We start from the raw sequence: 288,358 nt of genomic DNA on the forward strand, positions 1-288,358 counted from the left end.
CCTTAACTAAAAGTAGCATCTTCTAAAGGTCCTGTAGATACATGAGTTCACAACCACAGGAACATGGACTAAGATTGTCTTTCATTGGAGTACATAATTCAGCCTTCCACATACATGAAATAAGTTTCAAAAAATTGAATATGATGTGGGAATATGCAGAACTAGGACACAGACATTTCTCATGTGTTATGGAAACAGAGGAACTGAGTAGTGATAACAATAATTATAGCTGAAATTTAATGGGTGTACTGTATTAAACCTACATTCCATAAAGGACTTTGCTGAGCTATCTCTTTTACTCCTCACAATGACCCAGTGGGGTCAGTGTTCTTAACCACATTTTATCAGAGAGGAATTAGAGGCTCAGAGAGGTTAGGTTACTAACTCAGTACAGTTAGCTAGTAAATAGTAGATGCAGAATTTGAGGCCATGTCTGTCTATAGATGACAACCTTCTTGTTCACTATTACATGGCTAACATGATACCTTTTCATGGAACATACTTGTATTATAACAAGAAAATTCTGGAGCAGATATGTCTTAATAGCCCAAATGCCCCCAAAGACCAGAAGGGTTGGTATTTGGGACTCTGAACCTTTGGGAGGCTCCTCTGATTCAGAGTGCATAGGTAATATTCTGCCCCACCCACAGAGAAATGTAACCCTTTTAAGATGGCTTTAAACCAAAGGATGACCTCCATTCTACCCCTTCCCTCAGCCCATAGGAAGAATTTTGAATTACTAATAATTGCTTTGTTCACAACAGATAAAACCAGGTGAATTGACAGGGGTGTTCTGTGCTAATGGCATTAGTCATAAAATTTCTATTTGTTCTAGGATTTTACAGGGCATCCCAATCATGGTGTAGCTGTCTCCCTCATGCAGAATGCCCCAGGAAAGGCAGAGAGAAGAAAATTCAGACATGAAATGTAATATATACTGGGTCTAAGCTAATGCAAATGTGCAGAAAGTTCATCAGACAAGTTTCCACTGACTATTCTTACAGGACCAATCTAACTATTAAAGTCAGTTTCCATTATTTTTCTCCAGGCAGCAGAACTTGCCAGGGGCCTGGAATACAATTTAGGGTACAGTCAGATGGGATTTGCACTTTGTCCAACCCTGCAAAGTCACGCCTTGGCTATTATTTTTCCACTCTATTGTAAATAGCAAGAGGCAGATGAAAAGGTAAAAAATATGTTGGTTGGGAGATACTTATTCTCTCTTACCTAGGGTAATCAAGGGGAGACATCAGCTCCAGATTTGTTGAGTAATAACTCACATTTGACTTTAATACACTGTGATAAACTTTGAGGAATATATCTTTTAAAACATAAAATTCTTTACCTCTGATTTAAAGTTTGGGGGATTGGTCCTCCACCATAGGCAGGTTAGATTTAGCATCTCTGGAAATTACAAAGCAATTTTAAACTACTCTTTTTGATCACTCACAGCAGCTCTGGCTTTCAAAGAGAATGAGATGTTTGGGGAATGAATTGTGATGGACTTATATGAAAATTTATATGACCAAGAATTGGATTTGTTCCTCTGGAATATTATAGATTATGTTTTATGTTGGAATTACATCAGTGTGCAGAGCAGCAGAAGGCTGGCTTAATGTAGCTAAAAATACACCTTGACTTTCCACTTGGAATAAAACTCCCCCCACCCCTAACCATTTCTTCCCTAATGAAAATAATGGCTTCATGACTCATATATGTGAGAGATAGTAGGGAATATATGAGTCTTAAAATAAGAAGAGTTCGAGAAAGGACTAATGGTCCTTTTCTAATTTCTTTCCCATCCATCTCTTCTTCCACGTTTTTCCTGTCACCATGCTATTTCAGGCCTTTGTCATCCTGAGCCTTATTGCACTTGCTCCTTTGTTAGCCCACAGTCTTTCCTTACTTTAATTTGTCCTGCACACTGCTGTGTGGTCAGTCTTCCTCTTGCCCTGCTTGAATCATGTTGTTCCCTGCCACTCTTCAGTGGCTATTCATCTGCTCCTCATTAAATTGCAAACTGACATTCAAGGCCCTCCAAGGAGATGACCCTCACTTCTCCATCTTCCCCAACAACCACCCACTCCACAGCCACCACCTTAGTCCATGTCTCTACCAGGTCTTACCTGAAGCTGGGCTCTAACCTTTAACTGGTTACTTAATTGGTCTCACTCTTTTTGATTTTAACCTAGTTTTTTCCAAAATATTATGCAAGTACCATTGGTGGCATGCAGGATGATTTTTGGTATTTCACAGACGTCATTCTCAAAATCATTCTAATACGAGGCTTACACATTATTATAATATGTAATTAAAACATGAAACTAGCAGATCAAAACTAAATTAATGCATATTATTGCTCAGAATGAGGGTCATCAAAAAATTGAGCTAAGAGATAACTTCATGGAGTCTGTGGATCTGCTGAGACCCTTCTTCATCATTTACAACCCCATCTCCATCTGACCTCCTAGGGGACAGTTCCACCAACTCACTTCATGGGCCAGGTGGTTTGCTACCTTGCATTTATATGATTATAATAATTGCAGAGTGGTGACACCAGCACCATGCTGGCTTCTTGCCTTCCTTCCTCTAATATTGTAAATCTGTGCAGCAGAGATTTGAAAGGTTAATGCAGCTTTCTGAAGAGCCTCAATTACAAATGTTGAGTAGCTTAGCTACTAAGAGAATCTTGTTCAATATTCTTATTTTATTTTATTTAAAAGAATTTACGGGAATTTGATATTAAATGAGGAATCATAGGCAGAAAGTGCTGAAAGAGGAAACAAAGAGGATGCTGGAGATTGCTGAACTTAATGAAAGCTCTGTATCCACAAAATAAGTTGTGGCTTTGTAAATTCACTCTAAGTACATTTTAGAAACAATAAACCATAAAAGAGGTTAGCATGACCTTGGATTGTGCATAGCTTTTGAGATAAAAGGTCTAAGTATGAGAATGTATTTGGTTGACTCTAGTGTTGTTGACTGATTAAAAACAATTCATGCTCCTAGAGCCTTCTGGTGGAATGCTGATGAGGGGCTGGCCTGAATGCAGTGTGTAACGTGGAATCTCTTGAGGCAAAGTTGCTTTGCTAAGATGGAACACTAAAATGTAAGCCTTCCCAACCGTGGATGTATGAGGCAAAGCTACTGACATGAAGATTAAATTGCAATATATTGACTTTGCATTTATTACTTATTGGGTATATAACTTAAAAGCATTTTGAAAATGTTCCAAACTCTAATCATTGCATAGGCTAACAACTTTTAAAATTTATTATCAGCAAATGCTTTTCCTTGAATATAGTCATTATATTTTTCTAATTGCTTTAAAAGTGAATACTTGAACTTTATCTTGGTTTGAACATTTTTTATTACACAACTTTTAGGCTTAGTCGTTGTAAGTATGGACATTGGAATTATCTGAACTGTATTCAAACCTTGTGGCGATTGTTTGTGTGCTATGTGACATCGGACAAGTTACTTTATCTTTTTAAAAAGTCTCTGTTTCCTTTAGGAAAATAGGAATAATAATAGAACCTATTTCATAGGGCTGCTCAGAGAATTGTGATAGTGTGTATAAAGCACTTAAATATGTTCTGTGCAATATTTGTTTCTCATCTGTAAAATAAGTGGAAATAATAATGTAGGGAAAGGAATGTGTCAGCTTTTCTGGTCCATTGCTAACTATATACTAAGAATGCATAGTGAAGTTTGGGCATTAGTAGATAGTATTGCAATCCAGGACCAAGATATGTCTCAATCTTGCCCTCCCACTCACCCATTTTCCCCACAGGGTTCCTGACAGAAGGAGTTTAGGTAAAGGAAAAAAATATTCCCTTGTAGCTGTGCAAGTACTTCTCAAGACAGGCCTTTCTGGGCAAGGCTGAATTAGAAGGTTTGGTTTAGGCCTTAAGACATTAGTGGGGACTTCTGCTTCCTACCCCTGGAATCAAGATAACCCTTGGCTGAGGTGCCTCCTCTGGTGCCAGTGGAGATGTGAAGCAGAGAGAACAAGACCTGAAATTGCTTAGTCCAAGACAAGGGCCCTGTATAAGCCTGAGGCAGGAAGGAAAAGAATATCATGCTTTGGAACTGAACTTTATGATGGGCTCCCCCACCCTGTCTTAAATCATATCACATTATAAAATGTGGCCCAATGAATGTCCTGGCCTCTGACTGAAGAGATACAGTGCTCATCTCTTGGAGTATGGCAAGGAGCTGAAAGTCATCACTTCTGTAGATTGCTTCTCAAAATGCAGAGGCTTTTCAACTTGGGTTGCCAGATTTAGCAAATAAACATGTAGCACACCCAGTTAAATTTTAATTTCAGAAAAATAAGGGATTTTTTTTTTTTTAGTGTAGTATGTAGCATTCAATATTTGGGATGTATACCAAAAATTTATTTGTTGTTTTTCATTACAGTTTAACAGGGCATCCTGTACTTTATCTGGCAACCTATTTGCAACCTTTTTTTTTTTTTTTTTTAAAGTAAATTTAGTGATGGTTCATTGACAGGGGAAGGCTTCTTTCTGAAACGCTTCAGAGCAGGGTTGGAATTCAGCATTATTGACACCTTGAGTCAAATAATTCTTTGTTGGGAGTCTATACCATGCATTGTAGGGTGTGTAGCAGCATTCCTGGCCTCTACCCACTAGATGCTAGTAACATCTGCCCTCTCCATTATGACAACCAAATGTGTCTCTGGACATTGCCAAATGCCCCTGGGGTGGGAGACAAAATTGCCCCATTTGAGAAACACTACTTTAGAGGTAGTGGCAAAAGTAGGACTGTGAAATGTATCATGATGGTAGACCAGAAGGTGATACTTTTTTCCAAATGCAGGTCCTCCCCCTACCTCCATTCTTCACCCTCTCCCCAAATTCTGGGCTCCTTCTCTACAATGTTTGGAGCTGGCTGGCTAGATCTCAGTTTGAGGAGCCTGGTAATACAATTCTAGTCTCATAGTGATCATAATCAGTAGAAAAACATCCAACTCTAATCACTTTGCCTTTCTACACAGCTCAAATTGGGTGCTGGGTGGCAACTTTTTGGGTTTTTATTCAGCTCTCTCCTTCAAAGAACACCTTGAAAACTATTAAATCAAATATTTATATTTATCAGAGGCCATGACTTTGTGCAGTCTGGGGGAACTTGGTATTTGATGGGCAAATTTCTTACAGTCAAGCTACTATATTTAGGTGTGCATATTCTTTTACTCCGTTTTGTTGAGGGAGAAACTTACAAGTACTGGGCAGTGAATTCTGTCCTTCAAACATTTTCCATTTACACATTTATCCTTGAAAAAATGCTGGTATACCCCCACATGATGAATTCTACAGTTTTCCTATCTTAATATATTTTCTTAGTCCTGTGGAAAAAACTGAAGCAACTTTTGCTCTATTAACTTTGTCCAGCATTGATAATTAATTTTGTAGGCCTATCAGCTAATATAGTGGGAAAATTTCATTAGCAAGTTAAATGTAACTTCGTTTCTTTGCTGCTTTCCATATTTTGTAGGCTTTTAGAGAAGCAGTGGTTTTATAAAAATCCATTGAGCAAAGCAAAGACAATGTAGCTCTCTGGTTATATTGCTGTGGGAAAGTCTCTATTCCCGATTCTCTGTACAGGTTGTGTGTTCCCAACTCTTTTTTATTCTAGTATGCATCCTTAAATAGGAATGTTCTGACCCTTAAGAAGCTCCTGGTTAAAGAACAGCATTATCTTTATTTGTAATTACAGGCCTTCATTATTGTAGGAAATATCTGAGCCTTCCCAGATTCTGATATTTGTATTTAATCAAAAACCACATCCCTTTTTGATCTGCCTTACCTCTGCAATTGTATTTTCTCAACTGCATATATTTTATTGTGCAAGAATTAAATTGAAAAAGCCATTTGTATTTGCAAAAAGGATTTTTTGTACTTTGTATAATAGACCCTTTCTGATAGCAGGGTGAATTCTGAAACTGAGAAACAAGTTAAAAAAACATGGTAAGCAAGGTCACAGAAAAATCTTGTAGTGTTCTGATCGCTTCATGAAATAAGACCTGGTGATTTTTATGTCTCCAATTGGCAAGCATTTGATTCAAATTTGTTTGTGCAATCTTTGCATAATTTGAGAGTATGTGGGCTAGAAAGAATCGGGGGATAATGGTCAAAATGTTTAACACCAATATGGATGTCCTGATCAGTGACATCAGGGACCATGTTACTGAGAGGGAGGTCCCATAGAACCCCTGCAGCTCCAGGTGATTCTCCTTCAGATGCAGGATCATGTGGAGGTGGCTGGGTCCTTGGAGAAGGGACAGGGTGGGGGTATGGAAGAAGTACTAAGACGGTTCAAGATAACAACTATTTATCAGTCTAGTAGTATTTTAATATTTTAACAGGTGTAACAACTGAACCAGGTAACTAAGAAGTGGAGAACTACAGAGTGGTAGAGTGCGATCAGAAAACTAGACCATGAGTTAGAGAGTTCCTGACACTGCCGTTAACTCACCATATGAGCTTGGATGAGTTAGTTTACTTCTTGGGGCTACCATGTCCTCTTATGAAAAATGATAATGTTAAATAAGAACAGCCCTGCATTCCCTTCCTGCTGCTGTAAGAATCTAATTTTTCCCCCTAATGATCTGCAAATTTTTCATAGAATTGTCTCTTTGAGCGTCTGAAAAAAGAGCTTTAGAGAGACTGTTGTTTTAGGGATGTGAGGGACACTCTTATGCTCTATTTTTTGTAACATAATAGCCAAATAAGAACTGAAGCTAGTGTTAACCAAGGATGTCCTGCACTGTCAGGAGCAAGTCAAAAGCAGTTAAATGTTTTGTTAGCAGTAGCTTAAAATATTTTTAAAAGATTAATCGTTTTCAAGGTTTGGGGGAAATTATTACAGACAAATATACTATGTTACAGAAACAAAACAAATGTTGCTTTTGCATGTAATTACCTAAGTGAGGCCAAAAAAAAAGGTATTTCAAAGTTTTTGTTTGCCTAGATAGCAAAAAATTCCCTCAATTCTCCATTTCACTGTTCTCTTCTTTGTTTGGTTATTGATACATTATGCCGTTTATGCTCAATGAGTATATTGAGATATCACCATAGGAATATAGAAGCACAAATTATTGAGCAATGTATTTGCTTATTAACTATAGAGTCATGCCTACAGAAAGAAAAGATTCTGAAGTAACTCTAATATAGATGTGTTTCCCCCCACAAGTTATTTCTTTTAATTTATTTGAGTTGAAAATCAGTTTCCAGTTTATATTGCATATTATTTTTTTCATATGAAGAAGTGCTTAATTTAATTATTAGAAAAAGGAAAAAAAGGTGTGATTTCTGAAGCACATGCTGTATTTGAAAACTCTGGGCTAAGTAAGTATCTGCATGTGTATTTCTTTTGTGTGCTTATAGAAAGGATAGATTGGTAAAATGACCTGATTCTGTTTTAATATCCTGTTGCTTATTGTACCTGACAAACAGAAATGAGGAAAATGAAGAAATGATTATCTGAGGTCATTTTCTTGAAACTTGCACATAATTCCCATTTATGTTCATTAGAATAAAGAAGAGCCTTTCTGTAACAAATTAAGAATATGCATAACCTGTTATGACATAGTCATAGACATTTAATAATATGGTCTAGAATTACAGTACTCTCTTGAAGTACACCATATTCAAAATTCACTGGAGATGTTTTAGAGGCATCTCTTATAATTACAAGAACATGGTTTCTCATTCATTTAATTCCCCCTCCTACCTAAACTATACATATAAGTGAATTTAAAGGGATTGTATAAATAAATTTTTAATTACAAATTGATGTTATACAATACATTATTAATAATAACCACCAATGCATAATGTTTATGCATGAGTTCATTAGAAAGATGAGCTAATGTATTTCAATTATAAAAGAATGTTCTAATTTGTCCTGAATTTGTGAATGAGGTTGGATCCATGATGCAAGCTGATGAGTGCAATACACAGAGTGGTTTAGCATGCCATTTTATAGTCAAAAAACATCTTGTACCTATGGTATTTAAGAGGTATTTAAGATTAGTTCAGCATATGTGATCAAGAATTTTACTTTTCAGTGAGCCATGCGGTTGTGAAATTTGGAATAAGACCATTTAGTCGACAATACTAGTTTTCCCAGGCAGGTGCAGAATAAAATGGCCTGTAGCATCCAAGAAATGTGTACAGTCCTTACATTTCAGCACATGAAAATCAGTCTGGTTGGATGAAGTCTCCCGTGGCCGCCAAAGGGTCTGCTGGAATGTGGTTACTTCCTTAATGCTAGCGGTAACATATTTCTGATATCTCCATGGCCAGCTCCAGACACTCGCTGGTCTCATGGCAGGATTCAAAAAGGCTGCAGTCCATGTCACAGTTGCAGTTGCAATCATTCCGAGAGTGGTTTTCATCTGAGGTGTGGTGATACCTGTAGGAGGGGCAGCACAGGTTGGTGCACACTGTTTCACATGTATCTGGGAGCATCAGGAGACAATCTAAAAACTGGCAAAACAAACAGGCGAGGATAAGGGAGGCACACTCATCTGTTTAAAGAAGGAGAAAGAAAGAAAATTAATAGCAGAAAATATGAAGGAGTCTAAGAAGGACAGGCATGTGCAGTGGCATACTTGATAACTTTATAGGCAACTCTTAATTATTTATCCACATTAGGGAGAATGTACACCATTTATTCTTTCAAGCACCCCCTCCCCATGCCAGTACTCACTGTCCTTAAGTAATTGCTTTATTAACTTCCTGAGCATTTCCTACTGATTGCACATAATCTGGTTATTTAAAGTGCTGTCTCATTTTTAAACTCCTTTATTTACTTTGCCTGCAGAGAGGTGCTGGGAAGCGACACAATTAGCTACCTATCTGGAAATCTTGCAGCTGTCTGAAAAATAGCAGGTCCTCCCCAACTGCTGGGGGTGGGGGATGTCTATCAGGAACAATTAGAGTTAGGGACATTGTGGGTTAGGGACAGAGTTAGGAAAGATTGTGCAAATTTCCTGCTTGTCTTCACAACGCTTTGTTATTTATTTGACATGGATTCCCATAAATCTGCCACACCCATATTCAAATGCAAGTGAAAAGCACATTCCAAAACCTAATATAAATGATTTTAAAAAATGATCACAGCTTTTTTTGTTGTGTTTTATTTTTAATCCCCGTCTCCTTTTTCCTCCAGTTATGTAAAGACTTGATTTTATATTCAAGTGAAATATAAAGTGAAATACGTCATCATATGCCTTAAAAGAGTCTGAATCTTATCAATCCTTTTTAAGAAAATTGGTTTAAAAATTTACTATGCTGGCTTGTAAAAATCTGAAAAGTATCTCTAAGGCATCGGAGGTAATTGGTAATTCTAGCCAAACAGCTGCAATGGTTATAGATTACTACATTTTTGTTTCCATAAAGGGAATTTGTTAGAAGACGTAGCAGTTCTCTTGTTAAAATTATAACCTTTCTTTTTTTTTCTCAAGTTAAAAATGTCTGAAAAACATGAGTGCTTTATAAAGGGTAGGTAAGTGTTCAGATAATATATAATCTAATTTATTAAAATCAATATCCCAAAGATTATTAATGATTAAAAGTAACATTCTATCATGAATTGGAGAAAAAATTCCTTTTCCAGATGGGCTGTCATCTGATTAGCTTAAATTTCATAGGAATTTTTTTTCCCTCAATAAGAATGTTAATAACTTGGTTTGTGAGCTTCAGTCAACAGAAACCGCTTGAGTATACCAGTGAGATTTTGCCGTCTCAGTCTTGTGCTATAGGCTAAGTGGCCTTATAGTCCTATTCGTTTACTTTTAACAATATTTTTCACAAATCTTTTTTCTTTTATTGTTCATATAGTTGTTATTCTTTAAGAGAAGAAAAAAACATGGAAATTTGCCCTAAATAGGAAAAAATATTTTAAAGAAAGTCTTTTTAATTTCTTGTGAAAATACTCTATAAAGTTTCAAAGTACCATATAGGAAAACAGAAATCTTCCTCCCTCCCTCCATCCTCCCCTCCTTCCCTCTTTCATTTCCTTTCATCCAAAGAAGATGGCGAAGAAGGACTCCACCATGACTTTTATGACTTTAATTGTCATATAATGTTGCAGGCACTGTGGCAATTACTCAATATTTATAGTTTAGGAAGTGTGCTACATAATACCTCTATGGTGTACATATTCATCTTTTTGCCAGACTTAGTGTATTTTTGTTCACAGATTTTGCTTTGAGCATATGGCAAACTCTCCCATACCTCATAAGTCACCACAAAACCACCCACAAAAATTTAGGAGTAAGTTAGTACATTACATAGACTATTTTGCCTATGCATTTCTACAGAAGGTATGTTGGTGTCAAAGATGCAGAACGTAAAACCTCATCAAGTTATGCCAATGCCCGGACTGCTGCTATAGCAGCCCCTGGCCAAGAAGAGATTCTCAGTGGAAAATATTTCAAACAACTAATCCATGATCCCTCAGGTGGAAGCTCAAGAGACATAGGCTTATTTATGGCTATGTAAAAATGTTCCCACTGGACCCTGTCCTTTATAAATGCAAGGTGGAAAGTTTGGTTTGGAAGTAAATAAGGTAGGATGCAGGATGAATTGAAAGGATAGGAGCTGGTGTTTCCTCTCAGAGCATGAAGAACCTGTTTGTAAAATGGTCTTATAATTTCTCGTGGGCACGTAACCTTTTTGGTTCAGTTGCTGTTGCCAAAGTCTCTTTATGTTGGCAGACTTTGGAAGTCTTGGCTTCTGATGGGCACTGTAGATTTTATTTACACACACAAAAAAATGGTTGGGCCTAATCCTTTGGCCAAATTGGCATTTTTTTTTCCTTCCACTTCTCTATTTTGCACCTGAGAATAGAGTCCATTTTTTCTGTTTCTAAGTCAGTACTTTTTATTTGGTTATAAAAGGCAAAGCCTCTTGCCCAACAAAACATAGCAACATTAATGAATTGAAAACAGATTTTCCAAACTTTCAGACGTGTTCTGCACTTTTCCTAAAAGGCATATTAAATAATTCTACATGAGCAGGCAAACTGTTTTGCATATGGCCCATTTTTGTTTGCACAAAAGTAACATAAGCGGTTCAGGAGAAAATTTGCAACTGTTTGTAAAAAGAGTTGGACTTTCACTCCTGAATAAGTATTTTTTTCTTTGCCTGCACTATTTCATGGGCTTTAATATTTAATAAAAGTGATATTCAGAGTCACAGCCCATGATTGGCACCCTTGCTCTTGGCCCATTGAAGAGAGTTTGCCATGGATCCAACTGCCTACTTCTCAACTGTTCTGCAGTGTCTCTTAAAACAAGTCACACGTATCAAAGCCAAAATTGCATTATTGCTCTCCCTCTTTCCCCCATTCTCCAAACCTGTCCTCTCTCCAGTTATATCTTGTGAATGACTCCCCTGTCCACCCATATTAATTTAGCCAGAAACCTGAGACTCTTCTCCCTTTTCTTTTCCTCATATATCCTTCCCATTCCAATTCATTGCCAAGTCCTGGCAATTCTGTCTCAGATACATATGTGAAATCCATAAACTTCTACCTACCTCCAGTGCTACCACCTTGGTTCTAATCTCCATCAATAGTCATTAGGTCAAAACAACAGCCTCTTCTCTAGGACACCTGCTTCCACATGAGCCTACCTCTAGTTCATCAGCTCCCATGAATTGGAACACCTCACTCTCCTTAGAATAAAGTCCCAAATCTTTGCCTGGATGATCAGCCTCCTGCTTCTTTCTCTGAATCCCTGACTTACTTTCCTCGTTACTCACTGCCCCAGCCACATCAACTGAATATCAGATCCTGGAACACATCTAGCTGAGGGTCTTTGCACATGCTGTGCCTTCTACATTAGTCGCACTCCCCTGTTCCCATTTTTAATTAACTCCTACTCAGTCTTCTCTACCTAATTCCTTTATGTCTTTAGCTTAAAACACCTTCCCTTTAAATCACACCCTTGCTGAGACTCTCATTGCAAGCACCCTGCTGTTTTTTCTTCATAGCACTAACCACTGGATCCCATTAAGCCAATAGTTTAATCACCTCCTCACGCCACTAGAATCTAAGCTATATAAGGAAAGAGCCATGTCTCTTGTTGGAAGAAAGAATAAATGAACAATTCTATGAAATAAATATCGTGATCCTCATTTTCCAGATGAATGGGTTAAGATTCAAAGATTATTGCTTTCTCTCCCAATTCCTCCCAGTCCCCCCAACTATAAGGTGGTGTCAGGAATTCAATTCTGTCCTTTTGTCACCAAAATCTACACTCTATCCTCTCAGTCCCATTGATATACCTGTCAGCTGTCTCATATAAAGCAAATATGCAGTTCTCTACACTTTATATGCATCTCACATAAACTTCAAAAGAACCTTAAATTGAGAACTATTATGATTCCTGTTTTACAGTTGAGAGACTGTGGCTCAGAGAGTTGAAGAAGGGTGCTCAAGGAAACCCAGCCAGGGAGTGGAGGGATTGTAATTCGAAACTATACTGCTCTCTTCTGGCCTGCCCTTCATACTCTATTGCTTTCTCTTGAGCATGGCCTGATAGCTGCAGGCTCTGAAGGTGAGCTCTCCCCTCCATTCCCTGCCCTTACCCTGTTCTGCAATGTATTCCCAAGGCTAACAAATAATTTCTCTAGGTTCCCTTAAATGGCTTCTGGCTCCATTCAGCAATAGGAGGCAGGGACAGGAAATAGTAGGGTGGGAGGACGGGACCGTTCAAGGTATTTCTCCTCTCCTCTCTGCTTTGGGTGGTTCTCAGGCACTGGTTGAATCTTCTTCTTGGTTCCAGCTCTGAACAGCCCCTCTCTGTGGGTCCATTTAATGCTGGGTTGTCCCTGCTAGATCTAGTGGGCCTTCCTGTGGTTGCTGATTTTTGGATTGTCTCACTGTTCTTCTATTTGGCCTTTCAGCTCTTCCAATACCTTTGTAACTAGTTCCTTGTGCATTAAATTCCCTCTGCTGAACCACCTGGCATCCTATCATAGGCTCTAGTCATTGCTATCAGAGTGCCCATCTGGCTTTTCCACTTCTTACCTTCTCAAAGTTGGATTAAGGAATTTTGATGGATCAGAGACCTACAGGCTGTGTGGCCACCAGGGGTATTTGGCTGTGCACAAAAAGCTATGACCTCTTGGGATTCTCCTCATTTCTTTTTTACACCCCAAGGTTACCGTTAAGACATTGAGACTGTAATGTGCTAATGGTACCCTAATGACATTGAAGGATTAATGCAGCTTCCAGACGTGGGGGTTGGCTAATTAATAGGGAGAATCTATGTCCTTAGAAAGGATCAATTAATTATAGTGGAAAAAGTAGGAGTGCAAGGAGGTTCCACAAATGTACTCACATTCAGCCCCAGGGTCCTGTACTTCCAGAGTTTGCTTTTCTAGCTCTACATCTTGCTGCCATGATGCCCGCAATGAGGAGGAGACAGGGACAGAGGCATTCTAGGCTGCCACTGGTGCTTTTTGTCCCATTCCTCAAATCCAGAAGCGTGCTGTGTGCTACCTTGGGGATCACTATCTGAGGTGGCAAGAATATGGCTTGTCTAGAAGTGAGGCCCAATAAAATATATATGCTTTCCTTCTAGAATAAAGTAAGAAAAGAAAAAAGGCAAAACAAACCTGGTCCATCCCTTGCCTTAGTATTCTAATATCCAGTGTGCTATCACAGAGAATTCAGAATAATAATCAGATTTTTGTCACAATAGCCCCAACTGCTTACTAAAAGTTTTTGGTCAAAAAGTATAAAAATTTGTTCCTGCTCTTCCCACCTCTCCCCGCTCCCCATTAAGTTCTTTTAAAACAATTTCTGTAATGTAGAAAGGGAGTAAATAAAGTATTACTGAATGCTTTTCTCTAGCTGGGGTATCATCCCTGATGTTATCAATTTTAATAGCTACTTAAATATGTCAAAATCTATTTGAGTTCAGACAAGCACAACTAACATCAAGTCAGTTCTTTAGAACTAGAATGACTGGATTTGGGTGATACTTAGTAAATTTGTGCTTAAGTTTTTTTCTGAGCAAATGAACTGAAATAATTATAAAATTGAAGCATTTTATAAGGTGACACCACTGCATTTAATTGTATGAAATTTGCAGTGTAGAAAATGTAATCATTTTATTCAGCAGTCCATGGTGTAATTAAGACTGTTCTTTTCAGGTATCTTGTATTTATGATTTTCCTCTTCCACCTGGATGAGATGTCTCAAAATCAAAATTATACATCAATTAGGTATATTTACAGGATTTTATTTTTAAGAAGCTTGTTTTCTGGTATTATGTGTATCCCTGAATTTATTATCCCCAGGGATGCTTTGCAAATCAGAAGAATGTAGAGATAGAATCAGGGACACAGATAGTTCTTTGGACTTTTTCCATTTCATTCAGGAAAGGGATCACACACGATGAACCACAATTCAATAATAAAGTAGTGTTGCAGTACATAGTTTGTGATGTGCAGTAAAGATCCTTTTAAATTCCCATCAGAGCACACACCATGAACTGTGCTAATGGATATAACACATTTTACAAAATCTGCATGTGTGAGGATTTTCCATCCTGTTTTAAGTGGGGCAATGTGTATAAATAATAGATATTAGCAATTAAGCATCCATTCCTGTGCACTCATTTATACATTTGAAGATAAATTAACCGCAAACTACATAAAAGTAGATGCAATCTTCTCTTTTCCCTTCTGTTTTCCCTGCTGTTCCTGAAAGATATTTCTGTATTTATCTCAGTACGAACAATGACCCCAGCTCTCAATTTCTGCATTCTTAAATTAATTACTATCAAAAATTCTCTAAAATAAAGTGAGTCTGACTTAACTCTTGAGTTCCTTGATGCCTGATGCTTAGGAAAAGGAGAGTTTCTTATCTCTATTTGTGGGTCTTAGTCTGCATTTTTTACTCTCTCTTTCATCCAGTTTCCAAAAGCACTTACTTCAGTGGGGGCATTTTTCACAGCAGGGGAAAGGGAAGATGGAATATTACCTCTGTCATCAGCTTAACACCTGAAATTCCTGAGTTGGGCCAGCTTTAGCCCAGGCATTAAGAAAAACAATCCGCTTCAGTGATCCTAGTGAATATCTTTTGCTGTTTTGAACAAAGAATAATCTGCTATTTTTCTGCATGAGAATTAGTTGCCATTTTAATGGAGTAGCAATTTAGCCCTTAACTGAGAATGCAAGGGTTCAAGTATCATGCTACCTGGTTTGGCCCTTTTCAGTCTCCCAGTACCCTTGACAGGATAGGTCAAGTGGTTCTGGAGGGGCACCATGGTTTGCTGTGTGGAGGTGTACAATGGCAGCTCCTAATTCTGGGATCTTTAGCCTGATACTCAAGGCAAGCCAGACTCATGCATCCCTGGTACAATCTGATACAATTCTCTAGTATCAAAGTGCTTCTGCTGACAACTCTCCCATTGTTATCTGTTTCCTTGATTGGCATCAACCTCTATCAAAATCCAGAAACATGGGCATTATGCTCAATTTGAGGTCATAACCTGGCAATCTCTGGGCAAAATTGGGCCAAATGTGTATGGTTTGGAGTGTCTGGGGCTTCAGAAAAGAAACGGAACTAGTTGTCAACACTTGAAAATCTGGAGATTTCATCTAACACTCTTGGTCTCTGGCTGTTCTCAGAAAACTTGAAGATCTGGCAACTCGGGGCCTATATTTCCTTCTGGCAACAGTCAGCTGGAACTGAAGGAGATGGCGACCTTTAGATGAGCCATGTGCTGTTCAGCTTGCCACAGTTCTCACCAATCCCTATTGTTAACTTCCAGCTTACTTCATTATTCACATTATCTCTTGGCAAGTGCAGGCAACTGTGTCTGTAACTTCTGGTCTAAAGTATCCATGACAACATTTGCACATTACATCCCACAGAGAATGTGTGTTAGAAATCTTCTCTCCTACTTTCTGAAACCATAATCATAAAAAAAGCTAAATTACACACCTACTGTGTGCCGAGTTACATACTAAGTATTTTACCCATGTTATTTCATTGGATCCTCAGGATACCACTTGGTGTGTTACTAGCCCCGTTTTATAACCTAGAGACTAAGATTCAGAGATAGTAAATAAATTGTTAAGGTTTATAGTAAATAGTCAAGGTTTATACACTTAATAAGCACAGAGTCAGGAGTTAAACCTATGTTATTCCAAATTTCCTACTATACAAAGTTTACTTTAAAATTTCTGTTTTCTTATTTTAAAAAAGTAAAAATGAACTTAAATATAGACCAGAAACTCTACACTGTTACATCTTCCTGTAAGAAATTCCAGGCTTTCTTTAAGTGCAAATGTAGATATGGAACACTACAAAATTCTTGAATGGTTTATGTCTCCTGTACAGGTCACTGCAGAGTTAACCTGAATACAATTCCGTATGTCCTGGGGTGGAGTCCATGCCTTCGAAATTTACTATGCCGACAATTTAGCACCAAATCAGTTTGAAATTGGCTTTGCAAATGGAACTCCCCTTGTATGTCATAAAGAGGGATGGTTAGGTCTAGGTTTACACTGATCAGAATGCTTAGGAAATATTTCCTAGGGGCATCAACTCATTTTCTTAGGTTGCTAATGTATTTATCTATAGTCTGTATTTATATATTTTTAGCATTTTTGTACCATTCCACTCTGCCTTCTTCTACTGTCTGCCTAGAGTCACAGGCTGGAGGCTCCCAGATCCAAGAGGGAAAGAAAGTGCCCTTTTTTCTTTTTTCACTTCATAGCCCCTTAGCAAGAATAATCACACCCTGCCCCAGCTATTTAAACACTCTGCCTCCATTCCCAGCTTTGAGAACAAACAATCTGCCAAGCACCCCATAATTTCAAAGTGACCTTGACATGTGTCATTCACTAGGGTTTCAAATCAGTCTTCCTGTTTAATATTCATAAAGACTTTTTTCCCCCTAACAGCATATGTGATGATTTTACATAGGCTGGGGGCTGGGGAGCTTTATTTAGGAGATGGGTTGAATTCTGAGAAACATACCATCAGTGTCTCTCTGATGAACTGAAGTATCATTTTGGAGGTAGGAAAATTTTGTTTGGCATTCTTCAAGGGAGGAAAGTGATGTGCTGGATTCTGACAGTTTTTTCTCATTGGGGGTTTCCTTGGCTGGTCCATCTGTGATACTGAATTCAGATACTGAATTTATAACGATAGCATTAATGGGTTTTTCGTCTGCATGCTTTTCCTTTGTAAGTTGCGTATCTGGACAAAAAAGAAAACACATACACAAACTCACTGTAGTTTACATGACTTAGAGATCTAAGAATGGACATGTGCAGAAAATTTAACATTCAGACTTTTTATTAGAATGAAGTCTTACTAAAAAGAATGAAACATTGAGCAGGATAATGTTGAATGAAAATATAAATAAGATTAAAAGACTGCAACAATTGTAAAATTTTATACATATTATGAATTTCACTTATACTAATCTTATTTTGAGCGTGGTTGGTTGTTTTTGTTTTGTTTTTGGTGATGGGTGGGGAAATCAAGGCATGTGTTTGCTTAGCTCAACAAAATCTCTTGGTATGTTGTCAGACTACTGTCATAGTATATTGTGGATCTGAGAAAGAGTAAAAGGGTCTTACATGCTGGGTGGGCCTGCTGAGTAATTTACATGATCTGAATCAAATTAATTTATTTCTTTGTTTCCATAGACCTCAGTTTCCTCTTCTGTATGAGAAAAGTGGATATAGGAGGCTCTACGTTACTGCCTCTTTCTCTGTCTTGGAACCTGTTCAGGTGATGGCTCCCTGGCCTTGGGATATGCTTCTTGGGAACACACTATTTCCACATGACCAGCTGACATTTGTTAGAGGTACATAGGAAGCTTCTGAGAAAGTCTTTGACTGAGATTCTGGTTTGGAGGGGCATGGAGAGGGCTGCGAAGGCCTGAGCCCCTCATATATTTCAGAGCTCCTGTGTTGATTCAGTCATGCCCACATAATAATTGAGGGTCTGTTATGTGAGAAGCATTGGGCTGGGCACTGGGAATACAGTGGGACTAAGACAGGCATGGTCCCTGGCCTGTAGGAGCATCATTATTAAGGAAATAACTGCTTAAATTACAATTTTGAGGAGTATATTAGAAAGAAGCATCCTATGAAATTATGTTAGAGAACCAGACAAGAGTGTGGGGTATATAATTCATAACTTATCTCACCCATTAATCAGAGTCCTAAGATTGAGAAATGAATTAACAGAAGAAGATATTCTCAAACATGCAGCCAGACTGATTCCCAGGGATATCTTTAGATCTAACAAGCAACAGATCTGGTGATACGGTGGCACAGTTGGGTGAAGATGCATTCTGGAGAATTGCATTCCCACTGCGTGCCTAATGCCTGATTGATTCAGTAATGATCATTGAGAGGCTGAAATAAAGAATAGGTAATCTGGTTTGATTTTACCATGCCTACACTGCTCAGAGAAAAAAATATATTCTTTGCCAAGTCCATTGCCATTGTTTGTTCAAGAGTTGCTTTTTTTTTAAATTGAGATTGTTCACAAACCATACAATTATCCAAAGATCCAAAGTATACAATCAGTTACCCATGGCACCACCATACTGCTGTGCATCACCACAGTCAAAAATTGTTTTTCAATTTTTAGAACATTTTCATTACTCCAGAAAAGAAATAAAGACAAAAAATGGAAATTCAAATCCTCCCATACCCCAAACCACCCTCCCCCCATTATTGATTCATAGTTTTGGTATAGTACATTTGTTACTGTTGATGAATGTTAAAATACTAGTAACTGCAGTATATAGTTTGCAATAGGTATATATTTTTTCCTATTTTCCCCTCTATTATTAACTTCTAGTTATAGTGTCATACATTTGCTCTAGTTCATGAGAGAGATTTCTAATATTTGTACAGTTAATCACAGACATTGTCCACTACAAGATTCAGTGTTTTGTACGTTCCCATCTTTTAACCTTCAGCTTTCCTTCTGGTGACATACATGACTCTGAGCTTGTCCTTTCCACCACCTTCACACACCGTTCAGCACTGTAAGTTATTCTCACAATGTGCTACCATCACCTCTGTCCATTTCCAAACGTTTTAAGTTCACCCTAGTTGAACAATCTGCACATAATAAGCAACCTCTTCCCATTCTTTAGCCTCATTCTATATCCTGGTAACTTATATTTCATGTCTATGAGTTTACATATTATAATTAGTTCATATCAGTGAGACCTTGCAGTATTTGTCCTTATGTGTCTGTCTTATTTCACTCAATATAATGCCCTCAAGGTTTCTTCATCAACCCATTTTTTTAAGACTGTTTTATTCACACACCATACATTCTGTCCCAAGTAAACAATTGTTGGTTCCCTGTATAGTCATGTATTTATGTATTCAGCACCATTGCAACTATCTATATAAGGACATCTCCACTTCTTCCATAAAGAAGGAGGAAGAGTCAAGGAAGGTAGAGGGACAAAAGAAAAAGAAAAGAGAGAGAGAAAAAACACATGGCAGATAGAAAGCTAAAAAAGGAAAGATAGCATTAACCTAAAGTAGAATAAAGAGTCAGACAACATTACCAATGCCAGGAGTCCCATACCCTTCCTCCATGCCCCCCCCGCCACAGGCATTTTGCCTTGGTACACTGCCCCTGCCATATCAAAGGAAGCATAACACAGTGTCCCTGCCAACCACAGTCTCTAGCTTGCATTGACTGCACCCTCCCTCCAACCCTAACCCACCTTCAACACCCTGCAATGTTGACACCCATCTGCTCCACACCATGCAAAAACATATTTGTACTTTTTACCACAATTGTTGAGCACCCTAGGTTTCACTGAGCTACATCGTCCCAGTCTTCATCTTTCACCTTTTGCCCTGGTGTCCCACATGGTCCCAGCCTTCCTCCCTCAACCCTGCCCACAGTCATCTTTGTTCAGTATACTCACATTTGCTGTGCTACTACCTCCCAAAATTGTTTTCCAAACCTCTCACTCCTGTCTTGTCCTTTCTGTCTGCAGTGCTTCCTTTAGTGTTTCCTGTAGAGCAGGTATCTTGTTCACAAACTCTGTCATTGTCTGTTTGTCAGAGAATATTTTAAACTCTCCCTCATATTTCAAGGACAGTTTTGCCAGATATAGGATTCTTGGTTGGTGGTTTTTCTCTTTCAGTATCTTAAATATATCACTCCACTTCCTTCTTGCCTCCATGGTTTCTACTGAGAAATTCTCATGTAGTCTCATCAAGCTTCCTTTGTATGTGATGGATTGCTTTTCTCTTGCTGCTTTCGGGATTCTCTCTTTATCTTTGTTGTTTGATAATCTGATTATTAAGTGTCTTGATGTAGGCCTATTCAGATCTAGTCTGTTTGGGGTACGCTGCAATTCTTGGATAGTAATTTTATGTCTTTCATAAGAGATGGGAAATTTTCTTTGATTATTTCCTTTATCATTGCTTCTGCCCCTTTTCCCTTCTCTTTTCCTTCTGGGACACCAATGATACATACATTCCTGCATTTCATTTTGTCCTTAAGTTCCTGGAGCCATTGCTCATATTTTTCCATTCTTTTCTGTATCTGTTATGTTGTGTGTAGGCTTTCAGATGCCTTGTTCTCCAGTTCCTGAGTGTTTTCTTCTGCCTCTTGAGATCTGCTATTGTATGTTTCCATTGTGTCTTTCATCTCTTGTGTTGTGTCTTTCATTTCCATAGATTCTGCCAGTTGTTTTTTCAAACTTTCGATTTCTACCCTATGTACGCCAAGTGTTTTCATTATATGCTTCGTCTCTTTTGCCATATCTTCTGTAAACTTTTTGAATTGATTTAGCATTAGTTGTTTCAATTCCTGTATCTCAGTTGAAGTGTAAGTTTATTCCTTTCACTGGGTCATAACTTCATTTTTTCTTAGTGTAGGTTGTAGTTTTCTGTTGTCTAGGCATCTGGTTTCCTTGGTTACCCAATCAGGTTTTCCCAGACCAGAGCGGGCTCAGGTCTTGGAAGGAGGGAATAGTATCTGGTTTCCCTGAGGGTGTCTTAGAAGATTGGCATACCCTGTGAGGCCTCAAGTCACTGTGCTTTTCCACCCAGCAGGTGGCGCCTATCAGCCTGTGTCTCCCAACTGGTATAAGGAGGTGGGTCCTGTGGCTGTTTTCCCCCAGTCTCTGGGGTCTGGTTCTGAATGGAAGGTGGGTAGAAGAGCTGGGCCCCACCTATTTCCTCTTAGGAAAGATAACCCCCATAGGGAGATGCCATTAGCATTTGAATAGTCTCTCTGCCTGTGCTGTCTCCACCCTTGTCTGGGTCAGAGTTGGGAACTGAAAATGGCTGAGGCTTTCTCCACTGAGCTGAAACAGGGACAGAAAGCCCCCTTCAGGGCCAGTCTGCGGCTACCCTCCAGCTCTCCAAGGTCAGTCATCACCAAAAGCCTCTGTCTGCTTGTTGGGGATTTGTAGCTTGTATTGAGCAGTCCATGCTTGTTAATTAAAACCCCAGTTGGAGCTCAGCTGAGCTATATTTGCTTGCTTGGAGAGTACTGCTCTCTAGCATCAGGAGGCTTTGCCTTTTGGGCCATGGTGGGAGGTGGCTCCCAGCTTGGATCCACAGTTTTTACTTACAGATTTTATGCACTGATCTCGGGCATTCCTTCCAATTCAGGTTGGTGTATGATGAGTGGACAGTCATGTTTGTCCCCCTGCAGTTATTTCAGATTATTTACTAGTTGTTCCTGGTTGTTTATTAGTTTGTCCGGGGGGACAGACTAGCTTCCACTCCTCTCTATGCCGCCATCTTCTTCTGTCTCCTCAAGAGTTGCTTTTTATTTGGGGAAGATGATAGTCTCTACTTGGTTCTCCCTCCTAGGGCAATGGTTCCCAGACTTGTCTGCACACTGGAATCACCTGGGAAAGCTTCAAAAAAATTGGAATTTTTAAAAGCCCAGACATCTCCCTGGACTGATTAAATCACTATCCTTGGGGGATTTTTGAAGTTTTCCAGGTGATTTCTGACATGCAGACAATTTGGGAACCATTTCCCTCAGGGCTTTCTCTTTTGAAAGTGGAAGAGAGAGAACAGTATATTGGCTTGAGATGGTTGCTCTCTGAAGGCTGCTGACTGGGACCAGAGCTAACTGTATGGAGCACACAATTGTCTTTGGCCATTTTTGTTTGCTTCTGAGCCAGCAAACAGACTTCATTTTCAACAGTGTTTAATTTTCATTCTTTCCCCCTTATGTTACTGGATTTAGTTTCTTGGTTGTGGTTTGATCCACCCAAAATAGAACTGACAGCCAAAGGAGTTCAGGAAAATATCACCTGTTGAAAGCAATTGGAGTGTTACTGAGTACGTACTTGTTAGAAGTGGCTGAAGACAGTAGGCTTCCTCTAACCTCAAAATGGACTCACAAAGTAAAATAACAATAATATGATAATAAGATGCTTGCTCTTCTTATTTGGGTATCAAAGCATCTAGAAACCAGCCAATATCACAAATGGCCATTTAGATTATTCAAAGGCTTCTCAGCCTTGGCAGTATTGGTATTTTGGGCTGAATATTTCTTTGTTTTGGGAAGCTACCTTGTGTACTGTATGAGATTTAACATCATCTCTGGCCTCTACTCACTGGATGCTATTATCATGTCTTAATCTCCCATTTATGACAATCAAAAATTTTTCTAGTCATTCCCAAATCTCTGTGGGGCAAAATCACCAAGGTAGAAAACCACTGCTTTAGACACACACAGAATTGCATATATTTTACATAAAGTTCTATGTTAATATTTATATTTATTATTTAACTGAAGCATCCCAACAACTCTAGGAGATAAATTTTGTTAGCTTCTTTGAATGAATGGGAAATGTCTGAATTTATATGACATTATGAATGAGGGTAACCAAGTCTTAGAGAGTTTATTTAGATAAGTTGCTCAAGGCCTGCTAGTTAGGAAATGACAGAACCGAATTCAAACTCAGGTTTGGTGGCTTCCAAAAGCTTTGCTCTTATCTTTTTCTTGTTGATATTATACAGCATTTTCTGGGATTTATTCCTGGCTTTCATCTCTTCCTCCGAACTGCTGAGACTGCACATCAGCAAAACCCTCTTCACCCTAAATCCCATGATGTGTCTCATACCTCGAATCAAGCCTTGTAAATAACTTTCCAGACATGCCTTTCTCTGAGCAGTCTTTGTACAGCAAGGCTATCTTCTCACACACTCAGGAAATCCTGCCTGTTCAGTTACAGCTGCTTTATGCCGTACATTAAAGAGCAGCTCATAAAAAGCTGATAGATAACGAAACCTTGATGAGTATAGAGATTGCAGCAGCTATTTACTTACAGAATTAATTAACAATCAGTTCAAATTATCACACGTAGTCAGGCTGCATGTAATTTAAATTGCTTTTGCACAAAGTAATTCAGTAACAAAAAAAAAGTTGGATGGAGGTTACTGGAATGTAAGAACATGCGGAGAATACGGTATACAGCCAAGTGGTATATGATTCTCTTTTTAATTTTGAGACAATTTTAAGTATAGCATTTTGAATGTAAGTGGTGTGCTACATTAAGCAACCATTTGGAGCACACTGGGCTTGTACTGAGAGAGTTTTATGGAGAAGTGAAACTGCCATTCATAAAGTTATTTTAATTCTATATCTCTGTTTATATTTTTATTTTTTTTCTCTTCCCCAGTGTGAACTATCTTGTTGCTCATTAGCACATCATCTGACATACACACATTTCAGAACCCAGTCTGTTCAACCCAGAATTCTGACATGTGAAGTGAGTCACAATCTTTGGGTGAATGCTACTGACATGTTCCATCTTTTATAGACGGAATGCTAACAATAATTTCCCCAGATTTTTTCCTTTGCGGGGTTCTTTGACATTGTACTTAAAGTATTATAAAGTAGCATAAACTAAAAGGAGAAACACATAAAAAGAGGTATCACATCTTCTGCAGAAAAAACTATTTTGGAATGAAATAAGGAACTTGTGAAACTATATTTGGGATGTTATAGATAGTTCTTGACATTAGCTTAGAGAAAATAGTTTTTTTTTCAACAGGAAAAATAAACCAAAATTAGGACAAAAATTAGAAGCCTAATTATATTTCTTAGGAAAAAAAAGTGTCTCTTGAAAGTCAGTGAAATAGAAAATTCATGTTTGGACTAAAAATAATTGCAGGAACCACTGGGCATAAACTTAAGTAAGAGAAAAGACAGACAGTTAATTAATTTTTTATTACCACTGAGCAAATGTTATTAATTTAATTCAATTAACATTTATTGAGTACCCACATGCAATAGATGAATCAATGTGATGGGGGCTATTAATTTATTTACTCTAAGTTATTAAGGAAAAATTTTAATGATTTTCACTTGTGCTTACTGAATGGGCTTTATAATTTTTGCATTCTTATATTCTCTATTTGAATTCATATATAGATATGCATTCAAATTATGAATAAGTAGCATCTTTTATTCCCGGGCTTCTCTGATTCTGATCTGGATTTTATTTTCCTTTCCTTTTCCTTTCTCTCTCTTCCTCCCTCTGTTTGTATAATTGTCTGACTGACTTGTCCTGTCCCTATAACTGGCTTTCGTCTTCCCTCCAGCTACTTCAAAATCTTTATTCTTGAAGACTTTGTCCTCTTAGTCCCTTTCTTTGAAGACAGCATTTTCTCACACTCATGACTTAGTTGTTTTCTAGCTACTAGAAAACTGCCCCTAAATCTCTATGCAGCTGGACAGCTAACCAACACACCAGGCAACATTTACTGAACATAAACTATTTGCTTGCATCTGTGCTGAGTGCTGGGGAATTCAAAGAAGAATAATCAAGGCCTCAGTCCTCAAGAGGCCCACAGTTGTCACAAATTGCAGTCTCACTCTTGTAACTGACTGTTTTATTTTGGTTACCAGGTTCCCAGCCAATTTCTACCAGGCTCCTCATTCTTTTCCCCAAATGGGGTAACTCTGGATATCCTTGGGGAATTCACAATTCCATCTTTTCATTGTATTGTCATTTTTCTAGTTCCCTAGGTTCAAAAATAATCTTTGAGTTGCTCCATCCCTCCAACCAGTCATGTGAAATTCCTTTTTATTTTTCCTTCTGAATATCTCTCAGGCTAAGTCCTGCTTTTTTTATTCCTATGGCTGCCCACACCAGTTTAATCTTCTGTGCCCTCAGATCTGGACTATTTCAGTGGTCATTGGTCTCAACTAGGGTGACAACTCTCTTCAAGCCATCTTACACACTGTAATCAAAATGATGTTTAACAATATTCATTTGATCAGATTATCCCCATTTAAAAAAAACAATAACAAAAAAAGCACATAGCAAAATACATATCATGCACATGCAAAAAACATTAATGGCTATTTAATACCCAAATATTTTCCCTTTCTCTTTTTTTCAATTAACCTATCCATTCTGTTGCCAAATTGCCTTTTGAAACAAGTAGCTTGTTGCTAAGTTCTTCTTGTGAGTGGTACACTTCAGAAGCTTACATGAAAATTATTAGATAAGCTGTTAAGGCAGGGTGATTTTCATTTTAATTCTAGAGGAAAACATTTCAAATAAGTGTATATTTCAAATGTATAGACCATTTTTTAAGCTATAATAGTGAAATATATTTTCCCTTGGATTTAAACTATAATGTAGCTTAGAATTTAGTACTGTAATTATCCGTGGTTGAAATCAGATCAAGGTAGACCAGTGACATTTCAAGGTGTAAGTTACCAAACCATTAACAAATTATTATAAGCAAAAGTCGTTCATTAAAGTGACACTGTAGAGAACTAAAAAAGTTTTTCCTCTGTAGGTGAAATTCTTAAAGTTCACAAAAATGCCTAGAAATGATTTTTTGTTGTTATTCTTGTTAGACTATATGGACTCTATTCTCCACAGCTTGATAAGTAACAACACAATATGGTTAAAGCATTTAGCATGATCAAAAATGGTGAAAATTATTTGAAAGGGTCAGAATCACACTTTTTAGACCTGTCAATCACTATTATAATTAGTAAAAATTTAGATCAGATGTTCTGGCTGAAGACTGATCAACATTAGTAAGATAAGGATTCCTCGGTACTAATAAAAGCATGATATAAGGTGATCGATACTTAAAGAAGCTTTGTTTTCAAGAAAACCCCATTTTCTGTTTTGGAAGCTGTTTTAGTCACATCATTGCTTTAGCAAATTCCATGCATTGAGTTGGCTTAAACAACAGGAATTTATTGGCTCATGGTTTTGAAGCTAGGTCCAAATCAAGGCCAAATCATGGTGATGCTTTCTTCCCGAAGACTGGCATTCTGGGGCTGGCTGCCAGCAGTCCTCATCAAAAGGTGCTACTTACAATGTGTTCACACTCCAGGAATGGATTAAGTTTAAGAAATGTTTTTTGGGGTACATTGTTGTAAATCACTCTAGAAGCCGAGTTGGATAACTTTCTTAAGCTGGACACACAAAAAATTTTGTATTTGTTAAATCTATTTTGGGGTGAATAAATGGAAATACATTGGATATTTCTTCTTTAATTTTCAAATGTCAACTCTAGTTGGAAAATGTCCTTTAAAGTCATTCAAGTTAAAGCAAAAGTTTTATTTCATTGTTTTGATTTGTCTTCTGCAGCATTTCAGCGAAAACTCTGACCAAAAAAAAAAATGTTAGATGAAGTGTTTATCAACGTCTGTGACAAGAGGATGTTTTAATCCTTTTCAATCAGCCTTAGTAAATCTCTTTTAAAAAGGGAGAAAAAGTAAAAGAATATTATTTCTCAAGAAATAATAGCAGTTGAAAGGATTAGAGAGTAAGAAAGAACTGAGTGGAGAACGATTAAATGTGGTCCTCTCCCAAACTTCCTTGATACCTGCAAAGCAACTTCAATATTGTGGGGTTGATGTAAGCTTTTCAGCCTGATATTCTGGAAAATTACCTTAGCTTCTGCTTGCCACTGTACTTTGCCCCTATAGACAGACATAGTCTATATGATATACTTTTATAGCTAGCTCATAAGCTGGTAACAAGGGGTAGTTCACTCTTGAAAGGTCGCAGAATCTTCTTCAGACATGAAAACAGTTTGCAATTATGAGTGTCCATAATTGCAGTTACCTTCAATTTAATGTTTGTACAAAGTATCTCAAGAAATAAAGATTATGCTATCCCAGTCAAAAAAATTATAGCAGTTTTTATAGCTTGGTGCCACTTGGATTAGTGATAGGTTTAGGGCGCTGAAAAAATAAATGAAGCTAAAAAGGCTTTAAAACCCATATTATATATACAGTTGATATTTTTACTGTCCGTGTTTAAATATGAATGTTAAAAAATTAAACTATAATTATTCAGAGTATTCTCTATTATGTTAAAACCATTGCAATTTATTCATTCCAACCATTTGAATGTCACTTAAAGTCTCTTACTTGCATTAGCTCATTTGAGGCTCACAACATTTTTGCGAAGTTAAGTATTATTATCACTATTATGTGAATGAGAAAGTGGATGGAGGGTCAGAGATTTTAGTGGTTTGCCCAAGATTACCCAAGCTGGTAAGGGGCAGAGTGAATACTTGAACTTACGTCTTCTAATTCCAATGGCAGTCAAATTTTGCATTCACAAGCTACTTTATGAATCCAGGCACTATGATGATATGAGATTGAGATTCTTTGCTGAAGTATAACTACTTTGTCCCTTCTGACTTTCAACTCTTCAGGTTAATTGACCTGGCTGGTATTTGATTAGGTGACACTATATGTGTATGCTCAAAAACAGAACTTCTATTTGATAAGGAATGATTGCATTTTCCAAACTCACTCCTCAAAGGCCCAGTGCAAGTGCCATCTCATCTATAAAGCTTCTTAAAACTGCCCCACTCCTGATCAAAATTAATCGGGGGTGGGGGGTGGGGTGGCACATCCCCAAGTCAATATGTTAATTATAGTTCTTATTTTAGTTTATTGAACTGTGGTTAATTGTGGATGCATTTCTTTTTCCCCTTCTGTTGTGATCTCCTTAAGGAAACACATGTCCCATCCATGTTGGGTTTCCCAGTACCTAGCACAGTGTCTAGCAGATAGCAAGTGGTAAATAAATTTCAGTTGACTGATCTGTCTGGTTGAATGTGGGTGTCTTGGTTTTCAGTTGAAAATTGACTCATCTTCCCTAGGATAGGTTTTCTGAGCACATCTTCCACTGGTCTTCCTCCTCGACTCTTGGTATACCAATTGATCCTGGAGACAGTCTACAAATTTCTCTCTTTTGTGCTAAAATATGTATTGATTTTTATTTGGATTTGAAAGTAACATTTGGATTTGCATTTGCAAAACTACAGAAATATCAAAAGATACAAAGGATATAAAATCCTCTGTACTTGTACTATTATTTACACATTGTATTTTTTTTTCATAAAAAGACAGTAAAAAGATCTGGAACTTATATAGTGCTTCCCAGATATGTCACTCTCTCCTGTATGAGCTTTGTTTATGTTAACTCATTTAATACTCTCAGCAACCCTAGGTGGTAGGTGCTATTAGTGTCTTTTTTCATATGAAAACATGGGAGTACAGAGATGTTAACTAGCTTGCCCAAGGTCACACAGCTAGTAAGTAACTTTATCTAAGGCAGCTTGGCTCCAGAGTCCAGACTCATTTTGTTAGTCTAGATAGATATTTGAAAACAAACCATATTAGGATTTTATTTAATATACCATATTATGTATATTAGCATTGTGTCATAAGTGTTTCCGTACATACTGAAGATTCTTAGAAAGCATACTCAGGTCTCAGTGCAAATGTCACCTCCTCTGAGAGGCCTTCCTTTACACTAAGTCTAAAGCAATGGTTCTCAACTGGGGGTAATTTTACTCCATAGAGGACATTTGGCAATGGCTGGAGACATTTTTAATGGTCATGATTGAGTAGGTGCTACTGGCATCTAGAAGGTAGAGGGCAGAGATGCTGTTGTTCATCCTACAATTCACAGGACCCCCTCCCTTTCCCAATAAATAATCTGGCCCCAAATGTCAATAGTGCTAAGGCTGAGAAGCCCTTATCTAAGGTAGTTCCATAACTCTCACCACCAACCAGTTGTATCACACCATTCTGTTTTATTGCCCTCACAGTACTTATCAATACTCTTAAAATATATTGTCTCTTTATTTGTTTATTTGCTTATGGTGAATATGTCCCTCCCACCCTTGATTAAAATGTAACTTACATGAAAGCAGGAGGTTTGTCTGTATTAATTAATTGCTACATCCTAGAAGAGTGCTTGGCACATAATAGATACTCCATAAATAGGGAATGTGAATGTGCACAGCATTTCTTGCATGGTGTGTCCTAAATGAACATTTCCTCCATTTATTAAAAATGTAGATTGTTTCCAGTTTTTGCTATAATACATATTCTTGCAATAAACGTTCTTTTCCATGAATCTTTGCATATATTTGTTTGTTTATGTAGATTAAATTCATAGGAAGGGGCTTAATGAATCAAGGGTTAATTTCTAAAGCCTTCCAGAAGGATTTTATCATTTTATACTCATACCAACAGTGATTGGGAGTAGTTTGCCCACTGTTCTCTGACCAATTCTGGGTTTTACCATTAAAATAACTTATTGTTATCAGTCTGAAAAGCACTTTAAATTTCCAAGTTTCTATGGCTATAAAACAGTATACAATTACCAAAAGAAGTAGAAGATTTTTCATATCCACTGCCTTTCTGGGGAATTTTTGTTCCACAACTTGATTAATCAGTAATTCAGTTAAAAGATACTCATTCTTTATTTATTGACCAGTAAATTTTTGTTGAAAAATATTTGTTAGGTGAGAACTGGATTTTTATTTTTTTAGCTGGTTCTTTTCTTAGAGTCAGAAGGGCTTTGTGGTGACATATCAGCTGATGGAGTCTGGAGGCTCCCTACAGGCATCTAGGCCTTGGTAGGACTCTTGGTCTGTAATATGCCTGAATAAATGTAGGGCAGGGATAAGATTTACATAGAGGCCCTAGAGGGGCCAGAAGTGAAGCCACACTGAGGGGCTAGTGGGCAGGAGGGAGTGGAGGAGCAAACCACATGCAGATACATAAATCTGTTTGCCTATTGTGTGTGCCCAGTTTATCATATAATCTATCAAAAGGCCTAACTGGGGGTATAAGTTCTATTTTGCTGGTGGCCCACCTGATGCAAAGTTTATCTCAGGGGTCTCTTAGGTGGTGTATGAATACCTAGGGGATGCACAAGTCTGTCCAATGGGGTTAGAGACTCTCTTCATATTTATTTTTTAAAACCCTGATCTTATAACTTTTTTGCATATTTTATAATGTACATAATGTTAATGTTATCCATTCCTTAAATATATGTTTTATTTATCCATTTAATAAACTAACAATATTTACTTACTATATAAATATAGTAAATAAATATTTACTATAAATATTAGGTATACTTGCTATTTTTCTCTGTTTTTATTAATAAAAGTGTACGATAATAAGTTTGGAGGCAGTTGATTTAAGTAGTAGACTGAGTCAACTCTCTACCTCCCTTTCCACCTGAAGGAAACTCAACTTTCTTATGCTTCCGTTTGGTACCCAGGGTGTGGTTGCTGGAATATTTACAGCCACAGCAGCTGCAGTAGTGGCCTGAGTACACTTTTCCTTTGGTTTCTATAGTGGTAACAAGATTAACAGACTCTATTCTGGAAGTACTTGGGTGGCATAACACCTCCCAGCAGAACTATTCCTGACAAGGATGTGCAGATGGAAATGCATATTTATGTCACTTAAAGCCTACAAGAGGCACAAGGATTTAAGCTATAACAATAAATAGAAAAAAAAAAAATTCTTCAGAGTTGTTGGTAACCCATACTCAAGTGCATTGACTGTGCTTGGCGAAAGACCTACAGCTTACTCTTTGTCCAAGCATAAAATATTCAGCATTCAAGCATGTTGAGGTAAACCATTCTGAATATATTTTAGAGTGTTAAACAAGCTACCACAAAGTTAGGTTAAAATTTCAGGTCTTAAAAATAACAGGATAATTTTATGAAGTGGTTGGGCCATTTCAAGAAAAAAAAGTCATCTTTACAAAAGAATGTTCACTTGTTCCCTTTATTAATAATGACAGGGTCTTAAAAATTATTACTGAAAGCCAAATAGCCATTGTAGATGAGGCTACCAAGTTATTTTCTGTATGGTGGTTCTTGATAAACCCCATCCTAGCTTCCTTCTAAAAAACCTATGAAAATACAGAAAAAGACGAATGCTCATATCCACAAAAATGGATAGGTTTATTAGTCCTGGGAAAAATTTACACTAAATATCAAGCCATTAGAACTGAACTGAAGATTTCAATGAGGATGGCACTAATGCTAGCTCTGCTGAAAGAAAAATGGACAGCCTTTGTTTCCCCCTGCTCCTGGTTCAGAAATCTAGATTTTGTGTCCAATAGAAAAATTGAGCTGCCATGATTTTTGAACAGGTATTGCTTTTTTGATGTGACCAGAGAACTCTAGTTCTTTACCACACTAACCAACCCAGAAATGATTTGTTACAGTAAACAGAAGAAAATTTTCAAAAATCTGTTCAAGGTTCTTATTAGGTTGCAGGAAGACATGAACTCTGTGGAAAAAAAAAGGGAAAATAATCTTAAGGAGCAAACAAATTGAGAGAAAAAGATAACAGGATAGATCAAAAGGCTATGTGTAAAATAATATTCTGATGAAACTGAAATTTTAATTATAGAATTAAAATCTGCATATGTGGACAGTGAAACACAGAATAGACTCTGCAGAAAATACAACTTGTAATGTAGAGAGTAAATATGAACAACTCTCCTACAGTTCAAAAGAAAAAGACAAAAACTATTAATGTTATAATGATAAAAATGATGGTAGATACAGAGGTCACATAGATATTACCTAAGAGATTTAGATCTTCCTAAAGAAGAAGGAACAATTTAAATGCAGACTGTATTCAAGGACCAACCTGAAGAAAAACACCCCAAGTAGAAACAGTTTTTGAGTGTATACTTCACTGCCTAAAGATTATTAAGAGACCCACTGTCCTGGAAAACATTTTGAAGAATAGTAATAAAAAAGAATCTTTCAAGCACCCAGACATGTGAAGCTGGATCATGTAAGAACTGTCCTCAGGTTGGCCACCAGAAGTGGTGCAACATTTAAAATTATTCAAGAGAATAAGATTATGCCCCAGTAATTTTATTCTCAATCAATTTGTCTTTTATTTGTGAAAGCACAATAAGGTATTCTTGTCATATACATTAGGAGAAAATACACTAATCTTAAAAAGACAACTTTATTGAAAAAATCATTTGAAGTCATATTTTAGCTGAGAAAGCAAAAACACAATTAAGAACTCCAAGTTTTGAGAAGCTGTGGCAAGAAAAGACTAGCAGATTGCTCTGAGGAACTACCAATAAGTACAAAATTGTATTTACTGTACACTATTAAGAATTTTATCATACAAGACTAAACTTGATTGGACTCAACACAGTCAGGAACCAGAAAGCATTTAAAGGGCTTTGCTCTCCTTTTAAGATTATGTCTGGGTGTAATTGATAAACTATTGATTAATATGTCATTATTAATTTTTATTCTTACGGCAGTAAGCTGGAAATTATACATAAGAAAAATTGTCTGGAAAAAACCTCCACCAGCAAAAGTGTTTTCTGAATTTTCCAAATTTTCTTTATGAACATGAACTTTCCAAATTTTCTGAATTGTCTGAATTTTTCAGATTTTCTTAATGAGGATTCCAATGCAAAAATTCTTCATAAAAGCCAAGAAAAATGTATTTCTTCATTGAAGACAAATTCATTTTCATAACTACAAATGCAAAGTGAGAATCTATAAAATAACTGCTACAAAGTACTGATGTGATGATATGGATTGGAAAAAAAAGGGATGAAACTATTCAATAGCTGGAGTAGTCAATATGCATACATTGATAATTATCTTGGAAAGTTCAAAGTATGATATAGGCAAGTATTATATGTCTTTAAGTTTTAATTATTCTCTAAAATATGTTTGGAAAGGAAGGAGGAAGAGAAAATTAAGGCACTTTGGAGAAGGCCCTGGAGCTAATGCTCTGATGAGGAACCAATTTCGGAACCCTATGGGACACCAAAGGCGTCAGAACAAGGGAGGTGGCAAGCACAGTGATAAATAATACAGTGGTACAGAGCTTTCAACTCAAAATGTTTTCATATCCACCATTTCATTTGATCTGCAATTCCCTTCCAACAGCACCAAACCATTTTCATCTCCCAATTCTGTGAATGCCCTTTACAAGTGCCATTCTTTCTGCTTAGAATTTCCTTCCTCACGTCTCACCTTTGTGAAACTCCTAATCATTGCTCAAGACTCAGTTGAAAAGAGATTTTGTTCAACAAATATTTATCAGCTACTACTGTGCTTTGAAACTCTGCCATTTACTGGAAATAAGGGTATGAATTAAACCCATTTCTCATCCTTTTTGATATGAAAAAAAAAAAGTTGTTTCCTTTTTGTGCTTCTATGCCATTCTGTTTATATGTGTGTCCTTCTCACCATAAGGGAAGGGAACTGTGCCTTATTAGTTTTGGTATACCTGAGCTTAACACAGGGCTTGGCATAAAGGTTAAATGATTGTAGAAATGCATCAACATACTAACTGGTAGGCAATGGAATGTTTAAATTTTGGTTCTCTGGCTTGTAGTCCAGTGCACTTGCCCCTATATTGTTGCATCCAAAACAGGCTACTGCCAATGAAATATTTTCATATAAGAAATTTTCATATGTGAAGTTCTTTGAAATAAACTATAAATGTCGATTAATTTAGTCTCTCAAACACCCATTGATCCATTCTTTCATTCCTTTTGTGTCTAATATAGTAATAAATATCATGATACCTAACATTTACTTCATAGTATAAGCAACTTTGGCAAAGTGCTTTAAATTAATTTCTCATTTTATCTTTACAATAACCGAATGAAGAAGGTATTTTAAGCTCAATTTTCCCAGTGAGGAAAATGAAGTTTAGAGAGGAATGGGGGTGCGCCTTACTCATGATTGTATTTCTAAAGTAGTAGAGATTGGAGTAAGAATATGAATTAGGCATGCTGAGGCTTTCATCCATTCTCTTAACCACAGTGGTTGGTACGTGCAGGACATACAAAGATGAATGAGGTTTAGTCATGCCTTTGGAGACTTTATGGTCTATTTAGAGGAGGCAAACATGTCAACAGATTGTCCCACAGACATCCCTCCTATGCCATCTCTAACCTGATTTTCATGAACCAATACAATTCCCCTTAATGACTGATGACTGGTCAGAACTCCAGCATGGGGCCAACGTTCAAATGAAGGGGTATAAAAGACAATGAGATAGTATCTTGTAGGATGGGAGATAACCCACTTTGGCTGTTGTCCTGTTCCCTAGGACACTGATGTATATGGTTCTGTCAAGCTATCATTGTCAAGGCTATCTTCTTTATTTATAGGCATCACTAAATTAGATGATGATTGGTGGTCCACATCCCATCAGTTGGGTGGATTAATCAACTGATTCCCCTTTAACAGCCTCTATCAATTAGATTGTCACAAAACAAGAACCACTGATCCTGGCTGAAATCCCATGTGTCTGGTAGGTGAGTGCTCTGGCTCTCTCCCACTTAGTAAATAACAACAACATTAACTCTTATCATACTCTTTATGCTTTAGATGTCTACTTGCTCTCTCCCTGGGCTTACAGAGGCAAAAAGGTTAGAAGTTCTGCTAGTCTCTTTCTCTGAAAAGACTGCTGGTTTGAAGCTGTTCTGCATCCCAGAAGAGGCCATGTTCTTTTAATCCATTCCTGTGGGGGCAGACCTGTTGTGGGTGGGGCCTTTTGATTAGGTTGTTTGAATTGAGATGTGACCCACTCAATTCAAGGTGGGTCTTAATCCTTTACTGGACTCCTTTATGAGGATAAAAGACAGAAAAAGCCCAGAGAGCCCAGAGAGACACACCACAGAGCTCAGAGAGAAAAGTCCCGGAGATGCTAAGAGAAGACCCTTAGAAACTCAGAGAGGAGGCCACCGGAACAAGAAGCTGGAAGCAGCCAGACCCGGAAGCGAAGGACCAGCAGACTCTGGCCGCGTGCCTTGCTGTCTGACAGAGGAGCCTCGGATGCCAGCAGCCTGTCTTCAGAGTCCAGGTATCATTCTGTTAATTCCTTAATTGGAATATCTTACAGCATTAGAACTGTAAATTTGTAAATTAATAAATCCCTATTGTAAAAGCCAACCAATTTCTGGTATAGTGCATTCCCGCAGCTTTAGCAAACCAGAGAGCAATCAAAGCAATGGAGATTACTAGACTTGAGTAAAATCCTGTTTTGTTCTTGGCAACTGGAGGTGAAGACTCTTCAAAATTCCTGTTTCTCTGCTTCTGAAGTTGTTTGAGTTGACATGATGATAAAAGTAGCCATTGTAACGTATTGTTAAGACTTTTGGCATTTGTATTTTTGTCAAAGGATGCATTAAATCAACTTAAATAATTGATATGTATGGACTTGTTTGTGCCCAGGTGCTTACGATTTAGTACTTTGGAGGGGCTTTCAACACAGTGATTCTTTACTACTGCTATGTCTCCTTTGGACTAATCTCAGTTTCACTGAATGCCAAATACATTTGCAGGAACTCAAAAGGTTAAAAAGTAATAAAACTTTCTTACCATTTAGCTAATGGAGTGTTTAAACCTGAAATGTGCCAGCCATACTTTGAAGTTGTCTCTCAGTGATGCAAACAAGTATAAAAATACCAGGTGACTCCAATTCTTAATAGTTGTGGTACACTAAAAAGATAATTTTTTATTTCTTTCCCTGAGAAACCTCCGTAAGTCATCAGATAATATTGCTGATATACTAAAGAAAGTATATCTTCTCTTGTCAAGGTCACTCTGTGAGACATGCTTTTATAGGTGAACTGCCTGTTGGTATGAGCTTGCCTTGGACTTGTTCTGTAATGCTCAGGACAATGGTTCTTAAACTTTAGCATGTATCAGAATCACCTGGAGTGCTTGCTGAACCAGACTGACATGATCTACCCCCACAGTTTCTGATTCTGTAAATCCAAGGTGTGGCCAGACTTAATTTCTAATAAATTATGTTAAACAGGGGGTGCTGGAGAAACCAGCAATTCTTATGACCATCTTCTACCTGCTTCCGATAATTCTCATTACTTGGTACTATCTTTTTAGTCTGACTTATTTGCAGAAGGATGTTACTATGTGAAAGTGACACTTTTGGCTAAAAATTTTCATTTATTGACACTTATTATGAGCCAGGAGGCAACTAAAACTCAGAGAGGTCAGGTAACTTGCCCAGGTGACAGAGCCAAGATTCAACCCCAGATGGTTCTGACTCCAGACTCCTCTCTTGCTGCCACTCATCTGTGCAAAAATTTCTAAAATCAGCTGAGATAAGTGTTGAGCACTGACATACTTGTATCTTATAATTTGGGCCCATGTGTGCTTGAGATGATTGAATTAGAAGTAGGAATGATTCTGTCTTTTCCTTTCTGAGCAAATTACTTTTCTAGATTTCAAGGAAACTGATGCAGTGCCTATATTCAGACAAGTTGAAGCTCTCTTCCCCGTAGAAAATGTGAAATCTATTGACAAATTATTGTAGTTTGGACTGTCCTGATGAGTGTTAGAGGCTGCTTCCTGGAAACTTGTCCTAGATTCATCTCCAAAACTTAACTATGAGAAGTTTCATTTCCTGACATATCACCCAGTCTTAAGAGCTTCTATAACAGAACCAGATTAACTACATGGTTGGATGCAGTGAATTTAATTCATGTACAAATGGACTTTAAGCTGCTTTGGGGTTCTTTTAGAGGTTTTCTTCACAGGTTAATTTGTGTGTGTTCAGTCTTTTAGACCTAATCTCTGATCCTCATTTATTGTGTGCTTTCCCTGACTTTGCTTTATCAGTCTGACCTTTGTACCCTCTTTTTTTTTTTCCTATCCTTGTGGTTTTCTTTATTTCTTGATTATAACCTGATATGCTATCAGGATTTCGATATCTACAAGAGTGCAGCATCTATAGTCTTCATATATCCCCCCTTGTTTTTTAATCTTTATTCTTTATCACAACAGACATTGTAGAAAACACCAGGTTAGCACAAAAACCAAATCCTCCTGTGTATCTTTATCACTAACAGGCAGAGGGCAAATAATTGAATGTGGATGAAAATGGATTAGTAAGATGCAAGAAATAGCCAGAACATATTTCATTCTAAATTTCTAGGTAGACCTTTTACATACTGATTCAAAGTCCAAGCTAAGGTCTCTACATGGACTAGACATGTATACTTCCTCAGTCTTCCAAGCAGATTACAATGGTGGATGAATAGCCCCAACACATTTGGAGAAGTGACTCCATGCAGAGCTGATGTTGAAACCTCAATGCCTAACCTGTTTTGCTTCATTGTGATCTACCACCCCTTCTGGAAGCCCTTTGGATGGGCTCCAGATGTTCCATAAAAGGTGGCATTTTTATGTAAGAAAAGTGCTTAGTTCTCTTGTTGGCAGCACTTAATGAGCATGTTCCCTGAAGATAGGAAAAGTGTCCTGTAGAGGGTACATTTAACACAACACTGTAATTTCCACGATGCTCACTAAGTGTCTGACTTTACAACTGCCCCTTTGCCTTCACAAGTGCCAGAGGCAGTAATGGGGTCAGCTAGAGAGTGTCTTTTAATACTTGGGAGTTTACCCTTTGAGACTTCACTGGAGTTTAAATATCAGGAGGAAATTCACCCCTTTGTTCCCCCCACCCCATTCGTTTAGAAGTTCACTCAGCAAAATGCTATTTCCAAGTCTGTTCTCTATTAAAACACTTAAGTTGATAACATCACTGTAATTTTTGCAGTTTTTTTTCCCTTACCAGCCAACAAAGAAAGGAGATGGATGAAAATGTACGTTAACTGAAAGCGTAATATTATATCTTCTTTTACTTTTGCAAAGGATGTTAAAACAGGTTCATTAGTTTTGACTATGTACAAGGTTTCCATGAGAATTTTCGATAGGTGACATGACAATGTTGATACTTATGCTCAAGACAATGAAGGTTAAAACTGTTTTGAAAATATGTTTCTCTATATCCTGGGTGTTAGAAAAGTTACAGAATAAATATATGGTAGATTTTTTTCAACATAAGAAAGGGATTTTTGAGGCAGGTATGTCTTTTCATAAAACACCTTTTGTGCTATGATGAGCTGGCCCACAAAAGAATTTTTTTTGTTGTTTAATAAGAGAAAGTAATTTATAGTACTGATATGTCAATATGTTTTTCAATAAATTTTTCCCCAGATTTTCTTGAATTCTCGTCAGACTAAGAATTATAATTATATGTCTTCCTCCCACTTTGAAAGTGGCACAAGGTGCTCATTTTAGAGTTCTGCCGTTCAAGTTGTAACTAGAATAGAAATGTCATGACTCAGTTAACAATGCTTTATTATTCACATTGATCTTTTTTTATAGTGTTCTTTATCTCAAAAACATTGTAAATCAGATATCTACCTCCCACTCTTTTGTTCATTTGCAAATTTTTATTATTCTAGTTTAAGAAAAGCAATGATGTGTCAAGAGTCGGTGTATACTGTTTATGTTCTTCCTACTTTAAAATCGTTTTCTCTGTAAAAAGTGAAGATGCCAGAAACATGCCTAATTCCAAGTTCTTTATACAGATTCACAAGAAAATCTTGCTTCTCTTCTGGATCAGAAGAGGTTTAGTATTTCTTGAACTCAGAGATGAAACAATGGAGTGAAAATATATTTTAATGATTAGAACAAAAGCACTTTGTATTGATGTTTTTTAAAATCTCATTTGCTCCTGTCTCAGTTTCTCCCTGTTAGCTATGTATGTGGCTTCTACTGCAGTAATGCTGTTCTTCAGTTCAAGGTATATATATGGTGGTGCTATTGGTGAAATAATTTTATAATGAGCCCCATTTAGACAGATGTTGCTAGTGGTAAAAAGTCTGACCTCTTAGGACTTGAAAATCATTGTATCAGACCTTCATTCGATCACCAACTCCCACATTGCCTTTTGATGTGATGCTTACATGATTAAAAGTAATGAAGAGGGGTATAGACTATATTGCCTTATTCCTGAATTTGTCTCTGTGATGAAGAATAAGGTGGGCATGAATTAACCAATATTCATTAAAAAAAAAAAAGAAAGAAAAGAAAACGTACTGTTGCAGCTAAAAGTGAGTCCTCACCCATTGTGCACAGAGTCAATCAGCAAACACTGGGATTTTGAGAAGTTCAAAAGTTTATGTAGCAAAAGCTAGCCTCCTGAAGACAGGAGAGCAGTTCTCAAATCTATCTTCCCAAACTGGAGAAACTTTCAGGGTTTATAGCATTTAAATAAAGGCAGGCAGGCTTAGGATAATAAGCAAGGCAGTCTGAGATGATGAGGTCAGAAATAGTCTAATTACTGAGTATGCATAGAGTGATTACAAACTTAGACTACTGTGCATGTCAGGTGTGCAAACCTTGATTAGAACTGGCTTGGTTCAGCAAGATAGTTTATAAATTTGGGGTGTTTTGTTCTTGGCTGACTCATATTAATTAATAAGGTGCTATGTGCAAGGGCACCCAACTTCAGGGTTGCAAAACAAGATAAGGAGATACAAGTGGGGCCAGTCACAAGTTGTCTTGTTATTGTCCAGTTACAGGGTGCAGTTTCAAAATATAGCATCAGCAAAAGAAGGCATCTGGGTTACAATTCAGTGAGTGTGATTTTTGCTATTATGATTAGGCAAAGTTTCTTCTAGGTTAACCTTCTTTTTAATTACACGCATCTTGGCGGTTAAAGCCAATTAAGGCTGGTCTAGCTGGAGCTGTTAAAAACAAGAATTTATCTATGAGGTGTGTAGGTGGAAATTTTGGAGATCAGAAAAAGAGAAATGGAAAGCTTTGCAACCTAGTCAGGGAAGGAGCTGCTTTGGAAAGTGCGTCACAGCAAAGGGTGGGGGTATGAAAAATGGGTCAGGGTCCGATATAGTAACAGTTGATCACATCTCTTAAGAACACCATATAATACCCCACCTAATGGATGAATTAGAAGCAAGAGAACAATCAGTGATTTACTCACTTATTCAGGAAATATGTATGGACTTTATAAAGTGCCAGGCAGTATACTAGCTTCTGGCAGACACAGAAAGATGAATAAGACTTGGGCCCCATCTTCAGAGTTCATTTAGTGAGGCAACAGGCACCCAGGCAACTGATTTCAAAAGCATATGATAAGCTGTATAATAGAGGAATATACACAACTCTGTAGGTACAGAAAACAGTAATTTCTAAGTCTGCTTGGTGTCATGCAGAAAGGTGTCTTGAGGAGATGAAATTTTCCACTGGATCTTAAAAAAATGGTATTCAATTTCCAGGTAGCAATTAAGAGCAAGGATATTCCAGGCAGAAGAAAAAGTTTGTATAACATGGAAGTGTGAGAAACAACACATAGCAGAGAATGGTAAGAAATGGAGAAAGGTAGGGAGAGAAGTGGGACTGGTAGGAGTTATGGTGAAACTTGACCTTTAACTGTGGATTTTAAACTCTAGGCTAGCAACAATGGAGGTAGCCGTTGGAGTAGTGATTCTTGATTCTGGGAGGGGAATGGACCCCAATGAAATGTTTGGATCCTCTCCAGATCCACACATATATGAACATACCATGCAAATTCCCCCACCCTTGTCCCCAGAACACACACGTGACATCCAAATTCCACTTTGAAATGCTACTGTGATTCTAGTAGTGCTTTCTCTCCATTATTCTTTCACTACAGTCTTAGCTTCATTGCAACCTAGTGTATAGCTAAATACTCTCGTGTTCCACATTAAATTAATGTGTTTAAGAACCAGTATAGGTTTAATTACAGTAAAAGTAACCATGATGTTGCATGTAGTTTTTTATTAATATTACTTTGCGCATCTGTAGGGCATTAGCAAATCAAAATATATTTATTCTTCTTAGATTTACAGGGTAGTTATCTGAGCAAGAAGCTATCAAGAAGCTCCTTTTTTCGTCTCCCTTATGCAGTTTGTTCTTTTTGTTTTTTTATTTTGAAATAAATTCAAAGTTATAGGAACAGTTGCAAAAACAATACTGACTCTATACACAGAATTCCATCATACCCTGACCCCCCTCCCCCGATAGCCCAATCCACCAACTTTAGCATGCTGTCACATCACTATTTCTTTCCCTCCCTATCTATCATCCATTATCTATTGCTCTGTCTTCTGAACGTATGAGAGCTAGCTGCACACACCCTTGAACAAACACTATAATTCACATATACCCTTCCCATGAATAAGAACATTCTTTTATGCAATCCCATTAAGTGCAGCTAAGAAGTACGAGAGATTCAACAATGATACAAAGCTTACATTCCATATTTCCTTTTCCTTATGTCTCAACTGTGTGCCTTTGAGCCTCCTGTCCTCCCTCCTCCAATCCCATCCAGGCTCATCCTTGGCATTCAATTGTCATCTATTTAGACTGTCTTTTTTTTTCAATTGTGGAAACATATATACAGCCTTAATCTTTCCATTCCACCCCCTCCCTAGCCTTCCATTAGTGAGATTAATCACATTTAAAATGTTGTAATGCTCTTTCCCACCATCCATTACTAGAAATTTCCCTTCACCTCAAACAGCAACCCTACACTCATTTCTTAACTCCCCATTGCCCCCTCCCCCATTTCTCTTAACCCAAACTCTACTTTTCATCTCTATGGTTATATTCTCTGGTAATTTCTTTGTGTTTACTGTGGGGGTTAAAATTAACCTCTTAAATCCATAACAATCTTGTTTTTCTTTGATACCACCTTCACTTCAATAGGACACATAAACTATGTTCCTATAATGCTCCATTCCCCCACCTTTATATAGTTGTCTAAAATTACATATTTTACGTTGTGTTCAAAACCACTGATTTGTCATTAGAGTTTGTGTATTTTATATCATGTAGGAAGTAAATAGTGGAGTTACAGTTCAAAAATTATTCTCTTCTATTTGTATTCCATTGTGATTGGAGAATGTACTTTGAGTATATTCAATTTTTTTTTTTTTTAATTTATTGAGGCTTGTTTTATGTCCCAGCTTATGGTCCCTTCTGGAGAAAGATCCGTGATCACTAGAGAAAAATGAGTGTCCTGGTGCTTTGGGATGTAAGGTACTATATATGTCTGTTAAAATTCTCTGTATCTCTTTCTCCTTTCTTTGTGTCTCTTTTGGTAGGGCTCCCTTTAGAATCTGAAGTAGGGCAGGTCTTTTATTGGCAAAGTCTCTCAGCGTTTGTTTGTCTGTGAAGAATTTAAGCTCTCCCTCAAATTTGAAGGAGGGTGTTGCTGGATAAAGTATTCTTGGTTGGAGATTTTTCTCTCTGAGAATTTTAAATATGTCATGCCACCGCTTTCTTGCCTCCATGGTGGCCGCTGAGTAGTCACAACTTAGTCTTATGTTGTTTCCTTTCTGTGGTGAATTGCTTTTCTCTTGCTGCTTTCAGAACTTGCTCCTTCTCTTCAGTATTTGAGAGTCTGATCAGAATATGTCTCGGAGTGGGTTTATTTGGATTTATTCTATTTGGAGTTTGCTGGGCATTTATGCTTTGTGTTTTTATATTGTGTATAATGTTGGGGAAGTTTTCCCGAAGAATTTCTTTGAATACTCTTTCTTGACCTTTACCCTTCTCTTCTCCTTCTGAGACACCAATGAGTCTTAAGTTTGGACGTTTTATTTTATCTATGGTATCCCTGAGATCCATTTCGATTTTTTCGATTTTTTTCTCCATTCTTTCTTTTGTTCTTTCATTTTCTGTTCTGTGGACTTCTGGGACACTAAGACATTGTTCAAATTCCCAAAATCTTGTATTGTGAGTATCCAGAGTCTTTTTAATTTGGCCAACAGTTTCTTTTATTTCCATAAGATCTTCTATTTTTTTATTTACTCTTGCAATGTCTTCTTTATGCTCTTCTAGGGTCTTCTTTTTGTCGCTTATATCCTGGGCCATGGTCTTCTTGATGTCCTTTAAATCCTTTGACATGTTTTCATTCCTCGATTGTAGTTCTTTGATTAATTCTGCCAAGTACTGAGTCTCTTCTGATATCTTTATTTGTGTGTTTGGAGTTGGATTCTTCATATCATCTGGTTTTATCATATACATTAAGATTTTCTGTTGTTTTTGGCCTCTTGGCATTTGCTTTGCTTTATAAGTTTCTTTCAAGTTGTAAAAAAGAAGATAACAATCTAATTTTTCAGAAACACAGTTTGGTGACATACACTTTCTCTAACCAGAAGATGGCGTCTGTGAGTCACCTATACCCCTCAAGTCAGTTCTCCACCTTGTCCCTGCTGTGTGTGGGGAAATGATTCTTGTGGGGTTCAGTTGGAGAACTCAGTTTGGGTGTGTTGCTGGAGCCGTCCGCCCTGAATGTGGGGCATGTGTATGGGTGGCCAAGGAGGAAGGGCAGCTTTAATATTCAAATCCCCCAGGTTCCTGGAGATTCAAGGCCGCCACAAGAGTCTAAGCCTTCATTTCATTTCAGCCCCAGACCCTCTCTGTCGCTGTCCCACAAACCACCGGACTTGGCGTAGTGTCCCTGGGTTCTCCAAGCAGGTCCCCCCTCCAGCCGCGATCCTCCAGGATCTCTGCCGAGGGAATGCCGTGCTATGTCACAAGTGCGCGCCGTCCCTCAAGGGAAGCCCCGGGCCGTGCAGCGGTGCTCTCAGCCTGATGCAAAGATGGCCGAACGGGGTGTCTCAACCCTCCCCTCCTCACACAGTTTCTCCTTCCCAGCTCCAGGACAACTGGCGGGGCTCTGGGCTGTGGGCATGGCCCCGGGCAGGAGTTTATCCAGCCCTCCAGGGAGCCAGCTGTGAGTCGCGGGGTTTCTTTCGGCTTCCAGCTCTCCCCTCCGTTCCCCCGGCCCCGAGGGTATCTGCAGCGGACTATCCTCCAGGCCAGACACCGAGAGGCCGGCCCAGCCCTCTCTTGCTGTGTTTTACTGCGTGGTTCCCACTCCTGCAACTGCAGCTGCTCCTGGTTTTTTCCCTTTTTTTTTTTTTTTAAAGAGCCAGTAAGTCTCCAAACGCCAAGCCCTGGCTTCCCCTCACTGCCGTGTGGCTGCGGGTCTTCCAGCCAGCTTACTCACTCATTTCAGAATTCAGACTCCCAGTTTCACCAAGTATACGGCCCCTGTGATACTAGCAGACCTCGTCCAGCTGGCGCATCGCTGTAACCAGTATTCTGGGTCACTTTCTGGTTTTTATCTAGTGTTTTTCACAAAGGTTTTTTTTTGCCCTATCTCACCTAGCTGCCATCTTAGTTTCTCCATGCAGTTTGTTCTTGATACTTCTTAGACAAGTTTTTAATTATCTGTTTTGCCACATCTAAAACTATGTAGAATATTAAAAGGATCAAATGCTACAAAGAAGGCAAAGAATAGTTGCCACTGAATTTGGCAATTTGGAGGTGATTGGTGACCTTCACTAGGACAATTTCAGTCGGAGGATAAGGCTAGAAGACGGGTTGAAGTGGGATCAATGAGGAAAATGGTAATAAAAAAATGGACAGGTTGAATATAGATTACTCTTTCAACAGGTAATAATAACTAAATATTTCTAGAGCTTTCTGTATGACAGATTGCAGTCCAAAACTTTCATTGTTACAAGCTTATTTCATCCTTGCAATAACCCTATGGACTAGGTACTATCATAATCCACATTTTACAAATGTAGAGGCTAAGGTATAAAATGGTAACATAAGTTGCCAATTCTAATTGCAAATAGTATGTAGCAGAGCTGGGATTTGAACTCAGGAAATCAGATTTCAGAGAAGAACCTACACTTTTAATTACCATGGTGTAATACCTTCAAGAAAATAAACTTAATAGGTAAAGTAAATAGTAAGTTATGTGTATGCATTATATATATAGTAGGTGTAACATAATGAGTAATATCAATAATATAGTAATATAGTAAGTAAATAATAGGGAAAAGAAAAACTTTTATGATATCAGTTTGGATAGGTTATCACTATCATTAGAATAATGTATGCTAAATATTTCAAAACATGGAAGTGAATAAGTTTCTAACAGCAGTTTTTATTATGCATAATTTTTAGATGTTTTGATATTTAAAAAGACATTCTAGATATGGATATCTGCAATAAGGTCTAAGATACTACAATAATGTCAAAATACAGAAGAAAATATAATACTAAGTGTTTTATTGTGAAAGGAAAATCTTGACAAAATGTCTTTTCATTAATCAAAGTTTAATATACAAAGTAGCCTATGTTCAATATAAGTATTCTTTCCTATGTTTCAGAAGGAACTCTGTCTTGTTATCAATGTTAGCCTGCCAAAAAAAAAAAAATAATGTTTTGCTAATATAGATGCAGAAATGTACTCTGCTATATTAAGATAGTACAAAAGTTTTGGGAGAAGGATCCCTGATGTGCTTGTTCTGAATTGTTTGTCCTTTTTCCACCTTCTGGATTGTTAAGTAAATGAATACATGTAGGAAAGGAAAATGTTTCTCAAGTCAATTTTCTGGAATCTGTTGAAACACTTCAGGATGTTTACTTTTTCATATTTAGCATAGTGCTAAATGCTGAAAATTGAAAACAAAATAAAAAACAAGAGCTTTATGAGTTTCATAAAGGAAAATTTTTCCTATTCATTTTTTTTTATAGGCAAGACTCATTTCATTTGTATTCTGGTTTTCTTTACCTACTAAGATTTATGGCTGGGTTATACTTCTAAATTCCTTAATTCCTTCAGTAACTGATTGTTGAGTGCCTGCTATGTGGCAGACTCTGTGGTAGGTGAGGATAAGCTGAGATAAAAGACAAAATTCAGATTTCTAAAAGCTTCTAGTCTGATGAGCAGAGTCCAATAAAGAAACACTGAACATACCATGTAATAAGTGCTATGACAGAAATTATTGGAATATCAAAGAGGGGCACCCAGCTCAGCTTCCATCATTAAAGAGGTCTTCCAGGAAAAGATGAATCAAGAGCTGAATCTTGAGGAAGAGTGGAATGGATACACTTTTTCTTCTATAAAATACGTAAAACTTTTTGTGGATTGCTTTTTCCAATTATAAGCATCCCAGGTCACATGTAAGAAGAGGAACCAGTGAAGGAAACTGAGAGGAAACAGTGAGGAAATTGAAAAAAAGCCTGGAGACAGCCAAGGAAAGTGAATGATTGTCTTCCCTTGGCCGTCTCCAGGGAAGGTGAATGTGTAAAAGAATTTACTGGTCAACAGAGTCACTGCGTACATTAGGAGCACTGAATATTCAGAAAGCCCCTTACCTGCATATATTGCTGTATCCAGTGCTTCAAATATGGCTAAAGAAAATACTCTCAATGACATTATATTTAGCTTATAAAGATTTATGTTGGTATCTGTTGGTGATTGAATCATGTCCCCAAAAAGCATGTTCAGGTCCCAGTCCCTGGTCCTGTGTGTGTGAACCCATCTGTAAATAGGATCTTTGAAGAAGTTATTAGTTAAGGTGCCCAAACCGAAGGAGGGTGGGCCTTAATCGAACATGGCTAAAGTTCTTTTAAGCAAAGGAAATTGGAAATGGAAGAAGTCATGGGGAACAGCCAGAAGTTAGAAGTCAGTGGAACCCAGAAGAGAAAGGGGAAGGCACCACTATATGCATTGCCATGTGATGGAAAAGCCAAGAAACCCCAAAGATTGCCAGCCAGCCAGATGGTACCAACACTGGGAGGAAGCAAGCCTTTCAGCTTCTAAACTGTAAGCCAATAAATTTGTGTTGTTAAAACACCCCATTGTATGTATGGTATTTGTTTTAGCATCTAGGTTACTGGTAGAGTGTTACTGACTGTGTAGATGCATACCATACCTAGTCTGTCATTCTGGGCACACAGTTAACTACATCTTTCAGCCTTGTATCTAGGTGGGGCCTTACAAATAGTCCTGGCCAAAGGGATTTGAGCAGAAATGATGTGCTTCACTTCCAGGTTTAACCCCTAAAATACACTAATATGATTTTTCACACTTTGTTCTCTGCTTATTGACTACCTGAGAATATAGTAGAGAATATAGTAGAGAACTCTAAAGAGCCTCCCTGGGGATGGGAGAGCCACAAGATGGAAGAAACCTCGACTCCTGAGTTACTGTGTGGTAGAGAATGACCCAGGAATGTATCTGTGCATTGAGCTATGGGTGGCCAAGAATTAACTGTCATTAAGTTAGGCCACTGAGATTTTAGAGCTGTTTATTATAGCAGCCAATGTTAATCACTCTGGCTAATAGCATATTAATTTGGAATATAACTCATATCTGAATTAATCAGGAAATGTGGTTCAGTATTTATTATAGAATAATAATGACAAAGTTATTTAATTTGTATTAAATTCAGGTAGGTACTTTTTCTGTTATCCTCATTAAATTGGTTAGGAAATCAGAGCTCAGATAGTTAGGGAAATTTATTTAAGATCATAGAATTAAAAATGGTGGAGCCAGGACTTAAATCTATGCTGCCTGGCACAAGAGCCAGCCACTTAACTGTAAATTGCCTCCTATAGGTAGATACCATAGTATGTGTTGGGCAACTAATATATTATTTCTTTCAGTCAGATTAACACAGTTTACCACCACCCAGTAGAGTTCCCTTCTTTCTGTAGAATAATGTAGGAGATCCATTTTCACCCTAAGCATAACAATAGAAAATCTTTTCACCAATAAGTTCTTTCATAAAACTCTGTATTTATCTGTGGACTGATATCAAACTGTTATTTTTGACTGCCAGAGCCATTATTTGGTTCTCAAAACCCCTACTGACTCATTGTTACTATTGGGCAAATAACAGATGAATCAGTCACATACACAACCACTTCTTTAACCTTTGCCAAATGGATGTTTCTTGAAATTGCTGATAGAAGTCTATTATTTATTATTTAATATCCACTTTCATTAACCAAAAAAATTTAAGCTGTGAAAACAGCAAGCTCTAATTTAATGGGCAAGGATTCTAGTTTTCTGGTGGATACTGCTTCTAAGTGATGGTCTGCCTAAGGAACAGTTAATCGTCATTCCCTCTTCCTCCTTGAGTTAGGAAGACAATGAATTATGGTGAGACCAAGGGCCAAATATGTATTCCAACATGAGGATGCTGCATGCCCATCCCACTTCTGCTTGTGTTGTCATTCTCCAGATCAGAGAAAAGGATATGCACAAAGCTCTTTATTGAAAAGGAGACCTTCAAACTGAATAAAAAGACTACAAGCTGATCACATTTTGCTACTTTTTCCAGTTCTGGGGGGGTCGAGTTGAACTTTAAGTGAGGCTAGCAGCTGTGAAACATAGCAATGCTGGAGCATAGTGTCTTGCCATGCTCTGCATTTGTAACAAATACTTTTCTACTTTTCCTGACAAAACAGCCTTATTGTTATCAACTGTAAATGTATTGAAAACACACAAGGGCATTTTAGTATGTGTATTGTGCATGAAAAATATTATTGCCTGACAGGCTCCAACTGGCAAGTGAAAAGTGGTTTTATTGAAGGAAACAGCAGTAGCGAACAGCAAGCCGTGCACAAGGATGGTAATTGTTCCTTTAACATTGGCGGCACATGTTCGTTTAAGATGATTCCTGCCCCTGCATCATCCACACCCCGAGGACCTGCTAGACAAGCAGCCAGCCACCTCTCTCTGGGATCAAGCTGTCAACGAAACTTGCATTCTTTCTCTTTTTCTAAGCTGAGCTCTACCCCCAGATCTCCCGACGCCTTCCTGAGTGAAAGCTCTAAAAGAAGCTCCCTTCTAAATTGCATCACATGTGCCCTACTCTTCAGACTGACAGAACAAAAGAGCCAAATTCCAAAAGTGTGGTCTGAGTGACTTGTTAGTTGCACTGGATGATTATCTCTTAATGGGTTCTAAGAAAAGACTGCTGTAGTTTTGATGCTGCTTAACTAAACCTTGCAGGGTCCTTCCCTATTCAGTTGAATTGCTTAATGAGTGAAACCCACACTAAAGAGAGCAGGCATTGTGGTGGGTGCAGGGGGAGAAACGGGGCAAAAGGGAATCCCACCACTTCCTTCACCTCTACCAATCAATGACAGTCATAAAATTACTTGGACCAGGAGTCACAAAGTCACAAGCATAAATTCTCATCTGGAAGGACTAACCAGGTATGATGTGTGTATGTGTGCGTGTGTGTTTCCCTTTCCGGAGTGTTGCTATGCCAAGTAATAGTCATATTTTCTTGGTGGCTGCTTAACATTGTAATCTCCCAAAGCCTTATTGCCTGTTCCTTCTGTCCTGCTCCCTGGGGACCATTAATGAATATGTTTAACTGGGGAGGGTCATTTTATTATTCTGACATAATGAACTGGGGGATATGATTTCCCAGTTCTGAGCTGACACTGGTGGGGTGGTGTTTTCACCTCAACGTGCCCCAACTGTATACTCGACACACTTGGAAGAATAAATATTGATCTTTTCTATAAGGATGTGTGCCATGTGAAATGTCAATGCTTTTAAACAGCTTTGGACATACAAAGTGGCTATTATTGCCACTATTATTACAAGGTATAAAAATCTCAGTAATCTTTACCCTTTATCCTCATGATTAGTGCACATTTGTTGAGTGCCCACTGTATTCACGATACCACTCTTGTGATTAGATAGGGCAATAACATTCTTAGACAAAGACATTGGTTTTGAGACTCCCCAACAAGAAAGGTAGGGATTACTCACAACAATATTTTGAGTGCATATTGTTTGACGGATGTTATGGATTCAATTGTGTCCTCCCAAAAGATATGTTCAAGTCCTAATTCTCGGTATGGTGAATGTGGAAATAGGTCCTCCTATTTCTAAATAGGATTTTTGAAGATGCTATTAGTTAAACTGAGGCCAAACTGGATTAAGGTGGGCCCTAATCCAATATGACTGGTGTCATTATAAGAAGAGAAAATTTGGAGAGAGAGAGAGAGGTGGGGGGGGGTGGTGGGGGAGATACTGATTCTTTGGGATATAGGCAGAGACTGACTTATGCCACCATGGACTGCTCATCACCCACCAGAAGCTAGGAGAAAGGCATAGAACAGATTCTCCCTTTAACAGGAAACATGACTCTGCTGACACCTTGATTTTGGACTTCTAGCCTCCAGAGCTGTGAAACAATAACTTTCTGTTGTTTGAGCCAGCTAGTCTATGGTACTGTGTTACAGCAGCCCTGGCAAACAAGATAGTGGACTACCAATAATGAATGTTTATTCCTTTCACAGGGCCTCTCGTTATGTGTGGGTTGGAGTTTTACCACTTGTCTTCCCAGAGTGATTCATTCTTTTGTACAGAGAGAAGAAAAAAAAAAATGACCCTTAAAACCATGAGTGGCTATAAAAGTTTGAGGCCCTAAAGTATGGGTTTAATATCTAATGTTTGGCATAATAATTTCTGGGGGAGTTCAGATAGTAAAAGCAAGTTTCCTCCAAGCTGTGGTATAGCAGATAGTCATAGTTACAGTACTCTACATAAAAATAAGCTGAAGTTTGTGGTGGGTTATACTGATGGAACTTGAGGGAAATAGGAACCCAGGAAGATGGCAGGAGGCAAGATCTCAACCTGAAATAATGAATGATGAGGGAGATGGCCAAGAGAATCAGTTAAGAATGTAGATATCTAATATCTAATTTAAAATCACTTGCTAGTTAGAGCTTTGATGACAAAGCTTTTGCCCTATTGTTTTCGCACATTTCTAGAACTTCAGTGAAAATCTCATATACACACAACCTAGTGTTGGTGGCACTGAAGAATAAGGAGGTTGGAGTCATACAATAAAGCCAGCTGAGGCCCAAAGTAGATCTGACTGTGGGATATTGACAAGTATTTGTGATGAGTGACTTGAGACTGGATATGAGACAATTCCACTTTTCTCAAATATTCTAGACATCTGAAAATGGAGCTGGGCTGACACCTGACTTATTCATTTATTGATTTGTGTATTCGTTAATTTAGTCACTCAACTAATGTTTTTTGAACATCTACTACGTGCCAGGGACTATGATGGAGATTGGTGATACAAAAGTGAATGATACTGGGAAGATCTTAGTACTTAGTAGAGCTATGCTCACAAGTAATGTTATGTACAAATATCTATTTTGTGGCAATTTGGAAACTTTTAAGGATCCTTCGTGACCTTGACATGGACCAGCTTTTCTGCTTTCTTCCCCATTTCCTCTTGCTTCTTTTGATTTAAGCAAAGTTTATTTATTGGCTCCTAGTTTTTCAGGTTTTGATCAAGCTGTTTTTGCTTAGAATACCTCCTCTTCCTTCCACCTCATTAGAGCTTTCCATCTCCTCTGGAAAGTTTGCCTTGGGACATTCCCCAGCCTGGACAAGCCTCAAGGTTTTCTGATGTAATTGATGTGTTCCTGGTAAGCAGGATTTTAACAACTGCAAAGACAATTCTAATGTGTAGATGGGGTGAGATACCTGTCCAAGAGAAATTTTATTCATACTACAAAATTTCTATGTTCCTTTGCATTTCCTTCCATTCCCTCCTCCTTTCAAAGATCCACCTCTGCTTCATGGGTTGGATCCATTCCTCTTTCAACATTGACAAGGTGTGTCTTCAACAACCATCGTCCCCTTTCCTTGTGTTTTGATCTCACTCTACTGACTCCTCCTTCCCTCTTCATGTGTGTTTAAGTGTATCACTTGATGACTCGTTCATTCCGTTTCATGCATGTTTAGGTGTATCAGGTCCTAAACACGCATTTTTCACTAACTTTTGCCTCACCAAATTCCTCGGAGGAGTCTTTAACACTTACTATTTCATTATCTACTCTTTACTTAATCCCTTACAATTGGCTTCATTCCAACTCATCTGAAATTGATATGTCAAAGCTCATATGATGATACACAGCAGGTGCTGGCTGAAGAAGAAATGAAAGTTCTCCCTTCTCCCTTAAAAGTCTTCAACTGATTGGATTCTCTCATTGCAGAAGACACTCCCTTAATTGATTTTAGACGTAATCAGCCATAGATGCAATCAATTGACTGATGATTTAATAAACCAGCCTTCTGGTTTATGAACCAGCCATAAAATGTCCTTGCAATAACAGGCCAGTGCTTGCCTGACCAGAGAAATGGGCACTATTACCTGGCCAAGTTGACACATGAACTTAACCATCATAGTGCCAAATAAATATTTGTTGAGTGAATTAATAAATGAATGAATCCATAACTGTTCAATCATGAAACAAATTATCCTTACTCAGATCTAGTGCTTCTTGACATGTGGTTAGTCCCACCACTCTGTCCTTGTCTTCTGATTTTCTCCTAGTCTGGATGCTTCTTCTGGACCCCTTAGCTGATCACTTTTCAGGAGGCAGTGAATGCTACGTAAGTTTAAGGGTTCTGGTGGCAGACAAATTTGGGGTTCCACTTCATAGCTCTATGACTTAGGATGAATTGCCCTACCTCACTACACCTCAAAAGGAGATAATACATGTATGCATCTGAAGGTTGTTGTAATGATTAAATGACATTGCAAAGATGATAAATGCTCACTAAATGTTACTGATTATTAACATTCCAGTGGATGTAAGCTCTCTGTAGGCAATGACTGTGTCACTTTTTTCATGATTCTTTCCTCATAAACGAGTGTTTGGCACAGGGTGCTTGAAAAATATTTAATCATGAATGAACGAGTGAATGCATTGTTCCCCTTCTCTTAATAGATGATCTTTCTCAAGGCCTTGACTTCAGCTCTCTTCACTCTTTCTCTTACGGACCTCATTTATTTCCTGATGATCTTTTGACCTCATTTATTTCTCCATCTATCTCTTTCACCGAGATGACTGCCACATCTAAATGGTAAGCAGACTCAGCTTGTGATCTCCTGATCCAAATTTTCAGTTGTCTTTAAGGCAATTCTCAAAACCTCCCCACAGATATCACTTTGGTATCTTAAACTCTCTAAATTTAAAAAAAAGAATGATTCTTTTCTCTATTCAACCCTTATTATTCATTCATATATATTAATTTATTATGTATGTTTATTATTATGTATATATTTGTAAGAACCTCCTATATATAAATATATATATGTCTGTTTTATCTACCTATATTTGTTTTATCTATCTATTGATCTGTCATCCATCTAATTTGTAATGACCTCCAAACAATTCTACCTTGCTTATTTATTTACTAGCTTTAAGCTAATCGCACCTGCAAAATGTCATTCTTCCTAAAATGGTTAGCTTCCTGCCTTACTGACAACCAAACATAATATTAATTTTTCAAAAGTCCACATTCTTTATCCTGCCAGTACTTTGACACTTATTTTAATAGAACACTTCCTTTGCATTTATGTAAAAATATTTCTTTATTAAGCAAGCAATACACAGATACATTTTTATTGTGGAAAAAAATAATTCAAGCAATGCAGAGGCATAAAAGTAAAAGCAACATTCCTCCTTTACCATTGCTGCTTTCCCCTTTCTCACTATGTTTACAGAGGTGATCCCTGTGTTCTGTTTGGGGTAAATCTCTTCCAGGCCTTGTAGATAAACTGTTGAACAGATGCATATTTTTTTTTTATTTAATGTAAATGGGCCATATTTATTGATGTGAAACTGGATTTTTCCCTTATTAATATGCCTTGGAGGTATGCTTATGTAGGTCTGCCTCATCCTGTAGAACTGTTGCATAGTATTCTCTAGTATGGATGTACTGCAATATATTTAGCAGACCTTTACTGATGAATGCTTAAAAGCTACCTTGCTATGTTTATTTCCCACCTCTCTCATGTGTAATCTTTTAACTAAATGAGAAAAGCACATCTCAAAATTTTCTGTATTGGCCTTTTTTTGTGCTTGCCATTCTTTTACTTTTCCTTACAGGGAATCTTCTACTTATCGTCCAAAGCCCAGCTCATAAGTTAACTTATTTACCTGGAATCCTCTGTGCCAATTTCAGCTCAAAATGATGTTTTGCACCCCTTACTTCTCCTCCCCAATCCTTTGAGAATAAAGAGTCAGGGTTTTTGTATTTCCTCAGAGCTAAATATGGTGCCCAGCATATAGTACACACTGGATCCATGTATTGTATAAGTAAATAAAGAATTTGAAGCCTTCTCTTATCTGGCCTGTATGCACAGTAGATTATAAGGACCTTTAAGGTAAAAACATATCTCAATGTGCCTTAAATAGTGTACATGTTTGAGTATTTGTATGCCAGGGTTATTGCAGTTTTACTGTGTACATTGATAGAGATGGAGTTCTTCCCTTTCACAGTACATAAAAATTACCCATCACTCAGTGTAGGAAGCTATCACAAATATGAGATGAACTTACCAGGATCTCCCAGAGGATTTTGAGTTGAGCTGGATAATTCTAAAAGAAAGGAAGAAAAAAGAATTATTTGAGTGAATATCCATTGTTTTTTGCCTGTCCACAATCCCGGTTTTTTTTTTTTTTTTTCATGAAAGAGAACCCTATTTTCCAGTGCAAAACCTATTCCTTGTAGGTTGAGTGGGAATGGCCTTGCTCACCCCTGCTCTAAACACAGACACACAGGTAGTCAGAGTCTTCCATCTCCTAGCCACAGTGGTTTGTTCTGAGATTCAAGTAGCGTCAGTCATGGTGTTTTCTGACACTTGATATCAGAATGCTGTGAGTGAGGGTTTCCTTCTTCCTCTGTCTGATGTAAAGAGGATGTGGGCTTGGGATGACAGAGGCCATCTTTCCTGCCGTACATAAAAAGCCTATCTGAGAATAAAGCTACAACATGGGGCCAAACACAGCCAAGAAAACAAGGAAAAGGCAGGATCTTGGATTCATTGTCTGCTTTCCTGGATTCAGTCACTCCTGAAGCTTCTCTACTCCTGGACATACTAGATTTGTGAGGCTGCAGATTCTCTTTTTACCTAAGATGTTGGGTTTCTATGATCTGTAATGGAAAGAATTATATAGGGGATTTAGTTAATTTTAAATATTTCTTCTGAATCTGTTTTCATCCCATCTCATTTTAGATGATGTGTGCTGATGAAATCCTTTAAATCTAATTGTTTGTCTCTTGCCTTCTACCTCCCCAAATATTCACAGAGTGGAACTGTTTAATTTTGTGAAAGTACAGCAAATAAGAGCTTTACAAAGGTGGCTTAAAAGTGGAGGCTGGGTTTTATGCTAAAATGACTAGCAAGGAATCTTTATGGAGTTGTGGTTTCTACTGACCTGGTCTTTCACCAGTTCTGTTCAATTTTTGACAGTGAGAGAGAGAGATACCTATTCAATTAAAGTATCTCATGAAATTTACCTCCATTGTGCATATATTATTATCCTGATTTGAACGATTTAAAAAACTCCAAATAAATTTCAGAGTTTCATTCTTGCCTGAGGTCATCTACATGAGTGGTATAGTAGAGGCAGGATTAGAACCCAGTTGGGTGTGACTTCCAATCCCATCTTTTTCACCTGAGATGCCAAGCAATCAGAAAGGATATTCTCTATTTTCCATTTTCAGAGCACATTTCTAACTGTAGTCAACTGTCTTGAAGTTTGTGGCTCAGAGTAGCCCATCACTATTGTTTTGAGGAAAAACAAAGCAATCATTTTCTAGGGAGAAGCATATTGCTATTTAAAGAGCATGAGATTTAAATTTGGAGAATTCTAGTCCTGTTCTTTTCCACAAAAAATGTTTAGTGATTATGGAGCTCAAATTTTCTAGATCTTAGTTTCCTTCTCAGTCAAATAAAAGACAACAAGGGTCTGTCATCTCTCAAATTTATTCCAGCACTGTCTACTAAGAGCTTTCCCAGAACCCTGTACTTCCCTATCAGAAATCATAACATCCTGTGTTACAATTATTTGCTAGATACAGTGATGTCTTGTTCACCTCTGTGTCCTGACAACAAGTCCAGCATCAAACAAATAGTAGATGATTGATAAATATTGAGTAAATGAGTGAGGAATGAAGTCAACTCACTCTTGTATACAGAGTATTAACTTTTGTTGTGTTTGTTTGTTGTTGTTTTTCTTCTCACTGACCAAAGAAGTGATCTCTGAAATTGTAGAAAATATCTCCAATTCTGTTGGTCAGAAGTAAAAATGGGCAAATGGTAGATTTGAGTACTAAAATGTTCTAATATAGCAGCATGGATGTTAAAGAGGACTTTGTTTCATTCAAAGCTCAACATAGGCAGAGTTAACTCAAATTTTAAAATAGGATGTGTATTTAAAAGTGTAAATGGTCATTTTAGATGGCCATTCCAATTCAACTTTTATGGTTTGATAACTGAGCCATCCTGGTGTGAACCTTCTGTGCGAATGAAACAATCCTTAATTGGCTTTTTCTGTATTATTTCTTCCTGGGAAAGAAAAGTAGTAGCTGAGCCAGAAGCAAGCAGGATAACAAAAACAGGAGTCTGTGGCCAAAGCAGCAGAATTACTTTAAATTTTTTTAAAATCCTTTCACTTGTGTTTGTGAAGGAGAAAGTAATCGACATTTTTTTTTGGTCTTTGTTTAGACATTGGACAATAATAATCTCAAGAACGTGTATTTTTGACGTGCTATTTTTTGGTGTTCTTTGGAATCTGGACCCTAATTAAAAGATATGTGTTTCCTAGCCCTTCTTACTGTGAAAATCCTTGGCAATATAAACAGATGCACTGGTTGGCTTTTAATTCTGACACCAGACTGTCTGAAATAATAGCTCTAAGAAAGTGTGAATTCTTTCATTCCTCAAGCTTCAATTATAAGTACTTAATTTGTTTCTCTTTGTCTTACTGACTGTAGTTACCATTGAGGTTTAGTTTTCCTCTGGCTAAACATGGTGTACTTTAGAAGCCACTCGTTTTGAAAAGTTTATTCTGCATGAGAAGTCAGAAGACAGAAACAAGCCACAGGTTTGGGTTATTTTCATGCTTCAGTGTACATCACTGTAATTAAGATATTAAGTACTAGTAAAAAAATTGGTAAAATACGCCTGTATGATGACAGAATTAGGACCTAGATAAGCAGTTTGAAGACACTGAATATTTCCTATGAAATTTGATTCATCATTTGAAAAATGAGCCAAGTTAATAGCTTACTAACTCATCTTTACTTTTCACAAAGATACTCTACATTTTTTGTGTCCACCATTTTTTACACTGTATAACCAAATTGCTGCCACAACGTTTTTAACTACAGGATTGACTATGGTGATACTGATTTCTCTACTTGGAGGTGGTATCACGTTTGGCACATTAGCCAAAAAACACTATCAGAATAGGGAGGTCTAGGAAGAATTGCTTCCCATAGGATTGAGCTTAACGAATTTTGTCATATCTCTACTAAAAAACTCCACTACATAGAGGTTGGTATGCTTTTATTTTCTAGGACCAAAAATAAAATCGAAGAAAGGCAAATAATTGCTGGAATTTATGATAAACGTGAAGAAAAGTCTTGCGCTTTTTCTCCAGTTGGTTTCTTTTCAAGTCTCTCTCATTTATATGTTGAGATGTTCTCACCAATTATTTTGGAACCAAATACTAAAGAAGCCCTCATGTCATTTTTGTGACTAGGACAGAAAGAATGATGGCTAAAATGTAATGAACTATATGGTAGGAATTGTTAAATTCTTTATTTTTATTATCTCATTTTAATCTTAATCTTAGAAGGCCTCCTGCTTTTTCTCCTTCTTCCTCCTCTCCTCCTCCTCTCCCACTTTTTTCCTTTTCCCTCTTTCCTTCTCCTCCTCTTATTCCTCCTCTTCCTCTTCCTTCCTCCTTCTCCTCCTCCTCCTCCTCCTCTTCCTCCCCATTTTAGAGTTGACAAAACTGAGATGTAGCAGGGTTAAGAAACTCAAGTTCACAAAACCAGGAAGTGATAGAAGGAAGGATTTGAACCCAGGAAGAGCCAGAGTGTTCAATTATGTCCCTGCAACAGCTATTAACGGATCTATGCTTTATACCCATGGTCCCATTTAAGCTGTCCCTAAAACCTTTAACATTGAGATTATTATACCCATTTTACAGATGAAGAAACTGAAATTCCAATAGTTAAGTCCCAAAACATGAATTCTTTATAGGTAGTGGAGATGGGCTTAAAGTGAGTTCTGCCTAATTTTCCAGTAACTGTGCTTACAACCTGCATTCTAGACTGCATAATAACATTTGTTTAGGGCTTTAGAGTTTGTTACCTAAACCTAGTAGATAGGACCAACACAACTCTTCAGGATGCAGTGACCGAATAAACTATCTCAGATACTGGAAAGACTTGAAAACATTTCCTTTCCTGGTGAGGGTAAGGACCAATGACCTATCTGCTGTTCTTAACATATTTGTAATAGCAATGAAAAAGAGTCTTGGGATATACATATTTCCAGTAGTAAAGCAGAGGCTTGGGATCTGGGGTTCCTGGGTTATCTTCCTAACACTATTTTACATAATACAGCATATAATTCATTTGCCTGCGATTAATCTTTCCTAAATTCAAGTTTACCGTGCCAACATTTCCTCAGCAATGATGGGAAAACTACATGGTGACATCCTCTTGATCTTTTTTTGCAAAAATGAAACTACCACTTTGTGAATTTTTTTTTTCTTTTTACTTTTTTTCCCCACATGTAGAAAATTTGTTTTTGTGGAACTTAAAATTTAAGAATATGAAAATCTCAGGGGTTTGGGACCTGTGACCATGTTTTAGAGCAGTAGCTTGGACAACCATGTCAGATTTCTAAGTTGCTTCCTGTTTTTTGGTCTCATTGCTATCCTTGCCAAAACTTCACTCCTTCTCTGCTGCATTAGTAATGTGAAATGAAATTCATTGTGCCCATTATATCTGTTAAATTGTTTCCATTTTAACTTGAGAAAAATGTATTGACGTTCATGTGTTTGGCATGGAAAATGTGTATATCTATCGAAGATAGCAACTTGTCTGTTGGAATTACAGTGCATTATGTATAATGCTGCTTTTAGCCATGCATGTACATTTCCTGGAATCTTATTGTGTCGGAGCCTGGAAAGTTTACCCAAGCATTGGTAATCTAATTTTTGTCTGGTGGGTGGCTGTGGAAGTATGGAGTATTTGAAAAAGCAAATGTCTTGGCCATATGTGCCAGCTAGTAGTTTGATGGCAGGGGTGTCTAGTCAGGTGGGGAAAAAGCGTTCATCCAAAGTGGTTTTAAAAATATTACACCAGGCCTAACCCAAATATTAGTTTTCTGAGAGCAGAAAGATATAACAGTTGTTGTGAAATGGTTTTTAGCATGTTTCTGCTTATTCTTTTAAGGGGTTCTAATTGTGAGGTTGAGAAATTTTATCTTTCGCCTGCGTCTTAACGATTAGCATTCTCTAGGCTGTATTGTTTCCTGTGTCTTTTGTCTTCTGCGGACAAGTCTTTGGCACATGAACATCTTGTTAAGGTCTGTTGAGGATTAGGAGCTGTGACACAATTTTCTTACTGAGTCTTTTTAGTGGGGATTTTTCAGCTGGTTTGTCTTGGCGGTCTTTGAAATGTTCTTCTATCAAGCAATGATTTTCATTTCTCTTTGTTCTTTTGAAAATTGGGGTTGTATTTTGCTCAAATGTTCCTGGGGTCTATGTAATGAATTGTCTTATTTAATAGGTGAGTGTGAAATTTTGTGTGCAGCAGCTGTGCTGCTCTCTGTCTCTCAGAGTTGCTTAAGAACTGTGATGTAGTTTTTATTTTTTGCTTTAAATATATTTCAGCCATCCATCTGAAGCACGGTTTCTTCACCACATCACTATTGTCGTTTTAGACTGGATAATTCTTTGTTACGGGGCCTGTCCTGTGCACCATAGGATGTTTAGCAGCATCCATGGCCTCTACCCACTAGATGTCAGTAGCACCTATCCCCCTTCCCCCAACCGTGTTGTGATAATCAAAGATATCTCCAGGTGTTCCCACTGTCCCCTGGGGGTTGAAATCACCCCCAGTTGAGAATCAGTGATCTAAAGCAAGGTTGAAAGATAAGACTGGTGTGATGTAAAAGAATTTACATAAAAAGCACTGAACTCAAGCAATGCAGTGACAATGCTGAGAGAGCTTTGTGTCCTGGAGGATACTTGGAGAAACTATATCACACATCCCTGGAGAAAATACTGTAATAATTGTCTATAGTTTCTTAGCCCAAGTAACAGAGGAGGTAAGGGTCACCTTTTAACTGCTTTGCTTCTGATCTGCTAATTATCTCCTCACCCTGTGATGTCTTTTATCTTCCCTCTAAGCAACTTGACTTATATATGGAAGATTCTAATTCTTTTCAGACTTTCCACCTTAGCTACTTTTCTACCCTAACCTTCTGTTCTTCTGTTTCTCCCACTGGTTTCCTTTGGCTCAAATGGGAACATGGTACCCATTTATTTCTTTAATCCACTTACCATCTGATTGTGCATTCTCTTCTGAGGACAAATTCTAACAATATGCTTTCTACTCTGCAATGCTCTCCAGTAAAGAACCAATGTTTACTGTGATGAGTGTTCTCTATTCTTACGGAACAGTGGAGATGCAAACGACCACTCTTTCATGTTTAACTCTTCTCAATCAATGCCTCTTTGAGTAAGTTACATTTCTGATGTTAAATGGCAATCTTAGGGGCCTGTCAAAGGGGTGTTTATTTGCTCCTGAAATATCAATTAAGATAATATGCAAATGAATAAAGTGATCAAATGCATCTGATGGGTAATATCAAAATTATTTTTTATTTTTTTTTACTGCTCTGAAGGCTGTGGAGGTATGCTAACAATCTATTTGATCAATATATGGGATGTTAAAAGTAGAGGAGACAAGATTGACTGATGAATAAAATGAAACTGACACAAACAGGCTGACAGCCAGCTGTAAGTCTCTTTAGGGCAAATGCAATTAACTTAGAATAATAGACTCAAATTTGATGGTTAGAAATGCATTTTTGTTAACAATCACAGGCTGAATCATTAGGCACGCCTATGAATAAAATGGTACTTATACTTTGTAGTGTGTGTGCATGCATATATAAATACATATACAAATGTCTCTGTACATATATGTCTATGCTTCTCACATTCCTATGTGCTCTGCTTTGCATTTCAAATGGAAAACTTGATTTCTTGAATAATGTACTTTTAAAAGGAAATTCATTCATAAATTGTCTCCAGGACTATAAATTCTAAATATTCTTCAAAATTACATGTATAAAAATCATGCTACTTATCTGGTGCTATTAGACATAAAGCTAGTGAGCCCTGGTCCCAGAACTGTTGGTCCTTTGGGGATTTGGAATTGCAATCAGGGATTTACAGATTTCATTTTGAAGAGGAGAAGTCATTACTAGAAACCTAAGCTCATTTCCTCTCCTTTAATAGCTATTTTAAATCATTCATTTAGAAAATACATTAACTATTTAGGGTACTTGCAATGTGTTTCTCTTCACATTAACTCTGCATTTTTAGAAGAGTTTTTCCTAAAATGATTTCAAAAGGAGATGAGAATTAGAAAAAAAAGGCCAAGTGAATTTTTGGTGATTTGAAACTAGTTTTGGATAACATTTTCCCCTCTCATTGCACAAGGGGAAAAGCTTAAAACTTTACCAAATTATTAGAATTTAGCAATATCTTTTAATGTCGTATAGATGAAAAAAGTGTGTGACTTGGAAAATTACAAACTGGACTTTGAATAAATTTAAGAAATGGCATTTGGACTCTTGCTGATTTAAGCAAATGTGTTCATAATCTAAATAGAAAACAGTTTTAATTCTGTACGACATACTTAATATTGATGTCAACTTTGACTAGTAGCTGGGTAATACAAGGAAAAAAATATTACAGTCAAAAATAAGTAACTTTATAATTTCTACAGAGAATTAGGAATATGGAGTCTTGCATAACACTTTTCAAACTGCTTTATATATATGTATTTTTTTCAAATGCAAAATAAAGCTCCCTGAGTTATGTAATTGCTGTTCTTCAAAAGGACATCATGAAGGTTGACAATTCATAATGTACTCTTACTGTCACCCTCCAATTTTTTTTTTTTTTAAATGTCTTCTGATGGTGTTAAAAACAATCTCCTCAGAAGAGGGCTGCCATTGCCAATTTAGGACACTGGCTTTGTTATTAGCGTAGGCACATTAGATCATCCTCTTGCTCTTCCTGCCTGCTTTGTTCTTTTGATATGGCAGGGAAGTGAAATTGACAACAGCCTACATTTATATAACAATAACTTGCATTGTTAAATATATATGTGTAGATAGACAGATAGATAGTTCTTTTATTCCTCAAAGATATCAAAGTTCACTACACACCAGGAAAAAAAAAAAAGGTAATATGCAGATGCTTCTGGGGTGAACCATTGCAACTATTTGAAAGCATATAGTATTGACAGCCTCAAGAGTCTTGGAATAGTTCATAGTCATTTTTAATTTTTTATATTTTTACCTCTTCAGAAAATTTCTGTTTTCTCCGTGATGAAGAGGAATAAAAGGTCACACTTTGTTACTTGTGCAATAAACTACAAGCAGTTTAAGAAAGTAAGATGAGAATGTACCAAGTCCACATGCTTGAACACCATTGCTCTTCTTAAACCCAAAGCTGTGTAGGGCTTTCTTGAATGCGCTGCTTTTGTGGCTCAGTCATTGTGGGATGTATTGCATTTGTTAAAAAAACACACAGTGAACTCAAGGGTGGAGTCTGATGATTGGGTGGGGGCTGCTATAACTAGAGTTGCCAGAATTAGCAAATAAAAATACAGGATTCTCAGTTAAATTTGATTTTCTGATTAACAATAAATAAATTTTTAGTATAAGTATGTTCCATACAATATGTGGATATACTTAATACTGAAATTGGCAACAGCATTTATTTATATAACAATGAATCACAATGCTAAAAATACATGCATCATTTTTCTGAAATTCAAATTTAACTGGGCATCCTGTATTTAATCTGGCAATCCTAAATATCCAAACAAGGCTTTGTGGGCTCTTTAGAAAAAGGAGATTTTAATTAGGGTGAAGAAATTTTTAGAAAACGATTAGTAGAACATTATTTTTTTCATTATCCTTAAAACAACCTTCTTGTCTTAAATATTTGTTAATCTGTTTTCTTTCTCACAGAATAGTAAATCACTATATTATATTTAAGCATGACTCTTTGCTCAAGAACTCATAATTATAGGTCCTGAATTGAGTATTTCTTTTTTGATCATATTTTTTTATTGTAGAGTATAACATATATACATAAAACTGATAGCTTTCCAAGTGCAATTTAACAAATAGAGAGCAAATTTCAAAGAATATTATAGGTTACAATTCCACAGTTTTAGTTATTTCCTTATTATGAAATGTAACATATATACAAAACGGTAATATCTTTCAAAGTATGATTTAACAGATATTATATTAAATTTCCAAAGTTATTGTGGGTTTTAGTACCATAGTTTCAGTTATTTCCTTATTGTGAAATATAACATATATACAAAAAGGCATAGCTTTCAAATTACAATTTAACAAGTTTCTGTAGAACAGATTTCAAAGGATGCTATGGGTTACAGTTCCACCCGTAGCAACTAAGGAAAAGAAAATTATATGAAGATTCAGTATTCATATTCCTTTGTTAAATTCCATCTTGTCTGTTGCTACCCCTTCCTCTAGTTTAATCAGTTTCCTAATCTTCAGGGATGTCTAAGCAGTGACCACCCTAACTTGTTCATGTTGAAAAGCGGTGTCAACTTTATGAGCAAAGGGGACATAGCTAGTTGATGTTCTTGAAGAGGCTATTGCCTCTGGGTTTTGGGGCTCAGCAGGCATGGGGCACTCTGAAGGATTTAAGTTTCTGATGAATGCTGGTGTCATATCTTAGAAGTATATCATGCAAGTACCTGTCTGTATTTGTGGTGCTGATCTGTGGGAAACATGCCTTTAATTCCTATTCAGCTTCAATACAGCTCTGATACTTATAATTGCATTAACAAACAGTCGTCACCCTTATCCATTACCATACCATTGAATTTACTATCATTAATACATCTGAACATATTAGATTATCATTCCCCCTCACTAGCTACTGTCTATCACTAGGTCCCCAATATTCTTATAAGACATTGATTTTGCATTGTTCCAATAGTTAGAAGTGGTAACATACAATATCTCTCCTTTTGTGTCTGGCTTATTTCACTCACCATTATGTCTTCAGGGTTCATCTATGTTGCCATATGTTTCAAGACCTTATTGCTTCTTACTGCTGCATAGTATTCCTTCCTATGTATATACCACATTGTATCGACTCATCTGTTGAAGGACACTCGGATTGTTTCAGTCTCTTAGCAATTGTGAAAAATGCTGCTATGAACATCGGTGTACAAATGTCTGTTCGTGTCACTGCTTTCAAATTTTCTGGGTATATACCGAGAAGGGGAATTGCCAGATCACAGGGTCACTCAATATCTAGTTTTCTGAGAAACCGCCAAACTGTCTTCCAGAGTGGCTGTACAATTTTACATTCCCACCAGCAATGAATAAGAGTTCCAATTTCTCCACATCCTCTCCAGCATTTGTAGTTTCCTATTTGTTTGATGGCAGCCATTCTTATTGGTGTGAGATGATACCTCATTGTGGTCTTGATTCGCATCTCCCTAATAGCTAGTGAAGATAAACATATTTTTGTGTGTTTTTTAGCTATTTGTATTTCCTCTTTGGAGAATTGTCTTTTCATATCTTTTGCCTACTTTAATTGGGCTTTTTGTACTATTATTCAGTTGTAGGATTTCTTTATATATGCAAGATATCAGTCTCTTATCCGATACATGGTTTCCAAGTATTTTCTCCCATTGAGTTTGCTGCCTCTTCAACTTTTTGACAAATTCCTTTAAGGTAGAGAAACTTTTGCTTTTGAGGAATTCCCATTTATCTGTTTTTTCTTTTGTTGCTTCTGCTTTGGGTGCAAGGTCTAAGAAGTGACCTCCTAATACTAGGTCTTGAAGATGTTTGCCTACATTATCTTCTAGGAGTTTTATGGTACTATCTCTTATATTGAGGTTTTTGATCTACTTGGAGTTAATTTTTGTGTAGGGTGTGAGGTAGGTGTCCTCTTTCATTCTTTTTGTTATGGCTATCCAGTTCTCCCAGCCCCATTTGTTGAAGAGACCGTTCTGTCCCTGTTCAGTGGATTTGGGGGCCTTATCAAAAATTAGTTGACTGTATATCCACGGGTCTATTTCTGAACCCTTACTTCGATTCCATTGAACAATATGTCTATCTTTATGCCAATATAATGCTGGGTTTTTTGTTTTGTTTTGTTTTTTAATAATTCAATTTTATTGAGATATATTCGCATACCATACAGTCATACAAAGCGTACAATCAGTTGTTCACAGTACTACCATATAGTTGTGTGTTCATTACCAAAATTCATTTTTGAACATTTTCATTACCACACACATAAAAATAATAAAAATAAAAATTAAAGTGAAAAAGAACAATTAAAGTAAAAAATATCACTGGGTGCTTTCTTTTCCCCCCTTTTTTCTGCTCATCCATCCATACACTGGACAAAGGGGAGTGTGATTCACATGGCTTTCCCAATCATGTTGTCACCCCTCATAAGCTACATTTTTATACAATCATCTTCAAGATTCAAGAGTTCTGGGTTGTAGTTTGATAGTTTCAGGTATTTACTGCTAGCTATTCCAGTTCATTAGAATCTAAAAAGGGCTATCTATATTATGCATAAGAGTGCCCACCAGAGTGACCTCCTAGCTCCTTTTGGAATCTCTCAGGCACTGAAACTTATTCCATTTCATTTCACATCTCCCTTTTGGTCAAGAAGATGTTCTCCATCCCATGATACTGGGTCCAGATTCCTCCCTGGGAGTCATATTCCACGTTCCCAGGGAGATTTACTCCCCTGGGTGTCCTATCCCACGTAGAGGGGAGGGCAGTGATTTCACCTGCCAAGTTGGCTTAGTGAGAGAGAAAGAGGGCCAAATCTGAGCAACAAAGAGGCTTTCAGGAGGAGACACTTAGGCACAATTATAAGCAGGCCTAGTTCTCCTTTGCAGTAACAGTCTTCCCAAGGGCAAGTTCCGTGATTAAGGGCTCAGCCCATCAAACCACCAGTCCACAATGTCTGTGAGCACATCAGCAACCATCGAGGTGGGGAAGCCCAACACCCCATGCATTCTCCCCCAGCAATGTTTCACATTAGTGGTAGCATATAATATTTCTCTTTTTGTGCCTAGCTTATTTCACTCAGCATTATGTCTTCAAGATTCATCCAAGTTGTCATATGTTTCATGACATCTTTCCTTCTTACTGCTGCATAGTATTTCATTGCATGTATATACCACATTTTATTTATCCACTCATCTGTTGAAGGACATTTTCTCATCAATTGTGAATAATGCTGCTATGAACATTGGTGTGCAGATATCTGTTCGTGTCACTGCTTTCACATTTTCTGGGTATATACCGAGAAGTGCAATTGCTAGATTGAAGGGTAATTCTATATCTAGTTTTCTAAGGAACTGACAGACTGTCTTCCAGAGTGGCTGAACCATTATACAGTCCCATCAACAATGATTAAGAGTTCCAATTTCTTCACATCCTCTCCAGCATTTGTAGTTTCCTGTTTGTTTAATGGCAGCCATTCTAATTGATGTGATATGGTATCATATTGTGGCCTTAATTTGCATCTCTCTAATAGCTAGTGAAGCTGAACATTTTTTTTATGTGTTTTTTGGACATTTGTATTTACCCTTCAGAGAACTGTCTCTTCATATCTTACCCATTTTATAATTGGGCTACCTGTACTATTGTCATTGAGTTGTAGAATTTCTTTATATATGCAAGATGTCAGTCTTTTGTCAGATAAATGGTTTCCAAAAATTTTTTCCCACTGAGTTGGCTGCCTCTTCACCTTTTTGACAAATTCCTTTGAGGCACAGAAACCTCTAAGCTTGAGGAGTCCCCATTTATCTATTTTTTCCTTTGTTGCTTGTGCTTTGGGTGTAAGGTCTAGGAAGTGACCTCCTAATACAGGGTCTTAGAGATGTCTCCCTACGTTATCTTCTAGGAGTTTTATGGTACTGTGTTTTATATTGAGGTCTTTGATCCACTTTGAGTTAAGTTTTGTGTAGGGTGTGAGGTAGGGGTCCTCTTTTATTCTTCTAGATATGGATATCTAACTCTCCCAGCCCCATTTGTTGAAAAGACTATTATGTCCCAGTTCATTGGCTTTGGGGGCCTTATGAAAGATCAGTTGGCCGTAGATCTGGGGGACTATCTCCAAATTCTCAATTCGATTCCATTGATTGATATATCTATCTTTGCCAGTACCATGCTGTTTTGACTACTGTGGCTTTATAGTAAGGTTCAAAGTCAGGAAGTGTAAGTCCTCCTACTTTGTTTTTCTTTTTTAGAGTGTCTTTAGCAATTTGAGGCATCTTCCCTTTCCATCTGAATTTGATAACTAGCTTTTCCAAGTCTGCAAAGTAGGTTGTTGGAATTTTGATTGGGATTGCATTGAATCTGTAGATGAGTTTGGGTAGAATTGACATCTTAATGACATTTAGCCTTCCTATCCATGAACATGGAATATTTTTCCATCTTTTAAGGTCCCCTTCTATTTCTTTTAGTAGAGTTATGTAGTTTTCTTTGTATAGGTCTTTTACATCTTTGGTTAAGTTTATTCCTAGGTCCTTGATTTTTTTAGTTGCTATTGAAAATGGTATCTTTTTCTTGAGTGTGTCTTCAATTTGTTCATTTCTAGCATATAGAAACATTACCGACTTATGTGCATTAATCTTATATCCCACTACTTTGCTAAATTTGTTTATTAGCTCTAGTAGTTGTATCATTGATTTCTCAGGGTTTTCTAGATATAAGATCATATCATCTGCAAACAATGACAGTTTTACTTCTTCCTTTCCAATTTGGATGCCTTTTATTTCTTTGTTTTGCCAAATTGCTAGCACAATGTTGAATAACAGTGGTGACAGTGGGCATCCTTGTCTCATTCCTGATCTTAGAGGGAAGGCTTTCAGTCTCTCACCATTTAGTACTATGCTGGCTGTGGGTTTTTTATATATGGTCTTTATCATATTGAGGAAGTTTCCTTCAATTCCTACCTTTTGAAGTGTTTTTATCAAAAAGGGAAGTTGGATTTTGTCAAATGCTTTTTCAGCATCTATTGAGATGATCGTTTGATTTTTCTCTTTTGATTTGTTAATGTGTTGTATTACATTGATTGATTTTCTTATGTTGAACCATCCTTGCATGCCTGGAATGAACCCCACTTGGTCATGGTGTATGATTCTTTTGATGTGTCTTTGGGTTTGATTTGCAAGTATTTTGTTGAGAATTTTTGCATCTATATTCATTAGGGAGATTGACCTGTAGTTTTCCTTTTTTGTGGCATTTTTGCCTGGTTTTGGTATCAGATTGATGTTAGCTTCATAAAATGAGTTAGGTAGTGTTCCATTTTCTTTGATGTTTTGAAAGAGTTTAAGATTGGTATCAGTTCTTTTTGGAAAGTTTGGTAGAATTCCCCTGTGAAGCCATCTGGCCCTGGGCATTTATTTGTGGGAAGCTTTTTGATGACTGATTGGATCTCTTTGCTTGTGATTGGTTGGTTGAGGTCTTCTGTTTCTTCTCTGGTCAGTCTAGGTTGTTCATGTGTTTCCAGGAAATTGTCCATTTCCTCTACATTATCTAGTTTGTTGGCATACAGTTGTTTATAGTATCCTCTTATAATTTTTTTAATTTATTTGGGATCCGCATTAATGTCACCTTTCTCATTCATTATTTTGTTTATATGGGTCTTCTCTCTTTTTGATTTTGTCAGTTTAGGGGCTTGTCAATCTTGTTGATCTTCTTAAAGAACCAACTCTTGGTGTTATTTATTCTATTATTTTCTTGTTCTCTATGTCATTTATTTCTGCTTTACTCCTTTTTATTTCTTTTCTTCTACTTGGTTTAGGATTATTTTGCTGTTCATTTTCTAGCTTCTTCAGTTGCTCCATTACTTCTGTGATTTTAACTCTTTCTTTCTTTTTGATGTGTGCATTTAGTGCTATAAACTTCCCCCTCAGTACTGCTTTTGTTGCATCCCATAGGTTTCGATATGTTGTGTTCTCATTTTCATTTGCTTGTATGTATTTAGCAATTTCTCTTGCTATTTCTTCTTTAACCCACTGATTGTTTAGGAGTGTATTGTTTAACCTCCAGGTATTTGTGAATTTTGTAAGTCTCTGATGGTTATTATCTTCTAATTTTATTCCATTGTGGTTGGAATATGTGCTTTGAATAATTTCAAATTTTTAAAATTTATTGAGGCTTGCTTTATGTCCCAGCATATGGTCTCTTCTGGAGAAAGTTCTGTGAGCACTAGAGAAGAATGTGTATCTGGTGATTTGGGATGTAATGTTCTATATATGTCTGTTAAATCCGATTCATTTATCAGATAGTTTAGGTTTTCAGTTTCCTTATTGGTCTTCTGTCTGGTTGATCTATCTATAGTAGAGAGTGATGTGTTGAAGTCTCCCCAATTATTGTGGAAACATCAATTGCTTCCTTTAGTTTTGTAGGTGTTTGTCTCATGTATTTGGTGGCACCTTGATTGGGTGCGTAAACATTTATGATTGTTATTTCTTCTTGTTGAATTGACCCTTTTAATAGTATATAGTGGCCTTCTTTGTCTCTCATAACATCCTTGCATTTAAAGTCTATTTTATCTGAGATCAATATTGCTACTCCTGCTCTCTTTTGGCTGTAGCTTGCATGAAATATTTTTTTCCATCCATTCACTTTCAATTTCTTTGTGTCCCTGTGTCTAAGATGAGTCTCTTGTATTTAACATATTGATGGTTCACATGTTTTCATCCATTCTGCCAATCTATGTATTTTAATAGGGGAATTTAATCCATTTACATTCAACGTTATTACTGTGAGGGCATTTCTTGAATCAGCCATCCTATCCTTTGGTTTATCTTTGTCAGATATATTTTTTCCCTCTCTCTCTTATTTCCTTTAATGAACCAATATTGAATCTCTTTAGTACTGAACCTTTCTCCATCTCTTTCTCTCCTTTCTTTGTTTCTCTGTTGGTAGGGCTTCCTTTAGTATCTGAAGTAGGGCAGGTCTTCTATTAGCAAAATCTCTCAGCATTTGTTTGTCTGTGAAAACTTTAAGCTCTCCCTCAAATTTGAAGGAGAGCTTTGCTGGATAAAGAATTCTTGGTTGGAAATTTTTGTCTCTCAGAATTTTGAATATGTCGTGCCACTGCCTTCTCGCCTCCATGGGCTGCTGAGTAGTCACTACTTAGTCTTATGTTGTTTCCTTTGTATGTGGTGAATTGCTTTTCTCTTGCTGCTTTCAGAACTTGCTCCTTCTCTTCAGTAGTTGACAGTCTGATCAGAATATGTCTTGGAGTGTGTTTATAAGGATTTATTCTACTTGGAGTTTGCTGGGCATATGCTTTGTGTATTTATGCTGTGTAGAAGGTTTGGGAAGTTTTCCTCAACAATTTCTTTGAATACTCTTTCCAGACCTTTACCCTTCTCTTCCCCTTCTGGGACACCAATGCGTCTTATATTTGGACATTTTATTTTATCTATCATATCCTTGAAGTCCATTTTGATTTTTTCAATTTTTTTTCTCCATTCTTTCTTTTGTTCTTTCATTTTCTGTTTTGTCATCCTTCAGGTCACTGATTCATTGTTAAGCTTCCTCTAGTCTTGTCCTATGAGTATCCAGAACCTTTTTAATTTGGTTGACATTTCCATAAGCTCATCTATTTTTTTATTTACTCTTGCAGCTTCTTCTTTGTGGTCTTCTAGGGTCTTCTTCATGTCCTTTATATCCTGTGCCATGCTCTCATTGTTTGTCTTTGGTTCTTTGATTAATTGCTCCAAGTACTGTGTCTCCCCTGATCTTTTGATTTGGGTGTTTGGGTTATCGATATCGTCTGTTTTTTTCTTATGCTTTAATATTTTCTGTTGTTTATGGCCTCTTGGCATTTGCCTTACTTGATAGGCTTCTTTTAGGATATGTAGGCTAATTCAAATTCTGATCTCTAATTTGTCAGATCTACAGCTTGGTGGCATACACTTTCTCTAACTCACCAGCAGGTGGCGTCTGTCAGCCACCTATTCCCCTCAAGTCAGTTCTCCCCAATTTTGTCTTTGTGGTGTGTGGGGGTCTGATTGTTGTGGCAGTCCAATTGGTGCACCAAGTTTGGGTATGTTGTTGGTGCTATCCGCCTTGAATGTGGGGGTTGTGTCTGAGCAGTTAGGGAGGGAGGGTGGCTTTAATAATCAAATCTCCCAGGTGTTTCTGGAGATTTAAGGCTGTTGCAAGAGTCTAAACCTTTAGTTCAGTTTCGCCACAGATTGTCTCTGGTGCTGACCCACAAGTCCTTAGTATTGGTGTATGGTCCCTGGGATTTCCGAGTGGGTCCCCCTTCCAAGCTGTGCCCTCCCAGGGCCTCTGCTGAGGGAAGGCTGTGCTATGTCACAAGTGCTCGCTGCCCCTAAAGGGAAGTTCTGGGCTGCAGGGCCATGTAGGGGTGTTCCCAGCCTGCTGAAGGAATGGGTCTATGGGGCATATTAATTTCCGCCTTTTCCTAGCTCTGGGACAATTAGCTGTAGGTGCGCAAAAGTCTATTGTCCATACCTTGTATTGTGACATGTGTGCGTGATGCTGGAAACACTTCCCATCACACTGGGTTTTTTGGTGCAGCTCTGGGCTGTGGCAGTGGCGCCAGGCAAGATCATTCGCAGCCTGCTGGGAAGATGGCTGTAAGGGGCATAGTTATTTTCCCCTTTTGGGTCAGCTCTGCCTGCCTCACTCCGAGACAGTTAGCGGCAGGTGTGCAAAAGGCTATCTTCCATGCCAGATATTGAGGTGTACCCACAGCCTGTTCCTGCCGTGCTTCACTGTGCGGTTCTCACTGCCGTATCTGCAGCCGTTTTTGGGTTTTTTAAAAGAGAACTACTCCGATTCCAAACGCCAACCCACAGTTTCCCCACACCGCAGCGTGGCTGCCGGATAGTCAGCAGGCTTACTCATTTGTTTCTGAATGCAGACTCCTGGTTTCACCAAGTGCACAGTCCCTGTGGGTTTAGCAGACCTTGTCCAGATGGTGCATTGCTGGAACTGGTGTTCTGTGTCACTTTCTGGCTTTTATCTAGCATTTTTCATGGAGGTGTTTTTTTGCCCTGTCTCTCCTAACTGCCATCTTCTGGAAGTTCTGGCCTTCAAATGAGTTCAATCAAGTCCCCAAATTCCCTTTTTGTTGTAAAATTTTCTTAGTCATCAATTCTCCTAGCAGTCCACTCCCACGTCTGGGTACAATCCTACCATGCTGTTTTGAGCACTGCAGCTTTATAGTAGGCTTCAAAGTCTGGAAAGATAAGTCCTCTCACTTTGTTCTTTTTTAGGATGTTTTTGGCAATTTGAGTCCCCTTTCTCTTCCAAATAAATTTGATAACCAGCTTTTCCAAGTCTGCAAAGTAGGTTGTTGGAATTTGGATTGGGATTGCAATCAATCTATAGATCAGTTTATGTAGAATTGACATCTTAACAATATTTAATCTTCCTATCAATGAGCATGGAATATTTCTCCACCTATTTAGGTCCTTTTGCATTTCTTTTAGTAAAATTTTGTAATTTTCTGTGTTGAGATCTTTTATGTCCTTGGTTAAGTTTATTCCTGGGTACTTGATTTTTTTAGTTGTTATTGTGAATGAAAATTTTTTTTAATTGCTTCTTCAGTTAGGTCATTACTAGTATATAGGAACATTACTGACTTATGGGCATTAATCTTATAGCCTGCCACTCTGCTGAATTTATTAACTCAAGTAGCTTTGTGGTCAAATTCTCAGGATTTTTCAAATATAAAATCATATCATCTGCAAATACTGACAGTTTTACTTCTTCCTTTCCAATATGGACCTTTTATATCTTTATCATGGCAAATTGTTCTGGCTAGAACTTCTAGCACAATGTTGAATAATAGAAGTGACAGTGGGCCTCCTTGTCTCTTCCTGATGATTGGGGAAGGCTTTCAGCCTCTTACCGTTGAGTACTGTGCTGGCTGTGGGTTTTTCATATATGCCCTTTATCATATTGGGAAGTTTCTTTCAATTCCTACCTTTTGAAATGTTTTGATCAAGAAGGGATGTTGAATTTTGTTGAATGCTTTTTCAGTGTCTATTGAGATGATCATTTGATTTTTTCCTTTTGATTTGTTAACGTGAGGATTACATTAATTGTTTTACTTATGTTCAACCACCATTGCATGCCAGGAATAAACTCCACTTGGTCATTGTGTATAATTTTTTAATGTGCCTTTGGATTCGATTTGCAAGGATTTTGTTTAGGATTTTTGCATCTATGTATTCATTAGGGAGATTGGCTTATAGTTTTCCTTTTTTTGTAGTGTCTTTATCTGGTTTTGGTATCAGAGTGATATTAGCTTTTTCTTCATTTTTTGAAAGAGTTTGAACAGGATTGGTGTCAATTCTTCTTGGAAAGTTTGGTAAAATTTCCCTGTGAAGCTGTCTGGCCCTGGGCTTTTATTTGTAGGTAGATTTTTGATGACTGACTCGATCTCTTTGCTTTTTGATTGGTTTGTTGAGGTCTTCTGTTTCTTCTTGGGTCAGTCTAGGTTGTTCTTTTTTTCCCTGGAAATTGTCCATTTCCTCTAAATTGTCTAGCTTATTGGCATACAGTTGTTCATAGTATCCTCATGATTTTTTTATTTCTTTGGGATCTGTAGTAATTAATCCCCTTCTCATTTCTGATTCTCTTTATTTGGGTCTTCTCTCTTTTTCACTTTGTAAGTCTAGCTAAGGGTCTGTCAATCTTGTTGATCTTCTTAAAGAACCAACTTTTGGTTTTATTTCTGCTCTCTCTCTCTCTCTCTCTCTCTCTTTTTTTTTTTTTTTTTTTGCTCTCCAGCACATTTATTTCTGCTTTTAACTTTGTTATTTCTTTTTGTCTACTTGATTTAGGGTAGTTTACTGATCATTCTCTAGCCTCTTCAGTTGTTCAGTTAGGTCTTTAGTTTTAGCTGTTTCTTGCTTTTTGATATACGCATTTAGAACTATAAATTTCCCTCTCATCACTGTCTTCGCTGCATCCCACAGGTTTTGAGAAGTTGTGTTCTCATTTTCATTTGTCTCTAGATATTTACCAATTTCTCTTGCAATTTCTTCTTTGATCCACTGGTTGTTCAGGAGTATGTTGTTTAACCTCCATGTATTTGTGAAAGATCTGGTTCTTTGGTGCTTGTTGATTTCCAGATGCATTACATTGTGGTCAGAGAATGTGCTTTGAATGATTTCAATGTTTTTAAATTATTAAGACTTGTTTTGTGCTCTGGCATATGATTTAGCCTGTAAACATTCCATTGGCACTAGAGGAGAATGTATATCCTGGTACTATGGGATGTAATGATCTCTATGTGTCTATGAAGTGTAATTCATTTATCATATTATTTAAGTTCTCAGTTTCCTCATTGGTCCTTTGTCTAGTTGTTTTATCTATAGAAGAGAGAGGTGTATTGAAGTCTCCCACTATTATTGTAGATGTGTCTGTTGTTCCCTTCAATTTATCCAATGTTTGTCTCATGTATTTTGGAGTTCCTTGTTTGGGTGCATAAACATTTGTAATTGTTATTTCCTTTTGGAGGATTATCCCTTTTATTAATTTATAGTGTCCTTTATCTCTTATGACATCTTTGCATTTCAAGTTTATTTTGTCCAATATTAGTATAGCTACCCCAGCTTTTTTTTTTTTAGTTTATATTTGTTTTATTTTTGTAACATCTTGCTTTGAACATCAAACATTTCACAAAAATATGAGTCATTTATCTCAAGACAATTGTCTTTACCATGACTAAGAGTACTGTTGATGTTTGCACTTAATTTCTGACAACTTAATATTAGTGGCATTACTGTGCAATAATCAAATACTTCATTATAGACTGAATTTAATTATTAAATTGAATCAGCAAAGTTTCCCCTCTTTTTCTTACCTGCAAAACAAACAAAAAAAGTAGTTTTCTCCTGGAAAAAGCACTTACTTTAAATATGAACTCATTTTTTAATCAGTTTCATTAAACCCAGGTAACTCTAAGCCATGGGAAAACAAGGCTTCTCAGAGAAATGTGAGACTTGAAAAACATACCCCAGCTTTCTTTTGATTGCAGGTTGTGTGGAATATTTTTTTCAATCCTTTCACTTTCAGTCTTTTGTGTCACAGGGTCTAAGATGAGTATCTTATAAACAGCATATTGCTGAGTCATATATTTTAATCCATTCTACCAGTCTGTATCTTTTAATTGGATAATTTAATCCATTCACATTCAAAGTGATTACTGTAAAGGGCATTCTTGAACCAGCCATCTTATCCTTTGGTTTTTAGTTGTTAGATCTATTTTGTCCCCCTCTCTTCTTTTTCCTTTAAATAACGCTTACTAATAACTCGTCAGTTCTGTGCTCTTCTCCAGACCTCTATCTCCATTCCTTTTTTCTTAGCTGGAGCTCCCTTTAGGTCTTGTAGGGCAGGTCTCTTGTTAACAAATTCTTTCAGTGTTTGTTTGTCTGTGAAAATTTTAAACTCTCCCTTAGTTTTGAAGGAGAACTTTTCTGGATAAAGAATTCTTGGCTGGCAATTTTTCTCTTTGAGAATCTGAAATATGTCATACCACTGCCTTCTTGCCTCCATGGTGCCTGCTGAGTAGTCAGTACTTAATCTTATGTTGTTTCTCTTATATGTGGTGAATCACTTCTTTTTGCTGCTTTCAGAAGTTTCTCCTTCTCTTCAGCATTTGACAATCTAATCAGTATATGTCCCAGAGTAGGTTTATTTGGATTTATTCTTTTTGGAGTTCATTGGGCATCTTCAGTTTGCATGTTTATGTCATTTAGAAGGGGTGGGAAGTTTTCCCCAACAATTTCTTCATATACTCTTCCTAGCCCTTTACTCTTCCCTTCCACCTTTTGGAACACCAGTGATTCTTATATTTTTGTGCTTCATGTTGTCCATCATTTCCCTGAGATCCATTTCAAATTTTTCAATGTTTTTTTTCACCATTCATTCTTTTGTGTTTTCACTTTCCATCACCCTATCTTTGAAGTTGCTAATTCGTTCCTCTCCTTCTTCAAATCTGTTATTATGTGTCTCAAGAAAATTTTTAATTTGATCAATAGCATTTTTTATTTAAATAAGATCCAGTATTTTTTTTTTTTTATTTGCTCTTTCAAGTTCTTCTTTATGGTATTCTAGGGTCTTCTTCATGTCTTTTATATCCTGAGCCATAATATTGATATTTGTGTGTACTTCTTTGATTAATTGCTCCAAATTTTGTGTGTCTTCTGGCTTTTTAATTTGTTCATTTGGCTTGTCCATATCTTCTGTATCCTTCAAGTGCTTTGCAATTTTCTTCTGGTTTCAGGGCATTTGCTTATCTTGAGAGGGTTATTTTGGGAAGAGCAGAATTATTTGAGCCTTTATATATAATTTGGTTTTCTAGAGTGCAGTTTCTCAATCCTAACAGCAGGTGGCACTCTCGAAGTAAAGTTTGCTGGAGTGCAGTTTCTCTAACCTACCAGAAGGTGGCACTCTCAAAGTAGGTCTTCCCTGAACTTCTCCTGTGCGGTGGGCGGGATCCAAACTGGGTGAGGAACAAATCAGTGCACCGGATCTCCTTGTGGTCTGGGGAATCCTAGTCCTGGGGCCTATAATGTTGGTCCTGAGCAGGTAGTCAGGGAGCATGATCAAGGGCACTCTGCAGGTGGGATGTGGGCCCTGCCTGCTGGTTCTCTGCCTGCCTTGCACCTGCGAGTCTTGGGGGTGTAGGAGGGGCTCCTGTTTGCTGGTATGGCATCTGTCCCTACCATGCTTCTCGCCATTGCACCCCACCCTGGACTTCCATGAGGGGAGAGCAATCACCGCCTGCTGGGTTCCCTCATGGGAGCTCTCCGCTGTCTGGCTGTGGAGCATCACCACCCCAGCAAACTGTCAAGGCAGATGGATGGGAGTGGAGAGTTGCTCACTCCTTTGCCCAGCAGCGGCTGCCAGCCTGGGGGTGAGGGTGGTCTGGATGGGGAACACACTCACTGTGTCCCTCCACCTGCTGTCTCTCCTCCATTTTTGTCAGGTGCCCTCTCCACGTTCTGTGGGGAACCATCTCTGGCCAGTCACACCCTGGAACCATGGTCCCTGGGGTCCTGCGGCCCCTTTCTAGTTACTGTGATGGAGGAGAAGCCCCTTCTGCCTCACGTACTCCACCATTTTCCTGAATTGAGGATTTCTGAACAGTACAAGGCTCAGGTCACATGATAATAATCAGTGAGTGTCCCAGTGTCCCTCTCACTCACTGTCCTTGAAAGGAGTTGGTTTTTTTAATTTGTTTTTTGTTTGTTTTTAAACTTTTCTGAGTGCCAGATGTGGTGGCAAGCAGATGGTAGAAGGTCAGTCCACATTGCTTATTCCCTAGGCATTGAATTTCTCTCTTATAACTTTTTATCATTTCCCCTTTTTTAGACATAATGCTAATATTTCTTCTATGATTTCATTTCCATTTTGAGATATTCTTTAGCATACCCATGTCTCATGGTTTAGGGCAATTCTCCTGGAGATGGAGATAATTAGCACAGTATTTTTAAGTCCACCAAGAAAGTTGTATTATAGAAACATTTAATGTAAGCAAGATTACCCTATTCTTAAGCACTTTGTGTGTATTGTGTATTATATCTGTCTACAGGTACACTTCGGAGATATTGTGGGTTTGGTTCCAGACCACTGCAATAAAGCGAGTATCATGACAAAGTGAATCAAACTATTTTCTTTTTTGGTTTCCCGGTGCATATAAAAGTTATGTTTACACTAGACTATCATCTATTAATCATTATATCTGAAAAAACCAATATGCTTACCTTAATTAAAAAATATTTTATTGGTAAAAAATGCTAACTATCATCTGAGCTTTCAGTAAGTGATAATTGTTTTGCTGGTAGAGGGATTTTCCTCGACGTTGATGGCTGCTGACTGGTCACTTTGTAAAAAAAAAAAAAACACAGTATCTGTGAAGCACCATAAAGCAATGTGCAATAAATGAGGTATGCCTGTATCTATGTATGTATGGATCTATCTATCATATTTCTATATATAAATGAGTTAAGAATTTTCTAGAGGACTTTATGGAATTTTGATCTTAGGCATTGTACCAATTTTTTCTTTGTTTTTTTTTTTTTTTAATTCAGTTTTATTGAGATATATTCACATGCCATACAGTCATCCATGGTCATTGTACCAATTTTTGAACAACAAACCCGACCTTTAAGTCCATTGTGCTAGAATTTTTATATATGACATAATATTTCCTTTAAAATTCAGAATTTGATGACTATTTAATAGCCAGAGTTGAGCACTTTTGTTCCCATCACCATCATTAGTTTTTATTCTTACTGTGTACATGCTGTTGGTATTTTCCAAAGAAATATAAAGCATGGGTGTGGGCGTGTTTAGTGGGATAATGAGAACAAGAGGGAGAGTGAGACAGAATCTCAAGGAAGATTCAAGTTTACAAACACACAAAATAAAATTATGACCATCAGGAAAACACAGAAACCAAAAGTAATCATCAAGCACAAAAAATAAGTCATAAGTTATTTTTCTCCTAAAGTATAAGTTTGGGTCTAACTGTTTTTAGTGGTGAAGACCTCTTACTTTAGCTTAGATTAGATGTTAGATTAACAAATGAAGTATAATTTCCAGTAAGCATAATTCATATGAATGCCTAAATAAGTCAATTTGATCTATCTTTTCATTATTTTGGAGGGAAGTTGCAGGGAAATAAAGGAGATGGGCTAACAGTTTGAGCACCTACTATATGCAGGCATTGTGCTAGGCAGTAGGAATGCCAAACCCTAGTCTCTGACCTAAAGAAATTCACAGTATAATGAGAGAGACATGCAAAGAAGTAAACAATGGTGTATTAGTTTTCTGGCTGCTAAAACAAATACCATACTATGGATTGGCTTAAGAATAGGAATTTATTGGCTCATGGTTTCAGAGGCTAAAAGGCTTGCTTCCTCCTAGGATCAGTATATTCTGGCTAGCTTGCAATCTTTGGGGTTCCCTGGCTTTTCTGTAACATAGCAAGTGCACATGGTGGCATCTTCTCCTTTCTTCTCCAAGTCCCGTTGACTTCCAACATCTGGCTGCTCCTCATGGCTTCTTTCTGTGATCAGTTTCCTTGGTGTATAAAGATTCAATCATATTGAATTAAGATCAACCCTCATTCAGATTGGCACACGTAAACTAATAAAATCTTCAAAGGTCCTATTTACAAATGGGTTCACACCCATAGGACTGTGGTTTGAGACCTAGACATATCTTTTGTGGGAGACATGAATCATTTGCCAGCAGATGGCAAAGCATTGTAATTAAGTGTTATAAAGACATAGTATATTGTAGAGAAATTTTCTTACGTGGAATGTTATCAACCTCCTAAATGGATTGCAGAAATGACTTCACTGGGGAGATAATGCTCGAGTTGGGTTCTGAAGGAGTTTATCAACTGAGGAAAAGAGTAAAATGGCATTTTAGGGAGAGAGCACAACAACTGCCAAAGTGTTGAGTCATGAAGCAGCATTAGAAATAGACTGGTTTGACTTGGGTATAGGGTTCAGGGCTAAAAGAGATCCATGAAAGAGGCTTGAGAAGTAAGTACAGCTTACAACTTGGAGGCCCTATATATCATGGAAAAGAGAATTTAAAGCAGGAAAAATCATGTCAAATTTAGAAAGAGCATGCTGACAGCAGAGTGGAAGAGGCAAAATTAGATTAGAAGAGCAGTGTTTGGACTCTTACAATAGTTCAGGCAAGAAGTAATGAAAGTTTAAACAAGACATTGATTTGAGATTAGAGATTAACAGGTTCAAGAGTTAATGAACTGAAGAACCCAAAAGCTCAACACTGTGTGGAGTAGTGATACACCTGGTTAGTATAAACAAGATGGTGTTGAAAGGCTGCCTTATGTAATATGTTCAGTGATGGTGCCTGGAAGACTCAGGTAAATCTACTTACCAGGAAATGAGCCAGGTTGCCCTAACATGCATTATTCCAATGAACAACTTCACAGTCATCACAGTCATCTTTCCCAGAGAGCATTATCCCACTTTGTGGAAGAAGACACTGAAGCTCAGAGGCGTTAAATGGAATATTACATGTTCATGGAGCTTGGAAATCATCGATTGGAGGTTCTTACTCAAGTCCTTGATCTTTCCTCTAAGTTTCATAGTCTGAGGTTGGCATCAGACCTATGTGGCATTTGGACCAAAGTTGGGCAAAAGTTTGATTCTCCACCAGGGGCACTTAAAGGGATCTCTCAGGAGCTTGAGGTAGTTCTAAGAGCTTTGCATCTCCAGTATTACGTAGCCAGTTCAAGAGGACAGAACTAGATTCATTCAGTTAGTCAAGATTTATTTAGTACCTTCTATAGCTTACTAGCTTCCATAGTTTATTCATAATTCAGGCTACCACAGTCTATGGGGCCTAAGTGAAGGAACTTATCACATGTTGTAATTATGAACATTGATTTGAATGCAGTTTAGAGGACAATGACCAAATGCCACCATTTTTGTGACTTCCATGTCACAGGAGAAAAAGGAATAGAAAAAATTTAATAGTTCAATTTTCCCACTCACATCCTCCTTGTTTGTTTAATCATCCCTTCCCCTCCCTCCTTCATGCCTGCCCTGTTAGGTCTAAGTGAACTTTTCCCTAAAATATATCATTGCATGTGCCCCTGTTGTGAAAATGGAAATAAATGAAATACATTTGGTTACAGGAGAGCTGCCATGTCCATGGTACCAGCACGACCAGACCCATCATCTGCTTTTCCCCCCTTTCCCTTTTTTGGATATTAGTGATACACTAGAATGGCTTGAAGCCTATTTGCTCCTATTTATTCACATTGTAAGTGCTGATGCCAATGGTCATAAAATAAAGAACTAAAATTCCTTTATTTGCTAATGGTAATAAAAAAGAATTCTTCAGGGGGCGAGGGAGTTCTCTGGCATAAAACTGCAAAGTACGCCAAGTGGCCTATGTTACAGCATATAATTAGATCCAGTAGTCTAGATGGCGTTGAGCTGTTGGGATTTAAAATCGGTAGAGAATTTTTGACTTTGAGTTATTTATTAAATTATTGTCTTTTAAACAAAAGGTGGGGTTGGGTAGTGTAAATTTTATGCCCCCTCCTTTATTTAGTGGTTCAACCCAGGAGATTTCTTTCCCAATATGTTGTTTATTATTCTTCCCTGTATCATACATATTTTGAGGTATTTGGAGTTTTAACACTTTCTTGTAACTTCTTGAGTTGAGCCTCTTAATTCTTCTCATCTTGTGCAGCACCTAAAGCACTAAATCTCTCTAATTATATTTATAAATTCTGCTCTCTGAGTACCTAGCTTGTAAATTACTTATAACTTTATTGTTGTCAGTGACGTGTTTTAGGTAATTGAGAAGAAGCTACACCCTATGTTTCAGCTTCTATTGTTATTGACAAGACAACATACTGTATTTTTCTTATAATGAGTCATTTTTTTTTAAAGATCTCATTGTTTTCCAACCAAATTTCAATCTACTCTGACACATTTCTTTGAGCTGGTAGGTAAATATTTTCAACTGATATTTAAAAGGAAAACCATTAAGCTATTTGGGTGGAAAAATGGTCTCTGCATAGCTAATTTGGCAAAATTTGTTTGGTGAATGTGTGTAATTTCAAATTACTATATGTTTTTATTTCACAAAAATTTCCAGCTTCCCCAGAACACTTCAAATACTAATATCCAGAATTTCCACTGGCAATTCCTTTGTTTTTCCTGGAAGTATCTTGCATTTTAGTACTGAGAAAATATTGTGTTCCCTTTGGATTTATAGACATAAACATATGTGTTTCTTCTTCAGCACACAGTTCTTTTAATGGAAGCCAGGTTTAATGGGCAGATTGTCAAATAGTAAGTAGGCTTCATCAAAAGTACATAGTAATTCAACTGAAAAAAATTTATCCTCAATACAATTTAATCTGTTTAGAGAAAGATATACTATTAAATAATAAACTGTTCCAATGAGATTTGATTTAAAAATAATATTTTTTAAAATTACTACTGAAATAACTTTCCAGAGAACTTAGAGAATATGCTGTACACTATTGAGTAGTATTAATTAAGCCAAACTTGTAATACCCAGTGAAGCCTTATTCCGCAACAAGCCTGTGGTTAGTTGTAATTCTTTAGAGAAATTGCAAAAATGTGCTTTCTGCCCACATTGTTGGACACAAAGTTACTCCTCAAGTACTGTGGTTATTGCTGTCTCAGGATTTTGAGATGCCAGTGCTTTGTCGTGTTTCAGTTCTAACATCTGAGTTCTTAGAACTTAATGTCCAGGAGGTAAAGAGATTTACATCAGCCATCAGTCTCCATATTCTATGTTGATGGTTCGTCTCCATAATAAAATCAACATCTGAAATTTAGTTTATCTGACTATGCATCTCTAGGTCTAAGATTATAGATACACCTGTTCTCTGTCTACTTGCATGATAGCGTATATGTATTACATTGAATTATTGCTCTAAAATTTTCACTCCTCTAAATAGTATATTATATGCATATGCTTGCTATGGCCTCATAATGGGTGGAGTATACATACATCCATGGCTTTTTGTGGAGACTTAGGTAGGTGACTTGACTTGGCCTAGTTAGTGAATATGACAAAAGCAATGTACTTGCAAATTTGAGCCTGCCTTCTTGTGTTCCTGCCTTTTGTGTTGAGCAGACCATGACTAGGTAGTGGCTGAGGTTGAAGGACATGTGTAGCAGACCTGGACCCAACCTGCAGCTTTGAGCCAAGCCCTACTGCACCCAGCCTAAATCACCCAAACTGCAGCTGACTCATAGACATGTGAGCAGGAAATAAATGATTATTACTGCTTGCCATTAAAGTTTGGAATGGTTTGTTACACAGTATTATTGTGGCAATAGCTGACTAATACAGTGTGCCCAATTCTGTTTCTTTAACCAGTACTTCAAAACAATATTTTGCATAGCTGAGGAGGTATTAATCTAAAAGGAAACATTCCTCTGTTCTTAATTAAGTCTTTTGGTTCTCTGCAGCCTCTAAAGCTGCAGTTTTGAATTTAGCTCATATAGATCTGAAAAACTTCAAGGAAGTTATGAGTCCTGTATAATTGGTAGGTGCCCAGAAACTATCACTTAGTGAAATAGAACAAAATAGAGGGGTTTTGAAAGCTTGAAATTATTTTGAAATGGATATACACATAGTCTGGGTGGAATTCTAGCCCAGTATATCACTGTGGTTAAAGTATGTGCTGTGATTTTACACTAGGGTATGGTGTGACACACCAGTGTCCCATAAACCTTTCACAGGTTTCACTATAGTATATGACCTGTTTTTGATAGGGAGGTAGGTTTCTCAACTGTCAATATAAGCTAGTATGGAATACCTGCCAAATAGATTATTGAGGTAAGTAGTTCACTTAAGACAGATTAGAGATATAGGAGCTTAGGAAAGTGATTCAAGGATCACAATTTAAAAAGCTAAGCGAAGCCAGGCAAGTGGCCTAAGTCAATAAAGTGGGCCAGGTAATACGAACAGTGGCACCCAGGTGGACCAGAGAACACGTACCCCATTTGTAGGAGGTAGCCGCTTTGGTTCTGCTGGTTTTGCCCTTTTTTCACTAAAAAAAAAATTTTTTTTAAACACCGTAGTTTGCCAGCAACTTTTCCAGGTTCTGAGGATACAACACTGAACAAAATAAACTCCTACTCTCCTGGAGTTAATAATCTATCTAGTTCTTGAAGTATACCTTAAAGAAACAATGGGTAAAATGAGAAGTATCTGAGATTGTGATAAGTGCAAAAAAGAAAAAAATACAGCAGAAAACCAAGATGTGACATTTTAGAAAGGGTAGCAGGGTAGGTCTCCCTGAGAAGGTGCCTTTTTAGTAAAGACTTGAGTGAAGTGGAAAAGTGAGCTGTGTACCTAGGGAAAGAGCATTTCATTTCTGAGAATGGCAGGTGCAAAAATTCAAATAGTAGTGTGCGTGGTGACCATTGAAGAAATCAGTGTGGGAGCTGCAGGAATAAAGGGGAAAATGGAATAGATATTGTTAGAATATCCAGAGCCTTGACTACTTTAGGTGGAAATGCTTTATCCAGATCTTGAACACTGAACATCAAAGAAACACCCAAGATTATGCCATAACCCATTGAAACTTTTGTATTAAAATAAACCTGGGTGAAAAAATTCTATTCTAGGAGATAAAAAGTTTTAAATCTATTAAAATGTGCAATCACTTCTTCAAAAATAAAATTAAAAGGAAACAAACGCTTTTCTATTATGATTGTTGGCATAATATATTTAGTTCAGCAGAATCAAAAAGGGGTTAACAAATGCAGAGACAAGATTAATTATGAATCTGTATAATTTGATTCAAATAACTTATTTAGTAGGCATATTTATATTTTTTATATTCTTTTCAGAACATTAAAATCTTTTTGGTAATTGTACATAACAAAAACCAGTTCCAATTACAAAAAAATTGTATGTTAAATAGTAATAATAAAACATTAGTGTCAATTGCATGATTTTAACAGCTGTGAAGTCTATATTTGAATTCTGTTGAATTTAATGGATACATTAAAGTCATATTTTAAGACTACTTAAAAGAACCTTTTTTTTTTAAAAAAAAAGCTAAACTCCAAACATTCTAAATTCCTTATTTTTTTTCAGTTGATGTAATTATTCTCAATTATTATTTTGTTTTGCACAAGTTTTACATTATTATAAACAGATGTGAGTATGACCTGAAATAACAGGATCCATCTTAAATACAAAGGATATAAATGCAAAAATAGACATTCTTTTGAGCTTTGCTTCCACTAAACTTTGAGGAAAATTAATTTTTACTTACAAAGCTTTTGGAACAATAAATACAAGTCTAATTTCTGTAAGGGTGAGGTGGCAGAGGTAGTGACACTTAAAACTAAAAAGTGGAAAGCAATTTTCCTTTAGGAAATTAGGGATTACAGAGAAGTTTGTTACTTGGGTTTATTAGAGTGTTAGAAAAAGGTTGTGTTTTTCTAGGATTATAAAATGAAAAGTAGAAGTCCTATCTTCCTGCAGCTATTCTACCTCAATAGAGATATGTAATCACCTCCCATAATAGTTAAACTGTTGGCAGTTTCTTGTGTTTTCTTCTGGACAGTATTTCTGCATATATAGCTTTTCTCTCAACCCTCATTTTTTTATGTAAAAACTGAGAACATGTTACATGCAATGATTTTTATCTCTATTTTTCTTCCTACTTTAACATTTCGTTTTAGTGGTTTATAATATTCATATTGTGGATGTGCAGTGATGTATTTGACCAGTAATGGATGGACATTTAGATTGTTTTATATAATTTTATAATAATAATATTTTTTTGGAATGAGCTTGAGGAAAAGAGAAGTGCAGATGAAAGTTATGAACCAGTTAAAGGTGTATGGTTCAGCTAATGAAAAACAGTGAACAAGTAAAATTCTTAAAAACATGCTGATCCTTGGGTATCAAGGAAGTTAATTTGAGATATGTCATTAAAAGAAAAATGGAAGGAATTTAAAATATTAGTAAACTAAAGAATAAAAAATAGATTGGGCAAACAACAGATGAATTTTTTTTCCAAAACAGTACTTCTATATAAAGGGATATTTTGTAACTTTAAAGGCCTTACAAGCACACAAATAAAACGGCCAAAGATGAGACTGGGACAGTTGCTGCATATTCAGCAGGTATGAATGAGCATGTTGGTTATGTGATTCAGGGGTATATAAGCATGCCTATCCCTCAGTATATATGGCTTATATGGCCTCTGAACATTGGGAATTGGGAAGCAACACGTAGCAATTGATGGAAGCCTCTGCCACTTCAGAGAATGCTTTCACTCCTTGGTAATATGTATATTGCAGATGCTGGGCATTTTATGAAAAAAATCTTAACATGGAGAATTAGTACAATTTCAGAAACATGTAGTTTAAAATCAGGACCTACCCCCTCTGCTTTTCCCATTAGAATTGAACCAATTTATAGGTGTCAGTTCTTTTTCACTGAGAATTCAAGGTTCTAGGTAATGGAGAAGAACCATCAAGGCAAATAATTTTATCTATTAACTTCCCCATGGTAAGGAATGACCCTTAAAGAGTTATTTTAATTCAGAAGGAAATGCTAAAACCTTAATTATTGTACTATGTGAAAAAAATGAAGCTACTTTTTGGAAATTCAAATAACATGTTACAGGATATTTATGTTAAAGGTTTTCTGGGTCATGGAGAGATATACTAGTTATTTGAGAAATGTAATTTGACCTTCTTATAAACCCTCACAATGATCATGCATTGTAGAAACTCATCTCTGATAGGTTTATTTAAAATGGAATGCTGACTATAAAATGTAACTAATAAAAACTTAAGATCCCAATTCTAATTTAGGGAGCTACATTAATTCTTTGAGGATTTCAGGACCCAATTGTTCTATTAGTTCTTTTAAGTGTTGTATATTGCAATGCTACTGGCTTGAAGAAATTAATACAATATTGGAAAATCTATGTCACTTTCTATTCCATCAGTAAAATAAATAATGCATTATACAGGAAAACCTCAAGTTGTAAGCTATGTCCCTTCTTTTCTCGTACTATGGAGAGGCAACCAAAAGGTTAGCTTATATTATTGGTCCTTTTCTGGAATCTCCCTTTTAATTATTTGCTTCCAAATTAAGTTTCTCTAAACCTGTTTAAGATACTACTGCAGTTCCAAGTAGATGTACTATTTTCGCTATCTCAGCAAGCAAAAGCCTTCTTGTGATGGCTACTTGGAGAGTGAGTTTCAGCAGGTGCATTTCATTCTCTGTGAAATAGATTCAGATTTCTCCCCACTGTAAAGCTCAAAGAAAAGTCAGACTTTGTGGACCGAGTATATGAGAGCAGGGCAAGATCACTTGAAGAGAGTGTGCCCAGATGGTGAAAATCAGTATTAGAGCCAGATATGTAAAAGGAAAGACAGTATTCACACACTGTCAGTGTAAGGGAAAACCAGCACAACTTTTCCATAAAGTAATAGGACATATGTCATGGTTGTTGTAAGGGACTTGGTTAACTTTACTTTTTGTCTTTCCAATACCCTCCTCCTGTACTGGGAAGGGGTTTCTTCAGCAAACTCTTCAAAATTCCATAAAATCTGGTAGATCTCGTCATAAAGGCAGTTCAAGGATAAACCTTTTTAAAAATTTCTTGATGGAGCTAACGGGAAAGAATCTTTTCCCTTTTTATGATGAGCTTTAAGGAATTAAGTCTAGGAATGGCCATCTTTCCTCTTAGAGAGAACCTGTTTGTTGCAGAATAGTGGCCAAGAGGCAAAATGATTCCTAGATAATGCTGTGAGATAGAGAGACAGCGAAACAGGAAGGGAGGGAGGGAGGCAAGGAGAAGAGAAAAGGGAAGGAGAGAGAGAAGAAGGGAGAGATAATTGGGAAATGAAATTGTAAAATAATGCTATTTACAATAAGATTGAAAACCATGAAATACCAAGGGATAAATTTAAGGAAATATGTGTGAGACCTGTACACTAAAAATACAAAACACTGCTGAAAGAAATTACAGACTACCCGTATAAATGGAGACATATACCATTGCATTTATTGGAAGACTCAGTATTGTTAAGATATCAGTTATCTGCAAATTGATCTATAGATTCAATACAATACCAATTAAAATGTCAGTAGCAAGCATTTGTGGAATGCAGTGTACCTAGAAGAGCCAAACCTTTGGAAACACAAGACAAAAATAAGGAGACTTTTACTATCTGATTTCAAGATTTACTATAAAGCTACAGTAATCATGACAGTGTGGTATTGGTATAATGAAAGACATATAGATCAATGGAAAAAATACAGAGTCCAGAAATAAAGCTACACGTATATAGTTAATTGATTTTTGACAAAGTGCCAAGTAATTCAGTGAAGAAATGGATAGTCTTTTCAACAAACTATGCTGTAACAGCAGGATATTCATATAGAAAAAAATAAATGCATCTCACATCATACATAAAAAAATTAACTTGAAATGGTCAAAGATCTAAATGTAAAATCAAAAACTATAATCTCCTAGAACAAAATCTAGGAGAAATTCTTGCACCTTGAACCTTGGGGTAGGTAAAGATTTCTTAGATCGGACTCCAACAAGCATGGACCAAAATATAATGGATAGACTGGACTTTATCAAAATTTAAAATCTCTGCCCTTCGAAAGACACAATTAAGAAAATAAAAAGGCAATTCATATAAAATATTTACAGTAATATTTATTTGACAAAGAACTTCAATTGAGAATATATACATATGTACATATATATACATACACATGCACCTATATATACATGTATATGTGTTTGTGTTGATGCATACACATAACACACACATATGGGGGGTGGGGTGGGACTGACTTATTGACATTGTTAAAAGCCCTGGATTCAGCCTTAACTGAAGGTAGCCCAATCACTAGACTATTCAGTTACAAGAGACAGTATAGCCTAATTTTTAAGTTAGTTTGAGCTGAATTCTGTCAATTTCAAGTTGAGAGTATGAGTGGCACTGTCTTTTAAAATATTTATATGTTCTTACTGAGTTCTCACACTACTGGAAATTTATAGAAGGTAAAAACAAATCTTATATATACGAAGCTACATATATAAGAATGTGCATTGAAGCATGTTTTAAATAGTGAAAACTTTAAAATTATATACATAGCCATCAATAGGGAAATGGAGCCATATAATAGCATGTTATTAACCAATAAAAATGATTTAAAATACTATTCAATGACATGGAAACTATATATGTTATGATGATGTTTACAAAGTAGGATACAGAATTATACAAGAAGGTTAAATGTTGTTAAGACGTCAATCTACCCAAATTGATCTACAGATTCCATGCAATACCAATAAAAATTCCAGCAGACTACTTTTCAGAAATGAAAAAGCTAATTATCAAAATTTTTTGGAAGGGTAAGGGACCTCGAATAGCAAAAAACATCTTGAAGAAGAAGAATGAAGTGGAAATATCATGCTTCCTGACTTTAAAGCGTATTATAAAGCCACAGTGGTCAAAACAGCATGATACTGACAGAAAGATAGACATCAATCAATGGAATTGAATTGAGAGTTCAAAAATAGACCCTCAGATCTATGGTCAATCTATGTCTCCCAAATCCACTCAACTGAGACAGAACAGTCTCTTCAATAAATGATGTTGGGAGAACTGGATATCCATAACCAAAAAATGAAAGAGGAACAATTCTCACGCCCTATTCAAAAATTAACTCAAAATGAATCAAAAGACCTAAATATAAGAACCAGTACCATAAAACTCCTAGAAGAAAATGTAAGGAAACATCTTCAAGATCTAGTGATAGGCAATATTTTCTTAGACTTTACACCCAAAGCACGAACTTTACACCTAAAGCAAAGAAAAAATAGATAAATGGTAACTCCTCAAAATCGAATACTTAAGTGCATCAAAGGACTTTCTCAAAAGGGTGAGAAGGCAACTGACACAATGGGAGAAAATATTTGGAAACTGTGCCAGTTTGAATATATTGTGTCCCCCAAATGCCATTATCTTTGATGTAAGCTTGTGTGGGCAGACGTTATCAGTGTTGATTAGACTGTAATTCTTTGAGTGTTTCTTTGGAATGCACTCCACCCAGCTGTGATTGATAACTCTGATTGGATAATTTCCATGGAGGTGTTGCTCCACCCATTTGGGGTGGGTCTAAGTTGATCAATGGAGCCACATAAATGAGCTGACATAACAGAAGGAACTCAGTGCAGCTGAGAGTGGACTTTTGAAGAGGAGCTACAGCCAAGAGGGACACTTTGGAGAAAGAACAGGAGCTGCAGATGAGAGACATTTTGAAGACGGCCATTGGAAGCAGACTCTTGCTCCGGAGAAGCTAAGAGAGGACAAATACCCCAACTGCAACTAAGAGTGACATTTTTGAGGAACTGCAGCCTAGAGAGGAACATCCTGGGAGAAAGCCATTTTGAAAGTAGAACTTTGGAGCAGACGCCAGCCAGCTGCCTTCCCAGCTAAAAGAGGTTTTCCAGACACCTCTGGCCATCCTCTAGTGAAGATACCCAATTGCTATTGCTGATGTGTTACCTTGGACACTTTATGGCCTTAAGACTGTAACTGTGTAACCAAATAAACCCCCTTTATAAAAGCCAATCCATTGCTGGTGTTTTGCATTCTGGCAGCATTAACAAACCAGAACAGAAACAATATATCTGATAAGGGCTTGATATCTCGTATGTATAAAGAAATCCTACAACTCAAGAATAAAAAGACAAACAACCCAATTAAAAAATGGGCAAAGGACAGAGTAAACATTTCTCCACAGAGAAAATACATTTGGCTAAGAGGCACATGAAAAGATGCTCAGCTTCACTAGCTATTAGGGAAATGCAAATAAAAACCACAGTGAGGTATCATCTCACATCTGCTAGCTTAAAAAAAAAACAGGAAATTACAAGTGTTGAAAAGGATGTGGAGAAATTGGAACACTGATTCATGCTGGTTGGAATATAAAATGGTGCAGCCGCTGTGAAGGACTGTTTGGCAGTTTCTTACGACCCGACAATCCTGCTACTTGGGATATACCTGGAAAATCTGAAAGCAGGGACGTGAACAGACATTTGCATACCAATGTGAATGTGTTGGAAAGGGGATGTGTAGAGTCATGTATATTACCAGAAGGAAAGTTGGAGGATAAAACATGGCAATGTATAATACAGTGACTCTTGTGGTGGACAATGTCTGTGATTAACTGTACAAATATTAAAAAGTTCTTTCACAAACTAGAACAAATGTATGACACTATTACAAGGAGTTAATAATAGAGGGATATATAGGAAAAATGTGCCTATTGCAAACTATGGACTATAGTTAACGGTAATATTCTAATATTCTTTCATCAACAGTAAGAAATGTACCACACCAATACTATGGGTCAATAATAGGGAGGAATAAGGGGTATGGGAGGATTTATTTTTATTTTTAAATTTATTTTTATTTCTTTTCTGGAGTAATGAAAATGTTCTAAAATTGATCATGGGGATATATTTACAACTATGTGATGAAACTGTTGAGTCAGTGGTTTGTATGGTATGTGAATATATCTCAATAAAATTGCATTTAAAAATTATATGACATACTTTAAAATAGTATCTATGTATTTGCTTGTTTATAAACTAGAAGCAAGCACACAAAAAATGCTGACAGTAGATGATGGGTCTATGGTTGATTATTATACTGAACCTGTTATTGTATAATTAAAAATTGTATATGGAATTTGGAAATAATTCAAAATGTAAAGAAAGATGCAAGAGATCTAATAGAGAAAAATACTGAAGTTAATGTTAAACTAACTAGATCAACATAATGTACTTATAAGGTCAGTCTCCTACTTAAAATTGTTCAGAAGCTCTCAATGGATCTCAGATTATATTCCAAATGACTTTAGGATGGCAGACAGTGCTCTTTATCATGTGGCCTTTTGCCATGTCTACAGACTCCCTCTAGCCATTTCCCAGAATACACCCTATACTTAGTCAATACTGAGAGCATAAAAGAAAGAGTAAGAGAGTTTTGCGCTATCCCCCATGGAAACTGACCTTTGTCCATCTAAAGAAAGTGCTCAATCAAGTCTTGCAGTCAGGTCTGTGTTGGGTTAAAAGTAGTATGTAACACTTAAAGGGCAGGGACCTCTCTGCTTTAATTAGAACTGAGCAAGGTTTTCATGGTTGCTCCTCGGCTGGATATTTTTTATTTGCTTCTCCAGATTTACTTTCTACTCTTTTCCAAACTTCTCTGCACCCTGGAAGTTTGACCTTTACGGACTACTCACTGGGCTCCTTTGCCCCTCACCTTTTCTGATTGTGTAAGTCAATGGCAGGGGGGACTATCATGAGATTAGAGGATGGAAGAAGGGAAAGGTCTTGATAATCTTATTTATTTCCTCCATCTTCTTTCTTTTCAGGTTCACTGGTTTCCTCTATGAAAAGTTACAGCCTCTGTCAGACAGCCCTCTGTATACAACTACTCTTTCCAGATATGGCACTGAGATGCCTGTCCCTTCTCCCTCCCCTTTCACTTTCAGATTTAGGGGCAATAATGACTTAATTCCATCCTCTTGGTAGCCTCAAGGTACTATGCTCTCTCTTGTTGGTTTCCCTAACATCTGCCCACACTTTTGTAAATAGTCCCTTTATTATATTCTCCTCTATTACCCAGTTAGAGAAGGTGCCATCTTTTTCTTGCTGAGACCCTGTCTGATATACCCCCATTTGTTAGATAAACTGAGTCCAAGGAAGAGAAGTGATTTTTCCCTTGGTTCTGAAATTTTCAGGACTTACAGACCCTAGGTCTCCTGAAAATTTCCTTTTGAGACCAAACAGACCTGTATAAGTTGCTCAAAGAATAAGAATATAAGTCCTTCAAAGGTTTTATTTAAGGTTCATGTCCATTAATTTTGGATAAAAGCACAAAAATAAGATGGTGATGAGCAGAAAATATTGCATCTCAGTTTAGTTCTCTTCTGCACTGCTTAAGCTCTTATCAAAGACCTTGAGTGGTCAAAGTTTGACTCATTCAAACGAGTTGATCTTATGTTCTTAAAATCAAAAGCCTGGCTACCACTTTTAAGTTAAATAAGTTAGTACAGCCTAGCCTTCTCCCTACTTCTCCCTTGGTTTTTTCCTCTTTCATTATACTCTCACAACCGTTCTTCAAAAAAAAAAAAAAAAAAAAAAAGTGTATGTGAAACACACATTCTAGAGGTAAAGCTCAGTAGGTTCACTCTGGCCATCAGGTATGGTCTTTGAGCAATACAGTTGCACCTGCCCTTAATAGTTATGCCTGTATTTTCATTCCTTCTTTCTCTGCATCCTGGTTCATAATCTAGAATCAAATCCTTTCCACCTGTAATAATCCCGCCATCATCCTGAATGCTTTGTAATTTTTAGACTGTGGCACCTGCGGATGTACAAAGATTGGGTAAGAAAGTAGTTAAAAGCATGGGCTTTAGAGTTCCACTAACATAGTCAAGTATCTTACCTCTCAGTGCCTTAGTTTTCCTCATCTGCAAAACAGAGAAATGATATCACTTAGGAGTGTTGCTGTGAGGATTAATGAAATACTACTGCATGTCAAGTCTTGAGTACAGTCTCTCGTTCAAAAAGGAGTTAAATGAATGAAAGCTGTTTACTTAATGTGATTAGGAATGGGCTTTCTTCACTTTCAACCATTTCTGCTTTCAATGAAACCATCTAATAAGGATGAAAGAAATAAGATCCAAATGAAGAAAGGATGGTAGCAGAGAAGTACTTGTACCAGTAACTTTAGACTGAAAATAGCCACTGGGACTTAGAACAAAATTCGACTCTGAGGTTCCTGGCAGCCAAAGCAAAATGGAAAATAATACATTGGTAAGACTAACCTTCTGATAAAATGAGTTGTGGTGAGGCAAAAAAATCTAAGTGGAATTTAGTTGCTATTTTTATTTAGGTTGTTGAAAATCATAATGGGCATATTGATTAAAGTTCTTTAAAAGATGCAGAAACATTCTTAAAATTTTTATAGAAATTTTAAAAGACCACATATAGCAAATGCAGAGGAGTTTAGCATTTATCATTGAGTAGCTTGGGGGGACAGGGAAGGCCGTTTCACCTGGGCTAAATGTCAAAATGAAAAAATGTTTCAAGTTATTTCCAAAGAAGGTGATATGTAAAGTTTTTCAGAGATGTACTGCTAGGTTCAAAACAAGTAGTCATTCACTCTGCAGTTTTACACTTATCACATTGCTGAGCTTTATGATTTGTATATGCACTATGTTAATCTTGCTCTCCTGCGTGGGTGTCATTGAGCTTCTTAGATCTTAGCATTCATATTTTTAAAATCTTTAGTCATTATTTCATTGAAAAAAATATATATTTATCTATAGTTGCTCATTTCTCTCCTTTACAATTACACTTATGTCAGACTTACTGATATTGTCTCACAGATCGATAAAGGTCTGTTTGCCTCCTTCCCCCAACCCTGCAAATCTTTTTTCTCTGTGCTTTGCTTTTTATATTTCTCTTGCTATTTGTACAAGTTCATTGGTCTTTTTTTTCTGCAGTGTCTAATTGCTGTTAATCACATCCAGTGAAAATTTTATTTTAGATACTGTATTTTTCACCTCTACAAGTTTCATTTGGTTCTTTTCTGTGTAATACATTTCTTTTCTTATTAGGTTTATGCTTTCCTTTACATCTTTGGCATTATGAAGCAATAAATAATAGCTATTTTGATATCCTTCCCTGCTAATTACATCATCTTTATAATTATGGTTCTGTTTTTAATCAATTTTTCCTTCTGGCTATGGATCACATTTTCCTGCTTCATCATATTTCTAATAATTTTTTATGCTAGACATTGTAAATATTATATTATTGAGTGCTGAAGTTTTATTATTTTCCTTTATACTATATTAGCCTTTATTCTAACAGGCAAATTAAGTTACTCGTGATCATCTGGATTCTTATAAGTTGCCTTTTTAAGATCTTTTAGGGTTGGTCTATAGTAATATTTACCCTTAGGCTAATTTAGCTCCTCTTCTAATGTGTAACCTTTCTGTAGTCTCTCCTGAATGCCAGTGTATTCAAAGAGGTTTCTCCACTCTGGCTGGTAGGAATTCAAATGTTTTTCAGTACTGAGTGAGCTCTAGAAAAATGCTTGGCTTACAGATCCTCAATTATTGTTGTTTCCCAGAAAATTCACACTGCCCAGCCTCATAAGGTTTTACCCTCCTCATGTAGGTGATATTTAGCCAAAAACTCAAGGAATCTCTCTGCATATTTCTAGAAATATTTCTCTTATCTTGGATTCTCTTCTCTGCTGGTTCTAGACTCTTTAACCTTCCCAAACTTCAATCTCTATCTCCTTAATTCAGTGAAAATTGCCTGGCTCTGTTTGGATTTCCCTTTCTATACCACAGTCCAGAAATTAACTCCAGAGAAGGCCTGGGTGATAGCAACACTCACCTTATTTGTTTTCTTTCTCTCACAGTCCTGCACTTCTTGTATAAAATACCTGTGCTAGTTTGGATGTATTATGTCCCCCAAAATGTCATGATCTTTGATGCAGTCTTGTGGGGGCAGGAAACATATTGGTGTTGATTGGAGCCTTTGATTGGATGTTTCCATGGAGATGTGAGCACTCAACATGGGTGAGATCTTTCATTGGATAATTTCCGTGGAGATGTGACCCACCCAACTGTAGGTGATAACTCTGATTGGATAATTTGCATGGAGGTATGGCCCCACCCATTCAGAGTGGGCCTTGATTAGTTTACTGGAGCACTATATAAGCTCAGACAGAAGGAGTGAGCTTGCTGTAGCCAAGAGGGACACTTTGAAGAATGCACGGAAGCTGAGAGAGTAGCTGCAGATGAGAGAGAGTTTGAAGACGGCCCTTGAAAGCTGACTCTTTCTCCGGAGAAGCGAAAAGAGGACAAACTCCCCAAGAGCAACTGAGAGTGACATTTTGAAGAGGAGCTGTGGCCTAGAGAGGAACGTCCTGGGAGGAAGCTATTTTGAAGCCAGAACTTGGAGCAGATGCCAGCCATGTGCCTTCCCAGCTGACAGAGGTTTTCCGGACACCATTGGCCATCCTCCAGTAAAGGTACCTGATTGTTGATGTGTTACCTTGGACACTTTATGGCCTTAAGACTGTAAGTGTGTAACCTAATAAACCCCCTTTTATAAAAGCCAATCCATCTCTGGTGTTTTTGCATCTCGGCAGCATTAGCAAACTAGAACAATACCTAAAATAGTTGTTACTTATATTTTATCCAGTTTTCCAGTTATTAATGGTGGAAGGATGATTCAGACCCTCCTACTTCCTCAAAGCTGGAAGTTCACTATGAATTTTTTGTTTTAGTTCTGAAATTATTTTGTGGCTGGCAGAATCATTTTGCATTGCATCTTTTTGCATAAAGCATTACTTCACTAAATGATTAAAAGTAAAAATATTTAAAATATAGCATAGTTTTTGCAACAGGGTTTTGGGGTTTCTTCATTTTTTTAAAAAATGTAATTTTATTGAAATCTGTTCACATACCATACAATAATCTGAAGTGTACAGCAATTGTTTGCAGTTTTTCATTTGTTTTAACTGTACAAATTAAGCCTCTTTTGACTTCTTTTGACCTCTAAAAGGCCCTGGTGTTGTCAGGGAGAGACCAGCTGTCTCCTTCATTGAGTTTATTTTGGTAATTTTCCACTGTGAGGACTTCATCTTTTTCATGCTTAGAAATCTGCTTTTGATTACCCTCTTAGAGCAGATTTACTTTTCAGGGGCCAACTCAAAACAACCAGGCTCATCAGATGGATTTCCAAGAACTGAAATCTTAGTTTACTAATTTATAGAGCAACCATAAGAACCAAAGTACCTGAGTACACATGAACAGTGTATTCTCTCCCTGTAGGATACATAACTAGAAGACTAGTTGGTGAGGATGAAATTTAAACAAAGTGAATTAGATTTAGTGAGCACCTAAAATATGCCTTTCACTTCACTAAAGATTCACTTTGCTAAAAACAGTGAACAAGTCAGTTGCAGTTTATACTAACTGAGTCCTTGGGCAAACATTAAACAAGGAACAATAGCAGTATGATGAATCTTATGGTAGGGAGAATACAGGGAGCTATACCTTGAAGAGGGGGCTGGGAACCTAAAATAGTCAAGGATAAAGGTATGGCTTTCAAGGACAGTCATATTTAAGCTGAGCCATAGAGAACTAATAAGAATTGTCTAGTAAAGAAGGCAGGAAAACAAACCTAATAAAGTATGCTCCAAAGTTCGGTAATCTCTGCACTGACACTATGCAAGACCAGGGTTGGTGGTAGGTTTTGGAGATATATGAAGGAAGAACTTCCTTCATGATTTTGGAACTTTCATGATCACCACACCCTCCCATCCCTGGCCCCCTGCAGGCATATGCTAACATGCATAGTTCCATGAATGGGCCTTCCTAGCCACCCTCCAACTTTAGGGATCAGCTGGACTATCAAGAGTGATGATAATTGGACATGGCAGTTCCTAGGTCTTGTTGCCTGAGAGATCCCCTAACTGTCCAATCTTTGGTTCACAAGCCTGGGACTGAGAACTCTGGGAAGGCTGAGGAGGAATCATAGACTTGAAATGTAATTCAGTTGAGGTCCACAGTTAAGAACGCAGCTCTGGAGTTGAAATAATCTCATGTGTGGATGACCTTAGGAAAATCTTCGCCTCAGTTTACTGAGTTTTATATTGTAGATAATAATGACAGCTATCTTGTACAATTATTGTGAGATTTAAATGGGGTGATATAAACGAGATTGAAATGAAGTGTGTTTAAATGCCATGCCTTGTATTTAGTGGGCAAATGAGAGCATTATTATTTTACGCTACATCACAGACTCACCACAAGGGACTTGAGAGAGATCCTATTGAACTCATCCGCTCATTAACCAATCCACAAATACCAAAGGCCTTTTTCCTTCTCTGAACAACTTCATTTTAAATCCATCTAAAGAACTCCATGGAGATATTTGGCACATTATGTAGAGACACTGGAAAGATATGGTAAAGGAAATGGTAACAATAAGGAACATTTTCCACAATATTCTTTGTATCTCACCAAATAAGTTGGCATTTTCAGAAGAAAAAGGGAATATGAGATCTCCTTGAATGTCTTTTTGAACCAAAAGTTTATTGAAGAAAAGTCTTAAATTAGCCTCTCACATTTTTTTGGTTATTATATCTTGGTCTTCAATTAAGTATCCTTAAACAGATTGTCCCTTTATTACAAAATAATTATAAACATTTTCACTTTTTCATTGAGGAACTTATTTTTAGCTGTGCATTTTTGTAGATTGATTCAAACTACTATTACTTCCATTTAATTATTTATTTCCAATGTCAAAGTTTTAGTTTATAAAGATGAAAGACATTTTGTTTACACTGAAAATAGTTTTTAAGGTTAATTGCTTTTTATGGCATCTGTAATTGATTTGCTTTTCTACTTATCCTAGAGAGATAGTTGTTTTTGTAAATATATTTATTTAATTTTAAAAATATGAATCAGTTTTAAAGCAAATTAGTAAATGTCAGTCCAAATGGCACATGGAATGGCAAAAATCATTAAGGTAGAAGTTTGGGAAACATTGTTCTGATGCATCTATCTCCACAAGAGGCATGGCCTCCGAATGGTATATGATTATTGGGGCTTTACTGGCTGAGGAGACCTTACGTATGGACATGCTTGGGTGGACACTGCCCATGTTTTCCTCTCATAGCTTTCCTTATCTAAACCCTCATGACTGACCAATCCTCGTCTCCTTCTCATCAATGCATTTTTCTTTTGTTGTGTCAACGAATTAAATTGGTTCACTCTCCAGAACAGCTGGAGAGTGGTTAGGAGGCTTGGTGTCAAGCTTCTGTTTTTAATTTTCGCTCATTAGTTTTGTGATGATTTTATGCTTAGTTCTTCCTTATTTCTCAGATAGTGAGGGAAGCTTCATTTTTACCACGGGCTGAAGGAAAACCAAGAATCGATGAATAAATTTTGTATTGTCATGGTATTTCTGTCATGTCCTAAAATAATGTAGTTCAGGTATAAAGGTTTCCACCAGGCCTAACTACAGGACTGTAGATTCTCCTCTCTACTATAGATATTTTTTAAAATAGTATTTTAATGGCAGCTGCATAGCAGAGAATTGATGATAAAGGGCCCTCACCAGATGAGAGCTACATTGTTTGGTACAAAATAAGTTTTATTAAGTAAAAATGGGAATCTGTTAGGAGGACTAACTTGTTCAGAGCACTAGATTCACTTTCTGGAAAATGGACTTGAGAATTTGAGTCTTGGCTCAAATCCTCACTTCTCCTAGCTCTCTTTTTCAAGCCATTAAATTTTCAGAACTGTATTTTGCTTTTTGCAGGTGATTAAATACACTGTTCTTAAAAATCTATTGATTCAGGCAACTCTTTTAGAGAAGTACCACAATGAAGTACCCATTACCTGCATGATTATTTGGTTTAGAAATATTTTTCTTTCGTTTGCAAAATATTTTAAACTTATTACCAAATATTTAGTATCAATAGATTTAGAAAATATCAATTTATGAGAATTATTTTTTCTGGAGCTCATATTATTTGTACTCAATATTAATAATTAGCCATGATAGCAACTATATCATATCATAGTGTTCTCTTTTGAACCAGAAGGAGGTTTCAGCTTCTTGTGTATTACAGAGTTTAAATATAAAGAGAAATTGAGAAAAATACTATTGTGGTGAAAGATTTTAATATCCTATCATAAATATGTCAGAGTTAAAAATACATATATTATATATAAAGAAAGAAATGAAAATTGGAATAATAAGACTTATAAGTTGAATTATATAAAAATGCATATTCTTTTTAAACATTTGTGGAATATTTATTTGAAATATCTACATTCAATATTTACAAAAATTAATAATTAATCATCTGCCACATGCTAGGTCTAAAGAAAATACCACTAAATTCCCCAAAGCATAAATTGTATAGATCATATTTAACAAGAGTGAAATAAAACTAGAAATTAATGACAACAGTTTAAAAGAGAAATGTCTAGTCAATTGAAAATTTAAACATTATACTCCAAATTGCTATTAGGACCAAGTGGTAATCAAAACAAAATTACATAGAATTTAGAAAACAAAGGCAGTGATAATACGAAATGTCCAAACTTAAGGCATGGCCCAAATATAAACTTAGAAAAATTACTATTCTGAAGTTACAATAACTGAACTAAGTATTCAACTCAAGAAAAATGCTGAAAGAAACCATTCTAATGAAAATAGAAGGAAAGGAAAAGAAATTGAAGCAGAAATTTAAGAATTGAACAAGAGAACAATGATAAATAAATACAAGAGTTTGTTTTGTATTTGAAGAAGAAAGGATACCAGTAATACAGTGTTCTGGAAAGTATAATAATGTAGAACACAGAATTATGCAAATAAATTCAAATTTTTTTATTATTTTTTAATTTAGAAGGACGTAGACAAGCAGAGTAGACTAATAACCATGGGAAAAATAGTTTACATCTCAACGGTCAGTCAATTTTACAGATGAGCTGTTTCAGACTTCTGAAGTGCTACGTAGTTCCAGTACTTTATAAACTATTTAAGCATGGAAAATACATGACAGTTTCTAAAATAATTTTATGAAGAATATATTACCCTGATCCCTAAACTGACAAATAAAGCAAACAAACAAACAAAAAACACAGACTGATCTCACATATAAATATAAGATCTGTTTCAGGGCTGAGTTTTGTAACTATTTGCTTGTCAATCATTGACTTACTAACAGCATAAATCCTGGACTACTTTAATTACTGAAACTTTCTCTAATATGTGCATAGCTGCTTCCTGAGTCCTAGACTAATGTTTGCAGAAAATTGGCTGAAATTTCACATTTTGGCAAGTGCTTTCTCTCTGTATTCACACAAGTGAGTGACATCCTGGGACTGATTTTTTTTTTTAATTCAGTATTATTGAAATGTATTCACATACCATACAATCATCCATGGTATACAATCAACTGTTCACAGTATGATCATATAGTTATGCATTCATCACCACAACAATCTATTTCTGAACATTTTCCTTACATCAGAAAGAATCAGAATAAGAATAAAAAATAAAAGTGAAAAAAAGAACACCCAAACCACCCCCCCATCCCACCCTATTTGTCATTTAGTTTTTGTCCCCACTTTTCTACCCATCCATCCACACACTAGACAAAGGGAGTGTGATCCACAAGGCCTTCACAATCACAGTCACCCCTTGTAATCTACATTATTGTACAATCGTCTTCAGGAGTCCAGACTACTGGGTTGGAGTTTGGTAGTTTCAGGTATTTACTTCTAGCTATTCCAATACATTAAAACCTAAGAGGTGTTATCTTATGCATTCTTAGTGCATAAGAATGTCCACCAGAGTGATCTCTCGACTCCACTTGAAATCTCTCAGCCACTGAAAGTATTTAGTCTCATTTTGCATCCCCTTTTTGGTCAAGAAGATATTCTCAATCCCACGATGCTGGGTCCAGATTCATCCCAGGGGGAGTTATATCCTGCGTTGCCAGGGAGATTTACACCCCTGGGAGTCGGGTCCCACGTAGCGGGGAGGGCACCTGCCGAGGTGGCTCAGTTAGAGGGAGAGAGGGCCACATCTGATCAACAAAGAGGTACTCAGGAGGAGAGTCTTAGGCACAATTATATGCAAGTTTAGCCTCTCCTTTGCAGTAATGAGCTTCATAAGGGCAAGTCCCACCATAGAGGGCTCGGCACATCAAACTGCCAGTCCCAATGTTTGTGACAACATCAACACCAGTCCAGGTGAGGAAGTCCAACACTTCTGCACCTTCCCCCAGCTCCTTGGGGGTGGGGGTGGGGAGCTGTAAATATATTTTTTATTCTCTGCCCAAATTACTTTGGGATGTGTCACTATTTCACTCGTAACCTATACCAACCCAGCGTGTCTCACTTCCTATTTAAAGCTCCATGCAATCATGGTGTTTGAACAAACCGACTGTAGAGTTATACTGTTTAGAAAATATAGATCCTGCACCAAATAGACATCTCTTCCCTTGGTCTCACATGGAAGTTGAAGTTTTAAAACACAGTCAGTTTCGACCTTTACCCTTTGGCCCAGTTTGCCCTAGTCTTAACCAGATCTGCTTTGTTCATATCACTAATTGAAGTCTGGGTTCTTTTTCAGCTTTTTTTTTTTTTAACAGTTGCTGTATGCACTAATACTGACATTCATATCTGCCGAGCTCTACCTCCAAGTTTCAGGTGTCTGAGAGATACACATTGTTCCAGAGACCAATCAGGTTATATACTAAGGGATCAGCATCTCAAAATTTAGAGATAGGCATTACAATTCAGGAATAGAGTTGACTGCTGTAAGAGCTTACAATCTAGGGACCATTACAATAATCGAGTCCACGTTAGGCTATGTTCTAAGACTCAATTATGAGTTTACACATTGTAGTTAGTCCATATTGGCGAGGCATTATAGTGCCTGCTTTTATTTCTGGCGTACTTCACTCAAATACTCTGTACAGGAGCCACTCACCTCATTGTGTGTCTCACAGCTTCACTCCTTTTCGTAGTTGCTCAATATTCCATTGTATGCATATGCCACAGTTCACCATTCAGTTCCTTGTCTGTGTACCCTTAGGTCACCTCCACCCATTGCAAATCATGATTGCTGCCTCCATGAACAGCAGTTTGCAAATGTCCATTCATGTCTCTGCTCTCAGATTTTCAAATGACATACGCCATAATGAGGTTGCAGAACCTTATGGTCCCCACATACTTAACTTTTGGTGGAACCACCATACTGACCTTCAGAAAATCTACACCGTTCTACCTGCTCATCAACAGTAGATAGGTACATCCCTCTCACCATGTTTTCTCCAACACTTTTACTCCTATATATATTTTCCTACAATTTTATAGAGTTATATTCATATGCCATACATTCATCCACAGTGCATAGTCAGTTGTTCAAGGTATCATCATAGAGTTGTACATTTATCACCACAATCAGCACTTGAACATATTGATTACTACAAAAAATTGGTTTTTTTTTTTTTAACAATGATAAAAAAGATGATAAAAAGAAAAAAACATGTCATACAATACAATATAATAGTAAGGACAGAAAATAACACCACTACCAAGAATCCCATATTCCTCCCCTATATCCCCCTATCATATACACTTAGCATTGGCATATTGCCTTTGTTACATTTAATGGAGGTATATTACAATGTTACTGTTGACCATAGGCTCCAGTTTGCTTTGATTATGTTTTTTCCCAAATACCATCCCTTTTTCAACACTCTACATGGTTGACATTCATTTGTTCTCCCACACACAAAAACATTTTTATATTTGTATATTTAGTAACAGTCATTGGCCACTCCAGTTTTTGCCAAGTTATACAGTCTGGGACTGATTTTTAATATGTTAAAATTTTATTTCTAAAAACTAGATCATAGGCCATTTATCACGGCTGGGAAGTTGTTTATATTATGAGGGTCTTGTGTTGTTCATCATTGATCTGGCATACTCAAAATGACTCTAGGGCTAGGCAGGTATGTAAATGATGAAGAGGGCCTAGAAGGAACCAAGGCAAACTGGAGAGTATTATATATGGTTTAAAGGGAGTTGTGGGATGGAGCTTCACTATTGTCAGCTATTCGTTCTTCAAGAAAAAGCCAGACATCTGAATTTTTTATATTTGACCAACATGGGCTACCAGTTTGCAAACTCTGACCTGGCTCATTACCTTCATCTTACAGCCTAGAAACCTGAGATCCAGGTAAGTAACTGATCCATCTAAGTTGGTCTGATTGATAAGTTAGGGGCAGAAGTAAGCCTTGAATGTCAGCTTCTTGACTCACAGTCAGCAAGGCTGTGTGACACTGAAACTCATCCGAAGGTACAAAAGAGTGATGCAGTAGCCAAGAAAAACAATGGCCAAAATAGTGATGCTTCAGATGTCTTTTTTGTTTATTTTTTTAAAATCCCTCCCACCCCAACCATGTTGGATTTTTTGGTGTGTTGTATAAAAATACAAATTTAAAACATAAACAGCTAGATGCCTTTTTTAATTGCCACCACAACAGGAGTATTTTGATGGTGTTTTTGCTCCCAGTGGCTCAAAGGCCTGAAAACAGAAAGGAAAAAGGGAGTCTCTACATCTGATCTTATTAAAAGAGGTAAAATTCCTTGTTTTGCTAATGCTGTGAACATACCATTGATAGTTTCAACAAACATTAACAAGGAAAACATGTAAGCTATTTTACTATTGTCTTAGTAACAGACTGAGCTCACCCTACCAACCCTTCAAAACAGCTTTCTTTAAGCAATAGTGAAAGCTGCTCCTTTTCTCTTCCCATCCTGCTAACCTAGGTTCTCCCTCATGTTTCCCAGAAGTAAATGTGCTCCCAAGTTTAGCATTTCTGGTATATTTCAATGTTACTGAATTTATTTTCTATTCACTTATTTTCAAAACAAGAAAACCCAGCTGAAGGAGTGTATTAAATTTTTCTTCTGTCTCCACTCATGCCCTTTCACTTATACTTTCAATTTTCAGACTTTGTCCATTGGGACTTCATTTCAATTCAGTTTCCATCCCTCCACTTTCCTCTTTCCACAGTCACAACCCTTCTGCAACATTCCTTTTCTGACAAGTCAGACCAAACCACACGTATCAGTCAGTTATCTGTCCTTCATGCGCTGAAGTGTACAAAAGCTCAGTGATTGCTGAGCCTCATTTCTCTTCAGGATACCCATTTTGGGTGAGGATGTACAAACTGGGGTTCCAAAGTCACCCATCATGACAGGAAGACTCTGATTCCTCCTCAGCCCAGGTAGTAAACTGCTACCTGATTTTAAATAAACAGTAGAGTCTTTGTGTGTGTGTGTGTGTGTGTGTGTGTGTGTGTGTGTGTTTAAGACCAATTTCTGCCTCTTGGCTTCTTCCATTCTCCTGGGCATCAGGAGTCTTGACCACTCTGGCTATCTCCAGTCTCTTCAGCCTTTCCACTAAATTCGTCTTCAACTGGCCAAACAGTTTTCAGAGATATGTGATTGAGGCTCAAAGGACAAAGGAGAAGGGCAAGATGAGTGAAACGGTGAATTTGGTGGAGTGGGAGGAATAGCCAGGGCTTTGGGGAGAGGCTGGAGGAGGGAATAGGGCTGTGGTACACTTCAGCGGAGATGCCTCGCTCTTGTAGAAGTTTGGCCAAGCTCCTGGTGCTACTTACTGAAGGTTATAATAGAATCTCATCGGTTGGTGATGAATTCACTGATGCAGAGTCTATAGGACATGGCAGAATTCACAGCTGTGCCTGATGCATGTTACCACCACTACTTCCACAGGATAATGAAGGGAACCCAGAGCTGGGGGTGACCAGAGTGATGTCAGAGGGATGCAATATCCTATAGGTGGTGAATGTGAATGTCAAGTTTGTGCATAACAGACACTTTCCTGGGTGTGAGCCTGCAAACACTGAAGTAATGGGTGGGAGGAAGATCTTTGTTGCTGGCTTGGATATTGCAGGCTTCTGTTCCACTTGAAGAGGCTGCTGAACCTGAAAAGTGATACACTCCTCTTCATCCTTTTCTAAATCTGAGAGGTGATAGATGGTTCCCTGGGCAACTGGGTAAAGCCTTCAGTGATGACCCCTGGTTGTGGATCAAGGATCAAGGATGGTTCCCAAATTTCATTGAGCAAGCTGCTGCCAATGTGCAGAGTTTGTGGTCCTTCAAGGGACTTGACAATTTGCAATTTTTCTGGAATAAAGCCTCGAAGGCAACTGGCACTGCTGAGGTCTGTGATCTCTGACTGGTTGGTGCAGAGAGAGGCAAGGCTCTCTGTGGGGGTGCCACAGCCACTAACCCCTTCTTTCTAGTTAGCCAGAACTTGGATCTTTGGCCCCCATTCTTCAGCAAAGAACTGCTTCTCACTTAAATAGTTCTGTTGAGGCAGACTAAGGGAGTGCAGCACTGTAGCCAAGTCGCTATCTCCAGAGAGTCCTGGTTGACCCATCTTCTGAGAGTTCCCTGGAACCTCTTCCAAGTTGCTCCCCTGGTTCAGTAGTGTTTCTTCCTCTGCTTACTGTAAACCAGACTCATAAGGTTTTGCTGTCATGATAACAGTTGAGCAATTAGAGCCCGGGATGGGTAGCATAGCTGGGAATGGGACACGGTGGACCTTTGTGTCATTGGCAACCTTGACTGTATCAAATATCCCTTTCCATTGGGCTTTTTGTTTAAAGAGAGAAGATTCTTCATCCAAAGTTAACTTTTTGTGCATAGTCCCCTCAATCACAGCTGCTAAAAATTTTTAGCATTTTTATAATAGCCGTTTTAAACCTTCTTTTTCCCCTTCTAATTCTATCTTTGTAATTTTTTTGATGTGTTTATATTGACTGACTAATTTTCTTCTACCTAAGGGTCACTTTTTGGGCTTCTTTGCTTACCTAGTAATTTTCCATTGCATTGAGTATGTGTATTTGAATGCCTTGTTTTTATTATCTTCCTTTAGAAGGTATTGATATTTGTTATGGCAGACATTTAAGTTGCTATGGACCACTTTGTTGTTTTTGAAACTTGTTTTTAAGTATTTTTTAGGATAAGAACATAAAAGATTGTGCTCTAGGGCTTGTTTAACCCTACTCCTAAGGAATAAGCTTTTTGGGCTCTCTTTTGAATACCCTCGATATTCAGTGAAGTTTCCAGTCTGGATGGTAGAAGCTCAAATATCTCCTAGCCACCTGTGAGCTCTTGGAATTGTTCAGCTTATAGATTTTCAACAGTTGTTGTTATTATTGCTTGATATGATAGAATTTCCATCTTTTTGTGTGTAGCTTAGTATTTAGCCAGTATCTCAAGGGACCCATATTCAGATTTCTGGACTTTCATTCTGCATACCATCCTCCTTTTCAATATTCTGTCCTATCAATTTAAGCCAACTCCACCTTCCTAACCACTGGCCTTTGTATAATCAACTCAGTGAAATTTCCATTTCCTGGGGTTCCCTTCTCTGCATCAGGGTCTAGAAAGTGCATGAAAGCAGAAAATCAGGGTAATCATAGATGTCCTATTATTTGCTTCGCTTCTCTCAAAAATCAGTCTTAAGCTGACTGTTGTCCAGTGTTAAAGGAAAAGATGTCAAGAAGAATTCAGGAAAAATGTTTCATGTAGAAAGATCAGCCTATGTGAAAGCCTTCTCTGAGGAAAGACTGCTGGCATCCAGAGTTCCTCTGTTACATGGGAAGGCATATCGTGATGTCTGCTGGTCCTTCTCTCTTGGGTTCTGGTTTCAATGGCTCTCTCCACATCCAGATGTCTTTTTAAAGTATAATGACAATCCCTTTTACAAGCCAAGGGTTTTTTGACATATTTCTGTGGCCAACTTTAATGAAGTATAAATCATTTACAATATAATGTACCCATTTTAAATGTATAAGTAAGTCTTGACAAATGTATATACCTGTAAACACTACTATAATCAGGATGCAGAACACTTCCGTCTCCTACAAAAGTTTCCTTGTGCCCCTTTGCAGTCACCTTGTCCTCCACCAGCCAGCCCCAGGCAACCATTGATCTGCTTTTCTAGGATTTCATATAAATATAATCATACTATATGGACCCTTTTGTGTCTGGCTTTTTACTGAGCATAATATTTTTAGATTTTGGTCTACATTGTTGCAAATCATTAGTTCATTCATTTGTAATGATGAGGTATAATCTATTGTATGAATAATCTACAGGTTTATTTATTTATTGTCCTCTGGTAGACATTTGGGTTGTTTCCATTTTGGGGTCAATATGAATAAAGCTACTATGAACATTTTTCATAGTAGGTGACACATTATTTCATTTCTCTTGGGTAAAGACCTTAGAATGGAAATGTTGGATTATATGGTATATGTATATTTAGCCTTATAAGAACTTCACTACACATTTTGAATTATAAGTTTAGATAGAATATATATAATTGCCAGAATGTACAAACCCTGTTATCCCTACTCTAATTTCCCCATGCTTTCCTCCAAGTTCCCAATGAAAAGCCAAAATTAATATTTCCTATGTCACTGCATTAGAATTTTCTTTCAGCATGATTTTGGGAAGGAAAGAAGATACTAAGAAATCACTGAAATAAACAACTGACGAGACAGCAACTAAACATTCTGCATATCCCTCCGCGTTTGCCTTCTAATTGGCACCATTAAGCCCTCTGTCCAGGTCAAATATTTCCCTGCTTCCTCCGTCCTCCATCCTCCCTCACATATGCTCACACTCCTGCCCACCTGTTGTCAAAGGAAGCTCATTCAGAGACCTGAATTTTGTCTGAGAAAGGCTCACTGTACAAGGGAGATGCATAAGATCCTAAAAGGCTGCCAGATCTAAGATTAACTCGAGTGATGGATAGGACATGAAAGGTATGCATGAAATTTCATGCAGATGGTAATGCTTGTCTCTGAAGCTGGAATAACAAGTGTGCTAAGCCCAGCTAGGTCATTAAAATGTATTTGCCTCAACAATCTTGCTGAAGATTATTCTTAAAAAATATGTTTATATAGTACTTATCACCTCTTTTTTCTCTTTAAAAATGAGATGCTAAGACCTTTAATCCAAAGGGAAGTCTTAAAAGCTTCAGGATCACAAGTTAGCCAGAAACAAAAGGACAGATTGTGTATGGTCTCACTAATATGAACAGACATTAATGAACAAACTTTGGGAGTTAAAAGCTGACAACACAGGCGACCAGGGGGTAGAAAGAGGGCAGAGACCAGCCATTTGATGCTGAAGGACTACAGAATGTTTAGGATTGATTGCATAGATCCAGAAATAGATACCATAATACTGTGTGCTGGTAGCACAGTATTGTAAGTACACTGAACAAAGATGTCTGTGAGTAAAGCGGAAAGAGGTGGGATAGGAGAATGTATGACACCAGAGGTAAAGATACATGATAAAGACTGGGACTGTATAACTTGGCAAAAACTGGAGTGGCCAATGACTGTTACTAAATATACAAATATAAAAATGTTTTTGCATGTGGGAAAGCAAATGAATGTCAGCCATGTAGAAAGTTGAAAAGGGGATGGTATTCAGGAAAAAACATAAAGCAAACTGGAGCCTATGGTCAACAGTAACATTGTAATATACCTCCATTAAATGTAACAAAGGCAATATGCCAATGCTAAATGTATATGAGAGGGGGATATAGGGGAGGAATATGGGATTCTTGGTAGTGGTGTTATTTGCTGTCCTTACTAGTATATTGTATTGTATGACATGTTATTTTTCTTTTTATCATTTTTTTCTTTTTGCTAAAAAAAAAAAAAACAATTTTTCTTGCAGTAATCAATATGTTCAAGTGCTGATTGTGGTGATAAATGTACAACTTTATGATGATACCATGGAAAACTGATTGTACACTGTGGATAAATGTATGGTATGTGAATATAACTCTATAAAATTGTAGGAAAATATATATATAGGAGTAAAAGTGTTGGAGAAAACATGGTGAGAGGGATGATGCCTCACCAATATGGACTAACTACAATGTGTAAACTCAGAATTGAATCTTAGAACATAGCCTAACGTGGACATAATAATTGTAATAGTCCCTAGATTGTAAACTCTTACAGCAGTTAACTCTATCCCTGAATTGTAAGGCCTATCTCTAAACTTTGAGATGCTAATCCCCTAGCGTATAACCTGATTGGTCTCTGGAACAATGCATATCTCTGAGACACCTGAAACTCAGAGCTAGAGCTCGGCAGATATGAATGTCAGTATTAGTGCATACAGCCACTGTCAAAAAAAAAAAAAAAAAAAAAAAACAAGCTGAAAAAGAACCCAGACTTCAATTAGTGATACGAATGAAGCAGGTCTGGTTAAGACCAGGGCAAGCCAGGCCAAAGGGTAAAGGTTGAAACTGATTGTGTTTTAAAACTTCAACTTCCATATGAGACCAAGGGAAGAAATATTTATTTGGTACAGAATCTAAATTTTCTAAATGGTACAACTCTACAGCTGATTTGTTCAAACACCACAATTGCATGGAACTTTGAATAGGAAGTGAGATACGGTAGGTTAGTAGTATAGGCTGGAGTGAAATAGTGACACATCCCAGAGTAATTTGGGCAGATAATAAAAAATATATTTACAGCCTCCCCCTCCCCAGCCCTGAGGATCTGGGGGAAGGTGCGGATGTGTTGGATATCCTCACCTGGACTGGTATTGATGTTGTCACAAACATTGGGACTGGCGGTTTGATGTGCTGAGCCCTCGATCATGGGACTTGCCCTTATGAAGCTCATTACCGCAAAGGAGAGTCTAAACTTGCATGTAATTGTGCCTAAGAGTCTCCCCCTGAGTACCTCTTTGTTGCTCAGATGTGGCCCTCTCTCTCTCTAACTGAGCCATCTCGACAGGTGAACTCGCTGCCCTCCCCTCTACGTGGGACCTGACTCCCAGGGGTGTAAATCTCCCTGGCAATGCAGAGTATGACTCCCGGGGATGAATGTGGACCCGGCATCGTGGGACTGAGGGTATCTTCTTGACCAAAAGGGGGATGCAAAATGAGACGAAATAGTTTCAGTGGCTGAGAGATTTCAAATGGAGTCGAGAGGTCACTCTGGTGGACATTCTTATGCACTATATAGATAACACCTCTTAGGTTTTAATGTATTGGAATACCTGGTAGTAAATACCTGAAACTACCAAACTCCAACCCAGCAGTCTGGACTCCTGAAGACAATTATATAATAATGTAGATTACAAGGTGTGACAGTGTAATTGTGAAGACCTTGTGGATCACACCCCCTTTATCTAGTGTATGGATGAGTAGAAAAATGGGGATAAAAACTAAAGGACAAATGGGGTGGGATGGGGGATGATTTGGGTGTTCTTTTTTTGCTTTTATTTTTTATTCTTGTTCTGGTTCTTTCTGATGTAAGGAAAATGTTCAGAGATAGATTGTGGTAATGAATGCATAACTATGTTATCATATTGTGGACGGTGGATTGTATACCATGGATGATTGTATGGTGTGTGAATGTATTTCAATAAAACTGAATTTAATTAAAAAAAAAAAAGAAAGCTTCAGGATCACAGAATTGTTTCCCTCTAGTATTTGGGATGTTTGCTATCACTTGGGAGATGCTCCAGAAAACTCTCTCCTAAAACAGTAAACTCCAAATAATACAATAATTTCATCAAATTGGGAAAAGTCCAATCCTAGTGAAAATTTTGAGTTATGGGGACTTCAGAAAAATGCAGGATCTTGTTTTTGATTTGTGGGAGCATTTTAATAGGGTCAGAGGAGAAAAAGGCAAGGTAGAGCTGGATTTAGCAAATATATGTTGCTTTTTCCCATTACTGTGCCAATGACAGACATTACTAATATCAGTACAGTAAATTCCATAATTTGCCAGAGTTTGTGTTTCAAAAGCAAGGTGTTGCTACAGATCTTTTAAATAAAATTAAGTAAATGCTACCTTTGTTGTGCTAAAGAAATTTCCTTTAGGAGACATTGTGGAATTCTACATATATATGGTGTTTTTAATAATCCCAGGGAGTTCAAGTAGGTTAATTCAGATTACAATAAATTGGTGCTTTTGACTGTAGGCAAATTATCGCTGATGAAAATGAAACAGTTTAGAGTCATCATATTCGATAAAATAAACTGAATTCTTTTAAAATCTGGAGCAAATGTCTGACAGAGATGAGCATGGATATATAATTTTTAAACAATATTGTTCATCATCTCAATGTTATGAGATATATTTGGGAAGTATTTCTTTTCAAGTAATTAATGATAAACTGACTGAAAAACTTAGGGGTCTCCAAATTGAAGAGGAATTATGGAATGTTATAAAAATTAGTAGCTATTGCTAGTGACTCAACTTTAAAACCCAAATTTCCTGCTACTCCCCATAAGCTCTTTAACATTTTGCAAAATTAGTTATTTAAAAAGAGAATGAGAAAAATCTGCTACCATTTGAAAGTACTTATCTGCAAGAATATAATTTGTTTTCCAAAGCTGACATTCATGACCTCTAAGCAAGAATTCCTGTGGTCATCAAAAATGACTTATCATTATTCTCACTGACTTTATAATTATATAAATGTTAGAAATTTCAACTTACAAAAAAGTTTGCATTAATAAAGTTAATAAACTTTTATCTATTTTGTATATTGTGTTTCCAAATAGCATTCAGGATGATTCAGAGTATAGGCCCTGGAACCACACTGCCTGGTTTCAAATTCTGGCCTTGATACTCATTAGCTTTGTGATCAAAGGAGGTCACTTCCATAACCTTCCCATGCCTCAGTTTCTTCATCTCTAACACAGGGATAATGTAAAACTTACCTCATAGGTTGTTGTGAGGATTAAATAAGTTTCTACTTGAGAAGTACCTAGAGCACTGTCTGGCATATAAGAAGTGCTACATGAGGGTTTGGTAGATAAACTTCATTTGAAATAATGACTTATCAGCTAAAAATTTGAAATCCATGTCTTACCCTGTGATTGTTTAATTAGCTAATCAGGTTCTATATTAAAGGACAAATATTGTATGATTCCACTGATACAAAATACCTAGAATATGCAAATTCTTAGATGGAGAAAGCACGTTAGAGATTACAGGTTATCAGGGGTTAGGGATGTGTGCAGAGGAAAGGAGAATTATTGCTTAATGATTACAGAGTTTCCATTTGGGGTGATGAAAATGATGAAGAACTTTTGGTCATGGATGGTGGTAACGGTAGAACAATATTGTGAATGTAATTATACTACTGAATTGTACACCTGAAAGTGGTAAAAATGGGAAATTTTGAGCTGTGTATATGTAACCACAATTAAAAATTGTTATGTAAACATATGTAATCATTTTCAAATGCTTTTCTTTTAACACCTTCCTTATTGTAAATATATATATACACACACACATACATGTGTTTGTATGTATACATATATTTTTTTTAATAATCTTAAGCCAAATGAAGTAAATAAAATTACCCATAATTATTCCCACATAATTGTTTTAATATATTGATAAAGAACAGTTCAAACTTTTTATAGACAAAATACAATCATAACTAAGGATAGTACGCTAATATAAGGTCTATATGGCAGGATTTTTGCCTGTTTTATTCTCTGTTGTATCACAGTGCCTAGAATAGTGATTAGTTATAGTAGATGTTTAATAGATATTGTTCAATCAATAACTTTTGCTTCTATTAAAATCTTCACTTAATATATTTGAAAATATTTGGAAGACATTAAATATTATGCTTCCAATATTTCACAGTTTTTAATGGCTACATAACATGCCATCCTGTGAATATATATATTTCTTCATCCAATCTCCTATTGCTGGACATTTGTTACTTCTGTTGTCTTGCTATTATAAACAAATACTGTGGCAAATATATTTGTAACCCATAGCAGAATCTTCACATACACCTCTGATTAATTTTGTAGGATAAGTGCCTAGAAGTGACCAATGAATTATATGACTGTTTAAGGCTTATGATTCATTCAATTTTTATTTAGTAAATATTTACTGATCAGTTATCCTGTGGTCCGTGCTAGACACCTACCTGGGATGTTACGGTGAATAAAGCAGGCAATCCTGTTAGCATGGATCTCACAGTCTGTTGCAGGGGGTGGCCAAATCCAGCCTACTGTCTTTGTTTGTAAATCCAGTTTTATTGGACACAGCCATGCTCGTTAATTTACATTGCGCTCACATGACAATGATGGAGTGGAATAGACAGAGACCATAAAGCCTGGCACAGCCGAAAATATATAGTATCTGGCCCTTTACAGAAAAATTTGCTGACCTTTGGTCTGATTGTAATTTTGCCAAGTTACCCTCCAGAAAGTTATTTTCTCAACTGTAATCTGTTAGAGGTCCTCACATTATCAAGGTAACCATGTCTTGGTTTTCACTGGATTTGTTCTTTGTTCCCTAAGGGACTCCTTAAAAACAAGTCCTTTTTAGAATGGCACACGTGAATACTTGCCAAACCTGAAATTAGTAGATTCAAAGTTATTGAGATTTTACTTTTAAATAAGAAATGAAAAAATATTGGCTTGAACCTGTGTGATTGGAGGAGCCTTCAGCGATTTCAACGAACTTTCCTTATGTGCTAACAAGGTCCTAGCAGGCTTGGACGTCTGAAGTAGCCCTTATGTTCAACTGCCTAGAGATAAAATAGAAAAACTCCTGGAATTGTTGAAAGCAATAGTCTATCATTTTACAATATGATATCCATTTTGTTTATTCTGAAACTAACCAACATTACCTTAATGACTTAATTAAACGGAAATATCTGTTATTTGACTTTTCCCCCCAGCACTGGCCTCACACAGCACACTAATGATTATTCGTCAAAGTCACACTGTTTGCTTACAAGGTATGAAGGCTTTTTAGACAGTATAATGACGGCTCTTGATTCACTTGATAACATTTAGAATAAGCCATAAAAGCCGATTTCTGAACAAGCAGACCGCTTTTATTGGCTTTTAGTGCTATTACTGCTGTCATAAGTGGAAAATTGGCCTAATGCAAACAATACTGCTGTGTCATACTGCAAGAGTGCTGCTTTGTTTTATAGTTTATTTCTTCTAATGAAAGTATGGCCAGGTATGGAGAAGCTTTCACCACCTCCTGGGACACTTAGGGAACGGGGAGGGATGAGATTGAAGATAGGTGGAATCTTGCTTATAGAAGGCATATGTCCGGCTATTCTGTAAAAGATAAATGTCTTACTATGTGCCAGGCATGGGGCCAAAAGTGTGGGGCAGATCTATTAAAGATGGAGCCCAATTTTAATCAAAGTTTGATAATTAAGAGCCTGCTGGCAAGATTTCATTGGCCTTCTCAAAGTTTTAGATTAAATTTTTATTTATTTTTAATTATTTTATTTTTATTTAGATTAATTTTAATAACTTATATAGAATAAAGCGCACACATCTTAAGTATACAGTTTGATAAACTTTTACATATGTATACACCGGTGGAACCATCACCCACCAAGATGGAACCCTAGAAGTACACCTTATCAGCTTCAGGCATTCTGGAAAGCTTCCTGTGCCCCTTCCTAGTCAGTACTTCTACCCCAAGGGTAACCACTGTTCTGACTTTTATCACTATTAATTACTTTGTCCTTCATATAAATGGGATTCTACAGTGTGTTTTCTTTTGTATCTAACTTTATTTGTTCAACATCATGTCAGTAAGATTCATCCATGCCTTTGTGTGTAGTAAGAGTTCATTTACTTTTATTACTATGTAATATTTCATTGCAGGATTATATTACAATTTATTTATCCTTCTTTTGTTGGTAGACATTTAGGTCGCTTTCCAGTTGTTGGCTATTACGAATAAAGCTGCTTGAACATTCTTGTATGTGTCTCTGGTGGACATAAACACCCATTTCTGTTGGGCATAAATCTAGGAGAATTGCTTGGGTTGTAGAGAAAGCATATTTTTAGCTTTAGGTAGATACTGCCAAACGATTTTCCAAAATGGTTCCAATTTATACATCCAGCACAGCATATGATAGTTCGTTGCTCTGTGTTGTTGCCAGCACTTGTATTGTCAGTGCCAGTATTGGTTAAATAGACTCCTTTATATGTAGAATATATAGATTCTTTTTATATAGAATTCATTTATATTCTATATAAATATGTTATGTTCCCTATGCCTCAGTTTCCTCCCAAATCAAAGGGTTGTTGTGAAGATACATGATATATGTAGGGTAGAGAGCTAGTATCTGGCACATAGCTGGGGCTCAATAAATAGTTCCTTGCTCCTCATTTTAGTGGTTCGAGTGCTCAAGCAAAGTGAAGCTGCCCTGAGAAGGTCCATCTACATATAGCTGCCTATGAGCATCTCATTTTCTACCTTGTCAAGTTTTCTCCTTTCCCTAATATCCTCTCAGTTGTCCAAACCAAACTCCCAAATGTCATACTGGATTCTTTCTTCTGCCTCAACTCCCTACATGTGATAATGGCAACAATAAGTACCATTCTCATTTTTTGTTTAGCAAGTGCTGTGTGCCAGATACTGTGATAAGTGCTTCACGCATATCATTTCATTGGAACCCTATATTATTATTTCTGCTTTGCAGAAGGGATGAAACTGAGACTCCAAGAGATCGAACAAATTATCCTCAATCACGTGGAGAGTAAGTGGTAGAACTGAGGTTAGAAACCATATCTGTTTGATGCTAATGCTTATTTGATTAATGACAGTGTTATACAGAAAACTGGTCAGAAAATCCTCTTGACTTTATTGCCTGCACACCCTGAATATGTCATTTCATTTTCATCCACTGTATCCCAAAAAAACTGTACATGCCTTTCCAGATTCCCTTGATGATGCCCTTCTTGTCAATGGTGTCATTTACATACCAGACCACCCATCATCAGCTTTGCTGGCACCCTTGGTGAGCTCCCCAATACAGATGGAATCTTCATTGAAGCCTCAGACTTCAATGGATTCCTTGCACCACATACTGAGTTCTGTTTGCATGGAGTAGCTTCTCTGTTTCTGCATTTTCATGAAATGCACACCATAGGATGTGGAATGGAAACGGGCTTCCTGGGGGCTGGATAATGCAACCAAGCAGATAAATCCCTCATCCTTTTTCTTTCATGAATTTCTCTGAGGTATGGTTTCTCTTTGCATACTTTCTGGACAAGTTTCTTGGTCTACTCAACCCCACTTGCTAAGCCACCTGCTTTGTCTTGTTGTGATTCATTGCAAAGTAGTGGCCATCATGGCAGGGCATCATAGCACCTTACATCATGTTGCTTTGCATCTTTCCTTCCTCACTTGCTGTGCTAATTTTCTTGAGATTCCATAACAACGTCGGTGGTATAAAACAACAAAAATTTATTCTCTCATTTCTGGAGGCCAGATGTCTGTAATCAGTTTCAGTGAGCTGAAATCAAGTGTCCACAGGGCTGTTCCCCCTCTGGAGGCTCTAGGGGAGAATTCATTCCTTGCCTCTTTCAGGTGCTTGTGCCTACCCACATTCCTTGACTTGTAGTTGCATCACTCTAATCTCTACTGCCATGGTCACATTGCTTTCTCCTCTTCTGTGTGTGTCAAATCTCCCTCTCCCTCTCTCTTATTAGAACAGTTATGATTGGATTTAGGTCCCAGATAGCCTAGGATAATCTTCCATGACAAGATCCTTAACTTAATCACATCTGCAAGGACCTTTTTCTTTATGAGGTAACATTTACAGATTCTAGTGATGAAGATCTGAAATCTTTGGTTGGTCATTATTTGGCCTACTACACTTAGCTTATTTCTTCACTTTCTCTACTCTAGACATGCAACTCCAAAATAACACATCAACACTGACACTTGCTTCAAGTTCTGCTTTCTAAAGGAGCAGAGCTGAGGCATTATTTTTGCCATTAATTTAGTTCTGGTCATCATTACTTCTTGCCTGTATTCCTGCTGCCAGAGGGATGATACCAAAACTCAACTTGATCATGTTACTCTCCATATAAATTTCCTCAAGACAAAACCCTAAGAAATTTGGGGCAACATTCAAACTCTTTATCAGAAGGCATTCGAGGATGTTCTGATCTGATCCATTATCTCTCAAACTTCATTATTTGATTCTCCTCAGGATAATGGTTAAGACTTTTTTAAGCTTTAGAGTTAAACCACATTTTCTTGAATTCTGCCTCTATGACTATTTACTACCTGAGTAATCTTGGACAGGACACATAGTTCTCTGATTGTCACTTGCCTTAAAGTTGCCTACATGGTAATTGAGGAGATAAAATGAAATCACATATGTGCATGTCACAGGGTAAAATCTAAAAAAAAAAAAAAAAAAAAAAAAAAAATTCATGCTTTACTTATGTTAAATCACATGCAGGACTCCAAATATCTGATTATAATTTATGTCTCTGGGTGTTTATCCGTGATGGTTCCTCTTGCTGAGAGCCCCTCACCACTCTGCTCCTCACACCACAGTTAACTCTTATCTTTGAAACTCAGTTCAAGAATCCCCTTCTCAGTAAGCTTTCCCTGACTCTGGTAGTTATTCAAAATTCTTGTACACATAAATCCCAAAGGGAGCTTTTTCAGAATGCGAATTTGTTAGCTACAGTCACAGAAACTCTGGTTCTTCATATCTTGGGTGAGGTCCGTGAATCATCAGTTTTACAAAGCTTTCTGGTTGTTCTGATGTGGATTGTTCCTTGTCCATACTGGAACACCTTGCACTCTCTACATGGCAAGTACTGGTTTGTCCCTCCTGGATGGACATACCACTTGTGAAGATGTGTCCACCAACATGGAATCTGATGTGTTCACCACCAAAATCCCAAATGCCAATCTGAATTTTGTAAACCCAATCATGTTACTCACACATGCTAATGATTCACATTCTTCTCAGACTAAAATGTAAAGTCTTATGACCTGGAAGACTTTCCATGATCTGGTGCCTGATCCTCTCTGACCTTAACTCTTAGTACTCAGCGTGGCTCATCCTACTAACTGAGGGACTTTGTGGTTACTATTTCCTATATCAGAAATGCTTTCCCTCCAGACAGAAACATGGCTCCCAACCTCACATTCCCTGATCAGAGTGACCTTCCCTGAAAACCCTAGAAGTACACCTTATCAGCTTCCACTCCTTAACGTGTGTCATTGCCTGAATTATTACATGCTTATTTGTTTTCTTCTGGCCCCCATTACAATTCAGATTCCATGACTATTTTGTTTATTACTTCCACAGTGCCTAGAATTGTGCTTGGAAAGGGTAGGGGTTAAAAAAATATTTGTAGAATAAATGAATATGCCAACCTTCTCTTACCAATAGGAAATAGGGAAAGGGGGAATAAAAGATGAGCCCTATAATCCTTGGGTATCCAGCTATACCTGTTCCCAGGTTACTCAGGTAACAAGACAAACGGAGCAGGAGACTGAAGCAGTGGGATACATCCCAAGCATCAAGGCTTCGACGTGAGGGGCTGAGAACCTCAGTATGATTCTCTCCTCCAGTAGCCTCTGAGGTCGTTCATTTATCTAGGCACTGGTAGCAGCACTAGGCAGTAGGGAGCGTAAGCTGTCCTGTAGCAGATGTCTGTGAATCCCAGATTTATGAGGAAGAAAGAAATTGGAATATGTTTGTGGAAACCTTGTAAAATCATGCAGTCCTCTGATTGCCTTTTGGTTGGTCAGTATTTTCAGTGCACTGTGCTGTCAGGTAGTAAATGCTCAACTGTACCTGGATGAATGAGGCTTGGACTTGGTGGAACTGAAGACTGGATGGTTTCTGTTCAGACTGATGGATATCATTATCCTTCCTGGAGACTTTAGAATGGTGGAAAAAACAAGGGCATTGAAGAAGGGCAGACCTGGATTCAAGTCCCATGTGTGTCATTTACTAGCTTGAGTTAGTCTGTTACCCTGTCCTAGCCTCCTTTATTTCATCTGTACAATGGGCTTAATTGTGTCCCTACCTCCCTGATGCTTGGGAACATTCAAGGGATTGATGCCTGGGCCAGGGTCTTTGTAGCTATTATCATAAGACTTGGGTTTAGATGTCTGTATTTCAGGGAGGTTTCAAGTTAGAATCCTGATTTCATACAGAATAAAAGTGAATAAAGAATATGTGGTGCTTATTTCTTGGAAGGAAGGCATGAAGAAAGGAAGGAATGGAGGGAAGGAGGGAGAAAGGGAAAAAGATCTGAGGCAAATATGGCCAAATGTTAGTATCTGTTAAATCTGAGTGGTGAGTATATAATGTATTTTTAAAATAATGTGTAAAATGTCAAAAATCTAGTAGTTAATATATGTGCTGTTAATAATCTTAAAAGTTTATAAACTTATGCTTCTGAGCCCCAATCTCTTTCTACCTAGTATTCCTGTCATCCCACCTGCATACGAAAGGGTTTTTCCATGTCTCTGGGTGACAGCGATACTGGCTGTGACTTTCTGAAAATATGGACCAAACTTCGTTTTAAAGCCCCAGGCTGGTTTTCATGAGTATATCTCTTAAAACTGTTACCTCATTCTAATTAAAGTTCCATGAAAGCAAGGTCATGTTATGTTTGTTTTATATATTTATCTCATTAGGGAGACTTAACATAACTAGCAGGAAAAATGTTAGTTGTAATTTTTGCAAGGTCAGGATATTTGTATTTGTTATTCCTAATTGCAAAATAGGGTTTTTTCTGTAATCCTGCCCTATAGTTTTGTAGAGGGAGGTTAGTTTGATCCAAACTCATAAACTAGCACAACTTTTATTTGACTCTTCATGTTTGCAGAAAAACTCTGTAAGTCTTTCTGAAAAGAAGCAAACAGCAAAAAAGATCAACTCCAGCTTTGAAGAATGGCAAACATTAAGAGTAGATGGAATCTGTAGAGCTGATCCATATGTTTGTGAAGTTTCATTGACAATGTTATGTGGGTCAAAATTACTGCAATTCCAAATTATTTGTTTCTTCCTAAGGAAAAGAATAATCTTGAAGTAATTTTACTCACCTCTTTAGGAAAAACAGTGCATAGAAAGTATTTTTCATATATTTAAATGATCAACATCTCGGGCTCTGGGGCCAGACTGTCTAGGGTTTGAATTCTGGTCTAGATAGTGGTCTTGGGAAAGTTACTTACATTATCTAGAATTCTGTTTTCTCATCTGTAAAATGGGGATAATAATTGCAACTATCTCAGGATTTTTTTAGAGGATTCAGTGAATTTATACATGTAAATGCTTAGGACAGTGCTGGGCAAATTGTAAGCATGCAACACATGTGCAATATAATTTTTATTTAATTAATCGAGCTGTTAATTTTTCCAAACAGAACTCAATTCCCTTCTCCAGACTGACCCAGCACGCTATATATAGCTCTGTTCCTGTACTTTTCACAGTGTATTATACTTTTCTGTTTATATGACCTTATCTCTCACTACACTCTGAGAGTCTCCTCTCACTTAGAAGTGTCAGCGCAGTGCCTGGCACATCAGTGGCTTGGAATGGCAAATCTTTGGCAAACGTGCTATTGCTCTCTCTTCTGGTACTTATGACAGATTTACTATCCTTATCCCCCTCAGAATTATCTTTAAAACAGCACTCCTGAGAGTCACTTTCAAAGGATTATAGGCAAATAGTTCAAGATGAAATGTATTCATCACCCATGTAGTAGATGCTCACAAAATATCGAATAATATATAATATATCCCTTATCTTTTTAAAGTCTTTCTTCCAAGGTACATAGTCTGCAGATCTCATCTTTTGCTTGCTGGCAGCTCATAGGAGTCTAACATTTTCTGTTCTTCCCTGCTTCCCTTCTCACTTAGATTTTGTCAGAAGATTTGCAGTGGCCCTGCTTTATTTATTTATTTTTTTCTCTCTTTTTTTTTTAATTAAATTCAGTTTTATTGAAATACATTCACACACACCATACAATCATCCATGGTATACAATCCACCGTCCACAGTATGATAACATAGTTATGCGTTCATCACCACAGTCTATCTCTGAACATTTTCCTTACATCAGAAAGAACCAGAACAAGAATAAAAAATAAAAGTGAAAAAAAGAACACCCAAATCATCCCCCCATCCCACCCCATTTGTCCTTTAGTTTTTATCCCCATTTTTCTACTCATCCATACACTAGATAAAGGGGGTGTGATCCATAAGGTCTTCACAATCCCACTGTCACACCTTGTAATCTACATTATTATATAATTGTCTTCAGGAGTCCAGACTGCTGGGTTGGAGTTTGGTAGTTTCAGGTATTTACTTCTAGCTATTCCAATACATTAAAACCTAAGAGGTGTTATCTATATAGTGCATAAGAATGTCCACCAGAGTGACCTCTCGACTCCATTTGAAATCTCTGAGCCACTGAAACTATTTCGTCTCATTTTGCATCCCCCTTTTGGTCAAGAAGATACTCTCAGTCCCACGATGCCGGGTCCACATTCATCCCCGGGAGTCATATTCTGCATTGCCAGGGAGATTTACAACCCTGGGAGTCAGGTCCCACGTAGGGGGGAGGGCAGCAAGTTCACCTGTCGAGATGGCTCAGTTAGAAAGAGAGAGAGGGCCACATCTGAGCAACAAAGAGATACTCAGGGAGAGACTCTTAGGCACAATTACATGCAAGTTTAGACTCTCCTTTGTGGTAATGAGCTTCATAAGGGCAAGTCCCATGATCGAGGGCTCAGCACATCAAACCGCCAGTCCCGATGTTTGTGACAACATCAACACCAGTCCAGGTGAGGATATCCAACACATCCGCACCTTCCCCCAGATCCTCGGGCTGGGGAGGGGGAGGCTGTAAATATATTTTTTATTATCTGCCCAAATTACTCTAGGATGTGTCACTATTTCACTCCAGCCTGTACTAACCTACCGTATCTCACTTCCTATTCAAAGTTCCATGCAATTGTGGTGTTTGAACAAATCAACTGTAGAGTTGTACCGTTTAGAAAATCTAGATCCTGTACCAAATAGATATCTCTTCCCTTGGTCTCATATGGAAGTTGAAGTTTTAAAACACAATCAGTTTCAACCTTTACCCTTTGGCCTGGCTTGCCCTGGTCTTAGGCCCTGCTTTATTTTGAAAGTTGTGCATTCATTACAGTTTACCTACCATGTAAAATACATTGTGCCAGATCCCATGATGTTTTCAAATATGAATAAATAAGTTGTCTCTTCTCTCAAGAAGGTAGACATCATTATAAAACTATTGTTTTGTGATTAGTTTGTTATATTTCGACCTCTCCTGTTATATTGGTGGCTCTGTGGCCCCCTTATATTAGTGTGTCCAGTTATTCCATTCATCTGAATTGAAGCTTCTTTTTATGAAATGAAGATAATAAAGCATATCTCATAAAGTTGTAAGGATTGAATGAGATAAAACGCCATGTGTTTTTTTCATAATATTGATAACAATGGTGTTTAAGTGATTATTTCTAATATGTAATGTCTGTCATACTAGAGTTGAGTCCCTGTGAGCCAGTTTCTGTGCCTGCTGTGTTCTCCTGGATAGCCACAGCTTCAGCCAGTGTCCCTGACACATAGTAAACTCAATTACTAGTACTTATTATTATTGTTGTTGTAGATTGAATTATGTACCCCAGAAAAAAATATGTTCTTTGTCTTAGTCCCATTCCTGTTGAGTGTGAACCCATTATAAATAGGACCTTTGGAAGATGTTATTTTTACTTAAGGTATGACCAACTGCATCAGGATGGCTCTTAACCCCATTACCGGAGGCCTTATAAAGAAGAAAACAAAAGAGAGGAACTAGAAGCAGGAAGCTAGAAGTCAACAGAATTTGGAAGAGAAAGGAGAGGATAATGCCATGTGATGGGAAAGCCAAGGAACCCAAGGATTGCCAGCCAGCCAAAATACTACTACCCTCAGGAAAAGAAGCCTTCCAACCTCTGAAACCATGACCCGGTAAATTCCTGTTGTTAAGCCAACCTATTGTGTGTTTTGCTTTAGTGACCTGGAAACTAAGACAATTATTGCAGTAGTTTGAAATTGTATGTATTCCAGAAAAACATGTTCTTAAATATAATCCATTCCTGTGGGTGTAAACCCATTGTAATAGGACCTTTTGTTAAGGCTACTTCAGTTAAGATGTGGTCCACCTCACCCAGGATGGGTCTTAAACCTTTTACTGGAGTCCTTTATAAGAGAATGAAATTCAGATAGAGAAAGAGAAAGATATGGGAGTAAGAAACTGAAATCAGTGAAACCCAGAAGAGAAGGGAGAGACCTGGATGTGCTGCCATGTGCCTGGCCATGTGGCAGAGGAGCCAAGGATTGCTGGCAGCCAGTCTTTGGAAGAAAGCAGTACCTTGTTGATGCCTTGATTTGGACATTTTCTCGGCCTCAAAACCATGAACAAATAAATTCCCAATGTTTAAGCCTAACCATTTAATGATACTGCCTAAGCAGCCTAGGACACTAAAACAATTATTAAGCATAATATCACTATGAACAATAGTAAGGGTGAATCTCGTGACAGAATCACAGGTATTATTGATACCACTATTGTGATGTTGCCTATCTTCATGATGGAAAAAAAATTCTAAATTTTACTTAGAGATTGATGAAAACAAACAAAACGAAACATCGGCTTTAGTTGGATGCTACCAAGATAGAAGGTTGTGCTAGCACAGTATCTGCCAACAAATTTTACTGTTTTTGTAGGCCTGTTCCTTTCCTTCCAATTTTTTTTTTCATTCTACACATTTTATTTCACTGACAGTAACAGAATTTTTAAATGGTATTAATATTCATTCAAGCAGTCTTAAGAAAAAAAAATAAGCTGAATAGGTATCTGAACCTTACTAAAAGAAAAAAAAAGATACGGTCCTGGTTATATTTACTAATTGGGAAAATTAACTCAACCACTTTCTATTCCATTACTTTATTTATTTTTGTTCTATTCCATTACTTTATTTATTTTTGATAAAAATAAGGTTACAAATGAGGCCTAAAATAGAGTCTTATAGCCAGAGAAGGAATGCAGTTGTCTGATGAGAGAGGAAAACATACAAATATAAAAATCTCAAGCTATCACTGAGGAATAAGATCAAGAAAGGTACTTTGGGCAATAGTTGAATGAATTTTTAATTTTTATCAATTTCTCTTAAGTTCATAGCTTGGTTTTAAAAAGGCATTGCTATGTTTTAAGTTGTCTTATCTTGTTTTCCTTTTCTTAGATGTCAGTTGTTCAAAATAATGCTGCTCTAAGCATTTAAAATGGATTTATTTAGAAATTTATATTTTTCTTTAGAATGAAAAATATTCTTTAGAATAAAAGTTACATTGATTACATTGATTTCTCTAATACTGTTTTTTATAAAACATTTTCTCTTCTTGGTACTGAAACACATCTACCTTATCTTATTGACAGACTTTGTAGTATGACGTGAGGATTCTTAGATTCAATTCAATTTCAATTTGATAATGTTTATAAGCACTTACTGTTGACAGAAACCGCTGTAGTGTATAGGGGAATATAGGAAAGAATAAGAGATTACACATTCCTTGATGGCTTCATGAGGGTCAGAAAATGATAGAAAGAGATCCCCCCAAAAACAAAAAATAAATAATAATAAATGCTTTTCCTACATTTTTGCTCATTTTGCAAAGTAGTTACATCATTAGGATGCTTTCAGCTGTAAATAACAAAATTCCAACTCAGACTGGCTTTAAAAATAAGGTAAGTTATCGGTCATATATCAGTTTTACAGAAAAGGCAGCTCAAGGGTTGATTAAATCAGTAGTTCAGCAACATCTCTAAAAGCCCAGGCACAATGTTTTCTGTTTTGTTTTTCTTTCTCGTTTTTTGTTGTGTCTGTCTAGGTTATGGGTATGGCTTTATTCTCAGTTTGGCTTCTCTTTAGATTATAAAATGCCTTCCCCAGTTCCAGGTATCCCATAAAGATTCCACATATCCCAAAGAGGAGACTATCTTTTCTTGTGAATTTTCTTAGGAGCCAAATACAAAACCACAATAAAATAAAAACAGTAAGTTAATCTCCTTCTCCCCAAAAAGCAAAATAAAGCGAAAACCTTTGCCGGAAGCTCCCAGCAGAATGCCCCTTATGGCTTATTGTCCAGAATTGTTTCACAAACTATTGCCTAGAACAGTCACTTGCAAGAGCAGTGGGACCACCATAATTGAACCAAACCAGTCAGAATTCATCTCTCTCCCAGGAGTGGAGAAGAGGGAAGTGGATGTTGGGGAGACTACCAACTGTGCTTCCTACAGTAGGCATTGCTATTTCTTAGTTTCTGGCTTTGGAAACTGAAACTCAGTGATGTTAAGTGATTTGACCAATGTTGACATCTAATTACTGGCAGATTCAGATATCAAATACAGGTCTGTGTGGTTTCAAAGTCTCTGCTCTTTCACTGCATCATTCCCAATTGGTATAAATACTGCAGAGGAATATTAAAGTGCTGTGTCTTTTGATCCATGATATCTTTTGATCCATGTTGACTATCTTAAGCAAAGATGTTGTATTTTGGTGTCAGTACAGGGCCTTGTTTTGTTTTTGTTTGTTTGTTTTGTTTTGTTTTGTTTTGGTGCCCCTTGATACAGTGTTGTAGAAATATGTGCCCCCTATTTATTTTCTCCTCATTTCCCATACTTGCTCCTTCTATTCTCTAATCTTCCTGGAAATACCAAAACTAAACTATGAATAAAATAGAACCATTCCTGACTTGCAAACTTCCCAGCCTTCTGGTACACCGTTGAAGTCTGTCTAATACATGTTATCAACTTTTTGAAGACATCAACAGAATTCTAATATGGTTTTACATGTTATAATTCATTCAAAAGCAGAAACATTTTAGCTTAAGGAGAAAGGTGAAAGACTTGTTTATCAGGACATTTTCTTTACTTTGTAATAAGGTGAATGAGTTTTTTACATCATTTACTAAGCATGGATTTCCTTTTCCCACAAGCCCCCAAGTAAGTTGTAGTTTGAAACATGAGATGCTGTGAAATTTAATTTAAAATCTGTGCTGCTTTTCCCTCTCCAAACCTTCAGTATATTGTCTCCCTGAGTAAGGGAGTGAAACAAACTCTAAGCATGATATTTTCTTACTATTAGCTCCTGCTAGAGCCTATCAGATAATTTGATGGACTTAAGTTTAGTTAACCCAAGTCCAAGAAACACTGGGCCCTATTGGTTAACATACTTGTCCAAATAAGGTAGCTTTAAAAATCCATTTAGTTATTTAACTGTTATTTAACTCACATAACGTAGAGTCTGTTCTGCATTTCTTACTGTGTTTCTAATTGAGTAAAGAGCATGGTCATTTACTTGTATCTGGGGTGCTGTTTTTGCGATCACCTCACTTATGCCTAAAACCAGTTCACCAGGAAGTCCTGCCCATTGTAATTTTCATGGAGTTCTCAAATTTCTCCCCTCTTTGCTTTCACCCTGTCCCCTCTTAACTCCTACCTGGGCTTCTGAAAGCCTTCTTTCCTGCTTTCCACCAATCGACGACTCTGCCTTTCCAATCTTCATTACAGCCAAAATGGTATTTCAACAGGCAAATCTAGTAATGGCCTTTCTGTGCTTTGTGCCTTTTAATGTTTTCCCATTGCTCTTAGAGTAAAGTTCTTTCGCGTGACTAGTAAGCCCTGTGTGATCTGGCTCCTTTTCTCTGGTCTATTTATTGCCAGGATCCTGTCCAAATCCTCCCAGTGCGTAGCGGCTTAACCAGTAATTGTTGATTGATGAATTGGGAAATATATAATCCTTATCCGAAGATTCTTAAGAAGTGATACAAATTTATTTCTCTTTCTGAACCCTGCTTTCTTTTTTAAATAAAATAAACTCAAATTTATATTTAGGTGTAATACTCTGCTTGTCAAACTTTTAATGGAATAATTTTAATAATTGTTCAAATTACATTGCCTGATTCTGTGAAGCTAGTTAATATAAAGTGAGTCCTTACAAAAACAAAGTGAAAGAATTGAAGAGCCTACCTGTTTTCTTAAATATGCTAGGGAAAGATGAAATAGAGGTTGTAAGTTGCTTGTTCCTGACCACAGAGAGACTGGATGTCTTGGTGGAAATGAAGAATTTAGATATTTGAGCCACTAGATAATTGTCCTTAAACTATACTCTGTTTAACCCCCAAGTTGTTCATTTAGTTTCTCTTGTTACAAATGCCAAGTTTATATAATCTCTCTAGTTTCACATGGTTAGACAGTCATACACATGCTTATAGTTGCATATGGTTTGATGCTGTGTTGATCAGTTGGTATATTTGTGTAACTAGAATTCTTTAAGTTGCATTAAATTTCTTCTTGGAGGATGGAAGATCATTTGACTTAGTTTCTTCTCTTATGTAAAACGAGGAATTAAAATGCTCCCTTTCTTAAGTGTTTTGTGTATGACATTTGTTATTTGTTTGTTTTCCTTTTGTGGGGTAGGCGTTAAGAAATCAGGGAATTTTTAAAGTATCATTTAGATTACTTTAAAAAAAAAGCTTTCTAATTTTAACTAAAAAGTACTATTATCATAAACTTGCAGGTTTCTGACCATCCAGATAGAAATTAATTTAATTCATGATTGTAAAATACAATGGATCTGATCTCCATAATGGCTATCTGGAATATGTTGTTGTATTTGTTTCTGGCTTAATGCTTTAATAGAATGGTATCTTTTATTCTGTGCTAAATCCTACTATTTAAAGACATAAGGGGGCAAATTCTTTAAAATTTTAAATATAACAAGAAAGATCAGGGTCACATCTAAGGTTGACAGTGGGGTGCTTGTTGCTGCATATGAGAAAGCAGGGGCTGTGTGACATATACTTTTCTTGCTGGAGAGGTGGTATGACCAGATAGGGAAATTTGCAAATTAAGGTTAGATTTGGCATCCAAATATCCTTAGGTTTGCAGGTTTTGATCTGTTTATTAACCATGCAAAAATATATTGCTGTTTCTTAATCTGATCATAGTTGCTTCTGCCACTGGAGTTATTTTTACCCCACACTTTGATGTGATATGTTTTATTTTTAAGTGCCTGTTTCACAGAGATGAGCAGACAAAATAAAATTTCCACTTCCTTTCTCTATCTGCCATGTTTTTGTTTAGTTGGCCAACTTCAATGGGAAGATATTAAAGTGATTCATCCTTATAACTGCCTTCCTTGTGTCTTATATGACTGGATATTATGAGAGCTGAAGTTCAACTTTTATCTCTTAAATATGAATGCAGCAATATTAAAATGTTGTAATCCATTGTGAACTATTTAATCACTATAATCTATAGATAAGTCACCTTCTGAATCTTTGTCTATTGTCATAACTAAGTCCTCTGTCCCATGCAAATCTGTGCTGAAGATATGTGTTCAGAGAATGCTTTTAAGTGAAAAATAGGTTTAAATTGCTACCTCAGCGTGGACTACCCCAAATTTTTCCATTCTTCTTTAATTTTAATTGCTGAAATTAATGCAAATCAGGGTTATTGTTTATCTACTTTCAAGTGTATTTCAAAGCAGAGTCTATGATGGAAAAAAGCAACTGATTTGGGATTAGGAAACCTGGGCTTGAGACCTGGTCTTGCTACCTATTTTCCCATATGACTTTGTCATTTAACTTCTCCTTACCTCGTCAGCAGAACAAACATGATTAGGAGCTTCTGCCGTGACTTTTATGAAGCTAAACTGAAGGTCTGATGTGCAAGATATTGTAAATAATCACATGAACACCAAAGTAAGAAGTTAAGAGGTTACAAGGAGATGCCAGTATATGTTGTAGAGCTTTAAGAGCAAAAAAATGGAAACAACCTGAATATCCAAAAATAGGAGATGGTTATTTTTTACTTTGATAGTGGAATACTACATGTATTATCATTGAAATGATACTGTAAACCTATAGTGATTGACCTGAAAAGTTTTCACATTCATTTATGTTACATTACTGGATATTGTATGATCATATTTTATCGAAATTATTAGTTCATGTCTGTGTGTGTATATATATATATATGTGATATATAATATATATCTTTACACATACTTATATATCATTTTGAATATAAAACACATGAGAAAAGATAGGCAGTGGCTATCTCTGGATATTAGGATTTGAAGTAATTTTTTCCATTTGCATTTCTAATATTTCTACAAAATATTTTTTCAAAGAACATAGATTACTTACATAAAGCAATATATATTTATAGGCACATGTATTCTTTATCTGTATCTATATCTATACATTTTGGAAATTCCAGTGTAAATCATGAGACTCTGTATAATCTCTGCCAACTACCTCTTTCTCCCATCCCCTAGTAACCAGTCCATGGCTAAGGCGTCGGGGCCAGCTTTCTCTTGGGTGCCAGCCTCTTTGTTTCTGTTGCCCCAGTAACCACTTTCCCAATTCAGAAGTCATTCCTTTTCATCCATGGATGCAACAAGTTTCTAATTAGTCATTCTGTTTCCAGTCCCTACCCTTCCAATTACTCTTCATAAAGATCTTCAAGTCGCAGTTATTGTCTAAATCACAGATTTGATCCTGCCATCTTTAAGTCCTGTCTGCCTACCCAAGCCCAATCCCAAATACATTAGATGGTTTCCCTTTGCCCTGTATTATTCAGTTTACAAGCTCCTCAGCCTGATATTAAAAGCCTTTCATAATACAGTCAAGGTTTATTTCCTCTTCTCCTGCACATACAATTTATCCAGGCAAACATAGCTACTGTTCTCTGAGTAGAACACTCCCCAGGCTTTTCTGCTTCCACACTTTAGGCCATCATATTCCATCAGTTCTTAAAGCTACTATGTGTGATTCATGGGCCAGTTAAATTCCAACTTTTCTGAATTCCCAATGTGCTCTCCCCTACTTCTGAATCCCATATCTTCTTTGAAATTTCTTCATTTATCTATTCATTTATTCATGTAATTTTTGAGCATGTGCTATACTCCAGGAACTATTTGAGTGCTCAAAGATAGAAGTGAGCAAGCCAGATCCACCCTTGCCCTTGAGTAATTAACAATTAATGCTTAATATTTCTCCTTATTTTTAAATATACTGACTTAGAGGTGAACTTATTTAACCACCACTGCCCCCTGCAACATCACTCATACACTGATTGTAGGTACCTTGAGTGTTACTTATTTTTGATTCTGTCACAATAACTCCCATGTTGACTTGTAAATAGAAGACAGTCAATGAATGTGTTGTTGGAAGGCCAGAGAGAAGGATGGAAAAAGAACATTTTGTTCCAGAAACATAGTTATACATATTAGTCTTGACCACGTAACTTTTTCCTGTTCAATGTTTCTGAAAACTAAATTGGATTCCTAATTAGCATTACTAATGTAGCCTCTAAAATGATAAGAACTAGCTATTTCTCTTAGTTACAGTTAGGAGTGTCCAAGAAAGACTGATTTTTTAAAAGTAAAACTGAAGCAAAAAAGTATATTTTTCTATCAGAGAATAAGTTATAATACAGAAATCATACTTGACTGTTTGACCTAGAATCTGAAGCCAGTGAGAATTGTTTCTTAAGTGATGGGTGTTGGCCTTAAGGATTTAGAAGTTTTAATAGTGTATTAAATTCATACACCTCCCCCATGTATTATTACTCTGTAAATATTATAGGCCTCCAAATCGTGTTGTTATTAGAAAAAAAAAATCGTTAGTACAAATTGCAAATTTCCTTCCTCCTATTCACTGAATAACAGAGATTTACCTTGAAAAAAATGAACTTTCTTACTATCTATTAAGCATCTTCATCTTTTTATGTTGCAATTTTTTCCAACTTTAATAAGGATATTATTTGCTTTCCTTTCATATTAGTCCTGCTGTTTTCAAGTGACTCCTTAGTATAGTTGTTTTAGTACAAACTTCCTAAATCTGTTGAAAACAAAACAGAAAACATCAAACAAAATGTCTAAATTTTAAGAGAATGTTGCTTCCATCAAAGGAATCTGGGCATACTCACTCATATCTGTGCATGATATTTGATATTGAAAAATTCCGTCCAATATTTTAAATACAGCCAAAGAGCTTGCTCTTGTGTAAATACTGTAATAAACAAGATATGTTGCTGATATTTTGCTTCCCCAGCTGAATCAAAAGTTCCTCAAGGGTGAAAATCATGGTGTATTCTTTATGTAACTCTCTGCCATGCAGGAAATAAAAACATTTGTATATTTGGTTTACTTAATTTTATAATATTTTGTAAAAAGTATTTCTTTTATGACATGAATGGTTAATCTTATCTGGATTTTCACATATTGCTGAATAAACTAGTTTTAAGACAAAGGTGAAGAGTGAAATCTTTTCTTTTTTATTAATTTGTACTTTCAGTATAGACTTTTGATATATTGCTTGTTGTTCCCAAAGAGTTTATGTAAATTTAAGATAATATAGTACTAACCTATGTCCTTGGTTAGTGCTAGAAGAAATTTGGTTTCCTATCTATAAAACTGAATTTTCTAACTATATGTTTCAAAAAAAGAAAATAGAATTGGAAAGTGAAAGAAGAGCTAAAATGCGGATTTTCCTCTCCTGTTGTCTGTTGTTTGAGATTAGAAATCTTGAAGCATCTTCTTTACCTTCTGTAATGTAGCTGTTTTGTTTCAGATCCATGTTGGTATGAGAATTCAGCTTTAGAGGGAGAATTGCCTAATGTCTTATTTAATATTATGCCTCTATGAATTGTTCTCTCTACTTTTCTTGAAGTAGACTACTTCAAGAAACTACTGCCATTGCCCTTGCTTTTCGTCTTTGCTGCACATTTACTTCTTGACAGGCTTAAATAATGGCTAAAATGGTTGAAATAATTTATGACTGTAGAGCGATGTCTTCATTTGCTCTTCTCACATTCCTTTTTTAACTAATGGTCTGGTGAACACCTAGTGTAGGTGCGTTTTATTAGAGAGTATATTCCCTCTAAATGCTGTTCCTAAACTGAAAGAAATGAGCCATAATCATATAAAAATAAAGTATCTCTTCGTAGGATTTACAGATAATGGAATGTCCTTATTCCTGAGGCATAGAACATAAGGGACTTTTTTCTTTCACTGTAAGATTACTCTTCATATTAATGTTGATTAAGTTTATACCACATCAACAGCTGTTGTTACATATAGGGAAATGAATGATTCCACTGAAAACCTCTAACTGAAAGAGGTAAATCTTTTGAAGTTTCTTGTTATCTACAGTTCTCTTCTTCCTTTAAGACAGGAGGGGTTACTTCCACTCCTAGTTCATAAAATTGCAATTAATAATGGTGAGCTAAGATCATTCTGGATTTGATGTACTGCTGTATCATCATTGAAAGAGAGTCTTTAAATCTGCTGTTTAGTAACTTATAGGGACATTGCACTGATTAATTCATCTGGTCATAGTCTCAAGGCTGACATGGCATCTTCTAGGCCTTCCGTTCCATTGGGATCAACATCATCATTTTATAAGAAATGAACTTACTACTTTATAGCCTTAGCTGGAAGAAATTTCAACTATCAGCTATAGTATGTGCCACTGGAATTTAATTTGTTGACCTATGAGAACACAGAAGATCTCATCTTTTACTGAACTTTCTAAACATAAAATAAGTTTATCAGAGAATCAAAATGATACTTACATTTGAACTTCAGTAGAAGGCCAGTACATTTAAAATAAGTACTCTCCTTCCTGAAATGCTCAGCCCTTTATCAACAGTACCTGTCAGATTCTTAAGGCGATATCATTCCTAGTGGGGAAGGTCATTGGGAATTGGCTCTTGGAGTAGACATTATTTGGGGGCTACGCAGCATCTGTTTTCCCTTTATTCTGCTATCAGAACCCTAAATTTCCTCTGAAAGAGTGAAGAATATCTCCCCATTGTGTGTAGCCTTGTGGTGTTGTCAGCCAAGGTTCCCTGCCTTGCCTAGCCAGGGGTGACTCATGGCCAAAGCTATTGCATTTTCTTCCTTGGGACTTGAAATCTTGAGTTGGGTGATGACTTGAGTAGATTGGTTAGTCTTTTACCTGTATCACCAGACTTGATTAGTTCTTGCCCATCCTGGATCTGGAGTTTCTTTCTAGCCTCAAGCCACGCTGAGCCTTTCAAAAAATTTCCCTCTTCATTAATTAAGCCAGAATTAGTGTCTGTTCACTTTGCTCCCAAGAATTGATAAAGCTCTATTTTGTAATTGCTAAATGTGAAAGCATTGTTCACTCCTTTGATAGTTTCTTGCATTTGTTTGAAAATAAAATGTAGTGGGGTATATTTTATAACAATATAAAGTATCTCTTTAGCTACCCCTAGAGTGAAGAATTTTTTTCCATCCAAAATGCTGACCAGGGCCCATGGAAGACTCTAAGGTCTGTTCTCAGCCAAACTCTCCACACTTATAAAATGCCATCCTTTGGGTCATGGTGCTCCAGCCACTCTTCTTTTTCTCACATCTTGGAGCATGCCCCAGGGCCCTTAAACTTGACATGTCTTGTACCTGAAATTTTATTTCCCTCACTTTCCCCATCAACAAGGTGCCATCTCATCTGTCAAGTCTCAGCAAAAATCCTCTTTCTCAAGAAGATGTTCCCTGTCAATGTTACTCAAAGGCTCAAAGTAGATCAAGTAGATCTTATAGGATAGGATATCCTATTACCCAATTGACAATTTCCACATGGTTGACATAGGCATTTCACACTTAACCTGCCCCATACAGATCTCCTGATTCTCCTCTCTCCAGCCATTTCCTCTGTCATTCTTCTCTGTCTAGAATTACCATCATCCTAACATCTCAAACCAGAAGTCACCTTTGACTCCACTCTTTCCATTGTGCCACACCAGTGTACAAGTGTGTTCTTTTAGCTTTGTCTCCAAAATAGAACTCAAATACATTCTCTTTTCCACCTTCACAGTTTTAACCTATCCTAGTCATCATCTTTTCTTTGGTCAACTGCAGTTGCCTCCTATTTTCTTTTCTGCTTGTTCTCTTTACTTCCTACAATGTAAGTGATTGCTTATACTCCCCCGCTTAGAACCTCCAGTGTCTTCTAATTCTGCTTCAGAAAAAATATCCAAATTCCTGACTGTGGTTGGTAAAGCTCTGCATTATTTCTGGCTTACGCACCTTCCTTTCCCTCCCTCCTCTGTTTTCTTCTCTCCATTCATTTCTTTTCTTTCATCCCTTCACCCTCTTTCACTCTCCCTCCCTCCCTCCCTTCCTTCCTTTTTTCTTTTCTTCTGGTCCAGCCATTCTTTGCACAGGCTGTTTCCCTGTTAGAATACTACTCAGATTTTGGAATGGCTGGCTCCTTTTTGTCATTTAAGTGTCTGCTCGAGTATCTCTCCCTCAGAGATAACTTTCTTGACCACCAATTCTAAGGGATAGTCCCCATTTCAGTCTTTCTCACATCCTCTTGTTTCAAAGCTTCAAAACATTACCTTTTTAAAATTATCTTATTCATGTATTTGTTTTACTTATTTATGTAACTTGTTAGGGCATATTTTCACATCTAATTTCTCCTATCTGCTATACTTAAAAATAAAAGAACATTCTATTTGACTGTTACCTTTTCCTTGCCCCTATTTTGGGTGTTGTGTAACTTTCCACAAGCTAATGAAGAATCCAGGTATAAGAGCTAACGATTCCATTTCCTGTGTATACATAGTAAAAGGAATCGCAAAATATGCTATTTGTGGAAATTAACAAGTTAAAATAGGCATTAATGTGGCTTAATTTTTAAGCTAGACACAAAAAATCACCTTTTAAAAATGAGAATTACCTGAGTGAGAGAATTAGCATGGATTAATAGTTATTATATTAAAGCACTTAAGTACATGAGTACCTTGAGGGCAGAAACTGTGGCACTTTCATTTTTGGTATCTTTGCTTCTTTTCCTAGCATGTCTTCTGTGAGTTCAAGAGGAGCAGGTTTCAAAACTCTTTTCTTGTTTATGTTCTGAAATTATTTTTTGAGCAAGTGAACTAAGTTGTATTTGCTTAGAATTAAAGGGAAGTCTAGTGAATTTATGAATGTCAATAAATGTGAATCAAATTCTCACTTTCTCCATCTCATTTGCAAACAAATTGGTGGCTGGGAATGAGATGGGATTCTGGTATTATGGATTTGAGGTTTTGCATTATATCCAGAAGGGAATTTTTTGGAACATGACTCCAGGCCCATTAGGCTGTTTTAAATGAATACCAAAGTATTTGAGGTGCCAAGTCATTGGTGACCCAATTGCTAAATCAATACTAAGTACATTGAGAAGGGTTTCCTCTAAAATATACCTAAATAATGAATTTGAAATCACCAAAGATTATAATCACCATGTTACTGCTTACAAAAAAGGAGTTATAGCTACAGAATTGTGATCTTCTGTGTTCCTCCTAACAGTTACGGAAGATGAGCAAGACTTGTTGGTGGCCTTTTTAAAAAATCAAATATTTTCTCACAGCACAGATTTTTCCATTGAGGTGGGACGCTGCTGGGGCATCACCCAATTCAGCAGTCATTAGACAGAGACAACATCTGGTTAGAAGATTAGAAAACTACTGCTTTGGTGCACTGAGGGTACACATGTATCTTGGAATGAATTTTGTTCTTCCTTCTTTTTATTAGAGCCCTGAATAGAATGCCTCACTAAAACAGTTATAGGAAACTAGTCTTTTGAAGACAGTTTTATTTTGATATTCTCTTATTTAACAATTTTTTTAGTTCAAACAATTGGTATCCTGACTTTGTTCATAACATGTAAATATGACAGTGCAGCAATATTTAGAGAAAAGCAGTTTTCAGGAAATTGCAATAGATGTTGTTTAGGTATTAAAGCTTTTAAACAGAATTTACAACTAGTAGCCTGTGGGCTACAATAGATGCACAGAACCTGGTTTCATTTTTTCCTGTATGGTACTTTATTGTCGTCATCATCATTATCATCATTATTAATTAATTGTTTTTTATTTTTTCTTAAACTTTAGAAATCAGGAGATTGCCAGCTCTTCTTGAAAAATCATGACACTATAAGAAATTGTGTGCAGTTCAAACACTGGTGAAGCTTTGATTTTAAACTGCAAATGGCAACAATTTAAGTACTTCTATCCCTTCATTTTAATGTTTCTCTTCCGTATCAAATGGTATAAGGTGCAAGCACTGAAATACTTATCCAAAATGCTCCCTGGCTTAATGGTGTATTACAATCTATCTTCTACCTGTAATTTTTTTTAACCAATTTCTATGTTATGTCAAATTTTCCTTCAGAAAGTTTTTCATGTTTGGGCCTATTTTCTTCCTTTTCTTGTTACGACCTTCATCCAAGTCATGTTCTCTTCACTCCAGGGTGGTTGGGTGTATTGCTCTCATAGCGATCACTAACCTTGCTTCCCTTCATCTCTGCCTGCCTCACCACATTGTGCACAGCAGTTACAGATTTATTTTCCCAAACCACACCTCAATGTGGACAGCAGATAAGAGCCTCTTCACCTTTCAGCCAAAAACAGTGATAAGATCTTGGAGTGCAGGGGTGTGATTCTTCTTTTTTATTGTTCTCTGCCATCCAATAATATCTTGTCTCTAGTAATACTGTGATTGATAAATGTTGACTTAATTGAATACTCAAATGAATGTTTGAAGATGAGAAAATAGAAACAATATCAGTATTGAGGATGGTGATAATTCTTACTGGATGCATGCTCACTGTGAGAAAAGGAGTGCCAGTGCTTTACATAGATAGCCTTGCACAACCCTAATAAGTTACTACTATGATTATTTGCATTTTAACAAAAGGGAATATTCAGTGGGAGTTCCAGAGAAAGACAACTGGCACTGTGATGTGAGAAGCAACTGCTTTTGTCATTCATGATGAAAACTTTTTTGAACAACTCTAAAGCATCTATTTCATGTTTTTTGAAAAGGTGGTTTGATATTATTGGGGAAGTTACTGTGATAAAGTGGTTTATTGGAAAGAACCGAGTTTGGAACTGGAAGTCTTGGACTGCTTAACAGTTCTTCAAGAATGAGCATGATCCAAAATCCCTCTGAGCTTCAGTCACCTAATTTGTAAAATGGGAACAATACTACTTCTCACTCGGTTATTGTGGTACTAAATGAGGTAATTTATATCAAACACTACAACTGTCTATGGCACTGTTGCTATTATACATTATTCAAAATGTGGGCCAGTGTGGCAACCAGGCTCTCAGAAAACGTGACCATATTATTTTGAATTATGCCTTAAAGAGGAAAAGAAACACAGAAATAACATTATCTCATTTAATGCCCACAACCTTAAGAGGCAGGTGTTGCAGTCCCCAGATAAGGAATCTGAGGCTTAGACAGGTTAAGTAGCATGTCCACGGTCACACAGTTAATTAATAGCTGACCTGAGATTTAAAAACCTTGTTCTGCCTCACTTCAAATGTCATGTTCTTCTCACCACACCAGTTGACCATTTTTTAGCTGCCCACAAAAATACTTGCACTTTTTCTTAACATTTAAAAAAAATACATCTATGTTCTCAAACTACTTCATTCTGATAATTCCCAGTTAAGATGTTGTCATTTAGCATCTGGCCCATTTTCCTTTTATGGAACATAGTAAACATAATTTGAATGTCGCTTAAATGCAGTATCCAAATGGAACAAAACAGGTAACCTGGGAAATTAGATTTTATAGATTACAAGAATTTGATGCCTAAATTGTACTTAATGACATTTTTTTGTTTGTTTGTTTAAGAAAATTCTTCAAGAAACATTTGATTGGTCTATCAATTTCATCATGCTTTCTGGGTGAGACGTCTATTACATGGAGCAATGAAAGTAAAAAATACATATATAAACTTCACTGTAACTTGTAGTAAAGAACATCTCTGTTTTCTTTGATTTGGAGTTCACAAAAAAACGCAAGGACTCTTCGAGGGAAGTTTGATGTTCTACTTTCACATGATTCTAAAAATACACCATGTCTGTAACAACTCTTTATGCTGAGAGTCTCTGTAAGAAATGACGCCCCACCCCCATCCTTAACTCCAGCCAAGTGTTAAATCTGGTTACTGGGCAATTGGGAAAAAGGAATGATCTGAAACTTTTAAAAAGTAAACATATTTTAGGGTGGAGTGGGATAAGGATAAGAGTGAATGTGAAGGTTTGCATGAAGTTGGCCATGTTGGTTTAAGCAGTGTAGGAAAACATTTTTGAGAACAGATCATGACCTGACAGATAACTTAAAGCTTTCACGCTTTGCGACACAGTGTATCATGGTGGCTAAATTCAAGTGCTCTGGAGTCACATAACCTGGGATTAAATCCCAACTCTGGCATTTTCTGATTTTGTAATTTTAGGCAAGTTACTTAAACTCTTCAAGGCTTTGTTTTCTTATCTGTAAATTAGAGGTAATAAATGCTTCATAGAATTTTTATGATGATTCAGCAAAATCATCAATAAACATAAATAAATGTTGATATTATTATTGATGTTTTGGCCATGTATAACTCACTTGACATATTTATTAGAGTTTCCCATGATCTTATAAAGAAATTTTCAAGAATGGCAACTACTTAGGAGCTGTTCTTTTATAATTTAACAATTTCATGAAATGATGAAAAAGGGTATCTCTATTTAGAGAAAATATCTGATCAGTTTCTTTTCAGTGATATTAAAATGCTAATAAAATCAAAAGATTATGTAACCAAACCTTCTAGTAAATAATCTCAAATTTATGCATATTTTCCAAAGTGCACAAATTTGTACTCCTTGCAGGAGAATATATCGATTTGTGTGTGTATTTCAAGCAACCATATTACGCATGTTGCCCCGTGGCCGACAGCATTCTCCCCAGGGAAGGTGGCTTCTCTAATTACAGTGAATGGAGATGCTATTTGTAGACATTATGTCCTACATTACTCTTTTTTTGTGATTATATAAAAAAATACTTGTCCTCAAATTATCAAGTATCCTTGTCTATAAAAGAGAAAAATCAACAGCAACACCAGAACCTCACAGATAATATACATATTTAGCTATCTGAGTTTAAAATGTGGATCAAGTCTTATCAACAACAAAAAATCTTGTTTTCCTGCAACACAGGAACTATGACAAGCATTTCAATACCAAAGATCTGCCAACTACAACTTAAGCCACATGTTTGTTAAAAAAAAAAAAAAAACAAAAAAACGTAAGCACTAAATACCACTTGAACTGTTGGGGCATTTTTTTCCTCCCTCTCCCACACTATATCATGTTTATAAACAAAATTACAATTTTCACACAGTAGAAAATTGACAGCAAGAGGACTTACCTTCATTCAACCAAGATACGTTATTTTTATCATTTTCAGAATTCTCAGCTGTTCTTACTTTTATCTTCTTCAGCTCAGTTTCTGACATCTAAGTGGAAACAGAATTTGTGATATAAAAAATTCATTAAGAACCCAAATTTATAACATTGAGTTTTATATTTAGAGACTACTGCCATGTTATGGGAAAATTCTGTCTACATAGGCTTTCAGTTCACTATCCAATGTTGTCTTACATTTTATACATTTGTATTATTTTTAAACAGTAACATTGTAAGATAACCTTTACAAGATATTTCGTTTGTTAACAATACAGATTGCTATAAGAGCTTATAATTTCTGAGTATGAAAGAGTAGCAGATTGACAGTTAGCCACAGATTTGTAAACACTCAGTTGCTGTTTTAATGTTTTTTTATAGCCTGTAGAAAAACATGCTGCACAGTGATGTTAAAAGATGTAAAAAATAGTAAAACACAAATTAGCTTTTCAGCAATTTGTTTGGTTGCATGAGGACCCTCTGACCTAAGGTATGCCAAGTTGCTCTCTCTGAAGTTGTTGAGGATACCTATTATGTACCTTGATGGTGCACCTTGACTTTCATGGCTTGTTGCAGTGAGCTAGGACTCAATTACTCTAATTGCACTGAATCAGGTGTGAGCACCATTAGCAAAAGCACGGCAGTGTACTCACCTGTGTATTCCAAAAGGAGGAGGCCCAAGGTTTGGGACTAGGCAGCAGTGTGATGATGCTCTGGCCAGCCTCCCTTGTTGTCGCTCGATGTCCAGCATTCCTCTACCCTGACAGGAGTGAGCAGAGAAGCAAATACACTCTCTCCCTGGGTGGTGCTAGATTTGTACTGCTGCCAGAAGCATCCAACTTGCGGCTGAGAGGTTTTTTTTTTTGTATTTCTTTTTAAGGTAATATAAAGCCTGTGGTTCAAAACAGTAAAGACTTTCTCCAGGCTAGCACTTATTTAAAATGACACTCTGTAAAATACAACAAAAATAATGAACTCTCTTCAAATTGATGGAGTTTCTTCGATCCCCTTCCTTCCACACCCCCATTCGTTACTTAGGGTTAATATTAAAAGTTAAAGAAAAAATATATTAAAAAGTATACACAGACTATTTGGGTTAAAACAAATGGAAGGGAACCCTCTGAAGCTGTGTTCTCTGAAAGCTCATTCTGCAGCTGATATTTTGAGAAACAATTTTTCTATCATCTTACAGGCAGTAAGATAATAGGGAAAATATTTCACATTCTTTTGATAGTCTGTAGATGTTCCAAACAGGATTGGAATAACATTACAAAGAGTATTTTTCATTAGATTTTAGTCAAAGATAATATTGTTCTAATAGGGTTTTTTTTTTTTTTTTTAAAAAAAAAAACATATTCCTTGGGTGGGCGTAATGTTTAGTAGTCCAATATTCCTAATTGTTGTCATTTTTTTCCTCATGGAAAGTAGAAATTTATTTATTGGCTCAAAATGGTTTGTCTCCTATGTTGTCTTTACCTAGGCAATTGTCTTAGCCCGCTATTGAATTTCCTTGTATCCATTCCACCTGCTTTCCCAACTTGAATTCTTCTTGCACTTTGTTTCCAGTTATCATCAAATTTAAAAACTATCTTGATAAATTTTCATTCTAAGATAACTTTCAGTTCCTGTCATTACTAATAAGATTGATTTCAGATGCTGTAGGTAGTCGAATTCTTAATGTGGTTTTCAAACTTTGACCCACAAAGCCTAACCCTTTTTCTCCAACCTAATTGTATTGCTGCAATCCCTTGAACATACCTGCTTCTGTCAATAACTGTCACTAGAATGTTTTCTCAAAATCCTGTCTTCACCCCCACCTTGAAGCCTTCTTGGGCTCTGTCCTCTGTAAATGATCTTTCCCTACCGTGGCTGCAGTTGGGGCTCCTGCTATGACTGGCCTCCATTTTGGTTTCTGTATTAACCTACTTACCCTCCTGACAAGACTCTAAGTCCCCTAAGGGTGCATCTTTTATCTCAGTATTTTATTAATCTTGCTCAGTGTTCTATCTTATCACACACAACTTAGTAGTTGTTCGATAAATGAATCCAGAATATCAAAACCTTTATGGTGTTCTCTTTTGTCCCATAGTATGTACCTGATTACTAATTTCCTTTAATTTCTTTTTTATTTATAGCTGTAACTGTTTATATGTCTTCCTTATATATTGGAGACCTAATCCATTAATAACTTAATCATTGTCTTTGAAAAAAACAGGTGATCCAAATTTTACATATTAGTGTGGCCAGTAAGACATTTGAGAAATATCAGTCATACTGGTGTTACAACAATGAACAGAGGCAACACAGAAGCTAAATGACATCCAAGGTGCAAATATCTGTGAAGTCATCTATGAAAAGAGAATGAATGGGCCAGGGACACAGATGAACATATTATTCCTCCTACTTTAGTCTCAATTCTATTTTAACTTTGGACCATATGATTGTTATTTTTCCTCAAAAGAAATACTATGTTTTGAAATTTCAAGATGGATTTTATACTTTCATAGGGTTACAAGTCACAAAGCCTCATGCACATTGTGAATCAAAGAGTTCCATTTGCAGTGAGCATGTGATATTTCCATTGAGCATGTGATATTTCTATTCACAGTGATGCTTCCTTGAGATTCTGTGATTTTTATACATCTCATTTGAGCCCAACTAAAATATTTTCCAGGTATCTGTCTCAAGAACAATCATCACTCAAATCCTTGTCTACATTTTTGACTTTGGAGAATATAGATTGCTCTTTGGCTATGTTTTATCCTTTGATTATTCTTGACCTATAAATGTTTTCCACTTGTTTTACTTCTGCAATTACTATTATATAAATATCTGAAGCCCAGTATTGTAAATAAATTATAATTTTGAAATCTTTGTGCAAGATTTGTTCTCAGGACAGAATTTTTGTGAGGATAATGGGGTATCTAACCTGGAAATATTATCCAATTTTTGCCTTGTATATTTTTAACACTGTAGTCAGTTAAGACACTTGGTATCTTTCTGTTGTTTTGCTGTGTTTTATCATTTTTCTCTGCCTGACCTCTTTCTGCCCTTGGATTTTGCTATTGACTTTTTGTCTATAAGGGTATGTAGCATAACTTAAATTTTCCATATGGATTTTTTTTCCATGGGGTATTTTCTTTCATTTTGAAAAGCACCATTCTTTGAAGTTAGAAAACTCATTTTTAATGTTATTCCTGTCTTTGTTAGTATTCACAATCATACTTTATGAGAGCTGTGAATGTTAATGAACATAGCATTCAAGTTTTTTCATCCAGATCATCAGTAAAGATAATAAGAAGAATAGGCACCAAGTACTTTTGCCTGAATTAATTGTGTACCACTAGTGTCGTCGTAAGACATTATGGATATTCCATATTGATGCTAACCTTCAAACCATTTATTCCTCTACCTTATGATATTCTTGGGCCACAGAATTCTCCATCGGAGTGATGGACTCTGGTTTAGACTGGGGTTTTGTCTGTAGAGCTGGGCTTCACCTTGGAATGAATAGGGTGAACCTGCTGTTGATAGGAAGGAGTAAAGAGAAACAAAATTTCTGATGACGCGCAGGCAGAGAAGACTTGGGAAACAATAGATAGAAATGTAATGAGCTCCTAACTGACAAAACAGCCTGTAAGTCAGGCATATTTTATTGGAATTTAATTTTTAAAAAGAATCTCCTGTCCAAATAATGCTCATTCTGCCCATTTAAATTAATGAGCTAAATAATAAAGATCCAGAGATATGGTCTCAAGAACAAAGTTTTCCTGTTAAATTCTGTTTTTCTTTTTCTTTTTTAAATTGAAATAGTTTTACATACTCTTTATAATTCAAATCCTTTCATTTTGACTGATGAATCAGTATTTCTAGTTCCTCATCAAAATCTGATCCAGAAATAGAATCTTTAATGGCAAAGTATCCAGCAGAAGACAATCTTTGCCAAGAGAAAACTTGCAAGGTCATCATATGTTTCATGCTCTTGTTTCTGTTAAAAGATAAATTGAATGCATGAAGCCGGGTCCTTCTTTAATGAAGAAATGAATACATGCTATTGTATTAGTCTTTTTGATTGTCTTCAGAAGCATCACATTGTCACCTTGCCATTGTTTCTAAAACAATGAAATTATACTTATAAAGTGCCATTATTATATTTATCAATATGCAGGTGAGCCACCAACTGAGATTGTCAGATTTCAGTGCTATAATTTGTAGAATAGAGCTCTCTTAAGGATTCATGAGCCCAAATGTAAATGGTATAGCAAGGTGTACTACTCATTTCAATTTTTGTTTTCAGCTAGAGAATGGAATATCTACTATTTAATATAATTAATTAAAATTTTTTCAGTAGCCATTCTAATGACATATATGCCATAAAATATTTTACATTTTTAAAATTCTCTTTTGGATTTTGTGGCCTTGATACAAAAGTACAAATTGAGTCAATGCAGCAGTGAGCCAAAGTATCAAAGGCAAAGGTAAATAAAGCAAGAAGAAAATTCCTTATTTGTAACACAGGCTTTCCAGGAGAAAGGTCACAACAAACACCACAAGGCATACCTACCTATTTGAGGATTTATTAGATGTTACATCTCATCAGTAGTTTATGTATGAGAAATAACACACAGAGATATAAAATGAATTGTTTTATCTGTGTTTCATGCCAGATAATTTTTAAAAGTTGCTTACTTTGGCCAAATTATTTTGTACTTGGCCAAATTATTTTGTACTTTACTGACAAACCTTGGTTGGCATGAGAAGTGATTTAATGACACTTGCCAGTGGGTTTCTTATGAAGATTCTTCTTTTTCTGGAGATTACCATATGCATTCCTAGTTTGAAACAGTCCATTTAGTATAAATATTGTTCTGCTTCATGTTATTTGTAAGAACCTTATAACTATATAACCATTACACATCCTCTCCTTTGTACTATTGTTTTCGTATTTTTACATCTACAAATAATATAACTCACAATGCAATATTGTATATTCTTTTTATAGATAACATTTTTTATTCTTTTTTATATATAATATTAAAGAAGCTTTTTAAGAAGTTCCAAGAAGAAAGAAATTTTTTTTATTTTTGTTTTAATTTTTAAATTTTTTTTAATTTTAATTTTAATTTTTTTGAAAGATAATTTTTTTTTATTTGCCATTTCTGGGTCTTCTCATTCCTTTTAGTTGACCTGAATTTTCATCTGGTATCATTCCTTTTCAACTTAAAGAACTTTCTTTAGCATTTCTTGAAGTGTAGGTCTACAGGTGACAAGTTAGCTCAGCTTTCATTTATCTGGAAATATCTTTAGTTCACTCTAATTTGTGAAGGATACTTAGAAGATACACAGAATTCTTGGCTGCCTGTTTCATTTTTTTCCCTTTTTGACATCATTCATTTCATATGCTCCTTATATCTAACATCTTTGTGTTTTTTCTCTCTCTCTCTCTGGACATTTAAAAAATGTTCCCTTTCTTTTTGGTTTTCCTCAGTTTGACTATGATGGGCTTAGGATACTTTTCTCTATGTTTTTATTCTGCTTGTGTTTTACTGAGATTCTAGGATGTTTAAGTTTGTGCTTTTACCAAACTCAGGATATTTTGAGGCCATTATTTCTTCAAATATTCTTTCCTGCCCCATTTTCTCTGTTTCTCCTCTCTGGGATTCCAATTACATGTGTTAGACTGTTTATATTGTCACACAGGTCACAGAGGCACTGTTGATTTTTTTCTTGCCTTTTCTCTCTGTTCTTCAGAATGGGTAATTTTCATAGATTTGTCTTCAAGGTCACTAACTGTTTCTTCTCTAGTTACCAATCTACTCTTAAGAAAAAATGGTGAGTTTTTCACTTCAGATATACTTTCCTTCTAGAGTTTACATTTGGTTCTTTTTTATACTTTCCACTTCTCTGCTGATGGTTCCCATCTCTCATTTATTATCCCTATCTTTTCCTTTAAGTTATTGCTCATATTTATTATAGTTTTTTTAAAGTCATTATCTGACAGCTCCAACATCCGGGTCTTCTACTGACTGCCTGTTTTCTTGGTTATAGGTTACATTTTCTTGTTTCCACACCTGTTTGATAATTTTTGCTGGGCATTTTGGATGATGCATTATAGAGAGGGTGGACTATGCCATATTCTTTTAAAGGGTGTTGACTTTTGTTCTTGTAGGTAATTAAATTACTTTTGTTCTTGACTTTTGGTCCTGTCAGTCTTGGTTTTATTTTTTTGTTAGTTTGGGTCAATTTCAGTTTTTTTCTTAGTCTTTGGATATGGTTCATGCTCCTAGACCTGGTTAATATTCCCAAGGCTTATTTTTAGCTTTCTTGGGTTTCACCTAAATGCCCAAGATTTTCAGAGAGATATCTCCACTCTGGTTGGGCCAGAGTGTCTTCTAACACTGTATTACCCCTGTTTCCTCCATTCAGTTCTCAGGCCCACAGCAGCTACTTTTTTCAAGGCTTTGTCTAATCTCCTTCTATGCATTCACAGCCTAGTCCTTAGCTAAGAACATTGTCGTGAACTCTGTCCCTTCCCTACCCTGTTCTCCAGAAACCTTCACTGCAAATTCCAACTACTTCAACAGCCCAAAACACCAGTTTCTGCCTCCTCAGTCAGTAAATCCACCATTTCATTTGGGCTACACTTTTCTTTGTCATAGTAGGAAAAATGTCCCCAAGTCAAGAGGTTGGAGCAAACATGTGGCTCATCATTTGTGTTTTCCTACTCTCCTACAGTCCCATTCCTGCTTGTTTTCCAATGCCAGTGTCTTCATATATTTTGTCTGGTTTTATTAACTATGAAGAAATACAAGTCAGCACCACTTATTCCAGCATAACTGAAAGCAGAAGACTTCTGTGGTTTTAAAATTCCTTTACCTCTACCCTTCCCATCAATCAGACAGTATAGCCTTTTCCATACACACCATTCTTTTGTGAAAGGAAGATACAGCTTAGAGTAAAAGATGACTCAGCTTTGAGGTTCAAATTTCACTTCATTTTAAGTTCATAGCAGAATCAGTAAGGATTCTTGAAAGCAAGGTCTTTTTATAATAAGTACAAAAGAGTTGTGGTCCCATTTACATCATAAATCACAAATTAGGTAAGGACACAAAATTACTTAAAAGTGTTGTCTGGGCTAACCATTCCACAAAATTAAATTTTGACACATGGATAGGAAGGGGTATTGAAGGATGTATATGACTGTGGTTTAGATGTTGAGTAATCATTTAAAAGAGACTTGGTGCTTTATCATCTTAAACAATCCCGTAAAGATTGGATCAATAGCATACCTAGACAATCTGGGACATATGAGAGCAGAATAGATCTTTGCTGAGTTTCCTAGGCTTACCTTAGTAGATGTAGTAGTTTGGAACTGTATGTACCCCAGAAAATCATGTTCTTAAAGCTAGTCCATTCCTATGGGTGTAAACCTATTGTAATTAGGACCTTTTGAATAGGTTACTTCAGTTAATGTATGACCTAGGGTGGGTCCCAATCCTCTTACTGGAGTCCTTTTAAATGGATGAATAGAGAGGAGGAGAGAGAGAGAAAGCCACAGAAGCAAGAAGCTGAAAGCAAGGAAACCTGGAAGAGGGGGGAGAGACCAGCAGATACCACCATGTACCTGGCTGTGTGATAGAAGAGTCCAGGATCCCTGGCAGGTGGTCTTCAGGAAGAAAGCATCACCTGATGATGCCTTGATTTGGACATTTTTCTCAGCCTAAAAACTGTAAGCTTGTTAGCTGATAAATTACCATTGTTAGAGCCAACACATTACACAGTGTCTGCTTTGAGCAGTTTTAGCAAACTAAAACAGTAGATTTCAAGATTTATAGGAAATCTCTGCATCCGACATAACGTCTGAATATCAGTGGTGGATGGAGGCATCTAGGTGGAAGGACTTGAGGAAAATCTGTTATGGAAGACATCTAGGAGGGAATTTCAAACTTTCTCCAGGTTTCAGAGAGGGGCTGAAGGCCAGCAAACAGGTACTGGGCTCTTGGTCACAATAAGAGATGCCATTAGTAAATGTCGTGTAGGCTCTACAAGCTGGAGACAATGTAGGGGTTATATGCATTGGGAGAAGAAACAGTGGGGAAAAGATTACCATCAAAGGCCAGGAGAAAGAGCTCCACCTAAGTAAAGAACAGCCATAACAGAGGATTAACCTTGAACCCTATGTGTCACCCAGGGGGTGTTTCTCATTTTGGCTATTATGAACATTTGTACACAGATGTGTGATTTTACTTTCTTGTTTGTGGTTTCAGTGTTGATTAAATTAAAATTTTTAGGAAGGAAATGAGCAAAACCTAAAATAAGTAAAACTCTTGTTACAAAATGTAGTTTTAAATATAGTCTCCATTAGCCTGTAAAGTTAATCTTATCCTACAGTATTCAACTTTACCTTTAAAGGACTAGTTGAAATTTAAATGGATTTTACAAAGATCTTGTCCTTATGTTTACTATAAGGTCTTCACTTAACTAAAATCCACTGGAGAACCCTCTAGAGAGAAAGATGGCCTATAAAATTAAAGACAGTATGATGAGATAATATTATCTCATCATACTGCCTTTAATTGTATCAAATTTATCAAACTGTATCATAGAGATGAAGAGGTATGCTGCTTTCCGGTAAAGGTGGACTTTTCTGTTAAAAAAAGATATGGATCTCTTAGTGCATTTGCAGTCTTACTTTATTTTATTTTCCAAGCAGATTACAAAACTAATAGTATTGTTTTCTCATTTAAGACCTCTTTGTTTTGAAATTTTTCAATGATCATGATTGTAGCAATATAGTGTATTGTTTATCCTTAAATAAGGTGCTTCACTGTGTTTGTATTCAAAATTATTTTAAAATTATTTATTAATAAGAATATATTGATTTATTGCATTCTTACAGCATGGTACCTTTTGTTGAGTTCTTAACAACTTAAAATAAGTATGTAAACTAATAGATATATTGACTGAGTTAGGATGATGCTTAAAATAAACTCATCTTTAGTCACTACAACACGTCAGTAAAATTTAACCTAAATGCTAAATAACATCTGGAAATGTCTCTGTTTTGGGGGGAGGGGGATCTTTTGTCTACGTGTATTTATTTTCCTCCTGTTTTATTCTCCTGATTGTCAAATTCTTTGTCATCTTCTTGACTGTGTCTTTGCTTTTTCATTTGCCAGATCTCCTCTGCCAAGTAGTGACAGACAACCATAATTTCTTTCATACCGAACTTTTGCCTATAGCAGTGAAAAGTGCTTTAGAGGGAATAAACTCAGGAGAGAAAGAAAAAATTTTATCTTAATCTGTCTTTTCTCTAGTCTACCTCTCATGAGTCAGCCTTAAAGCAGGATGTTTAAATAAATTGAACTTCAAATACAATTTCAGTTTAACAGGACTTCTGGTTCTAAAAAGAAACTCTGACATTTGATCAGCTATTCACAAATGATGTCTTTGTATCCTTTAAAGAACTATAAACCAAATAAAAAACTGTAAGCTCTTTTATATGATGTTATCTGAGATAAAATAATTATTTGAAGAACCATAGAGACTAACTGGAAAACAATTATCAATATGTTTCTAAATTATGAAATTAATAAAATGAAAACCACACAGGACTTACATAGGTACTATACTTCCACAGTGATCTAAGAATACACACTTGTTAATGTTATATAAATTCGAAGGAGAAAAAAAGAGATCTCTGGAGAAGAGATAAGAAAATTTTAGTGGACAGTGGAGGAGGGAAGCAAACAACAGTGGTTGAATATGGGAAAGGAATAGGATCTAGATAATAAAAGTGAAAATTTTCCCTTCTGCAAATTAAATTGAAAATGGTGTTTTCTTTGCTTCTCTGATAAATGAAAATTAAAAAGTTCTTGAGTTGTTAATCTCCTCTGAGATGCATAGGAGATAATCAGAAGTAAAGAAAATCTGTCCTTTCATAACTCTTGTTTGAAGTTAAAGGAAAGGGTAAGATTAAGCTAAGATTGTTTTGTCATTGTGAAAGGTGAAAAGGAGCAAAACCTTTATGAGTGTGCTCATTTCATACTAAGTGGCAGTTGCCTACAGACCTTATGGCTCCTGAGATAATGCAGTTCGAAGGGAAATTTTCAACATTGCCAGCTCACTTCTCCCAACTACCAACTTCTTTGGATAAGCAGGACATCACTAGTATAGTCTCCTCTTTGAATGGAACAGTGGTTGCTTGATTAATATGTTCCAGCTGGCACATGCAGATGTGAAGGAGGCAGTATACTGTAGAACTCCAAGGTGTATGTGGTGGCATCCTAACGTGTCAGCTTCAATAGGTTCAACTGTGTTTCCCAGAATTCCCTTTCCTGTTATGTTTCTAGTTACGGTGGAACACTAAAGATCCTTTTTTGTGGGAAATTTGAAGGAAAGTAAGTGAAGCAGTGGCTCTATTGTTTTTTACACTAAGGAGGTTGGGATAGGCACTTTAGTAGCTAATGCCCATTGTTGCTTATCTTCTGGCTTTCCTCATTTGTGCAGGATAGCAGCCAGCCTGCAACTGTCTGTCTTCTCTTGGATCCTCCATCAGCTTCTCTGACTCCTGAACTTTATGTGTGTTTAGCTCCATTACAAAGGGCACCACCTTCTTGTATAGGATACCTACTTCATCAGGGTTGGAGGCAGTGAGAGCTGACAGCTTCTAACCAAATTCGTGGGCTCCAGCTCATGAGTTCCATCTTGTCTTTGTTCTCCCCCACTTACATTCATCTTTTTTCCTGACTGTCTGCGCCTCCAACTTGAAGCTCCAGCATCAGAAGCAAAGACAACAGTTTAACAGACCATTTAACCAACTCCACAAGGTCAAATCTCTGTAACAAATCCCTTCATATATATATATATATATATATATATATATATGTATGTATGTATGTATATCTTAGTGTTCTTGCTTCTTGGATTGAACCCTGACTGATAGAGTGCACCACTCACGTTACAGTTTATGTAAACAGCACCACCTGTAGTTGAGCAGTGCACTGCATGGGAGCCAAATGCAAGAGCTCTGAATGATATTCCCATAGATTAAATGGCATGAAGCTGGGAATATTTTTCATCTTGTTTATTGCTTTAGCTAGCAGCTGACAGAGCTGGTGGCATAGACTGAATATATACCTGAGAGTTTATAAATTATAATTAGTGGGGAAGCGGACCCCAATGGTAAAATATATTTTGGAAACACTGAAATTATCCCCCACCTCTGCATTGAAATCCTAGTACATATTCACAGAATAAGGGTTCTGTAAAGCTATGCTCAGAAGTAACATATTCAGTCTAGCATTCCCAAAACTTATTTGACCATGGAATCTTTTCCTAGGCAGCACCTGTTAACATAGCCCTAGAACTAGGGCCTACAACATGCAGTTTGAGAAACCCTGGAATTCGTTCCTGTAAACTCATTCATTTAATAGTTAACTCTCTTCTGTTCTAAGTGCTGTCAAGTACAGAGTTAATGTAACTTAAAATCCCATTAGGCAGTCAAAATTAAATGCAACCAGTGGATGTGATTATAAGAATATAATGAAGAACAGTGCTTGCTGATGTGCAGTGTAATTCCTTCTAGTACTTTTTCAGAAGATTTTAAACCACAAGAGAAAGACTGGTGGCAGAAAATGCATTGTGGCTTGGAAAGTGTATTGTACCATGATAATGAAAGAAGGGATAGAGGAAATGGCTGCTGATCTTTCCTCTCCTCTCCTTTCTGTTACCTTCTTAGGAAAGAATTAGAAGATGAATCTGTGAATGGCAAAAAGACCCCAGATGTTGAAGGCCTTGAGTGGATTAGCCTTGAGTAGAAATAGAGGAAAGCCAGGCTTAGAGAAATCCACACATTTTATTTGTACCTTGTTCTAGTTTGCTAATGCTGCTGGAATGCAAAACACCAGAGATGGATTGGCTTTTATAAAAAGGGGGTTTATTTGGCTACACAGTTACAGTCTTAAGGCCACAAAGTGTCCAAGGTAACACATCAGTAATCGGGTACCTTCACTGGAGGATGGCCAATGGCGTCTGGAAAACCTCTGTTAGCTGGGAAGGCACGTGGCTGGTGTCTGCTCCAAAGTTCTGGTTTCAAAATGGCTTTCTCCCAGGACGTTCCTCTCCAGCAGGCTTGCTCCTCTTCAAAATGTCACTCACAGCTGCACTGAGTTCCTTCTCTTTGAGTCAGCTCATTTATATGGCTCCACCAATCAACTTAGACACACCCCAAATGGGCAGAGCAACACCTCCATGGAAATTATCCAATCAGAGTCATCACCCACAGCTGGGTGGGGCGCATTGCAAAGAAACACTCAAAGAATTACAATCTAATCAGCACTGATAACGTCTGCCCACACAAGATTACATCAAAGATAATGGCATTTGGGGGGACATAATACATTCAAACTGGCACATACCTTAACTCAAGCATTTGTTGACAGAGGAGATATTTTGGTGGCATACTGGTTGCTACAAGGCCAACCCATACAAAACTGCAAAGGAGACAAGGTTAATTTTTTTTAAATTCATTTTGTTGTGATATAGTCACATATCATGCAGTCATACAAAACAAAGCGTGCATTCAATTGTTTATAGTACCATTATATAGTTGTCATTCATCACCAAAATTAATTTTTGACATTTTCATTACCACACACACAAAAATAATAATAATAAAAATTAAAGTGAACAAGAACAATTAACATAAAAAAGAACACTGGGTGCTTTTTTTTTTTTCTTTCCCCATTTTTCTGCTCATCCATCCATAAACTAGACAAAGGGGAGTGTGGTCCTTATGGCTTTCCCAATCACATTGTCACCACTCATAAGCTACATTTTTATATAATCGTCTTCAAGATTCATGGGTTCTGGGTTGTAGTTTGATAGTTTCAAGTAGTTACTGTTAGCTATTCCAATTCATTAGAACATAAAAAGGGTTGTCTAAAGTGTGCATAAGAGTGCCCACCAGAGTGACCTCTCGGCTCCTTTTGGAATCTCTCTGCCACTGAAGCTTATTTCATTTCCTTTCACATCCCCCTTTTGGTCAAGAAGATGTTCTCCATCCCATGATACCAGGTCTAGATTCCTCCCCAGGAGTCATATTCCACGTTGCCAGGGAGATTCACTCCCCTGGGTATCAGATCCCACGTAGAGGGAAGGCCAGTGATTTCACCTGCCAAGTTGGCTTAGCTAGAGAGAGAGGGCCACATCTGAGCAACAAAGAGGCATTCAGGAGGAGGCTCTTAGGCCCAATTATAGGGAGTCCTAGCCAATCCTTTGCAGCAGCAGTCTTCCCGAGGGCAAGTCCCATGGTAGAGGGCTCAGCCCATCAAACCACCAGTCTGTGAGTACATCAGCAACCATCGAGGTGGGGGAGCCCAATACACCTGCATTCTCCACCAGCTCCTCAAGGGGGCTCTGCATATTTTTTTCATTGTTTTTTTTTAATTAACTCTTTTTTTTTAAATCAACTATATAAAAAAAATTTTTTTTTAAAAACATACAATAAAAAAAATAAAAACATTTCAAGAGTAAGAAAGAGACAACTAATCTGAGATACCTACTTTACTTCCAACATGTTCCTACTCTACCCCAAGAAAATAACCTAATATAGCAACATTTCTATGAATTTGTTCATACCATACCCATCAGTAATTAACCGACCATAGTCATTCCTGGGCATTCCCAGAGCATTAAATTTACCCATGATAGCTTATCTGTTCTTATTGGGTTATCATTCTCCCTTCCTTAATTGCTCTGTATCACTAGTTCCCCTACATTCTACATTTTAAACCATTTGTTTTACATTTTTCAATGTTCACATTAGTGGTAGCATATAATATTTCTCTTTTTGTGCCTGGATTATTTCGCTCAGCATTATGTCTTCAAGGTTCATCCATGTTGTCATATGTTTCACAACATTGTTCCTTCTTATGCCACGTAGTATTCCATCGTGTGTATATACCACATTTATTTATCGACTCATCTGTTGAAGGACATTTGGATTGTTTCCATCTCTTGGCAATTGTGAATAATGCTGCTATGAACATTGGCATACGGATTTCTGTTCGTGTCACTGCTTTCATATCTTCCAGGTATATACCGAGAAGTGCAATCATTGGATCGAAGGGTAACTCTATATCCTAGTTTTCTAAGGAAGTGCCAGACTGACTTCCAGAGTGGCTGAACCATTATACAGTCCCACCAGCAATGAATAAGAGTTCCAATTTGTCCACATCCTCTCCAGCATTTGTAGTTTCCTGTTTGTTTAATGGCAGCCATTCTAACCGGTGTTAGATGGTATCTCATTGTGGTCTTAATTTGCATCTCTCTAATAGCTAGTGAAGCTGAACATTTTTTCATGTGTTTCTTGGCCATTTGTATTTCCTCTTCAGAGAACTGTCTTTTCATATCTTTTGCCCATTTTATAATTGGGCTGTCTGTGCTATTGTCATTGAGTTGTAGGATGTCTTTATATATATGCAAGATATCAGCCTTTTGTCAGATACATGGTTTCCAAAATTTTTTCCCATTGAGTTGGCTGCCTCTTCACCTTTTTGACAAATTCCTTTGAGGAACAGAAACCTCTAAGCTTGAGGAGTTCCCATTTATCTATTTTTTCTTTTGTTACTTGTGCTTTGGGTGTAAAGTCTAGGAAGTGGCTGCCTAATACAAGGTCTTGAAGACTTGTCCCTACATTGTCTTCTAGGAGTTTTATGGTACTTTCTTTTATATTGAGATCTTTGATCCACTTTGAGTTAATTTTTGTGTAGGGTGTGAGGCAGGGGTCCTCTTTCATTCTTTTGCATATGGATATCCAACTCTCCCAGGCCCATTTGTTGAAAAGACTGTTATGTCCCAGTTCAGTGGCTTTGGGGGCCTTATCAGAGATTAGTCAGCCATAGATCTGGGGGTCCATCTCTGAATTCTCAATTCAATTCCATTGATTGATATGTCTATCTTTGTGCCAGTACCATGCTGTTTTGACAACTGTGGCTTTATAATAAGCTTCAAAGTCAGGGAGTGTAAGTCCTTCCACTTTGTTTTTCTTTTTTTGCGGTGGTTTTAGCAATTCGAGGTATCTTCCCTTTCCAAATAAATTTGATAACTAGCTTTTCCAAGTCTGTAAAGGAGGTTGTTGGAATTTTGATTGGGATTGCATTGAATCTGTAGATGAGTTTGGGTAGAATTGACATCTTAATGACATTTAGCCTTCCTATCCATGAACATGGTATATTTTTCCATCTTTTAAGGTCACTTTTTATTTCTTTTAGTAGAGTTATGTAGTTTTCTTCGTATGGGTCTTTTACATCTTTGGTTAAGTTTATTCCTAGGTACTTGATTTTTTGTTGCTATTGAAAATGTCTTTTTTCTTGAGTGTCTCTTCAATTTGTTCATTTCTAGCATATAGAAACATTACTCACTTATGTGCATTAATCTTTTATCCCACTACTTTGCTAAATTTGTTTATTAGCTCCAGTAGCTGTATCATCAATTTCTCAGGGTTTTCCAGATATAAGATCATATCATCTGCAAACAATGACAATTTTACTTCTTCCTTTCCAATTTGGATGCCTTCTATTTCTTTGTCTTGCCAGATTGCCCTGGCTAGCACTTCCAGCACAATGTTGAATAACAGTGGTGACAGCGGGTATCCTTGTCCTGTTCCTGATCTTAGAGGGAAGGCTTTCAGTCTCTCACCATTGAGTACTATGCTGGCTGTGGTTTTTCATATATGCTCTTTATCATATTGAGGAAGTTTCCTTCAATTCCTACCTTTTGAAGTGTTTTTATCAAAAAGGGATGTTGGATTTTGTTGAATGCTTTTTCAGCATCTATTGAGATGATCATTTGATTTTCCTCTTTTGATTTGTTAATGTGTTGTAATGCATTGATTGTTTTTCTTATGTTGAACCATCCTTGCATGCCTGGAATAAACCCCATTTGGTCATGGTGTATGATTTTTTTAAAGTGTCTTTGGATTTGATTTGCAAGTATTTTGTTGAGAATTTTTGCATCTATATTCATTAGGGAGATTGACCTGTAGTTTTCTTTTTTTTGTGGCATTTTTGCCTGTTTTTGGTATTAGATTGATGTTAGCTTCACAAAATGAGTAGGTAGTATTCCATTTTCTTTGATGTTTTGAAAGAGTTTAAGTAAGATTGATGTCAGTTCTTTTTGGACAGTTTGGTAGAATTCCCCTGTGAAGCCATCTGGCCATGGGCATTTATTTGTTGGAACCTTTTTGATGAATGATTGGATCTCTTTGCTTGTGATTGGTTGGTTGAGGTCTTCTGCTTCTTCTCTGGTCAGTCTAGGTTGTTCATATGTTTCCAGGAAATTGTCCATTTCCTCTATATTATCCAGTTTGTTGGCATACAGTTGTTTATAGTATCCTCTTATAATTTTTTAAATTTCTTCGGGCTCCGCAATAATGTCATCTTTCTCATTCATTTTTTTGTGTATATGGGTCTTCTCTCTTTTGGATTTTGTCAGTCTAGCTAGGGGCTTGTCAGTCTTGTTGATCTTCTCAAAGAACCAACTTTTGGTGTTATTTATCCTCTCTATTTTTTTTTTTTTTTTTTTTGTTCTCTATGTGATTTATTTCTGCTTTAGTCCTTGTTATTTCTTTTCTTCTACTTGGTTTGGGATTGGTTTGCTGTTCATTTTCTAGCTTCTTCAGCTGATCCATTAGTTCTTTGATTTTGGCTCTTTCTTCCTTTTTAATGTATATGTTTAGTGCTATAAATTTCCCCTTCAGTACTGCTTTTGCTGCATCCCGTAGGTTTTGGTATGTTGTGTTCTCATTTTCTTTCATCTCTACATATTTATCAATTTCTCTTGCTATTTCTTCTTTTACGCACTGATTCTTGAGGAGCATGTTGTTTAACCTCCAGGTATTTGTGAATTTTTCTAAGTCTCTGATGGTTACTGACTTCTAATTGTATTCCACTGTGGTCAGAGAATGTGCTTTGAATGATTTCAATTTTTTTAAATTTATCAAGGCTTGTTTTATGTCCCAGCATATGATCTATTATGGAGAAAATTCTGTGAACACTAGAGAAGAATATGTATCCTGGTCATTTGGGATGTAATGTTCTATATATGTCTGTTAAATATAATTCATTTATCAGATTGTTTAGGTTTTCAATTTCATTATTGATCTTCTGTCTGTTTGATCTGTGTATTGGAGAGAGTGATGTGTTGAAGTCTCCCACAAATATTATGGAAACATCAATTGCTTCCTTTAGTTTTGCCATTGTTTGTCTCATGTATTTTGTGACACCTTGATTGGGTGCATAAACATTTATTAATGTTATTTCTTCTTGTTGAATTGCCCCTTTTATTAGTATGCAGTGGCCATCTTTGTCTCTCATAATATCCTTTTATTTAAAGTCTATTTTATCTGAGATTAATATTGCTACTCCTGCTTTCTTTTGGCTGTAGCTTGCATGAAATATTTCTTTTCCATCCTTTCACTTTCAATTTCTCTCTGTCCCTGTGTCTAAGATGAGTCTCTTGTATGCAGCATATTCACGGTTCATTTTTTTTTTGATCCATTCTGCCAATCTATAGCTTTTGATTGGGGGGGTTAATCCATTTACATTGAATGTTATTACTGTGAAAGCATTTCTTGAAGCAGCCATCTTATTCTTTGGTTTATGTTTGTCAGATATATATTTTTTTCCCTCTCTCTCATAATGTCCTTTGATGTACCCATACTGAATCTCTTTAGTACTGAACCTTTCTCCATCTCTTTCTCTCCTTTCTTTGTTTCTCTGTTGGTAGGGCTCCCTTTAGTATCTGAAGTAGGGCAGGTCTCTTGTTAGCAAATTCTCTCAGCATTTGTTTGTCTGTGAAAACTTTAAGCTCTCCCTCAAATCTGAAGCAGAGCTTTGCTGGATAAAGAATTCTTGTTTGGCAATTTTTCTCTCTCATAATTTTAAATATGTCATGCCACTGCCTTTTCGCCTCCATGGTGGCTGCTGAATAGTCACTACTTAGTCTTATGCTGTTGCCTTTGTATGTGGTGAATTGCTTTTGTCTTGCTGCTTTCGGAACTTGCTCCTTCTCTTCAGTAGTTGACAGTCTGATCAGACTATGTCTCAGAGTGGGTTTATTTGGATTTATTCTATTTGGAGTTTGCTGGGCATTTATGATTTGTGTATTTATGGTGTTGAGAAGATTTGGGACGTTTTCCCCAACAATTTCTTTGAATACTCTTCTTAGACCTTTATCCTTCTCTTCCCTTTCTGGGACACCAGTGAGTCTTATGTTTGGATGTTTTATTTTATCTGTCATATCCCTGAGGTCCATTTCAATTTTTTTGATTTTTTTCCCCATTCTTTCTTTTTTTCTTTCATATTCCATTCTGTCATCCTCCAGGTCACTAATTCACTGTTCAGCTTCCTCTAGTCTTGTACTGTGAGTATCCAGAATCTTCTTAATTTGGTCAGCAGTTTCTTTTATTTCCATAAGATCATCTTTTTTTTTTATTTAGTCTTGCAATTTCTTTTTTATGCTCTTCTAGGGTCTTCTTTATGTCTTTGATACCCTGTGCCATGCTCTTCTTCATATCCTTTATATCCTGTGGCATGCTCTCATTGTTCATCTTTAGTTCTTTGATTAATTGCTCCAAGTACTGTGTCTCCTCTGAGCTTTTGATTTGGGTGTTTGGGCTTGGGTTATCCATATCATCTGGTTTTTTCTTATGCTTTAAAATTTTCTGTTGTTTTTGGCCTCTTGGCATTTGCTTAACTTGACAGGGTTCTTTTAGGATATATAGACCTATTCAAAAACTTATCTCTAATTTGTGAGATCTAGAGCTTGGTGGTGTACACTTTCTCTAACTAACCAGCAGGTGGCATCCATGAGCCACCTGTTCCCCTCAGGCCAGTTCTCCCGCACTTTGTCTTTGTGGGAGTCGGGGTGTGAGTCTTGTGGGGTCCAACTGGTGCACGAAGCTTTCATGTGTAGTCGGTGTTGCCAGCCCTGCATATGGGGCGTGTGTCTGAGAGATTAGGGAGGGGGGCGGCTTTAGTAATGAAATCTCTGAGGTGTTCCTGGAGATTTAAAGCTGTTGCAATAGTCCAATCCTTCAGTTCAGTCTTGCCACAGTTTGTCTCTGTTGCTGACCGGCAAGTCCTTGGTATTGGCGTATGGTCCCTTGGACTTGCGAGTGGGTCTCTCTTCCAAGCCATGCACTCCTAGGCCCTCTGCTGAGGGATGACTGTGCTATGTCACAGGTGAGCGCCATCCCCCAAGGGAAGTCCTGGGCTGCAGGGCTGTGTAGGGGCATTCCCAGTCTGCTGAAAGGATGGCTAAATGGGGGGTGTTAATTTCCTCCTTTTCACACAGCTCCACCTTCCCAGCTCCGGGACAATTAACTGAGGGTGGGGGAAAGGCTGTTGTCCATGCCCAATATTGTAGTGTGTGTGTGTGTTGTTGGGAACACTTCCTGTCACACTGGGTTGTTTGGGGCAGCTCTGGGCTGTGGTGCTGGCACTGGGCAGGAGTGTTCCCAGCCCACCGGGAAGATGGCTGTAAGGGGATACCCCCCTTTTCTTGGGAAGTTGTGGTGGTTAGTGAATTTTCTCAGCCACTGGACTTACTGCCTTGTGTCTCAGAGTTCTCTTGGCTCTGCTCTTGTCTGGGCCCAAATTGCAACTCTTTGAGGCTTTCTGTAATGGACTTCTTAGAGTAATTGTTTTAGGAAAAGAGAAAAAGATAAAAAATAAAAAAAATTATAACAGAGAAAAAGAAGGGCCCTCCTTGCAGATCTAATGGGCTATTGAATTGCTAAGAGACAAGGAGATTAGGGCCATTAAGGAACAATCAAGGAAGCAGAGAAACCAGCTCTTCAGACAAGGAAACTCGCCTGATGGATTTGCATGTGAGCCTGTCTCTGTTTGAGCCCTGCCCTTCTCTATTCTATGTTCACCAGAACTCCAAAACGTCTCTTTTTATTTTTGGGTTTTTTTTGCTAGCCTTATTTCCTCTCTGCCAGGCTGACTGCTCCCTCATTCTCTGGTGTCTCGTCTCAGTCTATCTATGTTTGAAGTTTGGATCCGCAGAGGTTTCAGTAAGAGCCACAACTACAGTTCTCACTCTCCGTTCCCAGCACCGACGGCCCCTCCTCCCACGAGACTGAGCATGGCAGGGAGGGGCATGGGTCCCTTGGCCACGAGAACTTACAGATTTCGCTGATCTCAGGTGTTCCACGTGTTCATGAGTGTTGTATGAAGTATGCCCACAGTCAAATTGCTCTCCGGTGTTCAGTCCACACAGTTCCTGGCTTTCTACCTACTGCCCTAGAAGAGTAACTAAAACCTACACCTAACCACTCTGCCATCTTGCCCCGCCCCCCACAAGGTTAATTTTTGATGCATTTGATATCCTTTGATGAAGCAAGCAGTGGTTCTCAAAGGGAGTAGTTTGGGTGTCATGTGACTGAGAAACATTAACTGCCATTTGGAGTACAGATGTGTGAGATATTAAACATCCTGTTAGGCAAGGAAGATCCTACAACAGTAAAGAACTTTTGCCCAAACTTGGAGTCACCTCTCTGTTGAAATTACTCCATCTGGTTCCATACATTTCCTTTTCCATTCCAGTCACCTCACCAATGTGGATTGTGGGTATCTCAACTAGGTGTGGCTCTGATTAGGTGATAAAAGTTATTGCAGAAAGATTGAATAAGGCTCAACTCTCAAGTGTTCATTTACATTTCAAAAGAGGAAATAATCAACTCAAAAGAATCTCTAACTAATTTATGCTGTGAGAGAGAAAAAGATATTAAAATTTTTTATTAGAATAGTAATGTAGTCCCCTTATGTGAAGAAGGATTTTGATACTTTTTTTTTCTTTGCAACTTGCTTATTTCTACTTACAACACCCCATTTCTGAGGAATATGTACAGCTAATATTGCACCTGTATGACATCAATCTTTAACCTTTGTAAATATGTGTTTATAAAATCACAGAGCCATCATTTGAAGAGAACTGGTGGACAGATTGTAAATCACATCTCTGTCAATGTAAAGGAAATCTTGTCTGCACTATTAACTTAGACTCCCTATGAAAAATAGGTGCACAGACAAAATGGCAACCTCATACATTTCCTTCTTGCCTACACATGGCCAAAAATATTTAATGTTCTTACCTAGTTTATGACTTAATGATCTCATTCTGAATTATTATTTCATATCTTGTGTTGTGAACTCTAAAGGGAGAAATACAGAATTAACTGATCAGCTATAGCTCTGGCTGCTTAACATATGTGCATATGGAAGCTCCCCACTCTGTAGGTTTCCACTGGGCCATTTTAAAGTTCAGGAACCTGAGGCTCAAAAGAGCTAAGTAACTGATGCTAACTGCTAAGAAATAGTGGATGTCAGAATTGACTTATGTCTCTTGGCATCTAAGTTCATACTTTGTTTGCTACACCTATACTATCTAGGTCTTCTTAGTTTGCTTTATGTGGTATCCTGCAAGAGTATGCATGTTATAGATAGATACCTTTTGAAAATAACCATTTTTTAAGGGTCTACTCTACAGGAAGCATAAATAATCTTTACCATCAGGGAGGTTTTACTCTAGTTGGAGAGGTGTCACACATACAACTACATAGAAAGCTAACCAACAAAGCATGGCAGAATATGATTAATGCCAGCTGAGAAGCATATTCAAAAACTGTGGAATTTTAGCAGGGGGAGCGCTCACTTTTGTGCTGAGGTGGTCAGTGAATGCCTTGTTAAGAAGCCATGGCTAGAGCTGAGACTAATGGAAATGTGAATAATAGCCACAGTTTATTCGTTTTTTTAGTAAAGGTATGAGGAGCATCTATTATGTATCAGACCCTGGGCTAAACTCTCGGGATACAAGGGTAAACGAAGCTGTGATGGAGGGGATGGACAGAGATCTTATCTGCCTTGTGACCCCTTCTTCCCTAGGCCCAGAATTTAATGCACATAAAGAAACATCTGGGCACTTTGTTAAATAGCAATTTCTGTTTGAGGAGGTCTGGAATAGGGTCTGAGATTCTGCATTTCTAACAAACTCCCAGGTAATGCCCATGCTGCTGCTGGTCCATGAACACATTTTAACTGGCAAGGCTTAGAGGAGGGAGTAGATATGGGAATGAGTAAATGAATGGTGAGCATCTAACTTGAATGATGAGAATTGAAGGTCCATTAAGACAATGTAGCCAGCTGAACTAGCTTGCATCTCCTATCTCCACAAACAGATCAGGCCATCATGGCACTGCGGTATAGCCTGGATGGACCTAGAATGTCTGATAAAACCCCTTTTTAGCTTCCCTTCTAGATCTATATAGACATCTGTCTTTCTGCTGAACCATTTTTCTTCACATCTTTTCATGCTTATGTTCCACATATTCTCCAAACCCCAGCAAAACTGATTGGATTTCAGCCACACCCTGAAATCTTCTGGGTCACAACTGCAGAACAATTATGAATTTTATGAATTTCTAATCTCATTTCTAATCTGTGTTCCTCCCTCCCTCCCTCCCTCCCTTCCTTCCTTCCTTCCTTCCTTTCATCTCTTCCTTCCTTCCTCCCTCCCTCTCTTTCTTTCTTTCACTCTCTTTCTTTCTCCCTCTCCCTCTCTTAGTTTCTCTCTTATTTTTCTCCCTTCCTTTCCCTTCCCTTCCCTTCCCGTCCCATCCTGTCCTGTCCTGTGTAGCATTTGCAAATTGGTAAAAGTCCATAATATAGCTCTCAAATGATAAGTTTGACATACCAGCTGTGCCACTTATTAGTTATGTGATTGTTCTAGTTTGCTAATGCTGCCAGAATGCAGAACACCAGAAATGGATTGGCTTTTATAAAGGGGGTTTATTTGGTTACACAGTTACAGTCTTAAGGCCATAAAGTGTCCAAGGTAACACATCAGCAATCAGGTACCTTCACTGGAAGATGGCCAATGGTGTCTGGAAAACCTCTGTTAGCTGGGCAGGCACGTGGCTGGCGTCTGTTCCAAAGTTCTGGTTTCAAAATGGCTTTCTCCCAGGACGTTCCTCTCTAGGCTGCAGTTCCTCAAAAATGTCACTCTTAGTTGCACTTGGGGTATTTGTCCTCTGTTAGCTTTTCCGGAGCAAGAGTCTGCTTTCAATGGCCATCTTCAAACTGTCTCTCATCTGCAGCTCCTGTGCTTTCTTCAAAGTGTCCCTCTTAGCTGTAGCTCCTCTTCAAAATGTCACTCACAGCTGCACTGAGTTCCTTCTGTTTGTAAGCTCATTTATATGGCGCCACTGATCAAGGCTCACCCTGAATGGGCGGGGCCATGCCTCCATGGAAATACCTCATCAGAGTTATCACCTACAGTTGGGTGAGGCACATTTCCAAGCAAACAACCTAATCCAAACATTCCAACTTAATCCCCACTAATATGTCTGTCCCACAAGATTGCATCAAAGAATATGGCTTTTTCTGGGGGACATAATACATTCAAACCAGCACAGTGACTTTGGGCAAGATACTCAACCACTCTGTTCTACAGTTTCCACATTTATTAAATGGGGATTAATAATAATATCCATCGCATGGTATCCTTGTAGAATTAAATGATTAGTAAATGTTAAGTGCTTAGAACAATTGTTAGAACATAGGAAATACCTTATAAATGTTGGTGGCTATTGTGATGCCATCTTGTTGTCTCTGTAGAGACAGCAAACTTTCTTTGTCACTTGATACTACCGAAATCCATGGTACTTGGGTGTAAAGTTCAATGTATTGACTCCTTATAATCTGAGCAGTTACTTGGGAGGGCTAAAGTATTATACCACAGTTTTTTATCCTTCCATGCCTTCTTCCTCCCCTTCCTACTATATGTTTGGACATTGTTTCTTCTTGTGGCATAATGATTACATTTCTTTTATTTTTATTATTCAATAACCTTGCAAATGTATATTCCAGAGACTGGTTGGTTAAGTCATGATGGCAAGACAGTCATGTATGAAATTTGTTTTACTATTTTCAGGCATTATTATACCTATCTGAATATTGTTATCACTAATACTAATGTTAACATCTATCAGGTATGTTACAAAGGACTTCTGCTTCTAGCCATAATGAAGTAATAAGGACTGGACTTGCTCTCCCACCTTAAATGAAACAGAACCCAGACAAATCTAAAAAAAAAAAAAGTTATCAGACACTGGACAACATGTAATACAGGACAATGATTCCTGACAGAAGGAAAAGAAATGAGTTGAGTCCTATGGTTGCCTCTGCTTACTGCCTAAAGAGAATTTGTAGGTTGAGCACCAGGCAGGGGATCTAAACAGAACCTGGTAGTCTCCCTGAGTTCAGGGAAGCCAAGGCAGATAGAATTCACTTGACAGAATACTGGAGAGGAGTGAGTTGAACAGAAAGCAAAGGATTTCCCTCAAGTGTTCAGTTGAATATGGGTTAGCACATACATGTTAGGAAATTATCAAAGGGCAGGAAAGACCACCACAAAGAAACAGGTGAAATAATACTCAGAACTCACACAGGACCAGGAATAGTTTGTATTTTCACCAGCTGGAGTGAAAGGCTTAACACACTGGACAGCATTTTTATCTTAAAAGGATATTGTCCTGGTGAGGAGAATTGTGGGAAGATGGCAGAGTAGGAAGCTCCAGAATTCAGTCCTTCCACCAGAACAACTACTAAATAGATAGGAATGGTTTGAAACAGCAGTTTCAAAACTTGGAGAACAGAACACTGTATAGCAATCAGAAAAGAGCAGGAGGAAGAAGCTGATAGATTACGGTAAAGACTAGTAAAATGCTCTTGCCACTCAGGAGTTACTAGCGTCCACCCCCATTCTTACAGCAGGCTGCCATGTGGTCCATTCCCTGGCTATCTCGCTGATGACAGAAAGCTACCTAAAAATCTTCTTCCCAAGATCAGGAGTGGGCATGGCCGATCGCTGCTCATGGCTTTTGATTAGTAATTTCGGATTGCTGGGTGCCCCACTCTGAGTGCCACTATTGTTCCAACCCAACCTGGCCAAATGCAACTGAGGAGACTTAGAGACACTACCGTTTCTCAGGACTGTGGGAGGAAAGTTGAAGGGCTGCATTTGCCAAGAAGCTTTAGAGGGTACAGCATTGGGGAGTCATGGAAGAAGCTTTAGGTGCAGTTCCCCTCCCCAGGGTAATTTGGAGCTGTTCTGCGTCCCCTTGGTGGGTCCATGACCAACTGGGAAAGAACAACTGGGGAAACTCTTCTCTGGCTTGCCCCTACTCCCACATTTTGCTCTCTGGGTTAAGATCACTTGAGACAGTGAAAGTAATATAAGAAACTATTGAGTCAGACAACCTGGGGCAAGGGTGTGTCTGCTTTAAACACCCAGGAGAGGGAGCAGCTCTTTCTCTTGGGAAATAGAGACAGAATTCAAGCTCCTGTAGACTGGGGAGCTCCAAGGCAATGAAGAAGTACAAGTCCAGGACACGGCACAGACCCAGAAAAGATAGGAAGAACCCTGCACTTTGCATTTGCCTTAGGCAGACTTCCCTGACAGGATGGCTGACAATCAAGAAAATATCTGTCATATCACCAGCTGGTTACAAAATCAAGCAACAGACATCTCAGAATAAATCACAGAGTTAATATTTTAAAAAATATCTTAAAATGTATAGTGTGCAATTAAAGAGTGCAAACAAAGAAACAGAAAATGACCCATCAAAAGGAAGAGGACAAAAATCTAGAAAACACCAATGAAGAAGACCTGACTGTGGACATACCAACAAAGCCTTTAAAAAATGATCCTAAAAATACACAAAGGGATGAAGAAAAATATGGATAAAGAACTAAAGGATATCAGGAAAATAATGAATGAGCAATATGAGAATCTTAGTAAAGAGGTAATTTTTAAAAGGAGCCAAACAGAACTATTGGAGTTGAAGACCACAGTAACTGAAATAAAAAACTCTCAGGAGAGTTTCATCATCACATTGGAACTGGTAGTAGAAAGAATCAGCAAACTTGAAGACAAGACAATTGAAATGGGGAGTAGAAAGAAAAAGAATGTTTAAAAAGGAAAAATAGTCCAAGCGACCTCTAGGACACCATAAAGCATACCAATACTTGCTATATGGTAGTCTCAGAAAGAGAAGAAAGAGAGAAAGGGTCAGAAGGAATATTCAAAGAAATGATTACAGAGAATTCCCAAACTTAGCAAAAGACATGAATATGCACATCCAAAAAGTACAGGGAAAAAATAAACAGGATAAACATGAAGAAGAATACTCATCATCATGTATTGATCACACTGTTGAATGCAAAGGGCAAGGAGAGAATGATGAAAGCTGCAAGAGAAAAGCATTGTATTATGTACAGAGGAGTCCCAATTAGATTAAGTTCCAATTTCTCATCAGAAACCATGGAGGCTAAAAGGGAGTGGGCTGAAATAGTTACAGGGCTGAAAGTAAACAACTCCCTACCAAAAATTTTATATCCAAATAGACTTTCTTTCAAAAATGAAGGAGAAAAAAAGACATTTCCAGATAAACAAAAACTGAGGGACGTCACCACTAAATCTGCCCCACAAGTAATGCTAAAGAGAGTTCTTTTGACTGAAAAGAAAGGACAATAGACGGTGGTTCAAATGGCGTAAAGAAATAAAAATCTCCAGTAAAGGTAGCCATTTGGGTAATTATAAATGCCGGTACTATTGTGCTGTAGTATTTGGTGTGTAACTCCACTTTATACTTCCTACAGTTACTAAAATGAAAATGTATATAAAGTAATGATAAATCTGTGGTTTTGGATTTACAGTTGTACAAAGATATAATTGGTAACAAATACCAAAAAAAGGTGGGTGAATGGAGAGACGTAGGAAAAGTTTATGTGTATGCTATTAAAGTCAAGTTGATATCAAATTCAATATGAATGTCATATTTAGAGTGTTAAATTTTAACTCATGGTAACCATAAGGAAAATATATGAAAAATATATCCAGATAGAAATGAGAAAACACTCAATATGATGCAACACAAAAATTGAAGAAATATAAAAATAGATATTAATGGAAAAATTGAGGGACCAAAAAGATAACAAGACTTATGAAGGCCAAGTAGCAAAATAGCAGAAGAAAGTTCTGCATTATTAGACTGACCTTAAATGTAAATGGATTAAACGCTCAGTCTATAGGCAGAGATAGGCAGAATGGATAAAAAACCATGATCCAACTATATGCTATCTGCAAGAGACCTTCAATTCAAAGACATAAGCCAGTTGAAAGTGAAAGGAAGGATGGAAAAAAATATACCATGCAAGTAATAACCAAAACAGAGCTGGGGTAGCTATAGTAATATGAGATAAAATAGACTTTAAGTCAAAAATAGTTATAAGGAACAAAGACAGTCATTATAAACTGATAGATCAATTCGACAAGAAGACATAACAATTATAAATATATGTGTACCTATCAGCAGAGTCCCAAAATATATAAAGAAAATACTGACAGATTTGAAGGTAGAATTTGGTGGTTCTGCATTAATAGTAGTAGACTTTAATACACCACTCTTGATAACAGATGGGACATCTAGACAGAAGGTAAATGAAGATATACAAGACTTGAGTGATTCTCTAAACTAATTAGACCCAACAGACACATGTAGAATGCTTCTCCCAGCAACAGCAACAGAATACACATCCTTCTCAAGTGCACATGAATCATTCTCCAGGATAGCCCATATCATAGGTCACAAAGCTAGTCTCAATAAATTAAAAAAATATTGAAAATATAAAATGTATCTTCTCTGAACACAACAGAATGAAGCTAGAACTCAGTAACAGAGCAGTTAATGGAAAATTCACTAATATGTGGAAATAAAATATCATACTCTTAAACAACCAATGGGTTAAAAAGGAAATCACAAGGGAAATTAGGGAAATACCTTGAGGCAAATGAAAATGAAAAAACAACATATGAAAACATATGGGATGCAGCAAAGGCAGTGCTGAGAGGGAAATTTATACCTCTAAATGCTTACATTAAAAAGAAGAAAGACTTCAAATCAGAGACCTAACCCCAAAGCTGGAAGAAGTAGAAAAAGAAGAGCAAACTAAACTCAAATCTAGCAGAAGGAAGGAAATAACAAAGATTAAAGCAGAGATAAATGAAATGGAAAACAAGAAAACAATAGAATCAACAAAACCGAAAGTAGGTTCTTTGAAAAGATCCATAAAATTGATGAACCTTTAGCTAGACTGATGCAGAAAAAAAGAGGTAAGGCACAAATAGTGAAGATCAGAAATGGGAAGGGAGATATTACTACCAACCCCACTGAAATAAAAAAAGCGGTTAAGAGGATACTATGATCAACTGTATACCGATAAATTAGATAACCTAGATAAAATGACTTTTTTTTTGGTATGCTTTGCTTTATCTATTCCTCTCCCAAACCTTATAGGCAGGTGCTATCAGCATCCTTACTTTATGAAGTAGGAAGCTAAGGTCGTGAGACCTCAAAGAAACACAACCATGCAGCGGCAGAGCTAAACTCCAGAGCTTTTATTCATAGACTGTGATAGTCTGCTGCTGTAATACTGGTTCACTATTCTAATACCTAAATTTATACCCAAGGAGTAGTGGCAGGGGATAGAGCAAAGGCCAATAAATGTTTCTGACAGGTAAGATACTACACTATCAGTTTAAAGGGTGGTCATATTTACTAATGATCATTGTCACCAGAATGATATGTAAACATATTCCTTTACTTTCTTAGTTATATTTGTACTGTCTTTACTGTCTATTTTAGGCAGTCCATCACTTTACATATTAAATCATAGTCATTCATCATATTAAAATAATAATAGCCGTAAACTTTGTGAAGTATTTTAATTAAAGGAAAAAAAAAGAGCCATGGGACTAGGCTTTTCAGTTGAAATTTTCTGAATGAAAGTGAAAAATTAACCTTAGTATCTACAGTGAGTTACTAGATTTTTAATGTTCTAGTAACACTTTTGTTATTTTTTGACTCAAAAAAACATTCTAAGAACATTATCTGTGAGCCATTTCATTGTTAAGCTGTTTCACTGTTATTTCACTTAATTTTTCTAAATGCTATTGAGTCAAAGAATATTATTGAAAGGTTTATAACTCAATTTATATCTGATTCCATTAATCAATTAGTAGTAACTTGATCCTACATATTGAATCTCAGGAAGAATTTGTGCAAAATTATTGTGAAACTATTGTATCATAGAAAAAAATCAGGGACTTTTAGAATTGAAAATGTTACTTAAACACATACAAATTCTGTTCTAACAGAAAATTTTCCAGTTATTCCAATATGCTAGAGATGAAAGCAAGAAACTATTGTCTAAGAGAGAAAAACGGTGGTATGAGGTATGAGAAAGCAATTACATACTTTAATTTTTTTAATTTTGAAAAAATGACTAGGATAACTTTTGCCTTACGGTTTCCTTACTTGAAGTTTCTCAAAACTTTAATGAAATGAAAGTTTTCTAATTGAATAATGAGAAATAATTAGGTTAGAGACTTTCATCATTGTGTTTTGTGCATTATTAAAAATCAATTATATATGCACTTGTTAAATTCATCAGGTATTGACAGATCCCAAAGTAATTTTATGTGAAATAGAAAGTTACTTGATATTTAAAGGTTAAAAATTCAAGAAAAAACATAATCTAAGTCTGTGTAAAACGATAGCTATGAAACTTGATTCCAACATAAAAGCCTAATAACTCTGTCTTGAAAAAAAGAATGAATGATTTATAAATAAATATATAAGTTCCTTAATTAATATTAACCAATGGTAAGACTATTTCAGAAAGCATATACAAATTTTAAGAGAAACTTCAAAAGTGTAGAAAAGTTACCTATAATATTAAGATGTATAAATATGCTTTTACATTTTAAAAAATTCATATATTTTTAAAATCTTAATAAACTGATAGTTGATCTAAATCTTTCCACACCCATATCCTTTTTTCTATACTTAATTATAGATATCATGTTAGTAATCTGATGTACATGAAAAGTAAAATGAGCAATTAACATCAAACAGCATATTCAGAAGAACTATCTTTATTTTTGTGGCATATCTATATTAATCTTTATATAATACCATTGAATATAGCTTGTAGGTTTCCTGAGGTGTTTTATAGATAAGGGAGATCAGAAAATAATAGAAGGGGAAAAAACATTTGTTGTTTTTCTGTATTGCAGCATTTGCTTATTTATTCATTCAGTCATTCTTTCATTTATATTTATATTTATATTTATAGTGTTAAATATTGTTGTTTATATATTGCACTCAAAAATTATGTACTATTACATGCTATTTGAGTCAGTGCTGTTTGTTTAAAAGTAACTAGGTCATTTTAAGGTTTATAATTAAGTATCAAAATAATGGTAAATTATAATGAGTGGTTAATTCGGTTCTCTAATTTCCTCATATCTCAATAAAACATTCAATGAAGATTCTAAACAAACATTGACATTTTTATAGAAAGTACTATCAAAAACCATTTGTTGTGTAGAATCTGAATGACTAAAATAATTAAAAGTGGATTACAGGCAATTCATTATATACATGATTTTATAAGCTCATAAGTGAAAACAGAACAGAATTATTTTTAATTTAGGACAATAGTCCTATGGCGATATAAAACAAATATTAAGATCCAAATGTTGAAGCTTTTCTGCTCTTAGACAAAATACAAATACTTTAAAGCATGAGCTCTGAGGATTGTTTAAGTGTGTCCTGCGAATCTCCTCCTATTTGTTAGGAACATCATCTATAAACATTGTTTATTTCCATTACTCTTCTATATTTTTGTCTTCCAATGCTTGATTTCCTGCTGTTGCCAACCTTCCTACTTGCTCAAATCAAAAGTTAGTCCTGTGAAGTAATTGGCACTGGTGGATGATCTAACGCTAGTAGACAGCAAGAGCTTATGTGCAGCTTATCACATTGTGGGACTCCAAGGGGAGCAATGTGTGTTTTCTGTTTCCTTCTTATCATAACAAGACTTTGGGCCACCTGATATCAGACCTTAGATTTCACCTCTCCCACAAATCCAATTTACTCAATCTATTTTACACTTAAGCATTCGACGAGCACTCGACAACTCACTGTACTTTATGATAGATAAGGTAGGAAATTCAAGGCACTGTTGATGAAAATAAAACAACAAAGTCTGCACACCCAAATCTTAGCAGAGCAATGCATTTAACCATTTAACCATTTTAGAATGTAGAATTCACCCACTTAAATCTTTGTTAGCAGCTTGTTTATATAAATGGTAGAATAAATTGTACTTGTTTTTGTCTTTAAATAGTTGTCAGGTAATTTGTATCCGTGTCCTTTCTCTATACTATTATTGAAGTATGAGAAATAAATTTCCATTTGCTTCTGTTCAAAGAAAACTGTCATATTTGATTAATGGCGCAATTCAGAATTTATTAAGTACCAGGAAGATTATAAAAGTTAATGGAACAAAATTGACATTAGTGTGAGATTTTTGGAAAATCTCATGAGATTTGGTACAGTAACTTCACAATTAAATTATTGTGTCACCACTGTATATGCAGAAAAAGGGAAGTGTGGTATATGTGAATTCACTATTGATAGATCTTATGAATGATATAGAAATGAAAAGCTCCATTGTTTCAGCCGATGTGAATCTTTTCAGAATGTTGCTTTCCCTTAATTATACATATATTCAAAGTGAAGCACACAGCAGGATAAGTAAACCAGGCAGACATTTTAGAATGACTTTTTTAATTCAAAACATACAGTGTTCACAAAAGGTGTGTTTGGGGATCCAACTACTATTACCAGAAGTTCACTTCTGATTTGTGTTTTGTTTTCTATTCACTAAGACTTTTACAAAAATAGGCTGACTCTTGTAGAATTTATTCAAGATGTTGAAATGACTCCATTTATTTCCCTTCTTGGTGTTACAGGCTAGTAGGCCACTCCCAGTTTAAACCCCTTCTGAATGACTCCCAGTTACTCCCTGCAATCCTTATCCTGGCTGCAAACTGCACTTCCTACTTTCACTTTCCTCTTGGATGTTCACGTGTTATCTCAGTCCCAGTGCACCCCATACTGAACTCATCACCTTCCCTGGTAATCCTGTTAAGTGAGTTAAGGGGCTCTTAGCACAGTGTCTTGCACTGTGTAAGTGCTCAATAAATGTCACTAGATGTTATTATGACTGTGCCAGTTTGGATATATTATGTCCCCTCCAAAACCATATTCTTTAATGCGATCTTGTGGGGGTGGACATTAATTTTTTTGTTAGGATGTGACCTCTTGAGTGAACGTTTCCATGGAGATTTGACCCCGCCCATTCAGGGTAGGTATTGATTAGCTTACTGGAGTCCTTTAAAGGGAGCTCACATGAAGAGCAGCTGAGAGAGACTTTTGAAGAGATGCTTGGGAGCTGACATTTGGAGATGCTTGGAGACATTTGGAGATGCTAGCCCAGAGTTTGCTCTGGAGAAACTAAGAGAGGACCCCCAGATGCTTAGTTGCACAGGAGCTGAAGAGGCTCCCACTTTGGGGGCATATACTCACTCTCCCATCCTTCTTTGCACCTAGAGCAGAGAGAGGTGACCCAATCCTGCCAAAAAGACATGAAGGGGACTTCAGGGAAAGGTACTCTTTTTTAAAAAAATTAAATTTAGAAATGAAAAATGAAACATAAATAATGAAAAATGTAATAATAATTTAAATAGCTAGATCATATAAAATCAACATATAATTGTTACAGACTTATGAGGGGAAACTTCCATTGTTTTCTTCACTGGATGATGTCATGTCTACATGGGTTACCTGAAACTGATAAAGCCATCCTGATATTATGAGAGAAAATGCCACCTTTATGCAGTCAGTCAGGGTAGAAAGATGATAGCCACCTGGGTCTTAATTTAATTTTATTTTTTTCATATATCTTATGTAGTACCTAGAGTAGAAGCATCCTAATTGATCTCCTCACTAGTCAGCTTGTTTCTTCTTTTTCATCTCTCCTAACTACCTTACAGGTTACTGCTACATAATATTCTTCATACACCTCTTTTATCATCTCTCAACTGAGATTAAGCAACTTTGGCAGTTTCCTATTTCCCTAGTAGTGGTCTCCAAGTGGAAGGGGGTATGCAGGATGTCCCATTGTACCATGTGAAGAAAATATTAGAATTTATATGTAAATTAGAGAAGTGGAACTTTACTACTATTTTGTATATTGATTGATAATGGCTTTCCCACATGGTTCATTTATCTGATGGTCACATATCATATAAATGTGCAAGGTGAAAATTCTACATTGTGGATGGATTGACAATGCTTTCTTATTTTTTCAGTCACTTTCAGAATGTTTTGACATATTATAGCCTACATGGATTTATAGATTATATCATTTGGTTTTATTTAAACTGTCACAGGTAGTCTGAAGACATTCCTGTGAAGGAACCATAGTTGAAGATGATACTACAAGCATGCTTCTCCAATTGAGGGCACTACAAGGTAAAAACCGTTACAATCTCATTATATTCAACATGACTCTGCCCCAAAGAAACTAGAATTATCAAGAAGACTCTTTGAAATATGGATTTAGATTCACTGTCATTAATGATGTCACTACCCTTTGAGCATGGAATGCCTTGAGCTATTAGCTCACAATAAAAATGTATATATAATATATAAAACATATATATGTATATTGGGTGGATAAGCTTAAAATTCTGTTTCACTAGTAGAGGCCTCAGTTTTTAAAATTGGAAACTAATAAACTATAGGACTATGTCTTCCTTCCTTCTTCCAAACTAATCCTGCCCCTCTTCAATATTAGAAAAAAATATTGAAAATAGGTGCTCTCAGTAATTGAATGCTTCTTTATAGCCTGGTACTGTACTAAGGCCTGTATGTGACAATAGTTACGACAACCTTGCAAGCTGAGTATTATCACATTTTTATAGATGAGGAAACTGAGAGTTGAAAAACTTGCCTTGAGTTACCTTGCTACTTAGTTAAAGAGCTGGGATTTAGGTTACATGTAAGCCTTAAATACTATTCTAAGCTATCTCCTTAGTTTATCTTTTATGTTCTCCTGCGGAGTGGCAACAAATAAACAAAAGTAAATAAATCAAACAGAGCATCTGCTGTGTATTAGAGAGCATGCTAGGTATGTAAACATTTTCTAATTTAACATTTTCCCTAACCCTGCCAGCCAACCACTGATTTCGCCCATTTGTTCCAAGTGAAGAAATGGCAAAGCCTTACATTACCTTAGTCCCAACCCACTTTGATCCTTCTTCCTTTTGAAATTTTTGTCACAAACAACATCTACCACTTTTTGGCACTTAATTCTATCCTTCCTTATAAACCTTTTTTTTTTTTTTTCCTTTTCTGGTACCTGATTTTTTCATCAGAGCCATTATTGTCTAATGGAAAGAGAATGGTTTTGGTTACAGGCAGACCTAGAATCTAATCTCGGTGTCCCAGGCAGAAATGAGTCACTTTGATTAAGAAACCTCATTTCCTTCACATGTAGAATGGTCATCAGAGACCTTCTTCAGATAAGTAAGCACCTATCTGAGTGTTCAATAAAAGTTTCTTTCTCATCTGGTGAGTATATCTCATCTCCAAACTAGACTGCAAGGCCCCTGAAGGCAAAGTGTGGGTGTTTGACTATTTTGTTTCCCTCCCATTATTATGTGCATAATATACTCAGGACATGTTGCTGCAACATTGTGGCTAGCTCTTCCAGTCTTCATATCTCCAAACATTGTTCTGTGTTGTTTGGGGTTGGTTGTGCTAAGGAGAATAAAATAAATGTATAGCTCAGGTTTTGTTCCTTTATAATCGATCAGCACAAAATCTTATACATGTTTTAAGAAGGTTTTCATCAGAATTTTATATGACTAGGTTTTTTTCCCCCTTAGTACTACACACAACATTTCTAAGAGAGAAAAAGCTCAGTTGGAATTGACCATTCTGAGGTCACATAACCAAAACAGCTGCTTTGAAGTAAAGACAGCCCATTTAGTTAGCCACTGTGGAACTGTCCTGTGCTATAATCGTGAATGGCATTGATAAGCTATAGGTATCTTGAACTTGTGCCCACTCCTGTCTGTGTAGTTTTTAGTCAAGATACTGGGCTTTTTCCACACTTGTGAAGTACAGAAGTTAAATTCACTTTGCCAATAAGAAAACAGTTTACTGAGGCATCAGCAAAGGATAAAGGGACTTATTTTGATTTCTTGAAAATAGGGATCCCAGTTTCCAAGAGACTTGAATTATGCTGTTAGGCTCAAATTGATACTTCCCACAATGCTGGCACAGCTGTATCAAAATAGGGGGCTCGGTCTTGGAAAACAGAAGAATAAGATTTAATGACTAGAAGGCATCGTACTCGAGGTCCTCTTCCAGTGAAGTAACAATTTTCAGGCTGAAATTAGGACTTGGCATCACTAGCAAGACTGAGATTTCTTCCTTGAAGAAAGTCTCCACTTTTGAGGGAATATACGCCACCCCAACACTCAAGGTCAAGTTTAAATTTCAAAGAATTCTTATACAAAACAACACTCAGCACATGGAACATTTTATGAGCTTGGTTATCTCCTAGTCTTGGAACTTGATTCAATAAATATCTTGTGGCTTTTACTTGAAAATTATAAGCAGCTATGTTGAGTGCCTAATAACTGCATGTTCAATTAATTGAGAGAAAAAAATGGAGCCAAGTTTTTGAAGGCAAGGAGCAACTTGATGACATTCTACATTTTTAATATAATTTCTTTGGAAATCGAGTGCTTCACAAGTAAGATTTTATGCTGATGATTATAAGAACAAGGGTGATCAGTGTAGCTATGGGTATCTCTAAAGTTATACAAGAATTTACTTCCTTTCCTGAGCTTTTATGTTACACAAAGTTCCCCTTTCCCACTCAAAGACATATCTGTCAATCTGGAGGCTTGTGGGAGAAACTTGTGGGAGTCAGAAAACGTCAAGCTCCGGGAAACTAGCATTCTCTGGTTCTTTTGATTGGTACGGACAACTGCTGCTGATGAACAGCTTTTGCTCTTCTTCAGTCTTGTAAAATATAGACCACAGAAGATGATGCCTGAGATAGGCCTTTGGAATAATTCAGTAGTTGAGTTTTTCAGTTACATTCATTCATTCATTCATTCATTCATTTTTGTTGTTCACACCTAATGTTTCCTTCTTTTAGAGAGAAATCAAGATCCTTCCTTTGGAATATTTATTAGAGATAAATGTAATGGAGAGATTTTGTTGCTGTTTTTGATATTCTGTGTGTGTGTGTGTGTGTGAGAGAGAGAGAAAGAGAGAGACAGAGAGACAGAGAGAGAGAGGAGAGCCGTTACTAGGAGGTAATAGTCCATCTATTCCTGAACCACCACCAGTAAATCAAATGCTCTTCCTCATATTACAGAAATTTAAAATTTAAAATGATTTAACAATAAAATCTAAATTTAATAGGGAATTTTGTAACCTATGTGCTTAGACATTTAATTTAAAAATAGTTGCCTTGGTGTTCCAAGATTTAGAACAATAAACACAGTCCCATCTCCTCTCCTAGTCAAACCTTTCTGCTCTCAGTGTGGGCCAGCAGAAGTGGAATGTAGCTACCGTAAGTGCTTGTTTTCCCTATTGTGTTCTACACTATTCAGCAAGAACAGAATATGAATAAATAAATGTTCAACATCTTCTGTGTCCAAAATTTATTATAATTTCTTGCAATGGTGATAGAAATTTTGCAAGCTTTATTTAGGGAGATTTTGTCATCACTTAGCATAACCATGTGCCATAACTAATATTTGAAAGTGCCTCTGTTCCTACTAGGATATGGGCTTACACACTAACTTAAGTAATGATGGTGCATTTCATATATTGATCTTTAAAATATGATTCTCTAAATAGAATTCTCCTACTCATGTGCTCAATAAAAATTTACCTAAATAAAATAAAAACAGTTACATTTTTCACATTATCTTTTATATGATTATTTTTGTTTTATATTCTATTTCTTCACTAATCACATTGCCTACTGTAGCTTCAAATTAAACTCTAATACTTTATTTTCACTTAAAATTCAATTTCATTTCCTTTTTCTAGTTCTTTCAAAATGTATTAATTTATAGATACCAAAAATTGTGGTTATACCCTTAAACACTTTTGATTATAAAATTCCTAATATATAAAGATTGTAGTCTTATATTTTTATTACTTACCAATCAAAATTTATAATATGTTTAAAATGTATTTATTATATGATCAATTTTATGAAAGTGTTTGTTTCAGTGGCAGAGAATTCAGTGTTGTCATTTGTACAATCTGCATTAGAACCCCAGTTCTATCACTTTTTCACAAGGTAGCTTTGTGATCCTGGGCAAGGTAACTCTCATAATTATGATTAGATACAGATATCCCTATATCTACTTTTTTATTTTCTCCTTTATGTTACAAACTCCCTGTATTGTATTCAAAAAACAAAAAGGGATGATGGAATATGGAATCAAAAGACCCAGGTTCAAGTCCAAGTCTTAGTATATTCTAGATATGATTGTGCAGAAGATTTAACAGCTGGCCTGAGTCTGCTATCCTTAGAAAACCTGCTTGCAAGGTTGATCTTTGACTGATGTCTGAGAACTTGTATTTCAAAAGTGTTGCCCCACCCTAACTGATAAGATTGGTTCACGTTGCCTAAATTTTTTGCACAATGTGGTTTATGCTTAGCAGCTGATTTCCTTCTGAGAAACTGGAATTTTGGTACTTACTAGTCAGAGGGTGCCTAGGTGTTCAGTCCATAGTAAAAACCCTGGGCACTGAGTCTCTAATGAACTTCCCAAGTAGACAACGTTTCACATGTGTTGTCACAACTCATTTTGGGGGGAATTAAATACATTCTGTATGTTTCCAGTGAGGGAGGACTGACTCTTGGAAGCTTGTGTTTTGTGTCTTCAGGTCTCTGCTGATTTTGGTTTGTACCCTTTAGTCCAATAAGTCACAACTTTGAATACAACTATTTGCTGAGTGTGTTGAGACCTCCTAGTGAATCACCAAACCTGCGAGTGGTATTGGGGACTCCTGACACAATGATCCTGAACAAGTTCAAAAACTCCTCTGAGTCTGTTACCTGATCTGTAAAATGTGTATGATGCTAACAATACCTGTCTCACAGGATGGTTGTAAATTAAAAATGTGATTGAGCTTATCTTCCAACATGCCACACATATGTGACGTATTGCTGCTGCTGTTGTTGTTATTATTATTATTTGAAACCTTATCATCACGTCCTTTATGTCAGCCCCTCTTTCTGGTGCTTTGGGTTATATTTTCTTGAATGCAGTATGAAGGGAAGCTAGAGGCATCTGAGTCAGTCCGCTTGCTCAGCTTGGCTGTACTATGGTTATATAATTAACCTGTAAGAGACTATGGTCCATGTGAAGAGAGATAGAGTTAGAAGAACTTGGACACACACAGCAGCCAATTCTCCCCATCTAGCATCAAAAACTGTGTGACAGACCCTGTTTTGCCTACTTAACTGGCAGCCAAAACCACCCCCATTTCCAGATATCAGAAGTCTGACTTTTTTCATGGAGAATGATGTCTTAATCTCAGAAAAGGTAGGCTCTTTCCCCAGCCCAGTGAATGATTTCTATTTGGTCAAAACAAATCATGATAAATTAATCTTATTCCCCTTGACTTAATGATTTTTCTAAGTGTGAGCAAGTGACAATGTTCTGATTTATGAGACGGAAGAGTAAGATGGCTGGAAAGGGTTCCTTTCCTAAATAAAGGAACAGATTCACCAGGAGAAAGCCCTTCTCCACCTGATGGTTTCCTCCTTCTTACCAAGAGTATGAATGGATGATTAGAGTCACAGTAGCCATTTTGTGTCCATGAAGTCACAGCCAACAAGATAAGGATGGCTGAGCAGAAAGACAGAAAGAGCGTTGCCCTCAATGGTATGTGGAGCAGTACAGTGTTTCCTTTTGAGACGCTGCATCCGACACAGATAGGCACTCCTGCAAGACAGACTTTAAAAAGTATTGCTTTGTTGGACATTAGATATTAGATGTTTACAAAAATATTTATAATGTATTGGTAATATATAAAGCCTGTTGTTAGATATCCATGGAAATCAAAGAAAATATGAAATCCAAAGTAAACATTTGCCTATGAGGTTGTTGGAGCCTTGCTGAAAAACTTCCTTGTACTCTGAACTCTGAAATAGACTTCTTCTTAGATTATGACAAGGAAAATGGGCACCTTTAGAGCAAGAATAACAAACTGTATTCTGAAATATAGCCTACTATTCTGTTTATACCATTTCTGGTTGTAAAGCACTGTTACCATTGACTGTTTGGGGCCAGTTTGTTCAGGACAGAAATAAAATAGTGATGACAGAAAGTACTTATTTTTCTTTGCAAAAACTGGGGAGAAGATCACATGGTGTCTGTAATAAGAAACTTAAGGTGAGTCACTTCAAAATCATATCTTCAGTAGCAGCAGTAAACACCTGTCATATTTGACGCTGCTTGTTAATAAGTGGAAAAAATTTCTTAGGATAACTGCTTAGCTGGCCTAGAATTCATGAATAATTGATGACAATTTTGAGTTGTGATACTTTGATGGCAAACATGGCATTGTTGGCTTTACACTCTCCTCTTTTTAAAGTATTCCTCTCAGTGTCTAACTTCCGAGGAACCAATTTCCACTTCTCTTTCACTAAATTGATTGATTAATGGCTAACTGTAAACTACATTTTCCAAAGAAATCCCAAGTGTCCTGTGGTCTTTTATGGACTCTGTTGAAGAATATAACAGGGAGTTTATGAGATGTACCCTTTATTTCCAGAAACATCATCTTTAGGGAGATGTATGTAATCAATGGCTGAGGGCCAGTTTAACACTGCACAAGATCACTTTTGGGAACCCTAGGGCTCTCAACATGAAGATGTGTATGTTTTTTCTTTACTACGGTTCTTTCATCTTCAGATTTTTCTCCCTTTCCCTTTTTTCTTTGGCCCATGCTTGTGTATTGTGATACTTATGAGCTAAGGGGTGCCTGATTCCTGTTACATTATAGTTTAAGCCATTCAACATTGGGCAGTCATAATTAGCATGCACTAAAGGTTAGTAGCATGTGAAAAATGCTCTGAAGAGTTATATGTGCCAAGAAAGGTAGAAGGAGATGTTGTTCTTTTAAGGAGGACAGATTTGTATGTGAAGACAACTTCCTAATAAATCTTTAGTAGACTTTTTATTTTAGAATAGTTTTAAATTTACAGAAGATTTGCAAAGCTATTACAGATCTCCAGAACCCAACACCAGTTTCTCCTACTATTAAATCTTACATTAATATGTTATATTTGTCACAATTACTGAACTAATACTGACATTAACTCAAGTCCATACTTCTTTTAGATTTCCATAGTTTTTGAACTAATGTCCTTTTTCAGTTCCAGGATCCTATCCAGGATACCACGTTGCATTTAGTCCTTGCGTCTTCTTAGGTGCCTCTTGGCTGTGACAGTTTCTCAAACTTTCCTTGTTTTTTTTACTTCTTTGATAGTTTTAAGGAGTACAGGTCATGCATGTTATAGACTATCTTTAAACTGGTGTCTGTCTGATGTTTTTCTCATGATTAGACTAGAGATATGGGTATTGGGGAGGAAGACCACAGAAATAAAGTGTGATTCTCAACAAATCATACAAAGGGTCTATACAATCAACATGGCTTATCACTGTGGATGTTAACTTTGATCACCTGGCTGAGGTAGTGTTTCTCCACTGTAAAGTCACTGTTTTTTGTTTTGTTTTGTTTTTGTTTTTTATCACCTTTCCATATTGTTCTCTTTGGTAGGAAGTCCTTAGGAGTAACCTACACTTAAGAGTGGGAAGTTATGTTCAACCTACTTGAGGGTGGAGTATCTACATAATTTATTTGGAATTCTTCTGCATGGGAGATTTATCTTTTCTCCCTCATTTATTCATTTGTTTCATTATTTATTTATATCAGTATGGATCCATGGATATTTCTTTATACTTCAGATTATAATCCAATACTACTTTTTAATTTTTTTGGTTAATTTTTCCAGCTTTGGCCACTGAGAGCTCTTTTAATTCACTCATGTTTCCCTTTGATATAAGACTATCACTGTGAAGTATTTTAGCATTTCTTTATTTTCAGACACTGCAAGATGCTCTAGACTGATCTTAGATTGTTTCTGCCTTAGTCTTAGAATCAGTCATTTCTCCAAGAAGTTCCATTTCCTTTTATTGAGGAATGGTATTTAGAAACAAGATTTGGGTAATAGGTGTGCTTGTTGCTACTGGAGTGTTGTTTCTAGGCCCTCTCAGCTGACAGAAAAAAGAAATATATGTGTATATAATAACTCCTGTATATACGTATATTAAAATATTTCTGTATGTGAAAATCAATGTTTGTATTAAGCTAAATATGAATTCATACTGATGTTTCTGACTGTAATCCATTACTACATAGATCGTTCTAATTTTCTCTCTTTGCTTATTGTAACTTCCCATGTCAACAGTGAGGAACCTGGTTCCCAATATTCATTGTCTATTTATGTAATTGTTCAATTCCAGTGTCATGTATAATGGTTTCAGATTTGTAAACCTATTCTCCCATGGAAAACAATGTTATCAGCTAGATTACTGTTCTTATGCCCAGTTTCCTTTCCTTTAGTTATATCGATTTCAGTTATTTCCAATATTACATAGGTCAACACCTTCAGTGAAGTTGTCTCATACATTTGTAATAGAATTAAGTTCTCTGGTTTTTAACAGATTCATAGTGTCATATAGCTACTATTACAGAATCATACAGAGGAGGTTCAATGTGCTAAAAAATTCCCTGTGCTGCACCTATTCAACTCTCCTCCCATGATTCTCGGAATCCTGGGCAACCACTGATCAGTTCATCATCTCTATGATTTTGCCTATTACAGAAAGTCATATATGGACTCATACAGACTGGCTTCTTTCACTTAACAATAACATTTAATATTCAGACTTTTCTTTGTGTGGCTTAATAGCTTATCCCTTCAATTGTTGAGTATTTCATTGTATGGATGTACCACAATTTGATTATACATTCACCTATTGAAGGACAACTTTGTTTTTGTTGATTATGAATGAAGTTTTGGCAATTGTGAATAAAGCTGCCATAAACATTTGTGTGCAAGTTTTTGTGTGGACATAAGTTTTCAAATCAGTTGGGTAAATACCAAGGAGTGTGATTGCTAGATCATATGGTAAGAATATATTTATCTTTGTATGAAACTGACAAATTGTCTTTTAATTGTAAGCAATGAATGAGAGGCCCTGGTGGTCCTCATACTTGTATGATAGCAATTGGTACATCGTTTTTTTTTTTTTTTTTTTTTTTTGGATTTTAGCCATTCTAATAGGTATGTACTGTTTCTTATTGTATTTCCCTAATGATAAAATGATGCTGTGCATCTTTTCATATTATTTACCATCAGTATGGCTTCTTTGGGAAGTGTCTATTCAGATCATTTACCCATTTTAAAATTAGATTGTTTTCTTATTGTTGAGTTTTAAAAGTTCTTGGTGTATTTTGGAAGAAGTCCTTCATCAGATAATTTTTATGTAAATATATTTTTCTAGTTTGTAGCTTATCTTTCCATTTTCTTATCAGTGTTTTCATCAGAGCAGAAGTTTTTAATTTTAATAATAAAAAGTCCATCTTACCAATTTTTCTCATGGATCATGCTTTTGATATTGTGTCTAAAATCTCATTACCAAACCCAACCCGACATAAGTTTTCTCCTATATTATCTTCTGGAAGTTTTATATTTTTGTATTTTGTGTTTTTCATTTGGGGGAATGCTCCATTTGGAGTTAATTTTTGCAGAAGGTGTACAGTATGTATCTGTGTATTTTTGCATATGGACATCTAATTGTTCCAGTACCATTTGTTGAATAGAATATCCTTTCTCCATTGAATTGTGCTTATGACTTTGTCAAGTACTGTACTGGTTTGAATGTATTATGTCCCCAGAAAAAGTCATATTCTTTGATGCAATCTTGTGGGGCAGACATATTATTGGGGATTAAGTTGGAATGTTTGGATTAGGTTGTTTGCATGGAAATGTGCCCCACCCAACTGTAGGTGATAACTCTGATGAGATATTTCCATGGAGGCGTGGCCCCACCCATTCAGGGTGGGCCTTGATCAGTGGAGCCATATAAATGAGCTTACAAACAGAAGGAACTCAATGCAGCTGTGAGTGATATTTTGAAGAGGAGCTGCAGCCAAGAGGGACACTTTGAAGAAAGCACAGGAGCTGCAGATGAGAGACAGTTTGAAGATGGCCGTTGAAAGCAGACTCTTGCTCCGGAGAAGCTAACAGAGGACAAATACCCCAAGTGCAACTAAAAGTGACATTTTTGAGGAACTGCAGCCTAGAGAGGAATGTCCTGGAGAAAGCCATTTTGAAACCAGAACTTTGGAACAGACACCAGCCACATGCCTTCCCAGCTAACAAAGGTTTTCTGGACGCCACTGGCCATCTTCCAGTGAAGGTACCTGATTGCTGATGTGTTACCTTGGACACTTTATGGCCTTAAGACTGTAACTGTGTAACCAGATAAACCCCATTTATAAAAGCCAATCCATTTCTGGTGTTTTGCATTCTGGCAGCATTAGCAAACTAGAACAAGTACCAATTTAGAATATTTAATAGGTCTATTTCTGAGCTCTCTATTCCATTGATCTATGTGTCTGCTCTTCTACCAAAACCATACTCTTGACTAACTTTATATGAAGTTTTGAAATCAGGTGGTATAAGTTCTCCATTTTGTTCTTTTTCTTTAGTATTGTATTGGATATTTTAGGTCTTTTACATTTCCATATAAACTTTAGAAACAATTTGTCAAAATAAAAAAAAAAAGCTTGCTAGAATTTTGATTGAAATTGTGTTAAACATGTAGGTCAAATTGGGAAGAATTGACATTGTGTCTTGAATCAGTGAATACTGAATATAGCTCCATTTATTCTGATCTTTGATTTCTTTCATTTAAGTTTTATAGTTTTCTGTATAAAGAGGACCTGCACATTTTGCTAGATTTATTTATAAGTGTTTCACTTTTTGTTGCTATTATAAATGGTATTGTATATAACAATTTCCAATAGTCCATTGCTTTTATATAGGAAAGCAATTGAGTTTCATATATTGACCTTGTATCCTGCAACCTTGTTATACTCACTTATTAGTTCCAGGAGTTTTTTGCTAGAATCTTTGGAATTTTCTAAATAGACAATCATGTCATCTGTGAATAAAGACAGTTTTACTCCTTTCCCTCATGACTTTTTTTTTATACCAGAAAATCAAGATGTTCTAGAAAGTGACAGGCAAAAAAAGATCTTTTTCTAATTTTGTCTTATTATTTGCTTTTAAGTCATTTTTGTTAGAAAAATATCAACACACCTACATTTAAACTTTCTGCATGCTAGGTACATTGGAAAAAAAGGGTAAAAAGTTGTCTTCTATATTTAAGGGAAAATTTTTCTCAAACAAAAATTTCAAGGGAGAGAAGGGTACGGTTAGGAAAGATGTCATAACTCTTCTAGAATTGGTTCAAGTTCCTCCAGGTCCTCACATTTGATGGAGTAAGAAACAAGTACCTTTTTGTAATATAATATTTAATTCTAAAAATTCTTACAAAAGATGTATTTCAGTTTTTTATAAGAAAAAAATAGTTATAGTGGATGTACTGTTAGTATTTTGCACACTTGTAGTCTAGTCTTAGAATATACTTTTTACATGGATGAGGTAGCAAACTGATTTGTTATGCTTCAGTTTTGAGTTGTAGACTCCTTTCAGTAATGCACAAGCAGAGCTTGCAGTGAAATTAATGCGTAACCATTACGTAAAGACGTGCTGATTACATACTGATGATATATTGATTACAGATCTTAGCAGAAGACAAATGGAGATCACCAACTAATACATGAATTGGGCCATTAGATGGATTGCAACAAGCTAAAATAAGATCCACAAACACTGACCTGCATTCATGTAAATTAATTTAATGGCAGACGAGACTAAGATAACACAGGGATGTAAATACATCATCAGCCTGAATTTCTGACTGAAAGCAGTGGCAATACAAGAGTTCCTTACTATAGGGGCAAATACCTTAGTGAGTTAGATTTCATTTAAGCAAAGTTGCCTTTATTCATTTAGCATAAACTTCCATATTATGTGCAAGGCATTGTGACAGATCAAGGAAACAGGGTTAAAAGATAGAAAAAATTTGCCTGACTTTTGCCTTTTTACATATATTAATTAGACTCTTAGTTCCAAGTCATTTTCCCCCTTATCACCCCCCCCATTATTTATTTATTTTTTGTCTTTGTTTTCTTACTCATCATTCCGTACACTGGATAAAGGAAGTGTCAGTCACAAGGTTTTTGCAATTCAACAGTCACACCATAAAACCTATATAGTTATACAATCATCTTCAAGAATCAAGGCTACTGGATTACAGTTCAACAGTTTCAGGTTTTCCTTCTAACTATTCTAATACACTAAAAACTAAAAAGGTTTATCTATATAATGCATAAGAATAACCTCCAGAATGACCTCTCAACTCCATTTGAAATCTCTCAGCCGCTGAAACTTTATTTTATTTCATTTCTCTCCCAACTTTTGGTCAAAGAAGGCTTTCTCAGTCCCACAGTGCCAAGACCGGGCTCATCCCCAGGAATCATGTTCCACATTGCCAGGGATATTTATACCCGGGGAGTCATGTCTCACATTGAGGGCTGGGCAATGAGTTTACTTGCAGAGTTGGCTTAGAGAAGCCACATCTGAACAACAAAAGAGTTTCTCTGGGGATGACTCTTAGGCATAATTATAAGCAGGCTTAGCTTCTCCTTTGCAGAAATAAGTTTCATAAGGGCAAGCCCCAAGATCGAGAGCTTGGCATATTAAATTGGTAGTTCCAATGCTTACAAGACTATCAGGAATTCCCCAAGTGGGGAAGTCTAATTTTTCCCCATTTTCCCCAGTCCCTCAAGAGGGCTTTGCAAATACTTTTTTATCCTCTGCCCAAATTCCTCTGGGATGTATCCGGGCATCACACTAATCTGTACAAACCAACAAGAACTCACTCCCTATTCAAGGTTCCATGTAATTATGGTGTTTGTATAAACTGCCCATACAAGTTAAATTGGATAGTGTGCTACGAAAATATAAATTTTGCACCAAACATCTCTTCCTTTGGTCTCACACAGAAGTTAAAGTTTTAAAACACAGTCAATATCATCCTTTACCCATAAGTCTGATTTGCCTTAGTCCTAACCAGATCAGCTTAGAGCATATCTCTAATTAAAGTCTGATCTCTTTTCCATCTTTTTTAACCATTGCTATATCGGGTAATGCTGACTTTCATAGCTTCAGAATTCTAGCTCTGAGTCTCAGGTGTCACACAGATTCCCAAAGTTTCAGGGAACGAGGTTGTTCACAAAGAGCTCACTATCTCAGAATTTGGAAATAACCATAACAACTCAGGAATAGATGTGACTGCTGTAAGAGCTTACAATCTAGGAACGTTTACAATAAACCTTCCTCTGATAACCTATGCTCTTGAATTCACCTCTCAAAGTTTACATATTATGGTAGTACAAATTAGTGAGACTTTATAATATTTGTCTTTTCATTTCTGGCTTTTTTCACTCAACACACTGTCCTCAGTGTTCATTCACCTTGTTGCATGCCTCACAATTTCATTTGTTCTTGCAGCTGCTCTATATTCCATTGTATGTATATACCCCAGTTTGCCCTTCCGTTCATCAGTCAATGTACCATTAGGCCACTTCCATCCATTGCAAATCATGAATACTGCTGCCATAAACACCAGTGTGCAAATGTCCATTAGTGTTCCTGCTCTCAGTCTTCCAAGTAGATACCTAATAACAGGGTTGCAGGATCATATGGCAACCGTATACTTAGCCTCCTGTGGGACCACCACATTGCCCTCCAGATGGGCTGCATCATTCTACTTCCCCACCAACAGTGGTTAGGTACATCCCTTTCTCCACATTTTCTCCAGCACTTGTATCTTTCTGTTGTTTATTTTATAAATAGTTTTATTCACACACCACAATCCTTCCTAAGTAAACAATCATTGGTTCCTGGTATGATCACATAATTATGCATTCACCACCACAATCTATATGAGGACATTTCCATTTCCCCTGCAAAGAAAGAAGAAAGATGAAAAAAATGAAGAATAAAAAATAGAATAAAGTAAAAAGGAAAAACAACAATGACACCAAGAATCCCATACCCCTCTCTTACATCTCCCTCTTATTGACATTTAGCTTTTGTATATTGCCTTTGTTACATTTCATGGAACTATATTACAATGTTGCTGTTAACTATAGACTTTAATTTGCATTGATTTCATTTTTCCATATACCGTCCCATTTTTTTTATTAAATTCAGTTTTATTGAAATGCATTCACACACCATACAATCATCCATTATATACAATCCACTGTCCACAGTATGATAACATAGTTATGTGTTCATCACCACAATCTATCTCTGAACGTTTTCCTTACATCAGAAAGAACCAGAACAAGAATAAAAAATAAAAGTGAAAAAAGAACACCCAAATCATCCCCCCATCCCACCCCATTTGTCCTTTAGTTTTTATCCCCATTCCTCCACTCATTCATACACTAGCTAAAGGGGGTGTGATCCACAAGGTCTTCACAATCACACTGTCACCCCTTGTAATCTACATTATTATATAATTGTCTTCAGGAGTCCAGACTGCTGGGTTGAAGTTTGGTAGTTTCAGGTATTTACTTCTAGCTATTCGAATACATTAAAGCCTAAGAGGTGTTATCTATATAGTGCATAAGAATGTCCACCAGAGTGACCTCTCGACTCCATGTGGAATCTCTCAGCCACTGAAACTATTTCGTCTCATTTTGCATCCCCCTTTTGGTCAAGAAGATACTCTCAGTCCCACGATGCCGGGTCCACATTCATCCCCGGGAGTCATACTCTGCGTTGCCAGGGAGATTTACACCCCTGGGAGTCGGGTCCCACGTAGGGGGGAGGGCAGCGAGTTCACCTGTCGAGATGGCTCAGTTAGAGAGAGAGAGGGCCACATCTGAGCAACAAAGAGGTACTCAGGGGGAGACTCTTAGGCACCATTACATGCAACTTTAGACTCTCCTTTGTGGTAATGAGCTTCATAAGGGCAAGTCCCATGCTTGAGGGCTCAGCACATCAAGCCGCCAGTCCCAATGTTTGTGACAACATCAACACCAGTCCAGGTGAGGATGTCCAAGACATCCACACCTTCTCCCAGATCCTCGGGGCTGGGGAGGGGGAGGCTGTAAATATATTTTTTATTATCTTCCCAAATTACTCTAGGATGTGTCACTATTTCACTCCAGCCTATACTAACCTACTGTATCTCACTTCCTATTCAAAGTTCCATGCAATTGTGGTGTTTGAACAAATCGACTGTAGAGTTGTACCGTTTAGAAAATTTAGATCCTGTACCAAATAGATATCTATTCCCTTGGTCTACCATCCCATTTTTAACACCTTGCAATGTTGACATTCATTTGTTGTCCTTCCTGTAAAAACATTCTTATATTTGTACATTTAATCATTGTCCACTCTAGGTATTGCTAAGTTATACAGTCTCAGTCTTTATCTTCTAGTGTCATATATGCTTCTATCCTTCCTCTTTCAACCATACTAACACTCAGTTTGGTTCATTGTACTTACAATATTGCACTACTTCTTATCTCATTTTTTTCTCTCTCTCTTTTTACCCTTACTGATAGTCTTCATTTCTACATTCTTCTCCAAACCTCCCTCTCCTGTCTTTTCCTATTTGCCTGTAGTGTTCCCTTTAGTATTTCTTGTAGAGCAGGTCTCTTGTTCACAAACTCTCTCAGTGTCTGTTTGTCTGAAAATATTTTAAACTCTCCCTCATTTTTGAAGGACAGATTTGCTGGATATAGAATTATTGGTTGGCAGTTTTTCTCTTTCAGTGTCTTAATTATATCATACCACTGCCTTCTCACTTGTTTGGTTTCTGCTGAGAAATCCACACATAGTGCTATTGAGTTCCCTTGCATGTAATGGATCATTTTTCTCTTGTTGCTTTCAGAATTCTCTCATTGTCTTTGACATTTGACAGTCTGATTAGTAAGTATCTTGGAGTAGGTCTATTCAGATCTATTCTGTTTTGGGTATGCCATGCTTCTTGGATCTGTAATTTTATGTCTTTCATAAGAGATGGAAATTTTTCTGTGATTATTTCCTTCATTATTCTTTCTGCCCCTTTTCCCTGCTCTTCTCCTTCTGGGACACCCATGACATATATATTTGTGTTTTTCTTGTTGTCATTTAATTCCCTGGGACCCTGCTTATGATTTTTCATTCTTTGCCCTATCTGTTCTTTTGTTTGTAGGATTTCATGCATCGTTCTAATTGAAACCTCTCTTTTCTGCTTCCCTGTCCATGTAGTAGGAAATGACTGAACATTTACTCATTCACCAAGCATTTGAGTATTTAATCTGGTATTGAGTATTTATTCTAGTATTTATTCAAGTATTTATTCTAGGTTCTTGAATATAGACAGCAGTGAACAAGAGTCAAAATGCCTGTCTTTACCAAGCTTATAGTAGTGTGGGGAGATAGACAATAAACAACAAACATTACAAATGAGATACAAGAAAAAAATGTTAGATGGCAATAAATGCTAAAGGTGAAAAGAAATAGAAAAGAATAAGGGGAACCAAGAGTGCTGAGATTAGGAGAGGGAAGCTGTAATTTTAAAAAGAGTGGACAGTGTATGCCTCATTGATAGGATAGCATTTTCAGGGAGACCAGAAGGAGTGCAAGAGTTGGTCCTGCAGATATCTAGGGACAGAGCATCATGGGCAGAGGGAGCAACCACTAGATAGATCCCAAGATACAGTGTGCCAGGGCCATTGCAGCCAGCTTGGAAGCCAGCATGCCTGGAGTGGAGACCACAAAGTGGAAAGATTAGGAGGTGACATAAGAGAGATAACAAGACACAGCTCATGTAGAGCTAACTGTATATGAGGACTGACTTTTTCTGAGGAAAACGGGGTTCATGAGAGGGTTTTGAACCAGTGAGTAGTATGATTCACTCCCAATTTTGATCTTACTACCTGAGCTATGTGGAGAGAGATCAATCTCCTTCCTTTTCTCCTTTAATTCACTCCCTGTTACCCAGGGGAGAAGTCATGTACCCCCCCCGGACCAGTAATTTTGTGCAGAGGAGTGTGCTGGTTAGGAGAGCCTGGTTGCTTGAGCAGGTTTGTTCCTTCAGGAGCCACATGCATGAGAGATTGGGGTGTGGAGTGGAGAGTGCAGTTCTCAGAAAGTGAGGAGCAGCTGGAAGAAAGGGTGTAAGGATGCCAGCAACCCTTTAATTGTTCACCTCATGTCAGTTGAAATCTAAGAATTAAATGTGTTCATAAATATTTTCTTACTCATATTATGGCTAACTAAGATAAGAATGGTATTGATAAAGTAAAAGGAAATGTTGAGAGTAGAAAAAAATTACCTTCTATGTGGGTAATTAAGGCACTTGAGCTTGAAAGACAGTTTGTATTTGGCCATATGGAGATGGAGGTGGTGGTGGGAGAAGAAGTCTTTTAGTGTAGAAAAAACAGTGTGATCAAGAAGCCCCAAATATTTCCTCCCCCAGGCAGAGATCTGTACAGTACTGCAGACAATATATTATGCACAAATTATACATGAGTTTACTCAGGGGACTGCTAAGCTACTCAACAGTAATGGGTATTTGCCTTAGCAAACCTATCCTTCTACTGTTTATGCACCCCAACAAACACTAAAAGGAGAAAGTATTAAAGACAAATGTCAATGCAAAACACTTTATTTTTCATGAGCGTGATTAATCCATTGAGCTATTGTACAGAACTCTTCTATTAGAAAGTCTATGGATACATGGATTTAAAAAAGGAAGACAATTTCCACTGAAACTTCTTCTCTTTGACTTCTTAAGCTTGACCACTATTGTTGGTGACACATTATGGTCCAAATTCTAAAAAGAGTACCATAGTTACTTAAACCATATTTCGGTTTGAAGCCAGAGAGGAATCTTATGGGCCATTAAAATCCCCATAATGTGAAAATGTTACCCAAACTTGTTATTTCTAAATAAAGTACTGTTTTACTTGTTCAGACTCTTCAGGCTTTTCATGATCTCCCAAATATTCTGTGCTAAAGCTACATTTTCTTTTAGCTAAAAAAAATAAAGTTTTATTCCTTGTAGGCACGTTGAAATTCCGAAGAACAATTATCCTTTGGTTGTTCCACATGCCAAAAGTTTTATCTCAGCATTTGCTTTTGTTACTTAAGGTGCATTTAAATAGATTACTATGCTGAAATTATCATGAACTAAGACCTATTAATGAAAGACAATCCCATTTATAGCATTTTTCCCACTATTTCCTCACTCAAATTCAAAATTGCAGAAGAAACCATAAATATAAAGCTCTTTGATGATGTGTTATATTCTTCCTTTATTTTTTTCTTTCTTTAAGTTCAAATTTTCTTCATCATTAAACTTATGTCCTAGAGAGAGAATATAGAAAATAAATGAAAACTATACAAATAAATTTAAAAGATATTTTCAAATATTGAGATATGCTATGAAGAAAATAGTATAGGCTAATGGAATCAGGATTACTTTGGAGTGGATGGGCTAAGTTAAACAGGATGGTCAGGAATAGCCTCTCTAAGGATGTGACATTTGAGTTGAGACCTGAATGATGAGGAAGAGCTTGTTGTTCAAAGATCTGGATGAAAAGTATTTCAGATAAAGGGAACAGTCAAGGCATAGCTCAAAAAGCTAGAATGAGCTTGGTATGTTGAAGGGTCAGAAAAAAAGGCTGGAGTGGTAGTGCCATAGTACTCATACTGTGTAGTTAAAATATATCCTATTTCAGGTAATGTGAATAATTTGTGATATCCCTTTCAATTAAGCAACATTGTAAAACAATATCCTGGTGACATCTGAATTTCAAGGATAAGGAAAACTTCCCTATATAAAAGTGAAAAGCATGGGAAAGTTGGCTAGGTGTGGTTCACTTCAACCATTCCCCCAATTCAAAAGTGAAGAGAGAGATTCTAAGAATAAGCAGGCTGATGCTTGGGGAATGAAGGAGAAAACAAAACTTTATAAACAAATACCTAGATAGAGCTTGCCTTCTTTAATAATGGGTAATCAAGAAAGAAAAGAGGAAAATCATGGAGCTTTTGTTAGGGTCTGTAGCAAAAAAGATGGAGAATATGGCATTTGAGGCAGAGAATGAAAATATTTTCAAACCTGCATATTAAAATTAACAGACATACTTCCCTTTCTGGGAAGATGGAGTAGATGCACTTTCTCCTATTCCATTGGCTAAGTACAACAAAAACCTTGGGTGTTATGTATAAAAATGCATAAGAGGAATATGAAAGGTGGAGAGAAGACGATAGACCCGCTAGAGACTGATAAACTGAGGGAAGTTCTCTGGGTTTTCCTTTTACTTTATATATCCCAGATGTGGAGCTGAAGAAGTGTTCAATCCAGAAATGTCAATGGGCAGAGACCAAAAAAAAAAAAAAAAAAAAAAAAACACCCCAACAAAAGCTTTTTTTACTCTAAGACCAAATGACCACAAAAGGAGCAACCTAGCAAGACAGAAATTTTGAGACAATAACTGCTCTACTCCAGCCAAACTCATCACAGAAAACTGTGGTTCTACCCCACCCATGCCAGCAGTGGCCGAGTGGATAGTCTCAACTTCCATGTGCACCACTGGGGTTGTATTAGACAAGGCCAAGTAGAAAGCCAGGACTTTCATTCTCACTGGGCAGTTATGACAGTGTCAGTGGAGACCATGCAGGGACCTAAACCTCCTACCTGAACACCCCCTCAAGTGTTCCCATCTGTCACCTACCCGAATGTGTCAGAGAAAGCCAGTTAAACAGAAGGATTAAATAAGACTCAGTGTCTGATAACAGAATACCAAAATATTCAGGTTCCAATTGAAAATAACTTGTCACACAAAGAACCAGGAAGATTTCAAACTGAATGTAAACAAGAAAAAAACAAAACAAAACAAAACAGGTGCTGTGTTAATTTCCTGTAGCCACTGAAAAAATTTATCGCAAATTTGATGGCCTAAAACAATGTCAATTCTGAAGGCCAGAAGTCTGAAATCAAGGTGTTAGCAGAACCACACTCCCTCCAGAGGCTCTAGGGAAGAATCTGTTTCTTGCCTCTCCCAGATTTTGGTAGCTGCTGGCATTCCTGACCTTGTGGCTGCATCACTCAGTCTCTGCTTCTGTCTTCACATAACCTTCACCCTCCCTCCTCCCCACCCCCCCAAAAAAATAAACTCCCACTGACTCTTTCTTATAAGGATACATATGATTGCATTTAGGGCCCACCTGGATAATCCAAGGTAATCTCTTCTCCAGAGCCTTAACTTAACCATGTCTTTAGTAATATATTATTCTGGAGATTAGGAAGTAAATATATCTTTGAGGGAGGGTGTATTTTCTCAGCCTACCACAGATGCCAACACCAGGATGACAGAGATGTTAGACTTATCTGACAAAGTTTTTAAAGCAGCTGTTACAAAAATGCTTCAAAGAAGAATGAGCCCATTTAAAAAAATGAAAAAAAAATAGAAACTCTCATAAAAAATAGAAAGTCTCAGAAAAGAAATATAAGGTACAGAGAAGAATCAAATGGAATTTTTGAACTGAAAAATACAATAAGTGAATATTTAAAACCCAATGGATAGGTTCAACACCAGAATGAAGGGGTCAGCAAAAAGGTTCAGTGAACATAAGCAATTGAAATTACCCCATCAGAACAACAGAGATAAAATAGACTAAAAAAATAAGTTAACAGAGCCTAACGACCTGTGGGAATATAGCAAAAGATCTAACATTCAAGTCCTCAAAATCCTAAAAGGAGAAGAGAAAGAGGGCAGTGATGAAGAAGAACTCAAAAAAATTAATGTCTCAGTTTCCCAATCTGATAAAACCTTTACATTCAAGAAGCTGAGGAAACCCTGAACTTCTGAAAACTAAAGAGAAAGAAAAAAAATAAATCTTGAAAGCCCTGTGAAAGAAATGACACTTCAACTATAGGGAAAAAGCAATTTGAATGACAATGGATTTCTTGTCAGAAACCATGGAGGCCAGAAGGTAGTGGCACGTTTTTGAAATGCTAAAAGAAAAGAACTGTCAACCCAGAATCCCATATCCAACAAAAATATTCTATATGAGTGAAGAGGAAATCAAAGCATACTTAGAAGAAGGAAAGCTAAAAGAATGTGTTGTCAGCACCAACGCTAAAAGGACTAAAGAATTTCTATAAACATAAAGGAAACAATAAAAGAAGTAACCTTGGAATATCAGGGAGGAAGAAGAGAACACAGTAAGCAAAAATATGGGTAAATAGAGTAGGCTTTCTTCTCGATTTTCTAAATTGTAATTGACAGTCAAATAAAAAATTATAAAAATACCATCTAATGTGTTCCTAAATGTACTTGGAGGAAGTATTTTAGACAATTATATTGTAAATATGGGAGAGTGAAAGGATATAAAACAGGATAGGGTTTCTCTCCCACACTCAAACAAGTAAAATTATGACACCAGTAGAATATGATAATTCATGTATTTATAATATGATATCTAGAGCAGCCACTAAAAGAGCTATTCAAAGAGTCTCAACAAAGAAAAGTCCAGGACCAGATGGCTTCACTACTGAATTCTCTCAAAGATTCAAAGAAGAATTAATACCAATTCATCTCAAACTGTTTCAAAATATTTAAGAGGAAAGAATTCTTCAAAATTCATTCTATGAGGCTAGCATTACTCTGATACCAAAGCAGAGAAAAACATCAGAAGAAAAGAAAATTACATATCTCTTTCTCCTGTGAGTATAAAAACAGAAATCCTCAGCAAAATACTAGCAAATCAAATCCAACAATGTATTAAAAACATTATACACAATGACAAAATGGGATTTGTCCTAGGAATGGAAACATGGTTCAACATAAGAAAATCAGTGTGGTACCTCACATTAATAGAATGGAGGGGAAAAATCACCTAATAAACTCAATTGACTCAGAAAAGGCATTTGACAAAAGCCAACACCTTTTCATGAAAAAAAAAACTCAGAAAAAAGGAATAGAAGGTAATTTCCTCAACATGATGAAGGACATATATGAAAAACCCATAGCTAACATTATATTCAATGATCAAAGATTGGAAGCTTTCATCCTGAGGTCTAGAACAAGACAAGGATGCCTGTTTTCACCAATGCTAGTCACCATTGTACTGTAAGTTCTAGCCAGAGAAATAAGGCAAGAGAAAGAAATAAAAGGTATTCAAATTAGAAGGGAAGAAGTCAAACTATCCCTGTTCTCAGATGACATGATCCTTTATAGAAAGTCCCAAAAAATCCACAAAATAACCGCTAGAGCTAATAAATTCAGCAAGGTTGCAGGCTAAAAGATTAACATGCAAAAATCAGTTGTGTTTCTATACAGCAGCAAAGAACAAAGAGAAATGGAAATTTAAAACACAATTTCATTCACAATAACATCAAAAAGAATGAAATAACTAGGAGTAGATTTGACCAATGAAGTGAAAGGCTTGTAGAGTGAAAACCACAAAACATTGCTGAAACAAATTAAAGAAAACCCAAATAAATGGCAAGACATCCTGTGTCCATGGATAGGAAGACAATACTGAGATGTCAATACTACTCAAAGTCGTCTTCAGATTCAGTGCAATGCATATTAAAATCCAGCAGTCGTTCTTACAGAAATGAAAAACTAATCCTGAAATTCATATGGAATTGCCAAGGGCCCCAAATAAATAATGAAAAATAAGAACAAAGTTGGCAGTCTCACACTTCCTAAATTCAAAAGTTAATACACAGCCACAACAATAAAAACAGTGTAGTACTGGCATAAGGACAACAAATAGACCAGAAGAATACAATTTGGAGTTCAGAAATAAGCTCATACATCTATGGCCAACTGATTTCCGACAAGGAAAATGTGCCAAGTACAGTGGGGAAAGAACAGTTCTTCAACAAATGGTCCTGGAAAAACTGGATGTCCACATGCAAAAGAATGAAGTTGAACCCCTACTTTCATGATATGTAAAAATTAACTCTAAGTGAAAGTGCAAAGGCAACCTACAGAATGGGAGAAAATAATTGCTAACCAAATATCTGAAAAGGATTTAAAATTCAAAGTGTATAAAGAACTGATCCAAATCAACAACAACAACAAAATAACCCTATTTATAAATGGGCAAAGGACTTGAATAGACGTTTCTCTAAAGAAGATGTATAAATGGCCAAAAAGCACATGAAAAGATTCTTAATATCATTGATCATCAGGGAAATACAAATAAAATCCACAGTTAGATACCACTTAGCACCCACTATTTAAAAAAAAAAAACAGCAGACACAGAACATAACAAGTATTGGTGAAGATGTGGAGAAATTAGAATCTTCGCACATTGTATACACACTGCCTGAAAGAAAACAGATAATAAAAGATACATGATACAAACATTAGTCAAAGGAAAGCACGAGTGTCTGGTGAAGTATATTTTAGAGAAAATAAAATTAACAGAGACCAAAAGGGAGCTTATATAAAGATAAGAAGAACCAATCCACCACGAAAACATAGAAATCTAAAATGTGTGAGAATTAAACAACATAGCTGCAAAACATATGAAACCAAACCTGATAGAACTGAAAGGAGAAAAAGACAAATTAAAAATTATAGTTGGAGATGTCAACAACTGTCTCTCTACAACTGATGGAAGAACTAGACAGAAAAAATCAGCAAAGATATTGAAGATATGAACACCACCAACAACCAGCAGGTTCTAATTGACATGTGTAGAACCCTCCACAAACAAGAGCAGAATACATATTTTTTTTTCAAGCACACATGGAACACACAGCAAGATAGACCATACACTGGGCCATGAAACAAATCTCAAAATTTTTAAACAATTGCAGCAATATACTGTGTGTTTTCTGACCACAGTGGAATCAAACTATAAATAAATAAAAGAAAAATAAGAAGAAAATCTCCAAATAGTTAGAAACTAAACAGTAAAATGTATAAATAATCCTGGGTCAAACAGGACCTATCAAGGAAAATTTTAAAAATATATTGAACTGAATGAAAATGAAAATACAACTTACCAAATTTATGGGACACAGCTAAAGGGAAAGCTTTAACAGCTAAAATTTTGGGGGGACACTGCTTAGAGGGAAACTAATAACACCAAATTAATGGAAAAGAAGAAAGTCCCAAATCAATAGTCTATGCTCACCCCAAGATCCAAGAAAAAGAAAGGCAAAATAAATACAAAACAAACAGAAGGAAGGAAATAATAAAAATAAGAACACAAATCAATAAAATTGAAAACAGAAAAACAGTAGAGTAAATCAATGAAACAAAGAACTGACTCTTTGAAAAGTTCAATAAAAGTGACAAACCTAGCAACATGGGGCAAAAGAAAAGGAGAAGGCACAAAGCACAAATTACTAATATCAGGAATTAAAGAGGGGATATCACCATAGACTTTGCAGACATCAAAAGGATGATAAGAGAATGCTACAGACAATTCTAAACCTGTAAATTTGGTAACTTAGATGAAATGAACCAATGCATTGAAAATCAAAACTATCACAACACACTATATGAAATAGATAATTCCATAGTCCTATAACTATTAAATAATTGTATTTTTAATTTAAAACTTCCAAGGAAAGAAACCTCCAGGCCCAGAATGATTCCTCTGGAGAATTCTACCAAGCATTTAAAGATTTAAAACCAATTCTAAACAGTCTCTTCCAGAAAATAGAAGAGGAGGGAACATTTTACAATTCACTTTATGAAGCAGGTATTATCCTGATACCAAAAGCAGACAAAGACAGTACAAAAAATAAAAATAAAACTACAGACCAATATCCACCTCATGAATAGAGACACAGTGCTATGAAAGATATCAAAGAAGATATAAATACACAGATATTCTTCGTAGACTGAAAGACTTAGCATAGGAAAGATGTCAGTGTCCCCAAATTGATATACAGGTTTAAGCAAGTCTATCAAAAGCCCAGTGAATTATTTTGTAGATATAGACAAGAGTATTTTAAAACTTGTTTTAAAAGAAAAGAAAAAAGACACACACACAAAACTGGGATAGCTAAAAATAATTTTGAAAAAGATTAATCCTACCCAATTTCAAGGTAGGAATAGCTAGAGTTATCAAGACTGTGTGTTATTGGTGGAGGAATAAATACATAGATAAATGGAACAGAAGAGAAAACCAAAAGCTAGACCCACAAAATATACACAATTGATTTTTTATGTTTTTTTTTTTTAACATTTTATTGAGCTGTTATTCACATACAAGTCACCCATTGGAAGTGTACAACTGAATGGCTTTTAGTATATTCAGAGCTGTGCATCCATCACCACAATCCATTTTAGAACATTTTCATTAACCCAAAAAGAAAACACATACACCTTAGCCATCGCTCTCCAATCCTCTCTCCCGCCTTGTTCTAGGCAACCACTAATCTTCTTTCTGTCTCTATAGATTTGTCTATTCTAGACATCATTTTGTATAAATTGAATTACACAATATGTGGTCCTTAGTGATTGGCTTTTTTTAATTTGGAATAATGTTTTCAAGGTTCATCCATATTGTAGCATGTATCAATACTTCATTCTTTTTTGTTTGTTTTGTTTGTTTATTTTCAATTCAGTTTTATTGAGATATATTCACATACCTTACAATCATCCACAGTGTACAATCATTGTTCACAGTATCATCATATAGTTGTGTATTCATCACCACAATCAGTACTTGAACATATTAATTACTCCAAAAAGTAAAAATAAGAATAAAAATACAAGTAAAGAAGAGCACTCAAAACATGCTAACCCTCCTATTATTCATTTAATTTTTCTTCCCATTTTCCTACCCATCTGTCCATACACTGGATAAAGGGAGTAGGAGCCACAAGGTTTTCAAAATCACACAGTCACACCATGTAAGCTATATAGTTACACAGTTGTCTTCAAAAATCAAGGCTACTGGGTTGTAGTTCAACAGTTGCAGGTATTTCCTGAAATACTAGCTATTCTAATACACTAAAAACTAAAAAGGGATACCTATAAAATGCATAAGAATAACCTCCAGAATGACCTCTCTACTCCATATGAAATCTGTCAGCCACTGAAACTTTATTTTGTTTCATTTCTTTCCCCCTTTTTGGTCAAGAAGGCCTTCTCAATCCCACAATGCCAGGCTCATCCCTAGGAGTCATGTCCCATGTAGTGGGGAGGGCAGTGAGTTTACCTGCCAAGTGGGCTTAGAGAAAGAGGCCACATCTGAGCAACAAAGAGGTTCTCTGAGCACAATTATAAGTAGGCTTAGCCTCTTGTTCTTTGCAGTAACAAGCTTTATAAGGGCAAGCCCCAAGATCAAGGGCTTGGCCTGCTAAATTAATAGTTGCCAGTACTTGCAAGAATATCAGTAATTCCCCAGGTGGGGAAGTTTAATATTTCCACATTTTTTCCCCAGTCTTTCAGGGGGAGCTTTGCAAATACATTTTTATTGTCTGTCCAAGTTACTTTAAGATGTACCAGGGCTTTGCACTAACCTGTACACACCAACGAGATCTTACTCCATATTCAAAGTTCCGTGTAATTATGGTATACAGCTGATTTTTGACAAAGGTACAAAAGCCATTCAATGGGCACAACCTTCCCTCAGCAAAGGCCCTAGAAGGGCATGGCTTGGAAAAGGGACCCAGTCGGAAATCCCAGGGACCATACACCAATACCAAGGACTTGTGAGTCAGCGGCAGAGACAATCTGTGGTGAGACTGAAATGAGGGTTTAGACTCTTGCAACAGCCTTAAATCTCCAGGAACACCAGGGAGGTTTGATTATTAAAGCTGCCCTCCCTCCCTAACCGCTCAGACACATGCCCCACATTCAGGGCAGACAGCACCAACAACACACCCAAACTTGGTGCACCAATTGGACCCCACAAGAATCAGACCACCACACACCACAAAGACAAAATTAGGGAGAACTGACTTGAGGGGACTAGGTAACTCATGGACGCCATCTGCTGGTTAGTTAGAGAAAGTGTACGCCACCAAGCTGTAGATCTGACAAATTAGAGAGTAGTCTTTGAAAAATTCTATATATAAAAGGAACCCAATTAAGTAAAGCAAATGCCAAGAGCCAAAAAACAACAGAAAATTTTAAAGCATATGAAAAAAACAGACGATATGGATAACACAAACCCAAACACCCAAATCAAAAGATCAGAGGAGAAACAGTACTTGGAGCAATTCATCAGAGAACTAAAGACAAACAACAAGAGCATGGCACAGGATATAAAGGACATGAAGAAGACCCTAGAAGAGCATAAAGAAGAAATTCCAAGAGTAAATAAAAAAATAGATGATCTTATAGAAATAAAAGAAACTGTTGACCAAATTAAAAAGATTCTGGATACTCATAGTACAAGACTAGAGGAAGCTAAGCAATGAATCAGTGACCTCGAGGACCACAGAACAAAAAATGAAAGAACAAAAGAAAGAATGGGAAAAAAATTGAAAAAATCGAAATGGACTTCAGGGATATGATAGATAAAATAAAATGTCCAAATATAAGACTCATTGGTGTCCCAGAAGGGGAACAGAAGGGTAAAGGTCTAGAAAGAGTATTCAAAGAAATTGTTGGGGAAAACTTCCCAAACCTTCTACACAATATAAATACACAAAGCATAAATGTCCAGTGAACTCCAAATAGAATAAATCCAAATAAACCCACTCCAAGACATATTCTGATCAGAGTGTCAAATACTGAAGAGAAGAAGCAAGTTCTGAAAGCAGCAAGAGAAAAGCAACTTACCACATACAAAAGAAACAACATAAGACTAAGTAAGTAGTGACTACTCAGCAGCCACCATGCAGGCGAGAAGGCAGTGGCATGGCATATTTAAAATTCTGAGAGAGAAAAATTTCCAACCAAGAATACTTTATCCAGCAAAGCTCTCCTTCAATTTTGAGGGAGAGCTTAAAGTTTTCACAGACAAACAAATGCTAAGAGATTTTGCTAATAAAAGACCTGCCCTACTTTAGATACTAAAGGGAGCCCTACTGACAGAGAAATAAAGAAAGGAGAGAGAGATATAGAGAAAGGTTCAGTACAAAAGAGATTCAATATTGGTTCATTAAAGGACAATAAGAGAGAGAGGGAAAAAATATATCTTCAAAACTAAAGGAAGCAATGGATGGTTCCATGGTGATTGTGGGAGGCTTCAACATATCACTCTCTCCTATGGATGGATCAACCAGACAGAAGACCAATGAGGAAACTGATGACCTAAACAATCTGATAAATGAATTGGATTTGACAGACATATATAGGACATTACATCCCAAATCACCAGGATACATATTCTTCTCTAGTGATCATGGAACTTTCTCCAGAATAGACCATATGCTGGGGCATAAAACAAGCCTCAATGAATTTAAAAACATTGAAATTATTCAAAGCACATTCTCTGACCACAATGGAATACAATTAGAAGTCAATAACCATCAGAGATTTAGAAAATTCACAAACACCTGGAGGATAAAAATGAGGGGGAGATGAAAACATTCCTGGATAATCAAAAGCTGAGGGACTTTATCACCAGTAGATCAGTCCTATAAGAAATGCTAAAGGAAATTGTGCAGGCTGAAAGGAAGGGACACTAAACAATTGACTGAAACCACATGAAGAAATAAAGATTTCCAGTAAAGATCACATGGTAAACATACATACCAATACTACTGTATTTTTGATTTGTAACTCCACTATTTACTTCCTACAGGATCTAAAATACATAAAGTGTAATGATTTTTTTAAAAAAAGCCATTCAATGGAAGAAAAATTGCCTTTTCAACAATAATACTGGAGCAATTGGACATCCCATAGCCCCACCTCCCCACCCCCCAAAAATAAAAAAAAAAAAACTCTCAATCTAAGTCTCACACCTTATACAAAAATTAATTCAAAATTGACCATGATCTTCCATGTAAAATATACATCCAAGGCTAGACAAAGAGTTCTTAGACTTGAACTAAGAGCCAAATGCATGATCCATTAAAGTAAAAGTTGATATATTGAACCTCATCAAAATAAAAAACTTTTCTCCATGAGAAAGTCTGTTAAAATGTTGGAAAGATAAGCAACAGACTTGGAGAAAATATTTGCAAATCACATGTCTGACAAAGGACTAACATCTAGAGTATATAAAGAACTCTCAAAACTCAGCATAAAAAACAATTTAATTAGAAAATGAACAAAAGGCATGAGCAAACATTTCACTGAAGAGGATACACAAATGGCAAATTCACGTGAAAAGATATTCACTAGGCATTAGGGAAATGCAAATTAAAACAACAAGGAGATATTACTGCACACCTGTCAGAATGGGTAAAATAAAAACATTATTGACAACACCACTTGCTGGCAAAGATGCAGAGAAACTGGATCAATCATATATTGCTGATAGGAATAAAAAATTGTACAGTCACTATGGAAAACAGTTTGGCAGTTTCTTAAAAAACTAAACATACAGCTTCCACAAAACTCAAGAAATGAACTTTTGGACATTTATCCTAGAGAAACAGAAACATGTTTACTCAAAAATTGTAATGTATGTTTAAAGCAGCTTTATTTGTAATAGCCAAAAACTGAAAACAAACTAGATGGCTTTCAATGGAGGAACAGTTAAAAGATCTGTGGTCCATCTTTACCATGGAATGCTACTTAGTAATACAAAGGAACAAACTGAATGAATCTCCAGAGTTTTATAAGTGAAAAGAAGCAATTTATAAAGGTTACATGTTGTATGATTCCGTTTATAAAATGGTTCAGAAATGACAAAATTATAGAAATGGAGAACAGATTAGTAGTTGGGTGTCTGGGGTTAAGGAGGAGGTGAGCGCAGGAGAGAGGTGGGTATGGCTGTACAAGGGCAACGTGAGTGAACCTTATGATGATGGAACTGTTCTGTGTCTTGACTGTATCAATATAAGTATCCTGATTTTGATATTGTACTATAGTGTTGCAATATGTTACCATTAAGAGAAGCTGGGTAAAGGGTACATGTGATCTCTATATATTAGGTCTGAAAACATGCAGGTGAATGTACAATTATCTCAAAATAAAGAGCTGAATTTTAAAAATTAGCAGAAGTAAATATTCATACTCAAAATTATACTCAAAATTCAGGAAAATATACTTTTTGATAAAATGATCAGAGATCAAAAGGGCATGAAATTGAGAATTGGATGAAGAAAGTCAGAAATAGATTGAAAATAGTTTAAAACAATGAAATGTCATCATAGAATTAAAATCATAAGCAGAAGCAATGAACAGCAGAATCAGCACTTCATTAACTAACATCAGGAATGTGGAGAATCCTGATGAAAATTGTGTTGGCCATGAGCACGCACCTTTCAGACCACCAACTGCAGGGTGTTTAACCAAGAGCCCCAGATGCTGGGCTCAGAAATCCATCACTGTGCATGTGAGGCTATGCCTGCTATAGGCTGCTTCTAGGTGATAACCAAGCATGGCACAAAGATATAGGAGTCCTTTGGGGCCGAATTTGGCTTGAGGACTCCCCGACAGCCTTATCAAAACTTGTTTGTACTGTATACATTCTATTCACTGTTCCTTCCCTCTCTCCTTTAGGTGGGGTCAGGCTTACATCATGGTCTGATGGCCTCCCCTACTGTTGGGAATTGAATCATTTCCCCCACAAAAGGCATGTTCAGGTCCCAACCCCTGGCCATGTGAGTGTTAACTCATTTGTAAATAGGACTGTTTCAGTTTGTTTAAGCTGCTGAAATGCAGTATACCAGAAATTTAACTTTGTGGCTTTTAACAATGGGGATTTATTAGCTTACAAGTTACAATTCTAAGGCCATGAAAATGTCCTAATTGAAGCACCAACAGGAAGATACCTTCTCTGTAGAAATGTTACTGGCATCTGGGACACCTCTGTCACATGGGAAGGCACATGGCCAGTGTCTGCTGGTCCTTTTCTCCAGGGTTTTGTTGCTTTCAGCTTCTGGCTTCAGAGGTTTCCTCTCTGAGCTTCTGTAGGTCCTCTCTTAGCTTTTCCATGGCTTTTTTTTGTCTTTTATCCTCAGAAAGAACTCCAGTAAAAGGATTAAGTCCCATCTTGAATGGGCTGGCTCACATCTCAATTGAAATAACCTAAGCAAAAAGTCCCACCCACAATATGTCTGCACCCACAGGAATGGATTAAAAGAACTTGTCCTTTTCTGGGGTATGTAACATCTCCAAACTACCACAAGGATCTTTGAAGATGTTATTAGTTAAGGTGTGCCCAATATGAATGAGGGTAGCCTTTAATCTAATATGGCTAAATTCCTTATAAGCAAAGGAAATTGGGCACAAAAGAAGAGAAGCTACAGAAACATCCAGAAGCTGGAAGTCATTGGAACTGGAAAAGAAAGAAGATGCCACTATATGCACTGCCATATGTCAGAAAAGACACAGAACCACAAAGATTGCTGGCCAGCCAGAAGGTACTGAACCCAGAGGAAACAAGCCTTCTAGCCTCTGAAACTGTGAGCCAATAAATTCTTTTCTTGAACCAAACCATTATGTGGATTGTTTTAGCATCCAGGAAACTTAAATACCAACTGTGTCTGGCCCCTTCTCATTTTCTCTCACACAGATATTTACTTAATAAAAATCCTTGGATTTTTTATCAAGTTTTGGCTTCTGCTTCTTGGAGGATCCAGACCAGCACAGAGATCTACCAGGATTCTGAAGTCCTAAGTGTAGTAAAGGGCTGAGGTAAGATGGAGGCTATAACAAGGGATAAACTGAAATTTTAGAGTTGAAATTAAGTCACCCACTGGAATGCAGAGAACACTAGCAGCTACTTGCCAGTCTGTCAGGTAGGAGACGTGAGGTTTCTTTTATAGTTCAGAACACCTTTTTTGTTGTTGTTGTTTTGTAATAAAGACACCGTTTTTATTTAGTTTGAAATGTTTCTCTACAGAATGGAGAAAACCCATCTTAAAATCATATAGGAGGAAATAAAAACATGTCAGTGATTGTTGAACACTTGAATGTGAGATTGTCTCTCCATTTCAGAGTCCAGAATGTAAAGATTTTTACATACTGACATTGGAGATCTGATTAGAAGTATGGCATTCCTTACCAACCAGTAAAACACTCCATTGTGCCTCAAACAGTTTTTTGATAACTCATTCTTAAATACAAATGAACCAAGGATCTCCAGCTATTGAGGAAGACTCCAAGAAAAAAAGAAAGAAATTAAAGTGAGTAAATGGAAAGAATCAACACAGGTAAAGGAGGAAACAGAAAAAAAACTTTAAAAACTAATTTAAATCCTCAGAGACATACATGACATTATTTCCATTTTAAAATGGTGCTACTTTTAAAATAAATGACCGGAGATCAAAAGAAAAATGAAAAGAAAAATGTTTGCAAAAAAATCAATTAAAAAACTTGGAAGGTGAAGTCAAGAGAATCTCCTGGGAAGTTGAACAAAAAAGCAAGGAAACAGAAAAGTGAGACAAAAAAAATTTAAGATTGAGTTTTAAAAAGCTGTTCAAGGAGAAAAGAGAGAAAAGTAGAGGACAAGAAATTATTAAATAAATAACACAAACCAAAATTTCCAAAAGTGATAGGCATACTCTACAAATTAAAAGCACCCTTGGGGTGCTCAGCATAATAAATGGCACATTGTTGTCAATCCCAGCAAATCAGTGATAAAAAGAGTGTCTTAAAATCTTTTGTATGAAACAGTAGCATCAATATCATTTTGTTAATGCTTAACTTATTGTAACCTGAGATAATCTGTTAAAAATGGGAAACTATAGTATACAGAGCAGGGTTCCTTCAGATGCATAGATAGTGAATACTCCTCAAATGATACATCTAAGATTTATATATATTTTTCTGCTTTTTAATTCAGTGATATGATTTGGGCTATCTTGAGCATTAATGAAGCTAAAGCTATCATCATTCAGACCTCACTTATCTAAAGAGCTTTATCAGACAGTATCTCCTATTCGGAACAAGTTACAAACCCAAAAATTAACATAAGAGGGTTGTAGGTTAATCCAAAATATAATAATAACTGGCATGGTTTCATGATATTATTTATAAATCACATTCTTAACCACAATTTCATTTTTTGCCTCAACAATTCTTTGAATTATGTTCTCACGTTTTCTTGTTACAGTTGATTTATAATTATTACATAGTCTAAGAAAACCCAATGGAAAAGTACTCAACAAACTATCAATGAGCATAGTTCCGAACTGATTTTTTCCTTATGTTTTTATGAATCTGAATTAATGACATGTAGTTTAAGACCCAATAGAAATGATTTAGTCAGTAACAATAAGGGAAGCAGATATTATTTTTAACCAAAGTTTCTGAAGAAGAGAAGTTTTTCCTTTTAATCACAAAGACTTTTTACAATATATGTTGTTTTTATGGATTACAAAATAGTAACCATTCTTTTCATATTAGAAAATTTGGAAATTATTGCATAAAAGAATATGAAATGACCATGACCCCAAATCCAGCAATAACAACCATTAAGATTCTGGTATATATTTTTTCAATATTTTTTTCTTTGCTACATAACCGAATCATTACATCATGTATATTTAACCAACTTTAATAAATTCAAACATGCTAATAAAAAGATTTCTAAAATGTGTTATACACTAAACTGCCCAAATAAAGAGATAATTTAATATATTTTAAACACCCCTTGATAAGTTTGTGTCTTGATTATAAGCCCCAATTGTTTAATAACATTCTCAAGATCTGTGAGATAATGGCTCCCTGCTTCAGTGCTCCGTTTTTCCTCATTACTCTAAAAATTTCTGTCCACAATTCTGTATTTTATATGTTGCTATTTCATATATGAGCAGGGGTTTAGCAATTTCTTTTTGCCAAAAGAATACTAATCCCGGGTAATCTCTGAATGTTTCTAATTTGCCATAAATCTACATAGCTGGATTTATTAATAATCATAACAACAACCAGAGCAGTAATTCTAGCTAGCATTTTTTGAGCACTTCTTTCATCCCAGGCAATTGCTGCTGTAAATGCTTTTATGCTCATTGTAACTGAGTTGGGAAACTCAAGATTAGCGGAGGTTAAGTAATTCACCCAAATTCATGCCAGAAGAAACCTACTTTTGAAGTAGAATGATAGAGCCTGAAATCTGGAGAAGGAAAATGGTATTCTGGGATTTTAAACCTAGATGACTGGTAGGATGGCTGTGCCATTAAGAAGTAGGAATTTGCACCTTCGGTGGGCAGTATCTTAGCTTTCCGGCTTAACAACAGGAATTTGTTGGCTCATGGTTTCAGAGGCTCCAAGGCTTGCTTGCTTCCTGGGTCCACAATGTTTAGCTGGCCGGCAATTGTTGCTTTCCTTGGCTTTCCTGCACATGGTGATGCCCTCTCCTTTCCCTTCCAGGTTCTTTTCATTTTCATTTTCATTTTCATGCTCCTTCCCATGGTTACTGTTTTCCTCTATGTCTGAATTTCTTCTCGTTATAAAGAATTCCAGTTATCTGTTTTATAGTAGGACCATATTCAGTTGGGCCACACCTTAACAAATATAACATCTTCAAGAGATCCTGTTTACAATGGGTTCACACCCACAGGAATGAGGATCAAGATTAAGATACAATTCTACCTACCTCAGGAGTCAAGATGATTTTAGTACTCTAGAGAAATTTATGTGCAAGGACACTGGCATGGCAATAAACAACAGTGAATCAGAAGTCCCTTTTCAATTCTGCTTAACTCTTCTGATTTTATCAAGGAAAAGTCTTAACTGGTGCTAACATGTTTTCAGTGCCTTGCTAAAAGAAACCTGGCCTCAAGTACAAAACCTCAGCAGTCAGTAGTATCTAGCTAGAAATTCCTAACATTTTGCTTTAATCATTTATTCATTTATTTTTCAGGTTAATGCCTGTATATGCAAAGTGATCATCATTTTCCCCAGATGGATGTGATATTTTTCCTGTAAATAAGATTATTCAAATTTTAGAAGTTGAGTTAATTTTTAAAAAATTAAATAACATGGATGGTTCACAAACATGGCAGAAAAAAACCACAAGGGTGGCCCATGAATGATTAAATATAAAAATATGGATCTAGTTGGAAAAAATTAATTTTAAAAGTTAGAGGATAATCCATTGAGGGGATATAATTTTCCATGCCTGGAAAACTTGAGTGCAGTGGATGATGAAATGCTGTAAATGAAAAGTACAGTGATTTTCACTCTTGACTGCCATATGTTTGCTGTCCTACTTCTTTTAGGTCTAAGTGCCAGAAGGTATGATGTGTTCACAGTGTGCTGGAATCAGTTCATACCAGCTCATGAGAGATGATTGTCAAATTTTCAGGAATTTTGTGAGGTGGTTGTTAAACACAGCCATTATTAAAAATTAAATTGTACAAACTTACAATTAAATAAATTACATGAAAAGCACTTCCTAATTATTTTGCTACATTTTACTTGTTATCTTTGCTCTTGAAGTTTTTACATGCCGTATCTGTAAGGTAGAAATGCTACATAATGGAGTGCTAACTGTGAGTCTCTTCCCAGCCCTGTGCTTAGTGACTTCATATTGGTAGTTTGAAATTCACCATGGTGGGAGTATTTGCACATGGAAATTGGCAAAAACTATGAATTAGGGATTTTTCCCTTCAGAGAACTGGTTGTCAAATATTTACTAGCATACCGTTGGATATAGAGTAAGGTAGAAGGAAGTGAACTTCCATGTCTCTGGCAGGGTGATACTTCTTGTTGTTGGTAAGGAAGGCCTCTTTGGAAGTGAATAGATGGTAAGTAATTGAGAACTCATTCCCAGAGGTAAGGCAAGTAGGAGCTGTTAATTGTTATTATAACTAGGCACTCTGGGAATGAGAAAATCTACCTACTGTCTCCTAAATAAGGATAGAGAATATAGCTTCTAAATATTTTTTCTCTTGAAAAAATGAAGCCAGCTTACTTTTGTTTCTATTATTACTTTTTTAATTGCAATTTTATTGAGATAGAGTCACATACCATACAATCAGACAAACTGTACAATCACTTGTTCTCAGTATCATTATAGAGTTGTGCATTCATCAACACATTCAATATTTGAGCATTTTCATTACTTACAAAAATAAGAATAAAAATAAAAGTAAAAAGAACCCCTGGAAAAACCCATCTCCCCCACTTCTCCTAGGCCGTAGCTTTATTTATGTATTTAGTTAGTTAGTTATTTAGTTTTTATTGAGATTGTTCACATACCATACAACTATCCAAAGATCCAAAGTGTATAATCAGTTGCCCATGGTACCATCGTACAGCTATGCATCTATCACCACAATAATTTTTTCAATTTTTAGAACATTTTCATAACTCCAGAAAAGAAATAAAGACAAAAAAAGGAAACTCCAATCCTTGCATACCCCTAACCACCCCCCCTCCATTATTGATTCGTAAATTTGGTATAGTACATTTGTTACTGTTGATGAAAGAATGTTAAAATACTACTAACTGTAGTATATAGTTTGCAATAGGTATATATTTTTTTCCTGTATGCCCCTCTTCTATAATGACTTTTTAATTAATATGTGTGTATCTCAATAATTTCTTGGCAAAGAGTAGTATTCAAAAGTTTGGTTACTTTCTTCAATTGTAAGAACTTATTCTTAAAATCCATAAAATGTGAAAGAAGCCAAAGAAGAGAGTGATGAAAATGTCAGTTGTCGTAACAGAATTTATGGCTTTGGTTTTAATACTAGGAGTGTTTTGAAAATATCTTGTCTCTTAACTAGTGCACACAGTGGCTCTTATTCAGCTGAGAGAGGTTAAGTGAGAAATGAGTTGGCTTGCCAAGGATACATTTGTTCCACCCATCCCCAACCCCCAACACACATATATACTCACACTCACACTCTCTGATGTTAAGTTGATTTGAAAAAATATCAGGAGACATCATCATCAATTTCTCTTCTTGCAAAAGTGATTATTCTTGCTTGACTGCCCTCTGCTGGAATTCCTGAAATATACACTTTGCCTTTACTTACAGGGTTGTAGGCGGTATGTAACTTAATATGAGCAATCTTTTCAAGGGGTATTATGTGCAGAAGCCCAGGTATGCAAGATTAGAAATAAAACTGAGTTAAGCATTTAATGCAGTGGTCAAGTGTTGATTTAATTAGCCGTGAAAAATAGCCAGGTTTTGAATGGATCAAAGAAAACAATTATACATAATGGGTGAACTGAGAACAATTGACTATTACTGAAAGAGAAGAATGCTTTAATTAAACTAAGAGATATACCTAATGTTAAATGAGGTGGTTACAAAAGCGCCACAAAAAAGCTGCTTAACTGCTGAGTATAATATGAGAGATAAGAAGGAGTGTTTAAATGTACCTAATAAAAAAATGCAACCTGATTAAAATTGTATTACTATTATTTAAAACTATGGTGAGCCTTTCCTCTGTTCTGCAAGCTAAGCCACCACATTTAAGAATATTCATTTACTTGTTTAAAACTATTTAGGTTTCTCATTTATTGTTAATTCCGATAAAGAAATATTGCTTTCATCTACTTAAGATTACATTTCTTGAGTTATTTAGAGAAAATTGTTTTAGAGAGAATAATAATTGTGGCATATCTGATCTTATAATGTACTAATTTAGCATATACTTATCACTATAATAGTAAGTCTTTCTGGAGCTAGAAGAATAGAGACCAACTGTCAAACAAGTTGCGTAGGTGGTAAATGGGGGGAGGGGGTGCTGTGGGACTCCATTTGACCAGTATCCTTCATCTGAGGAATTTGAGCTAGTAAACCTGGCAGACTCTTCTATCACTGCATTTACTGTTCAAAGTCTGAACTTTATTTCCTTCACCATTGTCAGTATGAGAAATGAACAAGGGAACTGAGATGAAGGAAAGGAGGGAGGAAGATGAAGAAAAGTGAAAGAATTAATAGAAATGAAAAGAGCAAAAGGTCACCTTTTCTCTTCACACACCAATTTGTTTCATTCTTGTCACTCAAATGGACTAGACTCTGTAATGTTAAACTTGACAAAGTCAAGTTTTCCAAGTTCAAGGCATGGAATTTGCATTGTTGAATCTTACTATGGAAGCATACAATAAGGACAGGACCTTTTTAGAAACAATGCTTATTAGGTGACTATGAATGTTAATTCGTTTGCAGTAAAAGCTGATAACTATACAATGAAGTCGTTTTTCCTATAGTAAAAATGACAGTTATGTACTTTAAACTGAGGCACCAAGGGAAGTGAGATTACAGAAACTTCTTGACTTCACCAGACTAAATGCACTCTATTCCCCACCAACAATCACACATATAGCATGTTTCTGATTCTAATTTGAAAGGAAAATCTGAAGGCAGAGTAGAATGGTAGACATGTTTAATTTTTTGAGTGTCATAAAATGAACACTTAATCATTGAAGCTTTTCCATGGTATATAACAGTTCAACACTTCTCAGAGTAAGGTATGATAAAAGCCCATAATATAAATGGAAAAGAAAATCCAGATTTCAGGTGGGAAAGTTAGTGCATGTTAAGCTTTTTTGGAATTATACATTCATCTTTCAAAGTGAGAATATGAAAATGTTATTTAGACTTGTTCTAAATGAAGTAAAACCTATAGTATTCAAAGGAGAAATATTAGTAGTGCATAAACATAATGAATACTTGCAATGTATTGCGTTTTAAAATGTCCCCATCACTATGCTAATCTTTTTACCAGAATTAAAGCATTTAATTAAAAAAAAAAAAATACCCCAGGCGGCGGCTACTTAATTATCCCTATATTACAGATAAGAAAACTCAGATTCAGAGGTTAAACTTCAACAGATACAAGGTACTCAAACCTTGGCCCCAACCCTGCTTTCTGACTCAAAGGGCAGAGCTCTTAAATGCATAATGAAACCCCCCATAGTCCCCTTCTTGTCAGTATCCTGGTTAAAGCTGAGAAATAAGCTGAACTCCCATGTATGTAGGTATTTGGGTGATGGGAGGGCTTGGGTTCTTTTAACACATTGGCTAGCTAAAAGCAAACACATATGACATTTCTAGATTACCAATTTTCAAAGAATTATAAGAAACAAAACACAATACTGAAACACTATGAAATGAAATTTTCATCTTTATTGGATAAATTTCCGTTGTCTACGGGCCATCATCTTTGTTCGTGTTTCCAGAAAACTATTCTGGGGGAAGGATCTGACAGACAGCCCGCTCCTAGAGCTGCACGCCCCTTTCCCCACTCCCGTCTCACTGCAGCATCTGCATTGGGCGTGAGCCCGGATCCATATTTACGAGACATATGTAGATACTTTCCCTTTCTTGGCAAATGCATAAATAGAATCCTAATGTCTACATGTAGGTACTATATAAATACAAAGTTGTGCATACTCTGTGGATGTCATGCATCATTTATCCATGTATTTTTAGCGTCACCAACAGATTTACATATGCTGTCACGTTTCAAACTACACCTCAATATAGTGCCTTTTCAACATGAACTCGGCAGCAACATCATTCTTCTAACATTTTCACCACAAATGGAGATCAAAAAGCAAGAAAATAAATCTAAAAATAAAAGACATTTAAAGTGGATTAACACTTTACTAATATGCTCTGAAGATACCATAGAATTACCTAGAGCAGAGGACTGAATCTTTTACTCTGTAATGAGATTCATGCAATCATTCAATATGCCTAATATGCTAGGATTTGCAAGATAAAAGTTTATACCTAGGCCGGTTGTCTAGAGGGTATGTATATATATATATATATACACACACACACACACACACACACACACACACACACCATCATTACAATTCTGGGTTAAATGCATGTAAAGTATGATAGGAAAAAGCAGAAGGAATCTTTACTTGGGGAGATGACATTTGGGTTGACTTTTGGAGAATGAATAGAAGTTCAGATTTTCTTTTGTATCAAGCATTAGAAAAGTGAGAAACCAGTTAACCTAACAGATCAAGTCCAAGATTAAACATTAGAAATAAGTTGGTTTAACAGATAAAAGTCCAAGATGTTTGGATTTTTCAACAGGGATCAATCTTAAATTTCAGAAAACTAGAAGTAGACAGATGTTTTCCTTTCCTTCCCTTCTTGAGCCTTTCTGTGTCTTCCTTGGAGCTTATATTGCTGTGTAGTGAGTATAGCAAATTAGTGTAAGAAGTTCACACTTTATTAAATAGAATATTACACGGAATACTAAGTGTGAAACAGATAAAGGCAAAGATATACTCTGGATGAAGAGAGGGAGAGGGGAAATACCACTTATATAGCATTGTTTTAAAATCCATGGATTTGTTAAAAAATGTTGTGTTTTTTTTTCTCCCATCATTTCTCTGGGTCTGTGAATTGCTTTTTACTTGCATATTGTATCTAAAGAATTCTGACTCTATCCCAATATGATTTCTGTGCTTTATGGAATTTTACAGACCCAGGAAATATCTGTTCTGTCTGTCCTTAATCTCTTTCCTCCAATGATGTGTTGATTTCAACAGTGGTTCTCAAAGTATAATGCCAGCAACAATCACCTGGGAAACATGTTAAATGAAGATTTCTGGGCCCCATCTCCAGCACTATTGATTCTGATAGGCCTGGGGGTTAAAGCCCAGGTGTCTCTGTGATTGACATGCACTCCAGGTAATTCTGGATTTCACGGCCTATAAGAATCATGGTTTCAAGTATAAAAACACAGTGGGAATAGAAGGGATTGAAGAATAAAATAATATGTTGAAAGGAAAAGGAGTAGAAAAGAGAGAAAAGGAGAACATAAGCTAACTGCAGAATGCCAACAAAAATTGTCTACAGGGACAAGTGGTAAAATTGATGCCAGTTTGCCTATCTCTGCTTTGGGAAAATAATTAAAAGAAATATATAAAGGTCTTCAGCTATGCTTTTCCAAGTTACAGGCATTCAGTCAACCTGCATGCATTCCTCCCTGTCTCTCTTTCTCCCTACCTATTTGTCTATTTTTTATAAAGAAAACTCTGCAAAGCTTTTAGTGGACACGTTCCAGAGTTTTTGTTCTGCATGGTCTTTTGTTAGATTTATTTTATGTAGCAGCAGTCATAGAATATAAATATATATATGCCAATTTGAATCCTGGTTTGTCTCATATTGTTTCATAAACCTTTTCTGTATTATGTATCTTTTCATTGTACCTCCATCACAGAGTTATGATGATTAAGAGCTATAGTGCCTGTAAAACACTTACAGAATGGCATATAGCTAGTATTCATTAGGATAGCATTGTTATATGCCCTTTTCCAAGTTTGGAATTATCTTCTTACAGATACCAAGAAGAAGAGTTACTGGTTTATGGGTATGACCATTTTAAGATCTTGTTTTGTTTTGATATTTAGCCTATTGCTTTTAAAAAGAGGATTTTTAAAATTTACAGTGCTATTAACAATGTTTGAGAGTATCCATTTCAATGAACCTTATTAGCATGTGTAATTTATCATTTTTTTAAAGGTGGTATTTTTTAATTGCATTACTGCATTATGTGCTTTTGTATATGGGTGGGGAGAGAGAGGAAACAGAATGAGAGAAAGATAGACAAAGAATTGTCTAAATTATGACCTATTCCCACATATTTATTGAAATTTTAATATTTGCTTATTGCTTTACATACACCATTTAATAAAGATATTAATCCTTTATCATAAGAGTTACATGTATCTTTCTAGCTTGTTTCTTTTCTATTTAGTTTGGCTATGGGCTTTTAAAAATGTGTAAATGTTTTTAATTTTCTTGAGGCCCTGTCTTGATAATCTCATTTCTTTTACTCCTTTCCTTCCTAATATTTGCTATTTCTATCATTCGTACATTATAGAGCATACATTCATGCTTTGTTCTTTGCACATAATCCCTGCATTTGTTTCAGTTTTATTTCTACAGTTAAACCTATTCAGTGCCCACTAGTTGTCTTTCTGCCATAGTTTCCCTAGTTATCTCTTTGTAAGAGGAAGTTTGTCTTCTGGTAGTCTCATTAATAAGGGCTCATAGGAAAAATATTCTCTGAGTTCTTATATTTTCAGTACTGTGTGTGTATGTGTGTGTGTGTGTAATAACCTTAGCCTTGAAAGACGGCTTGACAAGGTGTAAAATCTTTGGATCATGCTTATTTCCTTTAATTTTATAGGTGTTGCTTGACCTTCTTCTGATGTTAAAAATGTCAGTGTGAAGAAATTTGAAGCCATCTTAACATTTTCCTCCTTTAATAAGTGGCCTGACCTTGTTGTCTGACTATACAAAGACTCTTTTTTAAAATTCTATCTTAAAATCCAAAAAATTTACTTAAATTTGTCAGGTGCTGACCATTTCTGGCTAGTTTTCTATGGCATGTGCTATGCCCTTTCTTTAAGGATATTCAATTCATTTCTTCCAGGACATTTTTCTTACATTAATTATTTAAATATTTTCATTTCCCATTGTTCTGGTCTTTTTTGGGGGAAAATCTAATAATGCAGTTGTTGCATTTCCTTTGTGTATATTCTGAAACTGTTCTTTTTAAAATTATCTATTTTTAATTGTGGTAAAGTATACATTAATATAAAAGCATTTAACCATTTTAAATGGATGATTATTTGATGTTAAGTACATTAACAATGCTGTATGACTTTCATACTATCTATTTCTAGACTATTTTCATCATCCTAAAAACTCATATGTATTTAGCAATAACTTCCTCCATACCACCTTATTTTTTAAAGTTAATTTTATTTTCAATTATTTTTGTTTATTTTCTCATCTCTAGCCTCCATACCTTTTACCATATTTTTCACAGTGGTTGTTCTTCCTTGTGTTCCTTCCAATTTTACATTCATTTGTCATGTAAACTTTTTTTTTTTAATTAAATAAACTTTTTATTTTGAGGCAGTTGGGGATTCATATAACTTGTTAGAAGTAATATAGAGATCTCATGTAGGCTCACCCAATGGTGGCATCTTACAAAACTGTAGTACAATATCACAACCAGGATATTGACATTGATAGAATCCAAATACTTGAAGTTTCCATCACAAGAATGCCTCATGTTGCCCTTTTATAGCCTCTATAATTATGATTTTCTAAAGAAGCCATGTAGTATGTAACCTTTTGAATTTGGCTTTTTCTGATCTAGCATAATTCTCTGGAGAGTCATCCAAGATGTTCTGTGTATCAATGATTTGTTCTTCATTGCTGAGTTATATCCCATAGTGTAGATGTACCACAGTTTGCATAACCATTTACCTGTTGAAGGACATTGGGGTTATTTCTAGTTTTTGGCAATTAGAAATGAAGCTGCTATAAACATACATGTATAGGCTTTTGCATGAATATAAAATTTCATTTCTCTGGGATAAATGCCCAGAAATGCAACTGCTTATGGTAGTTCCATGTTTAGGTTTTTTAAGAAATTGCCAAAAATAAAAGTTAAAAAAAAGAAACTGCCAAACTGTTTTCAGGGTGGCTGTGCCACTTTATATTTCCGTTAGCAGTGGATGAGTGACCTGGTTTCTCTGTATCCTCACCAGCATTTGGTGTAGTCAATATTTTTAATTTTAGTCATTCTGATCAGTGTGTAGTGATCTCTCATTAGGTTTTAATTTGCATTTCCCTAATAGCTAATGATGTTGAACATTGTTTCATGTGCCTATTTGCCTTTTTTATGGCCTTCTCAGTGTGTCTGTTCATGCCTTTTGTCTATATTTTAATTGATTTTTTTATTTTTCTTATAATTTTTAAATAGACTTTTTAATTTTATAAGTTTTAAATTTGCAAAAAAATTGCAAAGAGAGTTCTCCTAAACCCACATCCAGTTTTTCCCATTATTAGTAGCTTACATTAGTATAGAACACTTGGTATAATTAATGAACAAATATTGATACGTTATTGTTAAATAAAGTTCATGCTTTATTCACATTTCCGTAGTTTTTACAAAGTTTCCTTTTTCCATTCCAGGATCCCATACATTATGTTAAGTCCTCATTATGTGTAGTCCTCAAATCTCCTTAAGCTTCTTGACTATGACATTTTCTCACACTTTCCTTGTTTTGATGACCTTGACAGTTTTAAGAAGTTCTGGTCAGGTGTTTTCTAGAGTGTCCCTCAGTTGGGATTTGTCTGATGATTTTCTTGTGGTTACAGTAGGGTTATAGGTTTGGGGAAGGAAGACCACAAAGGTAAAGTGTGATTCTAATCACATCTTATCAAGGGTATATACTATCATAACAAGGTGAACATGTTGATATTCTACTTGGGCACCTGACTGAGGTAGTGATTGCCAGACTTCTCCACTGTAAAGTTACTCTTTTCCCTCCTTGCCATACTGTACTCTTGTAAAGGAAGAAAGTCATAATGCTCAGGCCACACTTAAGTAGTGGGGAGTAATCTCCACCTCCTCAAGGGTCGATATCACTATGAATTATACAAATTCTTCTGCACAGGAGATTCGTCTCTTGTCCCTTTATTTATTTATTTATTTATTTATGTACTTATTTACTTACTTATTCACTCATTCATTCATTCAATCATTACAACAGTATGTACTCCTGCTCCTAGATATTTATTTTATACTTTGGTTTTAATGCAGTTCTTTTTTATTTATGGTGTTGCTCAAGTTCTTCCAGCTTTGGCCATTGGGAGGTCTTTCAGGAGATTACTGAACCCTTTTGGCCCATCCCCATCATTGTGAGATTTTTGGTTTTAAGCACTTCCTTACTTTTTGGCATTACATGATGCTCCGTGCTCATCTTGTATAAATTCTGACTCAGTCCTGGAATCAACCATTTTTCCAATGATTTCTGGTTCCTTTAATTGAAGAATGGTGTTAGAACAAGATATTGGGTAGCAGGTGTGCTCATCACTGCTGAGGTGTCTTTGCATCTAGGTTCTGACAGCTAGCTGACAGACTATGGAAATATATGTGTGGATACTAACATCTATATATACACATATCTGTAAGTATTTCTATATATAATCATATGCAACTATGCTAAACTAAACATAAGTTTATATTGATATCTTCAGCTCAAATCCATGACTACACAGATCAATAGAGCCTCCCCCCTTGCTTATCTGTAAACTTATGCTCCACGAGTGCGAAACCTGTCTCCCACCAATTGTATCCATTTTTTAATTAATTCCAGTCTATGTTTTTTAGTGATATCAGAACTATTAACATTTACCCCCATGGAAACGACTTTATCAACTAGAGCACAGTGCCTATATACAGTTACTTTTGCCTTTAATCTTACAGACTCCACTCATTTCCAAAATTACGTAGTTCAGCACCTTTTTCCCCAGCCTCTTCATTGAAGTTGCTTCATATATTTGTAATACACTCAGATTGTTTTGTAACATTCTGCATTACATTCTAGAATCTCTTGACCTACTAAATGTTTTTTTTTTTAAATTGCATACATTGAAGTTCATTCTTTGTGCTATAAAGTACTATGGGTTTGACAAATGTGCAGTGTCATGTATCTACCATTACATTATTATACAGAATAGTTTTACTACCATACAAAGTACCCTGGGCTTCACCAATTCAATACTACTGGCCTCCCCCTAATTTTGGCAATCCCCAAATTCTGTTTCACATTTTCTCTTTTTCTGAAATATCATAAAATTGGTATGTAACCTTTTCAGACTGGTTTCATTCACTTATCAACATATATTTATAATTTATCCATGTCTTTTCATGGCCTGATAGCTCATTTCTTTCCATCACTTACTAACATTCCATGCCATGGATGTACCAAGTTTGTTTATCTGTTTGCCTATTAAGGGACGTCTTGGTTGCTTCCAATTTTTATCAAATCTATTTAGATTTGATAAAAACTGTGTATAAGTTTTTGTATGACCATAAGTTTATGAATCAGACAGATATCTGGGAACAGAATTGCTGGATCATATGGTAAACCTATGTTTATCTTTGTAAGAAATCACCAAAATGTCTTTCAAAATGGCTGAACTATTTTGCATCCCCACCAGCAATGAGAATTCATGTTGCTTTGTATCCTTGCCAACAAATGGTGTCTTTTTTAAAAAATGTGATTCCAGTAGGTGTGTAGTGTTCCTTATTGTTGTTTTAAGGTGCATCTCCCCAATGACAAATAATGTCATGCATCTTTTTTTCCATATGTTTGCCATCTGTAGACCTTTCATGACACAGCAAAGAGAAAAAGATGACCACCCCAATGAAAAAATGTGCAAAGAATATAAACATCAGTTCAAAGAAAAATAAGTACAAATAGTATGCCTACTAAAAGATATTCAATCTCATTCATGATTGAAAAACTACAAATTAAAATAAGATACTGTTTAAACACATAAGATTAACAAAGATTTAAAAGTTTAATAATATTCAGTCTTGATTGTGTGGGGAAAGAGGAACTTTTGGTAATTTGACCAAATCTAACAAATTAAAAGTTATTTGTTTTACTTAGTTACTTTTGTTTTTCTTGTGGGTTTTTTTTTTGAGAACTTATTTTTTTTTTAAATTATATTTTATTGAGATATATTCACATACCAATCATCCACAGTGTACAAACAGTTGTTGAAAGTACCATCATATAGCTGTGCTTCATCACCACAATAAATTTTTGAACATTTTCATTACTCCAAAAAAAATTAAATTAAATTAAAAATAACAATAAAAGTTAAAAAGAACTAAAACATCCTATCTCCTCATCCCACTCTATTTTTCATTTAATTTTTGTCCCCATTTTTCTACTCATCTGTCCATACACTATATAAAGGGTGTGTGAGCCACATGGTTTGCACAATCACACATACTGTGTAAGATGTGCAGTTATACAATCATCTTCAAGAATCAAGGCTACTGGGTTGCAATTCGACAGTTTCAGGTATTTCCTTCTAGCTATTCCAATACACTAAAAACTACAAAGGGGTATCTATATAACTCATAAGAATACCCTCCAGAATGACCTCTCAATACCATTTAAAATCTTTCAGCCACTGAAACTTTATTTTGTTTCATTTCACTTCCCCCTTTTGGTCAAGAAGACGTTCTCAGTCCCATGATGCTGGGTCCAGACTCATCCCTGGGAGTCATGTCCCACATTGCCAGGGAGATTTACACCCCTGGGAGTCATGTCCCATGTATGGGGGAGGGCAGTGAGTTTACCTGCCAAGTGGGCTTAGAGAGAGAGAGGCCACATCTGAGCAACAAAAGAAGTTCTCTAGGGGAGTCTCTTAGGCACAATTATAAGTTGGCGTAGCCTCTTCTTTGCAATAACAAGCTTCATAAGGGCAAGCCCCAACATCAGGGAAGGTTTAATATTTCTGCGGTTTTCCCCAATTCCTCAGGGGGACCCTACAAATATATTATTATTCCCTCCCAAATTACTTTCAGATGTATTGGGGTTTCATGCTAACATGTACAAACCAACCAGCTCTCACTTCCTATTCAAAATTCCATGTAATTATGGTGTTTGAATAAACTTACCACACAAGTTAAATTATTTAGTGTGCTACAGAAAATATAGATCCTGCACCAAATAAACATCTTTTGCTTTGGTCTCACATAGAAGTTGAGGTTTTAAAACACAGTCAGTATCATCCTTTACCCTTTGGCCTGATTTGCCTTAGTCCTACCAGATCCGCTTCATTCATATCTCTAATTGAAGACTGAACTCTTTTTCAGCTTTTTTAACAGTTGCTGTATGAGGTAACTGACATTCACAGCTGCGAAACTCTAGCTCTGAGTTTCAGGTGTCACACATATACCCAAAGTTCCAGAGACTAACCAGGTTATACACAAAGAGCTCAACATCTCAGAATTTAGAGAAAACCATTACAACTCAGGAATAGATGTGACTGCTGTAAGAGCTTACAATCTAAGGACTTTTACAATAAGTGTTCTGCTGATAACCTGTGCTCTCAGTTTCAATTCTCAGAATTTACACATTATGGTTAGTCCATATTAGTGAGGCATTATAATGTTTGTCTTTTCATTTCTGGCACATTTCACTTAAAATGCTGTCCTCACAATCCATTTACCTAGTTGCATGTCTCACAACTTCATTCCTTCTTGCAGCTGCACAATATTCTCTTGTATACATACATCACAGTTCACCATTCTTTTCATCAGTTGATGTACCCTTAGGCCACGTGCATCCATTGCAGATCGTGAATACTGCTGCCATAGACAGCAGTGTGCAAATGTCCATTCATGTCCCTGCTCTCACTTCTTCCAAGTGTATACCCAATAATGAGGTTTCAGGACCTTATGTTGCCCTTGTACTTAATTTCTTGTGGAACCACCATACCATCATCCAGATAAGCTACACCATTCTACTTCCCTACCAACAGTGAATAGGTACATTCCTCTCTCCGCATTTTCTCCAGCACTTGTATCCCTCTGTTTATTTTTTTCCCCTGCAATCTTACAGAGATGTATTCACATACCATACAATCATCCACAGTGTACAGTTTTTCACAGTATTGTCATATAGTTGTGCATTCATCACCACAATCAGCACTTGAATGTATTCATAACTCCAAAAAATTGTTTAAAGATAATAAACATAAAAGAAAAAATAAAAATGAAATAAAATACAATACAATAATAAGGTCAGACAACAACACTACCACCAAGAATCCTATACCCCTCCAATATATCCCCCTCTTATAGACATTTAGCTTTGGTTTATTGCCTTTGTTACATTTAATGGAAACATATTACAATGTTACTGACTGTTAACTATAGTCTATTGTTTGCATTGATTATATTTTTTCCCCAATAACATCCCTTTTTCAACACCTTGCAAGGTTGACATTCTTTTGTTCTCCCAAATGTAAAAATGTTTTTACATTTGTACATTTAGTCACCATCATTGACAACTCTAGGTTTCAGTAAGTTATACAGTCTCAGTCTTTATTGTCTATCTTTCTTTCTGGTGTCATACATGCCCCTAGCCTTCCTCATTCAACTTCGCTAACAGACATCTTTGTTCAGTGTACTTATAATGTGCCACCATCACACAGTATTGTGGTATCCATTTCTGAATCTACGCAGTCAATCCTGTTGAACATTCTGTACTCCTTCAGCATCACATGCCTGATCTCACCCCCTTTCTATCTCCTGATAACCTGTGTTCTAAGCTTTAACTCTCAAAGTTTGCTCATTAATGTTATTTCATATTCGTGAGACCATACAGTATTTGTCTTTTTGTTTCTGGCTAACTTCGCTCAACATAATTCCCTTGAGGTTCATCCACATTGTTATATATTCCCTGACTTTGTTCTGTCTTACAGCTGCATGATATTCCATTGTGTGTATATACCACTGTTTGTTTATCCACTCATCCATTGATGGACATTTGGGCTGTTTCCATCTCTTGGCAATCATAAATAATGCCACTATAAACATCAGTTTACAAGTGTCTGTTCGTGTCTTAGCTTTCTGTTCCTCTGAGTATATACCTAATAATGGAATTGCTGGATCGTATGGCAATCCAATACTTAGCTTCCTGAGGAACTGCCACCCTTCCTTCCACAGCGGCTACATCATTCTACATTCCCACCAACAGTGAATCAGTGTGCCTCTTTCTCCACATCCTCTCCAGGACTTGTAATTTTCTGTTTGTTTGTTTGTTTGTTTTTGATCATGGTCATTCTAGTAGGTGTGAGATTGTATGTCATTGTGATTTTGATTTGCATTTCCCTAATAGCCGGTTAAGTTGAGCATCTTTTCATATGTTTTTGAGCAATTTGTATTTCCTCTTCAGAAAAGTGTTTGTCCATGTCTTTTGCCCATTTTTTAATTGGGTTGTTTGTCTTTCTGTTATTGAGTTGTAGGATCTCTTTATGTATTCTGGATATTAAACCCTTATCTGACATGTGGTTTCCAAATATTGTCTCCCATTGCGTAGGCTGCCATTTTACTTTTCTGACAAAAGCCTTTGATATACAAAAGTGTTTAATTTTGAGGAGATCTCATTTATCTATTTTTTCTTTCATTGCTCACACATTGGGTGTAAGGTCTAGGAAAACACCTCCTATTACAAGATCTTTAAGATATTTCCATATATTTTCTTCTAAAAGTCTTATTGTCTTGGCACTAAGGTTTACGTCTTTGATCCATTTTGATTTAATTTTTGTATCATGTGTGAGATAGGAGTCCTGTTTCATTCTTTTGTATCTGGATATCCATTTCTCCAAACACCATTTATTGAAGAGGCTGCTCTGTCCCAGTTGCATTGGCTTGACTGGCATGTTAAAGATCAATTGTCCGTAGATGAGAGAGTCTATTTCTGAACACTGCATGGAATTCCATGGTTTGGCCTGTCTATCTTTATGCCAGTACCATGCTGTTTTGTAGCTTTGTAGTGTGCTTTAAAGTCAGGTAATGTGAGACTTCACATTTCATTCCTCTTTCTCAAGATATTTTTGGCTATTTGGGGTACCCTGTTTTTCCAAATAAATTTGGTTATTGGTTTTACTATTTCTGCAAAGTAAGTTGTTTGGATTTTAATTGGTCTTGCATTGAATGTATAAATCAGTTTAGGTAGAATTGACATCTTAACTATATTTAGTTTTCCAACCCATGAACACAGAATGTTCTTCCACGTTTTTAGGTCCTGTTTGATTTCGTTTAGCAGTTTCTTATACTTTTCTGTGTATAGGTCTTTTGTGGTCATGGTTAAGTTTTTTCCTAAATACTTGATTCTTTTGGTTGCTATTGAAAATGGAATTTTTTTCTTGATTTCCTCCTCCTGTTGCTCATTACTTTTGTTGAGAAACACTAGTGATTTTTGTATGTTGATCAGGTAGCCTGCCACTTTGCTGTATACATTGATTAGCTCTAGTAGATTTGCTGTAGATTTTTCTACATATAGGATCATGTCTCTGCAAACAGTGAAAATTTTACTTCTTCCTTTCTAATTTGGATGCCTTTTATTTCTTTTTCTTGCCTAATTGCTCTAGCTAGAACTTCCAGCACAGTGTTATTCAACACTGTATTGTTCTTGATCTTAGATGGAAAGCTTTCAGTCTTTCCCCATTGAGTATGGTATTTCATATATTTCACTTATGAGAAAGTTCCCTTCTATTCCTATCCTTTGAAGTGTTTTCATCAGAAAGGATGTTGAATTTTGTCAAACGCCTTTTCTGCATCAATTGAGATGATAATGTGGTTCTTCCACTTTGATTTATTGATGTGGTGTATTATATTAATTGATTTTTTGTGTGTTGAACTAGCCTTGCATACCTGGAATAAACCCCACCTGGTCATGATGGATAATTCTTTTAATATGCTGCTGGATTTGATTTGAGAGTATTTTGCTGAGGACTTTGCATCTATATTCATTAAAGAGATTGGTCTATAATTTTCTCTTTTTTTTTGTAGTATCTTTGTCTGACTTTGGTATTAGGGTGATGTTGGCTTGATAGAATGGGTTAGGTGGCTTTCCCTCCTCTTCAATTGTTTTGAAGAATTTGAGCAGGATTGGCACTAATTCTTTCTTGAATGCTTGGTAGAATTCACATGTAAGCCATCTGGTCCTGGGCTTTTGTTTTTTTGAAGCTTTTTGATTACTGACTCAATCTCTTTACTTGTGATTGGTTTGTTGAGGTCATCTATTTTTTCTCGAGTCAATGTTGGTTATTGATACATTTCTAGGAAGTTGTCCATTTCATCTAAGTTGTCTAGTTTATTAGCATATAGTTGCTCGTAGTATCCTCTCATTATTGCCTTTATTTCTATGATGTCAGTAATTATGTCCCCTTTCCCATTTCTGATTATATTTATTTGCAGTCTCTCTCTCCCTCCCTCTCTCTCTCTCTCTCTCTCTCTCTCTCTTTTGTTAGCCTAAGGGTCCGTTGATTTTACTGATTTTCTCAGAGAAACAACTTCTGGTTTTGTTGATTCTCTCTATTGTTTTCCTGTTCTCAATTTCATTTATTTCTGCTGTAATCTTTGTTATTTCTTTCCTTCTGTTTGCTTTGGGGTTAGTTTGCTGTTCTTTCTCTAGTTCCACCAGGTGAACAGTTAACTCCACCCTTTTACATTCCACTTGCTTTTATCATTATATTTGAAGTGAATTTCATTTTAGTTCGTTCTGCCAGTCTCAGTCTTTTGTGTATTTGCATTCAATATGATTATTGATAGATTAGGGTTTAAGTCTGCCATTTTATTTTAGGTATCTGTTTTCCTGTTTGTTTGTTTGTTTTTTTCCTCTGTTTTCTTTTTCCTGCTGGATTTTGGGCTATGTGAACATTTTTTTTTTTAGAATTCCATTTTTGTTTCTCTATACTGTTTTTGAGTTGTCTCCTTTTATAGCTTTTTATGATTCCTGTAGATATTATATTGCGTATTCATAAATTATCATAGTCTACTGGTGTTGACATTTTCCAAGTTCAAATGAAGAGTAGAAATCTTCCCTCACTTTAAGTTCCATTACTCTCCCCACTTATAATATGGTTGTCTTAAACATTTCCTGCTTTTACATTTAGAACCACATTAGACAGTGTTATAATTTTTGCTTCCGCCATCAAACATAACTTAGAAACTCAAGAGAAGAAAATTATCCCTCTGTCTTTCCTAAATTCTTGCATTTATGCTTTGCATAGTGTTCCCACATTTACAAGAGTCCTTGCATTTTTCTTTGCGGTCTTAGAAATGATTACTTCATGACATTTTTAAAACCCACAATTATATTTTTGGTTTTAGTATTTTTCTGCTTTGTGACAACATTTTATGGTCAGTGTTCATTATCACTTGAACTGTTGCTGTTCTTTGCCACAATTTTTCATGTCATATCTTTGCATCAATGCTAATACACATTCTTTTTTCTTACTCATCATTGTGTGAGTTGGCTGTTTGCAGGGGATTTGTGATAGTATGGAAGTTCAGAGAGGGAAGGGCCAGGGCATTCCTCCAGGTGCACAATTGGAAAGTTCTCTCCTTCTTTGTTGCCCAAGGAAAAATATGCAAATATGTCATTCCTGCAAATATGGCCCATCTGTGTGATTATTTGTGGAGCCCCACATTGTCTGCTTCTCTGAACCAAATCAGGTTAAAGAATGTTTCTGCTGCCAATGCTGTCTACTTCAGTTCCTGCCCTCTTATTGCTGATACAGGATAGAATTTTTTCACCACAGAGTGATGATTTCACCATGAAGAAGGGTAATTTTTGCTGGTTCTTTCTGAGAACCACTATTGCTGGGCCATCTCAACAGTCTCATTTTTTTTATTCTCTTCATTTCTTCCTCATCTAAGTTGTTTCGGGCAGATCATATACATGTCTCTGAGTTATATCTGTATTTTAGCTTTACTGTAAATAGGAGTTTGCAGATTTGAAAAAAAAAAGCCCTGGCTTCTTACTGCTGTTATGTGGTTTCCAGGAGGAGAAGGTGGAAAAATGCTGACATAGGGAGATATTTTCATAGTGGAAGTTTTCAACCTGCATTTATTGAGTACCTAATGTTTTAATCTTTCTTTTTCATGCTTCAAAAGAATCAAAAGAAGCATATATTGGAAGATGAAACAAGAAAGAATATGTTGATAGGGTTTATTCAAGGGTAACAGTTTTCAATTGGCAATTTAGCCTTCATCAAAATACTTTCCAGAAAAATTACAGAACTTTCCTGTGAGTTAACTAAGTGTTGTCTCCAGTTCATTATTTGACTAGTTGGTGATTTCAGGTAAAGTGCTTTCAAAGTTTCTGTGTGAAGCATTTATTATATGTCGGAATGAAGTTATAAATGCCCTATCTACTAATTGCTGTTACTTCCCATGAACTCCAACATAATGCTTATGTTGGAAGACTGAACTGGTATGCTTATTTTAGAGTTTCTGTTGTGTAAAGAAAGAAATGTTCTACACATATAATGGTGCTATGTAATTTGACTGAATCCATCAGGCACCTTGTCATGGAAGTTTTTTATAGGTCCTTCTGTGACAAAATGGGACTTTGGCACATAGCAAGAGGTGCTGCTTATTTTTCACTATTGATTCTACAATGCCTGCTTTACTACCTCTTCCAGTGGGCAAAATAGGAGAATTTATATATATTTTTTCATCCACAGCCATGCTCTGGGTCCAGCCTACTATTAAAAAAAATGGAAAACTATAGGAAAGTATACATGGTAAATAAAAATCATCTACATATTTTCCACTGAGGCAGGCCAAATCATTAATATTCTGGGATACCTCCCACCAATATTTTTCTGTGCATTTTAACTTAATTGGCATCATGCTGCCCATTAATTTTATTTATTTGCAACACTAAATGTTTTCAATGTGATTAAAAATCTTCACAAATGTAATTCTAATAACTTATAATACTCTTATTCAGTCCTTTTGAATGACATAAAACTAGGCCACAAGAAAGCAAAGTCATATCATTCTTTGATGGCAGATATATCATAAATATATCAATCATCAAAAAATTCATGCATTAGGTAAAATTCAATCTCAATTAGAAGTCCAAAAGTTCTTTAAAAAAATTTTTTTGGATGAGTGGGAGGAAGTCCATGGGGAAGAATAAATGTTCAAATATTTAAATATTATGTGAAAAAAGGAAAAAATGTGTGAGATAATTTCTAGAAATTAAAATCTCTAATTTAACATGATACTCAAACTAGCAAATTACTGGCATAGGAACAGACCAATATATCTGTGGAAAGAAATGTATTTACATACACTTAGGAAATTAAAATATAATGAAGATGATACTTTAAGCAGAGAAAATGTGGTTTATTTATGAAATGTTCTTTCACAACTGGGTGTTCATTTGGATAAACAGCAGTCATGGACCCCTAACCTCACATACAAAACAAATAAATTCCAGATGGATTTAAAGTTTAAATGTTAAAAAAAAATTTCAAAAACCTGATCAGAGAATTTAGGAGGATGCTTTTATAACTTTAGAATAAAGGAGAGCAATTTGAGCAAGACAGAAAACTCAGAGCCATTAAAGAAAGGAGAGACAATTAAAGTCATAAAAATAGAGACTTTTGCATGCTACATTATACCAAAAACCAACTTAAAAGACAAATAATTGACTGGAGGAAAATTTTGCAACACTTATGACATAAAAAGGGTAATATTCATAACAATATAAAATAAAGGGTAGGTAAACAAAAGATGAGTGACCCAACAGAAAACTGTTCAAAGAATATGAATAAGTAATTGACACAAGAGGAATTCAAAAGTCCAATAAACATATGAAAGAATGCTTTATCTCATGAGTAACAATGAGATACGACTTTTTTACAAAAAAAAGATTGGCAAAAATTTGGTGATGTGAAAGTTAAATATAGAATTACCACAAGACTGGAATTCTACTTCTAGGTATATACCACAAAGAATTGAAAGCAGGGATTTGAACAAATATTTGCACACCAATATTCATAGTGACATTATTCACAATTGCCAAAGGTTGGGAGCAACCCAAATGTCCATCAACCAATGAATGGATAAACAAAATGCGGCATATACATTCAATGGAATATTATTCAACTGTAAAAGGGAATGAAGTTCTTATACATGGATGAATCTTGAAAACATCATGTTGCATGAAATAAGCCAATACAAAAGTACAAATATTGAATGATCTCACTGATATGAAATAATTAAAATAAGGAGATTCGTAAAGCCAGAAACCATAATACAGTTACCAAGACCTGGAATGGGGGTAGGGAATGTGGAGTTAATGCTTAATTGGGGCAGAGTTTCTGTTCGGATTGGTAGAAGAGTTGTGATAATGATAGTGATGATAGTGTAGCATTGTGAATGTAATTAGCAGCACTGAATTGTATGTTTAAATATGGTCAAAGGGGAAATTTTAGGTTTTATATGTTACTAAAACATATTTTTTTTTAATCCACAGGACTATACAATACAAACAATGAACCTTGATGTAAACTATGGACTATAGTTTATACTATAATTATGATGTTGTTTTATCAACTATTAAAAGGGTACCACACTAATGCAAAGTGTTAATAATAAGGAAAAGCTGTGTGGGGGGAGTAGGGGTTATATGGGAACTGTGTTCATTCTGCATGATTTTTCTCTAAAGCTACAACTTTTTAATTAAAAAAAAAAGGACCTGGGCTTATTTAGTGTTCAGCTGTATGGGCATAAACTATTTATTTATTGGGATAGATCTTAGGAAAGTTATGAGAAAACATATATTTCAGACTTAAAAATAGCCTCCTTTGTTCTAGCAATTCCACTTCTGGGAACATTTTCTATCAAAATAAAAGCACAGGTATGTAGTGATATGTACAGGGATGTTTATTTCACATAGAGTTACAAAAGAAAACTGCAGTCACTCTGCATACCCATAAATATTGAGTATGGATAAATGGATAAATAAAGTATGGTTCACCCATTTTAGGAAATATTATACAGCTAATTAAAAAAGAATGGTTTAGAGCTATATCAAGTGACCCACAGCAATGTCCCTGATGGATGATGTTGAGAGAGAAAAACCAATAGAGAAATGTTCATAAAATGGTCGCTAATATATAAAAACAAGGAATGACAAAAAATTCCCTGTATCTGTAAATTTGCACACACAATATATGAGTGTGGAGAAAGGTGAGGAAGGATACAAAGCTGTGTATAAAAATGGTTAATACTGTGGGTTGAGCATGAGATCAAAGTTAATACTAAATTTGAATCATAATTTAAACACAAACAGGAGGAGACAGTTTGGGATATAAATTGTCTTGTTTAAGTGTTTCTCTGAGTTTCAGGTAAATGTTATCTGTGAGATATATATATATATCCCTTATGATAATTAAAATTTTAAAGTTTTCTTTTTATATTATATAAATTTATATATTTATGTAATATATTCATATTTCTATGTATTGCTGTATCCCATATATATAGAAGTTTATTCCAAGAAATACATAGTGCATGTGTATTTAATGATAAAAGAGGGAAAATTATCAGCACAATAGATAGCAAATCAATAAATGTAATAAATGTAAGTATACCCTAAAATCATTGCTTGAGGAATTGAACTTAATTTAATAATCCTGACCCAATATGTTTGTTCAGATTCAAATGGTTCCAAACTTTTCACACTGAAGGTGTGAAAATCAGTTTATGCCCATACAGTTGAACACTAAATAAACACAGGTCTAAGTTTAGCATACCCTGTTACCTCAGCTAGCCTGTGCTTCTTCCCTGGTAAATGTCAGTCCATCTTTCAAGATCTAACTGGAAGGCTATCCCCTCTGTGAAACTTCCTTCAGTCCCAAATATAGAATGAGTGGTTCATATCTCTGTTTCTAGCACTTTTCAAATTAATGTTATTGAAAGTCAAAGAGCAGGCAAACATAGTCATTCCACCAAATGGGTATGGCACAGGTAGCACCTGAGATGTAGTTACCCTCCCTGCAAGGCTGGAGGAGAAGAACCTGGGATGTGTTCACTGTTCCATCACCAGCTGGGTGGACCTCATTGGAAGGGGTGAGTCAGTAGGTAAGAGACTGAGCTCAATTTTCCCTCCATGCTTTCAGCCACCCATAACCACTGCTTAGATCATCTCTATCTGCCTGATAACTTACCCACCTGTCATCTGTAATTCACTTAATCCATTCCCAGATCCAAGGAGTTATTCTAATTTTGATTCTGTGATTATGATTTTGTTTTGATGATGTTTGGTCTGTCCATTTCTTCCTTGCTATTTATGTTCATAGCAGTATTCATTTCATAGTGCATACCATATGAATGCATTATTTCATAGTGTTCATTTCAGGTGGTATTGAAATGCCTATTCATAGCCCTGGAGATAGTAGGTTCCTCACAGGTAAGTTCCATGCTTTCATTCCTTTCTTTTCACAATATCTTTAACTTGGCAAGCAATTAATAGATTAGAAGATTGGTGGTGGGGAATCTCAAAGCATAAACCTCTAATATGATTTTTTAATGCAATTTTATTGAGATATGTTCACATACCATACAATCATCCAAACTATACAATGAATAGTTCACAGTATCATCATATAGTTGTGCATTCATCACCAAAATTTTTTGAACATTTTCATTACTCCAAAAAATAAAAAAGAATAAAAATAAAATTAAAAAAGAATACACAAAACATCTCATATCCCTTCTCCCCCACTATTACTCATTTACTTTTTGTTCCAGTTTTTCTACTCATGTGTCCATACACTGGATAAAGGGAGTGTGAGCCACAAGGTTTTCATAATCACAGTCACACTGTATAAGCTATATAGTTATATGATATAGCTTATACTTGATTCTTGATTCTTCAAGAATCAAGGCTGCTGAATTGCAGTTCAACAGTCTCAGGTATTTCCTTCTAACTATTCTAATACACTAATAAAAAAGGGATATCTATATAAGGCATAACAATAAGCTCCAGAATGACTTCCTGACTCTGTTTGAAATCTCCCAGTCAGTGAAACCTTACTTGGTTTCATTTCTCTTCCCCCTTTGGGTCAAGAAGACCCTCTCAATCACACAATGCTGAGTCCAGGCTCATCCCTGGGAGTCATGTCCCACGTTGCCAGGAAGATTTACACCCCTGGGAGTCATGTCCCATGTTGGGGAGGGCAGTGAGTTCACCTGCTGAGTTGGCTTAGAGAGAGAGGTCTGAGCAACAAAGAGTTTCTCTGGGGGTGACTCCCAGGCACAATCATAAATAGGTTTATCCTCTCCTTTGCAGCAACAAGCTTCATATGGGCAAGCCCCAAGATTGAGGGCTTGACATGCTACAATGGTAGTCTCAATGCTTGCAAGACTATCAAGAGTTCCCCAGGTGGGGAGTTTAATATTTCCACATTTTCCCCCAGATCCTTAAGGGGCTTTGTAAATACTTTTTATTCTCTGCCCAAATTACTCTGGGAGGTATCGGGGTTTCATGCTAACCTCTACAAACCAACCTGAACTCACCCCCATTCAAGGTTCCATGTAATTATGGTGTGTGAATAAACTGAACTTACAAGTTAAATTATATAGTGTGCTAGAGAAAATATAGATTTTGCACCAAATAAACATCTCTTCCTTTGGTCTCACACAGAAGTTGAAGTTTTAAAACACAGTCAGTATAATCCTTTTCCCTTTATTCTGGTTTACCTTAGTCCTAATGAAGTATATTTTGTTCATATCTCTAATTGAAGTCTGATTTCTTTTTCAACTTCTTTAAAATTTGCTGTATGGGGTAATGCTGACATTCATAGCTGCCGAACTCTAGCTCTGAGTCTCAGGTGTCACCCAGATACTCGAAGTTCCAGGGACCAACCAGGTTATATACAAACAGCTCAGGATCTCAGAATTTAGAGATAACTGTTACAACTCATGAATATATGTGACTGCTGTAAGAGCTGTAAAATCTTACAATCTAGGAACCTTTAACATAAGCCTTCCCTATACCTATGATCTCAGATTCAGTTCTCAGAGTTTGCACATTATAGTTAGTCCATATTAGTGAGGTGTTATAATGTTTGTCTTTTTGATTCTGGCTTATTTCACTCTGGTGAAATAAGGTTCATACACCTAGTTGCATACCTCACAACTTCATTTCGTCTTGCTGCCACTCAGTAGTGCGTTGTATGTATACACCACAGTTCGCCATTCCGTTTATTGGTCAGTGTACTCTCAGACCACCTCTATCCATTGCAAATCATGAATACTGCTGCCGTAAACACCAGTGTGCAATGTCATTCGTGTCCCTGCTCTCAATTCTTCCAAGTATATACCCAATAACAGGGTTGCAGGACCATATAGCAACCCCATAGTTAGCTTCCTGTGGAACCACCACACTGCCCTCCAAATGGGCTGCCCCATTCTACTTCCCCACCTACAGGGACTATGTACATCCTTTTCTCCACATTTTCTTCAGCACTTGTATCCCTCTGTTTATTTTTTAAACAGTTTTATTCACATACCATGCAATCCATCCTAAGTAAACAGTCAATAATTTCCTGTATAATCACATAATTATGCATTCACTGCCACAATCTATGTGAGGACATTTCCATTTTTTCCTCAAAGAAAGAGGAAAAGGAGAAAAAAATGAAGAATAAAAATATAAAAGATACAAGAAAAATAAAGTAAGATACAGTGAAAAGGTCAGAAAACACCACCACCACCAAGAATCCCATATCACTCCCTTATATCCCTCTCTTACAGACATTTAGCTTTGGTATATTGCCTTTGTTACACTTTATAGGAGCATTTTACAATGTTACCGTTAACTATAGACTCTAGTTTGCATTGATTGTAGTTTTCCCCTATACCATCCAATTTTTAACACCTTGCAATGTTGACATTCATTTGTTCTCCCTCATGTAAAAACATTCTTATAGTTCTACATTTAATCACCATCATTGACCACTCTAGTTTTCGCTAAGTTATACAATCCCAGTCTTCATATTCTTTCTTTCTGGTGTCATACATGCCCCTAGCCTTCCTCTTTCAACCATAATCACACTCATCTTTGTTCCGAGTACTTACAATATTGTGCTACCATCACACAGTGTTATGCTATACGTTCTATTTCTGGATCTATATGATCAATCCTTTGAACTTTCTGTACTCTTTCAGCATCAAATGCCCAATCTCTAACATCTTCCCATCTTCTGATAACCTGTGTTCTAAACTCTCAAATTTCACTCATCAAGTCCATGTTAGTGAGACCATACAGTATCCATCCTTTTGTTTCTGGCTAATTTCACTCAATGTAATGTCTACTATCTACCATTTTGTCTTTTGGATTTTATATGTCGTATCTTATTTTATCTTTAACCCTCTCTCTTTCTCTCTCCCTCTCTCTCTCTCTCCCCTTACTGATAGTTTTCATTTCTAAACTTTTCTCCAAACCTCTCTGTACTGTCTCCTCCCATCTGCCTGTAGTGCTCTGTGCCAGTTTGAATGTATTATGTCCCCCCAAATGCCATTATCTTTGATGCAATCTTGTGTAGGCAGACATATTCGTGTTGATGAAATTGTAATTCTTTGAGTGTTTCCATGGAGATTAAACCCACCCAACTGTGGGTGATAATTCTGATTAGATAATTTTCATGGAGGTGTGGCCCTGCCCATTCAGGGCCTTGATTAGCTCACTGGAGCACTATATAGGCTCAGACAGAAGGAGCGAGCTTGATACAGCCAAGAGGGATACTTTGAAGAATGCACAGGAACTGAGAGAGGAGCTGCAGCTTACAGACCAACATTTTGGAGACAGCCTTTGAAAGCAGACTTTTGCTCTAGAAAAGCTAAGGGAGAACAAACACCCCAAGAGAAACTAAGAGTGACATTTTTGAGGAGCTGCAACCAAGAGAGGAATGTCCCAGGAGAAAGCCATTTTGAAACCAGAACTCTGGAGCAGTCACCAGCCACGTGCCTTCCCAGCTAACAGAGGTTTTCTGGATGCCATTAGCCATTCTCCAGTGGAGGTACCCGACTGTTGATGACTTATCTTGGACACTTTATGGCCTTAATACTGTAACTCTGTAACCAAATAAATCCCTTTTATAAAAGCTGATCCATTTCTGGTATTTTGTGAAAAGGCGGCATTAGCAAACTGGAACATGCTCTCTTTATTGTTTGTTGTAGAACAGGCCTCTTGTTCACAAACTCAGTGTCTGTTTGTCTGAAAATATTTTAAACTTTCCCTCATTTTTGAAGGACAGATTTGCCAGATATAGAATTCTTAGTTAGCAGTTTTTCTCTTTCACTATCTTAAATATATCATGCCACTGTCTTCTTGCCTCCATGGTTTCTACTGAGAAATCCGCACATAGTCATATCGAACTTCCTTTGTTTGTGATGGCTCACTTTTCTCTTGCTGGTTTCAGAATTCTCTCATTGTCATTGACATTTGATAATCAGATTTTTCAGTGTCTTTTTAAAATTAACTTTATCAAAAATTTTTAAAAAATCCAAATAAAACATAGCAAAGGAATAAGAAAAATAGTGTCTTGGAGTCATTCTACTTGGATCTATTCTGTTTGGGGTGTGCAGTGCTTCTTGGATCTGTAATTTTATGTCTCTCATAAAAGATGGGAAATTTTCAGTGATTATTTTCTCCATTATTCTTGCTGCCCTGTTTCCCTTCTCTTCTCCTTCGGGGTACCCATGGCACATATTTTCATGTGCTTCATTTTGTCATTCAATTCCCTGAGAACCTGCTCATCTGTTTCCATTCTTTTCCCTATCCTTTCTTTTGAGTGTAGGATTTCAGATGTCCTGTCCTCTAGATCAGGAATCCTTTCCTCTGCCTCTTCAAATCTGCTGTTGTACGTCTCCATTGTGTTTTTCATCTCTTCTATTTACCTTTCATTCCCATAAGTTCTGCCAACTGATTTTTCAAACTTTCAGTTTCTTCCTTATGTTCACCCAATGTCTTCTTTAAATCCTTCATCTTTTTTGCCACATGTCTCCTCAACTCGTTGGTTTGATTTTTTAATTGATTTAGCATATTTTTCTGAAGATCTTTAATCAGTTGTTTCAACTCCTGTATCTCATTTGAAGTGTAACTTTGTTCCTTTGATTGGGCCATATCTTCATTTTTCCTAGTGTGATTCATAATTTTTTTGTCAAGGCATCTGGTTTCCTTGATTACCCCAATCAGATTTTCCTACACCAGATGGGCCCAGGTCTCAGGAGGAGAGTGTAATCAGTATCAGGTTTCTCTGAGGGTGAGGCCCAACAGATTTTCAGACTTTCCTGTGAGGCCTCTAAATGTTGTGCTTTTCCTATCCTGCCCAGCAGGTGGTGATTGTCAGCCCACGGCTCCCCATATCATGAAGAGTTGCAATACGTTTAATTCTTAGTAGGCCTGTCTCTGCTAGGGACTGAGAGTGTCAGAAGCCAAGCTTAAGCTATTTCTTTTTTTTTTTTTTTTTCCTCCAGATCCTGGGATCTGAGTTCTCTGAGGGAGGGCGACCGCTTGAGCTGGGCCCCACCCCACCCCTTTTCTTAGGGAAGATAAGCCCTTTAGGGAATTATCTCCTAGACTTGAATTTTTCCTTTGACTCTCTGACTGGCTTAACTCCACCCTTGTCTGGGTTGGTGCTGACAATGGAAAATGCCTAAGGCTTTCTCTAATGAGCTACTTAGAATAATTAAAAAAGGGAAAAAGAAAGAAGTCCCCTTTTCAGGGCCAGTCCCCAGCCCTCCAGTTCACCAGTCAAGAACCAGAGTCAGTACCTGGTTCTCTGTGCCTCTTTTCTTGGGACACAGCCATTTTCCAGTATTCTGAGTTCAGCCAATTCCAAAAGCCTCCGTTTTTATTTATTTATGTATTTTTTCCCATTGACCACACCTCCTTTTTGCCAGGATAAACCTTCAGGTTACTTTCCTGCTTGCTCTGGGTTTATCTGTGCTCATAGTTTATTTTCAGTAGTCCAAATTAGTTAATTAAAACCACAGTTAGAGCATGGTTGAGCTACATTCCTTTGCTCCCAGCAGGGACTGCTTCTTTTAACCTCTGGGAAATGCTCAACTTAGCCTGTCATACCAGTGGGGGAGGGGCACCAGCTCTGCAGTTTGAGAAGATTTACTTACAGTTCTATGCTGCGATCACAACCATTTCACCCATTTCAGACTGATGTAAGATGTTGTCCTGTCATAGAAGTCCCCCCAACATTTGTTCCAGTTTATTTACTAGTTGTTCCTGGCTATTTGCTAGGTGTTCCAGGGGACTAACTAAACTCTTTACCTCCCTCTGCCATCATATTGCCCTGCCTCTCTAATATGATTTTTGTATAAACTTTATTTTATCACAGTTTTAAGTTTACAGCAAAATTGCACAGAAACTACAGAGTTCACACATACCACCACCCCCTCCACAATCACACACACACGCACATAAATACACACACACACACACAGTTTGCCCTATTATTAACATCTTGCATTACTGTGTGTCCTAATTTGCCAGGGCTATTATGACAAATGCCATATACTGGTTCACTTCAACAACAGGAATATATTGATTAAAAGTTTTGGAGACTAGAAGTCCAAAATCAAAGTGTGGGCAAGGCCATGCTTTCTCCGAAGTCTGGTGATAGCAATCTTCCATCACATGGTGACCTCTTTCTCTTTCTGGCTTCTCCTACTTCTGGCTTCTACTCACATGTCCATTTTCCTTTGCCTATAAGGATTGGATTAACATCCACCCTGATTCAATTTGTCTCATCTTAATAGGATGTTCAATGTTGCAATTCACAAATGAGTCCACATCTTAATTAATAATTGCATCTTCATGGTAGCACAATATTGTGAATGTAATTAACAGTTACATTTGAATGTGGTTATCTTCAAAGGTTATCGTCAAAGGTCCTATTAACAAATGGGTTCATACCCTCAGGACCAGGGGTTAGGACTTGAACATGTCTTTTGTTGGGGATGTGACTCAATTCCTGATGGTATAGCATGTTTATTACAATTGATGAACCAATACTGATGCATTATTTGTAACTAAAGTCCTTGGTTTACATTAACATTCACTTTTTTTCTGTGGTAACATGTATACAATTTTAAACTTCCTATTTTAACCACTTTCAAGCATACAATTCAATGGTGTTAATTAGATTTGCAGTTTTGTGCTACCATCACCACCATCCATTCCCAGACTTTTCTACTACCCCTTACAGAAAGTCTGTGCCCATGAAGCATTAACTCCTCCCACTCCTGGCAACCTATAATCTACATTTTGTTTATATGCATTTGTATGTTCTAGTTATTTCATATAAGTAATATCGTACAATATCTGTCCTTTTGTGTCTTATTTCACTCAATAAGATCTCTTCAAGTTTCATTCATGTGAGAGCATGTATCAGAACTTTATTCCCTTCTAAGACTGAGTAATAGTCCATTGTGTGTGTGTGTGTGTGTGTGTGTGTGTGTGTATTTTGTTTATGCATTCATCTGCAGATGGACATTTCAGTTGCTTCCACCTTTTTGGCTATTGTCAATAATGCTGCTGTGAGTATCGGGATACCTTTGTCCATTTATAAAACATTTGCTTATTGTGTTATAGGAGTTCTTTATATATTCTGGATATTAAACTCTTATCAGATAAATGATTTCCAAATATTTTCTCCCATTCTGTTGGTTATCTTTTCACTTTCTTGATAATGCCTTTTGATGCACAAAAGTTTTTAATTTAAATGAAATCCAATTTATTTATCTTTTCTTTTGGTGTTCTTACTTTTGGTATAAAATCGAAGAATCCATTGCCTAATCAAATGTTCTGAAAAATATCCTGTATTTTTATAGCTTTAGCTCTTATATATAAGTCATTGATCCATTTTGAGTTAATTTTTGTATGTGGTGTTAGGTAAGGGTCCGCTTTCATACTTTTGCATATGGATGTCCAGTTTTCTCAGCAACATTTGTTGAAAAGACTTTTCATTCTCCATTGAGTGGACTTGGAACCCTTGTCAGAAATCAATTGACCATAGATTTGAGGTTTATTTCTGAACTCTCAATTCTACTCCATTGGTCTGTATGTCCTTGTACAAGTACCACACTGTTTTGATTATTGCAGATTTGCAATAAGTTTTGAAATCAGGGAGTGTGAAATTTCCAACTTTGTTTTTCCTTTTTTGATGATTTTGGCTATTCAGAGCTCCTTGCCCTTCCATATGAATTTTGTATTTGGATTTTCTGTTTCTTTGAGCACAGATGTTAGAATTTTGATTGGGATTGCATTGAATCTCTAAATTACTTTGGGTATTAGAAACATCTTAGCAATGTTAAGTCTTACAATCCATGAACACAAAATGTCTTTCCATTTATTTATGTCTTCTTTAATTTCTTCCAGTAATATTTTGTAGTTCTCCATATACAAATCCTGTACATACTTGGTTTAATTTATTCACAGATATTTTTATCTGATTTCCTTTCAGATTATTTATTGATAGTTGTATTAGGGTTCTCTAGGGAAAGAAACAGACTCAACAAGAGATATCTATAAATATAAGATTTTATAAAAGTGTCTCATGTAACTGTGGGTATGCACGAGTCCAAATTCTGTAGGGCAGGCAGCAAACTGGCAACTGCAGTGAAGATGTTTTATGAACTCCTCAGGCAGCAAACTGGCAACTTCAATGAACGTGTTTGATGAGCTCCTCAGGAAACGAACTGGCAACTTCAAAGAACTCCTCAGGAAATGCTTTGCTGGTTAGCCGAAGAAGTGAAGATCCTCTATCTGTCTTGCTTAAAAGTCTTCAACTGATTGGACTAAATCCAGCTGATTGCATTCTCTCGTTGTGGAAGATATACCCTTCATTGATGTAATCAGTCACAGCTGCAGCCAATTGACTGATGATTTAATAAACCAGCCTTCTGGTTTATTAAGCAGCCACAGATGTCCTTGCAGTAACAGTTAGGCCAGTGCTTACTTGAGCAGACACCTGGGTACTACCACTTGGCCAAGTTGACACATGAACCTAACCATCACACTAGTGTATCAAAATACCAATGATTTTTGTTTATTGATCTTGTACCTTGCCACTTTGCTGAATTCATTTATTAGCTCTAATAGTTTTCATGTGTATTATTCTAGGTTTTCTGTATATTGGATCATGTCATTTGCAAATAGGGAAAGTTTTACTTCTTCCTTTCCAATTTGTTTGAATTATATTTCTTTTCCTTGGCTAATTCCTCTAGCTAGAATTTCATGTACAATGTTGAATAACAGTGGCAACAGTGGGTATTCTTGTCTTATAGTTGATCTTAAAGGGAAAGATTTCAATCCTTTACCACTGAATATTATATTAGCTGTGGGTTTTTCATATATGTCTTTTATTGAGTTGAGGGATTTTCCTTCCATTCCTGGTTTTCTGAGTGTTTTTATCAGCAAAGGGTGCTGAATTTTGTAAAATTCTTTTTCTGTATCAATTGAGATGATCATGTGGGTTTTATTCTTCATTCGATTAATGTATTGTATTACATTAATGAATATTCTTATGTCAAACCACATTTGCATTCCTGGGATAAATCCCACCTGGACATGATATATAATCCTTTTATTGTGCTGTTGAGTTTGATTTGCTAACATTTTGTTGAGGATTTTTTATCATATTTTTTATTGTAGAATATAACACATACACACAGAAGTAATAACTTTCCAAGTGCAGTCCAACAATCCACAACTTCAGCTATTTTCCCATTATGAAATAGGACATATATACAAAAAGGTGACATCTTTCAAAGCATGATTTAACAAGTAGATATATAGGAAATTTCCAAAGTTATTACGAGTTATAGTATCATAGATTCAGTCATTTCCTCATTGTGAAATATAGCATATATATAAAAAGGTATAGCTTTCAAATTACAACTTAACAAGTAGCTATAGAACAAATTTCAAAGGGTGCTGTGTGTTACAGTTCCACCAGTTCAGTTCTTTCCTTCTAGCTATTCTAATACCCTAGCAACAAAGAAAAAGATTATTATATAAAGATTCAGTATTCGTAATCCTTTGGTAAATTCTGTCTCATCTGTTGCTACCCTTCCTTGAGTTTAATCACTTTCCCAAGCTTCAGGGATGTCTAGGCAGTGATTACCCTAAACTGTTCATGTTGAAAAGGGGCGTCGGAGAGAACCTAAGATGGTGGCTAGGTGAGATAGGGAAAAAAAAAACTCCTCCGTGAAAAATAGTAGATAAAAGCCAGAAAGTGACCCAGGACACCAGTTCCAGCGATGCACCAGCCGGACAAGGTCTGCTGAATCCACAGGGACCATGCGTTTGGTGAAACCAGGAGTCTGCATTCTGAAACGAGTGAGTAAGCTGGCGGAAAGTCCGGCAGCCATACTGCGGTGTGGGGAAACCGCAGGTTGGTGTTTGGAGATGGACTAGTTCTTTTTTGAAAAAAAAAAAAAAAAACAAAACCTGGGAGCAGCTGCAGATATGGCAGTGAGAACCGCGCATTGAAGCACTGCAGGAGCGGGCTGTAGCCAACGCCTCAGTGTCTGGCGTGGAGGATAGCCCTCCCCACACACGCTCCTGATTCTCTCAGGGCCAGGGGGATAAAGGGGAGCCAAAAGGAGAAAGAAACCACGCTCCTTGCAGATATCTCCCCAGCAGGCTGGAGACACTCCTGCCCTGGGATGGAGCCATAGCCCAGAGCCGCACCAAGAGTGTTTCCCACAGTGCCATGCACATGCCACAATATCGGCCGTGGACAGTGGCCTTTAGTGCACACACAGCTAATTGTCCCAGAGCTGGGAAGGCAGAACTGTGCAAAAAGGGGGAAATTAACATGCCCCATTCAACCATCTTTACAGCAGGCTGGGAATGCCCCTGCAAGGCCTGGTGGCCCAGGGCTTCCCTGGAGGCTGGCGCACACTTGTGACATGGCACAGCCTTTCCTCAGCAGAGGTCCTGGAAGAGCACAGCTGGGAAGGGGGAAACACTAAGGAATCCCAGGGTCCCTACACCAATACCAAGAACTTGTGGGTCAGCAGTAGAGACAATCTGTGGCAAGACTGAAATGAAGACTTAGACTCTTGTAACAGCCTTAAATCTCTGGAAACACCTGGGAGGTTTGATTATTAAAGCTGCCCTGTCTCCCTAACCACCCAGACACATGCCCCACATTCAGGGTGGACAGCACCAACAACATACCCAAACTTAGTGCACCAATTGAACCCTACAAGAATCATATTCCCACACACCACAAAGACAAAGTCAGGGAGAACTGACTTGAGGGAAATAGGTGGCTTGTGGATGCCATCTGCTGGCTAGTTAGAGAAAGTATACGCCACCAAGCTGTAGACCTGAAAAATTAGATATCGGTATTGTATCCAGAAAGAACCCTATCAAGTAAAGCAAATGCCTAGAGCCCAAAAACAACAGAAAGTCTTAAAGCATATTATAAAACCAGACAATATGGAGAATTCAAACCCAAACACCCAAATCAAAAGATCAGAAGAGACACAGTACTTGGCACAATTTATCAAAGGGCTAAAATCAAACAATGAGAGCATGGCACAGGGCATAAAGGACATGGAGAAGAGCATGGCACAGGATATAAAGGACCCACAGAAGACCCTAGGAGAGCATAAAGAAGAATTGCAAGAGTAAATAAAAAAATAGAAGATCTTATGGAAATAAAAGAAACTGTTGGCCAAATTAAAAAGACTCTGGATACTCATAATACAAAATTAGAGGAAGTTGAACAGTGACTCAGCATCCTTGACGACCACAGACAGAAAATGAAAGAACAAAAGAAAGAATGGGGAAAAAAATTGAAAAAATCAAAATGGGTCTCAGGGATATGATAGATAAAAGAAAATGTCCAAATTTAAGACTCATTGGTGTCCCAGCAGGGGAAGAGAAGGGTAAAGGTCTTGAAAGAGTATTCAAAGAAATTGTTGGGGAAAACTTCCCAAACCTTCTACACAATATAAATACACAAAGCGTAAATGCCCAGCGAACTCCAAATAGAATAAATCCAAATAAACCCACTCCAAGACATATTCTGATCAGACTGTTAAATACTGAAAAGAAGGAGCAAGTTCTGAAAGCAGCAAGAGAAAAGAAACTCACCACATACAAAGGAAACAACATAAGACTAAGTAGTGACTGTTCAGCGGCCACCATGGAGGTGAGAAGGCAGTGGCATGACATATTTAAAATTCTGAGAGAGAAAAATTTCCAACCAAGAATACTTTATCCAGCAAAACTCTCCTTCAAATTTGAGGGAGAGCTTAAATTTTTCACAGACAGATAAATGCTGAGAGATTTTGCTAATAAAAGACATGCCCTACTTCAGATACTAAAGGGAGCCCTACCGACAGAGAAACAAAGAGAGAGAGATATAGAAAAATTTAACAGACATATATAAAACATTACATCCCAAATCACCAGGACACACATTTTTCTCTAGTGATCACGGATCATTCTCCAGAATAGACCATATGCTGGGACATAAAACAAGCCTCAATAAATAAAAAAAAAAAAAAAAAAAGAAAAAAAAAAAAAGAAAAAATTGAATATATTCAAAGCACATTCTCTGACCACAATGGAATACAAATAGAAGTCAATAATTTTTTATTTGTAACTCCACTATTTACTTCCTATAGGATATAAAATACATAAACTCTAATGAAAAATCAATGGCTTTAGACTCAATGTATAATATGTAATTTCTGACAAGAACTACATAAAGGTGGGGGAATGGAGGAGTATAGGAACATAGTTTACATGTCCTATTGAAGTGAAGGTGGTATCAAAGAAAAACAAGATTGTTACAGATTTAAGAGGTTAAATTTAAGCCCTGCAGTAAAACACAAAGAAATTATCAGAGAATATGACCATAGGGATGAAAAGTAGAGTATGGGTTATGAGAAGTGGGGGAAGGGGCAATGGGGAGTTAAGAAATGAGTGTAGGGTTGCTGTTTGGGGTGAGGGGAAATTTCTAGTAATGGTTGGTGGGAAGTTGATAGCATTACAACATTCTAAATGTGATTAATCCCAGTAATGGAATGCTAGGGAGGGGTTGGAATGGGAAGATTTAGCCTGTATATATGTTTCCACAATTGAGACAGAAAAAAAGAAAAGAAAAGAAAAGAAAAAGACAGTCTAAATAGGCAATGACAATTAAATGCCAAGGATGATCCTGGATGGGATCTGAGGATGGAGGACAGGAGGCTCAAAGGGACACAGTTGGGACATAAGACAAAAAAAAAAAAAAAGGAAATATAGAATGTAAGTTTTGTATCAATGTTGAATTTCTTGAACATCTTAGCTGTGGTTAATGGGATTGCATAAAAGAATGTTCTTGTTTGTGGGAAATGTATATGTGAATTATATTGTTCGTTCAAGGATGTGTGCAGCTTGCTCTCATATGTTCAGAAGACAGAGCAATAGATGATGGATGATAGGGAGGGAGGGAGGGAGGGAAGGAAAGAAAGAAAGAAATGGTGATGTGACAGGATATTAAAGTTGGTGGATCGGGGTATCAGGGGAGGGGGTCGGGGGTATGCTGGAGTGCTGTGTATGAGTTTTATATTGTTTTTGCAACTGTTCCTATAACTTTGAATTTATTTCAAAATAAAATTTAAAAAAAATCAAATGAAATAAAACAAAAAACTAGCAAAAAAATTAACGTTGAATAAATAATCACACTGAAGACACACACACAAAAGAAAAGGGGTGTCAACTTTATGAGCAAAGGGGACACAGGTTGATGTTCTTGAAGACGCTGTTGCCTCTGGGTTTTGGGAATTAGCTGGCATAGGAACACTCTGAAGAATTTAAGTTTCTGAAGAATAAACTTAGTGAGTGAAACTTTTATAAGGAGTCTCAGATAGGGGTCTGGGTATTCTTTAAGGTTTTTGGGACTACTGTTGACTTAGGCTTATCATACTGTTGTCATTTGGCATATCTAAGTGAAGCTTGCATAGGAGTAACCTCCAGGACAGCCTCTTGATTCTATCTGAATTCTCTTAGCCACTAAAGCCTTATTTTGTTGCCTTTCTTTCCTCCCTTTTGGTCAAAAAGGTATTCTCAACCCCTCAATGCCAGGGTCAGGCTCATTCCCAGAATCCATGTTTCACATCACCAGGAAGGCTCATTAATCATGGGGGTCCTGTCCCACATCAGGGGAAGGGTGATGAATGCATTTGCAGTTAGGCTTAGAGAGAGAAAGTCCACATTTGAACAACAAAAGAGGTTCTCTGGAGGTGACACTTAGGCATAATTATAGGTGGGCTTACCCTCACCTTTACAACCATAAGTTTCTCCCAAGCAAGCCTCAATATTGAGGGCTTGACTTATAAAATAGGGGGTTCCTAAGTACACATAGCATGTGTTATGTCCACAATAGTCTGTCCATATCTCACATTATCATCACTTAGTTGTACAGTCCTCATCACTCTCCACTTTAAACAATTCTCATGATCCAAAACTTCTTGTAGCTCTTGTCAGCCCTTAATTATTTGTCCCTAGTATTTGTGTAATACTATTATGGTATTCCTATTAATTATAGTCCCTAGTACGCAATAGGTAGATTTTTCCCATATACTCTTCTGTTGTCAACTCTTTGTGCTAGTGTCCTACTTAAAAGTATATCATGCAAGGACCTATCTATATTTGTGGTGCTGATCTGTGAGTAACATGCATTTAAACAACTCCTTTCAATCCTATTCACCTTCAATACAGCTCTGATACTTATAATCCCATTAACAATCATCACCTCTATCCATTAACATACCTTTGAATTCACCATCGTTAACATATCTGAACATATTAGATTATCATTCCCCTTCAGTAGCTACTGTCTAACACTAGGATCCCGATAGTCTATATTATAAGACATTGATTTTACATTGTTCAGATAATTCATAGAAGTGGTAATATACAATATCTCTCCTTTTGTGTCTGACTTATTCACTCAGAATTATATCTTCAAGTTCATCCATGTTGCCGTATGTTTCAGGACCTTGTTGTTTCTTACTGCTGCATAGTATTCCATTATATGTATGCACCAGATTTTGTTTATCCATGTGTCTGTTGAAGGACACTTGAATTGTTTCCACCTCTTGGTAATTGTGAGCAGTACTGCTGTGAACATCAGTGTACAAATGTCTGTTCATGTCACTGCTTTCAGATCTTCTGGGTATATACTGAGAAGTGGAATTGCCAGATCATAGGGTCATTCAATATCTAGTTTTCTGAGAAACCACCAAACTTTTTTCCAGAGTGGCTGTACTGTTATACAGTCCCACAACAATGAATAAGAGTTTCAATTTCTTCACCTCCTCCTCAGCATTTATAGTTTCCTATTTGTTTGATGGCAGCCATTCTTATTGATGTGAGATGAGATCTCATTGTGGTCTTGATTTGCATGTCTCAAATAGCTAGTAGAGATGAACATTTTTTCATGTGTTTTTTAGCCATTTATATTTCCTCTTCAGAGAAATGTCTTCATATCTTTTACCCATTTTATAATTGGGCTGTTTGTACTATTGTTGTTGAGTTACAGGATTTCTTTATATATGCAAGATATCATCTCTTAAAAGATACGTAGTTTCCAAATATTTTCTCCCATTGCGTTGGCTGCCTTTTCACCTTTTTTACGTTCCTCTGAGGTACAGAAGCTTTTGATTTTAAGGAGTTCCCATTTGTCTATTTTTCTTCATTGCTTGTGCTTTGGGTGTAAGGTCTAAGAAGACCTCCTAATACTAGGTCTTGAAGATGTTTCACTATATTATCTTCTAGGAGTTTTATGGTGCTCTCTCTTATATTGAGGTCTTTGATCCATTTTGAGTTAATTTTTACATAGGGTGTGAGGTAGGGGTCCTTTTTCATTCTTTTTGTTATGGCTATCCAGTTCTGCCAGCCCAATTTGTTGAAGAGAATGTTCTGTCCCAGTTCAGTGGATTTGGGGGCCTTATCAGAAATCAGTTGACCATATATCTGGGGGTCTATTTCTGAACTCTCAATTCAATTCCATTGATCAATATGTCCATCTTTATGTCAATACCATGCTGTTTTGACCCCTGTAGCTTTATAGTAGGCTTCAAAGTCTGGACATTTAAGTCCCCCCACTTTCTTCTTTTTTAGGATGTTTTTGACAATTTGAGGCCCCTTTCCCTTCCAAATAAACTTGATAACTAGCTTTTCCAAGTCCACAAAGTAGGCTGTTGGAATTTTGACTGGAATTGCACTGAATCTGTAGATCAGTTTGGGTAGAATTGACATCTTAATAATGTGTAGTCTCCCTATCCATGAGCATGGAATATTTTTCCACCTACTTAGGTCCTTTTTTATTTTAGTAAAATTTTTAATTGTTGTGTAGAGGTCTCTTACATCCCTGGTTAAGTTTATTCCTAGGTACTTAGTTTATTTAGTTGCTATTGTGAATGGAATTTTTTTTTTAATTGCCTCTTCAGTTAGGCCATTAGTAGTGTATAGGATCATTACCAACTTTTGTGCATTTATCTTATATAACGCCACTCTGCTGAATTTGTTTATTAGCTCAAGTAGCTTTATGGTCAAATTCTGTCAAAAATTTTCAAATATAAGATCATATCATCTGCAAATAATGACATTTTTACTTCTTCCTTTCCAATTTGGATACATTTTATATTTTTGTCTTTGCAATTTTGCTCTGGCTAGAACTTCTAGCAAAATGCTGAATAATAGAGATAACAGTGGACATCCTTGCCTCATTCCCAATCTCAGGGGGAAAGCTTTCAGCCTCTTACCATTGAGTACTATGCTGGCTGTGGGATTTTCATATATGCCATTTATCAAATTGAGGAAAGTTCCTTCAATTCCTACCTTTTGAAGTGTTTCTATCAAGAAAGAATGTTGAATTTTGTCAAATGTGTTTTCAGCATCTATAAAGATGATCATTTGATTTTTGCTTTTTCATTTGTTAATGTTTTGAAGTACATTAATTGATTTTCTTATGTTTAACCATCTTTGTGTGCCAGGAATGAACCCCACTTGCTCATGGTGTATAATTCTTTTAATGTGCCTTTGGATTTGAGTTGCAAGTATTTTGTTTAGGATTTTTGCATCTATATTCATTCGGAAGATTGGCCTGTAGTTTTCTTTTTTGTAGTGTCTTTATCTTGTTTTGGTGTCAGGGTGATGTTAGCTTCATAAAATGAATTAGGTAGTGTTCCTTTGTCTTCAATTTTTTGAAAGAGTTTGAGCATGAGTGGTGTCAAGTTTGGTAAAATTCACTTGTGAAGCCATCTGGTCCTGGGCTTTTGTAGGAAGATTTTTGGTGACTGATTGGATCTCTTTGCTTCTGATTGGTTTGTTGAGGTCTTCTCTTTCTTCTTGGGTCATTCTAGGTTGTTCATGTGTTTCCAGGAAATTGTCCATTTCCTCTAAATTGTCTAGCTTAGTGGCATAGTATCTTCTTATGATTTGTTTGTTTGTTTTACATCTTTGGGATCTGTAGTAATTATCCTCTTCTCATTTCTAATTCTGTTTATTTGAGTCTTCTCTGTTTTTGACTTTGTTAGTCCAGCTAAGAGTCTATCAATTTTTTTGATCTTCTCAAAGAACCAACTTTTTGTTTTATTTATTCTATTTTTTTCCTCCAGCTCATTTATTTCTGCTTTAATCTTTGTTATTTCTTTTCATCTACTTGCTTTAGCTTTAGTTTGCTGATTGTTCTATAAGCTCTCCAGTTGTTCAGTTAGGTCTTTAGTTTTAGCTCTTTCTTGCTTTTTTTGTATATGCATTTAGAACTATAAATTTCCCTCTCATCACTGCCATTGCTGCATCTCACAGATTTTGATATGTTGTGTTCTCATTTTCATTCATCTCTAGGTATTTACGATTTCTCTTGCAATTTGTTCTTTTACCCACTGGTTGTTTAGGAGTATGTTGTTCAACCATACTTTTATACTCTTGTGAAAGATCTGGTTCTTTGGTGGTTGCTGATTTCTAGATGCATTACATTGTGGTCAGAGAATGTGCTTTGAATAATTTCAATGTTTTTAAATTATTAAGACTTGTTTTGTGCCCCAGCATATGATCTAGCCTGGAGAACATTCCATGGGCACTAGAGAAGAATGTATATCCTGGTACTTTGGGATATAATGATCTCTATATGTCTATTAAATCTAATTCATTTATCGTATTTTTTAGGTTCTCAATTTCCTTATTGATCCTCTGTCTAGTTGTTCTATGTATAGAAGAGAATGGTGTATTAAGTCTCCCACAATTATTGTAGACACATCTATTGCTCCCTTTAGTTTAGCCAATGTTTGTCTCATGTGTTTTGGAGCTCCTTGATTGGGTGTCATAAACCTTTTTTTTTCTTTTCACCTGGTAGAGCCCCCTTTAATATTTCTTGCAGGGTATGTCTCTTGTTAACAAATTCTCTCAGTGTTTGTCTGTGAACATTTTAAACTCTCCCTCAATTTTGAAGGAAACCTTTGCTGGATGAAGAATTCTCGGTTGGCAGTTTTTCTCTTTCAGAATCTGAAATACATCATATCACTGCTTTCTCACCTCCATGGTGCCTGCTGAGTAGTCAGTACCTAGTCTTATGTTTACCTTGTATGTGATGAATCACTTCTCTCTTGCTGCTTTCAGAAGTTCCTCCTTCTTTTCAGCATTTGACAATCTAATCAGTATATGTCTCAGAGTAGGTTTATTTGGATTTATTCTATTTGGGGTTCATTGGGCACCCTTGATTTGCATATTTATGTCATTTAATAGTTTGGGGAAGTTTTCCTTAGCTATTTCTTGAAACACTCTTCCTAACCCTTTACTCTTCTGTTCTCCTTCTGAGACACCAATGATTCGTATATTGGATCACTTCATGTTGTCCATAATTTGTCTGAGATCCATATCAAATTTTTCAATTTTTATTCCCATTTGTTCTTTTGTGTGCTTATATTCAATTACTTTGTCCTCAGGTTCACTTATCCTTTCTTCTGCCACTTCAAATCTACTATTGTGTGTCTCTAGTATATTTCTAATTTGAGTCACAGTGTCTTTTATTTCCATAAAGTCTGCTACATTTTAGTTTACTCTTTCAAATTCTTCTGTATGTTCTTGTATAGTCTTCTTCATTCCCTTTATGTCTTTAGCCATTTCACCGAAGTTGCTTTGGAGATTTCGTTTGTACTTCTTTAATTAATTTCTCCAAATTTTGTGTCTCTTACAGCTGTTTAATTTGTTGGTTTGGCTTGTCCATATCATCTAGATCCTTCAAGTGCTTTGTAATTTCCTGTTGACCTTGGGGCATTTGTTTTTCTTAATATGGTTATTTTGGGAAGTGCAGAAGTATTTGAGCATTTATATATAATTTGGTTTGCTGGAGTACAGTTTCCAAATCCTATCAGTAGGTAGTGCACTTGAGGCACAGCTTTCTGGAGTGTCGTTTCCCTAACCTACCAGCAGGTGGTGCTTTCAAGTAGGTCTTCCTGAACTTCTCCTGTGCAGTGGGTGGGTGGGGAACCAATCAGTGCATCAGAGCTCCATGTGCACTGAGGAATGCCTGTGCTGGGGCTGCGATGTGGCCCTGAGCAGGTAGGCAGGGAGTCTGATCAAGGGCACCCTGCAGATGGAACATGGGCCCTGCCTGCCAGTTCTCTGCCTGCCTTGTGCCCATGAGTCTCTGGGATGTGGGAGGGGCTCCTGAATACCGGAATGCACCTCTGCCTTCCCCGCTTCTCACCTTTGCACCCCACCCCTGGACTTCTGTTGGGGGGAGAGCAAACACTGACCAGCAGGTTCCCTCACAGGAGCTCCCCACTGTCTGACTGTGGAGGAACACTTCCCTGCAAACTGTCAAGGTAGGCACACAGCAGTAGAGAGCTGCTGCTCACTCCCTTGCCCAGCGTCTGCTTAGTTCCTGCCAGCTGGGAGGCCGTCACATAGGAACATACTCACCTCACCCTCCAGCCATCATTTCTCCTCCATTTTTATTGGTGTACCCTCCATGTACTGTGGGGGAAACTCTATGGCCAGTCACACCACGAAACTGTGGTCCCTGGTGTCCTCCTGCCCTTTTTTAGTTACCTTCATGGAAGAGAAACCCAGTCCATCTCACCTACTTTGTCATCTTCTCAGAAGTCCCCTTGTTGAGGATTTTTTGCATTTATGTTAATAAAGGATATTAGTCTGTGATTTTCATTTCCTTGTGAAATTGTTACCTGGTTTGGTTTAAGTTGATTCTGGCCTCATAGAGTAAGTTATGGAGTGTTCTCTCTCTTTAGTATTTTGGAAGAGTTTGAGCAACATTGGTTTTAATTCTTCTTTGAATGTTTGGTAAAATTAACCAGTGAAGCAGTATGGTCCTAGACTTTTCTTCATTAGGAGGTTTTTGATTACTGATTCAATTTCTTTACTTTTATTTTCCTTGAGATCTTCTTTTTCTTCTTGAGTCAATTTAGGTAAAATATGTATGTTTCTAGGAATTTCCCCATTTCATCTGGGGTATCTAATTTGTTGACCTACAGTTGTTCATAGAGTGCTCTTATAATCCTTTTTTTTTGAATGGATGGTAACTATGTCCCCCTTTTCATTTCTGATTTTAGTTATTTGTGTCTCTTTTTTTCATTGTTAGTTGCATTAGTTAGGGTTTTCTCTAGGGAAACAGAAACAACAAGAGATATCTATAAATATAAGATTTTATAAAAGTGTCTCATATAACTGTGAGTATGCATGAGTCCAAATTCCATAGGGCAGGCAGCAAACTGGCAACTCCAATGAAGATGTTTGATGAACTCCTCAGGCAGCAAACTGGCAACTTTGATGAACATGTTTGATGAACCCCTCAGGAAATGAACTGGCAACTTCAATGAACTCCTCAGGAAATGCTTCACTGGTTAGCCAAAGAAGTGAAGGTCCTCTGTCTGTCTTGCTTAAAAGTCTTCAACTGATTGGATTAAATGCAGCTGATTACATTTTCTCATTGTGGAAGACATGCCCTTCGTTGATGTAATCAGTCACAGCTGCAGCCAATTGACTGATGATTTAATAAACCAGCCTTCTGGTTTATTAATCAGCCACAAATGTCCTTGCAGTAATGGTTAGGCCAGTGCTTGCTTGACCAGACACCTGGGTACTATCACCTGGCCAAGTTGACACATGAACCTAACCATCACATTAGTCTAGTTAAAATTTGTCAATTTTATTCATCTTTTCGGAGGACCAAATTTGTTTTCATTGAGTCACTGTTTTTTTCAATTTTATTCTCTATTTCATTTATCTCTGCTCTAATCTTCATTATTTTCTTTTGCTCTTCTTTTTAGAATTCCTCCAGATATGAGATTAAGATACTAATTTGAGGTCTTTCTTCTATTTTTAATGTAATTCTTTGTAGCTGTAAATTTCCCTCTGAGCAGTACTTTTGCTGCATCCTGTACATTTTGGTGTGTTGTTTTCATTTTCATTTGTCTCAAGAGATTTCCTTATTTCCCTTTTGATTTTTTCTTTCAGTTCTTGGTTCTTTAAAAGAGTATTGGTGGAATTACATGGAACTTTGAATAGGAAGTGAGATATGGCAGGTCTGTATAGGTTAGAGTGAAATAGCAACACATCCCAAAGTAATTTGGGCAGAGAATAAAAATATATATTTGGGGCCCTCCTTAGGAGCTGGAGGAGGATGCAGAGTATTGGACTTCCTCGCCTGGATTGTTGCTGATGTTTCTACAAACACTGGGGACTGACAGCTTGACATGCTGAGCCCTCTGTCTTGGAGCTTGCCCTTAGGAAGCTTGTTACTGCAAAGGAGAGGCTAAACCGGCTTATAATTGTGCCTAAGAGTCTCTACCTGAGTGCCTCTTTGTTGCTCAGATGTGGCCCTCTCTCTCTAACTAAGCCACCTTGGCAGGTGATCTCACTGCCCTGCCGCCTACGTGGGGCTTGACTCCCAGGGGGGTAAATCTCCCGGGTGACACTGAATATGACTCCCAGGGATGAATCTGGACCTGGCATTATGGGATTGAGAACATCATATTGACCAAAAGGGGATGCAAAATGAAAGGAAATAAAGGTTCAGTGACTGAGAGATTTCAAATGGAGTCGAGGGGTCACTCTGGTGGACATACTTACACACTGTATAGATAACACTTTTTAGGTTTTAATGTATTGGACTAGCTAGAAGTAAATACCTGAAACTACCAAACTCCAACCCAGTAGCCTTGACTCTTGAAGATGATTGTATAATAATGTAGATTACAAGGGATGACAGTGTGGATTGCACTCCCTTTATCCAGTGTATAGATGGATGAGTAGATAAATGGGGACAAAAACTAAATGAAAAATAGGGTGGGATAGGGGGGATGATTTGGGTGTTCTTTTTTTATTTTTTATTCTTATTCTGATTCTTTCTGATATAAGGAAAATGTTCAAAATATAGATTGGGGTGATGAATGCACAGCTATATGATGGTACTGTGAACAGTTGATTGTACACCATGGATTCTTGTATGGTATGTGAATATATCTCAATAAAACAGAATTTTAAAAAAAGTATTGTTGGAGATGGAGGAAGGTGGCAGCATAGAGAGGAGTGAAAGTTAGTTAGTCCCCCTGGAACAACTAATAAACAACCAGGAACAACTAGTAAATAATGCAGAATAACTGCTGGGGGACAATCGTGAATGTCCACACATCATAAACCAGCCTGGACTGGGACGAATGCCCAAGATTACAACATAAAATCTGTAAGTAAAAACTGTGGATCCAAGCCAGGAGCCCTTCCCCCCACAGCCTGAGCTGCAAAGCCTCACTGCAATAGAAAGCAGCACTCTCTGAACAAGCAAATATACCTCAGCCCGGCTCCAACTTGGGTTTTAATTAACAAATGTGGACTGCTCAATACAAACTACATATCACCAACAAGCAGACAGAGGCTTTTGGAGACGACTGATCTTGGAGAGCTGGAGGACCTCTCTGAGAGAGAGGGGGAGCCCAGAGGACCAGGTGCTGTCTCTGGCTGACAGGTGAAACTGAGGGGGGTCACAGACTGGCCCTGAAGAGGGGCTTTCTGTCCCTTTTTCTTCACAGTGGAGACAATCTCAACCATTTTCAGTTCCCAGAGCTCTGACCCAGACAAGGGTAGAGATAGCAGAGTCAGAGAGACTATTCAATTGTAAATGACCTCTCCCTAGAGGGTGTAGCTTGCCTAAGAGGAAGAGGTGGTTCCAAGCTCTACTACCCACCTTCCATTCAGAACCAGACCCCAGAGCCTGAGGGAAAACAGCCACGAGCCATACCTCCTTACACCAGTTGGGAGTGACAGGCTGACAGGCACCACCTGCTAGGCAGAAAAGCACAGTGGCTTGAGGCCTCACAGGGTATGCCAAACCTCTAAGACACACTCTCAGGGAAACCTGATAATGAATATTGCCTCTTGCCAAGAACTGAGCCTGTTCTGGTCTTGGAAAACCTGATTGGGGTAACCAAGGAAATTAGTTGTCTAGAAAACAGAAAACTACAAGCTACATTAAGGAAAATGAAGTTATGGCCCAGTCAAAGGAACAAACTTACACTTCAACTGAGATACAGGAATTGAAACAACTAATGCCAAATCAATTCAAAAAGTTTAGGGATGATATGGCAAAAACAATGAAGTGTATAATGAAAACACTGGGCTTATAGAAGGTAGCAACTGAAAGTTCAAAAAAACAACTGGCAGAATCTATGGAAATGAAAGGCACAACACAAGTGATGAAAGACACAATGGAAACATACAACAGCAGATCTCAAGAGGCAGAAGAAAACACTCAGGAACTGGAGAACAAGACACCTGAAAGCCTATACACAAAAGAATGGATAGGAAAAAGAATGGAAAAATATGAGGTCTCAGAACTGAATGACAACATGAAATGCATGAATGTATGTGTCATAGGTGTCCTAGAAGGAGAAGAGAAGGGAAAAGGGGCAGAAACAATAATAGAGGAAATAACCAATGAAAATTTCCCATCTTTTATGAAAGACATAAAATTATGGATCCAAGAAGTGCAGCGTACCCTAAACAGAATAGATCTGAATAGGCCTATGCCAAGACACTTAATAATCAGATTATCAAACATCAAAGATAAAGAGAGAATCCTGAAAGCAGCAAGAGAAAACCAATCCATCACATGCAAAGGAAGCATGATAAGACTATGTGTGGTCTCAGTAGAAACCATGGAGGTAAGAAGGAAGTGGGGTGATATATTTAAGATACTGACAGAGAAAAACCACCAACCAAGAATCCTGTATCCAGCAAAACTGCCCTTCAAATATGAGGGAGAGCTTAAAATATTTCCTGAGAAACAGACAATGATGGAGTGTGTGAACAAGATACCTCCTCTACAAGAAATACTAAAGGGAGCACTACAGACAAATCGGAAAAGATAGGAGTAAGAGGTTTGGAACATAATTTTGGGTGATAGTAGCACAGCAATGTAAGTATACTGAACAAAGATGACTGTGAGTATGGTTGAAAGAGGAATATAATCAATGTAAACTAGAGACTACAATTAACACAAACATTGTATTATGCTTCCTTTAGTGTAACAAAGGCAATATACTAAAGCTAAATGCATATAAGAGAAAGACATAAGGGAGGGGTACAGGACTTCTTGGCATTGGTGATGTTGTCTGACTCTATTCTACTTTAGTTTAATACTATCTTTCCTTTTGTTGCTGCCTAACTGTCATGTTTTTATTTTTATCTCTTTCTTTTTTCTTTTTCTTTTGTCTCTCTACCTTCTTTGACTCTTCCTCCTTCTTTGTGGAAGAAATGGAGATGTCCTTATATAGATAGGGGCAATGGTGCTGAATACATAAATACGTAACTATACAGGGAACCATTGATTGTTTACATAGGATAGAATGTATGGTTTGTGAACAAAATCATCTTTTTAAAAAAATGGGTTGATGAAGAAACCCTGAGGGCATTATATTGAGTGAAGTAAGACAGGCACATAAAAACAAATATTGCAGGATCTCACTGATATGAACTAATTATAATATGTAAACTCATAGACATGAAATATAAGTTACCGGATAATAGAACGAGGCTAAAGAATGGGGTCCGTTTGCTTATTATGAGCAGAATGTTCAACTACGGTGAGCTTAAATGTTTGGAAATGGACAGAGGTGATGGTAGCACGTTGTGAGAATAACTAACAGTGCTGAATGATCTGTGAATGTGGTGGAAAGGGTAAGCTCAGAGTCATGTAGGTTAGCAGAAGGAAAGTTGGAGGTTAAAAGATGGCAATGTATAAAACAGTGAATCTTGTGGTGGGCAATGTCCATGAATAACTTTACAAATATTAGAAATTTCTGTCATGAACTAGAACAAATATATGACACTATAACTAGAAGTTAATAATAGAGAGTTATATAAGAAAAAATATATACCTATTGCAAACTATATAGTACAGTTAGTATTTTAACGTTCTTTCATCAACAATAACAAATGTACTATATCAGTACTATGAATCAGTAGTGGAGGAGGGGTTGGTTAACGGTATAGGAGGATTTGAGTTTCCTTTTTTTGTCTTTCTTTTCTGGAGTAATGAAAATGTTCTAAAAACTGAAAAAAAAATTGTGGTGATGGATGCACAGCTGTATGATGGTGCCTTGGGCAATTGATTGTACACTTTGGATCTTTGGATAATTGTGTGGTTTGTAAACAATCTCAATAAAAAATAAAAAATAATAAAAAAAGAGTTTTAAAAAGAGTATTGTTTAATTTCTACCTATATGTGAATTTTCCAGTTCTTCCTCTCATTGTTTCAATCCATTGTGGTTGAGTTCCACTCTGAGTGTTCTCCTTCAGAGCTTAGCCAGCCTGACAGAGAGCATAAAAAACAGCCTGAGATGAAAATGTAGGGTCCCCTCTGATCATTTCTTAATATGCGTGCAGCCTTATGAACCCCTTCATTTACATTGATACTTACCAAATGCTCTTCTTCCCCCAGGAAATCTGTCATCTTTCCTCCCAGTCTGGGGAGCTCTACTGTGTGTCCTATAGCCTGCAATCCTTTGCCCTGGGCAGTTGCAGTTTGATATTTTCTTGTAGCATTTTAGCTGCACTGTGCCAGCCACTTCTAGGTAGGAGAAAGTCCTGGGAGAAGTTCAACAGGGACAGGTGTCTTGGATTTGCCCTTTAAACTATCATCAAATGTATTGATACAGTCATGTATTCACCCACTATGTGCATAAGAATTACTCTGCTCCCACTGGAAGTGGGACCCACACAGGGAACGTGTGCTGGTTCTGAAGTGAACCAGGATGGTGGGGGTTAGGAGGTCCAGTAAAGGTGCCACAAGGTTTTCCTACCATTTTTAACTTGCCTTTTTCTTGATTCAACACTCACATAGTTACTGCAGCACTTTAACTGTTTTCCATGGCTCTGAGAAAGATGGTTTTGCCAGTTTTTATTTGTTCAAAAATGCTGTGGGGAAATGGAACCCTGGAGCATCTCACTTCACCTTTTAGGTGATATCACTTCTCAAAAGTATCTAATATGACTTTTAAATAGTTTTCATTTACAGTTTTAAATTTTAATTTTTACCATTTTCATGCTTCTCTCATAAAATTTATGATTTTAGGAAATAATTAATTATAAATGACATATCACTCTACTAGTGCCTAGCAAGATTTAGTATATATATTTTTCCATTTATTGCATTTGTTGACCATTCTATGTAGTTAAAATATAGGTAAATTTTTCCAATTGTTTTCCCTTAAAAAAGGAAAAAAAAAACAACTTTAAGTCCTCTTAAGTCTAACAGGTAAGAGCAAGAAGTCATATTGGGAAATAGCTTTCATTTTCATAAATGCTGTAATTAATCATTTGAGGAATAAAACTATGGCCACAACCCCTCATGTTCTTTGAAGTTCCCACACCCACTTTCTGTATGAATTGGGGTGTTAAGTCCTAGTGTCAGTGCCAATTCTAACTTAGAAATTATGTTCTTCCCACTCAGAAATTCCTCCTGCAGTTTCAACAGGAGAAATTATTCTTCATTTTCTCTCCTGAAAACTGTTGTGTAATACAGCTGGCAGAGAGAAGTTGTTTGGTTCCACCCCAAAGGTAGCTAGATTTCAATGGAGGTTGAAGCAGGATCTATATATAGCATGTAAAAAGCCTTAGGCTAACTGTAGATGAAAAGCACTTGCTATATGTAAGGTATTATTACTACTAAAGTGTTATTATTTTAACTTTTCTTCAAGTTACAACGAGCCTATGAAATCTGCCCAACAATATTGCAGTAAGGCATGCTTTCTGCTTTAAATTCTTTGCCTCTTACAATCTGATTCTCTTGTATCAACATTAGCTGTCAATTTTTATTAAGCAAAGTAATTTGAGGCATTCTGAATTTTTTTAATTTAGATGTCCTTGGTAAGAAGTGAAATGACCAACAAAACCATTGGTTAAGGCTGAGCTGTTTGACTACCACTAAAGAAAGGGGCAGAAAGCAAGACTTGCCCAGGGATAAAATAAAATTAGGAAAAAATAATCTATTCCAGTCACACTGAGTCTTAAACACAATTCAGTTGTTACCTGCTGATTTAATCAGTCCTTTTCAGTTAAAAAATAGAAATTGGAGTATAATATGCATGATGAAAAATTTTAGTAGAACACATAGGAATTTTTTTCTTAATGGGAAATGAAAATGATCTGAAGGCAGCCAGTGAACCTTTTAAAAGCTCCTGAAGAAGAAAACACAACTGGAATGAATGCATGAAAGCTAGTTTGCAGTTCTATATATTTATTATAATGTAGAAACCTTTAGTACGTATCTCCTTGGAATCAGAGAGAGAAATATGGGTCAACCTGATGACCCAAGGCCAGCCTTTTAGTTGAGGTATTGCGGTTTTGATCTACAGGGGATCAAGTAGTTTTGTTCTCTTCTGGACACAAAACCAGTCTGCTTACAAAATCGCATCTTTGGAAGTAGGGGCAAAGAAAAGGGCCTGAGCACAAATTATTGTAAATCCATTTCCATTGTCACTGACAAGTAGAAGGACTTGTACCTCTGACTAGCAGAGGGTTGGCAATGTCTATAAACAAAAGACACAACATTTTAATCAATAGGTCAAATGAAAAGCAAACCATTCCTTGTCAGAATAAAGAGCTAACTATAAATCATGTCCCCTCTGTCATATAAAGGTGATGAAATTCAGATTTTCTAATTAGAGTCCTTAGAAAATAAGACACTTTTCTTCTGGGTCAGTGTTATCCAATAGAATTTTCTGCCACGATGGAAATGTTCTTTATTTGTGCCATCCAACAGGCTATTGATCACCTCTGGAATGGGGCTAATTTGACTGTGAAATTGAATTTTTAATTTAATTTCAATTAATTTTAATTTTAATAGCCACATGAGGCTAGTGGCTACCGTGTGGCATAACCCAGTGTAAGCCTAAGGGGAATGAATTAGCCAAAATGGTAGGCATCTCCATCCCAGAACATATTCACCCTTTCTAAGGGAATGCTGGGGCCATGCACTTTGAAAAACAAGGTGGTGTTTTAGAAAGAGCAGGGGCTTTCAGTTCTGAGCACCTGGGTTCCATTGCTTAAGACCACAGTTCTGTAAAATTTGGGTAGTAAGATTTACCTCATTAATTTGTTGTGAAGTATTTTAGTTTCCCAGCTACTAAAACAAATACCATACAAAGGATTGGCTTAACAAAAGGAATTTATTGACTCACAGTTTCAGAGCCTGGAAGTCTTGATTTCTCCTGAGGTCAGTATCTTCTGGCTGGCTGGCAATCTTTGGGCTTCCTTGGCTTTTTCATCACATGGCAATGTACATGGTGGTGTCTTTTCTCTTCCAGGTTCTGTTGACTTCTAGCTTCTGGCTGCTCTCCATGGCTTTTCTCTCTGTGGCCTTTGTTATAATGTCTCCATAATAGGATTGAAACCCATCCTGATTCAGCTGGACCACATTTTTTTCTTTCTTTTTTAAATTCAGTTTTATTGAGATATATTTACATACCATACAATCATCCACAGTGTACAAATCAGTTGTTCACAGTACCATCCTATAGTTGTGCATTCATCACCACAATCAATTTTTGAACATTTTTCATACTCCAAAAAAAAGTAATAAGAATAAAAATAAAAGTAAAAAAGAACACCTAAAACATCCCATACCCCGCCATAACCCCCTATTTTTTCATTTAATTTTTTCCCCATTTTTCCACTCATCTGTCCATACACTGGATCAAGGGAGTGTGAGCCACAAGGTTTTCACAATCACATGGTCACAAAGTATAAGCTACATGGTTATATAATCGTCTTCAAGAATCAAGACTACTGGGTTGCAGTTCAACAGTTTCAGGTATTTCCTTCTAGCTATTCCAGTACACCAACAATTACAAAGGGGTAGCTATATAGCGCATATGAATACCCTTCAGAATGACCTCTCAACTGTATTTGAAATCTCTCAGCCACTGAACCTTTATTTTGTTTCATTTCACGTCCCCCTTTTGGTCAAGAAGATTTTCTCAATCCCACAATGTCAGATCCAGGCTCATCCCCAGGAGTCATGTCCTGCATTGCCAGGGAGATTTATATTCCTAGGATTCATGGCCCATGTATGGGGAGGGCAGTGAGTTTACCTGCCAAGTGGGCTTAGAGAGAGAGAGAGGCCACATCTGAGCACAGAGGTTCTCTGGAGGAAACTCTTAGGCATAATTATAGATAGGCTTAGCCTCTTCTTTGCAATAACAAGCTTCATAAGGGCAAGTCCCAAAATCACGGGCTCGGTCTACTAAATTGGTAGTCCTCAGTGCTTGTGAGAGTATCAGTAATAACCCAGGTGGGGAAGTCCAAAATTTCCACATTTTTCCCCAGTTCCTCGGGAGGCGGGGGGGTAGGGGGGTGGCCTGCAAATACCTTTTTATTCTCTGCCCAAGTTACTTTGGGATGTATCAGGATTTCATACTAACCTGTACAAACCTATCAGATCTCACTTCCTGTTCTCAGTTCCATGTACTTATGGTGTTTGAATAAACTGATTATACAAGTCAAATTATTTAGTGTGCTACAGAAAATATAGATCCTTCATCAAATAAACATCTCTTCCCTTGGTCTCACACAGAAGTTGAAATTTTAAAACACAGTCAGTATCTTCCTTTACTCTTTGACCTGATTTGCCTTAGTTCAGTTGGACCACATTTTGACTAAAGTAACCTCATCAAAAAGTCCTATTTACAGTGAGTTCACAACCACAGGAATGGATCAAAACTATGAGGATGTTTTTCTGGGGTACATAACCCCAAGCACCACAAGAAGATTCATAGAGAAAATATTTTTAGGTGCTAGTTAAGGACTGCAATATTAGAGGCACTTATCAAATGTTAATACTTCCTCATAATTATTATAAATATGTTGATGATTGAAGACTAAGGCCTAAATTGCACATAGCCATTAGCCTAAGAGCACTTAATTGTTGCAGGTATGGGTGGATTCCTGGGAAACCAGCCAAAATGTGTAAACTTGTTCACAGATTAGATTTATTCCATTCACTCATTCAGTGCTAGGTTGCATAAAGCACTCTCCTAGCCACTGTAGTAGGGGCAAAGACATGGGTGGGAGACAAGAGTATTTTCAACTCTTAAGTTCTTATGGTATGCAGCTCAGGACAATCTGTGCTTTCTTGAGTGGGGAGGTTGCAGCAATGGTTTGTCAATATTGAAAATTTTGCCTAATGGCATGATCTGCTCTGTAGTGGATGTCAAAAACAGAGTCCCTTCATAGCTACCAGATTTGTGGCAGTACCTCATTATATCTCTTCCTTTTTCACTCTTGTCCTTTATTGATTTTAAGCTCCTAAAGGACAGACATGTCAGCTTAACTTGATTTACATATATTACAGAGCTAATATTTTGTTTTTCAAAAAATTCCTTTGGATGGTAGTAAAGATTAACATGTGTCAAAAACTGTTTGAAGGGCACTATTAATAATGTCTTTTCTGCACTGTTTTTCTATCCTGACTTTTGAACCAGTAGCATAATGCCCAGGACAAATGAGGTAACCTTTGAACAAATATCCCAACTCAGGGTCACAAATCTGTGAGAGCATGCGGTCATTTGCTGTAGGAATATCACCAGCAGCTTGCCTCTGTGCCTAGGGGGCAGGATGGTACAAAACTGTTGGCAAGAGCGTTTTGAAGCAAACTGGAAAATGTGAGAGCAAATTTCAGCCTTATGTTATCAGGTCAACAATTTAAATTCAGTCCAGACATACAATGGCAGAAGCTCCCCTGACTGTCAAGGTCCCTGGCACACCCTAGTGTCTCATCTCAAAGTTAACAGCTCTGCCTGGCTTCCCAATTTCAAGACAGGAGTTGGGTTAGCCACCATTATTACTCCCTAGGAGGTTTACTTGAGGCAATTGGAGACAGAAAATGTGTGCTGTCAAGAGTGTATCCCTTTTATGAAGGGATTTAACTCTGTTTTAAAATGTATAAAATGAAAAATTAAATTCACTTGTGTTTTAATGCATAGAATATTTGATAAGTGAGGAATCAGCCAATGAAACTGAGATTACATATTGTCCTCTGATATCAACTCTTCAGACTAGGGGTACTGCAGGGATTAGACCATGATTCATTTCATGTTAAGTTTTTGGTAGGTGGAGGAGTTAAAGTTGTCAGTTAAACCCAATGTAATTAAAAAATGATTTCTGAAATTTGGAGTGGCAATGGCTATTAATTGAGTCAGATGCTAAATTCTCATAAAAAGCTGAGGTGTAAATACACGAGGGAAGTTTCACTTGTTAGATCTTTTTGTCTACCTGTAACAGAATAGTGTAAAGGGAAGTGGCTTGGAAGAGAATGTCCGAAAGAGTTCTATATTTAATGAAAAAAAAATGACACAAGAAAATCCAGGCATGCGGCAGTTGATTTCTCAGTTGGGATGTATTTAGGAAGAGATGGCAGTGTGCCTTCTCCATCAGGACTTGGTAATCATTCCACTATTCATGAACAGATGCCTTGATCAGATCCCCAAGTGTAAGTGAATTCATTAAAAGATCTGGGGAATTTGGGGCATTAATTCTAAATCATTACATATTATAGATTTTCTGGAAACAAGTTGGGGGACATGGCAAAGAGAGGAAATAATAGAGTTTATACCTAACTCTCAGTCAGAAGTTGGCCTCATGAGATCATCCTAAGAGCTCTTTTTATTGTGGTATGTTTTAAACTAAAATAAACTAAAATAAAAAGATTTAAGTAGTCATTGTCAAAGTATAGATCATGTAGATCAAAGTAGAATCATGAATGCCACATGCTTATATGAAAACCCCTAATTTATTGGATGGAAGAGAGTGCACAAATCATTTTGTTCTTTGCATACTTTAAAAAGTAACTTTTCTGATATAATTATTCCGAAGGAGACTCTACCCTGCCGAATGCTTGAAATGATGGTGTTTGTCGTAGTAAGTAGTGTTCTAAATATATTATGGCATGTTTTTGAAATTTGGGCTGAGTTATTCTCTTTCCAGATTTTTATTTTTTTCATGCAGACAGTTTGGCACTGGTTGGTGTGTGGGTGGATATATTTTTCTCACCTGCACAATTAGCTTGAAGTTATTTTTGGAATCGTTTTCATTTTCAGCTATTATGATGATACCATACTTGGAGAAAATGCTGTTAAGTTTGAGTTAAGAGATTCTGAAAAGCCAAGGGCAAAAAGTAACAGTCAGGTCACAGGATGAACTTCAAAATAGCAATTGAAATTGTTTTATCAAGGATAAAGTTTTTAAGTACACAATTCTTATGGCTATCTTCTCTCTTGTGTTATTCCTATTTTTGTGTAAGTCCCATCATAACATTCCTACAGAGGTTATATTAAATGCTTCTGTCTATACCTCAAATGACTAAACATCAACAAGATATAGGAGTTATTTGAACTCCTACATGAAATTTGATTGTAGGACATGACTAAAATGATTTTTTTCTATAATGAAATCCAGCCTAAACATTTGCTACAGAACTGAATTGAGCCTGGTTTTTGTATGGTGTTGTTGCTTTCACTTCTTTTTCTCCCTTAAGGCAATGATGCTTTTTCTGACACATTGGTCACAAATAGAAAGTTTGGTTCTTAAGAATTGTGCAAACCATTTGAGAGGAGATTTGGGACTCTTGAGGTGCTACAGGGGTTAGTTAGACATTTGTCAGTTCAAATTATTGCTCTAAAATTGGGGGCCAAATCTGACCTGCAAGCTGTTTTTGTAGATAAAGTTTTTGTGGAACATAGGCCCATTTGTTCATACATCTTCTAGAGTTGCTTTCTCCCTACGATGTCAGAGTTGAGTAGTTTCAACAGAGATCATATGGCTTGCAAAGCTAAAATATTTACTATCTGGCCCTTTAAATAAAATTTTCTCAGACCTCTGCTCTAAAAGATGTTTTTTTGTTTGTTCATTTGTTTCTTTTTATTTTACTTTTAGGTTTTGTTTTTGTTTTTTTACAAAGAAAGATGTGTTAAACACTACAGATTCACTAATCCATGAGTCCAACATTCTTCTCCATTGCTTCAAAATATAGTCTAGGAAAATCTATATACTCACCAATTTCCATTTACATGTGACCCAGTTCTTATCCTTGATATGTGAATGAAAGTTTCCTGTGGGATTCTTGAAAACAGCCATGACTGACACCACCCTATGCTCACTTTCTTGCTTTGAACATGAATTGATACATTCAGATGAGGCAACTCCCTTGAACCATGCAGGAAAGACCATTTTTGCAGATTGCAGTCAGAAGGGTGGCTATCTAATATAAAATGGTAATTTTAATCTTATATAATATCAATGTTTTCTTGTCAGAGATGAAGACAGCGAGGGTGAGTTGCCACAAACCCTATCTAAAATTAAAATAGATGGTCTGAATTATTCTATATAAGCATATTGTTCTCAAATTACTCGTCCCTCCAATTGGAATATATTTCCTTTTATCCCCTCCTATCCTTTTTCTTTTCATCCATTTTTTAAAATTCATTTCATTGAGATATGTTCACATACCATGCAGTCACACAAAACAAATCGTACATTCGATTGTTCACAGTACCATTACATAGTTGTTCATTTATCCCCAAAATCAATCCCTGATGCCTTCATTACCACACACACACAAATAGCAAGAATAATAATTAAAGTGAAAAAGGGCAATTAAAGTAAAAAAGAACACTGGGTGCCTTTGTTTGTTTGTTTCTTTCTGTCTTTCCTTCCCCCATTTTTCTACTCATCCATCCATACACTAGATGAAGGGGAGTGTGGTCCTTATGGCTTTCCCAATCACATTGTCACCCCTTATAAGCTACATTTTTATACAATCATCTTCAAGATTCATGGGTTCTGGGTTGTAGTTTGATAGTTTCAGGTATTTACTGCTAGCTATTCCCATTCATTAGAATGTAAAAAGGGTTGTCTATAATGTGCGTAGGAGTGCCCACCAGAGTGACCTCTCAGCTCCTTTTGGAATCTCTCTGCCACTGAAGCTTATTTCATTTCCTTTCACTTCCCCCTTTTGGTCAAGTAGATGTTCTCCACCCCATGGTGCTGGATCTACATTCCTCCCCGGCAGTCATATTCCACGTTGCCAGGAAGATTCACTCCCCTGGGTGTCTGATCCCACGTAGGGGGGAAGGCAGTGATTTCACCTGCCAAGTTGGCTTAGCTACAGAGAGAGGGCCACATCTGAACAACAAAGAGGCATTCGGGAAGAGGCTCTTAGGCACAATTATAGGGAGGCCTAGCCTCTCCTTTGCAGCAACAGTCTTCCCAAGGGCAAGTCCTGTGGTAGAGGGCTCAACCCATCAAACCACCAGTCCCCTATGTCTGTGAGCACATTAGCAACCATCGAGGTGGGGCAGCCCAATACCCCTGCATTCTCCACCAGCTCCTTAAGGGGGCTCTGCATATTATTTTTCCTTGTTTTTTTTTTTTTAATTAACTCTTTTTTTTTTTTAAATCAACTGTATAAAAAATTAGAAAAAAATTTAAAAAAGCATACACTTAAAGAACATATCAAACAGACCATAACAAGGGAGTAAGAAAAAGACAACTAACCTAAGATAACTACTTTACTTCCAACAAGTTCCTACTCTACTCCAAGAAACTAACCTAATATAGCAACATTTCTGTGCACTTGTTCCTACTATACCCATCAGAAATTAACAGACCATAGTCATTCCTGGGCATTCCCAGAGCGTTAAATTTACCCACAATAGCTTATCTGTTCTTCTTGGATTATCGTTCCCCCTTCCTTAATTGCTCTCTATCACTATTTCCCCTACATTCTACATTATAAACCATTTGTTTTGCATTTTTCAATGTTCACATTAGTGGTAGCATATAGTATTTCTCTTTTCGTGCCTGGCTTATTTAGCTCAGCATTATGTCTTCAAGGTGCATCCATGTTGTCATATGTTTCACGACATCGTTCCTTCTTACTGCCACATAGTATTCAATTGTGTGTATATATCACATTTTATTTATCCACTCATCTGTTGAAGGACATTTGGGTTATTTCCATCTCTTGGCAATTGCAAATAATGCTGCTATGAACATTGGCGTGCAGATATCTGTTCGTATCACTGCTTTCAGATCTTCCGGGTATATACCGAGAAGTGCAGTCGTTGGAGCGAATGGTAACTCTATATCTAGTTTCCTAAGGAACTGCCAGAATGACTTCCAGAGTGGCTGAACCATTATACAGTCCCACCAACAATGAATAAGAGTTCCAATTTCTCCACATCCCCTCCAGCATTTGTATTTTCCTGTTTGTTTAATGGCAGCCATTCTAATTGATGTGAGATGGTATCTCATTGTGGTCTTAATTTGCATCTCTCTAATAGCTAGTGAAGATGAACATTTTTTCATGTGTTTCTTGGCCATTTGTATTTCCTCTTCAAAGAGCTGTCTTTTAATATCTTTTGCCCACTTTATAATTGGACTGTCTGTACTATCGTCATTGAGTTGTAGGATTTCTTTATATATGCAAGATATCAGTCTTTTGTCAGATACATGGTTTCCCAAAATTTTTTCCCATTGAGTTGGCTGCCTCTTTACCTTTTTGAGAAATTCCTTTGAGGTGCAGAAACTTCTAAGCTTGAGGAGCTCCCATTTATCTATTTTTTCTTTTGTTGCTTGTGCTTTGGGTGTGAAGTCTAGGAAGTGGCCACCTAATACAAGGTCTTGATGATGTTTCCCTACATTATCTTCTAGGAGTTTTATGGTACTGTCTTTTATATTGAGATCTTTGATCCATTTTGAGTTAATTTTTATGTAGGGTGTGAGGTAGGGGTCCTCTTCCATTCTTCTGGATATGGATATCCAACTCTCCCAGCCCCATGTGTTGAAAAGACTGTTATGACCCAGTTCAGTGACTTGGGGTCCTTATCAAAGATCAGTCAGCCATAGATCTGGGGGTCTATCTCCGAATTTTCAATTCAATTCCATTGATCAATATGTCTATCTTTGTGCCAGTACCATGCTGTTTTGACAACTGTGGCTTTATAATAAGCTTCAAAGTCAGGGAGTGTAAGTCCTCCCACTTCATTTTTCCTTTTTAGAGTGTCTTTAGCAATTCGAGGCATCTTCTCTTTCCAAATTAATTTGATTACTAGCTTTTCCAAGTCTGCAAAGTAGGTTGCTGGAATTTTGATTGGGATTACTTTGAATCTGTAGATGTGTTTGGGTAGAATTGACATCTAATGACATTTAGCCTTGCTATCCATGAACATGGAATGTTTTTCCATCTTTTAAGGACCCTTTCTCTTTCTTTTAGTACAGTTATGTAGGTTTCTTTGTATAGGTCTTTTACATCTTTGGTTAAGTTTATTCCTAGGTCCTTGATTTTTTTAGTTGCTATTGAAATTGGTATCTTTTTCTTGAGTGTCTCTTCAGTTTGTTCATTTCTGGCATATAGAAACATTACTGATTTATGAGCATTAATCTTGTATCCCACTACTTTGCTAAATTTGTTTTTTAGCTCTAGTAGTTGTATCGTCGATTTCTCGGGGTTTTCCAGATATAAGATCATATCATCTGCAAACAATGACAGTTTTACTTCTTCCTTTCCAGTTTGGATGCCTTTTATTTCTTTGTCATGCCATATTGCCCTGGCTAGCACTTCTAGCACAATGTTGAATAACAGTGGTGATAGCGGGCATTCTTGTCTTGTTCCTGATCTTAGAGGGAAGGCTTTCAGTCTTTCTCCATTGAGTACTATGCTGGCTGGGTGTTTTTCATATATGCTCTCTATCTTATTGAGGGAGTTTCCTTCAATTCCTATCTTTTGAAGTGTTTTTATCAAAAAGGGATGTTGGTTTTTGTCAAATGCTTTTTCAGCATATATTGAGATGATCATTTGATTTTTCTCTTTTGATTTGTTAATGTGTTGTCACACATTGATTGATTATCTTATGTTGAACCAACCTTGCATGCCAGGAATGAACCCCACTTGGTCATGGTGTATGATTTTTTTAATGTGTCTTTGGATTCGATTTGCAAGTATTTTGTTGAGAATTTTTGCATCTATATTCATTAGGGAGATTGGCCGGTAGTTTTCCTTTTTTGTAGCATCTTTGCCTGGTTTTGGTATTATATTGATGTTAGCTTCATAAAATGAATTAGGTAGTGTTCCATTTTCTTTGATGTTTTGAAAGAGTTTAAGTAAGATTGGTATCAGTTCTTTTTGGAAAGTTTGGTAGAATTCCCCTGTGAAGCCATCTGGCCCTGGGCATTTATTTGTGGAAGCTTTTTGATGATGGATTGGATCTCTTTGCTTGTGATGGGTTGGCTGAGGTCTTCTATTTCTTCTCTGGTCAGTCTAGGTTGTTCATATGTTTCCAGGAAATTGTCCATTTCCTCCACATTATCCAGTTTGTTGCCATACAGTTGTTCATAGTCTCCTCTTATAATTTTTTAAATTTCTTCAGGATCCACAGTAATGTCACCTTTCTCATTCATTATTTTGTTTATATGGGTCTTCTCTCTTTTTGATTTTGTCATTCTAGCTAGGGGCTTGTCAATCTTGTTGATCTTCTCAAAGAACCAACTTTTGGTGATATTTATCCTCTCTATTGTTTTTTTGTTCTCTATGTGATTTATTTCTGTTTTACTCCTTATTATTTCTTTTCTTCTACTTGGTTTAGGATTGGTTTGCTGTTCATTTTCTAGCTTCTTCAGTTGATCCATTAGTTCTTTGATTTTGGCTCTTTCTTCCTTTTTAATATATGCTTTTAGTGCTATAAATTTCCCTCTCAGTACTGCTTTTGCTGCATCCCATAGGTTTTGTTATGTTGTGTTCTCATTTTCATTCGTCTCTATATATTTATCAATTTCTCTTGCTATTTCTTCTTTTACGCACTGATTCTTGAGGAGCATGTTGTTTAACCTCTAGGTATTTGTGAATTTTCTAAGTCTCTGATGGTTATTGACTTCTACTTGTATTCCATTGTGGTCAGAGAAAGTGCTTTGAATAATTTCATTTTTTTAAATTTATTGAGGCTTGTTTTATGTCCCAGCATATGATCTATTCTGGAGAAAGTTCCATGAGCACTAGAGAAGAACTTGTATTCTGTTGATTTGGGATGTAATGTTCTATATATGTCTGTTAAATCCAATTCATTTATCAGATTGTTTAGGTTTTCAGTTTCCTTATTGGTCTTCTGTCTGTTTGATCTATCTATAGGAGAGAGCGATGTGTTGAAGTCTCCCACAACTATTGTGGAAACATCCATTGCTTCCTTTAGTTTTGCCAGTGTTTCTCTCATGTATTTGTGGCACCTTGATTGGGTGCATAAACATTTATGATTGTTATTTCTTCTTCTTGAATTGCCCCTTTTATTAGTATGTAGTGGCCTTCTTTGTCTCTCATAACATCCTTTTATTTAAAGTCTATTTTATCTGAGATTAATATTGCTACTCCTGCTTTCTTTTGGCTGTAGCTTGCATGAAATAGTTTTTCCATCCTTTCACTTTCAATTTCTTTAAATCCCTGTGTCTAAAATGAGTCTCTTGTGTGCAACATATTGATGGTTCATTTTTTTTTTGATCCATTCTGCCAATATATATCTTTTAATTGGGGAGTTTAATCCATTTGCATTCAACGTTATAACTGTGAAGGCATTCTTGAATCAGCCATCTTATCCTTTGGTTTATGTTTGTCAGATATATTTTTTCCCTCTTTCTATTAATATCTTTTAATGTACCCATACCGAATCTCTTTAGTACTGAACCTTTCTCCAAGTTGCTCTCTCCTTTCTTTGTTTCTCTTTTGGTAAGGCTCCCTTTAATATCTGCAGTAGGACAGGTCTCTTGTTAGCAAATTCTCTCAGCATTTGTTTGTGAAAAATTTAAGCTCTCCCTCAAATTTGAAGGAGAGCTTTGCTGGATAAAGAATTCTTGGTTGGCAATTTTTCTCACTCAGAATTTTAAATATGTCATGCCACTGCCTTCTTGCCTCCATGGTGACTGCTGAGTAGTCACTACTTAGTCTTATATTGTTTCCTTTGTATATGGTGATTTGGTTTTCTCTTGCTGCTTTCAGAACTTGCTCCTTCTCTTCCGTATTTGGCAGTGTGATCAGAATATGTCTCGGAGTGATTTTATTTGGATTTATTCTACTTGGAGTTCACTGGGTATTTATGATTTGTGTATTTATGGTGTTTAGAAGATTTGGGAAGTTTTCCCCAACAATTTCTAGACCTTTACCCTTCTCTTCTGCTTCTGGAACTCCAATGAGTCTTATATTTGGACGTTTTATATTATCTATCATATCCCTGAGGTCCCTTTTGATTTTTTCGATTTTTTTCCCCATTCTTTCTTTTGTTCTTTCATTTTCCATTCTGTCATTTTCCAGGTCACTGATTTGTTGTTCAACTTCCTCTGGTCTTGAACTATGAGTATCCAGAATCTTTTTAATTTAGTCAACAGTTTCTTTAATTTCCGTAAGGTCATCTATTTTTTTATTTACTCTTGCAATTTCTTTTTTATGCTCTTCTAGGGTCTTCTTGATGTCCTTTATATCCTGTGCCATGGTCTCATCATTCATCTTTAGCTCTTTGGTTAGTTGCTCTAGGTACTTTGTCTCCTCTGATCTTTTGATTTGGGTGCTTGGGCTTGGGTTATCCATATCATCTGGGTTTTTCATATGCTTAAAATTTTCTGTTGTTTTTGGCCTCTTGGCATTTGCTTAACTTGATAGGGTTCTTTAAGGATTTGTAGACCAATTAAAATCCTTATCTCTAATTTGTTAGATCCACAGCTTCGTGGAGTACACTTTCTCTAACTAACCAGCAGGTATTTTCCGCAAGCCACCTATTCCCCTCAAGCCAGTTCTCCCCCGCTTTGTCTTTGTGGTGAGTGGGGTTATGAGTCTTTTGGGGTCCAATTGGTGTACCAAGCTTGCATGTGTAGTTGGTGTTGCCCACCCTGTATATGGGGTGTGTGTCTGGGTGGTCAGGGAGATGGGGTGGCTCTAACAATCAAATCTCCCTGGTGTTCCTGGAGATTTAAAGCTGCTGCAATAGTGTAATCCTTCAGTTCATTCCTGCCACAGTTTGTTTCTGCTGCTGACCCACAAGTCCTTGGTATTTGCTTATGGCCTCTGAGACTTGCGAGTGGGTCCCTCTTCCAGGCTGTGCACCCCCAGGTCCTCTGTTGAGGGATGACTGTGCTATGTTACAGGTGAGTGCCGTCCCCCCAGGGCGGTTCTGGGCTGCAGGGCTGTGTAGGGAGTCTCCCAGTCTGCTGAAAGGATGGCTGAATGAGGCGTGTTAATTCACACTGCTCTGCCTTCCCAACTCTGGGACAACCAGCTGAGGGTCCAGGAAAGGCTAATGTCCACGCCCAATTTTGTGGTGTGTGCATGTGTTATTGGAAGCACTTCCCATCACACTGGGTTGTCTGGGGCAGCTCTGGGCTCTGGGGCTGGTGAAGGGCAGGAGTTTTCCCTGTCCACCGGGATGATGGCTGTGAGAGGACGCCCCCCTTTTCTTGGGAAGTTGTGTTGTTTAGTGAATTTTCTCAGCCACTGGATTTATTTCCTTGTGTCTCAGAACTCTCTTCATTCTGTTCTTGTCTTGACTTGCCCAAATTGCAAGTGTTTGAGGCTTTCTATATTGGGCTTCTTAGAGTAATTGTTTTAGAAAAAGAGAAAAAGATAACAGAAAAAAAAAAAAAAAAAAAAAAGGGAAAGGCCCTCCTTGCAGATCTAATGGGTTATTGAAATGCTAAGAGACAAGGGAATTAGGGCCATTAAGGAAGGGTCCAGGGGGCAGAGAAACTGGTTTTTCTTCTGGATTTGCATGTGAGCCTGACTCTTCCTGAGCTCTGCCCTTCCCCTTTCTATGTTCACCAGAACTCCAAAAAGCCTCCACTTTTATTTTTGGGTTTTTCTTGCTGGCTTTGCTATCCCTGTCTCCTCTCTGCTGGGGTGGCTGTTCCCGGATTCTCTGGTGTCTGGTCTCAATCTATCTATGATTGGAGTTTGGATCAGTAGAATGAGTTTCCAGAAAGAGCTGCAACTGCAGTTCTCCCTTCTCGTTCCCAGTGCTGATGGCCCCTCCTCCCACAGGACTGAGCCTGGCAGGGAGGGATGCGGGTCCCCTGGCTGCAAAAACTTACAGATTTCGCTGAACTCAGCAGTTCCACATGTTCATGAGTGTTGTATGAAGTATACCCAAAGTCAAATTGCTCTGCGGTGTCCGGTCCATGCAGTTCCTGGCCTCTACCTACTGCCCTGGAGGAGTAACTGAAATGTACACCTCACCACTCCACCATCTTGCCCCGCCTCCCTCATCCACTTTTTTAACCTCTATTTATGTTTGATATGTATGCTATTGCCTCTAAAGATGGCTGCCAACAATTTCTGGCCTCCCTGTACACTCATGCAAGGGAGTCTGTTTTCCCTCCCTTTAAATCTAGGCTGGCCTTGCAACTTGCTTTGACCAATGAAATGCAACATAAGTGACATTCTATACATCTGCAGCCCAAGCAGGTTTTTCTGGAAGCCAAGAAAAGAAAGTGATTCAAGGGGGAGGGAGTGATCAGCTGTGTCAAGTGCTGCTGAAGGTTCAGGTAAGAAAATACTGGGTTATTGGACTTAGTAACATGGAAGTTATTCATGAATCCTGATTATAGCAGTCTCTGTGGAGTGAGGGGGAGGGGAGGGCAAAATCCTTATTAAAGTCATTCAAGCAAAAATGGGAGGAAAGAAATTAGAGAAAATGAGTGCAAATAACTCTTTCATCTCTTGCTGAATACCTAGGGCAATGGGACAGGAACTGAAGGGGGATGATGCCACATGGCAAGAGCATTTTTTTTTTTATGATGGTAGAAATAGCATCAAGCTATCTGAATCCTGTAATGCAGTTCTTAAGTTTAACCTACAATTCAATTGTAAAAAACAGGATTCCTGAAAGGATGGTTAATGCCTGGCTTATAATATCTTGGCAAATTATCTTCCTTCTGTTTCATTTTCTCCATTTGTATTATGAATAAAAATTATCACTTTATGAAGCAATTACCCTGATAAAATTTATTTATTTGTCATCTTAAGTTTGATAGTTCTCATAGTCACAAATTCTTCCTTTGGAACTTGTAGAGAATATAAAAATTTATTTTAAGAAATTTTATTTTAATATTTTCTCCATTTAAAGTAATAAGGTACCAAATAAAATATAACTCTTTATTCTTGTAATTTCCCAAAATTTTGAAAGGGTAAACAAGTTTTAAAATGGGAGAGGGATATATATGGGAGATGAAAGTATTAAAAACAAATTTATAAAAGTATTTGTTGCTTTTGTATTCAACTATTAATACATTTATTTTAAGTTGACCCTATTTTCTCATTAGAATCCATGAAAAATATGTTACCATTTTTGATCCTGGTCAGGCCATGTGATGGGTAGAGTGACTGGTGGTAATTTCCATTGGAAAGGCTAAGAGCCCCCTTCCTATACTGATGAGACATAGGTCCTTGGAATTACATGTATGTGTGCTGTTCCTATTTTATCTGAGATCATCTTAGACGAATGTAGTTTAGAAAAGTAAATCCCTATTGCTCTTTGGCAAAAATGTTACTAAAACAGCAATGGATAAACATATGAGTAGAACATTTTGGACTTAAAGGAGTCAGATCATCTGAATAATCTTAACAATCATTTTGATGCATTCTTTAGTGTTACACCACTTTATGGCATAGACTGCATAATACTTTGTATACATTTTCAGGTTCATTTCATATTGGCACTTGTTCCAATACAAGAGTTTTAAGCTAGTACCAATAATGTTTTAACACAGTCATTTTTTATAGTATTTGCAGAGAAATTCTTCTTATAATTGGAAGGCAGAACTTCTCTGTAGTAAAATCATATGTGTGTAATCGTCAGTGTTCACAACAATCAAAATTTGAATTGTCAGCAGAATTGAGGGTAATGTTTTGATTTCTTTTTATTTTAACAATGAATTATAATTCCTTCTCATAATAGGGGATTGGAATTTTTGTTTCTTTCAAGCTCAGTAATTTCTACTTTCTGGTTTTAAACTGAAATATATTCTTTTATAAATAACAGAACTTTTATCTGGATCAATTAAATTGCTCTTTGTTTTTGTTATATGGAAGCAACCTTACTGATCTATCTATGGCAAGAAATTTGAAAAATTTTGTGTGGGATAATATCTTTTGACTTCTGAGTAGATTCATGCAACAGTATTTGCAAGAGTTGTTGGTTAGGTCTTACTGCATGCCAGTATCCCTCTATTACCTCAGGAGAACTCTATGATTACTTTCCCTGAATGACAAGCCCATGTGCTCACAAATGCTGGGCTTTCTCTGCCCAGCAAAGGAAGGGGTGGATTAATCACCACCAGGCCAGCCCTAGACCAATTGGAGACGTTGATATCATTTTATCCTTGCAGCCTTGTTTCTTCGTCATGAAAATTTAAATAGAGGAGCTGAAAAGGTTCAAGATCTTAATCACAATAATGGCTCTTATCTTTGGACATTTGCTATGTGATAAACACTATACAAAATGCTTTCCATGTTTTATCTCATTCAAGTCTCACCACCACCATAGGGGGTAGAGACATTTTCTATTTTATCTCCATGATTTGAGGCTCAGAGAGGTATGTCACTTGGCCAGAGTCACACGGTTAGGAAGTTGCAGGAGACACAAGCCTAAGTTTACCCAATTCCAAAGGCTGTATCACTAAATAATGTGCATGCATGCCATCTCAAAGAAGGATTCACTAATGGCAGATTTTGTAGGTTTTTCAGCCTTTTATAGGTTGCTTTTCTGTGCTGACTTATATGGTACCCTCTACGCCATGCCTGCTGTCTGGTTCTGCCTCTATATCAGCCTTAGGAAGTTCTGAAAAATGTTTGAAGTAAGGTTGAAGAGTTACAAGTGGGGGCTCTAAAATGAGTCAGAACTGTGTTCAAATTCTGGCTCTACCACCAGCTTTGGTTGACTGACTGAATGACTTCCCATTATCTCCATCTATAAAGCAGAGGTAATGACAATATTTACCTCCTGGGGTTGCTGAGGGAAAAAAGGAGATAAAACTTGTGATGGTTTTGACTTTGTACTTGGTACTACTTTTGACATGGACCAGGTGATGAACATTGCCATACCAGGAGAATGTGATATTTAACAAATTAATAATTCAAATGGCAGAAGACATGGGCAGCCTGGAGCAGTGGACAAGTATAGACTCTGAAGTCAGGCACATTTTAATTCACATTATAAAGCTGATTTTGCACATTATAAGGCTGTTTTACAATGTCTTCTGAGATTTTGTTTAGACAAGTCAATTCCTGTCTCTTTCCAAAGAAATGTAATTAAAAAGGAATGGAATAGGGAAAAATTCAGTTGTTTTACACTTTAAAGAGTTTGAATATCTGAATATTATTTTGATATATTCTTCAGTAGTATGCCATTGTATGACCTATACTGTAAAATATTTTGTGTGAATTTTTTTGAGCTTTTATTTAATTTTTTTAATTCAATCTTATTGAGATGTATTCACATACCATACAGTCATACAAAGCATGCATTCAGTTCTTCACCATACCATTATATAGTTGTGCATTCATCACCAAAATTAATTTTAATGTTTTCATTACCACACACACAAAAATAATAAGAATAAAAATTAAAGTGAAAAAGAACAATTAAAGTAAAAAATAACACTGGGTGCCTTTTTTTTTTTTGCCCCCATTTTTCTACTCATCCACCCATACCCTGGACAAAGGGGAGTGTGGTCCATATGGCTTTCCAAGCACATTGTCACCCCTCATAAGCTACATTTTTATACATTTTATACAATTGTGTTCAAGATTGAAGGGTTATGGGTTGTAGTTTGATAGTTTCAGGTATTTACTGCTAGCTATTCCAATTCATTAGAATGTAAAAAGGGTTGTCTATAATGTGCGTAAGAGTGCCCACCAGAGTGACCTCTCAGCTCCTTTTGGAATCTCTCTGCCACCGAAGCTTATTCCATTTCCTTTTGGTCAAGAAGATGTTCTCCATCCCACTATGCCAGGTCTAGATTCCTCCCTGGGAGTCATATTCCATGTTGCCAGGGAGATTTACACCCCTGGGTGTCTGATCCACGTAGAGGGGAGGGCAGTGATTTCACCTTTTAAGTTGGCTTAGCTAGAGAGAGAGGGCCACATCTGAGCAACAAAGAGGTATTCGGGAGGAGGCTCTTAGGCACAATTATAGGGAGGCCTAGACTCTCCTTTGCAGCAACAGTCTTCCCAAGGGCAAGTCCCATGGTAGAGAGCTCAGCCTATCAAATTATTTTGTGTAAATTTTTATGTTCATTTCATATTGGCACATGTTTTCTGGGTTGTTAAAAACTGGTATACCAACTTTGAATTCATACCACACAGTTTAACTTCTAATGTTTTTGGCTTTGGGCAAGTCCAAAGCCAAAAATCCCTGTGAGGTGAGCCTTCATTTTCTCACATAAAACCAAAATATTAATTGGAGGTAGTATAGGTATGTAAGGTACTTTGCAACATGCCTAGCACATACTTGATAGCAACAAATGGTGGCTGTTATTACTATTTTTCATAAACGCTCCATCATTTATTTATTCACTCATTCAGCAAGTTTGTTGAGTACTTATCATACACCAATAAGCAGTGGTAGAGGTTGGGGAAACAGTGGACCCTGCAGTAAAAGCACCTGCTTTCTAGAGGAGGAGATGAAGAAATAAAGCAATAGAGAGAGTAAAATAATTGCAGTGGGTTTGTGCTTAAGAGGTTCTAAAAACTAAGCTGTGAAAGAAAAACTTAGAAGCTGAGGTTTGAATGGGGAGAAAGAGTGAGAAATGCAAAGAGGAGAATGAACAGTAAATGCAAAGTCAAGGAATCAGGAAGGAGCTTCATTGTTCTGGTCTCTGAGCAAAGGAAATACATGCTAAAGGTTGGGCCAGTGCTCAGAGAATTGAGCTGGGGCCTGACAATGCAGGGTTTGCTGAAGAGTTGGATTTGGTCTACATATGTAGAGTAGTTGCTTATGAGTTTTGAGCAGGGAAGTGGCATGACTTGATTTTTTTTTTTTATAAAGACTTATTAACTGTGTTGAGAATGGATTAGAATAAGACGGGCACATGAGGTGTTTCCACGCAAGTGCAGATGTGGGGCTGTGATGGCTTGGGTTTGGGCAGCAGTAGTGGTGATGGGCAGAAACTTTTGCGAGCTCTCTGGTGGTTGAACCAACAGTAATTTTTTGGGTTGGGTCTGTGGGTGGTAAGGGAGCAGCGGCCACTGAGGCTTGTAGCACAATGATTCATCTCTGATTACGGGTTTCACTGCCTGTAAAGGGATGGCTATTTGCTATCATTAAAGAGAAAAGCCTGACAAAATTTAAAGTATGCTGGGTCAGTTTGGATGTATGAAATGTGGAGTTGGTTAGTTATTTTATTTGAATGAATATTTTTCTAGTTTCGTCCAAAACTATTCTAACTGATTATTGACTATAAGTGGCAGATGCAAAGAAAGCAGGCTGTTAGCAAGCACTTTCCTGCAAAAGGAAAAATGTGCACCCCTATATACATGTATCAAAATATTTTCCCATATTTTGAACCAAGTGGAAAAAATTAATAAAAGCAATACAATAAAAAATGATTATATATAAAGCCTCTTGTTGCCCAATATTTTTGAACTCCAAAATTAACCCTCATAAACCCACCCAGGGGAGGACATAGAAGCTGCTGGGTTCCAGCAGTAATGGGCTGGTTGGAAATTACATCTCATTTTACAATAATGCAAGGTTGTAAAGCGAACAAACAACAACTTTAAGTTAACGTTTTGATACTTTGTTCATCATTAATCTTGATCTTTTAAAACACTGTTTTAAAATATTATTCTATCCTGATTATTTGAGGGCTTTTTCATGCTCCCTTAAATTTCATGCCTCAAGGTGAGAACCTCACTTGCCTCACCCTAACCCCAACTCTGTCTCTTATTTATGGTTTGAGAATCTCCCCAATTGCTTAGCAGTCTTCCAGTCTCACCCTGGGGAGAGAGACACATTGGTCCCTGCTGCTCTTGAGCCTCCCTAATCTTGAAAAGGGTGTCTCTTGCCCCTTCTCTATTCTGTTCTTCTCCTCTACCCACCCAGAACAGAAGCCAAGTTTGGCAAGGAGGGTAGGAACTCCTTGCCTGCATCAGAGTTTTCTTTTTCTCTTTTTCCTACTGCTGTCCACTCCCATGCCTCTAACTCACCCATAAAGGAAGTTTATGTCTTCTGTGAGTGGCAAGAAAGTGATTTGTTGTCATCAGCCCACAGTGTGTGGTTTGGATTTTATGCTTTGGGACCACTAATTTTTTATATCAATCTTCAAAGCCAAGCTTTAGGAATGCCAGCAAAACTCCTTTCTTTTCTCTGTAAAGGGCCTGGGTTTTGTACGTTAAAAGTACTTTAGAGTTCAGGTTATTACCTCTGCTATAGTTTTACCAAATTCATTCAGAAAGGTACTTGATGGCTCTGTTTTCAAATTTATCTGGCCTCCCCTGAAGCAGCTGGATGGTTAGAGTAGCATAATAGGTTCCAGGAGCCTGGAGTGAGAAGGACAGCCACATAATACCTCTAAATATCATCATCCCACTATGTAAGTTTAAATAAGCTTATGTTGATATATAAAGTGCCAAGAGTTGATAGTATACGTTCTAGCTGTGCAGCCCCAGGAAGGGCCAGGCTCTTCACCAGGAGGTTGCATTGCATGGTAACTGGGAATCAGACCATCTGGGTCTGAACCTCAGCTCTTCCTCCTCCTCCTAGGGAGAGTGGGGTGTACTTCACCTCTCTAAGCCTGTTTTCTCATCTTTAAACTTCACTGATAATTGTAACTCCTAGCTCACAAGGAACTGAGCTCACAAATGGCTCATCCATGCCCTTTTCCTCACTTTTAAAATGTGGTTGCTGAGAAGTGTATATAGCAAAAATGTGATCACAGATGCAAAGCACTGGACTGGTGCCTGGCACATAGTAGGTATTCAAGAAATGATTATTTTCCCCATTTGTGCCAGAAAACATAATATATATTCCATGACTGATGCACAGTTTGTGAAAGAAAGAAGTGACAATAAGTAAGAAATGGCTTGGTATGTCATAAAGGGCTAGGTTGATATAAGGTACTTATTTGCAATGATTTCCAAACATTCAATCACTAAAAATCAATATTGTGGGAAAATCAAGAAAATAATCACATTCTTTAATGATCCTCAGTCCTGCTGAGTTTTCTGTAACTAGGGTAGGAGCCCAGAGGTACTTTGGGCAATAATTCATTTATTTATCCATTTAGCAATACTTAATGAGCACCTACTATGTAGTAGGAATTGTTCTGACATTGTTCTAGGGATATGGTAGTGAGTAAAACAAAATCAAAATGTTTTAGGCTTTGAATATAGTAACTGCAAAATACCTATAGACATCCAAATTAAAATTTCAAGTGGGCAGCTGAGTAAATGAGTCTTGAAATATATATGAGTTTTAGAAAGAGGTCTGGGTGAAGTGAGGGTATATATGGTATTCAAACTTCAAACTAGGAATCATTCTAAAATTTACCCTAACCTCCAGGTCCAAAAATTTATTTCTTCTTTTACAAGAACATTAAAACCAAGGGATCATCTTATATGCTTATCCTAAAGTATTGGAAGAGAGAATTTGGGGACGGAAAGCATAAGTCACTCAAGAGGGCTCAAGAAGAAGATAATCTAATTGAAGAAAAAGGGTACTACTTGCTTATCTTTCTAAATTTTATTTGACTTTGGAGAATAAAGTAAATTTCATAACTTAGCAAATAACTAATGGGTCCTTTATTTGGATTTTCGTCCATGACATAAAAACATAAAACAACATAAATGTGTTCCAGATTGTTGTATGTACTCTTTCATAGCTGTGATAAATAAGAAAACAGCACTCATTCCAAATCCATCACTAAAAAATAATCACTGTTCAAGTGCTGTTGTGTTTTCTCAGTTGCTTTTCCATAAGCCATATACATAATTTTTAAGCAAGATTGCTGTATATTCAGTTTTGTACACCATTTTTAGCTTGCTGTTATATCAAAAGATTCTTTATTTGTCCTCTAATATTCTTTAGAAAAATGATTTTTTAAATTTGGTGAATGTTCGATCAAGGGGAGGTGACCAAGATCTATCAATCATTCCTCGATTGTTGAAAACTGAAGTTGTCCCCACTTTTCGATTAACAATATGTGCATACAACACACATATATATATATGTATATATGTACATACATATAAAACTTCATTTTGACTTCATCCAATTGCCTTAAAAAGTTCTTAAAACAAAAATTACTAGATCAAAAGATATAAATATCTTAATATAAATGATCAAATTACCTTTGAAAAAGATTGTACCAATTTACACTCTCAATGTCAAGGAAAAAAGAATATAGCTCAAACTATGCTACCAGTATATTTGGTTATTCTTGTCACTATGTTACACAAAAAATAGATCACAATCTTTTATTTGCACATTTTCATTTGGGTAACATTGAATGTGCTAATTAATTCTGATTTTTTAGTTTTTCTAATACCTTATCAGCAAATACATCTATTTTTGTCTTATTTCTAACAGTTATATGTTATGTTTTTCCTTTTTGAATTATTTAGAATTTCTAAAACAGTGTTAAATAACAATGGTCCTAATGGCCAATATCTAGACGCAACATGTCTGAAAGGAAAATTTATGGTACACAGCACCTATATAGACATCTTGGGGAAAAATTACTTGAGTAATAGAATAGGTGTTGAAAGGAAAATATATAATTAGCCTTGTCTCTGAGAGCTTTGAATATGTTTGCCTCTTGAAAAGAAAGATAGATATTTACTCATATTGGCTTTACCATTGAATCTTTTTTACTGATCTAATTTGAGAATGAATAAAGTTTCCTGTATATTTTTGAATGAAAACAAATTAAAGACTTTTCATCCGAAATGAGTTCAAAATAATTTTGTAGATCACATCTTAACATTTATTCTTGGCTGCTTCCATAATCCAATAAAACCTAGTTTCCTTAACAAATCAGTAGAGAATTTTCTAAAGCAATGTATTCTTTTTAACAATTCAAGTAAACGTAGCACATTCTTATTACTAATTTTCTTTACAATAGCACTCATGTATGTGATCCTTAACTATTTGACCAGTTTAAGTAGATAGATGTTTCTAAGGTGGTTTTTTAATATTAAAAGAATATATTATACAATAGCTGCTATATGACCTGAAGTTACTTTCCATAATTTTTGGAATCCTAAAGTTGTCCTGTAAATTTTATACTCATCCCTTCAAATTTGACTTTTCACTTCATCAACCACATAAGGAGTATGTGGTAGAAAATGTAAATGCTCAATGTTCTGCTGAAACACATAAATATAGATTTGTTGGAATTACTACAGCTATCTGTCAGTCTCAGGACTTTTGAAGCCAAAATTCCCTAATTCTGAAATTACGAGCATGTGACAAAATGTCATTATATTGCTTTATGAAACTAGAGTCTCCATCTACACATTAATAGACTGAAAAACTGGACTTGGGAAAATGAGAAGTATACCTTAATTCATCTTTTAGTGATCATTTGAAAATGTGGGTCTTAAAATCACTCTGTTTTAGAGCTTGAAGCATCTGAAAGAAAATATATGAATGTTGCGTTTTTAGACTTAGAGAAATTTACATTGTAAATAGAGATAGAAATGTATTTACTTGGACTACACTCCACTTTCACTCCCTTTCTCTTTTCTCCTTTTGCTGGTTGGCAAGCCCACTCATATTCCAAATGTCTTCATTGTTTATTTTATTTTTTTGAGGCAAACTTTTTAATAGGGCAGTCTGGTGGGCAAATTCCAGTTGTATAATCCTAAGCAAATTTTTAAAATTCTCTGAATGGGAATTTTCTCATCTGTAAAATGGGAGTGGGGATGGGAAGAGGATGATAAAAGTACCAGATTCATAGAGTTCTCATGTGAATAAATTTCATTTAAGTCAAAAGCTTTGTATGATGCCAGGAACTCCAATAGTATTTGATAAAGGGAGTTTACTGTTAGATCTCCCTCAAATCATAGACCAACTAGAGGTCTAAGTAATTAAAAGAAAACCTCAACAGATATATCTATGTACATCATTTTAGTGAAATGATTAGAATTAAAAGGATACTTTCATGTGATTCCAGTTTTTTTAAAGCACGTCTTTCTAATTCAGGGTAGTGTTTCCTTAAGTGAGGTAGGCAGAGTACATGATGATTTTATGCAATAATAGTGATAAACTTTTTTTTTTTTGCTTTAATACCCTTTTCATTCAAAATAGGACTGGAACACCAAGCCCTTGATTCATGGTGATATTAAGTTTTCTTCTAAAATACCGTTTATCAAGAGAAAACGAGTTGATTAAAAAACGATCAGTAGAGTCGAGAGGTCAGTCTGGTGGGCATTCTTACGCACTATATAGATAGTACTTTTTAGGTTTTAATATATTGGAATAGCTAGAAGTAAATACCTGAAACTACCAAACTCCAACCCAGTAGCCTTGACTCTTAAAGACGATTGCATAACAGTATAGCTTACAATGGGTGACAGTGTGATTGTGAAAATCCTGTGGATCGCATACCCTTTATCCAGTGTATGGACGGATGAGTAGAAAAATGGGGACAAAACCTAAATGAAAAATAGGGCGGGATGGGGGCGGGATCTGGGTGGTTTTTTTTTTTAATTATTATTTTTTTATTTTTATTTTTATTTTTATTCTGATTCTGATTCTGATTCTTTCTGGTGTAAGGAAAATGTTCAAAAATAGATGGGGGTGATGAATGCACAACTATAAGATGGTACTGTGAACAGTTGATTGTACACCATAGATGATTGTATGGTATGTGAATATTTCTCAATAAAACTGAATTTAAGAAAAACAGTAAATAAGAATAGAAATTGCACATAGATATGGCAAGAATTGTGAATTTGATATGTGAGTGACCATGATTTGGAAAACATTAACCTAGGGGAAAGTTAACGGGAGTAAAGATGGTTGGCAATGAGACTCTTGCAAGAGAATTTATTAATTATTTTACATTGTAGTTAAGGATTAATATAAAAATACAGTCCATCACAGTCCTAAACCATTCTGTTAGTCTTTGTTCTTTTCCTTTTTCTGTTTTTTCCCCCTTCATTCTTAAAGCCAAATTCCTCTATTGTTCACACTGGTCATTTATATAATAGTTATTTGCTTTCTTTCCATGGACCAAAGGTTTAACATACTCTTTTATCTCTCATTACAAATTAGTAGTATCTAAATTAAGAAACATTTTTCTGGATAGTCTTTCATATCATTGGTAGTCAAAGTGAAGAGCTAAAAATAATCTTCTAGATTAGCCAATAACTTGGGTAAATACTGAACTTTGCAATGCCAAATAAATTCTAGACAATCCCAGCATGCAAGTTTCAATTTAGGCCCTTGTCTTATGCTCCAATAAGGCAATCCCTAATACTTTGGATAAAAGAATTGTCATTAATGTTTTCTCTGGATAAAAGACATTCTGTAGTAATTCAGATAAAATAATTCAGTCATCAGTTCAGTGTTTATTGTTCTCTCAAAATAATATGAAAATGGAAAAATAAGTACAAGTCAGTTGATTTCGCAGAAGAAAAATCTTCATTGCTAATTCCCAATCCTAATTTTTCCATAACTTTCTTCTATTTTTTTCTGAAAATTTTTTACTATTTATTTTCACTTTGTGCAATTCAAAAACATTATTGAAAATGTGGTTAAGGTTTATTCTAAGGATCCAGTTCTCGTTAGAAGAAATGTACCTATTTAGCTTAGGTTTCTTTTTTGAATAATCTCAAAGCAAGTTTATTGGCAAAAATCCCCCTTTTGCCTAAGGCAAAAACTCATGAAATTACGCCATCTGAAAGAGATTATTAAATATTACATTTTGCTTTTTTGAAAAAGTCATGAGCAAACATTTACAAGGTTCTTCTTTATACTGGTTTATTTTTATAAACCTTTGCAAAAGAACTTCTTGTCCTTCTCTTCCAAATCATATTTCTTTAATATGTCTAGTGCTTACTAAAATTCTACAGGTAATTACCCAGCTCCTTTTTTCCTGGTTATATAAAAGTGTGACCCAGTATACACATCTGAAATTCTGCTTTTTTGAGTCTTTATCTTTCAGTATTATTCATGGTCTCAAATCTGTTCTGCAGAGGTAATATGTATATTTACATAGAATGCCTTCTGGGGAGTATGTGGCTATTGGCAGAATCTTGGTTCCTTTATAATTTCAGTTGTTATTCATTCTGGAGCAATAGAACTGGGTTTGAGGAATAATAAAGCACGTATTTCTTACTGAAACACCATCTGAAAATAGACTTTTCCTCCGTAAATTGAATCTGTTCTGTCAGTATTATTTTTGTATATTTGAAATGTGAGGGTAAGGGAATTAATGTTTGAGTGCCTACTATATGCCATACACTCCTCTGGGCCCTTTATAAATGTTCTCTTAATTAAAATTTCACAGTAATCTAATATGGATGCTACATTGTTATATGAAGTTTGCCATACATTGGCTAATTTATATGTCTTCTAAAAGCCTTAAAAATACTTTGACACAACTATTGTAGTATAGTATACAGTCTTTTATTTCAAAGAATTTATTTAGCAGAATTTATCATTTCAAAATTATAAGCCATGTATGTTTAGGATGGACATCTTTCCTTAACCTGGTAGCAGCCAAGACTTCCAATTTATAGTCTCAGATGTCCAGTTGTAAGTCATTGCATTTTCTACTTCAGTTTGTTAGTTTAGGGAGGTACAGAAAAAAAAAAAAAAAAAAGAGAGAGATGGTATGAATTGCATTATTATACTGCATAGTGATCTGTGAAATTCAAATGATGCTCTTAAGAGTTCATTTGCCCACCTGCCAACTAGTCCTGGGGAGAGTCATCCAAGGTTTGAGTACAGAGAGACAAAATTTTTCAAGTATCCTGCCTCAAGCAGTCCAAAAGAGGAAAAGCCAGAAACAAGAGGCCCAGTCAGAGTTTCCTCTGAAGAATTGTTGGAGGAACCAAGCAAATATCCAAAAGCCAGATTAGGGCCAAAATTTAAGATGGAGACAAGCATAAAATGGATTAGCAGAGAGCCTGGTTGATTTTTAGAAGCAGACTTTGTACCTGCTGGTACCCTGTTGGTGACAGATGCACCAGAGATGAGCACACAGTTTTGGCTGTTTTAATAGTTCAAAGGTGACCCTGGATTAATTCATCTATCTTCAGGTGGCTTTAGAACTTTTGGTTATCTTATGCTGTAGATTAGGGTTCAGCAAACTATGATCTGTGGGCCAAACCAGGCCTATGCCTAGTTTTGTAAGTGAAGTTTGATCAGAACACAGCCATACACCTTCATTTACTTATTGTCTATGGCTGCTTCCTCATTACAATGGCAGAGTCGAGCAGTTGGGACAGAGATCACATGGCCCACAGAGTCTAAAATGTTTACTCTCGGAACCTTTACACAAAAAGTTTGCCAATTCTTGCTGTAAATGACATCTTGTAATAGGATGGCAAATGTTGCTCACTTTAACTTCCTAAATTCAAAAATGTATGAATACATACTTTTATTTATGTATTTTATAGGTGTATGTGCGTGTGTTTTAGTAGGAACTTCTTTACACTTCATAAAAGATCCTCCCTGACACAGACTAGATATTGTGTTTTCCATTACATTTCACTTCTAGCATCTATATGAATTTTCCTGATCTTAACAAATGTATAGTTTTCAAAATACAAGCTCCATGTCTGGAAGTTGTCAAATATTTTTTAATCAACTTTCAAAATAATAACAAGTATTGAATCATTAAAATAAGTTGTGAATGAAATTTTTTGTTCTGTCTTAAATATCCAAGTGATCAAAGTTATTTCTATTAAATTTAACTATTTTAGCATCATGTCATCTTAGATATTATACAATTTCCTATTTTCCTGGCATCATCATCATCATCACAATTGTTTACTAATATTCTTCTTTGGAGATTAGTTGATATTTAAGGTCATGCAACTGAGGACTGCCTTAATATCCATGACTTTGAGATTGAGGAATGTTGTGCATTAAATTTAAACCATATGGGACATTAATGACCTTTATATTGACCTGGTCCCATGTAGATACCTTTCCATATGGCAGTTTTGATCTTGTCAAGATTCAGAGATACCTGGTAGACACACAAGACCAGATGGGAAGGAGCTATGCCGACTTGATATAACTAATCTTTTTGGAATTCAAGCATAAGAATGATAACCATACTGAACATTGTATATCATTTGAGTGAATTTAGATGTTCTCTTATTAAATAAATATGACTCACTCCTTCTGAGCATGATGGAGTAGTGTAAACAATCCTGTAGTAAACAATCAAGAATAAACCTGGACAAAAGGTAAAAATTGCAGTAAAATAAAATGTAGCACAGATCTGTGAATCCTGAGAGAACAGAAACCAACAGAGTACGACCCTATTATTGTCATGGATTTCCTGCCTGGTGGCTCTTCCAGAAGCACAGTGAAGGCAGGGGAAAATTAAAACAAAGCACAACACTCTCACCAATTTAAGGAGACAGAGCTTCAAGATGGGGGGTGTGGTGATCCCAGAGCATAGGTAGGAATTTGCTGGTCATTGTAACTGGAAAAGATGGGGAACTATGGCAGATAAAGAAAGTTCCAGAAATATGCAAAGGGGTCACTTTAAATCTGTTCAGGTGTACTGTGAGACATCATGAGAAAGAATAATTACCAGGTAACTGGAAGCAGAACAATTCCCAGAAATCCCATAGGGCTGGATAAAGCTCTATTGCCTGCCAGAAAAAAAAAAAACCCAAAAAAAACAAAAAACAAAAAAACACAAAACAAAAGAAAATTTTTTTAAGTAAATCAAAATCTGGACACTGAACAATATTTAAAGTTTTAAGCACTCAATTCAGAATCTCTACAAATACATAGTTTAATAGAAAATACAGGAAAATGTGACTCATGAACATGTGACCAGAACAAAAATCAGTCAACAGACCCCAGAAATGACTGAGATAATAGGATCTGGAGATAGCTGTTATAATTTAAAGGACACATGAACATAATAAGGAGAGAAGTGGAAGTTTTATATATAAATATATATAATAACAACCAAATGGAACTTCTAGAGATGAAAATATAATAATTAAATTTAAAAAATTCATAGATTGAGCTTAATAGCAGATTAAACACTACAGGAAGAAATATATATCAGTAAACTTGAAGACATAGCAATAGAATAGAAACTTTCCAAACTTAAAAACAGAGGAAAAAGCCTGAAAATAATTTGGGGCTTGTGGGACAGTATCAAGCAGTCTAACATACATGTAATTGGAGTCCCAGAAGGAAAGGAGAGAACAGGATGCAGAAAAAAAATATTTGAATAATAATGGCTGAAATTCATACATATTTTATGAGAACTATAAACTCACAGAGCCAAGAAGCTCAATGAACTACAAGCAGGATAAACACAAACAAAACCATGTGAAAGCACACCATAATCAAATATTTGAAAACTGGTGGTAAAGAAAAACATTTTTAAAGCAGCCAGAGGAAAAAGCATATTAAATACAAGGAAACAAAGATAAGAATATTACTAACTTCTCATTAGAAACAGTTCTAACCAGGAAGCAATGGAACATCTTCAAAGTGCTGAAAGGAAAAAAAAAAGCCAAGCTAGAATGCTATATCCAGTGAAAATATCCTTTATATATGTAAGCATTCTAATTTTTAGACAAAATCTGAGATAATTTGTTTCCAACAGACCCATACATCAAAAAATTGTAAAGGAATTTTTTTAGGCTGAAGGAAGATGATACTGGATGGATATTAGAATCTATATAAAGCAATGAAGAGCTGAAAAATGGCAAGTATGTGGAACAAATTTAGCATACAATGTTAACCTTGCTATAAGAAAAAAAAATAAAGAAAAAATATTTATCTCTTGACCAAGGAATGTATAGTCCTGTATTTTGTCTCAACCCAGTCCCTAAGTAAGTGTGTGACCTTTTCCATGTCATTTAACCTCTCTGGTGTTTGTTTTCCTCATCTGTAAATGAGGAGTGGCCTGTATAATTAAGACACTTTGGATCAAAGATCCCAATGTGCTTTTCTGACCATTATCAAGTATTATATTAATCGTGATCCAATATTTTAAAAATGCATTCCTGATTTAATTGCCCCTCATGGCTTTTGGGAATTAGAAAAAGAATGTGTAGGATGTATTTAAACCTGGTGTTATTATGTCCTTTAGCATCCTGGCTTTGATTCTCAAGTCTTAGGCTTTTTAACTCAAAATCTTTTCTCCCAAACTAATTGTCTGAATTTCAAAAGTGTGATTATGTCTCCATTTGCCTCATGTGGTTGGCACCCAA

The 288,358-nt window shown here is 36.6% G+C and overlaps 1 protein-coding gene and 1 pseudogene across 2 annotated transcripts; both read right to left on the reverse strand.

Moving 5' to 3' along the window:
• Window positions 1-6,426: 6,426 nt before the first annotated feature.
• On the reverse strand, window positions 6,427-140,642 carry MDFIC2 (MyoD family inhibitor domain containing 2). 2 transcript variants are annotated; one of them, XM_037829195.1, is made up of 5 exons: window positions 140,302-140,642; window positions 139,614-139,701; window positions 54,414-54,452; window positions 17,035-17,256; window positions 6,427-8,554 (listed from the first exon to the last, which is right to left on the reverse strand). In XM_037829195.1, the coding sequence occupies exons 2-5, from the start codon at window positions 139,699-139,701 to the stop codon at window positions 8,295-8,297; spliced, it is 609 nt and encodes a 202-aa protein (XP_037685123.1). In that variant the 5' UTR covers window positions 140,302-140,642; the 3' UTR covers window positions 6,427-8,294. The 2 variants fall into 2 exon arrangements, with proteins under 2 accessions (XP_037685123.1, XP_037685133.1); XM_037829205.1 differs by lacking the exon at window positions 140,302-140,642 and adding an exon at window positions 140,188-140,201.
• LOC119510280 lies at window positions 104,531-113,562 on the reverse strand (annotated as a pseudogene).
• Window positions 140,643-288,358: the final 147,716 nt, after the last annotated feature.

The sequence above is a fragment of the Choloepus didactylus genome, chromosome 1, assembly GCF_015220235.1.
Source record: "Choloepus didactylus isolate mChoDid1 chromosome 1, mChoDid1.pri, whole genome shotgun sequence".
Taxonomy (NCBI): domain Eukaryota; kingdom Metazoa; phylum Chordata; class Mammalia; order Pilosa; family Megalonychidae; genus Choloepus; species Choloepus didactylus.

What these genes read in the sequence shown, in the direction of transcription:
- MDFIC2 (XM_037829195.1), bottom strand. Translation starts at nt 139,701, where the DNA reads ATGTCAGAAACTGAGCTGAAGAAGATAAAAGTAAGAACAGCTGAGAAT. An exon ending in CGTATCTTGGTTGAATGAAG is followed by an intron (nt 54,453 to 139,613) that starts GTAAGTCCTCTT and finishes CCTTTCTTTTAG; the next exon opens with AATTATCCAGCTCAACTCAA. An exon ending in AAATCCTCTGGGAGATCCTG is followed by an intron (nt 17,257 to 54,413) that starts GTAAGTTCATCT and finishes TTTTTTGTCCAG; the next exon opens with ATACGCAACTTACAAAGGAA.